This window comes from Mytilus trossulus, chromosome 3, assembly GCF_036588685.1.
Source record: "Mytilus trossulus isolate FHL-02 chromosome 3, PNRI_Mtr1.1.1.hap1, whole genome shotgun sequence".
Taxonomy (NCBI): domain Eukaryota; kingdom Metazoa; phylum Mollusca; class Bivalvia; order Mytilida; family Mytilidae; genus Mytilus; species Mytilus trossulus.
In genome coordinates, this window is record NC_086375.1 from 61,510,112 (window position 1) to 61,798,469 (window position 288,358).

At 32.3% G+C, this 288,358-nt stretch overlaps 13 protein-coding genes across 22 annotated transcripts; 5 read left to right on the plus strand and 8 right to left on the minus strand.

Moving 5' to 3' along the window:
* Positions 1-920: 920 nt before the first annotated feature.
* On the minus strand, positions 921-15,521 carry LOC134710927 (suppressor of tumorigenicity 14 protein homolog). Its single transcript, XM_063571343.1, has 11 exons — positions 15,412-15,521; positions 13,971-14,258; positions 13,492-13,599; positions 12,770-12,892; positions 11,986-12,105; positions 11,415-11,546; positions 8,700-8,925; positions 5,840-6,099; positions 3,330-3,475; positions 1,909-1,993; positions 921-994 (listed from the first exon to the last, which is right to left on the minus strand). Exons 1-11 carry the CDS (start codon positions 15,479-15,481, stop codon positions 921-923), a joined length of 1,632 nt encoding a protein of 543 aa, XP_063427413.1. The 5' UTR covers positions 15,482-15,521.
* Positions 15,522-23,038: 7,517 nt separating this feature from the next.
* On the plus strand, positions 23,039-38,993 carry LOC134710928 (fibropellin-3-like). Its single transcript, XM_063571344.1, has 9 exons — positions 23,039-23,127; positions 26,800-27,087; positions 27,677-27,802; positions 31,338-31,451; positions 32,185-32,298; positions 32,879-32,995; positions 33,743-33,850; positions 34,500-34,613; positions 38,857-38,993. The coding sequence occupies exons 1-9, from the start codon at positions 23,058-23,060 to the stop codon at positions 38,991-38,993; spliced, it is 1,188 nt and encodes a 395-aa protein (XP_063427414.1). The 5' UTR covers positions 23,039-23,057.
* Positions 38,994-39,356: 363 nt separating this feature from the next.
* LOC134710930 (plasminogen-like) lies at positions 39,357-45,200 on the plus strand. Its single transcript, XM_063571345.1, has 6 exons — positions 39,357-39,390; positions 39,670-39,865; positions 40,564-40,823; positions 42,054-42,205; positions 42,624-42,708; positions 44,930-45,200. Exons 1-6 carry the CDS (start codon positions 39,357-39,359, stop codon positions 45,004-45,006), a joined length of 804 nt encoding a protein of 267 aa, XP_063427415.1. The 3' UTR covers positions 45,007-45,200.
* Positions 45,201-48,251: 3,051 nt separating this feature from the next.
* On the minus strand, positions 48,252-62,534 carry LOC134712031 (ras-related protein Rab-32B-like). Its single transcript, XM_063573136.1, has 9 exons — positions 62,464-62,534; positions 59,866-59,898; positions 58,729-58,825; positions 55,279-55,335; positions 55,055-55,087; positions 54,657-54,684; positions 53,781-53,855; positions 53,278-53,386; positions 48,252-48,592 (listed from the first exon to the last, which is right to left on the minus strand). Exons 1-9 carry the CDS (start codon positions 62,528-62,530, stop codon positions 48,429-48,431), a joined length of 663 nt encoding a protein of 220 aa, XP_063429206.1. The 5' UTR covers positions 62,531-62,534; the 3' UTR covers positions 48,252-48,428.
* Positions 62,535-71,038: 8,504 nt separating this feature from the next.
* LOC134712032 (zinc finger protein 33B-like) lies at positions 71,039-90,786 on the minus strand. Of its 5 annotated transcripts, none has more exons than XM_063573139.1 (2): positions 90,568-90,786; positions 71,039-75,233 (listed from the first exon to the last, which is right to left on the minus strand). In XM_063573139.1, the coding sequence occupies exon 2, from the start codon at positions 75,217-75,219 to the stop codon at positions 72,292-72,294; it is 2,928 nt and encodes a 975-aa protein (XP_063429209.1). In that variant the 5' UTR covers positions 75,220-75,233; positions 90,568-90,786; the 3' UTR covers positions 71,039-72,291. The 5 variants fall into 5 exon arrangements, with proteins under 5 accessions (XP_063429209.1, XP_063429212.1, XP_063429207.1 ...); XM_063573142.1 differs by having other exon boundaries at positions 90,564-90,786; XM_063573137.1 differs by lacking the exon at positions 90,568-90,786 and adding an exon at positions 89,731-89,852.
* LOC134712033 (galactose mutarotase-like) lies at positions 89,059-110,043 on the plus strand. 2 transcript variants are annotated; one of them, XM_063573143.1, is made up of 9 exons: positions 89,059-89,096; positions 95,854-95,992; positions 96,974-97,104; positions 101,913-102,070; positions 102,533-102,742; positions 103,948-104,029; positions 106,611-106,755; positions 107,947-108,118; positions 109,960-110,043. In XM_063573143.1, the coding sequence occupies exons 2-9, from the start codon at positions 95,925-95,927 to the stop codon at positions 110,038-110,040; spliced, it is 1,047 nt and encodes a 348-aa protein (XP_063429213.1). In that variant the 5' UTR covers positions 89,059-89,096; positions 95,854-95,924; the 3' UTR covers positions 110,041-110,043. The 2 variants fall into 2 exon arrangements, with proteins under 2 accessions (XP_063429213.1, XP_063429214.1); XM_063573144.1 differs by lacking the exon at positions 89,059-89,096 and adding an exon at positions 94,692-94,710.
* A 1,358-nt stretch (positions 110,044-111,401) lies between these two features.
* Positions 111,402-116,906, minus strand: LOC134712034 (cell division control protein 42 homolog). The gene is made up of 4 exons (XM_063573145.1): positions 116,622-116,906; positions 115,688-115,746; positions 113,901-114,104; positions 111,402-111,983 (listed from the first exon to the last, which is right to left on the minus strand). The coding sequence occupies exons 1-4, from the start codon at positions 116,764-116,766 to the stop codon at positions 111,786-111,788; spliced, it is 606 nt and encodes a 201-aa protein (XP_063429215.1). The 5' UTR covers positions 116,767-116,906; the 3' UTR covers positions 111,402-111,785.
* Positions 116,907-125,805: 8,899 nt separating this feature from the next.
* Positions 125,806-136,197, minus strand: LOC134712035 (PE-PGRS family protein PE_PGRS5-like). 2 transcript variants are annotated; one of them, XM_063573146.1, is made up of 3 exons: positions 136,113-136,197; positions 127,380-128,153; positions 125,806-126,297 (listed from the first exon to the last, which is right to left on the minus strand). In XM_063573146.1, exons 2-3 carry the CDS (start codon positions 128,151-128,153, stop codon positions 126,286-126,288), a joined length of 786 nt encoding a protein of 261 aa, XP_063429216.1. In that variant the 5' UTR covers positions 136,113-136,197; the 3' UTR covers positions 125,806-126,285. The 2 variants fall into 2 exon arrangements, with proteins under 2 accessions (XP_063429216.1, XP_063429217.1); XM_063573147.1 differs by lacking the exon at positions 136,113-136,197 and adding an exon at positions 131,044-131,141.
* A 29,112-nt stretch (positions 136,198-165,309) lies between these two features.
* LOC134712036 (PE-PGRS family protein PE_PGRS26-like) lies at positions 165,310-169,251 on the plus strand. Its single transcript, XM_063573148.1, has 6 exons — positions 165,310-165,444; positions 166,072-167,373; positions 167,684-167,743; positions 168,005-168,124; positions 168,542-168,562; positions 169,158-169,251. The coding sequence occupies exons 2-6, from the start codon at positions 166,087-166,089 to the stop codon at positions 169,167-169,169; spliced, it is 1,500 nt and encodes a 499-aa protein (XP_063429218.1). The 5' UTR covers positions 165,310-165,444; positions 166,072-166,086; the 3' UTR covers positions 169,170-169,251.
* Positions 169,252-173,307: 4,056 nt separating this feature from the next.
* On the minus strand, positions 173,308-175,767 carry LOC134709612 (ankyrin repeat domain-containing protein 27-like). Its single transcript, XM_063569765.1, has 3 exons — positions 175,484-175,767; positions 174,942-175,119; positions 173,308-174,094 (listed from the first exon to the last, which is right to left on the minus strand). Exons 1-3 carry the CDS (start codon positions 175,748-175,750, stop codon positions 173,340-173,342), a joined length of 1,200 nt encoding a protein of 399 aa, XP_063425835.1. The 5' UTR covers positions 175,751-175,767; the 3' UTR covers positions 173,308-173,339.
* Positions 175,768-180,341: 4,574 nt separating this feature from the next.
* On the minus strand, positions 180,342-200,276 carry LOC134712037 (uncharacterized). Its single transcript, XM_063573150.1, has 4 exons — positions 200,219-200,276; positions 185,804-186,705; positions 182,466-182,531; positions 180,342-180,637 (listed from the first exon to the last, which is right to left on the minus strand). The coding sequence occupies exons 2-4, from the start codon at positions 186,654-186,656 to the stop codon at positions 180,600-180,602; spliced, it is 957 nt and encodes a 318-aa protein (XP_063429220.1). The 5' UTR covers positions 186,657-186,705; positions 200,219-200,276; the 3' UTR covers positions 180,342-180,599.
* A 14,615-nt stretch (positions 200,277-214,891) lies between these two features.
* On the minus strand, positions 214,892-253,687 carry LOC134712038 (CLOCK-interacting pacemaker-like). Of its 4 annotated transcripts, none has more exons than XM_063573153.1 (6): positions 253,665-253,687; positions 248,053-248,128; positions 240,486-240,590; positions 238,698-238,805; positions 228,443-228,486; positions 214,892-215,579 (listed from the first exon to the last, which is right to left on the minus strand). In XM_063573153.1, exons 2-6 carry the CDS (start codon positions 248,087-248,089, stop codon positions 215,025-215,027), a joined length of 849 nt encoding a protein of 282 aa, XP_063429223.1. In that variant the 5' UTR covers positions 248,090-248,128; positions 253,665-253,687; the 3' UTR covers positions 214,892-215,024. The 4 variants fall into 4 exon arrangements, with proteins under 4 accessions (XP_063429223.1, XP_063429221.1, XP_063429222.1 ...); XM_063573151.1 differs by lacking the exon at positions 253,665-253,687 and adding an exon at positions 253,394-253,479; XM_063573152.1 differs by lacking the exon at positions 253,665-253,687 and adding an exon at positions 253,236-253,390.
* A 6,989-nt stretch (positions 253,688-260,676) lies between these two features.
* On the plus strand, positions 260,677-266,980 carry LOC134709613 (uncharacterized). Its single transcript, XM_063569766.1, has 2 exons — positions 260,677-260,806; positions 264,987-266,980. The coding sequence occupies exons 1-2, from the start codon at positions 260,803-260,805 to the stop codon at positions 266,912-266,914; spliced, it is 1,932 nt and encodes a 643-aa protein (XP_063425836.1). The 5' UTR covers positions 260,677-260,802; the 3' UTR covers positions 266,915-266,980.
* Positions 266,981-288,358: the final 21,378 nt, after the last annotated feature.

The window sequence follows — 288,358 nt, forward strand, 5'->3', positions numbered from 1 at the left end:
ACGATGAACTTTTTGGAGAATGATCATATTCGTGTGTTGCCATTGCCATCTTTTTTTCCCCATAATTATCGCCAATCGAACATCTTTTGGACAAATTTGGACGACGTATTAGAAATAGCAAATATTCCCCAGCTCCAAACAACATTTTCATGGAATGGCACAACATCCCCAATTCTTTTTAGACGCCTAATTAATTCAATGGGACCAAGGTGTTCGGCTGACATAAATACAAAAGGTTGTAATACATGGTACTGACATGTTAACTTGAATTTTTTTACTCGTCCTGTTAGAATTGTCTGAAAATACTATGTTTCGTTTATTTGTTGACTAGTATATTAGTAGATCATTTTGTGCTAAGTTTAAAAACTCAGAGTCACTTTTCGTAACACATCTTGTTTGTTTTATTAGTTAAGAACTACAATTTATTTCCCCCTTAAGGTATAGAAATGGTGTTTTTTAAATGGTTTCCATCTTGTTGATCCATTAAGCCTTAAATGCGCTTTGTTTCGTATGCAATGTTTTGAGTTTTATGTTGCTTTTGTTTTCACGATAAGAATTCACCTTTCGTGACTGTGTCTTAACTTTTCAACAAAATAATTTTCCAGATGGTTTTATACTAGCTTTTTTTTTATCATGATGTTAATACTAATTAAACTCTTTAACTTGATAGATTTCAAAGGTCAAAACAAATTTGCGAGTTCGAACATAGTTGCTTTGAAAAATTCTTGATTGTAATCTGTTTATGCTCTTCAACTTTGTTCTTGTTTGGCTTTATAAATATTTTGATAGGAGCGTCACTAATGAGTCTTATGTAGACGAAACGGGCGTCTGCGTACTAAATTATAATCCTGCTACCTTTGATAATTATATATTAAAGTATTACTAAAAATATCAAAATAGTCTTGAATATACAATATTTATTATAGTTTCATTTGATTCCTTATCCAGCCCACAAATTTGAACACATTGGCATATACTCCAGGCAGTAGGGGTTCTGAAGAAAAAAATAAATTTATGATATAAAATGTACAATGGTTTAGTTATATATGTATAGAGTATCATATACTGCTTTTCATTTGCCTTTTATACCGTAATTTGACTTTTAAAGTTTACGCAAAGCAATAAAAACATCTATTATTAATATTTTTTTCGATATAAACATTTTTTTCGCCTGTCCAAAGTCTTGCATTTGTTAATCATGTATATTTTAAAACAAGTTAGTTCATTTACATGTGTTGGTGTTTAGTGTGGCGTCCATATCAACTATACTTTTTGGTTAGGGGCCAGCTGAGGCCTCCTCGGGGTGCGAGATTTTCTCATAGTGTTGAAGACCCATTGGTAGCATTGTGCTGTTTTTGGCTCTTTAGTCGGGTTATTTTCACCTTTTCTCGCCACTGGTTAGTCTTGTTTGGACGAAATGCGCGTATGGCGTATTAAATTTTAAATCTGTTAGCTTTTATTCTTGCGTTTCTCTGTCCTATATGTTCTCCCATTAATTTAAATTGTAGTTGTGTCATGTAGTATTGTCATTTTAATGTATATTTAACATTGCCATAAAAGCGGGAGGATTTGCATGCCACAAAACTAGGTTCAACCCACCATTTTTTCTTTAAAAAATCCTATACCAATCAAGGAAATTGGTCATTGTTATATTATAGTTCGTGTGTGTGCTACATTTTAATGTTGTGTTTCTGTTGTGTCGTAGTTCTCCTTTTATTCTTGATGCGTTTCCTCAGTTGTTTGTTTGTAACCCGATTTTTTTTTATTCAATTGACTAATCAATATCGAACAGCGGTATTCTTCTGTTGCCTTTATTTATACAATCGACAATACAAATCTCAATTGTGTATCGATTTATACCAATAATAAAACCACAGTGAAATTTGAATCATATAAGGGTTTTCTTACGTGCACAATCAACGCCCCATGAAACAAGTCCTTGTAGATACCAGGTATTACCAATTTCGCACATTAATGGACCACCACTGTCGCCCTGAATAAAAAATGCTTTCAGATATATATTTTAACATATGATATACTATATAGTAGACTTCTATGAAATGCAACTGTGTACACATATGGACAGATAATAACGGCAAAATAAACCAAAGGGTAATTACAACAAACACGTAAACAATAAAGTGACCGCCATGCTGTTATGAAAAACACTTTCAGTCTAACAATAGTACTCAAAACCTAACAAAAAAAAAAAGATGAGCAACCCAAACCCCAATAAACAGCTGGAATTATCTCACGTACACTCAGGAAGGTTAAGCAGATGGTATTTCACTTGTGGCACGTAATTTGTTTCAGGTGTTAGCACAATTTGGTAATAAGGCTACTCAGGTAGACCATATCATATGTGAAACGAAAATTCTAAAAAAAGAGGTGATTAATATACAAGAACGACATTCGAACGCATATATCGAAAACAAATAGACATACAATAGTAAACAAGACACAACATAAAAAACAATAGAAGAAAAAAACACCACAAAAAAGGGGGGATCTAAGTGCTAAGGAACGGTAAGCAAATCACATTTGGCACCCGTCGTGTTGCTCGTATCAATACAAATCAGGTAAATAGCATAATTTAGTAGGTCACATTCCTTAAAGGTGATTGGGATTGTAGTTACAACAACGGTTAATCAACTAGAACGGAAGATTTTAACTTTACCACTAAGCCGCTGGTTTGATAGCTTCCTTGTGAGTACAAAACTTCTATCAAGGAATCATGACTGTCAAAAAACCCTAACATGTCGTATCAACTGCAGGTGCTGCTAGAATGTTGCTACATAGAAATGAAAATATAACACTTGGAACATGAAATCATCTCTTTTGTCATAATGTTTGTTTTCAAACTACTTTCATTTTCTATATGTAAGTCAAGATACAAGACATACTTAACTGTTAAAACTGTTAAAACCGTTCTTCCATTCATACATTTCACTTTATACAGTCAGCCACGACCAAATGCAAAGGATAACATATCAAGTTAAGTTAAGTTATTTTTTTCATTTTGGTCGGATACGAAAACAAAAAAATAACTGCGTCAAGTAATTTCATATTGTTAACAAATATTCATTAAAAAAAAACCAGGTGATTTTGATTTTTTTAAAACTGACTTCATAAGGTTGACAACTAGCTTACCCTAGCTGATAGACTCAGTCTCGAAAGCAAATATACAATGTTCTACATATATGTAGTATAAGAAGAAAAAGAAGTATATTCTCGAAAAATTCATAACAATATAAACTCTCAAGGGAGCCAACTGTGTATTCCTTATAGCTTGCTTGGAATTTTTCTACGCAAACAGAAAGGAAATATACCTGACAAGCGTCATTTTTTCCTTCCTGAAAACCGGCACAAAACATGTAGGGTGTAATCTGGTCCTTCAGGTCCTCAGTACCATTGCATCTTTTTGTATCGACTATTGGCATAACAGTATTTTTTAACTTATCTGGATGCTCAGTTTCTGAAAAAAGGCTACGCTTTAATTGTTTATTATTAAAAAAAAAATAGCATGGTTAACAATAACACAGTAACAATCCGAGCTTAGCATTATGGAGATATATTTCTAAATTTTAAATGATTTTCAAAATTTAAAAACTGATAATTTTAATCAATCAGTATTCGTTTATGTTTTCATTTCGGTACTGGCTTCTTGTCTGGTGATACCCTCGATGACTATTTGTTCACTAGTAGAAGAATAGACTCTGTAGAAGAAATAACATAAAAAGTAAAAAAAAAAATACTTCGAGGAAAATTCAAAACGGAGGTCCGAAATCAAAGGACAAAATCAAAAGCTCAAAACACATCAAACGAATGGATAACAAATGGTAAATTCTCGACTTTTTATAGGCATTTTCTCTTTATAAATGGCGAATCCTCTCACTTGTAACAAGTTTACTGCATCTGGTACATTTTTGACAATCAGATTCTCCCGTCCCATAATATGTTCGAGAACTGAAGACGTATCAATCCTTCTTCGGATAGATCAAGAGTGTACACTGCTTTTTGATAATTTCTTTAAATGCAAATTGAGAATTACACATCAGGAAATACCTTTTACAAACAGTTTACAGATACTGGTAAAGAAATATGTGACAAATAAGCACAAATTTCATTACAAAAAAAATACATGAAAAAACACATTCGAATGTGTTTTTAAACAATTTGAGGTTCTTACTGTTAAACACAAATGTTTAGAATAGATATGGAGAAACGACACGAATGGTCCCGTCTAAAAAAATCTGCAACTTCAATAACACACGTGGACACAAATATAATGCTAGTCTCACATATAAAAAATCAGAACAAAATCTGAATGCGTATAGAAAACAGTCTATATATAACTGTGATTTTCAACAATTTATCAGTCATAAATCCTTGATTTTGACAAAAAAACAGTGAAGCGGAACTAAATTTAAATTTGATCTGTAACTCATTGTTGTCAACTCACATACCAAACATCAGTCCAATATCTGAAGGTGTTTAGAGAATAAGTCCGTATAACTGCGATTTTCAACAATTACCAAAGTCCAAAGCATTAATTTCGGCAAAAAAGCGGAGCGGAACGAAAATTTAAATTGATCTATAACTCATCATAGTAAACTCACACATACACAAGCAACCCAATATCTGAAGGCGTTTAGATATAAACTCCGTATATTGGTTTATTCAGGAATGACAAAATGACAAAATGACGGAATAAGGGCAAGGGTAATATATATCGCACCGACATCTTCGTTGCAGGGCCATAAAAATAAACACGGTGTATTCATGAATTTAAACAACGAAGTATTCAAAAGATGACCTTACTTTTCTAGAAATTTAAACCAAAACTTAAATCAAATGTTTTTATTTTGTATCCCGAAATTAGTTTTTTTCTAAAAATCAATTTAATATGTATTATAATACACTATTAACAACAATAAATGTTTTATTTACAAGTGATAGGTTGAGCTAGCTTTGAATCTTGCTTTAATTCACTATTTTCTGCATAAAGAAATTTCTGTACAAAGACAGGAATATGACAGTTGATTTCAATTTGTTTGATATGTTTGATTTTTTTAAAATTTTGTTATTTGATAAGTAACATTTGCAATTTTCCTTTGAGTTTGGCATAATTGTGATTTAACTTTTTTGGGGTCAAAAGTCACGTCGTAAGTCTTCAGGGGAAAAAGAAATCACAGAGCAGTAATTGGTTCAATAGAACAAAACAAGGCATTCCTAATTAATAATCAATATAGTTTTTTTTTTTATCAGACATGGAAGTTACGGATAATATATATCATTTTGTAGTTGATTTAAACCATATGTACTGATTTGTCTTTAGAATAAAAAGAGATTAGACACCTGATTCTAGAAATATATTATGTGGATTGCAAAAGAGCTTTACTTGAGGAATCATACGAGTCATTTTAAAGTAAACAATGAATAGTTTTAGCATTACTTTGACATTGTGATTCAAAGTATTAACAGAGACTCAATTTTATTCGAATTTCCCAAATAGTGTCAATTCAGCATTCATTTTCTTTGTTTTTTTGTTATGTTTTTCTGTTTTACAGATTTTTAGCTATTATTTTTACCAATATTAATATGTAATATGTAATGTGAAATAGTTTACACTGTTTATTCTTCTTCGGATAAAATTCATATTTTTAAACTATTTTAGCCTCGTGCATTACTGAAGAATCTGTTATTGTCGAAATATGTATCTATAATTGGTTCCGCTAATGTTATTCCAATTTCTTATGCATTATGATAATATATACTTTAGATATGAAACGCTTTTGATTCAACGTTTACAAAGCATGATACAGATGACATTACTTACCTTGTACATCTCCCCATCCAACCACAACACATTCGTCATTTACTGTTGGTTCTCTTGTTGGTAAACATATGGGAGTAACATAGTCGTTTATTGTCATTGGCTTATCAAATTTTATTATAGCAACATCTTTGTCGAGAATATTGTCACCATCATTTGGAAACTTCAATATTTTGACAACATTGCGAGGCTGATTATTGGCTTCGTTTTTATCTTTTAAATGACGCCCACCAATAGCCTTCCAATCCTTTGGGTTATCTGAGCTAAAAAAAAATCAATATTGCAAAATTCATAATACCAAAAAAGGTTGTCAACATATTGCTAAAAAAAATCTGTCAATAAATGTATGATCCTTGTCAATACATTTAAGAAGATGCAAACGTTATGAATAATTTCATACCAAATTTTCTTAATATGTATTAATTTCAAAATAAAAAATATATATCCAAACTAGAATATGTCCATAGTACACGGATGCCTTACTCGCACTATCATCTTTTATATTCAGTGGACCGTAAAACTGGGTTAAGAAATCTAATTTTGGCATTATTAGAAAGATCATAACATATAGAGCATGTGTACTAAGTTTAAAGTTGTTCGGACATCAACTTCATCAAACACATGAACAAAAACTTTCACCTGAAGTAGGACAGTTGGACGAACAGACGAACTGACACACAGACCAGAAAAAAATGATGCCCCTATACTACCTTTGGTGGGGCATATAAAACAATATTCTTAGATCAGTGAACTGAATTGTACAAAATGGCAATCTTCGCTGCATATTGATAAAGAAAACTATAGAGAAACAACCTAAAATTGGGGTGATATCTAGCTCCAAATGAAGAACATAATTTTTTCAAGGTTAGTACATATTCAGTGATCAAACTTATTCTGAAATGGTGAAACAATTGGAATAAATATGTGATCAACCAACTGGTGATTGCGTCTTTTATACTTTTGAAGAATTCTTTGACTTCATGACTTGGAACCTATGTTTAAAAATCTTCCTTTTATGCAAAACACCTTAATTGGTGAAATTCAAATAATAAACTCTAGAATATCACATCAAGTTTCTGATATGCTTCGTATGTAGGCCCTCTTGATGTGTTGATTCCTACAAACGGGAGATTCAAATTCAAATCCTCTCTGTAATCTTAAAATTTCTACACTGAAAAGTATATGTTACTATTTTGATTGAAATCATGAATGTGAAGATAAGATAAGGGATACAACCAGAAATAGTCGGTCTTCTGCATGTGAAAAAAATACAAATGAATGACTTCAATAATAACTTATGACAAACATGAGGTTTCAACTTTTCATTTGTTAAATTCCTGTTTCTTAACAGTTAGAAACTGGGTTCGGGTTGCTCATTCTTAATTTGTTTTCTATGTTGTGTCAAGTGTACTATTGTTTGTCTGTTTGTCTTTTCATTTTTAGCCATGGCGTTGTTAGTTTGTTTTCGATTTATCAGTTTGACTGTTCGTCTAGTATCTTTCGTCCCCCTTTGCATTATGATTGAAAGGAGTTTATAGAGAAGATAATAATAAAATTGAAAGGTGGTACGATACGATGTGTAATGAATAGATATAGCATGTTATGGATGGGTGTTTGCGCAAAACCCCAGTCAAGGTACTGTGAAATTTCGGTCCCAAACTGGTATTTTTCGCAACTACCCTCCATGACATGATATATCTGTTTAATTACGCCGAATAGATTTGAATTAAAACCCTCTATACAAATGAAGATATTTTTTTACTGGAAAGCTTCAATTCGTTTATATATTTATGCATAATTTTAAGGATAAGAGGATATTATCATAGAACAGCGGGAATAATACATGTACTAATACGCGTAAGCTCGCTTTTTAATGTAACGTCATATCCGGAAAAAAAAAATTGGCTGGAAGATGCTCGAGGCGGTAAAAAGAAATATAAAGAATGGCAATCGTATTTGAGTCACATTCACAGGCAGTGGTGAAAAAGAGACAAATTCGTTTGAAATGAGGAAAAAATATTAGAATATGGAAAAATACACTTGCTCAATCAAAATCTAGCTTTCTTTTATAAGGTGTAATTAATGTCTCAAATCACTAGCAGAGGGTTGTACCGATCAGAGGTTATAAGATTTCAGAATGGATTTTCTGATATGTAAGCTCACTGCTCCTGTTTTCTTTAGGATCGTGAAGTTTTGACTGTTTGTTAAAATGCAAAGCAGATGCTGTTAAAATAGCATTTAACTAACGGTTGCGGTCTTTTCCCTAATGTAATTGCTCATTATTATTTTTAAATTGTATCATTCTTATCGATCAATGAGATCTGAACATCGGGAAAACTCTTGTCTTTAAACTGAAAGTGTGATATACTTTAATTATTTTCGACCATATACAAGTGTACCACAAAGATACTAACAATTAATAAATTTCTCAATAAAAGGACATCATTCATGTAACGGCAACGTGAATACAACGTATAATATTGTGATGCTCATGAATGAAGTCAGAAAAAAAAAATAAATAAGGAACAGGTCAGATAGAAAAGGAGTTAAGTTGGTCCCCATAGGAATGCTGCTAGTATGTTGAAATTATTGTATGTTATGAAACAAATATTTATTTTAGGGATTTATTTTTTTACGAATACTTGGTAATAGTGGAGATAGCTATACTTAATCGATGTTTTACTTTGAACATATTGTAGGATTATGGATGTTAAAATAATTCATTCATTACAATAAAGTATATATCTGAAAGAAAATTCGTCTAATGAGGTCATTGCGTGAGAAAAAAGGAACTGATACATTTAAACTACATCCATGTCAATACACATATATCATCTAAACGCATTACCTCTTATTAGATTACCTCAAAAAACAATGAGAAGCTGTAAGGGCATATGATTCAGACAGTAAGGCAGCTCCGCATTCATGGTTGAACGTATTAGTATCGGCATCTAATAGACGCAGTTGCACCGCCCAAGGCCATGAGTGAGGAGGTCGCACATCACAGCCACCGACTAGTCTCCACAACTTCCGTTTTGGACAATCTACTCTTTCAACTTTTGGTTTAATTTGTTGAACACCACAAGATTCTGTAAAATTCATATTTCATCTTTATCAGTTACCGTATTTGAAATTTCACGCTAAATAGCAAGGAAAAAAATTCTTCATGACAGTCACCTCCCTAAAGAGGCCCCAACCTAATGAAAAAAATAAAAAGTCAAAAACAAAATATACAATTATAAAACATAAAGAGGATTCAGTTTAATTCATTCGTTTATCATATTCGACTTTTGATACCACAATCATACAGTGTAAAATGGGAATAAGTAGTGGCGCGTTTTTTTCCAATAATTAGTACATGTACATTACAAAACACTTAAAAACAAAGGAACAGCGCTTTTATTGCTGTTCTATATATCAAAGTCCGGGTGCAGCTTTCCACAAGTTATATGACCCAAACTACATAAAAACAAAACTATTACCGAAATCGGAGGATAAATAAAGAAACTAGGGACTCCAAGGAGCCTGTCTCACTCACATGATATTTGTATTTACAATTGATGGATGAAATAATGCAACTATGATACTTTTGCTCTAGTTTCAGAGATACAAATCAAAAACTGCATTTTCCCTCTATGTTCCATTTTTAGCCGTGTATGCTATGTTGGTTGGCAAGCAAGGTAATCAGAAACATTTTTAAAAACTGAATACCCTATTGCAGATTTGGGGCCAAGTTTGGTTAAATTTGTCTCAGTAGTTTCAGAGGAGAAGATTTTTGTAACAAAAATGTAGAAACAAATTGTTTACAATTTACTTCAAAGGGCAATAACTCCTTAAGGGGTCAATTGGCCATGTTGGTCATGTTGACTTATTAATAGATCTTACTTTGTTGAACATTTTTGCTGTTAACAGTTTATCTCTATCTATAATGATATTCAAGATAATAGCCGAAAACTTCCAAATTACCTTAAAAATTACCAATTCATTGGCTGTAACCCAACAACGGGTTGTTCGATTCGTCAAAAAATGTCCGGACAGATAGATCTTAACCTGATAAACAATTTAATCTATGTCATATTTGCTCTGAATGCTTTGGTGTCAGAGATATAAGCCATAATCTCCATTTCCCCCTATATTTTATTTTTAGCATGACGGCCATCTTGGTTCTTTGGCTGGGTCATCGGACACTTTTTTAAACAAGATGCCCCAATGATGATTTTGACCAAGTTTGGTAAATTTTTGCCCAGTAGTTTCAGAGGAGAAGATTGTTGTAAAAGTTAACGACGACCCTGACGACGGACGCCAAGTGGTGAGAAAATCTTTGGTTCATGTGAGCTAGAATACAAATACGCATTCTATAGAGACAGGATCAACAATAAAATTGAAGAAAAAGTATTGCTTGTACCAAGTCAACAATATGGCAGCTGTTTTTTTTTACTTGTTTTGTTTGTTTGATAGCGTTTGAATTTGTTAGTGTTCATGGACTTCTCCTTTTTAAATAGACCACTTTCGAGTTCATCCGTCACCGGCAAAAACTCGTCAATTATGCACGCCTTTATGACGTCATTTACCAGATAGAGGGGGTCGCCTATATCCCTGCAATATTTACGTTTATCAAGCGTCTTAGTGATCGTCTTTTTGCAGGATAAACTAGAAATAATGGTTGCTCTGTATGTACTTACTGACAATTCCCTAATGACAGCAGTGTTGATTGTCAGTTTTGAGAATTCAATTTGCCGAATAATTCGTACAATATAGAACTATAGTTTTCCAACCACTCGCTCAACATTGGAAGGGAAGTGACGACGCCCCTAAACACACAAATGACGGTGATAGAGGCGCGTATAATTGACGAGTTTTTTTCCGGTGACGGATGAACTCGAAAGTGGTCTATTGCCTCGCAGTTTGGTATTTTTTTGTTGAACTTTTTTATTAAAAGTTCATTGTACCTTTAGGCAAAAATGGTGTAACAAAAACAATTCTCTAGTCGGGCCTTGCACGGTGAATACATTAGTTGAATCACACCTCTGGGTACATGATTATCTCGCTGCATTGAAGACCTATAAGGGCATTGAGCTGTTTTCTACTTTATGGTTGAGTCTATTTCTGGTTGTCATTTTCTCCGTTTTATATTTCAATTTTATAAATCTTATTGTGTCCTTAAAAGACAAGTTATAAAACTATGGACGGAAATAATACAACTTTCAACGAAAACTATTTGAAATTTAGAATTGCAATTAATTTTACTCTATATCTACATCAGTTGTAATATCTTAAAGTAAGATTGTTATCAACTTTTTTCAGAAACGTTTATCTTAATAATATAAAGCGCAAAATTTACCACACAATCTATGATGTAACGTTATTTTAAAGGATTTATCATAACACAATTAATTCAATTATAGGGTTTAACAAAATTAACTTATGCAAAGTTGATTAAATTATTCATTATAATACAACATGGAAAGAAAATATGAATACGTATTTAAACAACTAATAAATTCGTGTAAAATAAAATAGGTGGTACACGATCACATTTTTAATTTTTTAATTTTTACATTTCTAGACAACAACGTACCTCTTGCACAAATAGTTCCTGCTTCATCACTTCCATCGGAACAGTCCTTGTTGCCATTGCATTTTCTGTTGTTAGGGATACATTTCTTACCATCATTACATTTAAACTCATTGGTTTTACACTTGAGAGGACCTGAATAGCATATTAAAATATTTACATTATGAAAAAAACAGTTAGTTTTTAAGGTAGAACTTTTATTTGACAATAATTAATTTTTTCACATCCCCATTTATCAATAGCAATAGCAAAAATGCTTTGCTTGTGTTTAAATGTTTAAAAGTAGCTAATATTGGAAAACCAGTAATAGAAGTGTTAAGAAATCTTTATTATGTCTGGAAAACAACAATAATCCAAATGCAAACACTATAGGAACTATACTTTAAATTGAAAATGCAATATAAACTTTTTTTTGTTGGTCTTCTAGGAACTTGAATCCAAATAAGGTATCACACAACTTTTTTTCAAATTACACATAAGGGCTTATCATAACAAATATTATGTTATCATGGCAAAAAAAGGTTTGCAATTCAATCATTTCAATTATGCTTGTTTTTTTTAATAAGATACTTACAGTTGGCTAATTCGTCACTGTTATCGGAACAATCTTTATAACCGTCACACTTCTTTGCCAGCGGAATACATTTTTCACCATCCTTGCATTTGAACTGATTTGATTTACATGCCAGAGGACCTGATTAGCATAACATAATGTTTACTTCTTTAAAAAGACTAGGTTGTTATACAGCAGGACTTTCATTTTTCAAATGTTTAATTTCAAAAACTTCTTATATCAATAGCAAAGCAAAAAAATCTTTGATTGCGTTTATGAGAAGCTAATATTGGAATAATTGGTACAGTAGTTATCAAAGGTTCCAAATTTTTATTTTGCTACAACAGACGCGTATGTCATTTTTAAAAGACTCATCAGTGACGGTCATTTAAAAAAAAGTAAGAAATCCAAACAAGTACGAAGCTAAAAAGCATTGAGGACATTAAATTCGAAAAAAATGTGCCAAATACGGCGAAGGTAAGCTATGCTTGGGATAAGAAAATCCTTAGTTTTTCAATAGTTCATACTTTGGCAACACATAGTCTAGGCAAGTCATTGAAGTGTTTAACCATCTTCATAACAAGAATTATCAAATGCCAAAACATTATAGGATGTATACCTTAAGTGTGCCTTACAATTAACGCAAATGCATACTATGAACATCTGGGTTTTGTTTCAAGGAACTAAAAAACAATATAAGGTATTACACAAATTGCTTCAATTACGCATAAAGACTTAGTTATAACATATATTGTGTCAACGTGAAGATTATGTTCCATCATTTCAGTTATGCTTTTTTACTTACAGTTGGCTAATTCGTCACTGTTATCGGAACAATCTTTATAACCGTCACACTTCTTTGCAAGCGGAATGCATTTTTCACCATTCTTGCATTTAAACTCATTTGATTTACATTGGACAGTAGAACCTGTAAGGATTTTTTTTCAATTGCAACTTAATTTAATAGTATAGCTCACAACCGTAATAGATGCCGTACTTCTTTTATTATAAGAAAATGAATTTTACAAAATTTCTATCTGCGCACAAAATAACAGTTTTTACCATACACAACAAAAATCTATTATAATCAATTAATCTTTGCATCATGCTTATGTTTATGTTGCATGTAAATTTATCATTTTGTACAGATTTTTTAACCTATACAACTTTGTTGATATAATCTGACTATAATACATATCACATAGTTGGGACATTTAGGTTAATTTTTTATGACAAGTTATGGGACTCGCAATGTTCCTATTTAATTCCTTATTTGTATGTCTTATAATGTAGTCCATCCATAGCACTCTCCACTAAGGATCATTAGCTTCCATAGACAGGTTGTCATACGTATATGAATTTTTATCTGTCCCGTTAACATTTTCCATCAATGTTTCACATGGGAAAACTGTTTTTAGAAATAGTACTGATCGAATGTTTTGCGATTTTTAGATTTAAGAGACTATAAAGTATTCAACAGTTTCACTAACGACATCCATCATACTTATAGAGAATAATTAGACTTACAATTGTCTTCGTCGCTACCATCCTTGCAGTCTTTCTTTCCATTACAACGTTTAGATTTTGGTATGCATTTTAAATCAACGACGCACTGGAATTTATTTTTATTGCAACCTGCAAGACATTAGTACATATTTATATATAGTTATTCATATGCTTATTGCGAAAATATGATGTTTTATAATGCAAATGATATGTACTGCCATCAAAGTTAACATGGTTTGGACAAACTTGCAAAACAATTGGCGTCTTATTTCTTTATATATTCATTCTTTTTCTTTTTCTTTTTTGTTCCCTAAAATCTGTCAAAAAAAATCTAATTTGCCCTTTAGTGAAGTCCCAGTTGTATATTTCGTCTCTCATTAATAGCCTTTTCCAACAAAGTTACCCCCTCGGATATAACACTCTCACGGATGACTAGGCATAGCGTCACGAAAACTACCCTATAAAAAACAACATTAAAAATACTTGTAACAAAATCTTACCTCTTACACATCTGAATACTACCGTCAATATAACAGAAGTTCCTGGACAAGGGTCTTTAAATACTCTGTTTGAAGAGAATAGTTCACAGTCTTGTTTGCTTTGGCACAATTTTATCACTTTGTTTTTGGCATTATTTGTTTTACCGCACCATGAAACAGCTACATTGGCATTATGACATTTATTCCTGGTTCTACGTAGTCCGTATGTTGCAGTCAGAATTTGAAGACGTCGATTCTTCTTACAACTTATTGTTTGTCTATCTCCTTGACATATTGCAACTCTTTTACCTTTATCATATAAAAAGATAAGAACATTATTGCATTGATAACTGTATATAAAATAAATGGGTGATAGTTATACCGAACAATTTCTCATTCCTATCAGCCGATGGACCAATGTAAATATATAAACACTTTTGAAAAGTCAATATAGTGTAATAAATGTGTCATTTCCAGTAGTTTTCTAACTGTGGACCATTAAACAACACTTATTGTATTACTTTTTTAAGTAATGTTTATTGAAAATCAAAATGAATATTCACGTTGTGAAGAAGAAATCACAAATGAGATTTTGTATTCCGTGTTCACAGATTAAGAGAACTTATTAATGTAACTATCCAAAGTTAGAAGCCTGTAATTAAGTGGTTGTCGGTTGTTTTTGTGTTACATATTTTTTTTTGTGTTACTTATTTTTTTTGGGTACATTAATTAGACCTTTAGTTGTTAATGTGTGTGTCAATTGGTCTTTTTTGGAGCATTGTCTCATTGGAAATCATACCACGTCCTGTTTTTGTTTATACATGTATATATTATTCACAAGACAGGAACATAAACTCCAGCAATTAACATAATAGTTTTCTACATATATCAATTAAATACAAATATTTCATATGAAACTCATATAAAGTATTTGCTTGAAGACGAGAACTTAGATTACTGTGGATTTTATTCGTTGGATACCAATTTTCGTGAGTTTCGTTTGTACAGGTGATCAAGGAATCCAAATGCTCAACGATTAAGTAATTTTTGGTAGGCTTTTCGTGCACGGATTTGCAAAACAAAGAAATCAAATATCCACAAAAATACAAGTTTTCAGCAATCCACGAAAATTGATATCCACGAAAATAAGCAAATCCATTGTAACACGACAATAGTATATCGTTGCTGTTAATATTCGATCAATGTCGAAACCGACAAGTTTTACTAGTAACAACTTCGATCTTTTCAACATCATTCGTATTAACTTTGCACAGGTTTCGGTGGGTTATATAATCTGTAACACAACTCGTATCGTATCATAGACGTTAGAACCATCATTCTTTTACAACTCTTCAAAATATAGAATGGAAGAGGTTGACAACAAGTGACCGAATTCATTATGTTTATAAGCTTGTATGAAATATTCGCATTTTTTCTGGAACATTTATATCTTCGACCTTACCTTCGATGTTTTCCACAAGAGTTGTAAAAACAATGAATAAACTAAAAACAATAAAGAAATGCATCCCCATGGTACGCCTTATCTACTATCCAACAGGCGCAGACTGTACATTAAACACATTACAATAATATGTTAGAATAATATATTCATATTCGTTATTCTGTTGGAAATATCTACATTTAATTTAATAATAATCATATAAATACTTAACACATTGTATAATTTTACTTCCCGTTAACAAAAGATGCATTTTCTGTTACAAACATTATTAACTATTTTTATTGAACATGAGTGAGCATTAAGCTTGCATAAGACATTTCCGTGAACATTTTTATTAAGACAATATTACCATAATACTATTAAAAGGATTCATAAAATCTATATATTTTTTTAATATGTGATGCATATATTGCACTTAAATCTTGAATTGTTTATTTATTAAGGCATCATTGCATGTTATTGTAATATTAAATCTTTTTTGATTGATTTCTTTTTTGGATTATCTTTATATATAACGGTAGGAGTCTAATAGTGCGGTGACAGAAGTGTAAAAAGTCGTCTAGATCGCGAGTTTAATCTCCCCAAATAACACACGGCTAAAAATGGTCTTAACTTAAAGACAAATATGTCTTCTTTAGTTTTTGCCCTGTCGTCAGAATTTCGTACGGTCCCATTTTTCTAAAAAGTCGTTTTAATGACTAGAAGTATATTGGAGAGTTTCAACCCCCCTTTTTCAAAATGAAAAATTGTGTATGTTTGCTGAAATTTAACTGAAAAAGTTTTTCCTGAATCTATGTTTATATGTCAAAATATTCTATTCAGTATTTCATTTTCTTATAATCTATTAAGTTTGCGAAGTTTGGACTGTTTAAAATTGAGGTAATTTTAATTGCAAATTCAGACACAAACTTTAGTTTTTTCTTCATAGTAGTAATAAAAATAATCCCATAATATTTTAAGCATATAGTATTTCATAAAACTAATCAGTGATAAAAATTTCGGAACCAAAATATGAAAAAAACCCTAAGAAATCAATGGAAAAAGAATGCAATAAAAAAATTCAATTTCAACACGGAACTTAATCACTTGCCTTCCGTCACATTTTGTGTATTAGTCAATAATTTGCTCTCAACTGATATATGATATTACTACATTTTCGCTATTATATACACATATTTTCAATTAAAGTGCACTGATATATGATACATACTTTGTACGTAGGTGTTTATATTCTATATTTTTTGTTATAAAACATCAAATATACTTTGTTAGAAAAGTCTTATTGTAAAACCAAAATAAATGACGGATAATTTTAGTAAATATTCCGTGATATGTCAAGTCCGTTTCAACTGGCTCCATTAAGTCCAAAGAAAAGACAAAAGTTGTTAAGTTTTATTCAATGCTAAATATGCCAAGAAAAGAAAAAAAAAAAACTCGACTGAAATTTTGAGTCAATTTACCAGTAAAGGGAAGTCGTTTTTTGTATCTGCATTGAATAAAAGATTAGATGAGGTGAACATCAAGATGTTTCATGCGATAGCTGTTAATTTGCAGAAGTCCGTGCAGGCAGTTTATCATCTTTCGTGCTACAAAAGTTATACAAGTAGATATATTTGTTCCCCCTTTTAGAACGAGGAAGCTTCCAATTTGATATTTAATGACGACATACAATTATCAGGCTGTTGTCCCTCAGTTTCGGGTATGTGTACGCGGTTGAATGCAGTCGTTCAAATGGAGCGCTTGTATATTTTGTTCCAACAAAACTATTTGAAAGATCAAAAACTACTCAAGTTTGAATCAGATGAGCGTATTAGGAATGTTTTAACCATGTAAGATAGAGTTAGAGTTGAAATAGTTTCCCGTCCATCTTTTAAACTTTAAGCACTCTGTCATTTGGTTTGCGATATAAATTATTTGCCAAAAACGAAAAAAAAATCCAAACCCGTGGACGCAGATATCTCAGATCACGATACTGCTTTTACTAATTTTATTTTGGCTATTGACAACGATTTAATGGTCATTCCGTATGACACCGTTACTAGAAAAATATAGATCTTTTCTTCCAGCTGATTCTAATTTAAAATATTCTACTTGTAAAATGCAGTATAAATTCATTGATTTCTATAGAAATTAAGTTGTCAAACAACTTCAACAAGTTCATGGCAACTATAACAATATTCTTTAGCAAAATAACTATTTGAGATGCCATATCAGCTGCTAGTCAATTGTAAACTGGCCTCAAAATCTTAATGTCAAATGAAATAGACACAAATTACGGACAGATATTTCATTGCGCTACAATAAAATCAACGGTACCAATTTTGTTGCACCAGATGCGCATTTCGACAAAACATGTCTCTTCAGTGATGCTCGTGGCCAAAATATTTGAAATCCAAAGCTTATATAAAGGATGAAGAGCTATAATCCAAAAGGTCAAAAAAGTATAGTCAAATTCTAGAAAGGAATCAGAGCTTTGCATGAGGGAGATACATTCCTTAATTTATAATAATTTCTAATATTTTGTTACAGCAAATTTAATAACACAAAAAATCCGTATTTTCATGCCAGTACCGAAGTACTGGCTACTGGGCTGGTGATACCCTCGGGGACTAATAGTCCACCAGCAGAGGCATCGACCCAGTGGTAGTAATAAAATCAACGGTACCAATTTTGTTGCACCAGATGCGCATTTCGACAAAACATGTCTCTGCAGTGATGCTCGTGTCCAAAATATTTGAAATCCAAAGCTTATATAAAGGATGAAGAGATATAATCCAAAAGGTCAAAAAAGTATAGTAAAATTCTAGAAAGGAATCAGTATACAATAGAAAAGATATCTCTACAAACTCTACAGAAGTATACCTAACTTCGGAAAAGAATTGTCTCTTTCTTCTCCAATTCAGTCAATGCCTTCGTCTTTATTGCAATTCATTTTATGGTAACTCGATGAAACTGCATACAGCTAAGACTATTCTCAGGAAAAGGCACCAGAGAAATTGCGTAAATGCTAAGCAATTGTTGAGTCAACCGTTTGTGTGGCCATTTTTTTTACTCCTTTCATTTAGGATTGGCTTTACAAATGTACCACGAGTTTGGTTCGAAACACCTTGTTGAAACATTGAATGCCAATGGATTTATGCTTCTTAAAGTAAAGTGCGACGCTATCTAATGTGTTGCCAACCATGAAATGGAGCAAATTCTAGATAGTGTGTACGTCTCATGCATAATGTTTCCCCATCATCTTTGCAGACACGCATATGGATGTCATCTTAACTCCATTTTAGATCTCTGTTAAATCTTGGATGATTTGAAAGGAATGGTTTGAAGCTGGTATTTTTTTTAGGAACACATGTCTACGGACTTCCTACAATACCTTGTCTGTACTTGTAAAGAAAAACTCAAAATAACGTGTTTGATTTGAGCAGATCCTGTCATGTGCAGACCTATGGCCATGAGTGAAATGTGTAGAAATATTAAAACATGTCTTGTGACGGTTGATGAAACATAAGATGATGGAGATTAAGGTTGATTAGGTATAAAGCTTGTTGCACTGATACACACGGTCTCAGACCCCGGGTAAGGGGAGTGTTGGCGAGTACTTAAAAAAGTTAAATCCCCCCACATTCTGTTTGTGTCTGTTTCCAGTCACGAGACGGTTATGCAGTGTTTGTCGTTTATTTCTATATACTATATTTGTTTATTCCTTATTTATTTTGTACATTAATCAGGTTGATAGATTTTTTGTTTATTTCACACTATTCATTTCGGGAATTGAAGACTATGCAGTATAAATTTTACTCATTATTGAAGCCCGTACGGGACGTATTGGTAACGTATGTCTCATTTGGAGGGTTGCATCATTTGCAATCATATCACATCTTCTTTTTTTATATGGAATACTTTTGAAGTTTGTGGTGTGTTGCAAGAAAAAAAGGGGGATATAGGTATAAAACTTATAATAAAATAGATATTAACCAGGGTAAAATACACAACAACAGATAATACTATATGGAAGCAGTAATAATTGTGAAAAAAAACCAAAAGCAACGAGTTGTCTATAATAAAACCTGAAGTATCCGCAATTCAATGTGAGGTCATATTTCACTGTAGTGTTCTATTGCTTTGATTTGATACCTCACCCAATATGATAGTTCAAAAAATAATTTTAAAGTATTGTCTTGCATGATACTTGATTTTTACCTGAAATTGTATTTTTTCATATGGTTAAGGTGCTCTAAACATTTTATAGGTCGAAAACTTAATTTTTGAAGTTTTGTTTATAAAACGTCGTTTTAAGATTTTTTTAATAAAAATAAATCTTAATGATTAAGGTTTATGTATAATAACAAACATTAATAAAGCCAAAACAGTATTATTTGTATTAATGTAGAGTTTAGAAATAGAAAAAAAAGTCAAAATTGAGAACCTCCCAAATTTTTACAGATTTTTACATATGACCTTTGACCTCAATTAAAAAAAAATGTGACCATATTAAGTCTTGACGACAGGCATATTATTATAGTACACGATTTCCTCTTTTCAATGATATATTATATAGGTGTGTGTTCGGTGGGGAGATTAAATTAAAAAAAATCAACCTTCAGTCACCGCACTATAAAGTGTGGATAATCATAGATAAAATGAGAGCGGGCACACATTAACGTTTTATACACCGTATGATCGTACAGAAAACAGGACAACGTAAACTAGTCCGTTTAACTATTTGATTGATTCATGCTTTAAATAGTTTCTATAAATAAAATTTGACTGAAAAGTGGGATGAATGATTTATTGGTGCCACATGTAAAGCAGGATATTTTTACCCTCCCGGAGTACCTGAGTTCAACCCCAGTTTTTGGTGGGATTCGTGTTGGTTGTCGGTTTGTAGCCATGGCATTGTCGGTTTATTTTCGATCTATGATAAAAGTAAAATCACAAAAATACTGAACTCCGAGGAAAATTCAAAACGTAAGGTCCGTAAAAATGGCAAAATGATATATTAAACACATTAAACGAATCGACAACAGCTGTCATATTCTGACTTGGTAGAAAATGGTGGATTGAATCTGATTTTATAGCACTAACCCCCTCACTAATATGACAGTCGCATCAACTTACATTATATTTAAACGATGCGTGAACAAAACAGGCATAATAGGTAAAATTTTCACAATAGGGATACAGCAGTCTTCATTGTTTCACAATCTGAATTTGGACAAAAACAAACAAATATTTAACAAAAAAGCACAAAAAGCATCTACCAAATATAACAACCACATTTTTTGCTTACTTATATATTTGATTTTTTCAACTCATAAAGGATTGAATTTGACTGTCCCTCTGGTATCTTTCCTCGTTTTTTGAGTCCATAAAACATATCTAATTTTCTTTGAATATTTTAGATAAAGAGTTATCTTAATTTCAGATAAAATAAAATTTAGATTGTTTTATTAGTACCAAAAGATGATCTTACCGCCTAACACAAAAAAGTAGAGCTCACAGTTAACTGTTAGCTGTTATTTTCTTTGTAGGAATTTCTAATAAAAAGAATACAAAGTATAAATAGTGATATATTTTTACCTCAATATAAAAACAAATTGTTCAAATGTTTCTGTTCATCGAACTCTTTAGAGGTTTTGATGAGTACATCCAACATGAACACAAAAAAAAGTGCTATCCTGTTGACAGAGATTAATCTTTGAATGTTCACAATTATCTCTCTCAAAACAAACCGATTCCTCCTTTCACACATATCCAATGATCAAAATTTTCTAAGATTTTTATAAATGAAAAGTTAAAAAATATCAAAAATAAAAATGAAGGTGCTTACCTAACAAAATAGTTACGAGTTTTGAAATATGCAATATTTAAACACGTCCGGTCTACGCAAATGGTCCCTTTTCTGATTTTCTCATTATTAGATTCTTCAAATTATTTTATGATCATTTTATGGAGAGGGAATCTTCGACCATATTTAAAGAAAGAAACGATGCTGTCCTCGCATCAACAAAGTGATGTAGCACCAGCTTAAATAACTCGAAAGGAAAATTCAAAACAGAAAGTCTCTTATAAAATTAAAATAGCAAAAGTAAACGCTCAAATACATTAAACGAATGGAAAACAAATATCATATTCCTGAATTGGTACAGGCATTTCCGTATGTAGATAAATATGTTTTTTATATCTAAACTTCTTACTCAAAATACAGTCGTATAACATTATATTATTTTGACACCAATTGAACAAAACAAACAGAAATAATTGGTAGAAATGTCAAAAATAGGGGTACCGCAGTCAACATTGTGTTATAAGCTTTATCACTAAAATAAGATATGTCATCTAAATACAACCAAATGTCATATTGACTAAGTACATAAGCAAACATGAAAGACAAAAACACACCAAAAGACATAACAAATTTACACAATGGAGGGATGTATAAGTACCGAGTCACGTCAAATGGATAAAACCAAAACTAAACAGCAAGGGTTAATAACTTGCTTAAACAAATTAAAAGAATACTATAACACGAAAATAAGATGATAAACAACGTAAGTACCCATAAGCTGTACTACAACACCATTATGTATTAATTGTGTTGTTGATAAGGAATATTGATCTTGATATCCAAACCCGATGAACTTTTGTATCAAAATGACAAGACTTTTTTTCTTACATTATCCTGGTTCATCAACCTTCTGCGTAGACACTGGTGAAGTTTTATAAAGTCTGAGTAGCAGCTGCACATGCTGCAAGCTTTGGATAAAGATCTTGATATGTTTATAAAATAAAATTTAGTGATATTGATCATTTAATTTAGTTCATTTGAAAATAAGATGGTTGATATGTTTGTGTTAAGAACTTCACTGCATACTTTTATAGTCTACATATTTGTAGGAAGTGTACATTGAGATGTACCTTTTTTCAAGGTACCATTTTGTTAGAAGATGTATTTTATTACAATACAGATGCACATTTTGTAATAATTATTCATTATTTTGCATTTATTTTGATCTACCATTAAACTCATCATTCTCACTGTGAAGGACGTATTGGCTCGTAGTGTAGGGAATTAAGCTCACATATAATATGGTATCATTAAGAAAAGAACCACATTTGCAGAAAGTCGTTGCAATCATTTATTTACTATCAGACAATGGATAAGTGTTAGCACATTAAAATAAATAAAAAAACATTTGCCCTCCAAGTTCATTGTTTCTATTTAACAAACTAACGAATATGATTTGTATCTCAACTACTTAATGATGAGTTCCCACTCAAACGTGACTAGCTGTTGTATATACGACCGTATTTCTACATTGCATGTCATTCTAAACTTTCATTAATACTCACTACAACATATGTTTGTTAAAGATTTTAGATTACTAACAGGATAACATAAATTCTTTCACACCAATGAAGATATTTACATAAGCTAAAAGTTCATTTCTAATAAAATTACGGTATCCAAAAGTAATATGTGAAGTGCAACATGTGCAAAAAGAAAACTAATCAAACACTTGTAATGAAATGTAACAAGATATTTTCTGTAAAAACAACTACCTTATTTTCCAATACATAATCCTTTTGTTTTCCTTTTCCTTTATTTACTTTGGGCTATGGAATGAAAGTACAATTAACACAAAATGGACATTTTTCCAAAATTTTCACTTTCTTTAATACTTATTTTTTCATTAGTTTCAGTTGAAACGCAAGGTAAGAATTTGTCTTTTTCTTCTTTTTTGTTATTTTTGTGTATGCATAACACATACTCATACAAAGTGCCAAAAGACATAGAATAATGTTGTTTTGATACAGAACAAGAAAGCCTTAACTAGATAAAGCCGACATGGTAATTAAGAATCGCAGAAGCGTATGTTTAAATATTGAGACTTCATTGATAAATTGATATTTAAATAATTGATAGAACTGCCAAAAAAGATTTAGATACAGTGAGGATCAGTTTTATTCTCTCAGCGAACAATTTGTCGTTGAAATGTTCTTGCCATTTCAGTTCTTAGGTAGAACTGTCCGAATACGTTTTATGGTAGCAGTGTTAAAAAAACATGTCGTAAATTAATTTCTGTTCCGTGATGCTCAAGGTGAAATATTTAAATATCCGAAATCTTATACAAACGTTGAAGACCCGATACACTTAAATAGTCTTAGAGGGTAGAGTAATCTTGACATTGAATCAGAACTTTTTATGTGGAAGAGATATCCATGCATCTTAAATTATTTTCAAAAAAATAAGATCCCTTCTATGGTTGAACAGATACGAATTAATGATTTAAAATAGATTTTTTTATCATGATTTAAGCAGTTCTTGTTGATAATGACATACGTAGCTTGGTTTTCACTATAAAATAAGTGTAAAATAAAAAGATAACGAACTCCGAGCAAAGTTCCAAAAAGTCCCAATGCAAATGGCAAAATCAAAAGCTCAAACACATAAAACGAACGGATAGCAACTGTCATTGCATAGTCCTGACATGGTACAGTAAACTGAAGATAAAAGGAATCTGAAAATTTTCTAAATTCAGAAAATAAAGACCTCACATGTTTCTGTAAAAATATTGAAAATAATATAACTGTTGTAATGTTTTTACAGAGAGACATATCCCATATCATTTTCTCGGGGAGTGTTTGTATCTGAGATTATCTGATTGTACACAATCTATGAATATTCTTGCGTGTTAATATGAGATGGCTTCAATCTATGCCACATTTGAAAAATATGTATTTTCTTATTATGCCAACAACCGAAACAATAAAGTTATTACCAATAGTACACTTTATAACTGGAATTATGCAGAGTGTTTTGACATTTTAAGTATAAATTTTCATTTGCGCGCAAACAAATATATCATTTGCGCAAATTGTTTGGTTTTACATATATATTGATCCGAGCGTCACTGGTGAGTCTTATGTCGACGAAACGCACGTCTGGCGCATAAAATTATAAGCCTGGTACCTTTGAAAACTAATTATACAAAAGGCAGCACTTAGTTGTGTTAAAAGCGTTAAATGTTCCTGTTTATGTTCATGTTTAAACATACAATTAACTTCAAGAGTTGAATGATTTAAAAACTACGGATAACTTTTAGATAAGATGGAACTGAAATAATGAAATAAGTCAATAAACTCATCAGAAATAGCAGGTTTAAACCTTTGTTCACCGGACGCATGTGTTTTCCACATGAGACGCACCAGTTATATTCTAATAAAAAAAGAAAAGAAAAGTCAATACTCTCTGGTAGAAATTCTTGCAATCATTGAAAAATTTTGAAAAATGAAATATTCCATAAAGATGAACAAGTAATTCATGAAATAGAAATAGGAAGATGTGGAATGAGTGCCAATGAGACAACTCTCCATCTAATAACAATTTATAAAAGTAAACATGTACAATTATAGGTCAAGTTACGGCCTTCAACACGGAGATTTGGGTCACACCGTACAGCAAGCTATAAAGGGCAACAAAAATAAAAAAAATTAAAACCATCCAATGGTTAGCATAAAGCTGATGGTGATGGAGAGACAATTGAGAATTCTGTATATGAGCACAACCACGTTCCGTGTTGACAGTGAGACTGAATCAAAATATGTCAGCATTAGACGTAGAAAGCAACAGCACCTCTTTTGATTTTATTTAGTACCTTGATATATATACAGGAGTACACCAGGCGCAGCATGCATTATACGAAAGCGGCATCTCGACAAAGGGAAACAATTTAAAGCAGGTTTCGACACAGTTTTGTTCTTAATATAGAAATGATGTAAATGGTATGCTTGTGAACTGTCCCTAATTTTTCTCCAATATAACAAACCTGTTTGAAGAAGGTGCATTTTTTCTTAGAGTTTAGTATTTATCGCATAAATTAAGATAATCTATTTCTGATGAAATAATCAAGGATTTTTTTCTGACGTTTTAAAGTTTTTTCTTCTAAATCACAAGTAATCTTAATTTGTCAGATTGAGGACACTTTGAAATAATCTTTGGTTAAGAAAACAGGTGTATACGTAATCTTCCTAATTTTCATATAAACATTTTACAACATTTTAGCTGTTACATAGATTATAAAACTACTATCCAGCAAATCCACAAGGTATCGGATAGATTAGGAGCCACAACAAAAGAAATATAGAATAAAAATGTCTTTTAATTTGTTGAACAATATATACCTTTTGAAATTATTATTTGAAAATAAGAAGGGGATGTCTGACATTTGAAAAAAAAATTTCATAACTTATTATTTCTGGTTAAGATAACTCTGTTCGAATCATTTATAGCTTAAAATATAGTATGGACACTTGTGTGTTTGTTTGTATATTGACCAATTTAGCTAGATGTTTTGGTTATTTGTGTCATGCGTTGGCGATGTCGTTGATGTGGATCCGCCACCTTCTTTTACTCGTACATTTATTTGTAGACAATAAAAGTGTTTACATGTAGAAATATTTGTCCCTTCACTTTGGAGAGACGGTATAGTTTCATTTGGTAAAAACTTCGCTATGATATCAAGCATGACATCACATATTCCATTCTTCAACAAATGAAGTGAAATGATATCAAAACTGACAAAAAACTCATACAATTCAGTTGTACGTGAACAATTTTCTTACGACCATCGTTACCATTATTGGTTATGTTTATTAAGTACTTCCTTCAGCTTTTGAAGGCAATGGCTACAAATTATTGATTTAATAAATAAAGTTAGGTTGTTTTAATCATAAATGATAACAAAAACACTTTTACTTAGAATTTTCCTAAAATTACTTAAAACGTAACCCATTAATACCTTATGATATTTTGTTTTTAAGGATGGTTTCGAGGTCGCGGATGGAAAAGATATAATAGATTTAATGGTAAAAGTTTTACTGCATTTGTTTGTGTCTTTGTAAAATCTTTTTTTGTAAGCATTGACACAAAATAACAATAAATTTTTAGAAGTTAAAATTGCTAAATTAAATTTTGACGTTTTAAATCAAAGCAAACTGTGTCGACATTACCCTCATGTTATTGTTGTAAAGAACAAAACAAAACTAGGACTACCACTTCACTTATCACGCGCATATTTTAACTTCCAAGTTTGGTTTTCCAATTATCATTTTGTGTTTTAATTTTAAATGACACTTGTTAGTAGTGGCAAGATAAGCCTGTCTGCATAACGCAATTATGGAAATACTTCAATGCGCTGGTAATTTTTCTTAATTGTGATTTTTTTTGGGGGGTATAATGATAAAAACATCTTCAGACAAAAAGAACATGACATTTCCACGCTTTTATCTCAACTGCAAATATTTTATCTACATACTTATGATTATTTGTTTTTAAGAAAGAACAATAATATGTGATTACATTTTCATCAACATATTTCTTTTCAGTTGTCTATAGACGACACAATACAGTCTGCAACGAACGCCGTTCCACTATAAGTTGTCGCTGGGGTCAAACGCTAAAGATTCTATCAGCTGTTTATGGTAGATCACAAGTTTGGACTTGTAGACCACGAAACAAAAAACAAGTAATGTGTCGTTTAAATGTACTTAGACAAGTTCAAGACATGTGCCAACAGAAAAAGTCTTGCAGATTATATGCTTCAAATCGAGTGTTTAATAAACCATGTTCTGGTACTGAGAAATATCTGAGAATTAAATACCAATGTCTCAAAGGTATGTAATGAACAATTTGTGTATTTGATTTTTTCTATTTTTTATTATAAGTCACAGTGACATCCGCTAATGCCACAATGGCAGTTAAATAGTTCAATGCAATGGAGGACATTGTGAATAAAGTGTATGTAACAAACTCGATGTAAAAGACCATAACCTTTCTTAATTTTCATGGTCAACAATGGCAAATACTAGGAAGGTGTATATATATGTTAATGTGATTGACGTAAAATGTTCATACTCCTTATTGTTTATGAAAGATAATATAAAGATCGACAATAATCAAGAGGCACTCTTAACAACCAAAAACATAACAACGGCATTTTACAACGACTTAGATGACCAAGAAAATAAACAAAACGTTATTGCAGAAGATAAGTTGCGGCTGATTATTTTGTTATGGTCGTTGGTGAAATTCAGATAAATAGTTTAGTGCAATTTTGACGATATGCAGACTACAACATTTCATCAAATGGATTACATTTCGTATACGACACTTTATCGCCATAACAAAAATTCTAGGTTAAAGAAAACTATAAAGAAATTCATTGATGCATTATCGAAAACTAATCTATTATTTTCACCTTAGGACAGCCCATTATAAAGAACGCGTGTTCACAGACTCCCTGTAAGAATGGAGGTGTATGTAAAAGTTCAGGTACCACTTTTTCCTGTATTTGTCGAAGTGGATTTACTGGGAAAAAATGTGAAATAAGTAAGTAAACAGACAAATTTCTATAATAATGTATTTGTTTGCAAATGCTACGCTTTCTAATGGGTTATAAAGAATAAGTATTAATGCACATATTTTTGTAAGAAATATACATTATTCATGAAATGTTAAATAATATAAGCATTTCAGAAGGAATAAAATTAGAATGGTTTATAATTAAGACAAAGCTGTAAATCCTCGTTAATGGCCTTTTTTACTTGTAGGGTGTACGTTACATGTATGACGAATTGCACAAATTTATCAACTTACAACTGAACAGCAAAATAGTACCCAACTTTCTCCTTTCACTGTCAGATTAAAAAGTTTAACGAATGCCACGCTCAATATCAGATACCAATAATTGTGAAACAAACAGCCACAAGCCGGAACGAAATATAAAGCGTTGAATTCTATGAAAAAAAGTTTAACTATCTACATCATTTTCACCGACACTTGATATATGGACAAACTCGTGTATACACTTCAAGCATTATTTGATCAGACATTTTGAACAAATGTATATATATTCTGACAGCTTTTTATCCTTAGCTTGTACTGATGTGTATTCTGACACGTTTATGTTTTATCTTTTCTATACGTCTGAAACCTTCGCATTCTTTGCTCATTCCTTGTGTTTCCAAAACCCTTTTTGAAAATAGACATGTTGCATCTGTTTAACCAGTTCTTATCAGAGAACACTGTTTGTGTAAACTGTAATCACCCTGTTGAGGATAACAAACATTTCTTTTTCATTTGCCCTAAGTACAATGATGTAAGACAGATCCTTCTTGATTCCATTAACTCCATTGCTGACAATGTTGATATAAATATTGAATTATTACTTTTTGGAAACAGATTATTTTCATATGATATGAATATTGCTATTTTTAAATCTGTTCATAAATATATCAGTGACACTCATCGTTTCGTTTAAAACTTACTTATTTTTTGCTTCATTTAGTTTTCTTTTTTCTTTTTTTTTCTTCTCCACTTAAACATTAATTCATTTTATCCACTAAGCAAGCTTAGTGTCTCTTTCAAGCCATATATATATATATATATTTCTAATGACTTATAAAGGATATTTGCATGTTTCAAGGTTCTTGAATATATGATGAGTAATTGCCTATATATACTTAAATATACTTTGCATTTAGTAAGTAACACTGTAAACATTTATTTTCTCATGTGTGCTCATAAGTAGCATGCATATTCCACTATATTGCATTATTTTAAATACAGTTGTTATAATTGAATTATACCTTGAACATGTAATATGGAGAGAGCTTTTATAGGCTGTGCCTGTTGCTCAATCCTTTTCATATCTTAATGAATAAAATATGTTTAAAATCAAATCGGGTAGATCTTGTATTGTTATTCTTTTTTGAAAAATAGTGTCTAAAAGCTAGTTTCACTATACACATCTTTTATCAGTTTATACCGATATTCTGACGGTAGACAGATAATGCTAAAATGAAGTTGATAAAGAAGACGGACACCGTCTAGTCTTTACATCAAGAAGTAATTTCACTTTTTGCTGAACTGTTAATTCAAAAGAAATTAAAATTGTCAGAAACAGATGTTTTCCATTGGTAGAAAAATATTGGTTATATGAAGGAAACTTTTTGAACTGATCAAACTTTTTTGTGAAATACAAAGAATGCTTTTTTTCAAAAACCTTTACCATAGAGTACCATTCAGATTACATTTTTTTTAACAACAAGAGGTGCAACACCATAAAAGCGTTTCATTCACCTTAAAAGTGTTGAAATTATGAATTTGACATTTTTTTCAACGGAATTTTATATAATGAAAATGCAGAATCAAAAACTGTTACTATCATGACTATTACCACATATTTGAATAATTACTTAATTGTAATCTTAACGCATCAACGCTTGAAATTTGTTGTATAGAATGCTCTTTAATTAATTGAAGATTATTTGACGTCTTCTTATTATGAACAAAAAAAAACAAATTTTGTGAAATTGGAAACATGGCGCCACCGAAGGTACTTTGAAACTCTTAGTGTTTATTTAACTTAAATCATAAGGTAGGGCAGTGACTTCTGATCAGATAATTATTTTATAATTCTTTTTATACAAGATATAGTTATGTTATAGCCGTATCAAACATCTAATATAAAGGATTTGAACAAGCTTTAATTTCTTTGATCTGTATCAAAACAACATCTCAAGGTAAAAAAATGCCTTAAAAGTAACTTCCTTGTCGAAGGTTGCCTTAAGTAATATCTTGATGTTTTACTTATTAGAATGTAGATGGTGATGTTAGATACGTGATACATTCTATGTCATATTTGTCAAACTCTTGTTCAGATGTATAACTTAACATGTAATAGGCTATTGTCTACTGTCGTTGATCGTACGATGACGTATTTGTTTAAGTGGATTACTGTAACTTATGTTTAAATGGATTTGAAAGGTTTGAACTCTGTTCTTGTAGTTGGGACCTCGAAAGCCGAGTGGAATTTTGAGTTTATCTAATTATCAAACACTAATAATCATCTTATAATGTTAATATTTAGGTCGGGAAACACAAAACGAGCTTTAAGTATAAGTGTGTTTGGTGGGCAATCGAGTGAAAGAGCGTAATCAACTCCTTATACAGTTTTCAACCCAAAGGTCTAAAACTGCACATGCACAGGAAGATTATACATATGTTATAGCTGTATTGCTATTATGGAAATATTCAAGGAAATTTTCCCATTTCCCCCAGATATGGAACTTCCTATTTTCATAATTCAAAGCATAACGATTTCTAAATTCTTAGAATATACATTAGCTTTTAAAAATGCATGAACTCATACCACATTTTCTTTAACTTTATTGGATTCGAGCGTCACTGATGAGTCTTTTGTAGACGACACGCGCGTCTGGCGTATGTACTAAATTTAGTCCTGGTATTTATGATGAGTTTATTTACAACCACTGGGTCGATGCCACTGCTGGTGGAGATTTATTTCCCCGAGGGTATCACAAGCCCAGTAGTAAGCACTGTTTGTGCTGACATGAATTGTCATTGATATGGTTATATTTATAAATTTACTGTTTACAAATTTTTTTGAAAAACTAAGGCTGTTCTTTCTCAGGCATAGATTATCTTCGCTGTATTTGGCAAAACTTTTAGGAATATTGGTCCTCAGTGCTCTTCAACTTCGTACTTTATTTGCCCTTTTTGACTTTTTGGGATTCGAGTGTCACTGATGAGTCTTTTGTAGACGAAACGCGCGTCTGGTGTATATACTAAATTAAGTCCTGGTATCTATAATGAGTTTATTTCCTATATCTATGATACACGCATACCTAATAGTTCCCTTTTCACAACACATAGAAATACAAATTATACATAACCTTATCATCTAATCGATTTGAAAGAACATACAAAACTGCATGTGTATATTGTCATTATCTTATTGTCAAATTTTGCATCCAGGGTACAAAATGGCATCTTCTGCTAGTATATTTAGTTTATATATGATTGTATTCAAAAACCTAACATTTTGTTACTTTTAATTCAGATATTAACGAATGTAAATCAAACCCTTGCAAGAACAAAGGGAGGTGTGTTGACATGGCAAATAAATATAAATGTGTATGTAAACCTGGGTATACAGGTCGTGACTGTGAAGTAGGTGAGTTATCGCTCATTGTTAATGGTCGAAACATGTGTTATCTGAATAATTGTGTATTTCTTGTTAACTGTGGAATTCGAATCGATTCAATAGTAGGTGTTCTAAAAATGAGGTAAAAATCATGTTGGGCTTGCTCCTGTCTGTAGTAAATAAAGGCAACAGTAGAATACCGAAGTTCAAAAATCATAAATCGATTGAGAGAAACAAAGCCGGATTACGAACTAAAACCGAGATATATATTTTTTAAAATTTTGAAATTTGAGTAATTTTGATTGTCTAACAATGACAACGTTTTTATAGTTCAAGTCTTAGCTTCCCAAATATTACTCAGTACATTACTGTAATTGTGTATTAAGTCCTATTTGACAAATTGTAAATGATTGTCAGTTGTCCTGCCGAAGATCCTTGAAGTTTAAAAAAAGTTAATTGATTTATTATTCAAGAAGTTCTAATATAACACAGACAGGCGTCATTAGTTCTTCATTCAAAAATGTAAATTATAACAACGGATAATATATTATAAGGATTTTACAAATAATCATCTGGTTAGTGTTTCTTAGTCTTTTGTTTGATATGTGTGTTGTGTATGCTGTTGTTTGTCATTTTATTTTTTGTCATGACGTTGTCAGTTTATGTTTTGTCATGACGTTGTCAGTTTGTTTTCATTTTCTGAATTTGAATGTTCCTTTAACATGTTCTGCCTGTCTTTTAAATTTTGTAATTTTTTTTACAGCTATTAACGAATGCAAATCAAACCCTTGTCAGAATGGTGGAAACTGCGTGGATGGGATCAATCGATATACATGTGTTTGTAAACAAGGGTTTACAGGAACTCATTGTAAAACAGGTTAATTTCGAGCTTTGTATAACATTTTCTATAAAATATGCACCTTCGTTGACAAAAAAGTTATCTTATAACTTTTAGAAAATAGAAACATCGTCTTCATAATCGACCATCCTTATTACCAAGTTATTTTTACTCACGATTTCAAAGGAATACATTAAATTTGATTATAATTAAACTTCACTCATAAAAACTTCAATTTTGAAACCAAACTAACCATACACAAGTTTTAAGAAAAAATACAAAACAGAGAAACTGACAAAAAAACTGAAAATCTATTGAACATAAGCAAACGATTATATGCTATGATAATCAACTGCAGCAAACCATACACTTAGAAAATAACCCCAAACAATTGTGAGAATATATTATTTTAACGCTAATAACGCCATTTGAAATTATTATATGTGGATGACCAAAACAAATAGGAATTGATAGCACTACGCATGAAAGAAAGATTTAATATGTCAATCGTGATGTCTGATAAGCAAAAAAAAAATCAAATGGAAAAGAGAAAGGAGATTAATGTCATTTAATTGATTGATAAATACCTATTAGTATTGTAGCAGAAATTTCATTTTAGAAATCAATGCGTGCAAATCATCTCCATGTAAGAATAATGGTATATGCCAGCAGGTTGGATTAGGCTACAAGTGCAAATGCAAATCAGATTACACAGGTGATCGATGCCAAACAAAACGTAAGATCTTGTATAGAGTTTCAAAAGTGTTTATAATATATGTAAAACAACAACTTCTCAGAGTTGCTCTTAAAAATAAGATATACATGATTCTTTAATATTGCTAGGTGTCTAACCATAAATGTATTCGCTTTGTGTTCCAATTTGACGTAACCACAATCCTATCATCTTTTCTTTTCCTTGAATGTGACCTACCAGATAAGACTAACATTAGCAACCCGTCTTTTGCCACATGTGAAGCAAGATCTTCTCACCCCTTTAGATCACATGAGATCACCCCTGGATTTGGGGTTGGATTCTTGTTGCTCAGCTTCTGGTTTTTTTATGTTGTGTTTGTTTTACTGATGTTTGTCTTTTGAAATTTTAATGATTTTCTTGACAAGAACATAAGAAGAAAAAAAGATAGATAGTAAGCAATATAAGATCTATAAATACTGAAATGTATGAAATCGTTATTAAGCTCCTCTTACATGAGTAAAAAGTCAACAATTTTTCTTTGATTTTCTTTGCCTTTTGTAACTATATTTTTTGGAAATACAGTTAGAAAAATCAGAGAGAAAATGTTTTGGCCGAAAAAGATGTTATACATTCCATGTATTCTTGTTGTATGGCCTCATTGTTTTCCTGATGGGCAAACCAGGCTTCGTTGAAGCCTTTTGTTTGTTATTTTGAGTCCCTTGTTCTTGACAGCCACCTTACCATATAAACATATTGAAATTATTAAGCTATTAACAATTCTTATTATAGGTGCATGTGCCTCTAATCCGTGCAAGAATAACGGTAAATGTACAGACATACCAAATGGATGTATATGTACATGTCGACCTGGGTACAAAGGAAAATATTGTCAGACAGGTAATGTCATAGAAAATTTTAAGCGGATAATTCGTGTCAATAGACAAATCCTTCTTTTATTTTCCTATTTGTCTTTTTTCATTCGATTACATTTTGTGGTTTTTTTTGTCAAGACGAATTTTGTCAGGACTGCTTATATATTTTACTTTTGTATGTGCTTTCTCTTCTAAACCTCATTCTTGAGCGCGATTCAGTGAATGAATTGAACAGAAAAATTCACGATAAAAATTAAATCAACGAAAGGTTTATTAGAATTTATCAAACTGTAACGTCAGAACCTATTTGAATGCTTTCATAATGAGAGTAGTATAAGCATATACTTCATATACACATTATATATTTATATATATATAATTCACGACTGCATTTGACTTTGTATTTAGAAAGAAAGTTAAACTACATTCCCTTACGTTTACAGTATGTCCTAATTTATCTTCGTACTGTAATGATGGTAATTATGTAGTTTCTGTGTGTTTTTCTACTTAATCTTGCCAACAAGTCTTTGTCGGAATTTAACTCGCAACTGAAGTATGGGAAGGTATTCTAAAAATGTTTTCATAATAAGACAGCTATTTCTATTTAAAATTTAATATTCTCCTCTTTAATGAAAATGTCGGACACTAAAAATAAGTTTTTGTTTAATTTTCAGATATAAACGAATGTTCCCCCTCACCTTGTCAAAATGGAGCAACATGTGTAGACAAGGTCGATGGTTATCTCTGTCGGTGTACTCCAGGATACTCAGGAGTTAATTGTCATATAGGTAAAGGTTTACAAATTACTATTATAAACTATGAAGACAAACACTTACATTGTGTAAATCAAAGAACATACGATTAGAAGTAAATAGTGCGGTGACTGAAGGCAGATTTTTTTAAATTTAATCTCCCCACCGAACACACACCTATATAATATATCATTGGAAAGAGGAAATCGTGTACTATAATACTATGCCTGTCGTCATGACTTGATATAGTCACATTTTTTTCAAATTGAGGTCAAAGGTCATATCTAAAAATCTTTGAAAATTTGGGAGGGTTTGAATTTTGACATTTTTTTCTTTTTCTAAACTATACCTAAATACAAATGATACTGTTTTGGCTTTATTAAGTTTGTTATTATCCATTAACCTTAATCATTGAAATTTTTTTTATAAAAAAAATCCTAAAACGACATTTTATAAACAAAACTTCAAAAATCAAGTTTTAAACCTATTAAATGTTTTGAGCACCTTAACCTTATGAAAAATTTCAATTTCGGTTAAAAAATCAAGTGTCATGCAGGGCAATACTTTAAAATTATTTTTTAAACTATCATTTTGGTTGAGGTATCAAACCAAAGCAATATAACTCTTCAGTTAAATATGACCTCAAATTGAATTTGCGGATACTTCGGTTTTTTTATAGACTACTCATTGTTTTGGGTTGTTTTTCACAATCAATACTGCTTCCATAGTATAATCTGTTGTTGTGTATTTAACTCTGGTAAATATCTATTATATTATAGGTTTTGTACCTATTTCTTCTTTTTTTTCCCTTGCAACGTACCACAAACTTTAAAAGTATTTCATATAAGAAAAAGAAGATGTGTGATAAGATTGCAAATGAGACAATGACATGTAACTCTCCAAATGAGACCAAATGAGACATAAATTAACAATTATAGGTCCCGTACAGACTTCAACAATGAGTAAAAGTTATACTGCATAGTCTTCAATTCCCGAAATGAATAATGTAAAACAATCGAAAAATCTATCGACTTGATTAATATACAAAATAAATAAGAAAGAAACAAATATAGTTTATAGAAAAAAAACGGCAAACACTGCATTACCGTCTCGTGACTTGAAACAGACACATACAGAATGTGGCGGGGTATAACTTTTTTAAGGGCGCGCCAACACTCCCTTAACCTGGGGCCTGGGACCGTGTGTACCAGTTCTAAAAGCTTTATACCAAATCAACCGTCATCCCCATCATCTTCTTTTTAATCAACCGTCACAAGACATGTTTTGATATTTCTACACATTTCACTCATGGCCAGGTCTGCATGTGAAAGGTTCTGCTTAAAGCAAACACCTTTTTTTGAGTTTTTCTTTACAAATACAGACAAGGTATTGTAGGAAATCCGAAGACATTTGTTCCTAAAAAATATCAGCTTCAAACCATCCCCATCAAATTATCCAAAATTTAACAGAGCTCTAAAGGGGTTTTTGGAAAGTGCAATGGCATCCATATGCTTGTCTGCAAAGATACTGCGGAAACATTATCCGAGACGAACACACTATCTTGAATTCGCTCAATTTCATGGTTGGCAACACATTAGGTAGCGTACTAGCGTCGCACTTCATTTTTAGAAGCATAAAATCCATTAGCATTCAAAGTTTCAACAAGGTGTTTTAAACAAAACTCATGATACATTTGTAATGTCAATCCTAAATGAAAAGGAGGGGGGAAGGCCACACAAACGACTGACTCAACAGCTGATTAGCATTTACGCAATTTCTCTGGTGCCATTTCCGAGAATAGTCTTGGCTGTATGCAATTTCATCGAGTAACCATAAAACGAATTGCGATAAATACGAAGGCATTGGCTGAATTGAAGAAGGAAGAGACAATTCATCCGAAGTTGGGTATTCTTCTGTAGAGTCTCGATGTCTTTTCTAAGCATACTTGCAGCGGAATGAAACATATGTCTGTGATTTGTATCTATTACAGTTGACATAGAGATTCCGAGGTCAGTTTTCAACTGACTAGCAGCTGATATGGCATCTCAAATAGTTTTTTTTCTACTAAATATTGTTATATTTGCCTAGAACTTGTTGAAATTGTTTGACAACTGAATTTCCATAAAAATCAAATGATAAAATTGAGACGGGAAATGGTGAATGTCAAAGCGACAACAACCCGACCATAGAGCAGACAACAGCCGAAATGAGTTTAGACTACATTTTACAAGTAGAATGTTTTAAATCTGAATCAGCAGGAAGGAAAGATCTATATTTAACAAGTAACGGTGTCATGGGAATTACCATTCAATTTTTTCAATAGCCAATTTTTTTTTAGTAAAAGCAGTGTCGTGATCTGAGATATCTGCTTCCACGGGTTTGGATTTTTTTTTTCGTTTTTAGCAAATAATTTGTAATGCTATCAAAATGCCAGTGCTTGAAGTTTAAAAGATGGACGGGAACCTGTTTTAACTTAAACTTATCTGACACGGATAAAACATTCTTAATACGCTCATCTGATTCAAAATTCAGTGGATATTTTTAAGCACATCATAAAACTTAACGACTTTTGTCTTTTCTTTGGACTTAATGGAGCAAGTTGCAACGGACTTAATATATCACGGAATATTTACTGAAACTATCCGTCAATTATTTTGATTTTACAATAGACTTTTCTGACAAAGTATATTTGATGTTTTATAACAAAAAACCATAGAATATAAACATATTCAAACAACGTATGTGGCATATATCAGTGTACATTAATGAAAATATGTGTAAATGATAACGAAAAAGGTAGTAATTCCATGTATCAGTTGAGAGCAAATTATTGACTAATACACAAAATGTGACGGAAGGCAAGTGATTCAGTTCCGTGTTGAAATTGAAGTTTTTTTTCTCATTCTTATTCCATTGATTTCTTAAGGTTTCTTTCATACTTTGGTTCCGAAATTTTTATCACTTATTAGTTTTATGAATTACTATATGCTTAAAATATAATGGGATAATCTTTATAACTACTATGAAGAAGAAACTGAAGTTTGTGTCTAAATTTGTAATTAAAATTACCTCAATTTTAAACAGTCCAAACTTCGCAATTTTTAAGGTTAGAAGAAAATAAAATACGGAATAGAATATTTTGACATATAAAAATAGCGCCGGGAAAAACTATTTCAAATAAACTTAAGCAAACATACACAATTTTTCATTTTGAAAAAGGGGGGTTGAAACTCTCCAATATACTACTAGTCATTAAAACGACTTTTTAGAAAAATGTGACCGTACGAAATTTTGACGACAGGGCAAAAACGAAAGAAGACATATTTGTCTTTAAGTTAAGACCATTTTTAGCCGTGTGTTATTTGGGGAGATTAAACTCGCGATCTAGACGTCTTTTTACACTTCTGTCACCGCACTAAAACAGGTACATCGACGGATTAAATGGCTACTTCTATGCATGCAGCACTTATCATTCGAACCAAAATTAAGTCAAAATGTAACAATCGGGGATAGGACGACTGTGAGTTGTCACCAGAAGGTGGAAATATAAACACTATTAATTCGTATTGAGAACAGTAAACTTATAAATCATCGATTTCAGTGGTGACAGCGCATCATTTATATGTCTGAAAATGAAAATAAAAATAAAAAACTGTGTCTAAAGTTTTTCTTTTTCTCCCTTTGATATAGTTAAATGGTTTTGATTCATGTGAGAACAAAATAAGGTTGCACAATTAGTATCCATTGGAATACTGACTGTCTACTGAAATATCATTCCACTAAACCCATCAAATATGTAATCGATTACAAATTATGCATTTTGATGATATCATTTTCGATGTATTTGTTTTAGAGTCATTGGGGTTCCTTTCAAAATAAGATATGTTATGACCTATTGGAATTTGTAGAAAAATCACTATTTGATGAGAAGATTAGATTTTTAATTGATGATCAAGAATAGAAGTGTAGAGCATAGAAAAAACCCGCTCTATTTATGTAAATTTGCATATTTTATAACGTAGCAAAAGTTTACTTTATATATATTTGTCTGAACAAAGTAAGAACAATGTTTATTAACGGTAAGCAAATTGTCCGAACTGTACTGGAGTTAAAGCTGTGGACAAGTCTGAAAAAAATCCAGATAATTAATCATTAATTTATTGTTCAGTCTTTTGTGAACTGTAAAAATATGGAATTCAGAAAAAATTAGACACTATAAAACGCTTTCTAAAAATGTACTACTTCTGATTCTGTTGCAAATATTGAGATTGTTTTGTAGATGTAGACGAATGTCTCTCTATGCCTTGTTTGAATAACGGTAAATGTCAAGATGATGCAAACGCCTACCAATGTGTTTGTCTGCGTGGATACAGTGGACCTACATGCGCAAAAAAGGGTAATGATTTACAGCTGTAAGATATGAATTTTGATATTTTTCTGACAATTATGCCTTGATCTGTCTTTTATGGTACGCTAAAGTCAAAAATAACAACTAACTCATAGTATGATGATGCAGGCTACAGATGTGATAGTTTATATTTCAAAATCAATCATATCAAAAGATACATGTATAAAATTTGCATACACTACAGTTATATGTTCCAATTATGAATTTAAATATACAGTACTATCTTTACAGTCTGAACCAATGTGCATATTATGTAATAAAAAAAAGACAAATGCCATCAATTATTGAAATTGATTTTTTTGAAAAGTCAATCAATTTAGAGTTATCTCCCCTTGACTATAAATTTGTTAATAATAGTGTGACATTTCAACATGAGGGAGCAGATACCGCCCCAGATACTGCTCTGTTTGTTCTCATCCAATTCACCAATTAACAAACCTTTTTTCCTGGTGAAAGAAAGGGAAGGGGCGGGGATAAAAATATTCTATGAAAATTGAATGTCATCAAATTTCTGTGTGTTCTTCCTTTGGCTACTATTTTGAAAAGAGGCTGGAAATTAAAACATGTGCTTGGAGTAGCGCCCCCTTATCAATTACACATTCCAATGAGTTTCAAGTTGCAATAAAAAATAACATAATACAAGTTTTAAAAAAAATGTCATTTTGGATTGTGAATATTTTGTAGATGGGCCTAATTCAGTTGAATGTGGAACACCATATTTTAAACCTCAGTTAGGGAGCATAAGAATAGTAGGTGGAAATCGTGCAAAAAATTTCACTTGGCCATGGATAGTACAGCTACGACTGAATGAAAAACATGAATGCGGTGGAGCAATTATTGCTCCGAATTGGATTATAACCGCCAAGCATTGTTTTCTATTGTATGTACATCTAATAATAAGGTTCAGTTTTACTTCATATAGAAATATCGTGTGATATTTCAAAGACGATTGCGTGAATGCCAATGAATACCTATACTTTATGTAATTTTTTGAAGACTTCTTGGAATTTTAAGATGAAATGAAAAACAATTAAATACAAGGTTTAATGTAAAGAAAGAAGATGTGGTATGATTGCCATAGAGACAACTCTCCAAAAGAGACCAAATCGTACAGCAGTTAACAAATATAGTCCACCATACGGCAGTCAACAATGTGAAAATCCCAATGGGCATACAGCATAGACAGCTATAAAAGGCCCCAAAATGACAAATGTTATACAATTCAAACGAAAATTTAAGGTTCTAATTTATGTACAAAAAATTAACGAAAAACAAATATGTAACACATTTTCAAACGACACACCATTGAATAACTGGTTCCTGACTTATGACAGACACATGCATACAGAATGTGGCGGGGTTAAACATGTTAAAGCATGCACGAATACTTATATATATCATTTATATTTACTCTTTTTAGTCTAGATAAAAGATATTATTACAAATTTACAGCAACTTAAAATTGATAAAAAAAAGTTGAAATAATTCAGGAAAAAACGTCTCTTTATTCTTTATTTTGATGATTTTTAACAGACAGGTTAACATTATTTTGATTTGTATTTTTTATCATTATTCTAGAGTTAATGATGCATCCAAGTGGACAATTTATGCTGGTAAGACCCACAAGTCTTTGCAAGAACCAGCAACACAACAAAAAAGACAAGCTGTCAAAATCGTCGATGCAAAAAGTCCTAACCACATTCTTCACAAGGACATCAGCTTAGTAAAAGTTGACAAGCCATTCCATTATAACAATTATGTACGACCAATATGTCTGCCGACAAAGGATGTAAAAGAAGGAGATATTTGTTTGGTCAAAGGTTGGGGAGAGACGCAAGGTACATTGAATACATAAGTTAAAATAAAATTGAGAATGGATATAAGGTAATGTGTCAAAGAGAAAACAACCCGACCATAGAGCAGACAACAGCAGAAGGCCATCCACAGGTCTTCAATGCAGCGAGAAATTCCCGCACCCAGAGACGTCATTCAGCTGGCACCTAAACAAATATATATACTAGTTCAGGGATAATAAACGCCATACTCAAATTATACACAAGAAACTAAAAGTTAAAATAATACAAGACTAACAAAGGCCAGAGGCTCGTGACTTGGGACAGGCGCAAAAATGAGGCGGGGTTAAAAAAATTTGTGGGATCTCAATCCTCCCCCTATACCTTAAACCAATGCAGAAAAGTAAACGCATAACAATACGTACATTAAAATTGCATAGAAGTGGTAATTGTTCGCAAAATTAATGTCAATTAAAGTTATATGAAAACTCAAATTAAAAAAAAACATGCATATGTATTTTATAACTAAATGGATAGTTTTCATTATACAACTTATGTACATATACTTTTTTCTGAAGAAAATTCTTTAATTTGGCCACATTTAGAAGAAGTTTACTAATTTGTATTTGCTGGCTTCCAGGAAGCAATTCGCCGACAAATTTTCCGTATGCATAGTGACCTGAGCGTGACCCTCCTCGTAAAAATCCGGTGAACGCAATACGCATGGATCTGTCATTAAAATAAACAATTATATGAGTATACATGTAAAACACGTGCTCAATACCCATGCTCTTTGTCATTTGTTTACTATAAGGTGACAATCGGTAAACTTCAGCTTCAAAACACGGCATTTAATGAGCAGCCATATTTGTTTAACCATAACAGACAGACAGAAAAAAAATTGACGATTATACGATATATTTGCATAAAACATGATAAAGTCGTGCACAGAGGACTAAGTTTATGATATATACATGCGTTGGTTCAATAATTGGATAAACATTATCTTTAACCACTCGCTCGTTTCATATGACTTTAAACCATTATTCCACAAAAATTGAAATACTGCCCTCAGAATTATCAATACAGTCGACTTCTTATTCTGCTGCAATTCGGTAATTATAAACATTTTCCAATATTTTTTTCTGGCTAGTTTCTACTTACTAAAGTGCGAACTATTTTTTCGATTATCATATTTTTCTATTTTAATTATCATAAGATGATATTTCTGTAATATTGTTCTTCTATAGAGTGTCAAATTAAATATTTTAACAGGTACTGGCCATGCAAATGTACTAAAACAGACTATATTACCGATTAAGGATACAAAGAAATGTAATACAACCATCAATCCAGTTTTGAAAGGACAAATAACAGAAAACATGTTTTGTGCTGGACATCAAGGTGGCGGACATGACGCTTGTCAGGCAGGTAGATTTAAAGAAATGTTCCTTCTGTTCTAATGTTCATTTTAACTGTCGTAATTGACCAGAAAGATTATTTGAAAGGCATAGAAAGAAATTACTGAAAAAAAAAGAAATAAAGGCGAATCAAATCAAAGTTTTACAACTATGTACATAGAAAATCAAAAGATATGGCATATAAATGGGAGATTAAGTCAGCTATAAAAACAGGTAAGCAAACCATTACCACACAAAAATGCATGTACCACGACAGTATTCTGACAGTTGTACTTCGCTCATTTCGTTGAAGGATAACCGGTTTGATAATTTAATTTAGTTTTTCTTCTTCTTTTTGAAATAATCTTACAGTTCGGTATATTTGTTTTACTTCTTTACTTAATCTTTGCGTATTTCTGACGTTAGAAATATGTTCAATTAATAGGGTGATAGTGGCGGACCATTTGACTGCGTACATTCCGATAAATGGTACCTTTCCGGTATTGTGTCTTGGGGTATAGGCTGTGCAGGTATGTCAAGATTTATAACTATAGTACTGGTATGTTTTGTAATAATGAGAAGATGTGGTCTGATTGCAAATGAGGTAACTATCACCAATGTTCAAATAAAGTAGATAAAAGCATTTATTATCCATTTAATATCTCATTATTCAAATATGCCGACTTTTAATTTAAGTCCAAGACATTGTCGAAAGAAAAAAGTGATTGTGTTTTAACAAAAGGCCCCATAAACATTAATTAGTTGGATTATTTTAAAATATAAATACATTGTACGTTGTAAACTTCACAATGAATGCAGTTCAGGCATATCAGTTATGTTTCTAATGACCTTGCGCACGATGTTCCTACACCACGACGTTACACTACCACGACGTCAAAGAGGGTTTTCTGAAACTTTTGACGTACATTTAATAATGAATTATTCAATTTGCAAGTTTCATTTGCTTTTTTTTTGGTGTAGTTGGTTGATTCTAAATCTTTTTCTATTAATTTTGTGATGTCTATTTACCATGAATTTATTTATTTCAAGTTGTGGAAATCGATTAAATAATGTTTACCCTTAAATCACCTGAAAATGCTGTATTGTCGTAAGTAATGAACTTGAAGGAAGGAAAAATGGGGCAGAACTATACAGTTTTCAATAAATGAATTATAACAAAACTTTAATGCAGGCTGCTAAAATTGCTTGGTGCATATCATCTTTCATTGTAATTTTTTCATATCTTGATCCGACCCTAATACAAATATATCCGACACACTGCAAGTAAATAAAAACATATTTACCCTTGATTAATTTGAATTGAATTGTTTTAAAAATGTGATTGACACATAACTTGTCGACATACAATCATTAAAGAAAATTATTACAACCCGATCTTGAAAATTATTTTCCCAGTCATTTGTAGTTGCTTGTTTTTAAAATGTACTAATCTTCTCCTGAATCGTCCGTATAATACGGGGTTGCATTAATTCGATGAAACTGTTTTTGTCGCTGTTTTCGATAAGTCTTTCAGTTACCTCCGTGTCATACACAACATGCACCGTGGTGTTTTGTTCGACAACCAGCAATTTTTGTTTTAATTTCACCACGCTATTCGTTTAAAGTATCAGGAATATATGATGGAACTTGACAAAATTTGGCACATGTAACGTCGGAAAAGAAGCGTTTGTTTGGACTTTTCGACGTTTTTCGACGTTTGGACAAAATGGCTACCGTTTTGTAATGTTTCGTAGCATTTTATTCCTTTAAGACCTAAACATGCTGATAATAAAAAAAAATGTAGACTTTATGTTCTTTTCGTGTGTCTAACTTTTGTTTTGGTAAATTATAAATTACTTATTGAAATATCAGGTAAAAAAACCGCATTAATTGCATGGACAAATGAAATATCAACTTGGACAAAATGGCTACCGCTTTAAAAACGACTGTGTAGAGATGGTTTTATAGAATCTACAATTTTTGAACTCACGCACAATGAGGCAAATGTTTGTTCTTTCGGTAGATGCTATATTTTTTCACATTTTTTAGACATGTCTAGGTATGCCAAGTTTCGGGAAGATCAGAGAATAAGAAATAGGATCACTATATATAAGAGATAAAACAGTTGTTCAAAAATGTAACGTTGGACATCCATTTTTTCCATACAGCTTTGTTATTTTAATTCTCAAATAAACTAGATATTACTAAGCATATGACCAAGATCTATGAAAACATAAAGGAAAATATATACTAAATTAGTTTTTATAGTGGTTAGTGTATGTTAACATTTTATTTTGTTTTGCGGAGGAAATTTCGAAGATTCTGTTTTAAATCATAAGGGTTGTAGGAACAGCGTGCGTGACGTTAATACGTTTCAAATTACAAAAAATTCCCATCTGACGAAATTAGATGCAAGCCACAGCCGAATTCTTACTAAAAATAAAAAGTTTACCAAAGGTATATGTATATGAATGTTTGTATCAAAACACTTTTTGGTATTTGGATAAATCTCTGGATCACATCTTAAAATTTATGACTTTTTCTCAGATTGCCGCTATTTTTTTGCATCTCTTCATTTTACAAACAGAATTTTTAATTAAGAAAGAAAAGGCATTGTAAATAAAAGCATGTCTAGATATTATTTTATTGTTTTGAGATTATAGAAATCTATGACACGATGAAGATATCCTATGACATGGAATAACTAATTGTTAATATAACTTGATTAAGTAATTTTAATTTCCATTTCAGAGAAAAATATGCCTGGTGTGTTTGTTAATGTGATGAATTTTGTAACCTGGATCACCAGTACCTTAGCATTAGATTGACATAGGTTGTCAATACAACATGTCTATATTTAGATATTAGTATATGTAGGCAAATTTGTAAACTCGCATTGTTTGGTGACTATTACTTGCATTAATTCAATAACCTTTTAGAAAACGAAATACAAGCAAGAAATAAAATGTTTACCCTGAACACCCTGTAAGGATCATTTGAGATTCGTAATTCAATGATCAAAGAGGATCGGAATATGGGGATACTGAATTCATTCTTTTTCAGAATCAATATCTGAGTATGCAATAAGATTTTCAAAAATTCACTATCATAACTAATATTAATTCTTATACTATCTATTACAATCCTATTGAGGCAAATATGGAGATTATAACTAAAGACTTTTTGTTTTTGGTTTCTTTATTGTTATACACTCTAGACTAAAAAGTAAAGTCATAAAAGCCATATCAGCACAATCAGCGGTCATCTATAAAAGTTTTCGACATGAAAAAATGTGAAACAGTTAATTGAAAAAGTCTTACTGTCTGATTAATGACAAAACAATAAGCGAAAAACAAATATGACAAATAGTCACCATGACAATAATTGAGTTACAAGGTCCTGACACCGGACAGGCACATGCATAATGTTGGGGGGTTTAACATGTGTATTAGTGCCCAGTCCCAGATAACAAAGGATATTAACTACAATCACGTCTCCTTTTCCACGAATGTGACCTACTAAATTAGACATATGACCGGGTGTGTACTAACATGAGGAACACAACGATCTACATGTGCATACCCTTCCCCAGTACCTAAGATCATCGCATGTAATATGGGGTTCTTGTTGCACAGTCTTTAGTTGTCAATGTTGTGTTTTGTGTATTGTAATTTGTGTTTGTTGGTCTTTTTCATTTATAGCCATTACCTTTTTGATTTTCAATTTATGAGAACGAATGTTCCTTTGTTATATGTCACCTCTCTTTTTCCAAATTGTGCCTGAAAACACATAACCCCGTCACATCCTTCAAGAGCTTGTAATTTAATGGTTAAATGTTACTGATGTATACCTGTTGTTTACTTCATTAGTCAAGCCGTTAGTTTTCTATGTTGAATTGTTTTACAGTATGCATGTCAGGTTTTTTTTATAGATTGTTAAACGGTGCAGGTTTTTTCTCTCATAGATGAAAACCGTACGGATCATAGAGCTGGTAACTTCGCCTTCACTTAGTTTTAGGTGAACAGTTGTCTCAATGATAATGGCATCTAAGTGTTGAATGACATTCTATTAAAACAGTTCAACAATTTTAAAAGGCTTTCTTTACTATACTACCGTTAGATATTGAATATCGAATTAAGTTTTCATTTTCAAATCCTTGAGAAGACATGAATCATAAAAAATCATCTTTTGAAATTGAAAATTTAAAAAATCGGTCATGTCGAACGTCGAATCTCAAATGATCTTACGTAATGAGTTCAGAATTTTCAGGCCTTTCAACTACAAACCCAAAAACATTTTTATTCCACCGTAAGGACAGATACGGGAGATGACTTACTTGACGATAGAAGGCCGATGGCGTTTTTTTCATATTGTAAAGGTTGTTTGCAAATAAGGACAAACGAACCAACAAAATTAAAGAAAGTATGGTTGATTTTTTAATACAATAAATGACTTTTATACTATCTCAGTATTCTTTAGTATTCTTTGTTTTATAAATTGAGTACGATATCAATGAACCGTTTCTCTATATGTTTAGATTAAATGTTCAAAGTCGGAACATTCTGGAAGCAAACTAGAATTTGAATATTAAATATTAAATAAAGAGGCAAAAGATACCAAGGGGACATTCAAACTCATAAGTCGAAAACTAACTGGAATTCAGATGCTCCGGAAAGGTAAGCAGATCCAAACAAAGGGAAACCAGGAATAATTAAAAGTATTGAATAGTACAAGCCATATCAACCATTAATTGCCGACTCTTTTTAAAAAGAAGTACAACAAACAAACACAGTGTGCATACTGAATGTCAGAGCTGTTTACTGACGATACTTGATAAAATTTCGAAAGTCTGAAGGATAAATTTAAAACTGAAGGTTTCACTACAGAGTTTCACATAAATTTAACATCATCAAGATCTAAGACAATGAATTTCATGTTATACAAATGTGTACGCCTTATTATTATTCCATACACCAACTCATAGTATTCAGGAACCATTGATCAATGATCAGTGACATGCCATTTGCACATGAACACCTTACAATCATTCAGTACTACATCTATAACTGACCTTTAACTGAAAGTATTTGAGAAAAAGAATTAAAAAACAAGAAAAACAATGACCATAAATATGAGGTCAAGGTTAGATGATCCTTGATAAGAAAACATGTACATTTTACAATCATTTCATACACCATATATCATAGTTGAACAATTACAATATTATTTGAAAAAGACAAAAACAACTTTTTTATTTTACATCTAATGAAACATGAAAACGAGGTCAAAATCATATAAAACCTACCAGACTTACATGTACACCTTTTAATCAAACCAAGCACCAAATATAGTTGACAATGGCAGTAATTCTTATGGCTTGCATTCTGCTACTTTTGTCACAGGCCATATGAAAACAAACAACACAAAGTTACCAAGTCTAGACCCTGGTAAGTGTAGTTGTATGTCATACCTAAGTGTATTTGTTATCTCAGGAATTTGGCATTGTCTAATTTTGGTATTTTCTGTTTTATTTGATCACAACTGTTGTAGAAAATGGACAAGTTTCACCTTAGATATATTGTACAGACACTTCTTTTTGAAAGACTGTATGTTGATTTTTATATATATTAAATCATCATAGATACCAGGATCAAATTTTGTATTTACACCAGATGCACGTTTCGTCTACTAATCTACAAAAGGCTAATCAGTGACACTCAATTCCCAAAAAGTTAAAAAGGCTAAATAAACTACGAAGTTGAAGAGCATGGAGGACCAAAGTTCCTAAAAGTTTTGCCAAACACAGCTAAGGTCATCTGTTCCTGAGGTAGAAAAGCCTTAGTATTTCAAAAATTCAAAAGTTTTGTAGATTTCTAAACAGTTAATTTGTAAATATGACCATATCAAGTATAATTCATGTCAGCACAGAGGTGCTGACTACTAGGCTTATATATATATATCTTTTGGTTATATATGAAGATGATGCATATCTAAATTTTCCTATTATTCATATAACCAATCATTTAAAAAATTATTAATACAAACCAAATAGTTGTGATTAGTTTTATTTTTTGCTGATTTGCAATATGTATAGTTAATTATAATTAAACATTTAAAAATGTATAAAAATATAAAAATATAAATCAAATATCACAGTATATGTACTATTATTGCACTTAGCCCTTGGTACAAATCACATTACGGTCTACTGAATGAGCACTTTGTGTTTGACATATTCAACAAAATCATTTCAACAGCAATCAGATTTAGGCTTTGTTTTTCTATTATCCTTTTCGAATGAGTCATCAAAGGTATTTTGATTTTGTTGATTAAACAAGCTTATATGTTCATCTGGTTGTTGGCTCTCTGTTGGAAGTTTTAGGATATAGTCAATGAGGAAATTCATTGCATCATCTAAAAATAAAATAAATAGAAATAGATTAGTCAATCACGAAATTCATAGCATCATCTAAAAATTAAATAAATAGAAATAGATGCAAATGGATTCATATAACATTAGTTCTTTTGAAATAGATATTCATAAATATTATACAAAACATGGAAAAGGTTTCAAAAGCTAAAGATTGTCTATAGTTCTCATTAAAAAAAATTATACTGTAAGCTTTCTTTATGTCATGTATGTACAGATCTTATAACAAACATAACAGCTTGTTCAACTTAGGATTCTTCTTCATCTTTATGCAGATCCCTCCAGCATTGGGTGCTAGCTGTGTTCTCTTAACGGATTAGTTTGCAAAATGTTAACATATTCACAAGTTATTCCAAATTTAAAATGTTGAAAGGAAACCTTCTACAAGAACGATGCAAATGCACAAAATTTATTTACAGAGAAGTACATATTATATACAAGCCTAACCCATACGTTGATTACTAATATTATTATACTTTCAACTGTTGAACAATTTAGGTTAAAAATCTTACTAAATATAAAAAAAAGAAGATGTGGTATGATTGCCAATGAGATAACTGTCCACGAGAGACTAAAATGACACAGACATTAACAACTAAAGACTTTTAATTTCTTTGTTGTAATGATGACTTTAAAAGTTGTCAAGTAAAAATTATGAATTCAATGTTTTTATGTTTAATTTCTTTTTTTTGTTAATCAAATACTAGTATACAAATAAGATATAATTGTTAGCCAATCACAAAGCTGGTAATATCATGCTATAATTCTAAAAAAAAAATATAATGACTAAAGTCATTGAAGATTATTTAACAGTTTCCTTGAAATGCATTCAATAGCAACCTATCCTTGTAAAAAAAACTAAAAAGTTACAGAAATGCGAAATGGAAGAACGACTTTTCTGATGGGAAATACCGAGGTGAGACCAGAAAACAGAAATCAGTTAGAAGGTTTTATGAATGATGTTGGCCAAATCCAGAATCAATTGGAAGCAAACATCAGGAGAGAACCTTTGGTTCACCCTAGAAAACAGATCAAGGTCGGATGCTGGAATGTTAGAACAATGATTGCGCCTGGAAAGACATACCGGTACCAGGTAGTAAATGAAATGAACAACTATGGAATTGATGTATTGGGTATAAGTAAATGTCGTTGGACCAGAACAGGAAAGATCAACCTCAGAGGTGGTGAGACTATGCAATACTCAGGACAAACAGAAAGACATGAGTATGGAGTAGCACTTATTATATCAAAAGCAAACAGAAAAACACTCATGGAATGGCAACCTTTTGATGAAAGAATAATAACAGCTCGATTTTTTTTCTAGACATATAAAGTTGACCATAATACAGTGTTATGCACCAATGTATGACGCTTCTGATGAAGTAAAAGAGGAATTCTACCAAACCTTGAACGATGTAACAGCAAAAGTTCATAAACATGATATGATGATTGTAATGGGTGACATGAATGCAAAGATAGGATCAGATAATGTTGGATATGAGGATGTAATGGGGAAGAACGGGTATGGTGTTATCATTGAGAACGGAGAACTATTTCGGGATTATTGTCAGACTAACAACATTGTTATTTGCTCCAGCATATTCCAACAAAAAGATATTCATAAATATACATGGACGTCACCAGACAGAAACATCAAGAATCAGATTGATCTCATCACGATTGACAAAAGGTTTAGAGGATCTATGGAAGATGTACTGTCATATAGAGGTGTTGATGTTGGTAGTGACCATGAACTACTTATATCCAAAGTTATGCTTAAACTTTGTAGACAGAGAGTAAATCAGGCACAGAAGAAAAGATATGACACAGATAAGCTAAAGATACCAAAAGTTGCACAAGAGTTCAAACTTGAGTTAAGGAACAGATTTCAGGTATTAGGAGAAACAGAAGGCATAGAAGGACAGTGGATAGATATTAAACAAGCAATATGTGAGGTTGGTGAGCAAACATTGGGATTTAAAGACAGAAAACAACCAGAATCGATTACTACCAACAGTATGCACAAAAATACAAGAACGTAAACCGATAAAACAAAAAATCAAGATACAAGATCATAAAGACAGAAAGGAAAGCTTGAGAAAGATTAGAACGATTAGAACAAGGAGGTAAAATTAAGTACAAGAGATGATAAGAGAAACTATATTGATAATATTGCAAAAAGTGCAGAAGAGGCAGCAAATAGAGGAGAGCAGAACAAGCTATATATGCTGAGTAAGAAAATTTCCACCAGCAGCATGAGAGGGAACAGACCTGTAAAGTCAAAAGAGGGACATGTAATAACCAACGAGAAGGAACAGTTAGAGAGATGGAAAGAACACTTTAAAGAGATTTTAAATGTGAAAGATCCACCAGTACTAGCCGACATTCAGCCTTCAGATGTTGTCGATATGTATATTGAACCACCAACCATAGAAGAGATAATAAAGAGTATAAAGGCACTCAGTAATGGTAAGGCTCCAGGTATTGACAACAACAAGCTGGACTATTGAAAACTGATGTAGGCACAAAAGCAAAAGTCTTTTGTCGTTTGTTTACAAAAAAATGGAACAGGGAAGAAATACCAACAGACTGGCAAAAGGTAATTATAATCAAACTCTCAAAAAAAAGGAAATTTAGAAGAGTGTGAAAACTGGAGAGGAATAACCTTACAATCTGTACCTGGGAAGGTCCTCTGCAGAATCATCATCAACAGAATTAAAGACGCTATTGACAACATACTACATAAAGAACAAGCTGGGTTCGGAAGAGGTCGAGGCTGTATCAACCAAATACTCATCCTTAGAAATATTACAGAACAATGTATTGAATGGAACAGCCCCCTATTTATCAACTTCATCGACTTCAGAAGAGCATTTGACACTCTCCATCGAGAAACCTTAAAAACGATCATGGCAAACTATTGAATCCCAGGAAAAATAATCAGGATGGTACAAGCATTTTATGATCACTTCAGTTGTGTAGTCGAACATGAGGGTAAACATTCGGAATGGTTCCACATTAAATCAGGAGTCAGACAAGGGTGTGTGATGTCTGGATTCCTTTTCTTACTGGTTATAGATTGGAGAATGAAGCAAACAACACAGAAAAAGCGAGGTATCAACTGGGGAAGACTCGAGGTATTAGAAAATCTTTATTTTGTAGATGATATTGCTCTCCTATCAGCAACAAGAACACAGCTGCAAGCTAAAACAGATGATATACAACAGATAGCTAAAACAACTGGCTTAGAAATAAACAAGAAAAAGAGTAAAATAATGTGTGTAAAGGCAAACAACATCCAGCCTATTACATCGAACAACAAAGAACTAGAGGTAGGAGACAGCTTCACATACCTTGGATCGGTCATAGATACCAACGACAATGCAACAGTCGACATAAGGAATAGAATTAAAAAAGCAAGAGCAGCATACTATAAGCTAAGAAAAATATGGACATCAAACCAATACAGTAGAAATACCAAAATGAAAATTTATAAAAGCAATGTAATATCAGTGTTGCTATATGGGGCAGAATGATGGCAGATAAGCAAGAGAGATGGAGATAGACTTAACACCTTCAACACCAGGAACTTGCGTAGAATCTTTAAGATATTTTGGCCAACTATGATATCCAACGCAGAACTGCTACAAAAAGCCAACATTTGCAGCATAACCAACACCATTAAGATCAGGAGATGGAGTTGGATAGGTCACATCCTGAGGATGGACCCATGGAATGATTGTAGAATCGCCTTGACATGGACACCAGCAGGAAAGAGAAATATAGGAAGACCAAACTTGGAGAAGAATGGTAGATAAGGAAAGAATAGAATTTGGATGGAGAACATGGGGAGAAGCACAACAAGCAGCAGCAGACAGACTCAGATGGAAGGCTTCCATTCGCACCCTATGCCACACATGGCGCTAAAGGGAGTTGTAAGGTGTAAGTTGTACATTCAATAACAAACATGCATCTATATAAATAGAGAATTCAACTTTTATATAAATCTACTTTGGCAAAAAACAAACCTCATGAGTAAGCTGTTTTATACTGAAAAACATATCACAAAGAATATAAGTTTCTCATCTATATTTGATTTGTATTTCAAACATAAATTTTGTTTAAGACAATTATTGTAAATAACAAGAAAATGAAAAGTGGACTAAAAATAAATTCATCATTTAGAAGTCATACACTGTATTATCATTCAGAAACTATTGTTTACAGTTTGATTGACAGACACAAAGTGTAGTGATTGCATTCAACCAAACTATATTTTAATGGAGTCAGGTCATGTTCATTGACATACCTAAGCTAACTTGCTATGACTCTACGTCCCAAATTATGAGCCATTTATTCATTTCCTTTTTCAAGTAGGCTGTCATCTTGTTCATAGCTGTACTGAGCATGTTGTATTGTGCCTTTTAGTTATAGAACATAAAGTCTAAATAGGCAAAGGGGATTTGGGGGGGGGGGGTATGTGTGCATGTAAAACCTTATAAAGATAATAGATTTTTTTTAGGACAGATCAATAAGGTAACTGAAAATCAATATACATTAAGGTAACAGTGAAATCAATAAAATGGGAATTTATATATTTAGCTCTTCAAATTTGAAAGGATGAGGGTCTTAAAAATTCTTTATAAATTGAACTTCTGGTTATATTTACCTATGTTAATATTATTCTTTGCTGATGTTTCAAACCAGTTTACAATATTATTATTTTGACAGAATTGTGACAGCACTCTGGAATCTACCGTAGCATTCTCCATATCACACTGAAAATAAACCAATAAAAAACTTTTAACTACCTTTGTATTTCTCCTTTGTTGTTTAGCCCTCTACATTACAAATGGTAATAGCTATTGCAATTCATAGAAGAAGACTTTGTTTACAGAAAAGAACTCATATGTCTGTTTGGAAGTGTTTTGTATGACCACAGGCACAAGAGTAATGGAGTCCCTTTTTATTGTTTATTTTTTGGGGGTTGGTTTTATCATATTTTTTTCTTTTTTTTACTAGTGTTATGTGTTTTTGTCCTTATACATTTACAATATTCCAGTCTAAATGAAAACTTCATCATTAAACAATCTTTTATATTTTAAAACTGCATTTAAAAAATAACATTGAATGAACCCTGAATCTTTCAGTAATTAATCAAAAATATCATACTTTATTGGCTAATAAAACCACTGGCACTGGTTCCTGATTGGCTAACATTACTTTCGAATGGACATCATTTAGCCACTGTAAAGGGAGTAAAATAATAATTATGAAAATTAAAAAGATAATATTCAAAATGCATGTAATATTTTTAGATCTTTATAATATTTCTTTAGTTTAAACAACTATTTCAATATCTAATAAATTTAAGACATGATATCTAATATATTTTAATCATACCAAATAAAAACAACTTAGCATTCAAGTCTTTAACTTATTGTGAACTGAAAACAGATTATTTTTTTCAAAAACAGTAATAGACTCAACTGCACCCAAACAAAATAATTCTGAATTCATTTTTCAAATACAAAAATATATACAAAATGTATCTTTTTGTTATCTCCCTTGATCTGATATTTAACTAAGAAACACCATTATATTGTAGGGCATTAATCTAGAGCAATAAATGCATTTTAAAAAGTTCCACTAGTGTTTTTCAATAATTTTGAACAATTTATGTTTGTGTTATTCATGACTGTATCAGCTCTAACAAACACAATGCACAATTTTATTTTATTGTGGCATTTCAATTAAACTTAACAGTTTTACCTTTTTCATCTGGACTAATTCACCATTTTACTTACATTTTATGACATTTTTTTTAAGGTTAACTGGTAATTTCTTTTCCCTTCCTTGCCATTTTTGACAGAAAAGATGAAGAAACATATTTCTACACTTAATGTTGTTTTTTTAGAATTTTACAATCAAGATTGCCCCAATATAATACCTTTAGATTTTTCTTTAGTGACTCTGCACCAATAATAATTGCTTTTTTTTTTGATATATGTTTATCAATTTAATAAATATGGTAAGGCAGAATCTCACCTTCAACACAGATTCAAATGTGGCAGGTCTGAAATTAGAAGCGTAATTGAAATGAATTATTTGTGAGGTCAAATGTCAGTGATAAGTTTCAACACTTAATTGTTATACATCCACATGCTCATCATCATATAAATTCTGCATTTATTTAACTTGAAGTTTAATTTTCTTTTAAACAAACCTCTAAATTTCTTTTGTTTTCATGTTTCATGAATGTATACTTTACATCCTTTAGACCGTGTTTTTTCGTTTGTATATTCAACCAATCATAAAATTAAATCTGCCAGACATTCTGATGCTTAATGAATTTTATGGTTTCTCATAAATTGATATGCAGAAGACTTGTTGATATCTATTGCATGTATTACTAAACTGTTATTCAATAAGCATATTAACATTACCTTGTGAGATCAAAAACTATAATAGCTGCTATTCTGAAAAATAAAAAATATTTTTCATTAGATTTAAATAAATTTATTCTGTCCCCATAAATGAACTTATATATATCTTAAATATTAATTAAAAGCCAATACATTTCAACACTTTAAGTTGTATGGTTAAATTAAAAAAAAAAGGTAACAAAGTATGTTTAAGTATAATCTGTTTGTGAAATCTGAATACTTACGCATATTTGTAATAAACTCTTGTCATCTGGCCAAATCTTTCATGTCCAGCAATATCCCTTAAAAGTGACAAAACAGATTTCAGCATTATTACACAATACAAAAAAAAAAATAACGTTTATCTTGTTTACATTGATAATGGAGTAAATTCTACCTATGTGTAAGAACAATATACAGCTTTTGAACTGTTGCAAGAGATCTATTGACTGCTTTTTTAATCAGTTTTAATCATTAAGAACACAGAAGCACTTTAAATCATTTCTACAAAAAATCAAAGAGCTGATAGCTCTGAAGTGGAAGAAGGTGAATAAAAGGTAACTTGGATTACCACTTATCCAGGCTGCTTTATTCAATTATCGTTAAAAAGATTTTTTTTTTCTTCAAACAAGAAAAGGTCATAAGTACATGGATTTCCCATCCGTACAATCATTTTCTATGTTCAGTTGACTATGAAAATTAGGTAAAATCTTTAATTTGGCAGTAAAATTAAGAAGATCATATCAAGAGGAACACATGTGTACTAAGTTTCAAGTTGATTGGATTTCAACTTAATCAAAAACTACCTCGACCATAAACTTTATAACCAGAAGAAGGACGGACGGACAGACTAGAAAACATATTGCCCATAAATGGAGCATAAAAATAGTAAGACTTGTTACATACCCGCCAACTTTTGAAAGTTCCCATATGGGTTTTTACTGCACAACAACAATATCAAAGGTTACAATTTTAAGCGATGTATTTTGCAAGATCTGGATTGTCTAGAAAAAGTGTCATATTTGTATGATGAAATTACATGCCTTTTCCTTAAGTCGTCTGTTTGCATAATTCTAGTTATATATTAAATCGGTAGAAAAAATATACATGAAGCTAGCAGACCAGGGTTTATTTTCCAGATTAAGAATATTAGATGCTTGTTGAAATCTCCAATTTTGAATTATGCACAAAGATGGAACTTTAACAGGTTGGGAACAACACTCCAAATGAGGGTAACCTAACTGGAAGATCATCACAACCCACTGTAAAAAATGAGCACAAAAAAAGTCATTTATATTCATATTATTTGATGAAACTTTCCCCCAAGAACTATGCATCTATTAAGTACTGAATGGTCAAAACATCATGTTTTTTTATCGACATAAATTTTGTCGTAAATGTAACCAAATGATGTAGAAATTGTGTTTTTTCTTCAAATTTCCATCAAATTGTAATGTTTATAGTTCCCTTATTGCCTCTCTATTTGAATAAAATAAAATAAGAAGAAGAATCTGTTTCTTGTTTTGTTTTGTTTTTGACAAATGATTGTTCACTGCTTGCAAATCATGAATCATTATATTTATATATCTTATCTGTATATATTTTTGTTCATGTCTCCATCTCCTTATCATTTGTAAATGTATAGACAAATAAAAAAGAAATAAGCTCAACATGTATATTTGCAACATCGTAAATTAATTAAAAAAATAACATACACTAACACTAGTACTGCATGGATTTTAAGCATTATGAAAGTCATATTTGTAGAAAGCTTAAAAAGACTTAAAAAATGTCTTGCTATTTCTTAGCTTACACAATAAAATCTAATATATACTAACATTTACATATTTAAATTTCAAGATTTTACTAGGATAAATCTAACTACTAGACCCTTTATTAGTCTTTTTTTTTATATATCTTTAACCTTTTATTAGTCAAGTAGCACTTATTGTATCAGTAGTAAACAAATTTATGATATAAACTTCAATTTAATCCTTGAAAGGAGGTCTAGATTGCTAAAATAATTTATAAATTTTAATTTTTCTATTTGTCCAAAATCATTTAAATTCATTTAATCAACATCCTTTTATGATTATTTGATTAAGATATTAATCATTTATAGTCTTTTTACAATTTACATTTCTAAAAGCAAAATAACTGAAAACAGGATAAAACAAAGGGAAGTAACAAAAAAGTATTTCAATATTCCCAATACACATCGTTTTGATAACACAACGGCAGTTAGCCGGAGGTAAACATCGTTGATTACCAGTATGTTTGACACCCAAGCTGTCAAGTGAAGCCATATAATTATACATCTTCTTTGATGTTCAGGTAAAATTTAACACAGGTGTCAATTACACCCGTACAGTAGTAAGAAATGATCAAATATGGCGTCTGAAAATTTTCATATATGAAATATTTCAAGGGCGAACTTGTAAACAGGGCGAGTTGTCCCGATACCAAATTCACGCATGCGTAATACAAATATCTACAGTAAAAACATCCTGTTACAAGTAAACAAATAACGTTCATGTGGATGAGATGAAATCTAATAATTTACATAAATAAAAGAGTCATATTTACGATAGTGATTATTTTACAATCATAATTTACAAATTAAATGATTCAGATGCCTAATCATGTGTAAAAATCGGTGTCAGGAATCTTAAGTTGTTTTGAAATTGTAATACACGAAATGAATGCGGCATACGGAGACTCAATGCCAATGGTCAGCCCCTTAAGTCTTCAGAAGACTTGACGTCTTCTTCCACTAAAAACTGTTGCTTATAACCTATTTCATTTAGAGAGGCTTAATGCCATTTATAAGTAAGAGGCTTGGAGTTGTTCTTTCATGGAAAACATCTGTAATTCATATTAAGATGTGTTATGACATAAATTTGTCATACCTTTGTGTGTGTCCAACTTGTTCACCTGATTTTGATGAAATTTTGGAGTGCAGAGTTTTTTTCTTCAAAATTGAACTTATCTAACTGAACCATTTTAATGCTATAAATAAAGGTTTTACCCTATTTTAAGTGAAAAAGTCCTAAATCATATGAAGTAGTAAATCATTTATACAGATATGGTTTGCATTTCCATTAAGTAATACAATATTTGCAAAATCCAACTAATTTTTTTTTTTATGTTATTTGACTGCTGTTTAATTGAATACCACCAGTAGATTTTCCCCAAGATATCAAACCTTAGTTTGCTTTTGAATGCTGTTCAAAAGATTAAGTATGACAAAGTTTATCATTCTTTAAAGAAAATATTGCTACTTCTGGCATATAAATGATGTGCATGTTATAAAGCACAATATAAATCTTCAAATGAGTATAGATTACATTTCTATCTTAAAATACCATTGACAAGGCACTATTTAAAAATTTTGGCAAGTGAGGGTAACAAACCAGGTAAGCTGCTTCCCATTACATTGAACAGACAACAGCTGATACTTTACCATATCTATTAGCAGAAAACATGAAAATTTGTTATATCTGGTCTCATCCCTAACAGTTTGATGCTTGGTTTTCCTATAATAAAATCAGCTTGATATCTGATTTCACATTGCACCTTCATTGCTAACTTCACCTAACACGTTGCAATATCACAGCTCACATCTGACACAAAGCAGTTTTGTAGGGCATTGGAAAGTAAGATACATGTATTTACTGGTAATTCTACTTTCTTACCATAACTGAAGGTTGATCTTTGTGTTGTCATCCCAGTTCACTGTCTTTAGCGCAAAATCCACTCCAATGGTTAATTTATAGTTTGGAGAAAACACACCTACATGTAAAAGAAATGCATATATAAATGAAATACAACACATTACATCCATGCACAGCTAACCCTCAGCAGGGATGTATATATAAGTCCTTGCCCTCAGTGAGTTATGGTGTATATGTTTGATGAGATACAATACTAGTACATCAACATCATGTTCAGCTTACATTCAGTGTATTATGGTGTATAAGTAGGTTGATGCTGTTGAAATACAATGCACTACAATCATGTACAGTTTACCATCAGTGTTTTATGATGTATTAAAATGATGTTAATAAGATACACTGCATAACCATCATGTATAATTTACCATCATTGTAGTATGTATTTGGTTGGTGTTGATAACATCCACTGTATTATCATCATGTACAGTTTATCATCAAAATGTTATGGTCTGTTTGATTGATGCTGATGAGATACAATGCATTATCATCATTTATCATATGTGTAATGAGCGGAAGTGCTTACCATCAAAGTATTATCTTGTATTTGGTTGACATAGATGAGATACAATGTATTACAATCATAAACAGCATACCCTTAGTGTTTTATGGTGTATTTGGTTGATGTTGATTAGATATAATACATTTCAATCAAGTATAGCTTACAACCAGTGTATAATGATGTATTTGGTTGATGTTAATGAGATACAATGCATTACAATTATGTACAGCTTAACATAAGTGCAAAATGATGTATTTGGTTGATACTGCTGAAATACAATGCATTACCATCATATGCATGTACAACTAACTCTCTGTGCATTATGATGCATTTGGTTGATGTTGATTAAATACAATGCATTACAATTATGTACAGCTTACTTTTAATGGTTTATGACGACACATATTTGGTTGTAAGGGATGATATTATATTATACAATCAAACAAGTATGAAGCTTACCTCCAGAGTAATATATATTTGGTTGAATGAATTAAAATCATAACCTCAGCTAACCTTAAATGTGTATGGTTAAATGGTAGATGTTGATGAGATACATATACAACATGTACAATGGTACACTATAATCTTTTAAAGCTTACCTTCAGTGTATCTTCTGATGACTGATGTCTTCCCTATAAAAAAAAACCCAAACTTTTGCAATGTAAGTTTTAGAATGTCATGAATGTTAAACCTTAATTTCTAATTGATATTTTGCATAAATGAAATAAAGAATTGTCTCTTAAATTTGTAAGTTTAAAATTCCAATGGTGTGTTGATCTTTTGTAGTCTTTGTTAAATCCCTCCAAAAAGGTATATACATGTACTTTATGTGAGGTTGCAGTCTCATTAATTAATATTTTAGGTGTAATACCACCAAATCATGGTACGTCACATCCGGTTGTATACAAAAGTAGGCCTAAAAAAATATTCCCTTGAATTTGAAAGTTGTAGAAAACTAACCCTGCATTAATTTTCAACAATGTTCAATGCACTTAAATTTTTCTGAGTCATAAACATGTATGCTGGGTGTCTAAAATCATCATTCTTTTTTTTTTGATGGTCTTATAAAATATTTTGGAACGTTAAGGTTACATAGTTACCAAAGAGGGTAACCAGTAAATAACAGGGTAAAAATTGGGTTGTTTACTTCCGTTGATGGTTACTTTCTAATATGCACTGAAATGTAGTGTGAAATTTTCACTGTAGCACTGAAAAGGATTAAACTGTATACATGCAAAGTATTTCTTTGGTTGAAATAAGGGTAAATACTGTACAATTTTTTTTAAAGTGCCAATTTAAAAAGGCTAATAGGGAAATTTTAAAATCAATGGTGGTACATAGATATAGGAAGATGTGGTGTGAGTGCCAATGAGACAACTCTCCATCCAAATAACAATTTAAAAATTAAACCATTATAGGTTAAAGTACGGCCTTCAACACGGAGCCTTGGCTCACACCGAACAACAAGCTATTAAGGGCCCCAAAATTACTAGTGTAAAACCATTCAAACGGGAAAACCAACTGTCTAATTTATATAAACAAAACGAGAAACGAGAAACACGTATATATTACATAAACAAACGACAACTACTGTACATCAGATTCCTGACTTAGGACAGGTGCAAACATTTGCAGCGGGATTAAACGTTTTAATGGATCCAAACCTTCTCCCTTTTTCTGAAACAATAGCATAACATCACAACACAGAAAAACATACGATAAAATATCAATTGGCAGACTTAACTCAATCAAAAAACGTATGATTACAACATGTATTACACCTTTACAGTGAATTTTCAAAATCATTTTTTTTAATCTAAATTTATTATGATGCATTTAAATGAACGTACAAATGTTTGCTATTTATGTCATTTTTCATTCTTTTAAAGAAAAACAGTATACTGTAGTTGAGGAGTTCCCACCATCAATCAGCAGTTTGATGGTTGCAAATTCAGTTTAACTGGCGACATAATTTCCTTTAGAAAATATCTTAAAAATTATATGAGATATCTTATAAACTATATGAGCTAATCATATAAACTATATAAGATATATCCTATAAAATATATAAGATACCTTATAAAGTATATAAGACTTACATATGTATCATGATACAAAAATGTACATTGTATTATAATTTTTGTTTATAAAATATCTTTTAAACATGCTAAAGAAGATAACTTATAAAGTATAAAAAGTCTCTGGAACCTGCTCTCCTGCTTAAAACCATGTGCTTATTAAAACCCTAATGAAGTATCAAGGGGAGACAATCTTATACCAGGTGTTTTCAATTAGGTACACTGAGAGTTACCTCCCATTGTACACCATTCGATTCTTACCAGTAAATCTTATGTACTTGGCAGTATGTTATCACGGGGGGTCTCAACATTGGATTTTGGGTACAGGTGTGCAGCTGGGATTTTAAAAACACCCCCCATTCATATATTGAATAATTGAAATCCCTACCTATACATATATTTCACAGCGAAATCATAACCCATTCATATATTTATCAGCTCAAATAGTACCTATATGCATATACAATCTTATTAATGACAAAGAGTTTGGGAAATTCAGTGAAGATCGTTGCACAACAAACTGAAATTTATGACCCATTGATATATCACAATCGGTCAATTACTACCTATTGAAATATTTCCTCGGTAAAATTGCACCCCATTGATATATTTGACGGATCAAAAAAGGGACCCATTCCAGCGGCACATATGTATATACCTTTATATAGGAAGAGACCCCCCCATGTATGTTATAAACAGATGGCATAAGTTAGTTTCTTAGTACTCATTATACATTAAATAATTGGAGAAAAAATATGATCTGTTCGTAATTTTAACAATGTTTAAAGTGTTTAAACTATCAAGTCCAATATATCCTGTCCTCTAGGCTGACATTCCCCATGTTCCCCCAACATGGTTCATAGTAGACTAAAATATGAAATCAACTGGTAGAGAACATTAAAGCTAAAGATTTAGCACTGCCTTTCATCAGTTTGACTGACCAACCAGGGGTCCAGCTCTATTTGACATTTGCTTGGAAATGGGTTTGTTTGGTTTTTTTCAGATTAGGAAAATTTACAATGAAACCTGTGACCAATAGATTAAACTTATGATTTCTAAATGAATCAGTAAAATAGATACTAGATTAAGTCTGTATGATTTCCAACAAAATTCGTTTACCAACACCAAATTCTCCAATAACAAGAATTTTGTACAAATGCTCCTTCGCGGCAGTGGGCGCCGCCATTTTATCCTCATGTGATAAGAAATAAATCACATGACTTGATAACACAACTGTCCCATATATATATGCCTAGCTAGTACATTAATCAAACAGGTGCGAGATATAACAAACGTGACATATCGTCTCCCACCTGTGTCAGATATCAGATAAAGTCCTGATATTCTATTCTTATGGTTGGAACATAATATAGCGACAGCCGTTTTGGGTATGTCGGAGTTGCTGCATACACAAAAGTGACATATATTCATTGTTTTTTTTTATCACAAATCAGACCAAAAGTTTTCTGGTTTACTTTTGGCCTTTTATTTCTGATTATGCGATATAGGTTTCCTATAAACGATATGGTTTTTTTTCAAATAAAATTACAGTGAAAGACAGGTGTTGTGTAGTACAATATGCGAACTTAAATGTACAAATTATAATTTACAAGTATATATAATGGCCCGTTTAGTACAAGTTTTTTTTCGGGTCACACGTACCTTTTAACACCGATGCAACATGTTTTTTTTAATTATCGTAACCAGGGACTGTCCCTGTCTAAATGTCTTAAATTAAGATTTATATACTTATTTGCAACAATCATGGTCTTGAACAAAAATAATAGTGTGTGTTCGAAAACCAGACTCCGATCAACTATAGTGATTTAAAAGAAATATTCCCCATACAATACTGGTATGTTTTCAAGTGCTCATTTTATGCTACAATTGGCATAGACGCTTATCATGCATAGAATTTGCCTTGTGCTAAATTTAAATCCAAACAGTTACTTATTCGCACTGTCTATTTTTAATATTTAACCCACTGCGGATCGAACTTATAGTCTGTCGCCCATGGATAGCATGCGAAGCATAGCGGTTTTAAAAATAGTTTTTTTTGTGAATACAAATGAATGATGAATGAGGATACTTTAAACAAGCTGAGAATGCAACAGAATGTAGAAATTTTGAACTTTTAAACTCTTTTGTTTTACCATATTAAGCAAAAGATACTACAGTATAGAGCGCTAAAATATAGTCGAGTTTCACGATGATAGTAAATAGGCATATTTAGAGTTAAAATATGATATATTGGTATATATTATATGATACTAATAAGTGATAAACATTGAAAAATCTGTGATTTATGATAAGTAGAAGGAACTATGGAGGGGTGTTCAATGTCTACATTCTAGTTTTCTAGACTGAAACAGTTCAACGGAGGACATTATATCTGCATTTTATTCTGACTCTGAGTTGATCACATTTTTACTCTTACTCAATACATCTAGACAGAAAAACCATGTATAACGTTTAAGGATCTATAGAACTGAGTTTTGCCCGAAGGAAATACATAAAAGGAGAAGCTACGGATTAGTATTTCAATGGCGAGAAGCTAAATATTCTAAAATTTGTTAATTTCTGTGTCATTTTGGTCTCTTGTTTAGAGTTGTCTCATTGGCAATCATACCACATCCTCATTTTTTATATGACAGACATGAACCAACGACAACAGTTGAACTACTGTAACAGGCTATTGACTTGGAAATGTTTAACCTGTGACAGTGGTGTAACAGCACAACATAAGAACAAACTTTAAACATCATTTGAACTTAACTCATCAGATCGCTACAAATAAAAACAAAATAATCAAAAAACAGACATAGCATGGTAGGGAATAAATCTATCCCTCATCCCTAACAACAAAAAAGCGCAAAAGTGCAGGAATTATAGCTTAACACACTTTTTAGAGAACATGAATATTTTAAATTTCAGCATATTGTCACAAACTGTACACATACTTGTTAATTATAAGTTAAGGGTAAGAATTATCTCCAAGTTTATGTGATTATAACGAAAAATAATTCATATACAAAACAGAACAATACAATAGTTAAACCAAAACTCAGTATTATTAATATTGTATATATGATCATAAGTGTTGTTGTTGCTTTAGCAGTAAAAATTGTGTTGTTCACTTGATAAGCAGTTGTAAAAGTCAAAGTAGCAATGGCATCCTGAATGAAATCAACAACTGTGAGATTCAGTAATTTTGTTTTGTACATATTGTACTGTAACTCTGCATGGCTTATGATTTTAAATAGTTTCTTTTTATTACTTTTATAGCATATTTATAAAATATTTACATGTTTGATAAATTACCTAGACGATAGTGTCAACAAAATGAAAACGTGACTACAGATATCTATCATATAAAAGAGTTAGTATTTGTGAGTCGTTCTGACTTGCTGCGTAGGATATCAAAACAGTTGGGCGTTTTCCCCCAACATTCTGTAAGTTGAATTAGTCAACCTTCTCCCAAAATCCGCCTACGAACGATATACTTACATCTCTAAAGTTAACAAATTATAAATCCTTTCACATTAGAATCTTTTAAATAAAATTTTATAAATTTATATATTTTCTTCACATCATTGAATAATTTCACAGCTGATAAAATTACGTGTATGCAGAGATTGGGAGATTGATATGCTTACCCATACCTTTAAATAGGCTTGATATAAAGAAAAGCATGCACTGTAACAAATATATAAGATAATACAGCGTAAGCAATTAGGATACAAAAATGAAACAACAATGTAATCTCTCTCCAAAAATAATATCATACAAAACTATGACTATTACTTTCAGTATGTTTTGTTAATCGTAATATAGGAGGAATAAATGAATACAATACAAGTTTGATAATATTGTATTTTCGAGAGAAAAGGAGAAAGCAAAATAGACAGAGAATTAAAAATAGCATTATCCATTTCTGTTATCCATTATATATTTAATCTAAGTCAGTGGTTGGTGCTAAGGAAATACCTTAGTACACATAGTGTCATCATCAAATACCGTAATGTAATTTCGGCTTGAGTATATTCACAACAATGCAATTCATAAAGACTCAAAAACGATAAAGTACCACTGAATTTACTGGTATAGACTGTCAGAACATGTACAATCCCGATGATTTCCACACTTTGGGATATTCCTAATAAATAAATGCTCGTCTTTAGGTAATGAGTGGTCTATTTGGTTCATCTACGGTATCACTAGACAGTCAACACCGTGGTTGTGAGTTAGAAAACCGTATGTAGCAAAGGCGGTAAAATCCAATCATAATTGACGAAGGAATGACAGTTTTTCTATACCGAAGGTCGATGGTTCTCTCCATACACTCTGGCTTTCCCTCTAGTAAACACTGACGGACACGAAATAGCCAACCAATCAAATCATTTCAGAATTTACTAGCTATCATTGTTAGTTATAATTTGAAACGAAGGACCTCAAACCACACTGTTTTGATTGCATTGCCTATCTCACAGAAATCAAATACTAATATTAGAATATGCAATCTCTATCGATAGTTTTTTGAAAATTATTCGAAATATATATGTACTAGGTCATTTACAGCTGAATCCCTCAAAGCGGAGAGCCGTGGTTGAGTGGTTAGCGCAACTAACAACTAACACAGAGGTTCAGTCCTGGTCCGATCCCCGTTGCAGGGGAAAAATTTCAGGGACTAAATTTGCGGCTCTCCCTTGGCATAATTTGCGAGTATATGCCTTTGGTCTTGAGAAACGATGATAGTTTATATGAAGGGGAAGATAAATGGTTTACCCGTGTTAAGAGAGAGACACACATCTCTTGCACGTAAAAGACGCTTTTGTAGATTTCGAAAAAGAGTAGGCTATAATGCCGCAACAAGAATAACTTGTTTCCCAATCCACTATGCATATATATGTTTAAACTAATCAATCCAAGCGGAACCAGACTGATTATATAACCAAGGAACTTGTTTGTTTTAAGGGATTATAAACTTGAAATGATGTATATAGTGCAGTGTTATTTATGATACCTATTAAATCGGCATTAAAAAAAACTTTAAGAGGCAAACAAAACATAAAAGCTTCATGGGTTTTATTTCAATTTTACAAACAAAATTATACAATAGAGTCGGGTATCTAAGTTTTATGATTTATTTGTTCTACAAAAAAGGAAAAAAAATATACATAATTTCTCTGACACTTACCGTTACAATAATATCCTTTCAGATAAAAACGTGACCGCATAGAAGGCAATACATGTTCCTTGTGCTATAATGCAAGTTCTTCAAAATATGAATACATTATAAATGTAATTGTAAACGACCCTTCTCCATATATTCTTCCTCACGTGGTGATCACTTTCTTGAACACTTGGCATAACATGTTCTTCAGCGCAGTCATTAAACCCTTTATTCACTCTATACCATGCAATTGAGATCATTATGGTTGCTTGTTAGTTAGTGCTATTTCTTTTTTTTTTAATTTAAGAAATGGCTTAGGCCTTAAGAAAACAATTCTACAAATTTAGATAAAACAAATTTCAAATCTCTTCTAATGTCCACCCCCGTGTTGCCTGACAATTATGACTGGTTTAATCAAGAAAATGTCGAGTATTTTTATGTGTTAAATATTCCAATTTTCATTATAACCACTATTATAATAATGAAAACTCTAAGTTCTAAATGTCTCAGACGCTCAATGGCGTGGTGTCAGCAGGATAAAACAGATATTTCGATACAAATATTATATTTATAAATTCTTTATTTGCCTAATAAAGTTGTAAATTCTGTTAAAATGATACATGTACTACCTTATGAAACCTTTTGCTGTTGCTATTTGAAAGTTTTTATTTATACGAATTTTAGCTAGCAGTATAGGTATTGTACGTTTATATTGCTAACAAAAGTTTCGGCTCGCAAAACTAAGTTGCATAGTTACCTTATGTAAACTAATTTCTCATTGTTGAAGGCCGTACGGTGCAACATTATTTATGTATGTGCCTGTCCAAAGTCATTTAGGAGCCTGTAATTCAGTGGTTGTCGTTTGTTTATGTGTTACATATTTGTTTTTCGTTCATTTTTTTACATAAATAAGGCCGTTAGTTTTCTCGTTTGAATTGTTTTACATTGTCTTATCGGGGCCTTTTATAGCTGACTATGCGGTATGGGCTTTGCTCATTGTTGAAGGCCGTTCGGTGACCTATAGTTGTTAATGTTTGTGTCATTTTGGTCTTTTGTGGATAGCTGTATCATTGGCATTCATACCACATCTTCTTTTTTTATATAAAAAGTGAACAGAAAAAAATATCAAATAATCATATATTTTAATCATTACGGTTGGATTAAAATTAAGATTTCCTATTTTTAGGTTCATCGGACTGCGTCTAGCGCACACTGGCAATGCTGTGTTTTTTGTTTCCGTTTTTACAAGAAATTTTATGTTTTGTTTTGTAGCTAGAACATGATATATTTTTTTTATTTAGCAAAAATTACTTGTTTTCATGTACGTTGGAGCTAACAGCAATTATTCCAGAAATGTCTACGTAGATATACAAATGTGCTCAGGTGAACCACACAAATATTTAAGGTTTCAATTTCCATAAAAAAAATGATATCTGGTTTCTTATTCATTTAAATTAATGGTCTTGATCTGCCTTTCAATGTGGTTCATTGTAGACCGACTATTACAAGTTTTAAATTTCAAAATATGATCGTCATAAACACGCAATAAAAGTAAATAAGACGCAGTCGAATGTTTATGGATTGGCTTTCATTACGATCGTTCTTGTGACTTAGCTATATTTGGAATTATTTCCCGCAATGTTGTGTCCTCAATTCTTATCAACTTTGAACATTATTACGTCTTTTAACTTTTTCAAAAGGGCGCCACCAATGAGTCTTTCGTAGACAAATAACACGGCTTGCTTACACAATTTGAGTCTTGGGATCTATGATGAGTTTATGTTTAAGAGCTTCTTTATATATATAAGTTATATTTGGTAACATTTGTATGTAGTTTAGCTAAGTCCCCATTTTGGCCTTTAACAGAGAGTACGAACTACTAGTATATAGAACATTAAGACAAATGCAACAATACCATAAAAAACAAAAATATTCAGCATCATCATTCTTGTCATGTAATAATTTAAAAGCCAATAACACAGTCTGAGAGTTAAACGGATAAAAATATGACAAATTATATAACATTTACTTCATATGCTAAAGCATACAAATGAAGTACATGTATTTAGCTGGTTCAAACGTAATTGTGACAACTCAACATGGGAAATAGGGAATACATATGAATATGCAGTGTAAATTCATTTAACTATAAACAAGACCATGCAAATAGTACTTTGAAGCGATAGTAACATTCGTCTAGAATGTTCAAACGAAACACATTTAAAGAAAAGTACGTAAATCTGCTGCCCTAGAACTAAGTAATGGGTCTCCTTTATTATTTAATTTTTCCAGTTCGGTGCCTTTTATAGCAGTATGGGCTTTGGTCATTGTTGAAGGGCGTACGGTGATCTATATAAAAAATTGTTAATTTCATGTCATTTGGTCTTTTGTGGAGAGTTGTCTCATTGGCAACCATACCGTTTTTTTGTGAAGAGTTGTCTCATTGACAATCATGCAACACCGTCTTTATATATATATATGTATATGTATTTAAACATGAAATTTGAAAGACAACCTCTTTTGACCTTTGATGCCCAAACTTGTTCAAATAAACCAACATAATCTTTTTTTTAAATTATTTTCTATGTATGTTGACTGTTGGGTATAAAAGGTTGCTTATGATCAACAGATACATTTCTTCAAAGGGTCGTCAGGACACTCATTGTGAATTATAAATACTGAAGGACTGATTACAATCGATGATCTGTCAGGGCGGATATGGTTGTTTGTTGAAAATACTAGCCACAGAAAAAACTTTATACAATTGTAATGACTCAATCTTTATTGTCTAGGTTAAATGGCCTAGCTATTTCTATTGAATATTTTATGAAGGTTATCCACAACAGTTGTATAGAAGACATATTGAATATCGGATGGAATCGCTCCTCAAAATACATCAAAACGTAATCTGCAATTATCTAAAGACCATTATAAATAATTATATATATATTGTTGGATCGTAAATTATTCATTTTTTTTCAATTCTTTTAAATTGATAATCTATTATAAGAGTTTACCAGTATGCAGCAATGTAGGTTGGTTGAAAGGGCTCATCAAATACCTTATGGGAATCTTCTAGAAAATTCACTGTACGGTCATCATTAAGTTGTATAAAATAATCCCAAACTGCAGAAGGAAAACCTCAAAGCAAGTTGGTCTTTACCCCTGTGCTTCCTAGTTACAAAAATCATGATTACTGCTAGCTAAGTTTAACAACGACTATACTTCAGAAACTTGAATCAACACATTGCATATTTATGAGTAGAAAGATTTAGAAAATACAAAAAAGAACAAGACCGATCTAAATTGAATGTCTAAATTGACAAAGATTGATACAATGGTACCATGTTTTTAGTATGAACATGCAATAACTACATGTATAGGTGTACCGGTATTTAATCGGAAAATGTTGTCATCGCAAAAATATCCCCTAAAAATTGTATGAATGTGAGTAAACTGCATAACATTAACTGCTTAATAAAGGAATAAGGTAGTTACAATTCACATAGAGACCGTATGATAGTCCATAACTGCTTAATGAAGGAATAAGGTAGTTACAATTATGATTGGTAGGACTACAGATTCAGATGAAGTTGGTGTACGTATAAGTTTTATTGTTGATATACATGTAGGACTACTGGTTCCGGTGAAGTTGGTGTACGTTAGGTGTTGTGGTTGATAGGACTACTAATATATATATACATGAACAGTTGTTGTACGTTAAGTTTTATGGTTGTACGACAACTGATGATTCAGGTGAAGTTCGTGTACGTGAAATTTTATGGTTGGTAAGACTGCTAATTTACACGAGCAGTTGTTGTACCTTAAGTTTTAAGATTGTACGAACACTGATGATTCAGATGAAATTGCTTTAGTGAACTTGTATATATATACTATATATTTATATGGAAGTGTGGTATGGTTGGTAGAACTACTATTACAGGAACAGTTATTGTACGTTAAGTTTTATGGTTGTACAACTAGTGATGATTTAGGTAAGGTTGGTGTACGTTAATTACGTTTTGTGGTTGTACAACTTCAGTCGCTGATGATTCAGGTGAAGTTGATATACATAAATTTCTATGATTGATAGGACTACAGAGTCAGGTGAAGTTGGTGTATATTTTAAAAGTTTAATAGTTGTTCGACTACTGATGATGTATGTGAATTTGGTGTACGTTAAGTTTTATGGTTGTTCGACTACTGACGATTTATCTGAATTTGGTGAACGTTAAGTTTATGGTTATTTGACTACTGATGATGTATGTGAATTTGGTGTACGTTAAGTTTTATGGTTGTTCGACTACTGACGATTTATGTGAATTTGGTGAACGTTAAGTTTATGGTTATTTGACTACTGATGATGTATGTGAATTTGGTGTACGTTGAGTTTTATGGTTGTTCGACTACTGATGATTTATGTGAATTTGGTGTACGTTAAGTTTAATGGTTGTACGACAACTGTTTATTCTTGTGAAGTTGGTGTTCGGTTGTAATTGAATAACACAGAACAAAAAAATCAAGATTGACAGATTCGTTGCATTTTTAATTTTTCACTCTTTGTAAAAATAAATATAACACAAATTAGTCCCACTATAAAATAACTTATTAAAACTTGAATAGATTTGTACACCATATCCCGCCATGAAGCTTTTCTTTTCATTGCCATAAAAACGTATTACACATCTATTTCATGTCAAACTACTGACTTTTAAATATAATAATACAAAATTAATATCAAGGTTATACTATTCCGTTAATATTCATCGAAAACGAAAACCACACAAAAATTTATAATCGGATTTATCCATGATCAGGGTTTTCCTCAAAATATATTGTAAAATTTATTTTTTGAAATTTTTCTAAAGCTGTTATTACTACGTCTGATGTGTTCAACACTTCCATGGTTTACTAGCATGGTGCACTTCCATGGTTCAACAAAAACCGCAATCGTAACTCGATCGCGGCATACATATTTTTTTTTATAAAATAGATATTCTAGTATGCGGAAAACCTGATAGTCGACACGTATTGTCTATACCAACATTAAAAATCATTTGTTATTCAATAAATCTTGAAATATTCTGTGATGAATTTGCATTGTGATATCAAATCTCTTTCTCAATCTTAAACCTGAGATTTTATTTTTGGAATCAATGTTATATCATTCTTAATCTATGTACCTAAATTTGATAGCAAGCATTTTGTGAAAAGAGTCGTTGACTGACAACAAAAAGTTTAGTCGTTGAACTATAAAATCGAATTAACCCTCCATCAGAGTTATATTTTACAATTGAGTCTAGTTTAATTGTGATAAATTTAATACGTCTGTCGTAAAGCATTGAACTATGCATTCAAGATTAAACACAAAGACTTCTATGTTGGCAAACGATTCTCTTGGGTAGTTGCATTGTGCTCTCTATACCAAACTACTTAGTATCTGTATATCAGTAACATAAATCAAATATTTTAACATGAAACGGACTTGTAAATGGACGGATACGCAAATAGAGACAGAACACGCATATTGCTTGACATGGCGGGACATTTAATACTGTGGATTGAATTGTTTTCAAGAGTACCAATTTTCGTGGATTGAGGAAAGCTCACATTTTCGTGAATATTCGATTTCGTAATTTTTCAAAAGTTTACCAACAAGCCTATAGAAAAAATTGATCATTCGTAGATAATTTAACTATGTGGTTCACCTCACTCGTTTCCATGAAATCCACGAAATTTGATATCCCAAGAATAATGAAACCACAGTTATACATCTACTTTAATTTCCCCAACCAATGAAAATTGACGGTACTTGTACGATGCTGCTTCAGTTTCTTTTCTGTATAGTTAAAAAGGAAAGGAACACGTTGTTTGTGGTCGGATGATTGCATGATATCATGATCGTTGGTCGCATTGCACTTAGAGTGACTTGATGATAATGTACATGCTGACACATCGGTTTCAGGCTGACTTGATGATAATGTGCATGATGACTCAGCGGTTTTAGTCTGAATTGGTGAAAATGTACACGATGATGCAGCGGATTTAGTCTGACTTGATGCTAGTGTATATGCGGACACACCGATTTTACTGTCTAAAATGTCTGTATCTGATTCTAAATTAAAATTATTAACATCGCTAACTAAATTTGTAGAACCTAAATCGTAATCTTCTCTCTCGGTTTTGATATTACAAATGGTGGTATCCGTAGTATTTACAGAACCGCCCTTTTCTGTATATGTTTTGTTTACATCTATACCTAGAGGAGAATACACGCTTTCAACGTCACTTAAAGCTATATTCATTTTCTCTGAATATCCACTGTCTGTATCACTTAAAAATTTACCACGAGGTGAAAATGCATAACTATAACTGCCTCGGGGTGAATTAAAAGCACTACTGGATTCAATTGAGGAACCGACACTTTTAATTTGAGTTGAAAAAGGATCACTTTCTACATAAGGATGTGGAGATAAAATCAACATATCTTTTTCATTTGAAGAACAATTTTTAACAAAATCTCGTTGTTCAGTTTGTTGATCAACAAAAGCATGAACAGGAGAACCAATAAAATGACCACTGTTTTGGGGAATTTTAGTTTCAATGCCATACCCTTCGTCATCCGGGTCTCGCTTAATTCTTTTTATTGGTATCATTCCATTGTCATGTTCTTGTAACAGAGTAGTATCTTCGATATATCGAGGTGATTTACCTATCGATGCGGACATTCTGTTATCAATCTCCTTCGATACATCACGTGCATACATTTTATTTTTCTCAAAATGTATTAAAATGTGGTCTTCTAATTCCTTTTCTTTTACAAACTTTTTATCGCATATATCACACTGATGTTCTGTAGAAAAATCAGCACCAATAAAAGTAGGTTTTTCGAAATCGTTTGTCATAGATTCTGGTTTATTAAATTGATATCCGGGTCTTAAAGAATCACGTGCAGGACTATATCCCATGCCATCCTTTTCGGATTCCGATGTATCACATGTAGAACTGGTCATGTGATCAAATCTCACATGCTCTTCTAGTTGTTTTAGCTGAGAAAAAGATTTACCACATGCTTGACAACAACAAGTTGTAACATTTGAATGAATTAAAAGATGGCACTTTAAAAGTTTAAATGTTGCAAACTTCTCACCGCAGAATGAACAATCATATATAGTTTTCTTCCTTCTAAACTTGTTTATCATTTCTCTCTCTGAATGTCTGAGAACATGTGATTGAAGATCTGTTAAGGTTCTAAACGTGTCACAACAAAGATCACATTCAAACACTTGACGATTTTCACTTTCTGACAATTCCTTAAAATTGCCGATTTTTTTCCTGAAATGACTTGCATTATCATTCAAGTGTATTTGTTCATGATCTGATAGAATATTTTTACACAGAAAAACTTCGCCACATATGCCACAGGAATAAGGACCTCCCTTGTGATCATTATACTGTTTAGAAAACGATTTACCACCCCTATATATTAGTTTGCATATCGTACACGTGCATGGTGCAGCACCTTGATGTCGAATCAAAGTTTTCGTCAAATTGTTTCCAGTAGAACAAAGTTTTCTGAATTTCTGAGATTCATGCCATTTCGGAATGGCAGGTGCGTGACCAGTCAAATTTGAATTTAGCTGCACACTTTTATGAGTTGACTCATGTTCCTTTAAATGGCGTTCGTGGTTAAATCCAGCCCCACATGCTTTACATTTGTAAGGATATATCCCTATATGAGTAAGAATATGTTGCTCCAGAAGGTTGTCATACAAAAATTCCTCTCCGCAAACAACACACGTGTAAGGATTCTTCGATTCATGAGTTTTTATATGAGTATGTAATGATTTCTCCGTCAGAAATCTGGCATCGCAAACATGGCACTGATGAAAAATCTTTTCTGCGTGTGTCTTCATGTGTTCTAATAGAAACACGTTATTTACAAAGGTTTTCCCGCATGTATTACAAATATATTCCGATTCTTCTAAAACATGTATTTTTAAATGTTCTTGAAGTTCATGTTTCCATCGAAATTCTGATTTGCATATTTGACAAGTGTTTATAACGAGGCCACTGTTGTGAATAGTTTCAATGTGAACATTGAGATTATGTTTTGTCCAAAACTTTTGTCCACATCTTGCACACTCGTAATTCTTTTCTGAAGGATGTGTTCTAGAATGTCTTATCAGAATGTCATATGATCGAAACTTTTTATTGCATACATGACATTTAAAAGATTTGTTTGATGATGGGTTAAATTTGATCATTCGTTTGAAGTTTGGCGGCAACATGGCCGTTTCTTGGTAACTGTCATCGGAATCAGTAGTTTCTTCGTGTTCTTGTTCTTCACGATGGATTGTTTTAATTCTGTTTGCTTTTGATTGACAAACTTTACAGCTACATCGTTTCTTTATTTTATCCTTACATGTATCAAGATTATACATTGTTTTGGAATGTTTCGGTTGTATTCTATCTAAATTCATATCAGATCCACCCGAAAGTGTAAACGGTTCTTCTTTCACAAGAACAGGTATATCCTCATTACTGTCGTTGATATTTTTGTCTGTGTGGTTTCTTGATTTGAGTTCAGTGTCGGATAAATCACTTGTTTTAGAATCCTCGTCTGTATTACCATTACAAAGTTTATTTGCTATTAAATCGTTGAATGTGTTTTCGTCCAAATCTTGTAGTTTTGTTTTCATAGCTGTCTGAAGACCTGAAAATAAAAACAGATACGTCATTATATACATGACATGAATTAAATGTTTAAAATTCAATCTTTTTTCGGACAGGTATAGTTTATAGAAAACCATTGTAAACATATTGGTAAGATTTTATTAGTTCCATATCAAAATATGTAGACATAGATTTATCTCATTTCCATTATTTTTAATGTAGCTAAAAGTTACAAAAGTTTACAATTTAGTTTGTAAATCACAATTGATTTCTCTTAATATGTATAACGATAGTAACATTCATATTATATTAACTATGTTTGGTTGATTTAATGATTTAAATGATTTTAGAAAATAATTTAAAAAAAATTGGAACGTTTATTTAACTGGTAAGACACATATTTGAAAATAAATTGTAACCAAAAATAATCGTAATCAATTACAGACAGACTATTCAACAAATAGACATACTTTCTATGTAGTATTGTTTTCGCTATGATCCATCGTGGTATATGTCAATAAACTATAATTTTTAAGTTTTACCTAGAAATAAGGCAAATTTTAGATCATACCTATTTTTTGTTCTGACTGTTTCTATAATTGACCATAAAATATTGTAGTTTAAACAGATGATTTTCAAGAAAACTGTTTCGCCTAAGTTGTTGTAGTATGGATGGGAAATGTTCACAACAGTCAGAAGATTGAACCAACAAAGAGTTCCTATAGGCACACTACAATGAACCTTGTGAAATACATTTGACCAAAAGTAGCTGGATATTTCAAACCAACGTTTCTACTTTAAAAGATTGCTAAAACTAGTAAGAATGTTTTTGTCTTTCAAATTCAGTTCTTAACGACATGCATTCTTTTCAGGTTAATAATTTCCATTTGAATTGTTGTTCAATTTTTGATTTAATAGATGCTTTCAATTGGTTCCCTAAAAGAGAATGGTAAGAAACAAAACGGGTAAAACATTTATTTTCAACAAATAAAAGATTTTTTAAATAAATCTGTCCTGGTAAATATAATACTGCCGGTTTAAGTCAAAGATCGGTTGACATAAGTACTTACACTTGAAATATACGAAGGTAAGTCATTGACCACTAATCTATTAAAATCTTTCAAATAATATTTAAAATAATATTTGTGATGCTATATTATAAATACGAATCTGCTTAGCTTTATATAAATACATGCCGGCCACTACTCAATCATTACACTAACATTCTTTACACGACTTTTTACGGCCACAATTTTGCAACCAACACTTGAAAATTCATTGAACCGTGCAGAAAAAAACCCAACTATACACACTGCTTACATAAATTGTTCGAATTAATCATAAATGTAGCTCCATACAGGGGCGGGTTCTAGACTCTCCGTAAACCACAGGTACATCTTACTATCATCAGTTATACATTAAATTTTGTTTTCTTATTACTTATATCACCAGAGCAACACAGCTACCAGCGAAATCTTGAAAAAAGTTCAGCAAGAAATCCTGAAAATAAGCTCATGGTCAGATGAACCCTGCCCCTCAGAGCAAGTATACCTAGCAATCGTTCCATACAGTACTTATTAATACACGTAATACTAAACTAAAAAAACTAATATCACAGTAAATAACCTACCCTTTCAAACGTAACGAAACTTTTACTACATCTAATGACTTTTGCCGTACGTTTAGCTTATCCTTTATTGACTTTTTACTTAGTTTTTATTGACTTGAAATGTTTAAGCTACACATACCCTGTAAATATATTTATTTTATATTGCAGCAATTAAATCTGCAATCGAAAAGACGAGCTTTGTAAAATGTGGTTAAAACTATGTTTGCTCTCCTGCTCTGTTAAGTTTAATGGTTGGTTGGTTATTTTGTTGAGAATTGTTTACATCTATAAAAAATAACCATCAATCTAGGCATTCATTAAGTGACATAGGGGTATGGAGTAGCAAGATACCTCGTCACGGATCGATTTCTAGTTCGAGCAATGTTCTTACTTTTACCGTCTTAGAGTACTTATGTTCATTCAGTTGTTTGATCATATTGATTTTCGTAATCTGCATAACATTGAGAATGGAAATTGGGAATGTATTAAACGACAACAACCTGACCAAAATGCAGAAAACAGTCCAAGGCCACAAATGTGTCTTTAACTCGGCCCCGGAGAGTGCTTTAACTCGCCTCTCGCGAAAAAGTGTACTAGTTCAGGGAAAATGGATGTCCACCTGAACTCCGAAATATATAACTGAACTAAAAAAAGACCCAGCAACATACAAGACCAACAAAGGCCAAAGGATCATAACTTGGGACAGGCGCAAAAATGCGGCGGGGTTAAACATGTTTTGGGATATCTCAACCCTCCCAATTACCTATGAATAATAAACATTCACACAACAACAGGCACAATAAAATTCAGTTTAAAAAGAATTCCGATGTCAGAAGAGGCCCTAGAAGCTTAACTAAATGACAATGATAAATAAACTAACAAAGGACCTCTAGCACTTATTGACATGCCAGTTCCATACACATAGGCGGATCCAGGGGGGGACTTTGGTTGATTATATAGGGAATCACTGAAGCATTACTGGAGCGGAACGCCTCTTAGGTCGGGTCAATCAGCCCCCCCCCCCCCCCCCCCCCTTATGAAAAAATCTGGATCTGCCACTGATACATCAACTAAACTGATTAAAAGAATATGCTTTCATCATATGAAAATCAAGCACAATCAATCCCTGCCGATATTGGTTTAGTTTCATAGTTTCATACAATCATAAAATATATGAGAAGAACATTACCCGTATCATGTCAATAACTGATTTTAGAATAAATGTGTTTAATTTCCAATACATATATATATATATCCAACGCATTTATAACATTTGTAAAATTTTGTAAAATTGTAAGCACCGTATTCAGGTTTTGTTTGTTACTCTACTTTTTCAAAGTTGTATTATACATTAATCAATTAGTCTTCTTTCTAGAAAAAAAGAAAACCCTTTTAGACACGCCTTTCATTATGAAACACAAGTCGAGAAGTCGATTCATTGTGTTGGAACAACAGAATGATCTATAATTCCTGGTCGCCATTGAATTGAGAAGAGACAAGTTTATAAAGTATTAATTCCGCTTCATGTTATTGTCGATATTTTCAATAAATATTACATGTACTTACATGGCTGCATTTTTAGTTACAATTTTTTCAAAGTCCTTACAACACATACAGTGTATAATCATAATTATGGTGAAATATAATTTTAAAAATGGCATTTCATGAAGTTAAATTCCAGTGAACCATATCGAACACGGTTTAGATTTTACTATATGTTTGAAGATAAACATACTGATTGTATTATTAAATCCTTCTATTGATTATCATATTACGATGTCACGTCAAAGGTTTCTTTTGAACACTCGGGTAGTACGGCTTTTTACGCATCGTTGAACAATACTACCTTTGTTTTATTTGAAGTAAACATTGGTGTACTTGAACCAATGTATGCGACCAAGGTTGCTTTGATTAGAACGTCGAAGAATATAAGTTGCTTTGAAGTAGTAATTATATAAATGGAAGCCATAATCTGTAACAATATTTTTATTGGTAGGGAGCAGTATTCCTACAGGAACAGATATTATGGCACTGAGATTGTTTAAAACAAAATTTCTTAATGAATTTTTGAAATTAGGAACGCAAATAGTTATTTTTTGCCCAGTTAGTTCCTTTAGGTGAGTTTCGGTCTTGGTATCAGCACCCATTATTGATGATAAGTGCTATTGATAAGTTGTCCGTACTATACAATAGTAAGTTTCTGAGTATGGGATATATAGTTTACTGTGGTTGCTGATTTGCCATGCGTTATAAAGGAAAACAATAAGGCCTGAAGACGATGTATAGCAAAGAGACAAAGACACTTCATTTTTTTTCTTCTATTTCACCAATTTCTTGGATTCAACAAAAAAATAAAGAATGAGGAATGTTCCATTTGAAAAAAAAATAAATGTCCAAAATTATCTTGCAGGAGTTTTTTTTCAAATTATCCCACTGTATGTGAAATTCTTCACTATTCAGTATAACTGGTTAAAACTATCCTCTTTTATTGAATCTTAACTAGGCGAATATTTGTTTTTCTAACAATGAACGAAAGGTGTTTCAGTCAAACTTACAAAAGGACAATAGCACTTGAACAACGTTTTAAACATTTTTTAACAACTTTAAAAATAAATAGAAAATGATCGAAATATTGTTCAAGCTAGTTATTGTGAAACCAGATCACTCTTTTTAAATTTTTGCCATATCTAATTGCTTTTTAACTGCACAGTAAACTTTGAAAATGAAGTCTAAGGTGAAGGCAGTTTATTAAAAAAAAACATTCAAAAGGTAATCAGTTGTGCGTGAGATTGATTTTGTTTGTAAGGTTTTATGACCACAAAACCTCGGATATTTTGTTGAACAAGAAAGAAATTAGGTGCGAGAGAGGAATTATGTTGATAAAATGGGTGGTATAACCAAAACGCCTAAATGACAAAGCAGTTTCAATGAACGAGAAATTCAACCTGTTAACTCTAAACACATAATACATTAAAAAAAGACTTAAAAAGAAAGAAAAAAAGTGTTTTCCGTCAACATATGTGAAAGATAAAATCAAAAAGATGGAAAAGTTTATTCTAACCAAATATTAATGTGGATATGATACAATGTACTTGTAATGTGTCAGCCCAAATATTAATTCAATTTTGACAATTTTTTAAAACGCCAGTAAAGTATTTGATTTTAGTATCACTGTACTATTGATCCAACCATTGGTAATCATCTACCGATATATATATAGTCATATAAGCTCATCTTTATAATTGATATGGCTTCAATTTTTCATGGAAGATATTTAGTTTACTATATAAGTATCAAATGCAAATATTAAGCTCTCCTGTCATTTTAAATACTTGGGATATTATAAATAGTAACGTCATTCAAATTTTATGGTATCCCTGTTTTCACATAAAGCGACTGAGATATTTTATAGCACCTGAAAATATAATTTTAAGCTTTTTTATTTTTTATTTTGCCAAATGAATTTGAATTTGATAAGTTTTTGATTTTTATATATTTTTTGCTTTGAGCATCCCTAGACGTGTTTATTTTTTAAAATACGTAATTGGTGCAGTAAAATTGGTACCGTTAATAGTGTTATTAAACGAAAAAAATATTGTGATAACTGTTTTTCTTCAAAATCTCCCCTGTTTACATATATAGAAGTAGGAAGATATGGTGAGTGCCACTGAGACACACTCGAGGGAATTAGTTTACGGGAATGCCTCAATTGTGTCATTGCTTCTTTTCAAACAAAAAAGGGAGGTTCATGGAAGAGCCTTCACAAAAGCTTTTACACTTATACTTATCGGGCATGAAAATTACCTTAACTGTCCTATTCAGAATCGAAATCATTGATGCAAGCTATACTTAATTGTAGTTTTAACATGGGTAGGCATGATATTCGTGTTATTTTAGCCCTCACTATCGCTTGAGAAAAAATAATCCCAAATATAATGCCTACCCATATTAAAACTACAATAAAGTATAGCTTGCATTAATTATTTCTTAAGGATGTACACCTCTGAGGAGCCAAACATTTCTAGAATTAAACTTTTTTTTTTAACCAGTCCTGTTTTTTTTTGGTTAATAAGACTGTAACAAAATAATTGGTGAAGAAAAAATCATATGGTGGTGCACTTCTTTTTTTGCTATGGCCCTTTGAAAATGCCCAATTTTGATGATTTTCCCATTTTTCATCGATTTTTACCTATTTTTGGGTTATTATCGTGAAAAAAATCACAGTTCTACAATTAAACTTTTTTTCATACTTTCTATAAAGATGAAGTGGACCAATCTGAATAAATTTTACTTACAAAAACTATAGGTAGGTGTTGATATAAGAAAGTTTTATCATATTTTGATGCTTTTTTGTGTAAAATTTACCATGCTGTCAATTTTGTATTTTTGTAATTTTCCTCAGTTTTAAGAACAAAATGCATATTGTTTCAACTTTTTTGTTATAAATGATTGAAAATATACATATCTAAATAAAGGCAACAGTAGTATACCGCTGTTCAAAACTCATAAATCCATGGACAAAAACCAAAATCGGGGTAACAAACCAAAACCGAGGGAAACGCATTAAATATAAGAGGAGAACAACGACACAACACCGAAACGCAACAGCACACAGAAACGGACCAAGCAACAGACAATACACCACGAGAATAACAAATATAACATCAAAACCAAATACATGAATATGGGATAGACAAGTACCGTGCCACATCTTATCTCAAAAATAAGAGAAAACAGAAACGACTCAACGTTAAAATGCAACACACACACAGAAACGAACAATATTATAACAATGGCCATCTTCCTGACTTGGTACAGGACACTTTTAAAGGGGAATAAAAGTGGTGGGTTGAACCTGGTTTTAAGGCATGCCAAACCTCGCACTTTAATGGCACAGTTAAATATAACATTGAAATGAAAACAAAATATTACAGGACTACAATACAAATAAGAAATTTGAAAAGACCAAAATGATATGGGATGTACATGTTTCTTGTAAAATCATTTTTTTGTATCCCTCACCCCTTTTCTCAGAATTTTGGCTAAAAATACTGACTTGATTGGTCATAAAATTTTAAAACTAGATTACTCAAAGACTATTCATTGTAAATACGCAATTTTTTCACAGATTTATGTTTGATTATAATATTTTAAAAATTCATTGATATTTTCCACTTGTATCAAATGTTTTGGAAGTTATTCAAGAACGAGATTTCAACGAGAATGAATGAGACTTAAAAGTCAGAAGAATACATCCTTAAATGAAAAACGATGCAAACGAGAAAACTTATATAGCTTTTCGTTAATCACAAAATGATGAATTGAAATATTACAGTAAAATAATTCTTACAGCTGTCATAAACAGCTTATCTTATATTTTCCTTGACTGTCGACACCTGTTTATGTAACACATAACAATTATATTGGTTTTGTCTCGTACCTTATCTTCTTATTTTTCTATCTTTGTATAGCATACATTTGTTTACTCGATTTAACATATAGAGAAATGGAAAGGTTTTTTCTCACGAGTTTCACAAATAGTCTGAAGAAGGAGGCGTATGGACCAGAGTATATTAAAGAGCTGCAATCCGACACATATGGCTAACTTTGAAAGCTCTGCGAATTTAATTTTGTTATACATTTACATGTACACATTGGTTTTCTCGATGACAATTTTTCATTTCGCTTGTCGGTTTCTTTTAACGCTTACCATACAGTAGAGGTTTTGTATAATGTTGCGGGCAGTTAGTCAGTATGTATAGTTGCCTACATAGTTTTTTTGTTCGTTCAATGGTGAAGGCAGCTAGTCAGTCTTTATAGTTGCCTACATACTAGTAGTTGTTTTGTTCAATGTTGTAGGCAGTTAGGCAGTCTTTATACTGGCCATCATAGTTGCTTACATTTGCGTTATATGGGATCTTGTGGACAGTTGTCTGAGTTGCAACCGCACTTGATGTCATTATTTTTAAGTTATTTGTATTAAATGATACAAAACAAACACACGTAATAGAATCTTACAGTAAGAAAACGATTTGATAAGAAACTTTTGGTGTTGCTTTAAATTCACAGAAGACAGGTACCAACACCAAAAGTTTCTTATCAAATCGTGTTCTTACTGTAAGATTCAATCTTAGTTGGTAGATGCACAGATATACAAAGCAATAATGAAAAACACTTATTTCACATTTCGAATCAGTATAATAGAAAACACAATTGTCAAGGACAAGATTGATACAGTCATTTCAAAACCAACGGAACCCGCATCGATTATATAAGGATCGGAATCCACAAGCAGTCCATTTGATTCAGATAAAGCTGTTATTTCTTGCAATACAATGCAAGAAAAGGTTGTACATAAAATACATTAAATGAATACTTACAATGAATAGTTTCCATTTGTAAAACAACAGACTTATATACTTATGACAAACATGTAAGTAATACAGGTGTCACAATAACATATTGCTACATTATATATTGAATATCTTCACTTCTATTGATTCATGTATATTGTATGGGAGATGACCTATCATGAATGGTATAAACCATCATGAAAACCTCTACATATCATTATAATGTAAAATGTGTAAAACAACATCAGCAGTTAAAAAACGGTATAAAGTAAAGTATTTGATTTAGTTAAACACAAATATCAATTGGTATATTTTCAGATAAAAATTATAAAAATATATTCTATTCGTCTTTTATTTACTTTTGACCAAAAATAGTGATAACATTCTTTAAGCCTTTATCAACTGATTATCACAGCTTGTTCTTATGCTAAGCTGTTTCAACAGATCAACAATATGTTCTTTTGTACACACATAGTTGTTTTGTGATTGGAATTCTTAAACGTTTTGTTATTTGGGGGGTCTTTAGTAGCTTATTAAAGGTATGTAGTATGCTCGTTGCTGTGATGCCGTGTAGCCGTGACATTTAGTTCCCTATAGTTGTCTCACTGGCATTAGCTTGGAAGCTAGCAATCCCAACAGCCACTTGGAAACAAACAAACAAACAATCTATACACGCACATTTGAACTAACTATTCCTACAACCACTTGTGAACTGACAATCCCTATACGCACTTAGAAACTTACTATTCCCACAGCCACTTGTGAACTGACAATCCCTATGCGCACATAGAAAAAACTATTTCCCACAGCCACTTGTGAACTGACAATCCCTATGCGCACTTAGAAGCTTACTATTCCCACAGCCCCTTGTGAACTAACAATCTATATGCGCACTTAGATACTAACTATTCCTACAACCACTTGTGAACTGACAATCCCTATGCACACTTAGAAACTTACTATTCATACAGCCACTTGTGAACTGACAATCCCTATGCGCACTTAGAAACTAACTATTCCTACAGCCACTTGTGAACTGACAATCCCTATACGCACTTAGAAACTTACTATTCCCACAGCCACTTGTGAACTGACAATCCCATGCGAACATGGAAACTTACTATTCCTACAGCCACTCGTGTACTGAAAATCCCTATACGCACTTAGAAACTAACTTTTCCTAAAGCCACTTGTGAACTGACAATCCCGATGCGCACTTAGAAACTAACTATTCCTATAGCTACTTGTGAACTGACAATCCCTATGCGCACTTAGAAACTAACTATTCCTACAGCCACTTGTGAACTGACAATCCCTATACGCACTAAGAAACTTACTATTCCCACAGCCACTTGTGAACTGACAATCCCTATGCGCACTTAGAAATTAAATATTCCTACAGCCACTTGTGAACTGACAATCCCTATACGCACTTTGAAACTTACTATTCCTACAGCCACTTGTGAACTGACAATCCCTATGCGCACTTAGAAACAAAGAAATCTTACAGCCACTTGTGAACTAACAATCCCCATGCGCACATGGAAACTTACTATTCCTACAGCCACTTGTGAACTGACAATTCCTATGGGCACTTAGAAACTAACTATTCCTACAGCCACCCTGTGCGCACTTAGAAACTACCTATTCCTATAGCCACTTGTTAACTGACAATCCCTATGCGCACTTAGAAACTAACTATTCCTACAGCCACTTGTGAACTGACAATCCCTATGCGCACATGGAAACTTACTATTCCTACAGCCACTTGTGAACTGACAATCCCTATGCACACTTAGAAACTAACTATCCCTACAGCCACCCTGTGCGCACTTAGAAACTTCCTATTCCTAAAGCCACTTGTGAACTGACAATCCCTATGCGTATTTAGAAAGTTACTTTTCCTACAGCCAATTGTGAACTGACAATCCCTATGCGCACTAAGAATCTTACTATTCCCACAGCCCCTTGTCAACTGACAATCTATATGTGCACTTAGATACTAACTATTCCTACAGCCACTTATGAACTGACAATCCCTATACGCACTTAGAAACTTACTATTCCCACAGCCACTTGTGAACTGACAATCCCATGCGCAGATGGAAACTTACTTTTCCTAGAGCCACTTGTGTACTGAAAATCCCTATACGCACTTAGAAACTTACTTTTCCTACAGCCACTTATGAACTGACAATCCCTTTGCGCACTTAGAAACTAACTATTCCTACAGCCACTTGTGAACTGACAATCTCTATGCGTACCTTAGAAGCTTACAATTCCCACAGCCACTTGTGAACTGACAATCCATATGCGCACTTAGAAAATAACTTTTCCTACAGCCACTTGTGAACTGACAATCCCTATACGCACTTTGAAACTTACTATTCCCACAGCCACTTGTGAACTGACAATCCCTATGCGCACTTAGAAACAAAGAAATCTTACAGCCACTTGTGAACTGACAATCCCCATGCGCACATGGAAACTTACTATTCCTACAGCCACTTGTGAACTGACAATTCCTATGCGCACTTAGAAACTAACTATTCCTACAGCCACCCTGTGCGCGCTTAGAAACTACATATTCATATAGCCACTTGTGAACTGACAATCCCTATGCACACTTAGAAACTAACTATTCATACAGCCACTTGTGAACTGACAATCCCTATGCGCACATGGAAACTTACAATTCCTACAGCCACTTGTGAACTGACAATCCCTATACACACTTAGAAACTAACTATCCCTACAGCCACCCTGTGCGCACTTAGAAACTACCTATTCTTAAAGCCACTTGTAAACTGACAATCCCTATGCGTATTTAGAAACTTACTACTAGTATTCCTACAGCCACTTGTGAACTGACAATCCCTATGCGCACTAAGAAGCTTACTATTCCCACAGCCCCTTGTGAACTGAGAATCCCTATGCGCACTTCGATACTAACTTTTCCTACAGTCATTTGTGAACTGACAATCCCTATGCATACTTAGAAAATAACTATTCCTACAGCCACTTGTGAACTGACAATCCCTATGCGTACCTTAGAAGCTTACTATTCCCACAGCCACTTGTGAACTGATAATCCCTATGTGCACTTAGATACTAACTATTCCTACAGCCACTTGTAAACTGATAATCCCTATCCAAACGTAGAAACTTACTATTCCTGCAGCCACTTGTGAACTGACAATCCATATGCGCATTTAGAAACTAACTATTCCTACAGCCACTTGTGAACTGATTATCCATTGTCCATTCGTTTTTATTCGATTCGTTATTTGATATTGCCATGTGATTATGGCATTTCACTATCTTGGAAACGAACAATCCTCCTGGAACTTGTGAGCTAACAGTTCTTATTGGAACTTGTGAGCTAACAATCTCAAATAGAAAGTTGAAACTTACAATTCCTAATGCACTTATCCTACAGGGACTTTGGAACTAACAACCCGTACACCCTTGCAAATTAGCAAGCTCTACAGTCCCTTTAGTTTAAACATAAAATTGAGAATGGAAATGGGGAATGTGTCAAAGAGACAACAACTCGACCATAGAAAAAAACAACAGCAGAAGGTCACCAACAGGTCTTCAATGTAGCGAGAAATTCCCGCACCCGGAGGCGTGATTCAGCTGCCCCTAAACAAATATATACTAGTTCAGTGATAATGAACGCTAAACATATTTATTCATCATCATCACAGTCCCTTTGAAACTAACAATCTCTAACGACACGCAGGAAATAAAAAAAAACCAAATAGGCTCATAGGAATTAACAATACCTACAAGCACGTATGAACTAACAATTGCTTTACTTAGAGAAACACTCTCCTTTCACGTACCATGGAATTTATAATCTTTGTGCGCTCTTGGGAACTTAATAATCTCTTTATGCATTTGGAAACGAACATCCCTACACGCATTTGGGAACTAACTTCCACTAGAAGTGCTTTGAAACTGGAAATTCTTTCGCGTAGTTTGGAACTGATAATACCTGCAGTCACTGTGAATCTAACAATCCCTAATATTACTAGAGTCTAAGTTAAAAAAAATTGGCTTGCTTACTTTTCATCAATTTTGATGGACATCTGGTTACCAATAGTATAAGACAACATGTATTTTATTATCATTATAAGCATGTATGCGGTCTACTGTTGGTATATAACTCTATTTCATAATTCTATAAATAATATTGATTCAAAAAGAAATGTATCATGGCTGTTATAAGGTTATCGATTAATTATGCTTGTGAAGCGTTACGTCGTTAATTCCTTTGGATAGCGGATGCCACATGTTCGTTATGAGAGTTTTGTATAGTTACAAATAAATTATTCATATCTTAAATTCTTAATTGCGGATAATTTTTATTTAAAATACTTTGTCTCCGAATGTAAGTTAGTTTCAATTAACAACTTTTGGTCAAAGCTGGCCTTTTTATTTTTAATTTTATCCAAAGCTATTCTCCGTAATTGTTTCATCAATTGGTATTCATATTCTAAAATAGTTAACGTTGTTCCATGATATTGTTGTCTCATTTACAGATAGTGCTTCATATCACACCCTTTTCAATGCATGACATTTCTAAATAAGAATGTCGTATTTATGTTAGTTGGATCAAACCTGTTGTGTTCTTCGCGGTATCATTGGAGTTTCCACACTGACTATAAATAGTAAGTAAGTGGTGTTATACCCATTAATGACAGGGTTCAGTATCATAAAGCTATTAAAAGTTTCACCCCTTCTGGACCTTGTCAGTTGTCGTTGTCTCCGTGTGATCTTTGTGCAATAAATAAAAAAAAACGTTCTATTTACAGCACATGGTTTGATTTTAAAAAATCACTATTAACTTAAAAGCCGTATAGTGTTATAATAGTACAATCACGTTTCCTTTATCCTATAATACACTGATCAAATTTATTGCGTAGTATTTAATGGAAATAATTATCGTGATTTACTCAAATTCTCTCTCAAATGTATGTTTTGGTAACAATTATTACATCAACGGTTGCCCGACCTATATTTTTACCTCAATTCGTAAAAAGCAAACAAAGAGTTTTGTATTATTTGAATATACTCTCAATAACTGTATTGAATATTTAAAAATCATAGTACATTTATTTTGTATTTGCATTACCGAAAAAAGAACACAAAAAAATGTTTTACTATGGCAAAGATTATCTTTTGATTTACAAAGAGTTGTAGAATATTTTAAGACATGACATGTCATAAATATCCTTTAATGATTTATGAAGTGGTTATTGAAACAAGTGGCCTTTAGTTGACGACATGACATTAGGCTATCTTGACATTTTTTAATTTTTTAAATGGTGTGAATTTTCGTAAAGGAAAACTTCATAATGAAATCTATATATCAACCCGCACTTTGTCCTATTTGCCTCCTGCTGAAGAATATAATGACGAAATATTGCATTTAAAAAATATAATAAAATATTTCAGAGATCCTGTTTCCGAAATAGCGTCAATGATATATGTGAAAATAATAATTCAACTCTGCACTGTATAATAGGATATGTTTTGGGGGGTAGGGTGTAGGGGTGTGGGGGTTTGTTGGGACGGGGAGCTGTTCCTGGAAATCATTACTTTCATTTGAAAAAAAAGATGTCTCATTTACTGTCAGAATCTGAAAATATACTCTTACGTGTATTGTAATGTGATACAATCTAAAGGTATTCAAATCTTTCCTGACTGTCATAATCTCCTTTTAGAATGTGTGTAAAGACTATAACTAAGCCGTCACTTTATACTTCATCTTGTTGAGGAAGTCATATTTACTAGTCACCCGTAAAGTTAAATGAAATATTGATAGCCGACATTAAATGGCCTTTCATAAACAAGTGCATGAAACCATGAAAAGCAATATAGTATTTTAAATTCAACCCTGATATGCATGCGTGTCTTTGGCTCATGGTTACAGGTAAATATTTTTGTAATGCTTACCGGCTTTGTATGCAATTAACGTGAATTTTATTTAATGCGCAATCCATTATGGGGCTGTCATTAAAAGGAAAAACTATTGCATATTACTCAGATGTGTTATTAGATTCCATAATTTTGATAAGCTGACGGCAATCGAAAGGTATATCAAAATAATATTGTATGTCCCAATAAAGTATACATTTATTCTTACAATTCTTAGTAAAACAAACGAAAAGTTGGATTTTACGTAATATACATGTACCATCATGGTTTAAACATTTTAAAAAATGAAGGTTTTTTTTTGTAATTTTATGGGATACTGTGATTACTAAACAAACCATGCAGTTCTTGAAAAGAATTTCACCTGAACTATAACAGATCGATTTTATTCCTGTTTTCAATGGTAATCATTGACTTTTCAATACTCTACACAGAATTTGTCAATATTTACAGTTAAACACGCAAATACATGATAACCGATCAATCAGCAAGCTACCAGGTAACGGGTAGATATCGAAAATGGTTCACTATTTAAATGTCCAACATAAATATAAGACGTGTTTTGAGAATCATATTTCTTAATTGCTTGTCTCTGGTTTTATCCGTGAAATGAATATAAGTAAAGAACTTACGTGTATATTGGCGGGTTCTCATGGTGGAACCTTATATTGATTGCACTTTCATCCGACATCCATCCAATCACAAACAGTTTATGATTACCTGTCCTGACACACATTACAGATTCCCATTCACTCATGCAGTCAACAGTGACGATGTATTGAATTGTAAAGACTATATCATCAAGGATATCTTTTTTAAAACAACCTTGTTTTCTATTTCTTTAATTCGCATACCCAAAATATCTTTTGAAGGTAACACGTACAAAACTTTCATCTATGACCAGGACACTCCGACAATACAATTACTTCCGCTCCAAAATATACAATAAGTATGATGTCGCTGAATTAACCTAACGAACATACATCTTTCATTAACCAAGAGTAATACCGAAAGGAAACTCTAAAGAGAATTCAATACTCAAACAATAGCTATCTTTTTAGAAAAGTAACTGGATAGTAAGACAACACGTTTATAGAGTAATTTAAGATTGTAGCTACATTTTTAAAATTTAAAATACCGCGCTTTTTCTATGGTGTACCAATATTTGCATAGTAAATGTATAATGCAATTGTATAAATTTATAAGGAAACTATATTTTCTTTTACGAAAAATGTAGAGTGTTCTACTAGCAAATTAATTATCTTAAAGTTACATCTTTATTTTACTGTATAGGGTTCTTTGTGTCTGCTTTAATATATACTACACTATAACTACCCTGTGGAAAAAAAGCGACAGGTTTATTTTGAAAAGCACAACCACACTATTTGCTTTCGAATAGTCAAGTAGCTTTGCATTTGTGTTAAAATACCTTTGAAATTTTAAATTTGAAATGCTTGTTACATACTTACACGTGGTCTTTGAGCAATAATTGACACGGCTGCAAAAACATGGAATTGGTTATGCAGGTTCTCTTGGTAAAAGTATCTCCATTGTATTCATCAGACACAGACACATAGTCCTGCGACTATTTAGTGATAACAACTTTTGAATTGCGGATGTTAAAATTCCCTGAACATTTACTGCAATTCCTTGTCAGTACTTGCTTCTTCAATCGATCACGTGTTCATTATTCCTTTGAAAATTATTGCAATTAGTCAACCGGGTAGCTATTTAAAATCAAAACATCTAATATTACCTAAAACCGTTATGTTTGGCGGGTGTTTTAAATATTTAACAACTACGTTGTATGTTTACATCAATGGAACGAAATAATAATTTAAAAGTTGTAAAAAAGTTGCAAAAACTCACCTTTCTTATGTCTAATAATAGTATAACAATGACAAATTTGACAACTATCAAGTACTGGGTCATAAGTAGCTACATCTTGTAATTCACCATCAACCTTTAATAACTGGATGGGTTTTCTATGATATTTAAATTGAAATAAATGTAATCGGATGTTAATACAATAATCATATTTTTGAATACAATTGTGTATACCATTCAGACGGGAACTAAAAGGTATAGTCTAACGCTATGGCTAGAAGTATGAGGACATATTTGTTCCTATATCATCGGCAACTGGGTGTGAAATATTAACTATGGCGATAGATTTTGTTTAGATAAATTCAAAAGAGACATTCCACTATTGATATAGGATTTTTTCTATTAAAATCATCATGCAAATCCGATTTCCTTTTAGAAAAAATTGATTTCCCTTTTATGACCAAATACCATGACTGTTTTTGGTGTTAGATGGATAAATGACCAAACAAACAGAAGACTCGTACAGCAAGTATTTGCAAATAAATATATCTCGATTTCGTTTCGGACAGGAGAACTATACAGCTGCTTGTCAAATTTCAAACTATTAGCTATTTGATCAAATGGATTCAGCGATAATTTACAAAAATACTATTTTCTAAATTTTTAAACCGACGTTGTATGTAGGGATGATGACATTTAATGTCTTAGTCATTACTTATTTTGGGTAATCGTTTCGTAAAAATAACTCCTCTTAAAACCCATTACTACAAGTCATAGAAATTTATTCACTGTCTTAACCATAACATGAAATTGTGTACCTTCTATTCCAAGCATGGATTTGGCATGTGGTTGGCTATAACTTTGTTACCATATTTGCATTACTCGCAATACCACTAGTTTAAATACATTTCAATTCAGAAATTCCAGAACTTGATTAAAATAAAACATATACATTGTAAATGAATAAATAATTTGAATATCACAACTGTGGGGTAATAGACAAAGGTACACAAGCCGGAAAACAAGCTTGAAAGTTAAACAAAGAAATCGTCTGGTAGGGTAAGGATTTATCATCATGAAGGAAGTTATTATAAATAATCTTGACATATCTTTCTATGTATCAATGGAGTCAAAATATATCTGAAATAGCTCAAAATTTGGCAAAATTCGAATTTAATAATAGTCGGGTTGTACCAAACTCCAGGAACGAAACGATGTTAAACTCGTTCACAAAACTTAAAAAGTGCATACCTGCAAGGCTCATTTTAAATATTTGTAAACTTTGTATACAAATTTAAACGAAAAAACTAAAGTATAGAAAATTGAATATTGAGTTCTCGGACTTCTCGTAAATATGACCGGACTATTTGCACTTTGCAATGAAATAGATTTGAAACAACATTTTAGTTATTCAATTATTTTAATGTGTATTGTGGTTTTGCATTTATTTTATTATTCTAGACTTTGTCGTAAATTTAGACATAAGTGTTTTACACGGATTATGTGTCATAATCTTGGACAAAGGTCTTAAATGCATTTACTCTATTTATCTCATTATGTATTCTCATTATGTATTCTCTGTGACAGTTTAGACTTTAATTTACAAATACGTGTCGGACACTAATTACTCTTTGAATCTATTGTTATTTCCAATTTGTCATCTGTTAATCTGCTTAATCCTTTTATCGCTCGTGCTTATATATATATATTGTTATTGTTTGTATGTTACTTTACATTTAGTTTGGAGTTTGTTGTTCGGTCTTGCCTGACTGCTGAAATAAAAGTTTAAGGAGCGAAATATTCCTTCTTGATTTACATTTAGTCCAATAGCCATTTCACCCGGCGATATAAATAACAAATGCTCACATTCAACATATCTATAATACTAAAATTACGAGGTCCAATTTGTCAGCCGTCATCACGTTAAAACGACGAATCACAGAATTCAACTTTATATATAACTAATATAGTACAAAGGTGTAGATTAAAAATTACACCACTCCAGGCCCTTTTGTTTTCCACGTAATTAAAATTGCCAATAATTAAGAAGTTCCGGGTCGAGTCCGATACCGATACCAATAGTATCACCTGTTACTTATTACCTTATCCGTACGTTCCGCATCTGACAGGCGCACCATCAAACGGTGTATTCAGGATTAATATGCTATATATACGGGTCATAATCACAAGGTTGACACTACTAAATTGTCAAATTGTTACCTATTGTAGTATTTTAATCAGTAAGACTTTCTAAGATAACAATACGAATACTAAAAATCTGGACTTAAAATAAGGCGTATAGGTACAGTTTTCTATTTGTTAGTGGGCATGACGTAAAACTGTGAAACAAAGAATTTAACTTTATTTATAACTAATATAGGACAATGCTGTTGACTCCATTCCAGGACCTATTGTTTTCCAAATAATAAATATTACCAATAATTGATAAGTTCCCGTTCGACGGGTTCAAACAGAAAGATTTGAAAGCAGAGAAAACTGCCGTGTATCTTATAATCGACATGACTTTATCAGATGACAATACTAATACTAAAATAAGGCTTGCGCATAGTTATATACTTTAATTCAGTCACGGACCCGTGAGATCACGGGTGTGTTCTAGTTCAATATAAACTCATCATATACCCCTGGGGCCTGGTTTTCGAAAGTATCATAAGATATGTCATAAGATATATCTTAGGACATATTTTATGATCATCTTATGACTATCATATGATATGTCATATGATGTAAATCAAAGCTGTCTTAAGAGAGTCATAGCTAATATGCTCTTATGACATGTCTTAAGTGAACATTATTTTAAATAATGTTTAAAAAGTATAAAATATAAGAATGAAAAGTATGAAAATATGTACGAATATTTTTTTTTTCATTATAATTAACCTGAAATTTTATACAAAAAGGAATTGAAATAGTTGATAATTTGTTTAAATTTAGTTTGTAATATATGATTATTTTTGAACTTCGCCTTCGTGTATTATCCTACATGCATTGTTATTTAACTGTGAATACATTTTAGATTCAGTACATCGTGTACCTGCTTAACGAAATGCACACGTGTGCACATACGTAAATATCATACTATTAAATATACTAGGTACAAAATAATATGTATATCTGTTGTACAAAACCATAAGTAAAACAAGAATTACAAATTGTATGTCGCAGGAGTTTCAAATTTTAATACACGTAGTAATAAAATCTTAACTTAATTTTTAGAAACACAACGAATATTTTAATACAGTCAATTAAGATGAAATTATGCCAAAAAGGTCATGAAAAGTAATTAAAATTTTAGTTGACAATCATAAGACCATCATAAGTCATGTCGCGAGAGGTCTTAAGTTTACGACAAAAGTTATGACAAATCGTAACTAAGGACACTTTTGAAAACATATCTTACGACTATGATATGTCCTAGTAAGACCATCATAAGACATTTCTTAGTCATAAGATACTTTCGAAAACCAGGCCCCTGGATTATATTTTGTGAAGTTTAATGTTCGGCCAGATTTTTAAATAAAAGTACCTTGCACATAGAGTTTAGAGGTTTTGTTCAGATCCAATTTGAATAACTTTCTAGACAAACATTGTCCTGACATCTACATAGAAAGATTTGTTAATTGTTTTCTTAAGTTTATCATCGAGTTTCTAGTTGAAAAAAATAGGACGCCTTAGAGATGCAAGATATACGCAATCAGTTCCAATCATATGATGAACAGTACAGCACCTTTGAACAGTACATGTTGTAGTAGTAACCACTCTAGGTAGGAGAAGTGAATTCTTTTTTTTTCTTCTTCAACAAATATATATAGGTGTGTTATGAATGACAATCATGCTTCAATATCAAATATTTTTATGCTTAACCTTCTATCTTGTTTATTTATAAGACCAACTCAGTAATCAACACTTCTGTGTTGACATGAAATCCCTTACGGCAACGTGTCCAGTGACTTTTTTCTCATGCTTCAATTTGATTCAGATATTTTAAATAAAAGTTCACAAGCTAGTTCCTGGTGTCACAAACAAACAGTTATACGTAGTTAATTAAAATAATATAAAAAACAATTCAACAAAAGTTTAAATATACTAATTCCACGACATATCAACTGGATTAGTTTAGAATTAGTAGCTATATTTCTGTACGGCCATCTGCTACTTTAAAAAAACAGTATTGTCTGATATAAAATATTTTTCTAATAACAAATGTTCTTTTCTCAGATTTAAAAGATAAAAAAGTGAGAGATGTATTTTTCTAACAATGTTTTAAAATAATCTACTAAATTGAATTTAGCTTGAGGATCCAACAATATGAAATTTCTACTTTTTATTGACACTTAATCTTGCTACAGTCATAAGGAAATTTAATCGTTACTTTTCTTCGAAACCTCCATTAGACCACCACCTGCGCTATAAACAAAATATAGCATTCGCTGGTAAAGCAATGCTTGTCCTCATCGTTTCAATCTATGGTTATAACACAGAATAAAGTGTATAGTGGCAAAGATAGTTCGTGTACTTTTTAAGTCAGCTATTTATGTCTTAAACGAAAATTAATGTATCAACAGCATACAGTTTAAAAAAAAAAATTATGTCTAAGAAATTAGAGTTTTATCATTTTAAATACGATTCATCATTGTAATGTATGTGCTTTGTATAAGACTGTTCACCTATTTAATTGGACAGAATTCAATTAGTAGTATCTCAAAAGAGATAGAAGCATTATTTTTTAAATTTTGATAAACCATGTTTATAGTTATAGTATTCAAAATTACATTGGAAATGAAAAAAAAAGGGTCTATGCCAAAGGTGTCAACGAAAGAAACGAAACGAAATTATTACTTGCAATCCATCTCTTTTAATAATGTAAATGACTGTACAAAGTTGAGGTCAATAATGTTTATTTTTAGAAACGAAGTCGTCAGTAATGGGTTACCGTACTTGTGTTCTGTACTTTGGATGAAAAAAGATAATAGCAAATATGTCTACTGAAGTAAATATATCGAGCGAAAAGTTTGGGAAGACAAATGATGGACAAGACATTAAACTGTAAGTACATAAACAATCAATATGATGTCTTATAATATTTATAGCAAATAAAAACGCCCACAGTTATATAGGTTACAGATTTCATAATATGACCAAATACCAAGTTAAAGTACACATGTTTACAAGATAACCATAAGTAAGATATTTATCGCAGATAGATTTATAAACACATAATTTTTATTATGTTTAACATGTTTAACTTATCAATCCAACAACCCTGAATTGCAGACTTCAAAAATAAGCAAGACCAGAACTGGGTAGCTAGGAAGCTATTAAATGTTCCACGTGCATCATTACATAATCATGAATAAGAACAATTAAACAGTTTAAACGAGAAAAAAAAATTGTCAATGTTATTACTTCAAATGAGAGACATAATGTAGTTGAAAACTTTTGTCATTTCTTTAATATCCCAAGAGTATTTGCACACGTTAAATTGATAGCTTACAATATATATGCTGCTGACAATATGTTGGGGATCACTTCTAAATGTTTGATTTTCAGCCCACGATGAACATCTTGGTTATTGAAAAAAAAACTTCTATAACAAATCTCATTTGATCAGGTTTTTATAAATAAAACCAAATAAGGATCGTTTAAACTCAGAATTTACAACAAATTGTATTTATTTAAGTTAACAGGAGCATTAGAATACAGTATCATTTTATATATATAAAAGTCGTTATTGTATAAAACATACAAATTGTTGCAGCTGACGCGAGTTTCATGTAAAACAAATTCAAAAAGGCAAAATCAAGTACGAAGCTAAAACGTTTTGAAACCAAACATTTCTCAGTTAAGTATGTGACAAATTTACTAGTATATCAAACCTTTAAGTTATATACTGTATGTTAAATGAGGTTAATTATACTTTTTAATTTAATGCTGTTTTTCAAGTTTAAAACACTGAATTTGTTATCTCTTCTCATCGGTTTGGCAAAATGTTACCCAATTTAAGTGATATGAGTCATTATTTTATAGATTTACATTGACCAATCAGAATAAGATGACAGTAAGGGTTATCAGTTATGGTGCAATAGTAAAAGACATTCTGGTTCCTGACAGAGACGGTAATGTAGCGGACGTAAATTTAGGCTTTGACAATATTGAAGGTAAGTTATTACATACCACAAGTTTATATAATTGAAGATATATTTTATTCTCTTGATACGCAAACACGAATGCACGTTATTTCCTATATTTTGCATAATAGATGAATACAATTGTGAACTTTCCATTTCTAAGTAGCAACATTCCAGCAGCACCTGCATACGGGGTATATATCTCCCAATTGATACGATATTCCCGTGCTTGCATTTCCTATCATGATTTTCTTGATAGAGGGTTACTGCTCACAAGGAAGCTATTAAACCAAGAGTTCCAAATGGTGAAGTTGAAATCATCCCTTCGTAAATTTTACGGACGCCATCACGAGTTGGTTGACCGTTATGGAATAACCGTTTCACAAATGATTTCGGATATGTTCCTAGCTTACGTCGTAACTACAATCCCCTTCCCTTTCATGAATTTGACCTACCGAATTAGACTATTTACCGGATTTGTAATCACATAAGCAACACGACGGGTGCCGAATGTGGAGCAGGATCTGCTTACCCTTCCGGAGCACCTGAGATCACCCCTAGTTTTTGGTGGGGTTCGTGTTGTTTATTCTTTAGTTTTCTTATGTTGTGTCATGTGTACTATTGTTTTTCTGTTTGTCTTTTTCATTTTTAGCCATGGCGTTGTCAGTTTGTTTTAGATTTACGAGTTTGACTGTCCCTTTGGTATCTTTCGTCCCTCTTTTACTTAAAAATCCCACAAAAATATTTTGCTTGGTTGTTGCAGAAATGGTCAGTTCGAGAACAGTTGTTAGATGACTTGTTGATTACTAAGACTAAAAGTCCTTATCATACTGATTGTAACATAATAATGAAGATGTGGTACGATTACCTTTGAGACTATCCAACGAAGTTCAAATGCTGTGTATTTAAGTAACTCAATTTATACACTCTACAGATAAGTGATTACAAAGATATACCTTGCAATACAAATTGCAAAACTTGATTGATAGAAAAAAATGTGGGTTGAATGCGAATGAGAAATTCTCCACCAGACACCAAATGACATAGATGTTTTACTATTATAGGTCACTGAACAGCTTTCAGCAATTCGCAATACCCAAATCGTATAGTCAACAACGAAGGCTCTTTTGACACATGTTAAACAATTAAAACACTAGACAACTAACGGCATAATTTATGTAAAAAAACAACAACAAAAGACAACCACTGAAATGCTATGGAAAGCCAACGGGGTCAAAATTCCTACTTCGTAACTTGTCAATTTGTAACTTGTAACTGTGTGATCTGTCAATTTGTATATTGCTGTTTTGTAACTTGTCGATTTGTTAAATGTCGATTTGTATATTGTATATTGTCTATTTGTATATTGATGTTTTGTAACTTGTCGATTCGTTAGTTGTCAATTTGTATATTGCTGTTTTGTAACTTGTCGATTTGTATATTGTCTATTTGTATATTGATGTTTTGTAACTTGTCGATTCGTTAATTGTCAATTTGTATATTGCTGTTTTGTAACTTGTCGATTTGTTTAATGTCGATTTGTATATTGTCTATTTGTATATTAATGTTTTGTAACTTGTTGATTCGTAAATTGTCAATTTGTATATTGATGTTTTGTAACTTGTCGATTCGTTAAATGCCAATGTGTGAAATGTCATCGTTGTATTATGCTAACGATCATTATGACGACAGATGGCGCTCGGTTTCTTCTACGGTGTATAAGCCTCCTGTAAGTAGGAGCACCGGCATATGGAATATATACCAATGTAATTTAAATCAATTATGTAAAGCACATTTATATAAAAGAAAACAAATAGATAAATACATTGTTTGTTTTATATAGCATGCATGTATATCGGGGTCTCCAAACCTGGGATGGGATCCTGTATTAAGATATCAAAGATGTGTCGCTAGAACAGGCTTCCTTATCAACTTCGCAAATATATTACTTTCACTTGGCAGGAAATTTATACTTAATATTTAAGCGGGTCAAAATAAGACTTAATACATGAAATATAAGACGGTGCTTGAAAATTTATACTAATAGTGTCCTTGGCCGCGAATTTTGAACTAAATGTATCATGAATGGGAGAAATAGTTTGACACTTATTATTCCTTAATATTATAATCTCAATATAAAAATTTCAGAAAAGAATGCAATTCTCTAATGACGTTTTAATACAAGAAGCAAATAGACGAACATTCTTTATTTATTTGGCTCCTGAGTAATGAAGATAAAAGATGTTACAGTTTATTAAATCATATTTGAACTTTGCAAAGACAAACTGAATGGTTTTTTTTTAAATGAGTTACTTAATTAATGTATACTATATATTAAAAATGTATTGAATATGCACTATTTTGTAATAAAATCTAAAGGAACCAGAAAACTAAACGAGAACCTAAATTGGACTACCAATATTTCCAAAAATGCAACGTAGTCAAGAAGTCAAAATTAACACTAGGATTCCTGATAAGAAAGTTTTTCAGTGCTATAGAGCCAGACAATTAAAAAAAAGCTCGTCCAAAAAATGACAATCAATTGCTGCCAAGGGCAAGGGCCCGATTGAACAATTATCAGTCAAGAAATGTATTGAAAAAAATTGCATATCAAGAACTTCATAAAGTGTTTTGAGATCTCAACGAGCAAAATACCACAATATTCCAACTTATTTTTCGTAAAAACAGTATTCGAGTGGAACCACCTTGAAGAAACTGTAGTGCGCAAACCGCGAGCGTTGACAGTCGTTCAGGAGCTGCTCTCGTGCATTGTCAATACATCGACGGCTCTCTGTCTATCGTTATCCACAACGTTTTCCTACAGATACAGATACAAATCTAGATAATCATGGTACTAGATCGAAATATATAAGGAGGTTTTCCCTCTGGATAGTTTGTTAATGACGATGATCGTAAAACTATGAAACTGTTTATTTTTTACTACACGCGTCACCTACTTAAAATTGACAATGGAAATGGGGAATGTGTCAAAGGGACAACAACCCGACCTGGGATCATGGTTGACTGCTCGACAGAAGAGCCAGGCGGAATACAGCATGGTTCGTCAAATATTGTTACGAATTCATTGCAAATGATTTTTTTATTTTACATGACATGCACATTTAATTTTTTTTAGCTTTATTGATTAACATCGTGAATCATTTCGGTTAATTAACGATCCGATCGACAAAATATAAGATTTGGTAAGGTTGCCGGGCTATAAGGAGGTGTGTCACCGGGTGGGGATCATATCGGAAATACTAGGCGTTAATAAGCAGCTGTTGCGATCGAGGGACTCGTGAATATTTTGATCTTTTTGGTTGTAAATTTTTATAGCTTCTTGACCAGAAAAATTCAGTAGGCATGTGTATCAATATATATATGTCAGCCCTTTCCCCTCCTGTCAGAATAAAATGAACCGATAATAGCATTTTAGGATTAATAGATACGTTTATTACTAGAACCTGGGTTTTCCAGTAATGATGTAGCCTTTTATAGGCGACTATTTGGTATTATGTTTTCTCATTGTTGAAGGCCGTATGTTGCCTACACTTGCTTACATCGACTTTATTTGAACTTTGCTTTGGTTGATAGTTGTCTCATTGGCAATCATACGGTTTATTACCACATTTCCTTATTGTATTTACCTGAATAATCCAGTCGTTATATTCCACGGACCAACGACTATTTCAATTACCTCGCAATTAGGAGAGATCGATTACGTCGAGGGACTTGACTAGACGGGATGTATTCTTATAGTTTCCGTTCTCGAACGAAAGTCCACGTGAGTAAATAAAATAAAACTGGGATCCTGTAAACATGCAATTTTTGTTTTGCTTTCTTTTAGACGCATTTGCTGTAATTGATTGATTAAAATTACTTAGGTATATATATATTCCATATGGAGGTGCTCCTACTTACAGAAGGCTTATACACCGAAGATGAAACCGAGCGCCATCTGTCGTCATAATGATCGTTAGCATAATACAACGATGACATTTCACACATTGACAAATCACGCATTGACATTTAACGAATCGACAAGTTACAAAACATCAATATACAAATTGACAATTTACAAATCGACAAGTTTCAAAACATCAATACACAAGTTGACAATTTACAAATCGACATTTAACGAATCGACAAGTTACAAAACAGCAATATACAAATTGACAAATCACACAGTTACAAGTTACAAATTGACAAGTTACGAAGTAAGAATTTTGACCCCGTTGGCTTTCCATAAAATGCAAGCTACTGACCTCGCCGAACAGGCACACACAGAATGTGACGGTGTTTTAACATATTTGCGGATGACGTTCAACCCTTGATCACCCTTCCTTTAGAATAGTGGTGTAACAGTTTACGATAGGAACAAACTATGAAAATCATTTGAAAACGGCGTCGTACTAGTAACTCATCGGATTGATATAAAGCAGAAAAACAAGTAATACGAAATCACACCGGACGTGGCAGGGTATCTTTATATCCCCACAAAAAAGACATTAAGTACAGATCTGAAAGTATACTGACAGCAACATCAAAGCCAATAGCAACTATTAAAAAAATCATAGATAAGACTGAAATATTTATCAGTACACATCCAAAGGTTTTAATGTAGAGACGTCATTAACAATCAGAGAAAACCATAACTTTTTGCAAAGCAAAATTACAGGTATTGACAGATTGAGCCGTGAATTTTCATAAGTCAAATGTTTATTTGTAATTTACACGAGCAATATTTATACTAATAAAACAATATACAAAGATTTAAGTACAGTGTTGAATTGATAACCATGTAGAATAACTTAACTTTGATTAACTTACATTATCAGATTACGAACAGAGAAATGATCCGTATTGTGGTGCCATATGTGGGAGAGTAACAAATAGAATTGCTGGTGCAAAGTTCACGCTTGATGGAAAAGAATATAATCTTGCTCAAAATGATGGGACGAACCATTTACACGGTGGAGTGAAAGGCTTTAATAAGGTAGATCACAGGTGTACATTTTCCAGCATTTTCAAATTGATTAGAGATGTATACTTAGTTATAACAAAGAAAAAAAACCAATCAAGGATGAAATAAAAAGGATGCATAAAGTCATGTTTTAGCATGGATTATTTTCGTAACAAGTATCTAGAAACGAAGACTTTTTACATATTATAATTAATATAATCTTGCTAAAAAAATCTCATTCAAATTTAAAATACGTGCTTACAGTAGTTTTAATCAGATCTTTTCAATGCTTTTAAAATTACCTGGACCTATGTCACATTGTTGAAGACAATTTCGACTAGTCATAATGTTATTTGTCGGATAAGTTACAAAATGTCACGTTTACCACTACGCATTACACCTATATCAAGTCACGATTTATTGGTTGCTAGTTGCTAATGGCATCATATGTTTTTATCACAAAATTAAATTAATTCAAACGATCTCTTTATACAGGTTGTTTGGAACGGTTCAGTAAAAGGTTCAAAAGTCGAACTGACCTACACAAGTCCCGACGGAGAAGAACATTATCCGGGGGAGGTATCTGTCAAACTGACATACGAACTTACCAATGACAATTCATTGGTATTAGACTATACTGCAACAACCAATAAAGCTACGCCAATTAACTTGACTAATCACTGTTATTTTAATCTAAATGGCCAGGTAAGATTTATGTACATTTCGTTTGACTGATATCATTTTTGTTACCCCCGAATAAATAAATAAAGGCAACAGTTATATGCCGCTGTTCAAAAGTCATAAATCGATTGACAGAAACCAAATCCGGATAACAAACTAAAACTGTGACAAACACACAAACTATAAGAGGGAAACAACGAAACTACAGAAACACTAAAATGTAACAAAAAATAACGACAATGCAACATAGTGATTACATAGAAACGAACTATTAGATAACAACTGCCATACAAAATAGGGTTATATTGCAATCAAATTTTGTTCGTTCGTCTTAAGAGGATTTGTCAGCGTTAACGTATTTGAGACACTACTTTACAAAATGATCCCATATTGGTCACTAGTCAGCAACTGGACAGAAATTATCCAAACGTTCGAGACCCTTTCCGTCAGCCACGGTACTTTGATTTTATCGATAAAATAAATGACTCTCTGTTAAACTACTGAACATAGTGATTACACTTTCGGTCTGCCGCCAAACTTTACACAATGAAAGATATTTACCCGAGATCTAATATAGAAAATTAAAAAAACAAATAAAATGTTAAATAATATGAAATAGCAGTAGAAAGATTTGGTATGGTTGTCAATGAGATAACTTTAATTCAGAGACTACATGATGTAGATATTATAAGCATCTATGTTAGGTGACCATGTGGCTTATGACTGTAGAATGTATTTTACTTGACACATTTCTGGCTTACTGAAACTTTTGCTTTGTACAGAGTTTTAAATTATCGTATATGTGCTTTTACTCGAGACCTTTATCAAGTATTTTCCAGTAGAGGAAATCAAACACAAAATATACATAAAATTATAAAGCATCAAACTCAATGCCTTAATAGGGAGTTAAAATTGTTCAATGAGAAGACTTGTTGCATGTCATAAATCTATAAATGGGTCAAATCATTTAATTTCAGATGGATTTGAATTGTATATTTCTATATATTACTTTTGATGTGTAAATCTGGATTAAGATAGTAGATAAATGAACGGCATATAACAGTTGTAAGAAATAAAAGAAAATATTACACCTTTGGTATTTAATTCTTTCCGCGTTTTACGTTATATTGAAGAACACAAAACAATACTACAGATTTTAATTCTTCGTTGTTTTATCGTTAACTCTTATGGTTTGTATCATATTTAAATTTAAATTACAATGGATATAGGGTTCACCGAATATAGACGACCACATATTGACAATAAATGCCGATACATATACAGTGCAAGACAAAGTTTTTATTCCGTCTGGTAAGTTTTGATTTAAATGATACCAAATCTTTTATTAGTTCAGTCACGTTTTATGCATTTGAATGCATTCAAGATAAGTATAAATAACGATCATGTACTAATTAACATTGAGCAGACTCAATATTTTGTTTCACATATTCTGTAACGAGTATGTAAAAGAGCAAAAGCGATCATCTAGTGCCGTCACCAATTTTAAATCTTCCATTATACTATTTGCTGCATTTTAAAGCCATACTTGTTTCAAGTTCAAAAGCAACGTTTTCAAACAAAACAAACCAAAAAGAATTAAAAAAAAAAGAAAAAAAAAGGAAAGATATTTATATATTCACATCCTTCAGACAAGATAAAATAAGACGCAGTTATTTAACTAACAAAATTATGTTAATCAACGTATTTCAATTCCGACAATCCATCTGTTTACAACAACAAAAATGAAGAAGCTGTCAATACCTAACCCCAACCTATTCCTAACAAGCAATTACTGAATCATATCACGACAAAAGTCACTCATAAGAAGGTGGTAATGATTCACTCCATTCAGGAATATGACAGTTGTTGTCCATTCGTTTGATGTGTTTGAGCTTTTTTTGCCATTTGGTTCTTTGAATTTTCCTCGGAGTACAGTATTTTTATGATATAACTTTTTCTTGTTATATCATGATTTTGGATATTTCTTTTCAAATGCCGCCCTGGAGGTATGATTGGGAAACATTTTGGCTGCGGTTGTTTCGTTTTATTGTTAAAACGATGACCTGACTCATTTCCATCAAAATCAGTATCTTTCTATGTGTGACCATGTACGCGTTTTGTTCAAATCCGAGGTCAACCTACATATCTTCAAATCTTTTAATTATTTTATTGTATTTTTAATAATATGACTTTGACCTTGAAATCATTGATGCCGAAATTCCCCTGTCATCGAGTTTGGACTAGTAATCTCTTTAGGACTTAGACTAATCTGTCACAGAACTTTTCTATGATTTGGAACAGGGGAAGTAAGCCAGTTTTCTTAAATTAAGTAAAAAATATGTTTACATGAATATTAAACTAATGCTCAAGCTACATGTATAAGACAAATACTTCAATGCTACAGTTTTTTAATCTTCTTTTAAAAGACTTGTAATAAATTATCCATCCAACCACTCATGCTACTGAGATATTCTGGCCTTGCACTGTGTCCGACGCGCTAGACCAGTCAACCGCGTAAGCGCTACAATATATATATATATATATATATATATGGTAAGAAATAGCAAGATGTGATGGAAGTGCCCATGAAACAACAGTCCATTCAATTCACATTATGTGAAATGTAAACAATCATGATAGCTCAAAGAACGGCCTTCAACATGGAGCCTTCGTTCCCACTGAACAGCAAGCTATAAAGGCCAAAAATGACTATTGTTAATCAATTCAAACATAAAAAAAACCTGTGTAATCGATATAGAAAAAAAAAGAAACATTTATGAACCACATCAACAAACGACAACCACTGAACAACAGGCTCCCCTCTTAGGAAAGGTGCAAACAAATGCTTAATTTTTTTTTTAACTTATTTAATAGGCACACACACCTTTACCCTAACCTGAAATAGCGGTGTAACATCACAACACTAGCACAGTTATTTTACTAGCACAGATGTTTTGACAGTTCCATGAAGATGATATGCGTTTTTTTAAACTGATTGCTACAATATACACCCAATACGTTTTTAGATTTGAGTTTAGTCATTCCATTAGTCATTGATATTTTATAGTGTGGCTTTCTATGTTGTGATGTTATACTTTTCTTTCAGGCAAGGAAGAAGGTTTGGTACCTTAAAAACGTTAAATCCTGCTGCAATTGTTTGCACCTGTCAGAAATCTGATGTTCAGTGGTTGTCGTCTGTTTCTGTGGTTCATAAGTGTTTCTCGTTTTTATATAGATTAGACTGTTGGTTTTCCCGTTTGAATGGTTTAACACTTGTCTAGAAATTTTTTGGACCCTTAATAGCTTGCTGTTCGCTGTGAACCAAAGCTCCGTATTGAAGGCTGTACCTTGACCTATAATGGTATACATCTATAATTTGTTACTTAGATGGAGAGTTGTCTCATTGACACTCATACCCCATCTTCCTATCCATGTTTCGTTGCAATGTACGTAATGTTCGTTTTCGAGTAAGAAGTATTATCCGGAAACTCATATTTTTGTACTTCAGCAGTCGAGACCAAATGGTTGGTTGCATCGAAAAAGTCCTTTCCTTTAAGTCTTTTTGACCCTCACCTTTGAAGTAGGTGTCTGAAAATCAACAAGGGCATTCTTCTTATGATAGATAACCATATGTTTTAGTAATAAAAGGTTGCAATCTAGTGAAAGATACTGGAGATAATATTTCGAAACTAATTTCTTTACGTTGTACACACATTGAACTCTGAATACCTCTGAATTAAAATAACTGGTTTACTCCCCCCCCCCCCCAAAAAAAAACCAACAAACCCCACCACCAACAAAAAAAACCCGAACCCAGTCTTTAATATTTATAAATACTTTTATAGTTTATCTGTAGGTTAAGACACATGTTAAACATTGAATATGTATCTAGGTGAAATAGCCAAAGTGGAGGGTACGCTTTACGACTTCCGCAAACCAGTACGTCTAGGTGACAGACTAAGTAGTATAGACGATGGCATAGGTTTGACTATAAATTACTGTGTTGGTGAATGCGGGAAGATGAAAAATAGTGCAAGGTAATGTTTACAATAAATTAATTAATAACACCATCGACATATATTTGATTAAATATTGAGGCAAGTATTCCTTAAAGATTCATTACTAATTTTTCAAATTAGACAAAGTGTCAACCAAAACGTATTTCTTATTGTGTCAAAATCAAACAAACTATATGTTATCTCTTTAGCTGCTGTCATAAAAGGTGGTGACGTGTAACGACGATTATCATGACTAAGTCTACGCCAAGAGGCGGAGTTGGAAATATTCATCACATTCAATGAGGCATAGCAACACCCATTTTCTGAATCCAGCAGTCTTGTGTACATAGAGGTTATCAACTTTTGATCTTCAGTGCTGTACAACTTTGTACTTTTTTCACTTTCGATCTTTTATATCGGGGCGTCACTGGTGAGTCTTGTGTGGACAAGGCGCGTTTTCGGCGTATTGGATTTTAAACCTGATGTTTTTTCTTTTCTTTGTTTAATATGTTCTCCTATTTGTTTGTATTGTAGTCCTGTAATATTATGTTGTCATTTCAATGTTATATTTAACTTTCCCATTAAAGTGCGAGGTTTGGCATGCCACAAAACCAGGTTCAACCAACCACTTTTATCCCCCTTTAAAAGTGTCCTGTACTAAGTCAGGAAGATGGCCATTGTTATATTATTGTTCGTTTCTGTGTGTGTTGAGTCGTTTGTGTGTTCTCTTATTTTTGAGATATTGAGATAGGACGTGGCACGGTACTTGTCTATCCCAAATTCATGTATTTGGTTTTCATGTTATATTTGTTATTGTGTGGTGTTTTGTCTGATGCTTGGTCCGTTTCTGTGTGTGTTGCGTTTGGGTGTTGTGTCGTTGTTCTCTTATATTTAATGCGTTTCCCTCGGTTTTGGTTTGTTACCCCGATTTTGTTTTTTGTCCATGAATTTATGAGTTTTGAACAGCGGTATACTACTATTACCTTTATTTATGCAAGGTGTCAGCAGATACTAGTCATGTGGTTCATATCTTTATATTTTTGTAGGAGGAGAAAGATCTTTGAATTTATTTTGAAAGGAATCAAAGATCAGACTGACATGAAATGTTAATGTTCTCATTGCTTTATAGTGATGATTAAAACTGAAGATTGGAACTTTGAAAACATCATAACCTGCATTTTTATATTTATATAGTATCATAATCATTACAGAAAATATGTATAATTATAGAGTCGAGCATCCACCGTCTGGTCGTGTATTGGAAGTGTCCTCAACAGAGCCTGGTCTCCAGAGTTATACTTCATACTTCTTGGATAATGTGAAGGGTAAAGGTGGCGCCATCTACAAACAGCTTAGTGCAATATGTTTGGAATCACAGCATTATGCTGATAGTGTTAATCATGTAAGTTTAACCTATAAATAGACAATGTAGGCATAGCAATTTAAAATATTAAAATTTGGTAACTAAGTTTCAGCTATTCGTGTAAAACAGTAACTTTCAAATTTGCTGTTACTTTAAAAGCTCAAGTAACGGTATATTCAAAATATTTTTTTACTATTTTAAACATGAAAATATTTAAATATACACAAAAGTTAAGCACCCCCTGATATATTGCATTTTTTTTTTTACCAAAATGTTAATTTGAATATAAGTACAGATTTGAACAAGTTCCTTTAAAAAGTTGTGACAATACAGGTTTGACCGCTTATTAAGATATCGACGTATCATGCACGTGAACCATGCCTCCGATGCAAATTACAAAATACATTTTCCCCGCGCTTCAAATTTGAGTATTTAAGTCCGGCGATTTGAAAATTTTATTCACACCCTGTGAACATGTACGAAAACGAATATCGGAGGCTCGAAGATGGCAAATTATCGTCATGCGGTCATCAGGTTTATCTTATAAAGCTATTGGACGTCCGATGGGGACCATTATACTGTAGTCAGCAGGCTTGTGCGAAAACACATACAAACCGATAACGTTAAGCCTTGCAAAGATCTGGTAGATCATTGGTAACATCGAAGCGTGAAGACAGGGCACTGCAACGCCTGGTTAGACGAACGCCATTCGCAAAAAGTCCTGTTCTTAAAAGAGAATGGTTACCTCATAGACAGCTATCAACGAGAACCTTGAGGAACCGTTGAAATCAGCAGGACTAAGGTCAAGAAGGGTAATAAGACGTCCCATGTTAACTGACCGACATCAACAACTGCGTTTGTCCTGGTGCTTAGCTCGTCATGGTTGGCCCTTGAGGATCTAGTTGAAATTCCATTGGTCTAACGAGAGCCGGTTTCTTCTGCATGTAACAGATGGACGATTGAGAGTTTGAGACATAAAAATACAGCATATACCCCAAGGAACATCAAAGCAACTGTACTTTACGGTTGAGGCTCTGTTATGGTGTGGGGATGCATCTCTCATCACTGCTATTTGGACTTGGTCACAATACGAGGAAACCTTAATAGTGATCAAAACATCAGAGACGTTCTTCGTCCAGTAGTTGTACCTTATTTTGATAACCACTCATTAGCTGTAAGACCTGTGTTTATGGATTACAACGCTAGATCGCATCGTTCAAGGGCGTTACCTTATTTCTGCAAGGCGAAACAGTAGCTGCTCTTCCATGGCCTGCCATGAGGCTGGATTTAAATCCGATAGAGCATATTTAGGATACTGGTACAGGCAACCGAACCACCTGTACAAAATTTACGTCAGTTGGTAGCAGCGTTGCATCGGGAATGGCGGCAAATACCACAGCAGAAAACCCGAAGATTCACAGGAGGAATGAGACGCAGGGTTGAGGCCTGCATCCATTGACTTGTTGGTTTCAGCCGATATTGAATACTGAACTATGGATACCTTAACAGACTTACAATGGACGTTTTCTAAGTGAAATGGCATAAGTATAGCATAACAAACTCCGAAGGTTCATACCGCAAATGGACACGTTTTAGTGTTTAAACTGGACTTGTTGTTTTGCCACAATCTATTCATTAAATTATTATTTTTCTTGCAATTTGTTATGTATTTTTTTAAAGCTATTGCTATGTCTTTGCAGTCTGCCTTACTTATTTTGGCACCAATTGTCACAGGATCCCACGTCCCTTATCGTAATATTTGTCAATTTGAAAAAAAAACGTTGGGTGCTTAACTTTTTCCTTTGTGTATATCAATGATCATTCCTAAGACCATTGTAATACATTTATTACTTAAGAAGATGTTTTTTTTCCATTTTCAGGATAATTTCCCCAGTGTTATAATAAGACCGGGAGAGATGTACAGACAAACATCGATTTACAAGTTTTGTACAGTGGCGTGACTAGCATTATTTAAAAGCCGCAATTTAAAATAAAAGAAAAAAGAACAAAACTTGTATCCTTCACATTATAACTTCTTAGAACGTAATACAACGTAACACAATATGCCTGATATTACTACGCACGCGATGACGTAACTTATCTAAGTAATTATTGTTGTAAAACGAATATCTATATACTACATTCTACTATACAGTCCTGAATTTCACAGCGTATCGCACATTTGTGATGTTGCAAAAGATTTGACCCTTGATTAGCCAACGAAACTACGAATTTAACACAAGACATTTGTTTTTTGTGCGTCTTGAGTGAACTAGTTATAAATTATTACAGAAACAGCTTTGTGTTTATTGAAACCATCAACAGATATTCATTACTTCTTTGTACTGCTTATGTTAGGAACCCAAGAGCATCATTTGCAAGAAGCTAGTGCTTCAGTATATTTCTAAATTCTACACTTTTAAATATCTAATATTTTTTTCATGTGCCGACATGTTCTTTAAGAAAAAATAGAAGTTTGGAGTTTATTGATGTTCAATAGATGTATGAAGATAATGTATAAGTGCCTATGAGACAACTCTCCATATAATTCACAATTGTTTAGAAGAAACTATTATAGGTCAAAGTACGGCCTTGAACACGGAGCTTTGGCTTACACTAAACAGCAAGCGATAAAGAGCCTCAAAAATGACAAGTGTAAAACTATTCAGAACAGGAATTCAACGGTATAATCTGTGTAAAAACGAGAAACGAGAAACCCATTCAGAAACCAATACGGTAAAAAGGAAACACTAAGGGAATGATATAAAATTCAGGAGGAATGAAAACGGAGAAGAGTTCCCTGCCTGACACTAAAACTAATGCGTAAGGGAGATAATAATAAAAAAAGGTGTTTGTTTATATATGACGAATGAATACATTTGCAGTTATATTCAGTCGAAAAAAGTATTTAAATAAAATAGCTCTGCAAATTATAGGCAACAGCAAATCTGACGTAATGTTCAAATCTCACAAATCCAAAGTGAAGAGAATAAATAAGTTAAACAAGAAAGTTTACCAGGATGTCTCTAGAAAAGAGTTCTGATTGATAAGGACGGCAATATGCCTTGCAACAGGCTGTTTCTACAGACAAATCGGAAAGGTTGTTATGTTTGAGTGCATAACTACATGAAGTGAATTACTTTACATCCATCGTTATATATCACTTATATTTGATCAGATCAAGGCTTATACTAACTAGTATATAAATTCTTTTTTAGATAGAAAAAAAAATTAAGGTTATAATTTCTTCGAATTACATTTATTTGTACAACAAATGCATATTAAAATGAAGTATATTACATACATATTAAATGCATGGATTTTTTTTATAAAACAAATAAAAAAAACATCGCACAAAATGAATTATTCTCAAATAATTATAAAACATTTCAAAGATAATTTTTTATATAATAATTATCACATTACCTTAGATCTTACATCATTATTATGCATGTAGAATAATTAAAAACCAAACTTAGTTTTAAGGATACTGTAGAATTTGTTCGCTTTCTTTTGTCTTTTTTGTTTGTTTCCTCAAGCATATCCTTTTTGTAAACAAGTACAACAATAGTATACCGATGTTCAAAAGTCATTAACTGATTAAGAGAAAAACAAATCTGTGTTACAAACTAAAAGTGTAGTTGTCTATGCATCTCAAAAAACAAAGAATCAGAATGAATTGGTAAGGCTAAACATACATTGTGTATCAAAGTAATTTACAACATTTACATGAACTCCTTTGCCTTTTATCAACTGGAGACCTATTTACAATAACAACTATTTCTTTCACAAGTTCGTCAACACCATCTTCTGACAAAGCAGACACCTCTATATAACTTTCCGCATTTGTTCTAATAGCCATTTCAGTAGCTAGCGTAGGAGAGACTGTAATATTCGATTTCACCTGAAGTATAAATACATAACTGTCATTAAATCATTGCTATTATGATCTTATGGTAAACTGGGACAACATCCCTAAAGCGCCTTGAAATGAGGAACTCAAAAGTCACGTGTAAAGAAAAAATCTCTGTGTAGTGATATAGGACATGTTTCTATTTTTAGCAAATGACTGAACTTAATTATTTGTGGTGATAAGGAAAATAGAGGAACATAGAATAAATGTGTAAAAACTATGGAGCTATTGAATGTGTTCAAAGTATTAATTTTCAAAGAACTTATTGTGTTAAAAAGGGGATATTTTACCACAAGGAGCCGCATCACAACAGGATGTTCGGTGTTTGCTAATTTACGGAAAAAGTAATCTCACTTCGTACCCCGAATATTTAACCACATATGTGAAAATGTCACAGCTTCGAAACAAGCTATCATACATATCCAAGTTAACGATATGGACTGAGCTACAGGAAAAAACGTTACCATTACCGCCTATGTAAAAACAATTAAAGATTTTGACCCAACTGCATTTATTCAGGCTATTCTTATTTTGTGCGCGTTTTAAATGACTTAAACCAATTATTTTTACCTAGAACAATTTACAGAAGAGGGGGCAGATACCAATAAGACAATATATGTCAAGAATCGACTAAAAACCCCAGACAATGCCATGTCCGAGGGGAAGAGAAAACAAAACCTTAACAGCAGTCAATAAAACAACATACAGATAAGCAAAGATTTAACACGCAATCTCGTCTCAGTTAGTGCGAAAAGTTCACCAGCTCCTGTTCCACTATTGACACCCGTCATCTTATTTCTGCTAAAACTTTGATGTTATATGTATGATCATTTGGTATCACAACATTGCTTTGGTTAATGTCTCTTATCTAGTTCAAAGAAATTACTACAGTTTTGACGTAACAAATTCTCTAATCCTATTGAATTCCTGAATTTAAAAAAAAATAGGAAATCTTAACAAGGATTATTATGACAAAACATAATACTGTTTCGTTATCAGTATCAACCAAACATACATTTAAAAATAAATCTAGCACTTATACAGCACCAAACACTGAAGCAAAAACACCGTTCTAAACAACAAAGGGTGAAATCTGGTGCTCTGGACGGATCATCAGTTCCTGTTACTCTAGAAACCTCTGCTAGGTTGTCAATTTCACGTTTGAAAGTCTGGATTCATAAACGAGGAGTAGAAAGAAGGATTATCAAACACCATCGTACTAGAGTCAAGGGGGATCGGCGGGGCCCTGACCCCGAATTAAAAAAAACCCAGACATTCCGAAATCCGAAAAAAGAAATCTCGGATCCCAAAAGGATCAATCCCGAAATTCCGAGATTAAAAACATCTGATCCCGACGTCCCGAAAAAGGTCATGCCCTCCTCGCCCCTATAGTCTACATCGTTCAAGCAATTCATATATGATATAATACATGAAAAAATCGGAAAGATTAATCCAACTTGAAGAACTCTTTGCCCAATAGCTCCCATGTAAACAACAACCATTTATTATAGCTATGAAGGTAAACGCGAGCTTGTGAATATCGTATCTCCTTATGGACATATACCTGATATGCAGGTGGAACTTAGATGTCGCTACACAACTAAAAATAATCTTACAAAGTTGTATATAAATATTAACAAGTTGACTTAACTTCCACGCCCAAAACAAAAACTAATGCGTAAGGTAGATAATAATGAGCAAGACGTCTGTTTATCTGTGATGAATATATACATTAAATACATTTTCAAGGAGTAGGTTTGGTACCATTAAAATGATTAACTCTTTGCAATTTGTTTGCATCTGTCCTAAGTCAGAAATCTGATATTCAGTTGTTCTCGTTTCTTGTTTTTTTATATAGATATATCGTTTAGTATTTCTTTTTAAACAAGCTAATAGAGATTTATTTACCTGTATATCTGGCGTTTCAAATCTTTTGTCAATTTGTGTTCCGACTAAAATAAATGGTGTGGTTGGTTGATGCATACGTATTTCCGGGATCCATCTTTCTTCAATATGTTTTAAACTTTGTTCATTTTGTACAGAAAAACATACCAGAAACAAATCACATTTTGAATATGACAAAACTCTGAGCTTACTTGAACTTATGTCATCCTGCAAAACAAGTTATGTTTATGTTATTCTATGTAGGCTAAATGACCTCAAATATTTTTTTCAATTATTGGTATGAATCAATGGAAATTTGGTTTTTAACGAAACGAAATCCAAGCAATGTAAATCTAGACAAGACATCTAGTACTTACACTATTACATAAATTCCAAACAAATAAGAGTTGAAAATATAGTGCCAATAACAGAGACTTTAAACACTTTATCTATATGTTTAAATGTTGACCAACTTCTCCAAACAAAAAACCAACCAACACAAACAGATACATAATGAAGTAATTGGTACATGTACGAAAAGTTTGTTTTTTTTTAAATAAAAAGAACTACTGAAATAAGTACACAGTCATTTTAATATAGTCCGAGATTACTCTGATGTCTGATGGCATTTTCTGAGTTTTATAACACTAATGGTATAATCTTTTAAAAGTTGAGAATGCATTCGTTCTAAAATAAAATGCTAGACAAGATAAAAGTTAAAAGAGAAGTATTGAAAAATTAGACGATAGCTATTGTTAAATCGCTTTGACGTCCAACACCTTTATCGTAACTTTTAAAGCTATATAAAAAATGTTTATTTAAACATCTGTTATAACACACACTAGTAAAGAATTTTTCGGTATTTGAATAAGTCGTTGAGAACTTTTTGTCGACCCAGAAGTTTAAATGTACATAATGATAAAATTGAGAATGGAAATGGGGAATATGTCAAAGAGACAACAACCATACTATAGAGCAGACAACAGCCGATAATAATAACGACGTGGTAAGTGGGTGTTACAGACGAAAAAAGAGGGACACAAGATACCAGAGGAACAGTCAAACTCATAAATCGAAAATAAACTGACAACGCCATGGCTAAAAATGTAAAGGACAAACAGAGAAACAATAGTATACATGACACAACATAGAAAACTAAAGAATAAACAACACGAACCCCACCAAAAACTAGGGGTGATCTCAGGTGCTCCGGAAGGGTTATCAGATCCTGCTCCACATGTGGCACCGTTGAGTCGCTTATGAGATATCAAATCCGGTAAACAGTCTTATTCGGTAGGTCACATTTATGAAAGGGAACAATCACATAATCTGACCAAATTAACGGATATCCTGATTGTGCCAAGAAATTATCTCTTTATGTTATGTACTCGTTATGTACATAAACTGTTATGGGTCCATACAATCGGGGGATTTTTGGACTCCTTAAGTCCCTCATCCGTGGCCATCAGAGAGAATGGCGCTCACTTTGTCTTCACGAGGTTCTTCCTTGTTATATCACATTTTTGGGTCACTTTACTAATATTCGAAAGTTCTTAAACACATATTCAAATACATTTATATTTGTTAAATACAAGAAACATTTTTTTTTAGTTTAGAGTATACGGAAATTAAAACAACAACAACTAATTAGCACTTGTGAAATAAAGGAAAATCGGTTCCCACGAAAAGCGACCTTACATAAACAAAGCTGACGTTAATGTATAATACTGCGAAGCACACATTCCTTTTATGGAATTTTTACATGTAAAACACATTATCATTCATCATAATCCGGAAAGAGGAAAACTTACCCGACCGGAAGTATCAAATAAGCTGAGGTGATATGGTACATTATCAACAAATATTGTTGCTGAAAAAAAGGAGGAAAATTAAAAGGTCTAACAAATAAAAATAAATGCTGCTTTTTAACTTGTGTGTACTTTTGGGTACTCGGTTTACATCTTGAAAGACCAAATTATACACTTGTTTGTGAAAAAGTAGTATTTAGATATGGTAATCCGGCATAACAACAAGGCAATAAAAATTATGCATTTTTTTCATGATAGTATCTATTTGGTAAATATCAAGAAAATCGTATTCAAATTTATGAATAAACAAAGCCATTATGATTTTTAACGACAATAAATCTTTGACCTAAATCTTACTTCAATATGTTTTTTTAAAACTTTTGTTTTGTTTGGATATATGTATTTCCCTGTATGTCTTTTCTGTCTTTTTTAAATGGATTATCCTTTTTACTTTATCTCATATACTTATGAACTGCATATTACTTCCACATGTTTTTCTGGTTTATTGGAATGATCTTAGATGCAATCAGCTTAATGAACGAATGATTCGAGTCGTTTAAAGAAATGGGTTTGAAAAAAAAGAGCAACAGTAGTAAACCGGAAAATTAAGGAACTATCTAGTCGAAAAGTCTCTTTTGTTACTTATTTTAGATAAAGGATAGGTATTGAAATTATGATATACATACAAACCTACATCCAAATTGTACAGCCCAACAATGTGAACATTAAAGCAGTATATATAGATATAGTTATATTGCATAGCCTCCTTACTAAAAAAAAACCAAGACCATGTGGAATATACGTATATGGAACAAAATATGATTCCTTGATGGGACAAAGGTTGAAACTTTGAAAAAGACATTTTATTTTATCTATTCTGCGATTTGCGCACTATCCTTTACATATATGTATATATATATTTATACTATTACTTTACCAGCATAATTGTCGAACATAGTGGGTACATATTCCGCTCTGAACTCCTTAGATGTTATTCTGGAAGCAAGAACAGTTTTACCACATTCACTATCTCCAACTAGTACACATTTTAAACTAAGTTTACCGAGCAATTCATACTTCATGGCGCAGATGTCTCACTTTTTATCGTAACATTTGTCGATATTTATGTACAGTATTGTGATTAAGAATATCACAATGTAGATAATGTATAAATTGTGTATCGGAAAAACAGGAAAGAAATGAAAAATTCACATTTCAGTGAAAAATCAATAATATTAATGTATACATGTAATGATGTTAAGAGGGGCGTAGATGCGGATTTCCTAGTTTTTCATTATAATCACAAAATTACTTGTGGAAGTGTATTATTTTAATCCCATTTTCTCGAAAAATATATCGTGCCTGTTTTATCGAGTTAAAAACTTTTTTTGTGAAAACACTGTTGTGACGTCATTTTTTTTTGTACCCGTTCTTTATTTCAGTGATTGGACTGATAAAAAAATCAATAAATTCACACGATTTGTTTCCTCATTTAAAAAAAATCAATTACGACAAAAGAACAATACACAAACATTTTTGTTTTACCGAGGTCATGAGTTCGTCATTCATTAAGACGTTATCCCAAATAATTAACACACCGGATGAGAATATATCTTAACAAAGGGTGAATTTGTTTGCTTTTGCTTTTTTTCACTTTCTTTGATCTTGTTAAACAGTGCTATATATAATCCAGTTTTTTTGAGATTTTAAATTTTCCCTCTTACCGTCCATTCTATCGGGTTATGTCCTTTACTTTACCTGCTTTTTATCTTCCTTTGAATGGAAGAACTTAATTTAATTGGAATAATGTTTACCAATTGTAATACTTGTTCTTGTCATAAAGTAATGGTTTCGTTTTAATTAGATCACGATTGTGTGCGCATTGCAATAGACGTAATTGTACAAACATAGTTAGATCTAGGTAAAGCATACGCAATAACTATAAGTGGTGTTTTGAAACAATGTACAACATAGTTGAAATCTTCAGTATAAATAAAATTATATATCAATGAAGAGAAATTTGAAAATGATTTTTTTATGTCAGATCACAAGCAAAGATCTTTTTAAACAAGTAAGAAGTAATTAAGCAGTGTTTATATTTATGTAGGCTAATAGCAAAGATCAGTAAAAATGTAAAAAGAACATGGTTCTTATAAAGGCTAACAAGAAAGAACTATCCGCAATACCTTTAACATGTAGACATTACTTTTCACACAGTTGACCAGTAAAGACCTTTCACAAAGTACGGAGAATAAAGAATGTCATATGCTTAGATTAAACAAAAACAGACCTGTTAAAACGTACGAAGAACTTAATGTTAACTAGGTTACAAAGATAGAAATGTAAAAATGTTAGATAAAATTACTATTCGTTAAGTCTACTAGCAAAAAAGAGAAGTAAATTATCTTAGAAGCTACCAGCAAAGATCTTCTGTAACATATCATCAAATATACCAGACTTGCATAAATGAGTGCACCAGACGTGCTCTTTGTCTTCATAAGACTCAAGATTGTCACTCGAACTAAAGCAGTTTAAAAGCCATACTAAGTAAAAAATTATAACGCATAAATAATAGGAAATCCCGTAAAGCTGTACCAAATACGCTAAGGTATTATACACATTATACACCTAGCAGTTCATGTCAGTATATAAGTGCGGACTACTGAGTTGGTGATACTCTCGGATAAGAAACGTCTTACAACAATGGCATCGGCCCATTTTTTTAAAAAACTAATATAGTTTTCATGTATTTATGTTATCAAAGACCTGTAAAAAAAAACCAGAAAAAAAAGTGAATTAAAAAAGGATATAAAAATATTTTTAACACTGTGGGAAGCAATAACTTTTCATTCGGCTACAAGATAAAATAAGAAACTAAGTGAAAGTAGTGTAGTTTTCCTATATGTACCGAGGTTCCCAGCAAAGAATGTAAAAATGGCATACAATTATTTTTTTCATGTAGGTTATTCGCATAGTGGTAGACCCATAACAAATAAATCAGTTGATATAGAGTTAAATTAGTTCTTTGTTAGTCGTTTGTATTTGTAGATTAGTGTTTTGTATTTGTTCATATACTCTAGGGCTACACCTGCAATTTACAAGTACTGATGATTTATGAATTTAGTATTGTGTAAAAATTAAACAAATGACACGTATTCCACCATAACACCAATAACAAAGACAATTTATATGAAAAACAAAATGAACCAATTTGAAAGTTTGTACTTGTTTGGCTTTATAATTATTTTGATCTGAGCGTCGTCACCGATGAGTCTTATATAAACGAAACTCGAGTCTGGTAATTAGAAGACTGGTTCCTATTTATAAGTGTATGGGGAACGAAATATTTGGCTTTGTTTTATATAACGAGTTAAAAACATGCATTCACCTCAAATAATTGAATGCATTTACAGAACTTAGTATTCCAATATTTCTTAATTTCCTTAAAGCATTTGAATCATACACATGAAAAGTAAGAGATTTCTTTTCGAAATAACAAATCTTAACATTATAAAACTTTAAAAAAAAATTTACACATTTTACAAGCCAAAGGTACAAAGTCAAACCTAGAATGTCTAATACTCTGTTTGACATGCAGGCTATGGACAATGAGAGGCGAATTAACCAGAAGTTCCTGTATGAAGATAGCCTCATATGAATAAAGGAACAAGATGGCAAGAAGAGATTCACAGCCTGTACTCATTTGAATGAGAATCGTTTGTTGAAAATAAATGTCATACAAACATAGCAAATAAGTTGTAAGTCATGAATACAATCATCTTGATAATATCAGGTCCAGAGAATGTTTTGTTATACGATGATGACTGATGTACCCATATTTTGACTATTTTATTAATTGTGACTGTTTATTTAACGCATCATGTAAATGTAGCGGAATTTGATGAGACTGCTATTAAAGTGAGAGGGTTCGCGCTATAGAACCAGGTTTAATCCACCATTTCCTACATTTGAAAATGCCTGTACCAAGTCAGGAAAATGACAGTTCTTGTCCATTCGTTTTTGATGCGTTTTGTTTTTTGATTTTGCCATGTGATTATGGACATTCCAAATTGATTTTCCTCTGAGTTCAGTGTTTTTGTGACTTTACTTTTTGTTAGAATCACAGTGGTATTTTACAAATAAAGCAAGTAAGGAAGTGAGTGGGTCAAAATGTTTTTTTAATTTGTCAAAAATGGGTTACCATAATATCTTAGGGACGACATAAAAAAATCAATGACAGATAAAAAAAACTTAATTCAAATAGTTAGGGAGGGGTGTGTCAAATTGCTGCAAGTTTTTTTTATAAATTGACATCCATTTTACATATATCCTTATTGGTCAATCAATTTTCCCCAAATTAAGTTAAGGGGTTAGGGGGAGGGGGGATCAGTGAAAAAACTATATAAATTAAGTTTTTTGTATCCTTCATTAAACTTTTGATGTCGTCCCTTATGTATTGATTACTATATAAATTTAGTAATTCATAATTTACCGAATCGAATTGAATATAAGTTACTAATAAACGGTACTAATATACTAAGATGGTGTTATAAAATCCTGATCAATTTTGATTCTGCTGAACAACTAGCCTTTGCCTCCCTCGGTGCCAAATGTCTATCAAATGTAAGACAATACTAGTTGTTAATTTCTTAACAGGAATCAATGAGTTTTTCTTTATATATGGATTTCAATTCAGCTGCGTCGCAGTTATTTCTTCTGTGGTTAGAACAGAGTATTTGATATTTTTAAATGTTATTTTTAAGATACCATGCACTGAATTGGTTTGGTTTTGAACGAAGTCCTTGCATACCTTCGAATGAGATAACACCATACTTCGTATCACAGATAAGACATTCACCGACTTATTAGTAATTTCAAAAAAGATATTGCGTAGATTAAAAGAAGATGTTTAAGTTATTGCTGTTGACTCTCATTAGTAGCATCACTCTGGGTAAGCGTAACTTGAAATAGAATACTGTAATAAGACAAATATTAGTTCTGCCTTTCTTGTTTGTCTTTCTAATTTTAGTTGGTTAGTGTTTTTCATACTTACTTTAAGTGAGTTTTATGTTTGAAGGTTCATCCTTTCCTACTTCCCAGACAACTACAGAATGTCCAGTGGCACTGACTAACTGTTTGAGAAATCCATGCGAGGGTGCACCATGTCCTTTGAGAAGAACAGCAACATGCGTGTGAGTCTTATGAAATAATAAAAACTTTACCAAAGGTACTGAAAATAACCATCTAATAGCCGATAAATGAGGACATAAAATGCAGTCATAGCTAGAGGAACGGATTCATATACGTATAACATCATTCGTACAGTCGAAGTTCAAGGACTATATTATATATTTAAAAACTTATTGAAAAAAAACTAAAATAAACAGTATCTCATCCATTCAAACTGAATAATAATTTATTGGACATAAAATTTCACGATAAAATTCCAGGTTATAAATTTTGACCTAAAATATTGACTTTTGTTTTGAGACAAATGATTGTTTTTTGTTTTTGTAAATTCAGAAAATATTGTGATGTTTATATTATGCATAAAACATGACATGGTTATAATCAAACTCTCATTTTTATTTTTATTTTATGAAATAAACAGGATTTTTTCCTATATCGCAAAATTTGAAATGACAGAATTATAATAATAAATGCACGCAATTATTTCTGAATTTACAGGCTTTAGATAGATAGAAGAAGGTGTGGTTTGTTTGTTTAATTTTATTTGATGCAAGGGCGAAAACCATTTGTCTTAATGGGAGTTAATTCATAAACATTTGCCTGCGTTTAATTTATTTTTATTGCAAGGGAAACAATCCAAGTTACACATGACATGATTATATATTAACAATATGTCAACATTTTATCTTACACAAGGAAACTTATGTCGTATAATATAATAAACTTTCATGTTTCACGTAGGGATGATCTGATTCGAATGCAATGCCTTCTCTAGTTTGCTATTCGGACTCTCCATTCTCTCTCCGGCTGATTTTAGTATTTTGAAAGAGTATGCCTGATTAAAGTTAAAAACAACCATTCCAAAACCAAAGTTAATTTAAAAATAGTCGAAATTGTTTTCCTAATAATTTGTGTGGAATTTCTATAAGAATTATCGTCAGCTATTATACTAATAAGAAATAAACAACGACGTGTTATTTTTCTTAAAATCAAATTAAAAAACTACAATCTAAAATGAATGTTCACATTTGTTGTTTTACAACATTTAATTTGTTTTTGTAAGTTATCTACACCAAGAAAACATTTATTTCCTTTTCACTGTCTTACTATTTTGACAATAGCTATGGCGGTCAGCTGATTCAACTTTACAGCTTTTAATAAGTTGTTGACAGCTGTTATGGACATGGAGTCCATAGTTTTCAGAAGAGGGGAAGAGGTGATAAGTAAGGTGCCATTAACAATTTTGATAAAATAAAAAAGTCTGTTATGGCCCGTAACAGCGACAAAACAACACCAGTGACAAAGCATGAACTATTTAATGAGTTCAACATAATGTCTTCAGTGGATAAATTAATCTCTAAATCGTCTATAAAAGTCGCGAGTAAAATCATTGGAAAAAATCTTTTGGAAAGATATGCCATCATCACACAATTCTTAACGTCTTTATTTTGGTTTTTATATGTGTAACAGACACGTTATCATTTGCCATTGGAACATACTGATTTAATTGTAATGTGTTACACTTTTTCTGCAAACACATATAAAAAATAAACGTGATATAGCGTGATCGTTAAATATGCAACACTTCTGTTTACAATTATACCATTTTGTTCAGTTTCTTTTATTCTTGTAGTGTTGTGTACGTAGTTTCGTCCGAACAAAAGGCTTGAAAATTTACAAGTGCGCGTTAAGCAAAAAGCGATTAATTCGTGGAGTGATTTTAGGTTATCCCACATACGAAAACATATATGTATCATTTGACAAGGATAAGAATCTGGGGATCATAAGTCCATCCGGCGTGGGTTTAATGAATATGACATTGAACAACAAATCGGAGTCATTTCCTTCTTTGTATCAGATACCTAAGCTTCACAAAATTCCGTACAAACAACAGTACATTGTCGACTCTTCTGCATGTTCGACAAAAGAACTGTCTATTAGAATTTTACATTTCCCAACGAATTCTGTATTCAAGAGCGTGCAGCTTCTGTTCATACTTTTTAAAACGTCACCAAAGACTGAGCATAAAGTTGTTGTATCAGGGCTGTGCCAAAGATCATCTCATCCTTTTTCTTAAAAAAGTTCATCAAGAGGTACCAAGACCTTGTTAATAAATATGCCTTATCAATTTCACAAATAAAACACGATGGTCTTAAAGAATAGATACGGGTAGTGAATATAACTGTTTTTGGTGACATCCATTTGACATGGCTCTATAAGTGTACATCCCGTCATTGTTCTACATGTATCTTGGTATAGTTTTTTGTATTCTTGTATTTCATTTGTTTTGTAAATGTGCTTTGTTTGCATGCCTTTTTGTGTCTCTTTGTTACATATTACATAGCTCTGAACTTATACATCCCGCCATTGTGTTATTGTTCTATCATGGTATGTGTATGCGTCACCTTAATACATACGACGTGACTCTGTTCTAATACATCCCGTAATTGTGTTATTGTGCCATGGTAAATGCTGGTTCTCTTGTCTTTCATTTTTGCTGATGTACTTTGTCTAAATCATGTCTTATGTAAACGAAACGCGCGTCTGGCGTACTAAATTATAATCCTGGTACCTTTGATAACTATGAATATGCCTTTTTGTGCTTCTCTGTTACATATTTAATCTTTTTTTATAGTGAATAAGATTATAAAACAATATTAACTGCTGTTACCCCTATTTTTGACAATTTTACCTTGCGTGTCTATTTGTTCTTTTTACACATCGTTGTCAATATAAGAAATTTTCTACGTCTGTCTTACAAGTAAGAGATTTATCTAGCTATAAAACTATGTTTAATCCAACATTTTCTGCATAAGAAAATACCAATACTAAGTCAGGAATATGACATTTTTATTCATTCGTCTGATGTGTTTGAGCGTTTGATTTTGTCATTTGATTAGGGACTTCCCGTTTTGAATTTTTTGAGTTCAGAATTTTTGTGACTTTACCTTTTGAAATCGTTGAATGCTGTTAAAGATATGGTGTATCGTACATATGATTAATAATTATTTTTCTTTTCAGTCCTAACTACTGTGGTGGATGTTACGACACTTGGTATCTAAATGGAAAACGAGTTTATTGTTGGGGACCATGATGATTCTTATAAGTAAATAAAGCCGTTACTGTAATTTTCTGTTTGTACCAGTGAATTATTATTCGATGTACATCTAATCACCAAAAAGTGACTTGTTAATTAATTTCGTTTTTTTCTAATTCCAAAGATTTCAACACTACGTCCTGCAATATTATCAAAATAGTCAACGTTTCTACTCTTTACAAAAGCGTTCTCCTTTTCACACTATGAGACAATTTGACAGAGTTTGTCATTCTTTATGTCATTAAAAATGGCCGATGTAGATACAGGTATCTTGTTTTGATTCTCTGAAACTTACGTTATCGAAATTTTCCCCATAAACAATCGGCATTAAATTTGGAACTAAATGTTCTCAACTTCTTGTCAACGTGTGCCTTTATTCATATAGGACACACTCGATACTACAGCAGTTTCTTTCGAATAATGAAAAGAAGCTAACATTATCACGTTCCGCTTTATTGATTAAGTCTTCCACATCTAGAAATAGAAAAAAAGTCTTGGTATAGAACAAAACTTTACGACAAAAAGATTATTTTCGATTCCCAATAGTCAGAGAAAATTATGAATATGTGCAAAGTCAAAATATAAGTATGGATAAGATGTAGGACAGTAAGTGTTAATAACTGTATGGGGAACGAAATATTTAGCTATATGTTTTAACTCATGAATTCAAAACATGCATCCACGTCAAGATAGTGAATGCACTTACAGAATTTAGTATTCAAATATTTCTGAATTTCCTTATAAGCATTTTCATAATACACATGAAAGGTAAAATATTTTATGTTATTAGAAACTCGGTGATAAGTCTAATTCAATGAGTCAAGATGATATAAAATCGTGTTGAAAATTATTTCTGCTGAGCAAATTGCTTTTTTGTCGGAATCAATGACAATTAAGTTTAAGACAATACTAGTTGTTTATGTAATTTATAATGTATCGGATCCATTGAATAGGCGAGACTGTCTGATAAGGAGACAATATATAAGTCTGAAGATTTGTGCAGCCAGCGATACTAATATGCCAAGAAGATGATATAAAATCGTGTTGAAAATTATTTCTGCTGAGCAAATAGCTTTTTCGTCGGAATCAATGACAATTAAGTTAGTTTAAACATATTTATTTATAGTGGATTGGGAAACAAGTTTTGCAATTTATATTAATCCCTTTTCACTTTGCGGGTGCGAGTGCTGCCTTGTAGCGGCATTAGCCTACTCTTTTTCGAAATCTACAAGGGTGTCTTTAACGTGCAAGAGATATGTCTCTCTCTTAACACGGGTCAGCCATTTATCGTCCCCGTCCGACGGACTATCATCGTTTCCTCAAGACCATACTCGCAAATGGTGTCAAGGGAGAGCCGAAAATTGAGTTCCTGAAATTTTCATCCCAAACGGGAATCGAACCAGGAACCTTTGTCTTAGTAGTCCGATGCACTTTTTTTTTTTTTTATCTTTAAGTAGTCCGATGCACTAACCACTACACCACGACTCTCTTCAATTAAGTTTAAGACAATACTAGTTGTTTATGTTATCACAGGTATCAATGATTTGTCTTTATATTAGGATTTTCACTCATTCGCGTCGGTGTTCCTTCTTCTGTGCTTCAAACAAATTCTATGTTTTTCTAAGGTTATTTTTAAGATAATAACATTAAAAGGTTTTCAATTTAACACTGTAATAAGATTGTTATATATAGTTTGTACCAATACAAACATTTATTTTGTTATTAATGAATTGAAACCCAACTCCAAAGTATTGCTATACAGCTATGAACAATAACGGTTTAACATTCTTTGAATATTACTATATTTCCATGATGTTGTAGATCAATATATGCTAAATCTGAGTAGAACTTTCAAGAAATAAGAAAAAATCTATAGGTTTATCTCGTTCTTATTTTTCTTTCCTTTATTGAAAATGTGTCATGAATATTTCAATTTTTAATTCTGTATTTCTTTTAAAGTTTTTTTAAAATGTTAACGGGATTACAAAGATATATTACTTTCCATGCCTATTTTCCTTGAGGATTGAGTATTTGCATAATTTGAATAATTTGCATACATGTTATATTTGCAGGACTTGACTGTTCTGTTTGAATTAGATTATTTGGTGATTTGCAAGTTTAATTTCTTAAACGTGTGATAAAAAAATTTAAAGATGGAAATACATTGCACATAAACAATTGACCAATTACAAGTATGTACTGAAAGCGTAATTGATGCATTCATCAGTCGAATAAATAAAGATATCAAAGAATAAAAAAGAGTTAATGAGCTTCTGTCTTTTTCCAATGAATCAACTTTTTCACTGTGTTATTTTCAGTAGCCACCCTGAAAATAGATTGAATAAATAAATTGTACATGTAACTCGAATATGAAAGAAGGTACTAACTATAGTATATGTGGAATAGAAAAAGTCATCCTAGTTCATAGATACAAGGACCAAAAAGAAACAATGGATTTTAATTAAGTTTAAAAGATAAAAAAAAAACATAGCCTTATTTGGATCACCTCGTATTTGTCTTTAGTTATTGCACTATTTATCATCTTAACTTTGACAATAAGTAATCATAAGACTATTACAAGAATGCCTATAGATGTTACAAGAGATAAATGTACTGCTAATAACATGAACAACAAACACATAAACAGATTAACATTCTCTATGTAAATGTTATTCTTCAAATCCACTTCATTTAAACTCTCACTGGTGGATAATTGTCTCATAGGCAATCATCACACATTTGCTTATTCTTACAAAGGCCTTCCATTTTACAAATTGTGACTTGGATGGAGAGTTGTCTCATTGGCATGCATACCACATCTTCTTATTTTCATATATAACAATATAAAAGTTTCAGTAAAAATGACATTGAACCGTTTTAAAGAAATGTTAGATCGAACCAAAATGCTCGCAATAATTATTGGACTTTTTAAACGTTATAAACAAGCTGAGTACAGTTTTAGTAACATGAAGTCAATTGAAACGTTGATTTCAAAACCAAAACTGAAATTTTGAAGTAAAATAGTTGAACGGATGGATAGTTGTTTAATGTCCAGTCGCAAAGTAATAGCATTTTCAGGTTGAGATCATGTTAGTGCTATATGAGCTCTGCTTTGTACTAGACAGACACGCTGGTCATTCTTTATTGTTTTGCAGTTAGACATGACAGTCAAACTAACCAGACACATTCTGACTCTGTGCCGAACAAGTCTCTGTTCTGACTCCGTAATTCCGCATGCCTCTAGATAAGCACCAAAAAGTGAATCAGAGTCTTTGGTTTAACCAGGCTAGGTAACAATTGCTAATACTCTGTTCTTTTTTTAAAGCTTTTTAGTTTGCAATTTTTTTTAGAGACGGCACTTTTTCTATCACTATTGTATACATTTGTCAAATTCAAAATTTAACTCACCTTTGGTTGCTTTTTTTCATACTTCGTTCTTTTGCTATATGGCTTTCTATTTTTCTCGCGACGTGACCCGCCATTATATCTATCATAAATCACATTTCTTGACCTATTATTTCTGCCTTGACGACGATTATTAGATCTGCGCTGGGGTGCAACTCTCCCATTGGTTCCTCTATTACCCATGTTGCCCATTCGTCCAACTTGAGATGTGTTAGGTGCAACCCTATTAGCTGATCCTGATAATCCTACCCCACCTTGACCACCAGCCATATTGCCTGATAATCCTACCCCACCTCGACCACCAGCCATATTGCCTGATAATCCTACCCCGCCTCCACCACCAGCCATATTGCCCATATTACCAACCGACCGAGAAGCACCAGGTCCAACCATACCAGCCGCCCCTCTAGCCATATTGTTCATTGGGTTACCCCTCTCTTCTGCTTTTATATAATCCTCTACGGGCTGATCTGGGTCTACTGGAGCCATCGGATCTGGACTATTTGCCCTTGGTGTATAGGCTTGATCTCCAAACATCTGATCTGAAACAATGACTGTGTTAGGAGCTGGTCCATCAGCAGCCATGCCATTCGCAGAAGCAGCAAAACCACCATCAAAACCACCAGTAGAACCAGCTCTTTCAGCAGCTCTATTTACAAAAGGATCAACAGCGCGATACTGATTATCAAACGAGACACTATACATTCCAACATTGTTGCCACCTTGAGATCTAGCTGTTGTGATACAGAAGGAAACGACTACTATAAGAAGCTTCATCTGTAATATATAAATACATAATTGATGACTAGTAAAAATATAACAAAAAAAGATCATATGCATTATCAAAAGCTCTTTAATTCTACAATTCTGCATGGTCCAACGAGATTTTGAGATGTTACTTTCTTGAGTACGGGGGTAAGCGTCCTTTTACAAATCTTAATATATAATAGTATTTTAAAGAAATGTAAAGAAAAATAAAATTAAAACAAATATATATGCAAGTATGAATTAAAAAAAGAGGGACGAAAGATACCAAAGGGACCGTCAAACTCGTAAATCTAAAACAAACTGACAACGCCATGGCTAAAAATGAAAAAGACAAACAGAAAACAATAGTACACATGACACAACATAGAAAACTAAAGAATAAACAACACAAACCCCACCAAAAACTAGGGGTGATCTCAGGTGCTCCGGAAGGGTAAGCAGATCCTGCTCCACATGCGGCACCCGTCGTGTTGCTCATGTGATTACAAATCCGGTTAATAGTCTAATTCGGTAGGTCAAATTCATGAAAGGGAAGGGGATTGTAGTTACGACGTAAGGAACATATCCGATATCATTTGTGAAACGGTTATTCCATAACGGTCAACCAACTCGTGATGGCGTCCGTAAATTTACGAAGGGATGATTTCAACTTCACCATTTGGAACTCTTGGTTTAATAGCTTCCTTGTGAGCAGTAATCCTCTCTAACTTAAACGATGAGTAGTTTTGGTATCAAATGAAAACTTGGAATCACTGTAGAACCCTTATAGAAAGTTTTATTGGAAAAAGAAGAAGCATATGAAATTTTAGTATGAGGAGACATTTGGCCTGTTGTTCAGATCAGAAGTTCCTGTTTTTGTACCATCAAACTTCTGAGAACCAGTACAGTTATATATGCAATTAAAGATATGTTGATTTTTTCAACACAAGTCAGATTAAGGAAAAGTTTTGACATGAAATAACTGCCACTCTTTTTGAACTTAAAACAAAAAGCCATTAATGCTTGAAATTGCAAATTTTAACATAAAACTATCATGCGCTATGAGTTAGTGGTTTTATTCCTAAAAACTGAAAACGTTTACAAAATGTTGAGGTAAACGAAATACTACTGTGGTGTTTCTAGATTGTATAGATCCTGGGAGAAAACAGCTGATTTCCGTGTATAGATACTGTGACATAACAGCTGATCAACACACTTGATTCGCACCTGTCATGTCGCGTGTCGTTTCACATTGATATTTAGTAACCTGATTACTTTTACCTTAAAACCTTTTCAAATTGAAATACCGCTTTAGAAATTTAAATGAGAAATATCTAGCCTCTAACATGAATGTGGCAAAACCAGTGTAAAATTAAGCGTTTCCTTTGTAGTTACGAAAAATATTATATTATTATCGAAAACTATATAAAGACCAACAAAAAATCTATTGTAGACGACTATACGGAAATTTAGGAATTAATAATCGCCAGAACAAATAGGTTTAAAAAATGAATATTTGAAAAGATTAAGTATGACTAAGACTCAATTGTCATGTATACATAACTGTGGGTGTAATGAAGGTTAAAAAGATAATAATAATAATAAAAATATTACTGTAAATGAATACACAAAAAGACAAAGTATAAGAAAATTACAAGGATTTTTTTTTAAGAAAAATGTGAAAATTGAATAAGGAATGTATTTAGCAAAAATCATATTATTAAAAATTTGTTTATGTAAAATTACGAGGGTCCCTTTGAAGTTCAAGTCCAAGTTCAGGGACGGGTTGAACGCTCGATAAAATGTTTCACCCGTCACATTTAGTATGTGTCAGTCCGAAGTCAGTAGGTTTTTTCGTTTATTGTTATTTATACTGCAGTCGTTCTATTTGAGCAGTCAAAATGCGTTGACCGTATATTTCTATGTCATACAGTCACTGATCTGTTATTACTTTTTCACATGAATATTTAAAAAGAAATTGTTTTATCTCACTTTTTTAATATTTTTGGTTCATTATGTTTTAAGCTTATTGTTGACGTTTTATTTCATTCTCAAACAAACTTGTTCATCATAGATTGCAGGTCTCAAAAGGTAGATGTACATTTCATTGTGCTGCACAATTCTCCTCCTGCATGATATGAGACCTTTTTTTTTTTTTTTTTTATAAAAGTGGGAAGTTTCCCAATATTTAAATCAAATAATAACATACAAACTAAACAACAATTGAAAATGTACTCTTTTAGACTGCACGGTATAAAGACAATAATAGTGCATTAACTTGACATATCAACGATATAAGGATTCGGCCCGAAACAGGGAAATGAGAGGCTCTGCCGAGCTTTTTCCCCGTTTCGTGCCGAATCCTTATATCGTTGATATGTCAAGTCAATGCACTATTATTGTCTACGTACATAAATCAGGCCGTTGATTTTTTTCGTTTTATTTCCACGATTTTTTTCATGCCTGTTTTTTTTTATAGTTACTCGGCGGTTTAGGTTTTGCTACTTGTGAAAGGATGTACAGTGACCTACATTAGCTAACATTGGCGTCATTCGTTCTCTGGTGGATATATATATATATATATATATATAGCTGTCTCATTTGAAATTATACCACATCTTCTTATTTTACATTCATAATTGTGCTCATATATTTTCTCTATTCACTGCATTTATAAATTCAGTATCAAAACCCATCTAATTGATTGTTAGGAACTCATTTAAAAAATACAAATATAATAGAAGCAACTAAAAACGGTATGAATTAAACATCGTACTACATATTTTCTGATTAAAAAGTTAAAATCAAATATGTGGTGAAGCGAAGCAATTGTGATTTAGAATATTTTGTAATCTTTTGCAAAACTTGTGTATTGTTTAATGAATTCAATACAAAAGCAGAAATATAAAAAAAAACTTACAGTTCCTGCACTAGTGCTGTATTTTAAAGGTTTGTTCCTATGAAATTACATTCTTTGCAGAGAGGGACTTTGATGAATCATTTATACAATAATATTTTTAAATCGTGATAAAAATATAAATGATACGAAAACAATGTTATTAATTCTTGTCAATCATATATTTATTACAAAACAAACACATAAACTGAAAGTTTATTTGAGGAATATTAAAACTCCAAAATTATACCAAAAACAAATGTCGCATATCAAAAACTTGATAATGACTGTACTAAGAATAATAACTAAAAGAATTTTGTTATTCCTTTTGATATTTTCAAGAAAAATTTTATTGGTAAAAAGAAAAGGATGAAGATAAAACTGTGTTCATGTTACATTATCACGTGTAAATATAATGAAAACACAAAGATGAATTAAAAGTATAATTTGATGATTACAGAAAGCACCAGAAATCTCAGACGAAATGATAACATGGAACATACAAACAAAGACTTCTGTATACATGTCTGATAAATAGATGATATCAGATGGCTTTTAACAGTATCACCCCGAGCCAACCGGAGAAACCAATAGAACCTCAAAAGCTAACAAAGGCCATACATAAAACACTTTATAATATAAGGTCTGATTACACGTGTAATATTTCCAGACACTGATCAATCATGATGACAGAAATTATTCTGGATTCTCTATTTTTAAAATAGTGTAGTACGTACGTATACATTGTGGTCACATCATTGCTGTGGAATTTTTACGTGTAAGAGTTTTGTAAAAACTAACACGCAATATACTTGTGAAAGTAAAAACTATTAGTAGTTGTGTGAAGTCGCGAAGAGTCTAAAGGCATATATTATGTCAATGAAATATGGAGATGTAGGATAGACGCAAATGAAATAGAAAAAAAGTAAAAACATAGATCATGATACAGTTGAATGTGCAAGCGTTAACGATATACTATGTCAAACACGCACACATCGAAGAAATTGTTAAATAATCTCGCAGTAAGAATATTGACCAAATGGAAAAAGACCGCTTTGAAAATAAAAAAAAAACCCAGAAGGATAGATCACTTCTACCTCACTTAAAATTTCTTAAAATTCTTACTGAACTTTTTGGTTCGGCAGGGTACAGTTTTTTTTTTACATAGACTGTCTTATGCACTTCAAGTCATTTTTCTGTACATGTTCCTTTTCATGATGGAATAGCTGCGAACATATGATATGTATGATCTTAGCTGGTCTTACGGCTATATTTTCTGTAGATTTTCTTTTGCATGCTGTTTGTAGTATTTGACGCTTTCACTTTTGTGATTCTTGTCACATGTATATGTGCAAGATTTCCACTCAGAACAGCTAGGCGTGCATAATCATCGATAAAAGCTGTAGCGCTGCAGTTTTTTGTAGTACATCGCCATCTTATTTCTCCACTTTTCTTAATAAAAGCACAACACAACAACTGGCTTCCCTCGATTCGATTCTAATGTCTTTGTAGTAACATCCATGTTATCAACGCAAAGACTTCTCTTAAACTGATTCTTTTATATTCGTCACTGTACACTTTTTATAATTAGTGTTTACCTGTTTATTTATATGCATACCACTAGTTTAATGGCAATCCTATTATTTATACTCACTTTTTACCAATAAGAGTAACAATTATTTAAGTAATAAAAATTTATATCAGACAAAAATGATACAAAATATATATTAATCCTTAATATGTACGATCAATTTGTGTTCAGGTAAATTTGCGGAAATGAGTTCCGAAAACTGGCGCAATTGATACATTTGAAAATAAAAATTTGGCGCAAATAATACCCCTGAAAAACAGTAATTGGCGCAAAAGAAGTGCTTCCACAAAACACATAAAGAGACGTAATTGTTGGCCATAAAAGTTGTTACAACCGTGATAAACTTCGTTGCCGAAACGGTCAAAAAAGGTCCAAAGGAGAAAATCTACAGCTCAGATTGTCTCATAACAGTTTCAGCATGTTTTATCTGTAACAGTTCATTAAGAAAAGGTTTTAAATGGGCAGTTATAGAATCTAAAATCCATCATCAAGTTCAAAGGACCATTTAATTGAATAAGAATGAGACAAATGCACACAACTGTTTTGTACCTACATGCAGCAAGTCGTTAGTTTTCTCGTATGAATTGTTGAACGTTTGTCATTTCTAGGCTTTTTACTGGTACTAATGCGATATGGGTTTGCCTCATTCTTAAAGTCCATTGGGTGACCTTTAGCTATTAACCTTCAAGGTCATTTCGTCTTTGGTTGATAGTTGTCTCATTGACAATCATACCACATTTTCTTTTTTTTCATATTCATAAGCAAACGTGCTATAAGCATTATGTGTTCTTATAGGCCGAAAATAATATGGTGATGGTATAATGTGATAAACATCACGGAAGTTCTTTTAAAAGAATTAGATTATTAACTCTTTTGTATACATACTAGGCCTTGTGCTCTAAAAAGATTTGAATAGTTGAAAATCATGTTACTGCCACATAAAAAATCAATGATCATAAACCGCAACAAGAAAAACCTCTGAATTAAATGCCGCTTACTTGGGACAGGCATATTCAGAGTGTGGAGAGCTTATTTCTAAATAATTTTACAATGTGATATCTACAATATAGAATGGAGAATAAAAACAGTAAATGTGTCACGGAACAATAACCCGACCAATCAGTCTAAATTAGTAGTGGGGATGATTGTGCTCACGCTAAACTGGTTTCTCTAATTCTTCGTCAATTTAATCCTTTTTGCACCCATTGTATAAAAAAAATTAATCAACGTGTGGTTCGTTTGATCTCAGAACTTCATTGGTTAAAATTCGATTATGACGTCGAATTTTCATGCTTTCCTCTGAATTTCCTATTGTGACGGCATGAAAAAAGGCGACCATGCCTGATGACGTCACATAGAAAGAACACATTTTTTTGCAGATCATTCGAAAAGATGGAATAAGTTTGCCTGCATAATGTTAGAAAATCAGTAGAGAAACAGATTCCACCACCAAATCTCGTGTAATACGATATTTATCCACTCTACAGTTTTAAATTTGAAAATTTAACTGTAGAGAGTGGATAAATATCGTATTACACGAGATTTGGTGGTGGAATCTATATTTTATGGTATCAGCTAGCGATCATAGTTGAGGAGAAGTGCTGGAAGAAATTAATCGTGATAATCTTCACTCTCGGATCCTTACCAGTAGATAAACTCATCATAGATACCAGGATTAAAATTTTATATTTACGCCAGATCAGTGATGCTCGAATCAAAAAATGTTTAAAAGGCCAAATAAAGTACGAAGTTGAAAAGCATACAACAAGTTGAAGAGCATACAGCAATTTTTATAACAGTTGAGCAAAACATTAAACTCGCAATGGACATTGACTCCCTTTTCTTTTGTTTTAATCTAGAAAGTGATAGTTTTAAATGTTTTCGTTAATATTTTTGTCCATATTTAACATATTTTAGTTCTTTTAACTATAATCTTACAATAAAAATAGCAGTTTATACGTGTTTTCCAAAGGGAGGTAAGATCCTATTTTCAAATATCGCACCACTGCGTATTCCTCTCGCGTACTGAATGTCACGTTCCCATTAAATGATAAACAATACTTTTTCGTTTCTGTTTGTATGTTTTGTATGAAATCAAACAGATATTCAGAAATTTATAACTGTCCTTTCGTAGAGGCTTCAATTTTCGTAACATGATCATAGGATGTGATACGATTGTCACCGAGACTACTTTTAAATAGAGACAAAAGTAAGATGTTATGTTCATTTCTGATGACGGAATTAAATGCCTGACGTAAGTTTGGCTCAACGTGCCATAAAGTAAACTCATACTGCATTATATGTAAACACTAAGTTCGAAAGGTTTTCATGTTTAGACAGATACCAAGGTCCAATTAATCTTGTTTTAGATTATTACATTTGTCATTCCGTCAACCAAAATAAACTTCATTAAAGTATAAGCAAATGATGAGGGAAAACATGAAATTCTTTAAAGTTGAGTTATTGTTTATAACCCAGGAATTATTGGTAAGCTGTTCATTGAACAATCTGGAAACGAATGAGCTATTTCAATGGCATTAAAGCAACCAATCTATTCACTGAATTTTTACCGATAATGACAATACCATGCAGTTAATTATGACAAATACTTTAAATGCATTTTTACTTCTAAGCTCGAAAATAAGAATGCAATCTTAAGAACTAAGCAAAATATTGATTCCACAAAAAGTCTTTTTATAGTATTACATGAAATTGAAGTCATACAGCTTAATCAAGTACTCTCTATAAAATGATAGTTATCAAAGGCATCAGGCTTAAAAGTTGATTCTCCAGACGCGCATTTCCGTCTACATAAGACGCATGAGTGACTGTCAGATCAAAATAGCCACAAAGTTAAACAAGTACAAAGTTGTAGAGCATCGAGAACCCCCCCCCCCCCCCCCCCCCACAAAAAAAAAGTTGTCCCAAATACGACTGAACCGCATCGTTTACTACATCAAGCAATGAGGTATTTCATAAGTTTTTTTTAAAATAAGTTTTCAAATCAAACGAATAGCACTGAAGTCTGAAAGCCATTTTGCCTGTGCATAAAGGCGACAATAGTTAAAAGGTGTTCAATATACGTTCAATATTCTTAAATCGATAGAGAGACAACAAATCTGCGTTACAAACTAATACCGAGGGAAATGTATCAACTATAAGAGAAAGCGTTAGAACAACAGAAAGACTGAAACTTATAGAAACAAACTACTGCAATATTTCTGACTTGTTGAAGGACATTTAAAGGAAATTGTTTGGTATACTCTTGTTTTATGGCTAGCCAAATCAAACGCTTAACGGCAATATTAAAAACATAACCGATTTGTTTCCCGCAACAACCTGTTTTGCGTAGATTTTAGACAAAAAGTTTTCGATTCAGACAAGTAATATGTAAGATTTTGTATCAATTGTACATTTAGTTTAACGAATAGCATAACAAAAAAAATTACAACAAACAAAAACAAACAAAACAAAGCAAAACAAAAACAAAAAACAAACTTACTGTATCGATGATGCTTACAGTTTGAGTCGAGATGTATTTCTAAAAGTCGGCCAAGTGAAGTCATACCTTTGCAAAAACGACATTGATGAATCGGTTATTAGATATGTATTTCAACAACAACAAAATTTAATCGTGGATAAAATTTGAATAATAAATAACGATCAAATAAATATATGCCAATCATTTGTGTAACAAAGCAATATGTATCAATCAAAAATTTATTTACAGAATATCGAAACTCCAAAGGGTTAAAGAAAAACTAATGTCATATATAAGGCACATGTATTTATAACTGTAGGATTTTGTTATCTAAATGTTTTTATCCTTTTTGATATTTTCATTATGATTTTATTGGTTAAACCAGAATTTAGTGGAGGCGTTCCAATGTGAATGTGTAACATTCTCTCATGCAAATATATTGAAAATAGGTACATGAGTTTAAAGAAATTTCCAATCCTTCCGTATACGTGACCCAACACCCAACTGACAATGTCATAACATCCTGTTATTTAACATTTCTATTTTGAAAATGTGGTAGAATTAAGATATTGTTATCTTAGTAAGGATGTTTGTACCATAGCGTCATCGAAAGTGCAAACAATTAATTAATGTTGGTAAATTGATATTTTTAGAATGGGAGAATATTGTTAATTTTTTAGTCAATGCCTTCCTCATTAACTCAGTTTTTGTCTGTGTATGCCTGTTCAAAGACAGGAATCTGTTACCAACGTGTTTTATTTTCTATGTTCTGTTGCGAAGATAATGCTTTATATATATATATATATATATGCTTGAATATAATTATTTTCTGTGACTGTATCTTACATTAATTTGTAGGATCCTTTACTATAGACAATTTAGCTGATCTGTAACAATAACATCTTCATGCCTTATATATCATGTACTGTAGTACGCCGCTAGATTAAAACTGACGTGGAAAGGTAACATATGGCCACCGAAAGCTCTTTTTTTGAGAGCCCAGGTGGTCGTGTGGTCTAGCGGGACGGCTGCAGTGCAGGTGATTTGGTGTCACGATATCACAGTAGCATGGGTTCGAATCCCGGCGAGGGAAGAACCAAAAATTTGCGAAAGCAAATTTACAGATCTAACATTGTTGGGTTGATGTTTAGACGAGTTGTATATATATATGCTTTATATATATGTTTTTATCCTTTTTGATATTTTCATTATGATTTTATTGGTTAAACCAGAATTTAGTGGAGGCGTTCCAATGTGAATGTGTAACATTCTCTCATGCAAATCTATTGAAAATAGGCACATGAGTTTAAACACAGTTTGACGCATATATATATATATATGCTTTAGCTTTATATATATATATATATATATATGCGTCAAACTCATTGGACAAACAAGAAGTGTATCTGTCGCTCCTTTCGCATGCATGTATTTATCTATTTTTTTATGCAGTAAATACACTGTAATTAAAGTTTAATTCCCTTGGGTATATGTGATCTTGCACTTAATTACAATTCTCGACAGTAGTGGAGGGTAGAAACTGTTCAAGAGACAACAACAAACAAGCAAATGTACCGGTGATTTTAAGTCTTGATACATCATATAGTCTGTGGTGTCCGTCAGTTTGTGAAAGTCACCCCTCACAGTTTGTTATCAAAACATGATTACAAAACTAGCGGCCCGGTTGGAATCAACGACCATGGCCACTGAAATAGTCAATTGAATATATTAAGGTAACCAAACAAACAAAGTTTGTCATGACCATCTTTTTAAATATAAATCTGATTTTTAGTTTATAGTAGTTACCAATTATACAATCATTTTGCCAAACGAAGCCTTTAAAACTGATTTTTCGTCTTCTAATTCTTCCTACTCAACCATATCATAACGTTTGCTTATAAAATTTGGCATGGAAATGGAATACCATAAACTATGTGTCACATGTCATCTTGATCTGCATGTGACCTTGCTTTTGCTTCAAGGATCGTACATTGTTTATCCTTTTGTGCATGCTTTGTATAGCACATCAAAATGATGCATAACGTACTGGTCATTGAAGATGACGTTTGACTTTGCTAAGGGATTTATTTATCTTCATCCATAAACCATATATAATCTTGCTTGCCATTTCAAAAACTTGAAAATTCATTGACGGGTTTGCCTATTATATAAGCAATTTAAATATAACCGTACAAACTAAAACTTAGATAGGTAGCAATTATGGTTTGGGTGCTATTCAACCCCCTTATATCATAAATTTTACAACAACGAATAGACTAAACATTCGCAACCATTACACTCATATATACGTGTTTTTCTTATTTTCCATGACAATAACTATTTTCATGAAATTTTTTACTAAATTGACGTCCGTCAAGAAATGTAGGGAAAAGAATTAAAAGGTTTCAAAAGACCATCAAATTTTGTAAGACGGTGAAAAGATAAACATGTTCACAAATCATTACTTTGAAGTAACACGAACCCCAACCAAAACTAAGAATGATATCTGGTGCTCCGGAAGGGATAGCGTATCTTGGCAGACATAAATATCAAGGTTTATGGTGATACATTAGAGTGAATTTCACTAAAATTGTCCGCATAGTTATTCGTTGCAATATACTATTTATTGTTGATTTTTGCTAATTTTTAAATCATTTTCAGTAGCTGTTGGATGAGTTGTTACAGATCGTGTAAGGGTTTTGCTCTGGTTTTAACCTTTTAACTGCGTTTTATCACTAAAAAATAAAATATAGCGTTTTACTTACAATGTATAAGATTAAAGAAGGGGCGAAATATACCAAAAGTCAAACTCATAGATCGGAAATAAACTGACAACACCATGGTTAAAAAAGAAAAAGACAAACAGACAAAAAATAGTACGCAAGGCACAACATAGTAAGATAAAGACTAAGGTAGCACTCCACAGTTAGAAAAAAAAAATGAGCCACAAAATGTTTTATCATCTCCTATTCCTGGATTTCTAATACATTGACATTACTGTTTGTGTTGTACATGTGCATATGTATGTAATCAGTATCTTCCATAGATTTGATTTACAAAAGTTAAAAGGGTGAAAAATAATTCCTTTAATGAGAATCCATGGCAACATTTTGCATTTATTTACCATAAATTATTGCAAAAAGGGGGACGAACATGTCACATATCCCCCCAAAATTTGGATCAAACTAGAATTTCAATGCCTTTGAGTGATACCTTTTTAGAAACTGTTTGCATAGATCTTCCTAATGATCAAATGAAAAATGGGTGTCTTTTGCCTCATTTTTTCGTAAAATCTAATCACAAAGTTTGTGCGACAAAAAGTTGGAAAAAACATTACAAAAATTGCCGGACCAATGCATGGTATGGGCATGCAAATACGGACTGTCATACAGAAAACAACCTATATTACATGCATTACATAATCTTGATGTTCATATAAACCCAATACGAAGGCTATTTTAGTACTCAGCTATCCAAAAATGAATTTATTGCACACTAGCTCTCATATTTTAAAAATCCACAGGGGCCAAAATGCGAAACTACACACCTAACTGTGGAGTGCTACCTAAGCAAGACGAACCCCATCAAAAACTGGATGTGATCTCAGGTGCTCTAGACGGGTAAGTAGATCCTACTCCACATGTGACCCCTGTAAATTATGTATTTAGTCGTTATTAAGTATCGAAAATATCTCTATTCTAGTCTTTACAATGTAATGTCATTGGGAGGGGTTCTATTCGCATCAGATCTTTTTAGTAAATCACCAGGAAAGGTCATTGTAAAAAAAACTCAACTTGTCAAATACCTGTTTTACCACTCTGAATCATTGCTCAATGAGTCGTTGAGTAACAAAGACCAAAAAGAAGTTATAACCAAAATAATTTACATATATAAATATATATAGTTCAAACTAAAGTTGACTATGAATTGCACTCTTGTAGGTTATTGTTAGGTGAGCGATAAGCCACATTATAAAGAGCCTCTAGTTATTCCATTTGTGTGAACATGCATTCTTATTATGGTTAATGTCATTTATTAATGTAAATTCATTGTAAACATGCAATCATACTGGTTGTTAATTAAGTTTACTGAATTACTAATTTTAATGATTTTACATATTATTATTTTTTGATATTATGATTCATAAAAACTACAGATGATTTGTGGTAGTTTAATGTATCACAGGTCGGTGTTAAAAGTGATTAAAAGAACCCATTAGTGCTGTACTTTATATGTCTTCTACAATACAAGCAATGGTTTCTCGTGACAAGAATGGGAAGATATGCAGAAACTATTTACCGTTTGTAACAGTTCCTCTTCCTAAATATCATTGTTATCGTATTACGTTTTTTCCCCTGAAAGTTCTTAATGATAAAAATAAAGATTTTTCACATCATGTTAATAGATCCCATTTCCCTTTTTATTGAATTTATGAATAAAAGAATGTTCTTTTTGTGAGTTGTAAATAGGTTTATTCCATAATTATAATAAAATGACAATGCCACTACACAGATACGCAACTCATACCTTTCCAAAAGTACCGGGTTAACTCATGTCACTACAAAACCGCAGGACAAACCTCACCCGCACTGAAAAATTAATTTAATCAAGGAAAGGTAAACAGGTTTCGTTGCACTTGTTTCATAAAGCTTGCTACTCATCTTCCCATTCAACAGTAATCAGTAAGTCGATGTTAAGGCTACACACCATTTTGGAATGCCTGTCGTATAACACGAAGAAATTACCTCATTCTTAAACAAGCTTTTACAATAAATTATTATGTAGCCCTAAATCATAAATGAATATGGATGCTTGAAATGCAAATGCAAAGTACTTCAGGACATAGATTATGCAAGGAACATGTGCAGCTCATAAATAGGGCAAGATGTTATGTCTTGGTGGAAAAAAGCATGATAAATTCTTACATAAAATGGTAAACCCTTGGGTAATTTATAATCTTTACGTAATTTAATAGTGTCATCTGTATTGGTATGATACTCTTTAACACATTAAGGTGTCTTAGATATAAAGAAGATGTGGCTCGAGTGCCAATGAGATAACTCTCCATCAAATTCAGAATCGGAAAAAGTAAACCATTAAAGGTCACAGTACGGTCTTCAACAAGGCGCACAACGAACTGCAACCTATATAAAAGGACCCCAAAAATTACTAGTGTAAAACTATTCAGACAGGAAAATCAACAGTTTAATCTTTTTCTATTTCTGCGGAAAGTTTATGATATACAGTTTAAATTCCTGAAACAGTTCTTATATTTCCCCTCACTATGATCGAAATGTTATCTTTTGCTTGTGAAAGTTATAGAGGCTTACCAGGAGATGGAGACTTTACATCTGTTCTCTTTTGGTATCCTTGTCATCGTCTGTACTACTAGTTTTTTAGCTTCATCACCTATGCCACATACTTATCTATTACGCCCTACTCTTCATCTTTTATATCTTCTAACTCACCCCCTTTAAATACTATATATATTGTTGTGCTCCACTTCTGCTTGATTTAACTCATGGTTACTGCATGCAGAGGCTTATAATGAAGTTTGCTATTCAGACAAACCCATGTTTTGACGCTGATTTGAAATCTTGCTCTCGTCTGCCCTTTCATCCACAAATTTTGTAGGCGTAAGAGCCTGCACTTTCAGATTATATATGCTTTCATTATCATTCTGGTGAAATGTTTTAAAGTCATGACTGTCATATACAGCAGTTGTTATCAAATGAGTTCGTTCCTCTGTATGTTGCATTGGCTTTTGTTTTTGTTGCACTTCACTGTTTCTGTTGTTCCTTTGTTTCCCTCTCATAGTTGAGGTGTTTCACTCGGTTTTACTTTGTAACCCGGAATCGGTTTCTCTCAATCGATTTATGACTTTTGAACAGCGGTATACTGCTGTTGCCTTCATATACTACTATCTCTTGACCTCATACAACACACTCGTTAAAGAGCTTAACCGCAACATTTGTTCCCACAGGAAGGTTTCTCAATCAGTACATCTCTTTAGTCTATCATATGATTGTATCGACCTTTTAGTGCTTTATCTTCAAGAAAGGTATTTGCATTTAAGGATCGTATCTAGCACTAGAGGGAGATAAATCTGTAAAATCAGCTAACCGTTTTAATTACGTTGTGTTGTTAAGGGAAATTTACGCTTTCCAAAATCAAAATAAGTTTTCGTCAAACTGCTATATTACCAGTGTAATTTTTCTGATAAAAAGGTTGGTTCAATTTTTTTGATTTTTTTATATTTTTGTCAAAGGGTCAAAGTAAATACTTTGTCAAAATTTTAAGAAAATTAAATTAATTTTAGTTAAAGTGTTGGGTACCACCTTACGAAATGAATACGGCGATCTCATTTTCTTACTTTATCATATTTTGTTAATCTTTTCTATCAACTAGTTTTCCAATACTATATGGATGTTCTTCTATGCTTAGATCACAGTCCCCTTGGTATCTGTTTCGAGATGTCTGTATTTTTTCTGTAAATTTGATGTACTACTTTCTGACAGTAAATTGAAAAACATCATGAATTGAGGTACATTTCAAAGCAGTAGTTGAATAGGTTCCCATGATATTTATGGTAATTCACAAAACCATAAAATGAACATTTTTTTTGTGTTTTCACATCTTCTGCCTTCTTTGTATATATCAATTTCTTCCACGTTTACCAGTTTTCCCAAAAGTTCTTAGAGCTATCATTTTTGTTTTGGTTTCAATTATAAATCATATTCACTGATCTTTTAATTAATAATGAAAAGTAAAGACTTATATCCATATCAATATTTTATACGAGTATGCTTAAACATTTCATATTTTGTAATGAGAGAAGTATTGTTACAGTGCTCTTCTTTACTTTAAAACTGATAAAATTCCAACACCATATCAAGTATCAAAATATGTCACATCCTGCAGAGTATAGAGAACAGTTTTATTTTATGAGTGTTCGAAATGAATCATTGATAGTTTTATCGTTTAACAAACTAAAATCAACGTTCTAACGGAGGCCTCCGTTTTTCTTCGTCACCAACTCTTATGCGTCTGCTAATTTAAAATACTAGGTCTAATTTCTCTAGCATCTAACATTTGTTGTTCAACTCTTCTTGCTTCTGAAATCCTAAAATATTCCTTTTTATTTTTGATATGTGCTATTTGGGTTTGGCAAACACATTTTTGTATTTCTTTTCTGCTAACAACTATTGATTCAGTAGCTTTTTTATTTGTAGAACATTTCTATCGAAGAAATCTTTATTGGACACACATGCGTTGGAATATAGTAATACTTTAGAGATGTATTTCTGATATGTATGTGCTGTCGAAATTTTATTAACAATTTATCAGAGCTACAGCATTATAGGTGACTTAAATAGTAGGACGTACTGGCAAATGATTATGGAGTGAACAACAAAAACATAATGCAACCACGATGCATCGTATCAATAGAGTGATTTTCACAAAGTGAGTACACTGGGAAAAAGGATTAGAAAAATAAAGATATGACATGAATATAGGACTTCAAATTAATCGTATATCGGCATTAAACCCCTAATATTTTACATAGTGTAATAAGACGTATTACTTACATATATAGTTTATAGCTAAATTATGATATAACATCTTGTATAATCATATATTTCAATAAAATGTGACAAGGACACTCGTAATTAGATCATTTAGGATTAGAAAACTGTGAAGTGATGAATATATTTTATAAGTGAATGTAGTATAACATATAAAAAAACATGAACTGCATTTTGTTAAACATAATTTAACGAATCCTGAATGGTGTCGCACACCACTAATGTCGTAGCATGCTATCATTGTTATATCGAAGAAATGCTTTCAACTTCTACAACAATCCGTAGTAATAGGTACGGGACGTAGCGAATTAATCGCGCTAAACGGATTGCGAACGGTTGGAATGCATTATCTACTAGACATGTATTTCACCTTGTGAGATAGTTTAGTCTTTGCTCTTTGTAGGTGAACATAATTCCTTTCAATACGAACACAACTAAAGCTGAGAAAAAGCCATCAATTCAAAGTGAAGAACTAATTACTTATTTGTTGTTGAGTATCTCTCGCCGATTGTCTCTTAGTTGTATAAACAACAATGTTTCAAATGAATTTAAAAATTAACAAAGTACATCTGATTCAATAAGCATTTATTGCCATTCAACGATGAAAAAACAATAATGTGGTTAAACATTAATTCATTAATGTCACATAATTACAAATGATTTTTAAGACATTTCCGTCTATAGATTACACTTTTTTTAAAAACTATATTCTAACTTTAGCTGTTCATCGATTACAAAACTAGATCAATTGATATAAATAAAATATATTAGGGACAAATGCACCTGGCAAAACAATCCAATGAAATTTAGAAATAAACTAATATATTACAAAAAATGCGGTTTTTTATCATTACAGTTGCCACAAGATCTTTAACGATAAACTGAAAGGATTTACAGCTTCAAAAAAGACTCCCCAATGTCGACTAGGAACAGCTGAATTCTAAAGATAATCAAGTTACTTAGGAACACAAGGTCTAGCGTATATCATTGATAGATACAAATCTCTAGAAAAAAAATAATGGTTCCAGGTTGGATATTAAAGGGATATTAGAAATCTTATATACAGAAATATATATATTTGTAGAGACACAAAGCAAGAAACTGGTGTGGATCTAGTGAAGAAGCGATGTCTTTGACATCTCATTTTTTATGTTCTCACCGCTAAGCGAAGTAGTGTTATGTGTTACGATTGATCGTCCGTCCTTCCCATTTTCTTTTCCGCACTGAACTGATGTTTTAAACTCGCAGACAGATTTTTTTAAATTTGGACAGTGGGTCACTTATCGTTCTAAAGTTTTGCCCCTTTATTACTTGACAATATTATTTCAAATAAACTCCTCATAGTTACCGGCAATATAACCTAACGCAACAGAACACGGAAATGCAAAATATCAGGGATATTTATGTGTTTTCCCAAGCAATTAAGGCACGACAATTAGCATATTAATATCGATTGCAAAGAGGGGGGGGGGGGGGGGGGGGGCTTGAATACTTTTGGATATGAAGAAACTTTAATACTAAGTATTCTGTAGGATGCACTCAAATATCGAAAACATGTTGAAGTATTTGGCTTTGAATTGCATGTCTTTCCTCATAAACGTTTAATACGAATTTTCTTAATTTCGTTAATTCTTAAATTTCTGTTTTATTCATTTGTTATTGGTATGAAAGTTATTGGGATAATCGAATTTGTTTAGCTGTAGAATTAATTTAAGCGTCTGTTTATCTAAAACGTAAAAAATAGGATAATTTACTAGTCACGATTCCACGATTATTTTCGCTAAGACGAAGAAACTTGAGAAGGGGATTTTTGTACTAAAACACACTCTTTTTTTCTTTCATCATGTTTCAACGTCCAAAATCATGAAATACATTGACATAGTATAACAAGAAAAGATCACAAGTAGAACTGAATAGGATGTTTAGTCGTTCACAACGCTTTAAAATGTCTAGTAGTCTAACCAAGCATTAAAGTTTTTCTTTCAAATGGTCCCAGAGGATTTCAGAAATTGCCACAATGTTACATAGGTAAAATAGTTGTCAATGTTACTATATACTCCCACGGAAATGATCCAAACAAAATGACGGTACAGTATAATCAACTAATTATAACAATACAATTCTACCAAGTGTAAAAACTTTCTGTCCAATTTTACAGTCTATGAGGAGTTTTAATGAAAGTTCCATTGTGTTACTATATCTTGTATATAACCTCCCTTCCTCTGCGAAACAAATCGATCACGCAATTTTTCCAAACATGGAATTGTTCTTCCAAATGATAGATAGCATTTGCCTTCAAATGTTTTTGATTTTTTCCATTTGATAAGGGTTTGAAGTTTTCCTTAGTGATATTACTTTACTTTTAATCGTGTTACAATAGTGAAAACAGAGCCAAAATCCTTTTGTTAAATCAAATGTAATAGTATGTTCGCACCATGATGTACACACATCTAAAGAATCAACATGCGGTCATAAGTTTTCTGTGATTCGTTTTGTATTATTTTATTTTGACAACCTCGATATGTAACGGTCTTACGTATCATTTGTCCTCAAAACTGGGTGATCATTTCATTTGTAGAGCAGGAACTGCATGCACTTTTGGAGCACTCGAGTTACCATCGGTTTTTATTGCTGTAAATTTATTTTTCGATGTGATGTTATTTGAACGTTATTAATTTTGTCTTGTGGCCATAATGTTATTCTTCTTCCCTCGAATTATGGTCTTTGCTTTTCTCCTTAGTATTTCAAGTCCTTCTATAACAGAAATCCTGACTTTTCATGACAAATGAACATGTTGCTTGTATAATGTATTTTAAAAGCAGTTAATCATATACATCTGAATATCTATCAAGTTATTAATCAAAGGTACATATAGTGCAATACAAATTACTTCGGAATTTAAGTATTAGAATACATTTGAGACAAACATCAAAAGCCACAATCCTTAGATTTTTCAAGAAAATAGCAATTCGTATATTTATTTTCGAAGAGTGCAAAACAATAAATTCCATTAGAACCGCAAAGTCATTGACATTCAGTTCGCTTGTAGATTTACAACTTTATAACACTGGATTATGATAAATGTAATGATAATTGAATTAGACAATTTGTGGTCTATGATTACAACATGTTTTAGTCATCATTTACTAATTAGAGCACCTTTCTAGATATAAGTTCGATTCTTGTTATTGTATCATGACACAACTGACTATTTTATATTAAAAGGTTAAATTTATATATGTTTATGCATATCAATATATTCGGACTCAGTTTATGGAGATAGGCAGCGACAACACCGGCTACATGTTGTCTAGTTTCCTAGATCGCTCTTCAAACTAGAATATATTAATAATAGCTTTCTTTAGTCGGTCGATGAACTTTCTCATCAGCTAATTCTGGTGGTGCATTACAGCACATGATGTATGGTGGCTGCTTTGAGATGGTACATATGTGCAGTTCGTCTGCATTTTCACAGTTTTGTAAAGGATCACAATGTTATTTGTCATACTAACACACATCTCTTCTTTTTTCTTTTTGTTTTTAATTTATGAAACATGCATGTTGTTCACATCCACCTCCTTTGGTGTTTGCTGGATGGCATGTAGCAAAACTTTTAGTACTAATAATTTTCATAGCGACAATATAATAGATTTCCCTGACATACATTGTAATACGCAAATATACCAATTCTTAAGTCGCATCAACAATTTGTCCAGATAATGATGATTTGTACACGTTTTCTCCTTCTGTTCTTGCGAAGTTTAAAAATGGGGAGCAGGACCATAATGAAAACATCATCATAATACCTTTCCTATTTCAAAAATATGCACATTTTAACATTTTTCGTCAGGGTTTGTGCCTTGGTCATACAATATATTTATAAATATCTGCTAGTTGATTTCTATATTGAAATGTAATAAAATTGAGAATGGACATGGGGAATGTGTCAAAGAGACAACAACCCGACCAAATAAAAAAACACAACAGCAGAAGGTTACCAACAGGTCTTCAATGTAGCGATAAATTCCCGCACCCGGAGGCGTCCTTCAGCTGGCCCCTAAACAAATATATACTAGTTCAGTGATAATGAACGACACTAATTTCCAAATTGTACACAAGAAACTAAAATTAAAATAATACAAGACTAACAAAGGCCAGAGGCTCCTGACTTGGGACAGGCGCAAAAATGCGGCGGGGTTAAACATGTTTATGAGATCTCAACCCTCCCCCTATACCTCTAACCAATGTAGAAAAGTAAACGCATAACAATACGCACATTAAAATTCAGTTCAAAAGAAGTCCGAGTCTGATGTCAGAAGATGTAACCAAAGAAAATAAACAAAATGCCAATAATACATAAATAACAACAGACTACTAGCATTTAACTGACATGCCAGCTCCAGACTTCAATTAAACTGACTAAAAGATTATGATTTTATCATATGAACATCAAGCACAATCCTTCCCGTTAGGGGTTTAGTATCATACCATCATAACATATATGAGAAGAACATAGCCCGTGTCATGCCAACAACTGTTTTTAGAATAAATGTGTTTAGTTACGACGCAAAGACCTTATCAGTGACTCAATATTAACGCCAAGATATGCAATCTTTAATGACTTGACAACAGTATCGTAATTATATCCCTTCTTAATAAGTCCATTCAAAGGTTTTGTAAGTTTCTGAGGTGAATACTGACACCTTTGTGCTTAATAAAGAATATTTCCATAAAAAATTGGATGTGAAATACCTGAACGTATAAGAAGTCTGCATGTTGAGCTATATTTACGAATGATGTATATATACCGATGATAAAATTTAGTAAATTGTTACATACACTAGCGAATCGTACAAGTTGAGATACATAAACACCGTAAGATGGTGACAAGGGAACGTCACCATCTAAAAACGGATAATTAACGATAGGAAATGAAAAATCATCCCTTTTATCATAAATTTTAGTATTCAGCTTTCCGTTAGTGATATAGATATCAAGATCGAGGAAAGGGCAGTGGTCATTGTTAGTATTAGCTTTATTTAAAGTAAGTTCAGCAGGATAAATTTCATTAATATACATACTGAAGTCGTCATTATTGAGAGCCAAAATATCATCCAAATATCTAAAAGTATTATTAAATTTGTTTATCAGATGTTGTTTTGAATACAATGTTTTATTTATCTTGTTTAGCCATATTTGCGAATGAACCTATTTAAAAGTTTTTCAAACAGATGAAAATATGAAACACTGTAAGTATTTGGTGCTTCCGAAGTCTTTTACTGGATTAACATTCACCACGTACGCCCAATCCAATAATTCGAAAGCCACTTATTATATGATGTATAAATACCTAAATACATGACTACCTATATGATCAACGAAGGCAACACTAGTATACCGCTGTTCGAAAGTCATAAATCGATTAAGACCAAAACATTCGGGTTACAAACTAAAATAGAGAAAAGTACTTCAACTATAAGCGGAAAACAATAAAACAACAGAAACATTGAATCGAACAAAACACCAAGATATACCCAAAAGGAGATAGTAAAATTCATCTAAGATCATTTTTTTACCTGAGGGTATTAGAACCTTAGCTTCTTATAATGTTTAGATGCACAAGAAAGTGTTTATAGTTAACCAAATTCTGTCTATTATAAAATATAATTTATTTATAGCTCTATTCTTTTATTTTGTTACCCTTTGATACATCTTTATGAGCAATCTGGGAAATGGAAGATTAAATATAAAAAAAGTTTTTTGTTTAAATCTTAGCTTCACATGTGACAATTGCAAATAATTGATTCAGAAATAAACAAATATATGTCAATATACGGTATTCAACAATGTGCAAAACCAATATAGAATAGTAAGCTATGAAAACTTGTTTCAGGTGCTAAACTGTTGATTTACGGAGACTTTGAACATTGAAAAAAATATCCCTACTTTCAAATATGTTTAAGATTCTTCATAAAATACGATTGATACTGGCACGGACCATCGTCATCGTCATAGAATAAGATGATCTCGCAGTAGTTAATTCTTCTTCTTTTCATTTATGTTTAACACTATCAAATACATTTTCTCGGTTTATTAATATCCTCAGTATATTGTCATTATTATATAAAGGTTTATATGGTATCATGGAGCCGGATTCCGAAGTATACTTAGAATTATAAAACAGATAAATAAACAATATTTATTTAAAAATGATAATTTCATTTGATGTTGGCTTCAGTAGATATAATAGTTTTTTTATTGCATGTAGACGAACGTAAATTATAATTGTGTTTTTTTTTTATTTTGCATCCTGTAATCTTTCTCTTTTAAATGGATTATATGCATCTTACATGGACCATCACTTTCTCCTCAGAACACAGTGACACTCATGGTGTATGTACTGAATACAAACTGTTCCCCGCATAATTCATTTAAGAACATTATTCTGAAGAAATTGTATCATCGCTGGTGCTCAAGAGTACTATCATAAATAACATTAAAAGTGTTGTTGCATGTTAAATAAAATCATTAGAAAGGTGAATAAACACATTAATTGACAAATAGGTCATAAATATAAAGATTTTTATAATTCTATTGGTTTGTCAAAGCGTTGATACAAGCATACTCTGCATACTAACAATTTGCACACGATCATCACGATTGTAGTGACGTTGTTGTAAGAAGCAAGTGCAGTCATGAATGATGTATTTTCATTTACAAATTAAGAAATACAATTTTATTTTATTTTCAATTCTTTCTTTATTTAAGAATTGAATACTTTTTTTTGTAACTTCATTGAGGTGTAAAAGCGTTGATCGAAGTACATTTTGTTTCCGCGCTTCATTTTAAAAATGTACACACGGTCAACGCTTTTACAACCCTATGAGATTACAAAAAGAAGCATTCAATACTTATGATTACATTTTTTAGCTATGATCGTGAAAACACGATTTTATAATTGTTTTATTTAATTCATATGTGCACTTTATTGTGGGAACACGTGTTATCATGAATGAAAAGTTTCATTGAGTAATGCAATTGCTTACGGAATAACACGTGATGTGCACTTAGCCAAGCAGAATATAGTATTATAATGAAACTGACATCTAATGTAATTATAATAGTATGGATTGGATTCTGTCATGTATAGTTATATTATTCAGGGTTAAAACAAATTAAACGAAATTTCTAATAGTATGACTCTGCAAAGTAGAGCAACAATAATGAAGCTCCTAACATTTTGACTACGACTAGAAGATGAGGTCATGTCTGATTTACGGATAGAGGTTTATCTTGCACCAGGCTACATTTAAGTTTCACCTAATGTTATGTGTTGTGTAAAAAAAAAGAAAGAACATCAGCTTTCACGGTCAGACAATAATTTGACGTGCCTAAATAGTGATATATCCCAACAGTGAAATTAGAGGTTGTAAACAAAAGGTCGTCTAGTTTTAATCATTGATACATATTGAACTAAATCATAATTTCAGTTCATTTTAGTGCGTTTTAACTTTTTACAGAAATCGCTAATTTTGACTTATTGAATGATTTTAACTGTGATAGATGAACATCCTACAGGTGGTTTTGGTTTTTTAAATTAAATTGACATTAACACATTGGCTTCATTTACATGTTTGCATAAAAGTGGTAGACTTCAATTATCGAATGCATAAAAACACAAAAGGGTTATTCAAAATCAAAATGATCATGCCACAAACCAGAGAGAAAAAAACATTTACACAATTTACAATTAAAATACAAAAGGAACAAACTAATTTTATGATAATCATATACTCCTGCAAACATTTTATTTCACTGTTTTTGGCAACAAAAAAATATATTGAAAGTTGCAAAAACTTGATTTCATTTCGAGGAGAGACAATGCTAACTGCTATTCGTTCTTTCTAAACTTATTGAACATGTTAATGGATAATTATGTCATATCAGAAATTCAATCTCAAGAATTTCATAAAACAGAAAGAATGATTACAAAGATAATGTATGGTCCATTACAATTAATTTGCATCTTATATGATGTTAATACACATAAGAACGAATTAGACTGAGAAACATAAAAGAAATACAATCTGTCTTCTGATTATATAAGTTGTGAGTAATCAAATGTAACATGCCCTGTTACATGATAAATCATAATGTCAATGTAATTTGAATTTCATTTTGAACAAGAAATTTGTGTTAGTCCTATAATACGATGCTATTTACTTAAGAATGGTATATGACTGATTCAAACATATACTTTTTTTATTCTAATAATGCACTTTGGCTTTCTTTGCTTCGTACCGTTCTGATGAGTCAAGCTATTTCCAGCTGATTTGTACAAATGTTTTTATCTTGTGTAGATAAACCACTGTCAAATGCTAGGGGGATCGAAGGGGTTTAAGTGCTTTCAAATATTTTTAATGTAGATGGGGGTCTAAATAAATAATTTGTCAAAATGTAGTTTATATCAATTATAAAAATGTCATTATATATATTTAAATGAAAATTCTTACACATGAATAACCTACTTCTTTCAAAGTTTGCACATTCTATGAAAGATCTAGACCGATATTTCTTGTATTTCAAAATCCAAGATTGAGGAAGACCCCCTATTTACCTTAACTCAGCTACATTCTATATATACCAGTCACAAGTAAGTCGTTGGTCTGTCATATGTGTTAATCGTTTATTGTTTAGTCATGATCAAACCACTCATTTTGAAAGCCCTGTAAATTTGAATTGATTCACATTTTTCTGATTGTTGCAGGCCGTACCGAAGTCTATAATAGTTACTTAAACCACTTCATTTTTGGTAGTCCCGTTTTAAATATTGTTTGTCTTATGTTTGTTTGACTCTTGGTTTACTGTCATATTGTATATTTTTTTGTCGTTTTTGCAAAGGAGGGGTTAAAATTTAAGAAATGATTACAGACCATTTTAGTACACATATTACTAGTTATAATCATCACTTTAAAAAAACTTAGCACTCTAAGAAATAAACTCATCATAGATAAATAAAACACAAAACGAAAAAAAACTCGTATTTTTTCTTTCTAGAAAATAAAGTTTAAATTTTTAACATATCACTTAAAATTATGTGGTTCGTTATTTCCGATGGAGAATTGCGGAAATCAGACAAATTAGATAAATACGTCTCTCAAGGTGAAAACAGTGGGCTTTTTTTGCTCTATATACTCCACTCTTTTAAAGAAACAATAAGCAATGCTTCTCCAAATCATCATTGTTGTGTAATGCATATCGACATTACTTTTTTCACGTCAAATGCTGAAGGAAACATAAGGAGTTATGGAGTCAATACACAAAAGAAAGAAGTGCGAATATCATAAAGAAATAACATTAGGTAGAAAGTTGTTTGATTGAAATTTACACCACATTTCATTTGTTTATGTAGTACATTGCAACTTCTAGCGATCAAAATTAAATTATAATTCTTACACATGCAGACTGCATTTACTAATAAATCTAATGAACAATACATGTATATGAACTGTACGATGGAAGCCTTTTTAATTCATGTGTATAACTATTTGAATCTTTCTAGATTTGTGTATGAATGAAATCACAGATACGGCAATCGTCTCGATTTAATCTGTTGGCCACTTCCTTCGATTGTGCAAGGTGCGGATATAAGACAATAACAATCAAAACCAATGAGTAAACAAAGACTCACAAAACCAAAGGACATTTACATCAACAGTTATAAATAATAATAACTACAAACACGAACTCCACTAAAAACCGTGAGTGAAATCGGGTGCTCCGGAAGGGTAAGCATTTCCTGCACCGTATACGGCACCCATCGTGTTATTTTTTTGTTCAGTTCGGTAATGATGAAAAGTAATTATGACTGAGGAAGAATATCAGATATGATTTCTGACACACTTTTGTCATAATGGCCAATCAGCTTATGATGGCGACCGTAAAATTTCTTGAGTGATGTCCTTAATTTGATTGATTCATAGCCGTGTCTTAGCAATTTTTGAGAAAGTAATACTCCTCGTTCAACAAAATCAACGTACTTTGAGCTAGCTCTAGAGTAACGTATCAATTGAGACACATATATCCCATATGCTAGTGCCGCTGTGATGTTGCTAAACAGAAATGGAAAGTTGACTATAGGAAAATTAAAATCATCGCGTTTGTCATAGATATAGTCATTTCGAGAAAAAGGTCTAAATATGAAGCAGATTTATCTGTGTCGGTGATATCTTTAATTTCAAGTTCACTTGGATATATTAAATGTTAGTGATCAATGAATTGAGAGACTACAATTGACTGATCCTTTGTTAAATGTGGTATAGTTGTTTGTTTATATATATTTCAAAACATGTAAAGCAAACGATATTTGGTTCTAAAATGTGTTTAACTGTTTGTCTTTCATTGTTTTTCCCTGAACGCACTTCATTTTACATGAGCTTTACCTTATACACCAATCATGCAATTAAATGGAATTTCCGTGATGTTGAACAATAACTGCCTAACGAACTTTCTTGTAAATTGATTTGTATTTTTATATAAAATTATCATATAATAGTATTGCTCTTTCAAACTTTTGATATATTAAAGATAATAATGTGAAGCAGTTGCAGAAACTTTTTCCCTTGTGAACAATTACGTATACATTTCTAGTTAATACAACCATTGACGAACTAAATTATTTTGGGTTTTTTATTGATTGCAATTGTAAACAATCGATATCTTTAACCATTTACACCATGTAAAAATAAATACCTCTCTTCATTATCTTTATAAACATCGTGCATTTCAACAGTTATTGAAATCATCAATCTTCTTTTATTTGAACTTATACAGAAAACAGATATTTGTTTTTCAAAAATATTCATTTAAGTTGCAAAACATGAAGATAATCTTTTCATTCTTGTTTTTGCTTTCATAAATGCAAATAAACAGTAAACCTCTTCTTTTTTGTACAAGTCAAACGAGAGCAATCCAGATATTTTTAATGGTAATTTGATCTTCATCTCCGTTCTTATAACGAAGCACCGGGCAGTGCATCTCCCATTCATTACTTATTCACTTCGAATGCAAAGCAACGTTTAATTTTTGCGAGTAGTAATAGGGAACATAGAATTACACAAGCGAACAAAGTAAGAGTAGTGTAAAGACATAGCATAATGTAGATATTGGTCTAATTGACATTTATACAACTCATCCTTTTTTTTTGTATACAGTGCATTGCAACTTTTGGTTTACTACATTACATTGTGGTTCTAATACATGCAATTGCATTTACTAATATGAACTGTACGATGAAAACTCGATGGTTCTTTCTGATAACTGTTTGCCCAATTTTCCGTGCAATACAATTCACGTGTAGTATCATAAATTTATGGAGGATGAACTCACAGATGTAGCCCTCGTATCGACTTACTTATTTGTCCACTTTACTCGAATTTTCCGAGAGAGGTTGTGATTCAGAGATTGTAGTAGGCTGATCCTTTATGAAAAATGGTACAGTTAGTTGCAAATATATTACACATTTCACAATCCCTTAAACAGGTGGTTTACCCTATGCCTCAATTTGGTTGTTTAATAGAATCTCTATCATGTTGAAAAGCAGGTGCCTTATGCCATTGATAAGTAATCAATTTGTACGTGTACATGTAATTATCATAAAGCAGCTTCGAAATAAACTTTTATAGCCATGTATAGATACATGTTCTTGACATATATAATTCTATGAAGTAGCTGCTCTACTTTGTGAATAATGACTCTACTAAATAGTAAGATCATTCAAACACTATATCCAATTAAACTAACTTCAAGTTTTCTAGTTTAGAATATATATACAATATATATATAAGTTTGTGTGTGTGTTTGTGAGATAGTAATTATTTGAGTTTTTACCATTCTGTGCGGTCTGCATTTTAACTGCAAAGGTAAAGGTAATCAGTTAATAAATGTAAAAATAGAAACCTATTTCTATATTTGTTTTAATGAACATCGTTTATTTCAATAACTTTTGGAATTATCAATCTTCTTTGATTTGAACTTATACGGAATACAGATATATGTATTTCAAAAATGTACATTTATGGTATTAAACAGTAATGTTATTATCTTATTTTTATTTGTTTTTATAAATGCAAATTAAAAGTAAACATCTTGTTTTCTTTTTTTTCTCTTCAAGGCCAAATCGTCTTATGATCGATTGAACTATATTTTATTGAAAACAAAGCTGATATAAAATGTGCCATGAATCAGGGTTTATATACATTATTTTGATTGCTTGATTTGAGGCAACTGGCAGCTATAACGTTTGAAATAGTCGCTTTCATTTTGAAACTATCTAAGCAAGAACAATTCTCGTTCAAACAACAATGATTTAACTGATCCAGATGGAATGAACTTAATTGCCAGTGGATCTATTAGATCGCACTTGTATACTACATGGGAATGTATATGGAAGATCACTTTTAGTACGAATCTTATAGTTATCGTCGTTGGTCTGTAGTACATTATCTATATGTATTTGATGCAAGTTGTTGTCGTTAATTTCTAATATGCATACGAAGCACCATATATACGTGATTCTGCAGTTCCTTATAAAGAAAATTCGTCGGATTAGGAATGGACATGTGTATCAAGTGAAATGATTCAACAGAACATGGGATAAGTGTTTTCAGTAATATGGATTATAAGGGGCCTGGAAACAGCTAGTAAATTCCATAGGATGTCGATTCTTGAAATGAAGATCCAAAGTTGATAAAAGTTTTAAAACGAATGTATAAAAGATGGTCAAATGCGATGATTTGACGAAAGTTTGTAACAACATATACAAGACTATGAGTATAGGACTTTGACCTTCTCTCATTTAATCACATACATTCATTTCGATGACATTAAAGTTTATTTCATTTGTGACATATTCTTAATCTTAGAACCTATAAAACGGATTCCTTTTTAACGAAGAAAGGTCTCTTAATTTAATTGTATGTGCCTTTGTCAATTTTACTACTTTCAAGACTGAAAATAATACAAGGGCGACATATGTATTACATGTTTAGCGCATTATCTGCATGATTTCATATGTTCAGTATATTGAAATTCCGAAGGACAATTATTGTTTGCAACATGCGTTTGTACATTTTTCATTGTTCTTCTACAAGAACTTTGCCTGTCCAATTATTTAAAATAAATTAAAAAGGGGATACGTATTTAGTGTTCACTTTTGTTTTTCATAACAAATGTTATATTTAAACGAAACTGTTAGCTTGTTACAATGTTTCAAGATATATTGAGTCTAAGGAGGTTTCAAGTATTATTCCATACAATAGAAAAAGATAGGCCGATTAGAATTCATGATATACAGACCATTAATCATAATGTATCCTACCCAGTTTCATCCTTTTCAGGTTACAGATCTGTTGGTGGAAGTCAAAAAGAGAAGATACGAACTATACTGTGAGACTGCACATCGATCTGGTTGTTTCATTGATCACCCTAGTAACATAAATCGTTTTGGAGTGGTAAATTTGATTTCCAGGTAAGAAATTTTTCAAATTGAATAAATACGCCTGTTTCAAAGATAAGGTAAAGAAGCTATTAAACCAAGAGTTCCAAATGGTGAAGTTGAAATCATCCCTTCGTAAATTTTACGGACGCCATCACGAGTTGGTTGACCGTTATGGAATAACCGTTTCACAAATGATATCGGATATGTTCCTTACGTCGTAACTACAATCCCCTTCCCTTTCATGAATTTGACCTACCGAATTAGACTATTTACCGGATTTGTAATCACATAAGCAACACGACGGGTGCCGCATCTGGAGCAGGATCTGCTCACCCTTCCGGAGCACCTGAGATCACCCCTGGTTTTTGGTGGGGTTCGTGTTGTTTATTCTTTAGTTTTCTATGTTGTGTCATGTGTACTATTGGTTTTCTGTTTTTTTCATTTTTAGCCATGGCGTTGTCAGTTTGTTTTAGATTTACGAGTTGACTGTCCCTTTGGTATCTTTCGTCCCCCTTTTATGGTAGAGAGTGATATCCGGATGACAAAATATAAGATAAATCAATTATTCGGACACATGAAATTTATTTATAATCATTTGCATATTTTACAGCACTGGGTTGATACACTTACTGGTGATCTCAATGCTCTTCAAATTTATACTTGTTTGGCTTTCTACCTACATTGATCTCACTGATGAGTCTTACGCAGACGAAACGCGCGCCTTTCTTGGTGTAGGGACTACCTTTGGTTGAACCATACAGGTATGGAGAAACTTGAATTAATCAAATTTGATATTCAATGTTGCAAGCGTTGTGTCATAGATGGCGTGAAGTGAACGTGGGACTTTCCGTTCAAAAGTTTCCTCGGAGTTCGGTACTTTTTTTTGGTTTTTTCACCTGTTTTTTGCAAATCTAGATCAGTCCTATTCATTGAAGATGTGGTAACAAGTGATGCATTTACTATAATTAATGCAAATGATCGGTATGACAGTTTTATCGTTTGTGAATAGCATATTTAACTACTGATATCATAATTCAATTGTTCACTAGGAACAATCGATGCGTGTGAAGGTTCCCTGGATAATGGATAGCAACGTACAGTTAAATGGGTCAAAAATGAGAATAGCACAAACTGTGTAGTCGGCTATTAAATGCCTCAAAACAATTGAAACGAGAAAAACTAACGGCCTCATTTATTACAAAACAGTTTACTTAAACCCCTATGACGAACTGGAGCCAACGACAACCTCAGAACTACACAATTCTGACTTGGGACAAACTCATAAAGATTGTGACGCGGTTAAACACGTTTGTGTGCCTTCAAATCTTCCCTTACCTGTGACAGTGATGTGGCAACATAAAAACAGACTGTAAAAACAACTGTAATTGGCTTCACTGATATATCAGTATGAGGAAAAAACGTGCAACAAAAATACCTTCAAGATCAATCAAAAAGAGGTAAGGGGGTCCATTTTTAACCAAAATCAAATGATATCAACAAACGGAATGAGTGAAAAACATCGGAGACGAATAATCCTGACAAATTACAGGCATTTTCCGAAGAAAATGGTGGGTTAAACCTTGTTTTATATTTAGCCAAACCTCCCACTTGTATAACAAAAGCAGCAAATATTGTACATTAAACTTGCAACTTAATTGACTTTAAACTAGAATAGATAACAAAACAAAATATGCGAATGAAAACAAACTAATACAGGATTTTTTATTTTGTTTTTATAAAAAAACGGTATAACAAACAAACAACAAAACAACAGCACAAAACATTTACCAAAAATGAATAACATAAGTCTAATAGTGTATCAAGTTCTAAATAAAACTGAATTTGTTCATTTGACATTAAGTTTGCTAAGATTTATATACGGTCTGAATAAAGACCATAAACAGTAGAGACATGTACGACCTTTTTGAATGCTAAGAACAGATAGTGCAGAATTTTAGAGCAAGAAAAACATAAAAAAAAAGAATATTTGTCACCATTCGAGTTGTTTAAAATATAAAATATGGCTTTAATTTTCTTCAATGAAATTGAGAAAGGAAATGGGGAATGTGTCAAAGCGACAACAACCCGACCTAGGATGTTTAGGTTTCAGAAATTGTATGCGTAATAACGTATTTAATAGACATCAAAAGAATATTGAGTGTCGAGATACCTAAACAAAGCTGAAATTTAATTAGAATTGCATGATTCATCAGATTGAGAAGACGCACACCAAGACACAAGATACAAAGTAGCGATTTTAGAGTATTCTTAGTTACCTAAATCTCGCTCAAAGCTGAGTACAACTCCCGAACTGAAGTTGCTATCAATACACATCAAAAAGTAAAATCACAATAATACTGAACTCAGAGGAAAATCAATTAGGAAAGTCCATAATCACATGGCAAAATCAAATTACAAAACGCATCAAAAACGAATGGACAAGAACTGTCATATTCCTGACTTGGTACAGGCATTTTCAAATGAAGAAAATGGTGGATTAAACCTGGTTCTATAGCGCTAACCCTCTCACTTTAATAACAGTCTCATCAAACAGATTAAGTGTAAACACGTCATTAGCTGTCTGCAAAAATATATCTTATAACAGAATACAAGACCATAAGTATTCCTTACTGTATATCACTTTTCATTAATATATGTTTTGATTTTTGAACAAAATATATTAATTTATTTAAAGATGTTCCTTCGGTATTAAGTATTAAGTGTGCATGGTTAGTATCTACTTGTATGTGCTCTATTAACAATATCACTATACCAATAATGATGTGATAGCCAGCTTGTACGAGATATTCTACAGATACATTCAAACTGATAAGCGAAAGCTTTGTACCTTTGACAAGGCGAACAAGTTGAAAAATAAACACAACGTAAGAACGGACCAAAGAGACATTGTCGCCCAAAAACGGAAAATTTAGACTACTGAAGGTCTACTTTGATGTTAATGTTTAGGTGGATATTTTCGTATGAAACGAAAAAAGAACAATTATTTCTGTTAGTTTTACATTTTTTCAAGCAAGCTCCTAGGTATTAATTTTCAAAATATACTGAGACATGTTTGGTTATCTAAACAAATTTACCCGATAACGTTAAATGCTATTTTTATTAATTGAGTTGAATTTAGACGTACCCTTGCTGACCATACACCGTACAGGTACAGGTACACGTCGAATATTAAAAGAATGTACTAGTTGTATTGTAGTTGGTTTATATTGTAAATGAATTAACTAATCTTGGTAGTCGTGTATTTGTTATTTGCTCTCAGTTTGCTTTAGTTACATTGTATAATGAAAAACAATTTCGAATTAACAACTGGGTCAGTATTTATTAGATGTTCAAAATATTCCCGAACCAGGGGAGGTTGATGTTATTAAGTATATAATATATGACTTGCTAGATGATAACACTGGAACATAATAATAAATGTGTACGGTTGTCGTCTTAATAAAATATCTTATGGAAATAAAATAGACTTATAAGAAATTGGAATTAAATGTCTTTTGAATTAACTTAAAGAAAGACTAGGGACTTGACTCAATATACAGGTTTTAATTTTAAAAGCTACATTTGTTTTTAAAGTACTAAATGCAATGAATATACTTGGTTACTAGTAATTTAAAACAAATACCATGGGACATTTGTTGCAATCCTCTCAAGAATTTTTTAACGTTTCAGGAAAGTTCGTTCCATTTAAGTAATTATTATATCTTTCCCAATGCCAATGAGAAATTGGATTCATTAATATGTTAATCAAACGTATTGATAATTTTAAGAGGAAAATCCACAGGACTTTTGGAGAAAAAATTATAAAATAGGAAATGTCTAAAGCGCTTGGTGTGTCTTTTTTTTTTTTCATTTTTACCATGGCTTTTTCACTTTGTTTTCGACTTTGGAGTTTGTATGTCTCTTTGGTATCTTTTGCCTCTCTTTTATGTCTGTTGTTTGGTATGGTGCCTCAATTTGTTGCTATGTTGCAATAATGCTTAAAAAAAACCACAAACATTTTTGGTGGGCGTAAAAAATTATATCCCTAGTTTCGCTTTATGAGGTGATATTGGTTGGATGCTCTTTGATTTAATATCTAAGTGGACAAACATTTCAAGATTATGGTTTAGACTTACTAAATAGAAAATACCATTTGGCTTTTTCGATATCCAGTCTGTATCAACCCAAGACGCCAATATAAACCCAAGAGCTCTGTTCGAGGGATTATATTGGTTGAGGATTCATACGGTGTCTGCTATTGGAAAAGCCATTCATTTACACTTTATTATATACCTAAAGTGGATTTTTTTTATGTGACACGCCGTTATATTGAGGTTTGATTAAGCCTTCGCAACAGTGACTGATATCGATAATTTGACACCATATATATTTAAGATGTGATAAATTCATTGCAACAGTGACTGATATCGATAATTTGACGTCATATAGATTAAAGGTGTGATCAATTCATTGCAACAGTGACTGATAACGATATCATCTCGGACTGCCGTTGACCGTATTATACATGCAATTCATCTGTTTTTACTCCTAAGTATAAAAAAAATGATCTCACTGTAGAGTAAATAAAAAGGTTTTCATAAGGGAAAATAAATGTTATAATAGAAGATTAGAAACAAAGAGTCCATGTGAAATTCAAATAATATGATATGGAGGTTTTATGCAATACTGATATTAATATTGATAACAGGAAACAGATTGCAAATGACATTTCTTTAGATTTAAAGAGAATGGTTATCTCACTTAATGTGCTATAAACGTAGTAAACCACAAACACATATGGATTTATTTTTAACAAGAATTGTAAAGAGAAATTTTTATGTATTGTTGGTTCTAGAAAATCTAAGAAATCATATGCAAACTTCAGATGTGGTGTTATGTGACTGGGAATAAACAATTGTAGTTCTGAAGTCATTAATGTTAGAAATAGATTGTGTTTTACTGAAAAATGACATTACAAGTCGTTCTATGTGTCCGAGCAAAAACTGAATTTTTTAGATGTGTATGCTATGTTTATAAAGGAGCTACGAAGGTTTATGAATGAGAACAAAACAGTATCTCAAAATGTATTTTCATAAAGTTAAAAAGATTGATAAAATTGATGGGGAAAAAAAATGTTTATATTTTATTATATTCTGTTTATTTTCCTGGATACCCAGAAAGTATTTCACAGGGATACTTTATTGAATTTGTAACAAGCAATTTGATGAATAAAGAATATTTATTTGTTGTTAAAGAAAAAAAAAAATGAAATGAAAATAATATTTGAACGTGAACTACAACATTAGTAACTGTGATTGGACAGTTGTCCTTATAAGTGTGGAGCTGTTGAGTGGTACCGAAGCAAAATGAGGATATTGCAAACTTAGATCATTGTTTAGTATTCAATCTAGAATCAAGAAATGAATGATTTATAAAATATCATTTTACTATAATTACACGAAGCATGAACACTTCATTTGAGTGCAGGTTTTTTTCTCATAAATCGTGATATAAATAGTTATCAAAGGTACCAGGATTATAATTTAGTACGCCAGACGCGCGTTTCGTCTTCATAAGACTCATCAGTGACGACGCTCATATCAAAATATTTATAAAGCCAAACAAAGTTGAAAAGCATTGAAGATCCAAAATTCCAAAAAGTTGTGCCAAATACGGCTAAGGTAATCTATGCCTGGAATAAGAAAATCCTTAGTTTTTCGAAAATTTCAAAGTTTGGTAAACAGGAAATTTATAAAAATGACCACATTATTGATATTCGTGTCAACACCGAAGTGTTGACTACTGGGCTGGTGATACCCTATAATCTCATTACCTGCTTTACCATGCAATCACATCTATCTAAAAGTGTGGCATTCACATAAATATTTCCGTTTGATGAACAATAACAAACTCTTTTCTATAGTATCAGCATCTCAATCGTGTGTCGAAGTTACTGCAAACTACCCAATCTGTGGGCGAAGTGAAAAAGATGTGATATCTATTAATAATAATAGGACCACTTTTCCTATACTAGTAATAGTATTAATGAAAAACACACAATCCCAAACATTCAGAGTATAATCATAAATATTTAGAGTCCATTCACAAAAATGAAGAGTAATTCACAAATATATAGAGATTATAATAAATATAAATAGAGTATAATTACAAACAAGTATATAGCTTGTAGTTCGGTGTGAGCCAAGGCTCCGTGTTGAAGGCCGTACATTGACCTATAATGGTTTACTTTTTTTAGATTGTTATTTGGATGAGAGATGTCTCATTGGCACTCACACTGCATCTTCCTATATCTATAGAATGCAATCAAAAATATAAAGAGAATAAATCAACGAACTACAGTAAATTAACCCCCCTTGAGTAATCTCTATCAAAAAGACTCGTTGTCGAGAAATAAAAAAATAACTAACGACCGGGAAACGCAGGAACTGTTGAAAAAAATACAATTTCAAACACAAGAACCAACATAATCTTTCATATTTCAGCGAAAGCAATACAAACACACAACCAAACAAAAGAATTGCTTATTAAGGCAATAATAATACACCGCTAGTTACATGTAAAATCTGATTCACCAAAAATACTAAACTATGATTAAAATCCGATACAGATGCATATGGTGTAAATATCTTCTGATCATGTACACTTGTGCTAAGACAACACCAGTCTTACATACTGTTTGATAATCGAAAGAACTTTATCGATCTTCATTTTTGTCGAGCCTTCGACTTTAGTCGAAAAAGCGAGACTAAGCGATCCTACATTCCGTCGTCGGCGTCGTCGTCGGCGGCGTCCACAAATATTCACTCTGTGGTTAAAGTTTTTGAAATTTTAATAACTTTCTTAAACTATACTGGATTTCTACCAAACTTGGACAGAAGCTTGTTTATGATCATAAGATAGTATCCAGAAGTAAATTTTGTAAAAATAAAATTCCATTTTTTCAGTATTTTACTTGTAAAGGGACTTAGTTTTTTCTGCGGGGAAACATTACATTCACTCTGTGGTTAAAGTTTTTAGAATTTTAATAACTTTCTTAAACTATCCTTGGTTTGTACCAAACTTGGACAGACGCTTGTTTATGATCATAAGATAGTATCCAGAAGCAAATTTTATAAAAAAATAAATCCATTTTTTCCGTATTTTACTTTTAAATGGACTTAGTTTTTTCTGCAGGGAAACATTACATTCTCTCTGTGGTTAAAGTTTTTAGAATTTTAATAACTTTCTTAAACTATACTGGATTTCTACCAAACTTGGACAGTTGCTTGTTTATGATCATAATATAGTATCCAGAGGCAAAATTTATAAAAATAATAAATCCATTTATTCTGTATTTTACCTTTAAATGGACTTAGTTTTTCTGCAGGGAAACATTACATTCACTCTGTGGTAAAAGTTTTTAAAATTTGAATAACTTTCTTAAACTATCCTGGGTTAATTTGTACCAAATTTGGACAGAAGCTTATTTATGATCATAAGTTAGTAAATTTTGTAAAAAGATAACTCCATTTTTTCTGTATTTTACTTTTAAATTGACTTATATTTTCTTCCAGTTAACATTACATACAGTCTGCAGTTATAGTTTTCAACACATTTATTAGATTCATTAACTGTCCTAGATTTTTACCAAACTTGGACAAAACCTTCTTACAATCATAGGATAGCATCAAGAGGAATATTTTTATTGATTTCTTGCCTCATTTTTGTTGAGCCTGCGATTTACAGCAAAAGTAGGCGAGACACTGGGTTCCGCGGAACCCTTACAAATTTTCTTTCATTCAGTCATGTTAAACAGAATGCGAAATAAAAGTATAGACATATTTGATTTTTAGTTAGATTTTAATTTCTCTCAAAAAAGTTTGATTATAGATAAATTAAAAAAAGCTGTGGTAATTTTGTACTTATGAACTGGATGTATCCTACATTTAATAATTCATTAAAAATAAAACTAATTTACACATCATAATGAAATTAACATAACCAAAAAAGTACAATTGCAATATGTTATAAAGACAAATATTCATAAAACATTTGAAATGTTTACTAATAAGCTCATTGATCAATTAGGAAGTGATAATAATATTTGTTATGAATTTAAATTGTACATAAGAAGAATATGCGTTTTATGATTGATCATCAAATTACGAAATTGATGGATGTGAAAATCAAATCATGGTATGGTATAAATAAGTGTTCGAGAGAGAGAGGAGAGGACAGACCTGAAAGATTCCGGATCTTAACAAGCTAGGTATGTACAGCACTAACAGTCATACAATATAACTTTTTACTGTCGTGTTTAATCAGTAAGCTTTTTTTTGGTTTACTTTGTTTATTAAAGTTTTTTTATACTTAAGTTTGAGGTTTTTGTAAAAATTCATTTACTGAAAGTTTTTGTTTGAATTTAATAGCATTGACAGCATATGAAAAACGAAGAAGAAAAACATTTCCTTTTAAAATGAATGAAAATGTTTCTTTTAATATCTGAATAGAATTATAATCGCAATACACACCTTTATTGATCTCTTTTGGTTTCTTTAACTTTGACACTGTGTATGTTTATATTCATTTGAGACATAACACAATCTGATAAAAAATACCAAACCTGTGTCCACAACAATCTGAATACGCTCTTTCGGAATACTCTGGTTTTGTCGAATTAAACCAAATCTTTAAAAATTGGAAAGCTGAAATTTCATTGGCTGGTGTAATTATAATCACAGCATAAAACAAAATCGTGTTTTAGTTACATGAGATAAAGAATTGTAAAGTATGTACCCACTAAAGTCTTATAAAGACAGTAAAACCAGGAGAACAAAAGAAATTTCTGCTTCGCTGGTATTTTATGTCGTTTATCTTATATTTAATAATATTGTAGGTCCAGCATACCACCATGAAGTCAATTATCTGTTTAATATTTGTTTTCGTCGCCGTAAATGCTGCTGGTAAAAGGAAATATTATCCTCAACCATACACTGGCGGGAATGGCTACACTGGTGCTGGAAATGTGTACAGTGGGGTAAACGGTTACAGAGGTGCACCAAATGGTTATACTGGGGCACCTGCTGGATACACTGGCGGAGCACCTGCTGGATACACTGGTGGAGCACCTGCTGGATACACTGGTGGAGCACCTGTAAGCTACACTGGTGCAGCACCTGTCGGCTACACTGGTGGACAAACTCCCTATACTGGAGCACCAAATCCCTATGTTGGTGCCCCTGTCTACACTGGTGGTAACCCTGGTGCACCTGGAGGCAGTGGTGGTGCTAGCTACATGCCAGTGGTAAATGGTTATCCTGGTAATGTTGCTCCTTATGACCCAACTGTAGGAACCGGAAATGGAGCTCCATATGACCCAACTGTAGGGACCGGTGGTGGACAACCAGGACAAGGAGCTAGTGTAGATGTTGGTAAATTGTTATCAGCTCTCGTTAATGTACTCGTAGAAAGCAAGGAAAAAGCTCCTGAACCAACATACAACGGAGCAGTAAATGGACCTGCATATGACCCATTAGGTCAAGGAGGTGCTGGTGGACCAATGGGTCCAGGAGGTGCTGGTGGCCCTGCTTATGACCCATTAGGTCAAGGAGGTGCTGGTGGTCCAATGGGTCCAGGAGGTGCTGGTGGACCAATGGGTCCAGGAGGTGCCGGTGGACCTGCTTATGATCCATTAGGTCCAGGAGGTGCTGGTGGTCCAATGGGTCCAGGAGGTGCTGGTGGACCTGCTTATGATCCATTAGGTCAAGGAGGTGCAGGTGGACCAATGGGCCCAGGAGGTGCTGGTGGACCTGCTTATGACCCATTAGGTCAAGGAGGTGCTGGTGGACCAATGGGTCCAGGAGGTCCAGGAGGCGATAGACCAGCAGCTGGTGGACCAGGTGGTCAAACCGAGCCATGTGACCCTGCTGATCCATACTGTCAAGAGCCATGTGATCCTAATGATCCATACTGTCAAGAACCATGCGACCCTAATGTTGAATACTGTGGTGGTCCATGTGATCCAAATGACCCTGCTTGCCAACCTGATGTTGGTCCAGGCAATGGTGACTTAATGCCATATGATGGTCAAGGTGGTCAAGGTGGTCAAGGTGGCCAAGGTGGTCAAGGTGGTCAAGTTGGTCGAGGTGGTCAAGGTGGTCAAGGTGATCAAGGTGGTCAAGGTGGTTATAATGGTTATGTGAGTAATACTTCATTTTTCATCTGTAGTCATTTTCGTTAATACATATATTTTTTTTTTGTGAGTTCATTAAACACGTAACGAAAAATTGAAATACTATAACCAGAATTTATGGTGTAATATCAACTTTAGTTAGTACTTTGAGCAAATCGTTAATGTAATCATAGAGGAACCATTTCTTAAGGGATCTAAATTGAAATTAAAATAAAAGTATAATTATTAGTGATAAACCATCTATTTGCATGCGCCATTGGGCCAACAGTTTAAAAACATTCAGTTTCTGATTTGTAAAATGATTTTTATTTTGCAGGAGTCAAATGGAGATAAATATGGAAACAACAATAAATACGCTAAAAAATATGGCGGCTATGTAAGTTTAAATTCTTGTCATATTTTGATATAATTTGAAAGTGACTTTTATCGAAACTCTTTCAATTAATGATGAAATTACAATACTAGAAAGCATGCGTGTGTGTAAATATTATAAAGATAAAATAAAACAAAAACAAAAAACAGAAATAAGATCAATATTTACGATAATTGTGTTTTACAAAACTATGACAGCACTGCATTGTTTCTAATGTTTTATCATTTCTAAATGACTCAACATTGTTTTTATCTACTGTTGCAGGGTAAGAGAACAACAACTACACCTAAACCATACGCCAAGCCATACGGTAGAACATACAAGAAAAAACCAACAAGAAAACCATATGCAAAGACATATTACACTAAAAGATACAACAAGAAGGTAAGGACTATTCGATATTTATGAACAATGATCTTCATTTAAAGTTTTAAATAACGAAGATTCACAATTAATTATATTTTTTCACTTGCATTAATGCCCTGTTATTTTTTTTAATTCTTCGATACATTAAAGATTTTAAGCAGAAAGATAACCAGTATATTATTTTTTTTAAATACAATGATAGAACTTCAATTCGATAACAATGTATGGAACATTATCTAAAAACAAAAATTCTAAAATAAAACCGACAAGAGTATTTTACCAGAATAGCCACCATGTCAATTTGTTTTTGCACAAACACAAGACAATCATTACCGGAACAGGTAAAACAAATCTAAAGATGAATATTAATGTTTGTAGTGCAAGTTTGTAAATATTTATTCATTTATTTTATTTTATTGACTTTATTTATTTCAGCCTTATGCACAAAAACCAAAGGTAAGCGAATTGTGCATTATTTTATTCAACAGCCTAATATCGTTAAACATATATGTTATTTAATTTAAACAAAGTTATAATAATTTGTTATAGCTAATAACCAATATTCTCGAATAAAAAGAAATACCAAGATTGCTGAAACAAGCAATCAAAAATGAAATGCACTAAACATTCAACACGACGTATAAGGTTGACGACCAAATCGTATACATTTGTATTTAATATGCCAATAAAACAGTCGTTTGAGGTTGGGGGATTTGTCAAGAACATCGTGATTACATAAATATCTAACTTCATTCAGGAATATTCATGAGTTGAAAAAAAACTAAACGGTAGTTCTGTGTAACTTTTACCGCTCAGTGCATATACACATGTACCTGAAAACAAGAAAATGTGAGCAAAGAATTTCAATTTCATGCACACACTTGTACAAAAACATTTACATGCTAATGTGTAAAGTGCCAAAAAAAAATGTGTGTTTTCAATCTCTCCAACTAATGTTTTTATAACAAACCAAAATAATTATTTAGAGAAATGCTTGTATTATTTTGTTTGTATTGACTGAAATAAACTGACTTTTTCATTATCTTTTCAGGGTGGATATTAAACAGACTATATGAATGATATTCAGTCATGAAAAACTGTATTATATTGTAAAAGTGTAAATAAACTAATTGCAGCATACTATACTTAATGTTTCTTATCATTTGAATATCAACCCTTAATTTTCGTCTGTGATATGTCCAAGTGTAACCTCTGATTTAAACTTTGCAATCAAATTTGAGACAAGATAGATTTCAATATTGTCTTAGGGTTTGACGTGTTGTTCCATATTATCAACAAATAGGCTATTATTATAACACACCTTTTCGCTATTTGTCCGCCATTAATAGATATCACCCAGGTTTCAATAAACTTTTGGCGTCACAGTACAAATTATCTGACGCCTCAATTGAAAAGTGATTGTAGTATGTCGTCAATAATTCAAGCGGTAGAGATTCTCGGGTCAGCCGGGATTAGCGATAAGGCGTATAGCAGTTGTAAATAATCAATCGAACCACACTTGCTCAACTCTCTGAATGAACAGGTGAAATGTTTTAAATGTATTGAACTATTTTTTGTCTGCCCTCGAGAGATTTTTCTAATTTAAACAACATTTTGTTACAATCCTGGTACAACGATTCAATTATAAATTTTGTTTTCAAGGCACTGTCATTTTCACAACAGTACAACAGGTTTTACTTACGATTTCATTTGAAACCCTATTAATACAAAGATCAAACAAGCTTGTAATTAGATATATGAAGTTGTGGTATGAGTGCCAATGAATCAACTCTCTCATCCAGATCACAATTTGTTAAAGAAGTTATCTAGATTTTTTCCATCTTTATGAAATGTTTAAACCAAAGGACAGTTAATTGGTCAGTGCAATTGGGTCATTTCAGAACAATTCAAGAATATAGAGTTTGATTTGAGAGTGGTTTTTTTGTTCATAATGATGACATCTTTCGAATCGACAAATATTGCCAAAAACCAACACCCAACATAGCCACTTCTGCCGAACCTAATATTTGCTGAATCTTTCGTTTTACCCTTTAATGGATTTTGCAGGTCATAATATGTGTATTAAGGGTCAATATTAATCCCTCATGCACCTGTTCTATTCTCACTCAAAACAGACCCTCCTCCTCAAGGCTACTATACATTGATGCTTTATAACATCGCCTATCACATACGGTTTTGTCATCTATTGATACTATATTCCGCAAATGTTCTGCCATTGATCAGAGCATTTAAATGTAAAAAAGTGGAATCTTCAAAACATGGTCTGGCTATTTAACACCGTTCATTAATTGATGTTTATGATAATTAGTCATGAATGATTATGTTTGTTCTCCTCGTTTATGACATAAACATCAACGAATAACATTATGAAAGTAATCAATTCTAAAGTACCTACTTCCAGGATATGTATTAAATAGAAATCTTCCTACAACCAATATATATTTAATATCATACAGGTAATTACCTAGATCAGACAATCAAAGCACAAACAAACCGGTAACGTGTATGCACAACATAAAAACACATCACCGTTTTCGTGTATGAATACATATTAAAAGGGTCAAACAATATGGGAAAAGATATCCTTAATAAAGATATAAGAAGATGTTGTATGAGTGCCAATGAGACAAATCTTCATCCAAGTCACAATTTATAAAAGAAAACCATTATAGGTCAAAGTACGGCCATATAGTGTGGCAAACAGAAAGCTAAAAAGGATTTAAAAAAATTTTAATGTAAAACCATTCAAACGTTAACAATTCACAGTTTAGTCTATATAAAAAAGCAAGGAACGAGAAACACTTATGAACAACATCAATAAACGATAGCTACTGAACATCAGATTCCTGACTTAGGACAGGTGCACACTTTGCAGCGGGTTTAAATAAACTCATCATAGATACCAGGACTACATTTTGTATATACGCCAGACGCGCGTTTCGTTTAAACGTTTTAATGATACCAAACCATTATCCTTATCTGAAATAACAGTGTAACATCACACAATAGAAAGACACACTACAAAATATCAACTGAAATAGCTTAACTCAACAAAGACATAGTGGAAGGGAATTGAGAACCCAAAATCCCGTTGACGTCAAGTACAGCTATGGTAATTAGTTATCAAAGGTGCCAGGATTATAATTCAATACGCCAGGCTCGCGTTTCGTCTACATAATACTCTTTAGTGTCGCTAAGATCAAAATAATTATTAAGCCAAACAAGTACAAATTGAAGAGCATTGAGAACTAAAAATTCTAAAAAGTTCTGCCAAATACGGCTACGGTAATTTATTCCTGGCATAAAAAAAAGCCTTATTTTTTCGACAAATTCAAATCTTATTAACAGGAAATTGATAAAAATGACCATATAATTGATATTCATGTCAACACCGAAGTGCTGACTACTTGGCAAGTGATAGCCTCGGGGATGAAACGTCCACCAGCAGTGGCATCGACCCAGTGGTGTAAATGGGTGCCAGGATTATAGCTATATACGTCAGGAACGGCTTCGTCTACATAATCAATTTTAAAATTAACTTATTTTTCACTACAACTTGAAAAAGTTGTTTTTTACATGGTTTATCCATACTATAATTAAACATTGAAAAAGTTGGCTATTCAAAAATTCGGGAATTTAATGTGACAAAGACGAGTATATGCCTAGTTGATTTCTGCTGCACTTGATTTTAGTTTTTGTTTTATTATAAAACAGGCAGTTGGTTTTCTCTTTAAGATTGGTTCTAATTTCTACATGCCGTTTGTCTTTTTCAATAACTTACATCAAACCTCCTTATTATATATTTTAATACTAACTATGACAGTTCATTCCCTAATCTTAATTATCGATTGCATCTTTACGGCGTTTTGTCTTTTGCCTTGGCATTTGTCCGCTTAAAGCTTGTTTCCGACTGATAAGTTTGAATCTCTGTTTAGTATATTTCACCTCTTTTTTTTAATATATCAACTGATTCAACACATGTCATACAATAATCTTTAAAAATGCATATGATTAAAATTTTACAGGTTGGTCCTGACATATTAATGTTAATTAGTTTGATGACATCGATTTATAATGATAATACATTTAACAAAGGAATATTGAATACTTTTATCAAAATAAGTAAGACAATACAAATTAAAATTTAGTTAGACAGTTATATAGTTATATTTAGGAGACAAGCGGACTGTTGATAATGTTGATAATGCTTGAGCATATAAAAAAGAAAATAAATATTTGTACAGTATTTATTTTCTGATATGAGCATCCTCGAATTAACATGTGAGTTTAAATGTGTGACTCTAAGAAGAACATGGAACCTCAGAGGGTATGTTGGCGACCTTCCGACATGATTCCTCGTTTTAAAAGACCTATTACCATAAAAATGTTTAAGAGGCTTATTCTAGTACCTAAACCATTTTTTGAAATTGGTCTTTGATCTAAAGGAATTCCCTATAGTAGTCCAAATGTAAATAGACATTACTAGATTTTTATTCAATCATTCTAAATGATAAACAAAAAAACATACGGTCGCTTTTGGTATACTTCTTCAGGTAATAGTAAATGTTAGAGACTCATAAATGTCTCAACTGAAGTTATTCTTCACACTGTAACCGCTAGAGTTGTACTGAATCATACTTAAGTCGGGACTACACGAATTATTTATTAGTTGTTAGCTACTTCTAACTGAGAATTGCAGTTGTTCTTATGGTGTGCTGTTACACCACTGTCCCATATGATGGTAAGGTTGAGAGATTACCGATATGTTTAACGCCTTACATTATATATGTGCCATGTCCAAGCCAGGAGCCTGTTATTTAGTGGTTGTCATTGTTGCTTATCATATCTGTTTTTCGTTTATTGTTTAGTCATTACTCAGCCTGTTGAGGTTTTTATTTTACATTCTATCATGTCGGTGCTTTTAAACCTGCATATACGATAAGTGGTTTGCTTATTTTGAAGGTCTACGGAAGCGTTCAATTCCTTATATCTTTCTTATTTGGACTCTCCTTGAAACTTTGCAATCATACTTTAACTTATATTTGTTTTCTTTTCCTCATCACGGGTATAGATAGACTTTTCATAACGACGGTTAAGCAACATATTAATTTAATTAAGATAAAACCAAAATAAACCTACATTTTATGTTCTTGGAATTGATTATTTCAAAGCAGTGCAAGACTTCATATTTCTTCAATATAAGGGTTATATATTATATGCTCTCGTCACTTGTAATTTCTAAGTCTGATTCTTCGTCATTCTCGGAACATGTCTCAACCTCAGTGTTATCAGAATCAGAGCTATCTTTCGTACAAAATTTTTCATAAGCTTGTATGCTGACGCTGGGGAACCCCTTGTTACTTCGCCGTTCACTGCAGATGGCAGGTATAACTGCTGTTCCATTTGGTTTTGAAACAATTCGATCCCGTCGCAAAGACATTTTTCCTTTCCCTTTTGTTTTCACTTTGGGAGAGAGCTTAACAGGTGGAAGTGGTACTGATCTCAGATTTGATCGACGTGGTGGAGGGAAACGCTCTTTATCAAACTTGTCGGTAACCGGTTCGAGTGATCTCCTTGGGAAAGCAGATCGATCATACACAGTGTCCTGTCGGGAAGATGATAATCCTTTCATTAGCTTTGCAAAAGTGATAACCTTCTTAAATCTTCTTTTCGCTTCCTGTTGTCTCTCGAATGGAAGCAAGTCGTCAAGCGTAAAGCCATTCTTCTCCAATAATTCTTCTACGGTCAAATTATTGACTGGGTCGCGTACGTACAAAGAGGCCTGCCCTTGTTGAAATAAGATCCTAGCACAGGAAATAAATCCATTTCTAGCAGCCATAACTATGGGTGTAAAACCCTCTTTGTTTCCATTATCAACTTTTAAACCTAGCCTCCGAAAGTGTCGAACCAAGGAATTGGTTCCTATGTCATTACCAACCATTGTACAGTACAGTAACGGACTGTTACCTGAAGAAGGAGAAGAAACAGGATTTATATTTGCAGTGGTGTCATGTTGTATAATAGTTGAATGAAATACCGTATATTTATTATAGTATTATAGTATTATTTATTGTATTTCTTTATAATATTACTTAATACGAAAAACAGTAATTTTAGATTTAAAGAATCTTTGATAAACAAATGCCTTTTTTTTTTAGAAAAGGCTATAAATGAATAAAAGCCTTAATATTTATTTCTTATTCAATTTCAATTATTCACTCATCTCAATCCTTATAGCTTTTGAAAGTTCATACAGCTGCCCAAAATGAAAAAGAGTATCTTATTTTTCTTGTTTCGCTGTATTCTTTGAAGGATTGTATTTAGTCCATACTACATAGGACCCGCGTATGTGATCAAAGTGATAAAACGGTAATAGGAAATAATACACGCGACATCATTGGTGCTTTTTCGGAACAACTTTATTATAATAATGAGGGGGGATAGGACCTTTATCTGGACTCCGGAATCGGGTGTTTTTAAGCTCGGGATTTCGGGAATGACCCTTTCGGGATCAAGGAATTCTTTTTTGGGGATTTCGGGTCGTCGGGATTTACTTTATTTAAATTCGGGACCTCGGGATTTCGTATTTTTAAGTCCGGGATTTCGGGATCAGGACCCCTCCTATCCCCCCTCAATAATGGTATGTATAATTTGCCAGCATGAATAAATTCTTCAATCTTTTCTCATCATTTGCTTTGTGATTGCATATTATATCAAATGAGTGAATTATGCAGCTATTCGTTCTAATATCAACCGCTGTTCCTTGAAGTAGATTTTAAATGGCCCACCATGAACTGTGCAGAATTGTACTAACCTTTGTCATCTGTCGTGTCAGGATCTATGTCTCTGTGTTTAACAAAGACCTCTACAAGGTCGTTACATCTTTTTTCACAGGCGTAACTCAGTGGTGTTCTACCATTATCATCAGCAAGATTGACGTCTCCTCCATGAAAGAGTAAAAGTCTGGATACCGAAGTGCGTCTCAACTCCTCCTATAAAGTTAGAATTTATACATCAAAATCAGTAACAGTCTTTACTTTTTCTCTCTGTTTTTATAACATCAAGGGATTACAAGATTAAGGTGATTTAACGAATACTTTTACAATGACCCGTAACTCTCTAATAAAACTTAAAATTTGAAACAGAAATAAGCAAACTATAAATTGATTTTGTCACCGGAATCACTTGAATAGTTTCCTTGACTAACGGGTTAAAAATCATGTTTTTAATGAAACGCGCGTCTGGCGTACTAAATTATAATCCTGGTACCGTTGATAATTATGTATTAAGATCCAATCTATTATATTCGACGCGCTATTCATCTCGCAATATAACGACTTAATTATGTATACATACCTTTATAGTACAAGCTACAATCAAGGGAGTTTTCCCGTTGAAATCTCTGGCATTAACAATATTTCCTGGAGATGCCTCAAGAATAAACCTCACTAAGTGTTGTTTTCCTTTTCTAATAGCATCGAACAACATTCTCCCATCCGTGTCATCATCAAACTTTTCTTCGTTATTTGACATTAGGTTTACTAAGGAACGGATGTAGAAAAAATCAAATAATTCACCTCGCTGGTTAGAAGGTTTCTGGTACTTTTTTAAAGAGGTGGTCATTTTTACGCAAACTTTACGTCAAAATATTGCACGCTTCCAAATTTTCAACCAGACAGAGAGATAGAAATCATTTGCTAAGTAACACGTCAGAGAACATTAAGGCATGGTGCAATCATACTTTACACGCTATAACTAAATGTGATTTTCATTTTACTAATGCAATATAAGAAGGTATATTTTTTTATATCGTTGATTTTGAGTCAACAATAACACATATCAAATCACGATTTTTCCTTGTAAACTCTTGACTTCTCATATCGTCAATTAATAAGATTATGTTTACAGACATCAAATCAACTAATATCTGTAATAGATTTTTTTTATTTACCATTGAATACACTTCTCTCAACCTTTCTCTTCTATTTTCTTATTTCCGTCGCTTGCAAGGAGAACCCTTAAACAACATACATCATTTTATGCTTTGCACTGTTAAATGTATAATGTATCTCCTTATAAATATTTATACATTTTTTTTTCTCTAACAATAGTTATCAAAAGTACCAGGATTATAATTTCATACGCCAGACGCGCGTTTCGTCTGGCGTATGAAAAACACAGGAAAAACCTTAACAATAAATTATTTTCAGACGTACCCACAGCGGTAAATTCGGTACTTTTCATATTATTTGTGTGCTTCTAATTCAGTTATGTCCAGTAGTTTTTTTAAGACAATTCAGTATGTTAGTACTAGGTAAATTGAATCTACTTAACATTTCTCAGTGGACTGCAAGCAAATTGTCTGAACTGTTTAGCCTTTTTACACAAGATTTTTCCTTTTGCAGTCTTTTCGCATGTAGACGAAACGCGCGTACTAAATTATAATCCTGGTTCCTTTGATAACTATTCACAGACACGAAATAACATTTGCGTATATCCGCGTCAGTTAAACTCTGATGCATAGTTATCTTTAAAGCAATCACTTCACATGTCTCGTATTTTCTTGTATGCTTAAAATACGACTGATATGCAGGAAAATATCTAGCTAATGATATTAATGTCATTAAATCTTTGTGATTATGAATTTACCCTAATGTCGTTACATATTTGTTTCGTCAAATGTTTATTATGATTGCACACAACCAAATGTATGAAAATTGTGTGTCAATATTGCGTCCTTGTGTCATATATCCGATTTGTTTTTCTTCTGTTACCTAGAAGTGTTGGGAAGACACAATTCAATAATCTGCATCAACATACGGTCACAATTATCTTGTGAATTTTAATTATTACTAATAAAAGATTTGAAACTATTTGCAGTTAGACTTGTTTTATGTTTTTAAGTTTGAATGACAGATCAATATGTATTATCTAAAGTGAAATCAGGTAACACTACACCCTTAAAAGGTAAAAAGTTAAATTCCTGCCTTATATTTAATATTTAACAATTTATTTTATGGTGACAATTTTCAGATTGACATATTCCGGCCAATGTTCAAGTTTTAGACCGTCGGTGCTCGAACTAACGACATTGCAATCGAGACAATCAATCATACAATAGACAATTGGTGTGGTTTTATGGCTAACGGGGAAAATATGTAGTACAAGTATGCTTACATCATAAATAATGTTTTTAAATACTGCGTACAAAATTTACTTATTTTGTTTCAGTGATTAAAAAAAACCAAATGAGAAGTATTTTGAGGTAATAGATGTTTGCAATTAGCAATTTTTTAATATTCGAGTGAGAGAAATACGTTTGAAATCTATATAATGTTTAGATCCAGTTGTACACAATGTTAATTTTATTTAAGAAACAATTCGTGGGGGCCTGAATATATCGTGATTTTACCACGGGTTGGGCCTTTATAACAAATATTTAACCCTGAGCGATAGCGAGGGGTAAAATATCGGCATAAAGGGACAACCCCGGGTAAAGTCACGATATATTCAAGCCCCCATGAATTATTTCGATTCTAATAGGACAAATACAGCAATTGTTTTGAATCAAAGTGCTCTAGGTGATGGCATTGTTTGCCCTTCCCGTAAATAATCGCACTTTAAAATAGAAGTAATAACGGAGCAAACTGAATAAATGATGATTTACAATAACATATTTATATATATAAGTTTGAATGATTCTATTTATTATTGTACTTATATGTCTTATATGTATAAAAAAAATGGGTAATATAACACATTTTAGCATCATTCGTTTACGTTTCCTTGTGATGATTTTCGGTTTCTCAAGCGTGTATTTTCACGTAAAATGCTTATATTCTGACGTCAATGTTCTATGACGTCGGGTGGCTCATTCATAAAAGAAAGCATGATGTGGGAGTACAATCGTAACAGCCCTAACAATATATTCATTTTTTACCACAGGTGTGTACTGAAAGCTTTTGAAGGGCGTCATGTTAGAAATCATAATAATGATACCAAGATAGTTCTTAAATGGCAGTTGTTATCAACTTGTTTGTTTCTATATATGGCGTTTGTCTTTGATGCATTTTAGTGTTCCATTTTAATTTTGATTTTTTTTTCTTTCTCCTTATATAAAGCTGATTTGTTTCCCTCGGCTTTAGTTTGTAACCTAGATATGTTTTCTCTCACTCGATTTATGACTTTTGAACACAGGTTTACTATTGTCGCCTTTATCTAGACCCATGTTAACACAGTTTTTATTATACCCCCGCTTTACAAAAAGGGGGGTATCCTGTTTTACCTCTGTCTGTCCTTCCGTCAGTCAGTCCGTCCCATGAATATTCGTCTCATTTTTCACAGGAACTACAATACAAGGATTTCTGAAATTTAGTTTAAGGGTTTATCTAAGTCAGCTATACCGTGTGATGCGTTTTCCGATTGATCACTTGACAACTTCCTGTTTACCGAACACTTGTATGATTTTACACATGATAGCCAAGTTGAAAATTTTCGTCAAATTTTTCTCAGGAACTACAATACAAGGATTTCTGAAATTTGGTTTCAGGATTTATATAAGTCAGCTATACCGTGTGATGCGTTTTCAGATTCATCACTCGACAACTTCCTGTTTACCGAACACTTGCATATTTTTACACTATTAATATTATCCACTTGCGGCGGGGGTATCATCAGTGAGCAGTAGCTCCAATTTCACTTGTCTTATTTTTCTCACGGAAATACTCCAACAGTACAATTACAGGACAAACATATAGGACGCAATGAAACATTATTTGTAATCATTTTGATATTTGCAAGTAATATTTTCGAAATTTCATAAGGTTGCATTGAAAATAGGTTCAAGTCGTACTGATTTGTGTGCATGTACGTCATTCGAATGTATATAGTTTGTGAAGTGTATTGATTGAACGGCATGAAAATAAGATGTGGTATGAGTTCCAATTGATAAAATTGTATGCAACTATATGTCGTACGGCACAAAATCCTCGACCACATGTTGGCATGAGAAAAGAAAGACATTGCAAACGTGACAACCCGATTACCTGAGTTATGTCAAACCCAAATAAACGAAAAACAAATATAATAGGCAGCAATAAACGACAATCGCTAAATAACAGACTCCTGACGTAGACACGTACAAATAGAAGGACGCCTCCGGGTGCGGGAATTTCTCGCTACATTGAAGACCTGTTGGTGACCTTCTGCTGTTGTTTTTTCTATGGTCGAGTTGTTGTCTCTTTGACACATTCCCCATTTCCATTCTCAATTTTAGATATAGGGATATATATGTTTGTGATAGCTCTACCGGTCCCTCCCTTTACCTATGACAATGGCGAAATAAAAAAATACTTCAAACGTCAGTTGGAAAAGGATAGACTTATCAAATGGACAAACAGATCAAATAAAATAAGTAACAAAAAGTATAAAGAAAAAGGCAAAAACCGATACAAGATTACTGAAAGCTTGATTTAAGCCTATTGCATAATTCTCAGTTTTGGATAGTAATCCAATGGATTTAGTAATAAAAATAAACATATGGCAAGCCGTTGGGAATTCATTTTTATCAACAGTAAGGTCAACATTTGATGGTCGCACATTGTCCTTAAATTTTGTCACATTCGTCATTTCCATTCTCAATTATATTCCCTGTTTTTCATATTAAAAAATATTCGTCAATATTAAAAAACATCCTTGTTATCAAAACAATATTTTAGCAATACCATATATATTTTTTGTATTAAACCTCTGTAAAAGAAATACGGGCAATACATAAAGATATAAGCATCGACATATGTTCATTACGTTTTAGGAGTACCCATTTAGTCAGTATGTTTTAATTTATTAGTAACAAAATCATTGTAGTAACAATAAAACTAATGTACAAAGACAATGTATCATAGTGTTCAAATGATAACATTCAAGAGTAAGTGTATTCCAGCGGTATGTTTCTCATTAGATCATTCAATTGTAATGTTAACTATTATATCGACATGTTCAGTTTTTAATAATTTTTGTTTTTTTTCATTTGTGGTCGCATTCAATCAAACTTGTACTTAATGATAAAGTTTTTGTTTTAAATAATAGTATGGGTTGTTGTTAATTTTCCATCATGGTTTGAACAAGTTACTTTAATGCAAAATGTAATACAAATTTTTAAAAAAACGTGTATATCATATTGATTTCCATGATATGCATAAATACAAGACAGACGTATTTAACAAATAGATTTATTAACAATCAATTATAAATTGCTGAATAACGTCATATTATATTAACAACATCATTTAGTAGTTTATCTTCTTTGTCCTCCTACACAATCATGCCTGTCGAATACGTTTCAATTTCCATTCAGTTTACTTTACAGTTACTTTCAATCACATATTTTCCTAGTTTCTGTTTTTTTCCTACATAATATTAAAACTCAGCTGGCATGATTTTTTTCTAAATGTTTTTTAAACGTGAACTTTTGTTAAACAACCGATATTGTCTGACTCTTTTCGCTAATATCTGAAAATATAAGAAATATAGCCTTCGATATATGTACATACATGTGAGTTGTGATAAATAAAAAAAAAAATAGAATACACTCGTCATTATGTATAGTTATTTTTATATAAATATGTAATTTGTCATATAATTGAATTAAAGCATCTTTTGAAAATCTCAGATAAACAAGAATGTGTCCATAGTACACGGATGTCCAACTCTCACTATCATTTTCCATGTTCAGTGGACCGTGAAATTGGGTTCAAAATTTTAATTTGGCATTCAAATTAGAAAGATCATTTCAAAGGGAACATGTGTACTTGGTTTCAAGTTGATTGGACTTCAACTTCATCAAAAACTACCTTGACCCAAAACTTTAACCTGAACTTTGCACGATCATTTTCCATGTTCAGTGGACCGTGAAATTGGGGTCAAAATTTTAACTTGGCACTAAAATTAGAAAGATCATATCATGAAGAACATGTGTACTAAGTTTAAAGTTGATCGTACTTCAACTTCATAAAAAACTACCTTGACCAAAAACATTAACCTGAATCCGAACGGACGCAAAGACGGACGAACGGACGTACAGACGTAACAGTGTTATGACGTAGGTGGGGCATAACAAACTGTTATAAAAAATTTAACCGCTGGCAGCTTAAACAAATTATTTACGATAAACAGTTTGTCCGTTTAAAGGTCCATATAGGACTTAAGGGTGTTATTGCAGAAAACAAATGTTAGAACTTAAATCTTTTGACAACACTAAGTATCAATAAGGATAACAACAAGTACTTAACAGCCTACGGTTTAACCCTGAAAAAGGTAAAATCACAAAAATATTGAACTCAGAGGAAAATTCTAAACGGAAAGTCCCTAATCAAATGATAAAATCAAATGATAAAACACACCAGACATCAAATGAAAAAAACCAAACTTTAAACTTTAGAGAGAATATAACCTTGAAATTTAATCGTATCATTTATTGCATATGTTTTAAAAACAATATGAACATTTGAACATTTGACTATTACCATTTCAGTTGTTTAAACACTTAAGTGACGTGGTGTCTATTATTTACACCACACAGCGGGTCATATAGTTTTAATTATAATTTAAAAGATGTTTTTACTTCTATGAGAAGTTTGGAATATATGACATAAGGTCAATAATCAAATAGTGTTCTGTACTTTGAATATTTAAATAGAAACATATTAACATTTTACCGTAACTAGGTATTTCAACACGGTTCTGCCATTATATGTGGGTTGTTTTGCTAGTTGTAAAACAATTTTCAACTCACAATTTGTCTTAAAATGCCCTGTACTATGTCAGCTGTAGTCAAATAGTCTGTTTATAAGTATTTTGACGTTTGTTTTTGCAGCAGTTCAATGTTTCTGTTATTCAGTTGTTTTTCTTTTGTAGCTGATGTGTTTCCCTCGGATTTGGTTGTGACCCGGATTTTTCCCCGCTTAATCGATTTTTATGACTATTGAACAGTAGTAAACAGCTGTTACACTATTTTTGCTGGCAAGACAATGTTGCGTTTATGTTTCCAAAGTTAACATTGCTCTACTCTAAGGCCACTGATTCGTATTTATTCCAACAATGTATATTGTTCTTGAAGAAACTTACCTGATAACCTACTCTGATCTTTTCTGACGTGTACAATTAAAGAATAAAGTACTGTAAACTTGGAATACAACTTACCGTATGATCTACTGAAGGCGTATCCATAAATTTCTCTGGAATAAATTTATATGAAAAAATGCAAAAGTTCTACTCAGAAATTTCGCTGAAATAAAACTCACCTGATACACTAATGGAGGCGTACTCGTGATAAACTTACCGGATAAACTGGTGGAGGCGTAGTCCGGATCATCTCTAGATAAGCTTGTCACAGATGGCACATATACTGCAATTGAATATTTATATATGTATATTAGTTTGCAAAAGTTTTTAGGTTTAACATTCATTTTGAAAATCATTTTAAAAGAAAAAAAAAGAAAAGAAAAGGCCAAATGAAGTACGAAGATCAAAAGCATTGAGGATCGAAATTCCTAAAAGTTTGGCAAACTACAGCTAAGATATTCTATTCTTGAGGTAAAAAAGCCTTACTATTTCAAAAACCCCTGAAAAATTTGTAAACAGTTTATTCATAAATATGACCATATCAATGATAATTTATGTCAGCACAGAAGTGCTTACTACTAGGCTGGTGATACCTCTTGGAATTAAAACTCCGCCACCAGTGGCATCGATTAAGTGGTTCAAAATGAACTCATCATAGATACCAAGATTACATTTTGTATTTACGCCAGACGCGCGTTTAGTCTACAAAAGACTCTGGAAATATTCTGCATTAATTGTTAGAAAATACTTCAAATAATATCACTTAAATAAAGACAACAGTAGTATACCCCTGTTCAAAACTCGTAAATCCATGGACAAAAAACAAAATCGAGGTAACAAACTAGAGCTGAGGGAAACGCATTAAATATAAGAGGAGAACAACGACACAACATTAAAATGTAAGTTCACAAACAGACACGGACTTAGCATTTAATTAAGACAAAATCCGAAGAGAATAACAAATATCAAAACCTAATACATGAATTTGGGATAGTAAAGTACCGTGACACGTCTTATAGTAATGTGAATTCACACTCAAACACAAGAGAAAACAAACGACATTTATAGAATTTTACCTGTGACGTCTCTTTTTGTGGCGTAGATGCATTCGTGTGACGCAGGTTCGGTCAGCAACAAAACAAGGTTCAGCCCACCTTTTGTTCTTCAAATGCCATGTACCAAGTCAGGAATATGGCAATTTTTATAAAGTAGTTCGTTTCGACGTATCTTGCATTGTCGTTTGTTTTTGATGCCCTTCAATGTTTCTGTTTTTCCTTTTTTTTATTCTAAAAGTTGATGATTTTGTTTCCCTCGATTTTAGTTTGTTAACCTGATCTGTTTTCTCTCAATCGATTAATGACTTTTGAACAGCGGTATTTATACTACTGTTGCCTTCATTTATTGTCATAAATCAGGCCATTGTAATTTTCGTAGAATTGTTTTAAATTTTCTCATGCTGGGGTAAAGATAAATGTTTCTGGAATAGGAATAACATTCTGAATAGTTTCTACAGAACCGTGTGGAAAACAATCTGTAATCCAAATCAGTGTGGTAGTATAAATGAAAACTTGTTTACTTTAAATTTCAATTTAATCATAATCTTATCAAAGTTATTAAATATCGTTAAGGATTAACCGGTATAATCCAAAATGGGTTGGTATTTCGTTTTGAAATGTTTGTGTATAGTCTGTCTGAACAATGACAACAACGTGAACGAAAGCAAAATAGGGTGCACAGTCCTAACAATTCTACTAAATCCGTTAAATGTGAACTTATTGACACTTGTGGAAGTATTTTATAAGTTATTTATTAGTATTCAAACCTGTCGCTGATAATGATTACTGCATTACCACCGCTCGATAGAGATCAAATTAAACAACTGAATTAAGATGCGATTTTACATTTCATTTTGAAATGCATAAAAATGAAATTGAAAAATGATAAGACTAAGATGCTGTTATAAATGAATATATAAAAGAAACTCTAAACCAGTATATATCGATATTTATAAAAAATAAAATCAACTTGATAAGTGATATAAGATACCGGAATCCCCCAATGAAGGTTAGCAAAGCTGGGAATACTATACCAATATTAAGGGAAAAAGGGAAAGAAAAATCCTATGATTATTTGGGTAATCCGTTTTTAACAAACGTATCAACCAATATGCTGACGATTTCACCGTGATGTGTTTTTTAATAAAGGTTTTAACACATGATGACTTTGAAAAACATTTTAACAAAATTTGAAAGGAAGTTCTTGATTTACAATATAAATGGGAAAATGTTTGAAAGATAAATTACACCTCACTAAGTGTAAGGTTTCCTATATAATATCTGCTTACTTTCACGTCCAAAACAATATGATCTACAGCAACCAATAAAAACAACTGAAAAACAGGCACGTATAGAATTTGACGGGGATAAAAATGTCTGTGAGCGATCATCTATTCCCTCAGTAAAAAATGCAGAATTAGAAATAGTGTAAAGACGTCATCAACTGTCGAAGTAAAAGAAATATGACCTTGTGCGGTTAAGTCTACGTCGTCAATATAACAATAAGAAGATTTGGTACAACTGCCAATTAAAAAACTATTCACCCGAGACTAGTAACGTATGCAAGCAGTTAACTACCTTTAACCATATGGTAAATTATAAAAAGCAGTACTGCAAGCAGAGTTGTATATGGTCGTTTTTGTCAAGTTTGAAAGCATTTTTATATTCCCAACTCTCAAGGCATACTGAATAGATCTCTATTTGACGGCGGGAATCAACCTATAAAACATCTTACATGATGATGTAATGTTAAACAATTAAAACGAGAAAACCAACGTTCATTTAAAATACCAATAAACGAATTACAAATAGGATAGACAAAACCAACAATAACCATTGATTACTAAGGAATCCTTACTTTCGGCATACTCTTTGTTAGGGGGCGGGGTAAAATATGTATTCAAGCCCTCGGCCCTCTAATAACCTAAGACAGTGTTGAAACAAAACAACAAAAGAAAGCACTGTAAAAAGGTGAAAAAGGCTTGACTCATTTGATCGACAAAAAAACACTGAAAAAAAATAACAATAACAAAAACTTAAAACACTAAAAATTAATATAAAAGTACTAGATATTAAACTGTCTGATGGTCAAATTCGACTCACTTTTATTAGATTTTTAATTTTTGACCCAAATGGTGGAACAAGACCCACTACATTTTCTTTGTACTTGACCAACACAGTATCTTATGATCTGCAGGCGGCTAAGTGTAACTGCATGAATTTAGATCTGGCTACAACATTTCTGGATTACTTGTTTCGTAGCAGAATTCTCGACAATAAATGGATAATCATTTTCTACGGTATCTTCTAGGTTTGCATTTTATTAACCTGCACGACTTGGACGTGAATCTTTAATATAATGTTGCAACAAACCGAACAGAGCAGGAAGGTAAAGTTGGAAATAAGAACAATCTGAAGTAGCAACATATTATTAGGACGTGTACCAAGTGCTCTACAAAATTTATTTTAAACACCTTTGAAAAACAAATATCATACTGACCACTGTCCGTAATAGCTGAAAATAGGCTTGGTAACCAATGAAACTCGTCCGATCTTGCATCTATTGCTTCACATTCGTCCAGAGCAGGTGGAATGTAGCTATCTTCAACAATAACCGGTATTATATCTTTACTGCGAACCTTATTTTCATAGTAAAGTCTCCATTCTTGATTGACAAAATCATCAGAGATGACGACAACTACTTTCTCTGAACGTCTTAACGCATGCTCTATTGATTCTCGTTTTGATTGTCCTTTTTTGAAATTTCTGGCGGGATAACAGCAAACTATTCCAACTTTGGGTGATTCAAGCATTTTTACTACATCTGCAACCCATCGTTTGTTTCTAGATGTGTGTGCGAAAAACGCGTGGTACTTTTTCTTTGGAGGCAATTGAGGACAAGCGCCTCGAATCAGCTCCAAAAATTGATCCCACCATTTAACTTGCATGCAAGTAGCATTAATGAACATACAGTCTTTTAGAAACGGTGGAATATTACAAGGTTCAATCAATACTGGAATGAAGACTAAATCGTTCACGTTTCCTCGAGACAATATTTCCAATTCCATTTTTGACCAGTCACCGTTTATGTAAGTATTCGATAAAACTATAACAATCCGCATGGATTTGTCAATAAAATGCTGAATGTTTGAAGAAAACGATTGGCTCTGATTTTTATCCTTTTCATAGACACAACACTTAAAACCTTTATTTTCTAGTTCCCGAACTACAGCTTTTACCCAGTTTCTGTCACGATTTGCATATTCGTAGCTGAAAAAGACGTGGTATTCCTTGTCTTCTGGCAAGGAAGGTGCTTCATTTACATTAAAATACGAATCTTTTAAAAGAGACATTGTATGTGACCTTTCCAGTGTTGTAGCAGACTTCTCATTAGTAATTTCTCTGGAAGAAATAAGAGAAGTATTGTTATAGACAGCATCAAGCGGTGAACACAGTTTTTTCCGCCCTTGCTTATTCGGCATTTTGTCCATTGAGATTTGCTCAGGTTTCAAATGATTTATATTAAATCCTTCTTCTACATCCGTAATATACAACTAGATTGTAAGATATATTCCGAAATGATAGTGTCACTACTTGTTTAAATATTCCTTTTCAAATTTGAAGTTAAAAGTTATCAATAAAAGATGGATTCAAAGAGTCTAACACGTCCAGATACACATCATATTATGTTTTTTCACAGACATAAACTTATTCGATAAGAATGTTTGGTAGATTTTAATTTCGATAATACCGTAAGATATTGTTCAATAATGGCGGTATGTAGGTTTAAATCTTACTTCTATAGGAACAATTAGCCTGTGACTGACAATCTGTTTTGAACTATTGTTATAACCTTGTTGAATTAACCCTTTTATTCGAGTTTAATACATTACCTTAAGAAGTATGTGCTATACAATCTAATCCATTTATTATGTTTGAGTTATATAAAGGCGGATTTTGCTTATGTTTATTTCTTTTGCAACGATAATTTTTTGAAATACAAAAGATGCAACTGTTTTTTTGTAAATCATTCTTTTTTAATGGTGCACTTCAACGTTCTCACATACGAAATTGTATAGTTGGTGGTTAATCGGTAGAGATTGTGACCCTTTCAAGTTTGACAGACTATTCAAACGTAAATTTCACTGACTATTCTAACGTGAATTTCACAGACTACTTTGACGCGAATTTCACAGACTATTCAAACGTGATTTTCACAGACTATTTTGACGGGACTTTCACAGACTATTATAACGAAAATTTCACAGACTATTCTAACGTGAATTTCACAGACTATACTTACGTGAATTTCACAGACTATTTTGACGTAAATTACACAGACTATTCTAACGTGAAATTCACAGACTATTCAAACGTGAATTTCACAGACTATTCTGACGGAAATTTCACAGACTATTCTGACGGAAATTTCACAGACTATTCTAATGTGAATTTCACTGCAGACTATTCTAACGTGAATTTCACAGACTATTTTGACGGGAATTTCACAGACTATTCTAACGTGAATTTCACAGACTATTTTGACGGGAATTTCACAGACTATTCTAACGTGAATTTCACAGACTATTTTGACGGGAATTTCACAGACTATTCTTACGTGAATTTCACAGACTATTCTGACGGAAATTTCTCAGACTATTCTGGCGGAAATTTCACAGACTATTCTGACGGAAATTTCACAAACTATTCTGACGGAAATTTCACAGACTATTCTAATGTGAATTTCACTGCAGACTTTTCTAACGTGAATTTCACAGACTATTCTGACGGAAATTTCACAGACTATTCTAACGTGAATTTCACAGACTATTTTGACGGGAATTTCACAGACTATTCTAACGTGAATTGTACAGACTATTCTGACGGAAATTTCTCAGACTATTCTGGCGGAAATTTCACAGACTATTCTGACGGAAATTTCACAGACTATTCTGACGAAAATTTCACAGACTATTCTGACGGAAATTTCATTGACTATTCTGACGGAAATTTCACAGACTATTCAGACGTGAATTTCACAGACCATTCAATCGTAGATTTCACAGAGTAGGAAACACATGAAAAATGAAGAGTGTCTATTTGTTATGACAATGTTAATGTCTACAAATGTAATTGCACACATACATGTATGGGCTATTGATATTTATAAGCATTCTCAAACTATGTTTTTATTTTATAGACATTCGTAGTGAGAGAAAACTTTTAAAACATAAATGAAATCAAACAATCAAACGTTATAAATATAGAATATTTTAAAAAACGATAACTGTATGACTAGAAGTTTTTAACTTTAAATCATACGTTTTATTAGTGTGACAGTGTCTACTGGTTTTTTGTACCAAATAGCTGATCACCTACACGTTCTGTTAACCGATTTTTGTTCGTTTACTTATAATTCATCTAAAACTTTATACATTGTGGTCTTCTAAAACCATATCGTGCAGACATAGTTAGTTAATTAAACGCAAATCAATTTATATTGTTCAAAACAAATCATTGATAAAAGGATAATAAGATTACAATGTGTATATTTGGATAGGTCATCATTAAATAACAATCAGCTGATTAATTTAATGATTTTTGTTGGAGTTTATTGATTAAATTGGCTACAATCCACTCATCACATGTTCTTTTTGAAATCTATGTGTCAAATCTTATTTCTTTTGTCAATGCACTTCGTGTTTTTGTATAAATGTCATTTTGTTACTTTGAAATAAATAAATATAATCGCACATTTAAAATACTAAGTCAGTGACGGTAGTATGAGTGGCCGTTCATGTCATTTGCGCGATTATATACGCGTATATAATTTTCAACGCGTATATATACGCGTATATTGTGGTTTTCAACGCGTATATTGTTGTTTTCAACGCGTATATTGTGGTTTTCAACGCGTATATTATCGTTTTATACGCGTATATTGTTAAAATAAACACGTTTATACTTTATTCCAATTTATTTATCATATACGCGTTAATATACGCGTTGAAAACCACAATATACGCGTATATATACGCGTTAAAAATTATATTATGAGTGGCCGTTCATGTCATTTGCGCGATTATATACGCGTATATAATTTTCAACGCGTATATATACGCGTATATTGTGGTTTTCAACGCGTATATTGTGGTTTTCAACGCGTATATTGTGGTTTTCAACGCGTATATTATCGTTTTATACGCGTATATTGTTAAAATAAACACGTTTATACTTTATTCCAATTTATTTATCATATACGCGTTAATATACGCGTTATTTGCATAAATATACGCGTTAATATACGCGTTAATATACGCGTTAATATACGCGTTATTTGTGTTAATATACGCGTATGAAATCATTATATACGCGTTAATAAACATTCGTTTGTCTTATTGTTTTAACCAATGAAAGCTGCGTTCTTAAACTGGTTTGCATGTGACAATTGTATAACGGTCCGTGTAACACTTATCAAATCAAAGCTTTAAAAAGTTTTGAAATTTTAGATTTTTGGAATTTTGATCCAAGTTTTAAAATATCAAAATTTCAAATTGTGTTAAAGTTTTGAAATTTTGAAATTTTAACCAAATTATTAAAATATCAAAATGCTAAATATCGTTTATAAATTTGATAGTTGAGAAACTTGATCAAACTTTTAAAATACTAAACATAACGTGCAATTTTGATAATTTCACTTTTTGAAAGTTTTATTTTTTAAATGTGTCGAAGCGCTAACTTTTTTTAAAGTTTTTCATCGCTATTAATCAACTTATCTGGTTCATATCTAACATTAAAGGCATGGAGAATTTTTCTTTTGTCCTCTGCTGGCACAGAATATTATATCATCAAATTGAGGATCATAATAATTTTAATGTACCATTATCGAAGCCCCTAGTGGTAGTATCAAGTAAAAAAATAGTGACTATCTAAATATTGGTTTCCCAGAAGATTACTATTTATCGCTGATATAAACTTTGAAAACAATTTTCAACTTTCAAAATGCCAACACCTACAACTGGATAGATGGGTGCTTAATGTAGTACAGCGGCAAATATTACATAAACATGAATGAAACGGTTGGGTGCTAAATGTAGTACAGCGGTAACTATTACATAAATATAAATGCTCGTGAAAATAATGTTTATGGTATACATTTATATATGATATGAAAGGTTTCAACTTTTACAAACCAGAGCTATACGTTGGATTTAAAAGTTTACTTTATTTGGCCTTTTCAATTTCATTTGACTTTATTTGCCTTTTTAACTTAATTTGGTTCGAGTGTCAATGATAAGTCTTTTGTAGACGAAACGCGCGTCTGGCGCAAAAAGCGGCAAAATTTATAACCTTGTATCAATCTATGATGAGTTGTTGTAGATACCTTGTAACAATATCTTGGCTCCAATTTTGTGATATTGGATCTTAGTACCGTCTTAATTTCAGCGTAAATAAGATTATATTAAAAACTTCCCACGTTGTGGACTAGCACAACCTTAATTAGGACACCGTGCATTCAGTATCATGAAGCGCTTTTCTTGACCAACCTTCTTACGGAACGCTTAAAGCTGAATATTTAGGGCAAACAACTTACAAAGAATAGATAAAAACGTTTAAGATGATCGTTCATTCTGTACATGAAATGACATATTCTTTAGCCAACATGATTGCAGAAAGTAAGAAGTCGTAAAGCAAAACAGAAAAAAAAATGAAATCAAAAGAAGTAATACATCGTGTATTGGGCTTTTTTATTGCTTAAGAGTTTAGTAGAAAATGTATATATATACATGCTCAACATAACCATACTATATGAACTACTGCGAGTTGTTCAGTTTTTACTGTTACTCCTGTTTCTCCAAAAATATGGGTGCTAGAAAAACCAGCAGGTAAAATGGTCAATATCAGAGCCGTACGTCTGGTATCTTCTTTGAAGAAATATTAATTTTGTCATTATTTTTTCACCGCTTACAACTGTCCGTTTTATTTCATACATAAACTTTTAAGTATCAGTATGTTTTTAATTCATATTGTTTCTTATCGTTCCGCTTTTATTTCCTTTCGCTTTTTACAGGTATCCCTCTTATTGCCCCTTTTCTATTTTGATATTTTAAGCAAACATTTGAAAAATCAAACTTTCAAAAAGTGAAATAATTAAAATTGCGCGTTAGATTTAGTATTTTAGAAGTTTGATCAAATTTCTAAACTATCAAATTTATAAACGATATTAAGAATTTTGATATTTTAATAATTTGGTTAAAATTTCAAAATTTCAAAACTTTAACACAATTTGAAATTTTGATATTTTAAAACTTGGATCAAAATTCCAAAAATCTAAAATTTCAAAACTTTTTAAAACTTTGATTTGATGAGTGTTACACGGACCGTTATACAATTGTCACATGCAAACCAGTTTAAGAACGCAGCTTTCATTGGTTAAAACAATAAGACAAACGAATGTTTATTAACGCGTATATAATGATTTCATACGCGTATATTAACACAAATAACGCGTATATTAACGCGTATATTAACGCGTATATTAACGCGTATATTTATGCAAATAACGCGTATATTAACGCGTATATGATAAATAAATTGGAATAAAGTATAAACGTGTTTATTTTAACAATATACGCGTATAAAACGATAATATACGCGTTGAAAACCACAATATACGCGTTGAAAACCACAATATACGCGTTGAAAACCACAATATACGCGTTGAAAACCACAATATACGCGTATATATACGCGTTGAAAATTATATACGCGTATATAATCGCGCAAATGACATGAACGGCCACTCATAATATAATTTTCAACGCGTATATATACGCGTATATTGTGGTTTTCAACGCGTATATTAACGCGTATATGATAAATAAATTGGAATAAAGTATAAACGTGTTTATTTTAACAATATACGCGTATAAAACGATAATATACGCGTTGAAAACCACAATATACGCGTTGAAAACCACAATATACGCGTATATATACGCGTTGAAAATTATATACGCGTATATAATCGCGCAAATGACATGAACGGCCACTCATACGGTAGCTACAGGATGTTATTAGCTATATGAAAAGCTATCTTTTAATTTTAGTTTCTTGTGTACAATTTGGAAATTAGTATGGCGTTCATTACTTTGAAATAAATAAATATAATCGCACATTTAAAATACTAAGTCAGTGACGGTAGCTACAGTATGTTATTAGCTATATGAAAAGCTATCTTTTAATTTTAGTTTCTTGTGTACAATTTGGAAATTAGTATGGCGTTCATTACTTTGAAATAAATCAATATAATCGCACATTTAAAATACTAAGTCAGTGACGGTAGCTACAGGATGTTATTAGCTATATGAAAAGCTATCTTTTAATTTTAGTTTCTTGTGTGCAATTTGGAAATTAGTATGGCGTTCATTCCAGCTGAAGGACGCCTCCGGGTGCAGGAATTTCTCGCTACATTGAAGACCTGTTGGTGACCTTCTGTTGTTTTTTTTTTTAATTTTTTTTTTTTTTATTTGGTCGGGTTGTCGTCTCTTTGACACATTCCCCATTTCCATTCTCAATTTTATCTATCAGTAATGCTGCAACTTTGACTCTTGAGAACTTTGAACGCTGCATAAAATATGCAGTTAAATCTCCATTCATACGCTTTTTGAGGCAGGATAACATTGAGAATGGAAATGGGGAATATGTCAAAAAGACAACAACCCGATCAAAGAACAAAAAACAAAGCCGAAGGCCACCAACAGTTCTTATTTAGAAACTACAAAATTAATAACAGGTCTAACTTTTAAATCCTCTATAGAGCCATGAATAAATGCTTTATGATGCACTATGTTAATTATGAAAGCAAATTAAGGAGCTTTAGATTCAATGCATCATTTACTTGTTGGGATGATAAGCGTTGTACTAGTTTTACTGTATTGTTACTATGTAGAATATAATCCTATGTGTTGATCCTCATTCTATGCGGTCAAATACATTTTTGCGTTTATTAGATACTTAGCACATAGTTTCTTATTGTTCTTATTGTCATATGTGTTTGCCTGAACTTCCGAACTTCTTTGTTATCAGCTATCGATGACAATGAATTTGCGCTCACCCAGTCTCTCAGAGACCTTCCAGTAAGGATTTAAATAGATAACAATGTATTGTTCATTCATGTATATGTCGTACATGTATGAGAAAGAATAAACAACACACACCCACACTAATAAAAGGAAGAATAGTTGGTGCATGATCATGCATACGTTTTTGTTGCCTTGGGTTTAATTTTTACAAGTATAGTAGCCAGCAGGACAGTTCCGATATACACCATTCTTTAAATTAATCCTAGTGTCCTCAAAATTAATTATAATTTTTCGATGCTTGTTTCAAATAGCTTTTTTCTGTCAAATATCGTGTACGTACGCGGATTAGACCGTACTAAGGGAACGAGCATTTAACTTGAAAAGTAGGGGGGAGTATAATTGCGTTTTCCTAAAAAAATATTGTGATCCCAAAGTCAATGAAAAAAATAGTGTGGTAAAGCAGATAACAACAAAATATTCCGAATCCAGATTTTCCCAATACCTTACAGTGATATATTAAAAAAAATATATATTTCATTGATAGCGTCAAAAAACTGAAAAAGATTCTGACTCGGAAAATAAAACATTGCCCGCTCCCACCTCTTATATAACTTTTAAAGTTATACAAAAATAAGTATGTACAAATAATAAACACGCCCGTATAGAATGTTTGAATATCCAATATAAGTCAAACACACAAGGCGGGTTATACGGGGCGCCGAATGGGACTCTTGTGGTTTTGTACTCAAAATTCAATTTTGTACGGACAAAAGTGACTTTTGTTCAACAAAAATGAGTTCAGTTTAACAAAATTTGTATCATACTACATATTTGAAATTTTGTCATACAAAATTATCTATCAGCGGACAAAAGTCACTTTTGTCATGACAAAATTCATTTTTGTTACACAGACTTGACTTTTGTTACCTAATTTGAAAATTGAGCGACAAAAGTCAATTTTGTATTTAAATTAGTTTAGTTTGGTTTCTGTGAACTAATTTGCATACAAAATCGACTTTTGTTACACAAAATTGACTTTTGTTACACAAAAATTACTTTTGTTACACAAAAATTACTTTTGTTACACAAAATTGACTTTTGTTACACAAAATTGACAAAATTGACTTTTGTCTCAACAAAATTGACAAAATTGAATTTTGTCTCAACAAAATTGACAAAATTGAATTTTGTCTCAACAAAATTGACAAAATTGAATTTTGTCTCAACAAAATTGACAAAATTGAATTTTGTCTCAACAAAATTAACAAAATTGAATTTTGTCTCAACAAAATTGAATTTTGTATGAACAAAATTGATTTTTGTCTCACGAAAGTCAATTTTGTCTCACGAAAGTCAATTTTGTCTCACGAAAGTCAATTTTGTCTCATAAAAGTCAATTTTGTTGTTACAAAATTGAATTTTGTCATCACAAAAATGAATTTTGTCGTCACAAAATTAACTTTTGTCTCAACAAAATTGACAAAATTGACTTTTGTCTCAACAAAATTAACAAAATTGACTTTTGTCTCAACAAAATTTACAAAATTGACTTTTGTCTCAACAAAATTAACAAAATTGACTTTTGTCTCAACAAAAATGACAAAATTGAATTTTGTCTCAACAAAAATGACAAAATTGAATTTTGTCTCAACAAAAATGACAAAATTGAATTTTGTCTCACAAAAGTCAATTTTGTCTCACAAAAGTCAATTTTGTCTCACAAAAGTCAATTTAGTCTCACAAAAGTTAATTTTGTCTCACAAAATTGAATCTTACCGTACACAATTGACTTTTGTGATTTAATTTCCATATCAGGTAACAAAAGTCAATTTTGTATGCAAAAAAAAACATATTTGCATACCTTTAAGACAAAATTGACTTTTGTCATGACAAATATGAATTTTGTCTACAAAAATGAATTTTGTCATGACAAAAATGAATTTTGTCTACACAAATGAATTTTGTCATCACAAAATTGAAGTTCTCACAAAACAAGTCTGTAGCACATAGTTTTGTAAGACAAAAATGATTTTGTTATGACAGAATTGAATTTTGTACAAAACCACAAGAGTCCCATTCGGCGCCCCGTAGGTTATTCCTGTTTAAGTTTATTGAATAATTTAATTTAGGAGTACAATAATTTAGCGACAATCACAGTATAAATGTCTATAATAAGTACGACGTGATAAGGGGGCGTTACAGACAAATTTAGAACAACTAATCTCAACCAGTGAATTGATGGCCTGAGCGCGCAAAGAAATGGTATCATCAACACGGTTATGAAAACGACTAGATCGATGTTCTGTATGTAGTGCAACTTGCACTACTTTTTTAAATTTCCTCATAAACATCTTTGATGTTTCTGGTACCGGTAGGGCTTGCAGTTCGGTCATATTAAAAAACGTCACGTAATTCATATTTAATTGGATCACTTATATGAAAACAGAAATTAACAATTATAGGTCATCGTACGGCCTTCAACAATGAGCAAAGCCCATACCGCATAGTAAGCTAAAAAAGGCCCCGAAATGACAATGTAAAACAATTCAAACGAGAAATCTAACGGCCTAACTTATGTACAAAAAATGAACAAAAAGCAAATATGAATCACATAAATAACGACAACCACTTGATTACAGGCTCCTGACTTGGGACAGGCACATACATGTATACAGAATGTGGCGGTGTTAAACATTTTAGCGTGATCCCAACTTACCCCCATTTTAGGACAGGGGTTTAACCGTACAACATAAGAACTAATTATACAAATCAGTTGAAAAAGGCTTAAATCATTAGATGGATACACATAATATATGCGATATGGATACAAATAGATTATTTATTCAATTTACATATTTATATCTAATAGTACGCGCATATATAATAATTCAAACCTATTAGTGAATCAGGGTCTCAGGCGATACAACTGTCAATAGTTTAAACAACATGTTTTTTTATCATTCTAGATGTCTGTTATAGCAGAATAAATTAATTTGATTTGAATTTGGGTCACATATTTTACCACAGTCACGTTATTTATGTTTTTCAATTTACTATAAATAATGATTTCATTGCTGTTTTCTAGTGATATAATAAAAGTTAAAAAGAGAAAATTAATGTCTATCTGTATAACCACGTCCTATGTATGTGGTTTCGTCAAATATTTTGACAAGAAATTGTACTGTAAGTTTTTATCGGAACTTCGTATTGTTGACAGTTAAGGCGTATCACCACCCATAATAGCATGTCCTTTGTTTTGTATCTAGCTCATGGTGGCTACCAACATAATATTATGGCGGAAATATTTTGATACGGTGGTTTGTTCGGTCATCATTGTGCGCTATTGCTAATGTGTTTCCTACGGCACGAGAGTACAGAATTGTATCTTAGAATTTTACATAGGTGATGGTAAATATCCTCCGAATGCTGCTACGTCTATCAAAATGTAATTGAAAACAAAGAGGTGTTAAAAATATTTTAAATAACTTATCGAGCTGTACAAAATTGGAAAACAACAGAACCAATTTATGTTTCGTAGTGTGTTGTTGCGTCCGTTTTGCTGAACTACGGTATACATTATTGTTTAAGGGTCAGTTGAAGCCCGCCTTCTGGTGTTAGATTTTCTTGCAGCGTTTAAGACCCATTGGTGGTCTTTGGCTGTTTTCTGCTCTTTTATACCCGTATATACTTTTTTTTTACGCTAATACTTATTTGAACAATTAGACATACCAAAGCTAATCAGTACATATGTTAAATTATGCCCGCGTCACACTGTCCCGATTTTTATATACGATGGACACCCGAATGCGAAAATTGTAAGTTAGTACGAAGTTGGTCCCGATCTCGTTAAAATACCAAAAAGTGACCGAAGCAAGTACGATGAATAACGAAGTCTATACGATGGTGCCGAAATTCAATACGATAGCAAAAGATGGACATACGAAGGTTAACCAAAGACGGGTATTTAAGCTTCATATCTCAGTCGAAGCCTACACGATGGATCACGAAGGCTACACGATGGATTACGAAGGCTACACGATGGATAACGATGATGGTGCGATGGCCATACGGTGTCTAAAAGACGTCGTGTACAGCTTACGATGCTTTTAAATTATATGCCAAAGGCATCACGCGTTTTAAACAAGATGAATAAAGGTAAAATACATGTATGTACATAATACAAGTATACAAACGATCTAAAAATGCGTTCTACCTGTTTTGAATTTTATTATGATACATGTACGAACAGAATTTCGACAACATATCGTTTCTGTAGAAGTCTGCCATGCATGGCGGGAAATCGATCTTTTTGTCTAATTCTTATAAAACTTAGTTTATTATCCCCTCGCCTACTTCATGTAAGCTGCGTGTAGATAATTTTTTTACGGACACTATAGAACCAAAATGCTCAAAACTTGGTATGGTGTTACTCGTTAAGAATATCTTTAGCGCTATTGACTTTAATGTTCAAAGGTCAAGGTCAAAGTGGTAGTTGTGATACTAATCAATATCACCCTTGTGGACACTCTAAAACCAATATGCTTCAAAAGATTTTAACCACATTTCATATATTTTTCCTCCTTGTAATGATCTGACATTTTCTACGTTCAAGGCCAAATGACAAGGTCATGTAGATGGACTTGTTTTTTCTCCTTGAAATAGCATAATACACAGGAAATTGGTTGCTCATTTTTTACCCGCTGGTTCTAAAGACAATATTAAAGGTATTTCCAGTTACTGAATGTTTTGGTTGATTTCTAAATAAATAGTTTATGTATCAAATATGCATATTAAATTTACCATTTTCTGCATGTGTCATATACAAATATAGTGTCCATATTTGTCCCCAATATGTTACATACGAGAGGATGACACGCTCGACATTGCCTTGTTTGAACAGTAAAATGTGTGCACTTGTCTGAATAATCACCCATAATTATGCCCATGTTTACTGATCTATCTTAAAGGTAAGGTGATTGGTTCGTTGATCCCTTTTATTCAAAAAGAGCTCTTTCCAGGAGAATATTATAATAATACAGACAAAAGGAAGGATGTGGGGAAAGCAACAAATGCGGCAAAATATGACATATAGAATACAAAATGGGCATGGAGTAAACATTCGTGTGAAAAAAAATCAGACGTTACATAAAAAATCAGAATAATGAAGAAAAAGTTGGTTTCCCTATATACGTGTACCTGCAGTGTTGGTGGTGTACCTGCAGTGTTGGTGTACGAGGCGCGTTTATGATTTTCATTATGTTACTTGATATGAAAAATTGACAAAAAATAGTATTTTACTTGTAAAAGTAAATTCTGAGCCTGTATAATAGCTGCTCTTCTAGTTCCATTTGAATTAATAGAAACAAAGCTGTCGCCTTACTTGTTCTCATAGAATCATATGATATGAGTTCCATGTTTTGTGAACGTCTTTCTTAACTGTCGTATTAGACTGACCAGCGCATGGCACTTAAAATGTATTTTAGCGCAAAAATTAAATTACATTTAGCTGGATTTATTGCCGTCGTAGTTCCATCTTGTTGCCTTCGTACTTTTATTCGATGGCAACACGACGGGACTACGAGGTCTTCACCATCTTTGCCATCGTAAGACCTTCGGGTAGCTTCGTGATTCATTCGTGCAGACATCGTAATGTCAAAACTGCCCGATGGAAACGATGGAAACACGAATGCAATACAATGTTCAAAGATGCATTCCCGGTGACATTACGATGGTGAGGATGGTGATACGAACTCAATACGAACCCTCAACATCGGACGACATGTTAAAAAATTTAGAACCCTTCCCGAAGTTGTTACCGAAGGCTTGAAAAAGTGGCCGATGGTTAAAGATGGTTAAAAATGGCACTATGAATAGCCCGATCTGGATACGATCAGTCCCGATTTTGAAAATTTCCGTAATCGTGTTGTCATCGGCGTTAAAATCGGGACAGTGTGACACGGGCATAAGAGGACAAAGAGTGTATGGTCAGCTTTGATGGAGCAGTTCGCAACTTCAATTTCAATATACTAGAGCAGCCTATATCGGTAGCAAGAACTACATGTTATAGAGCTGGCTCAGCCAGCATTCAATTTATTTGGCAGTGCTTTGAAGCACCCGACTGATATATATGTATACCTGTTTGTATCCTTTGTTTTGTACGCATGATTTTGTATTGGTACGATTTAATTGGTACATACAACTCTATTAGTTTTTGCTGCCGATTTTTAAAACAGACAGAGTTATTTAAACAAAGACATTGAATGCAAGTTGGCGCATAAAACTTATAAAGAAGTGTATTACTTTTGTTAAACCCTGGGTCGATATCGCTGCTGGTGGACTACCAGTCTCTGATGGTACCCCCAACTCAACAGTCAGTACTTCGGTACTGACATGATTTATAACAAGCCTCTCTTAAATTGTCCGTTTATACATATTATAATTATTAAGAAACTTAGATTTAAAATTAGACAATAGCACACAATGATGACCGAACCAAACAAGGCAAAATTGATCGTAATTGGATTTGGCTATTACATTTTGATTTAGGTCCATTTTGGTCAATATAGCTCTTCAAATGTTTTGGTTCTTATGGCATTAGCTTTCAATTATTCGACTTCAAGAGTTCCGTGTGAATGTAAATCCAGAAAAAAAAACACTTTGGACTCATGAAGTGTAACTGTTGTTTTCATGTTATTAATGATGCCAAAGCTAAAAATGAGGATGCAAATAAAAGTTAAATGTAAACATGATATTATAATTTTTCTATAAATAAGACTTATGTTAAAGAACGTTCAGCAGTTATATAGACTAACTAATGCATATTAACTCACCTTCTTATTGAAGTGTTATACCGACTATTAAAAGTTGCTAATTGCAAGATTTTATATGTGTCCATGATTTCACCTATATTTGACACTGTATTATTTTTCTTTATACACATGAACAATTTTTGTCTTTTGAATTATATTATTAATTATATATAGTTACATAAAACAATGGTTTGTACGTCAAGTCATTGTTTAGAACTAATAATAAAAATGAAAGTGTATATTTTACGTTTGTGATAAGCTATATCAGGTTTGTTTGCAATTAAAATAACTGTTATTGAGTAACTAGTGGTAGATATATTGTTACACGTGTATGTAACATTTTGAAGACACGAATCCAAGGTATATATAATTATAATTTTCTTTGCATGTCTCATATAAATAACTTTAAGTTTTCATCTTTTTTTCAAGAGACGACATACATAATAATCCAAATATCAATACGAGATTAATTGTATTTTCAGTTCTAAATTATAATAATCACTAAATGTATGGATGAAACTGACAGGAGAGGAAGGGCAGAACAAGATTAAAGTGTGTAAGCAAAACACATCCTTTCCTTTTCGAGACAACATCACATGCTTTATAAAATATTGATACAACTATTTCCATTCATATACCCGGGTATAGCTGTATTTAAAACAAATACTGTTCTGGTAAAGATCAATATGGTAGCAACCTTACAAATGTCCATGAATCCTATACCAACTCTAAACATCTCCTGTGTGTACACACTTAACAGGGACTTTCAGGGAACTCAACTTCGAAATAAAACAAAGATACATGTATAGAAAATGACAGTCAATGATGAGTTTATTGACTTAGACCAGACTCATGTAGATGATGGTGGGTGTTGTATACACTGAAATGACTCCTAGCCAACCTATCTTTGATATTACTCCTTATTGCCTTAATGCTTAAGCGGAGAAAAAGCAAGTTACAATTTTGACATTATTTGGTTTGCCGACCGGGAAGCAAAAGCACGACCTCCTGGCACGAGACCACGAGACCTTCAACACTGAATTAATACCGTCTTTATCATGATCAGAAGAAGAAAGTAACGTGCAATAACAGACGATGTATAGCAAACTCCATGATATACAACGTGGTGTTATACAAAAAACAAATGAAATTTTAATCAATGTGAGTTGCCCGTGATAGTTTTCCAATAATTTATGATTTCATTCTTCGATATATACTTAATAATACCATCAAGTGTACATTTTTATAATCTGGACGTCTATATCAAATAACAGTGTAATTAATTTTTAGTGCCAAAATTGTTTGACATTTCAATAAAAAGATCATCGTTGGAATCTAACAATAGAGACCTGAATTTCAATACCCCTTTTGATATTTGTTATCACCTAGATAGTTTATTAATTTTCAATTCATTTGTGTAGAACTGAATAGGACATTATATAACTTCTACTGTTCAACAGTATATTGTTTCTGACATGTTTATTTTAAACAAAAGACATAAATAGAAAACATTTGAACCAGACAAATGCAGTTAATGAATTTCATAATCTTGGCACCTAAAGTCTTTTTCGACTGTATGTTTAATATATATATAAAACTTTGGAAAACACTTTTAATCTAGGCAAAATCCTATACCCAAATACTGAATTGATATCTATTGCTCTACACACTAAACTGTTGGTCATTTTTGTACTGTTTACGAATATAAAAATTAGGAGATGTAGCATGATTGTCGTTGAGACAACTGTTCACCACAATTTCAATTTTAACGATGATCAATGACGTCCATTAACAATGCACAAAGTCCATTTAAATAAAATAATAAACGAAAAACACATATGACCGACAGTGGCCAACGACACTCACAGAATAACAGGTACAACTGGGACTAAGCAGATAATAATTGAGGCGCGGTTTCACATGTATGCGTGCTCAAATTAACCTATAAATTGGGACAGTTTTAAAACAACACAACATAAAAACAAACTAAAAAATCAATTGTATGATATAGATACATCATATCGATATTAAGCCATACAATCCAAAGCCAATTTTAAATTAAATTAAAAAAAATCCCTACTAACAAATGCAATAGATTAAGTAATAAAAAGATGTCACAAATAGAACGAAAAAAGCAAAGCATTACGTTGTACACTGCCAAAAATAAACTTTCGACTGGAATTATGAAACTAGAAAAGTGGTGTTCATGCATTATGCTGTATAGAATATTTTTTCATTCTATTATTAAGGAACAAAAACATTTATAGAACCGATAAAGACAATTTTTCAAAGATTTCGCTTCATTGTTAAATTGATGCTCTTTATGATAAGTTCTTAATGAATGTGTGCGTTTGTTATTTTTTACATTGGCTAGAGGTGTAGATTGGGGGGGGGGGGGGGGGGGGGGGGGGGGGGGGGAGTTGAGTACTCATAAAAACATGTTTAACCCCGCCACATTTTTGCACCTGTCCCAAGGTTGGAGCCTATAGTATTTTAGAATTGTCAATGCATATGAATTTTACATACAGAAAGAATTGCAATACATTACTATTCTGACAGAAGACTGAAGCATATAAGGGATTTGGTTAATGTTCACTCTAAAAACACACATAAATGACTGTGTGGTATGTGCTTTGCTCATTGTTGAAGGTCGTACGGTGACCTATAGTTGGTAATTCAAAGTTCTGTGTCAGTTGTTTTTTTGTGAAGAGTTGTATCATTTGCAATCATACCACATCTTCTTATTTTCATATATACAATAGGTTTGAATATCTCTACTCCGACCACTGAGTGAGAATAAAAGGATTAAACGATAAATTTGGAAAAGAAAACAGTGAAACTGATACTGTTGCAGACTTTCTGTTTGCTCATAAAACTATAAACATAACTTTGTAGCAAATTACAAAACTAAAACAAATGAACAGCGCTTTTACAGCTGTACTCAGTCATCTCAAAATCTCAACATTACAGTGTTTTGTCGTTGAATGTGTATTTATCTATCTATAACTGAAGAATATTTTTTTAATTTTCGTGTTTCTAATGAAGGCCAATACCAACATATGCAAAAATTCTTATAAACACCAGTTGCTAACCAAAAATGCAATGACTTTGTTTTAATATTTTTCTTTTTAATTGGTTTGTTAACTTTCTTAAAACGGGACTTATTTGTGACATAGCTTTAGTTTTGCAATACCTACCTGTTTTCTAGACCAAAAGGAACATATTCTGTACAGCCCTTTCATGAAGCGTCTGTTAAAATCCACATTTTTCTTTTCAACTTCAGATCCATACAGAATTGAGGGCCATAACATGGTGGTATTTTTGTTACTTTTTTACTGTATACGCTGATAAACAATTTAGATATTAGTTTTCTGAAGTACCAGAAGTCAGGTACATGTAGATGTTTTCCAAATCGCTCAACAATTAATGCCAGGATTTTCACTTGCCCCTATTATAAATTCTGTTTATGAAAATCCAGCGTACCAAAATCACCTCTATTTGTTGTTTAATCAATGTGATAATATGAAAAACTAATCATCCGTTATCAATTTACCTTCAAGTGAGAAAATGATTTATATATGGAATTCTTTTTGTGAAGAATCGTTCGAACTTGTGTAATATACATTACAAGAGTTCATATTCTTTTGTACTGGCGCAGAGAATCAGAACAATAAGTCTATTTTAATGTGGTTTTAATTTTCATTTGATTTATTCACTATAAAGGGAGTGAAAACTGTGGCGTCCGTTAAGTTGTGAGGAATGTCTTTAAAATATGTAATAATTTCCAGTCAGAATAAAGACGTTAAATTTGGGCCGCGTGTATCGATAGTTGTACGCCACATTATCTGCAAGTTAAAAAATAAAACACTCATGCAATATGTCTGAGGGGTACGTAGATGACTTGTCGCTAGACAAAATATCTACTATGAAAATCTACCCATATCCAAGAAACCCCATTTATTTCTACATAAGAAATTGTCTTACCAAGTCAGGAATATCCTTTCGTTTGATGTGTTCTAGTTTTTTTGCCATTTGTTTATGGACTTTCCATTTTGAAATCTACTCGAAGTTCAGTATTTTTGTGATTTTACTTTTTTCAAAATGTGCACACAAAAAGTGAAGTAGAATTTTTCAAACTTTATAGTTCATGCTGATTGTAAAAAGTGATTTAAAGATATTTCTAACCATACCTTTTTATTATGTCATTCATAGAACTAAAACACCGAAAAATAATATGTTAAAATTTAGAACATTTCTGAAATCTTTCAACAGGCGTGATAGATTCACTAATACAGTAAATAAAGGTAACTGTAGTATACCGCTCATAAATCGATTGAGAGATAATAATTCTGGGATTCCTTGAAAGAATTTAGCTTTATTATTGGTCATCGGTTAAATCAGTTCTTCAGAATGTTCCTTCAGGTAGAACTTCTACATAGTTTGGCCTAAAGCATCAATGAAGAGACACATTTGTTATGACATTGCCGTGAAAAAATAATAAAAAGAAATGAGCGATAAATTCAACAAAAGCAATGCACACGTATTTCTGATCTCTCCTTCTTATTGAACTATATTTTTGGTTCTGTTCGATAATATCAGCATTTCAGTGGTTGTATAAGTTTTTTGGTTTTACACATTTTTTGGCTTCGAACATTACTAAACGAAACATTTATCCAAAACACATTTGGTGCAGCAAAACGGGTACCACTTCAAACTAAAAAGATCAAAGTATCACACAAGTATAAAAAAAAATTACTGCGACTTGTGAACTTTTAAATCCATCATATTCTATATCTTATTTGCCATAATATCGGTCATAATATCAATATACCAATTTTGAAATAAAAATGAAACTCACCTTTATGTTATTCAGACCATTTTCAACTGATAGTGTGAATCTAAGGTTTTAAATCTATTGACTTTGCCAATACTGACATACAGACTTATTTCAATGGAGATCAGTGCGACTATTATACAGAAATGTAAATCTATACAATATGAATTACATATAAACTCATAAACTCTAGTTAACTATGGAAATTATATATCTTCATGCCTCATATCTTATGAATTTACATTACAATGGTAATAGATTTTCATCTCGGTATATATTTTCCTCTACTAAACTATTTAGAAAATAATTCATGATTTGTAATATGTAGTACAAAAATATAATATATGGGTTATTTTTTCAGAGAACTAATATAATGTCTTCACTACGAGATCTCCAAAATATTGATTTACTTCGTTCTTTTGTACACAAAGTTATAAAGTGCTCTGTTGGGTTGACAGTGTTTCGTTATTTCTCTGCTGATTACAAACAATTTTGGTTTCTAGATACTTTTATGACAGTACATTCGTTTGGTGAATTGGGCTTTTGTGTTTGCCATTTGATTAAAGACTTTCCGTTTTGAATTTTCCTCGGGTTTCAGTATTTTTTTTATTTTACTTTTTGTGAATTTGCAGTAACCTGTTATGATTCAATAGGTCATATGCTCTAATGATATTAAACATACATGGTTTTGGGGTACTTTTGCCATTGTCTGTATTTCTTTCTGATATACAGTAGACCTTTTTGTGAGTGATGCAATCTTCACGTCATTTCTTATCCGAAGTATCGTAGCAAATATAGAGCCAACAAAACTATTCGACGGATAACGTGAAAGAAAACACGCACAGGCAACTAGAATTATCTATTACACAACTGCTGTAGTTGGCCTTTTAAAAATACAAGGTGAACAAGTGAAACTGCGAGCTACTGCTCACTGATGATACCCATGCCGAAAGTGGATAATCTTAATAGTGTAAACTCGTGTAACAGGAAGTTGTTTAGTGATAAATCAGAAAACGCATCACATGGTATAACTGACTGATATAACCTCTCGGAAAGAAAAAGTCAGTAGTTCCTGAGAAAAATGCGAGAAAAATTTTCAACTTTGATGTCATGTGTACAATTATTGAAGTATTCAGTAAACAGGAAGTTGTTGAATAGTGAATCTGAAATGCATCACACGGTATAGCCGTATTTCAGGAGTCCTTGTAATCACGGTAGTTCCGGAGAAAGACGCGACGAAAAATATTTAAAGCGAGTGTATAACAAAGCTATTATTGGTCTTTTAAATTCCTACTGAGACTACACAGGCACTCGTTTCAGAAAAAAAATCCTTAATTTTTAGGCCTGTGTGAAACTACTTTACCAAAAGATATATGTTACTCGCGAATTCGCAATAAAACAGTGTCTACCGGTAAAGTTAAATACGTAATTTTAACGATGTTTCATATTTGACCATAGCAGACGATACATATAATCACTGTTCCCGCTGTCATACTAATCAGTAGCTGATAATTTTGTGGTATATTAGTCTCAGATCTATTTAAGCATGACATATGGGAGACCAGGAGATGTCAACTTTTTTTCCAAAATTTGATATCTTTTAAACTGATGAGTCTTATGTAGACGAAACGCGCGTCTGGCGTACATGGCGTATTAAATTATAATCCTGGTACCTTTGATAACAAATTAAACGGCAGACTTGTTAAAAATCAATGCGCTTGTGAGCACTGAAGAATAAATATTGCTGTTATTTTTTTAGTTTTGTGAACCTAAAATAAAACTCTAATTTGTATTTAGCTTAGCAAATTGTAAATAAGAGTTCGAGTTGTCTTCCTTTGTTAATGATTGTGCATTTGTAGGCTGCAGTCTTGTAATTGACTGATCCATAGGCCTACATGCAAAACAGTTGATCTTTAAAAGTTAAAGAAAATTAAAATGCTACATAGAAAACAGTTCATATCCTGTATGTACTAATGTGAAATTTGATTTAATTGAGAAAACAAGAGGCTCTCAAGAGCCTGAATCGCTCACCTTAATTTTTTTGGTTAAATCTCTCATCAATGATTATTTTGGCTTTTCAATTTATTTAAATGTTATTTGAATCGTCCTATTTTCTTCAAAAGCAAAAAAAAAAATCATGTTCTCCTATGTTCTATTTTAGCCATAGGAGCTTTGTTTCTTGATATACAAGGAAATAAAATATAAAATTTATACTAGATACTCTGAAACTCATTTAGCCTAAGTTTGGCTGAAATTGATACAGCAGTTTCAAAGGAGAAGATTTTTTTAAAGTAGGTCAACATGATAAACAAATTGTGAAAAAGTCTTTAAAGGGCAATAACTCCTAAAGGAGTCAAATACAATTTTGGTCAAATTGACTTATTTGTAGATCTTACTTTGCTTAACATTTTATCTGTATCTATAATAATATTCAAGATAATAACCAAAAACTGCAAAATTTCTTTAAAATCATCAATTCAGGGGCATTATATCAGAATCAAAGAGCTGAAAGCTCTGTAGAAAAATGACGCCACTGTCTCTAATATTGGGATAGTTTTTATGCAAGTCTTGATTTTCACATACCGTTATTAGTTTAACAATGCAACATGTATCGTGAGCATATAATTGATATTCGTATATGTGTGTGTGTGTGTGTGAAGTGAACTGGCTGTTTTTTTAAGACAAATGAATAGGTCAAGACTAGCTGAATTGTACAAATAAATACCGTAGAAAGGCTTGTATATTTCTCACTGGTACATAGTCTGAATCTGGGTCCGTTCGCTTCCATTCACGTTTGCGCCCACTCATTTTCACCCCTTTCACACCCTACATGTTCGCACCCAATCTTAATTGGTTTTGTGTTTAATAACTCTGTAAGCAAGTGTTTTCTTATAAGTATAATTGTTGTCATTGTCTCAAAATAAAGTGAGACAGCAATTTTTTTTTTGTGTTGAATAAATCTTAATCATGTTTTGGATAAGGTATTGCTAAAAATAATAATAATCCTTTCTAAATAAAGTGGTATTTTGTCAACGTTTTATTTTGTGTTGAATAACTCTTAATCATGTTTTGATTAGTGTATTGCTATAACTTGTTTCATTGACTTGTTTCAAAATGAAGTGAGATTCTGACTATGTTTGTTTCTGCGTGTTGAATAAATTTTATCATGTTTTGGTTATATTAGTGGATTGTTATATTTTGGTTTCTATGTTTTATTGTTTCGTTGTTTCAGATCAATGGGACCAAGCTGTTAAAAACAATTATCTTTTGTGTTTTTTCCTTTAAAATCTTCAATGTTTTACTCATACCAAGCTATAAATACATTCAGTATTTACACCAAAGCAATTTAAAACAACAACCATGATTTTCCAATTATTCAACTTGAATTTGAATTAAAATTGGGCGCGAATGAGTAGAGTGTGAATGTGCGAACGTGTAGGGTGCGAAAATGTATTGGGCACAAACAGACCTGATACCACACAGTCTGAACCCCCTTCTCCCAAAAAATATTAAGTAAATAATCTTTTTGTTACTGCTATCAAAGGTCTAATGAAACTCAGATAGTTTCAAACATTTGTCAAAGAATTCTAGTCAAACTGGCACCTAGTTAAATTGGCACCTGGACAAATCAGCACCTGGTTAAAATCGACACCTGATATAGTAAATTCGTCACCCATGTTAAATATATATTTTTAACAGTATTTTAAGCAATAGGGTAGAAATAAGAAAGGGGTTGCCAGAATTTTTTTCAGTATTTAAGCAAAAAGAGTTAAATACTAACTTTCACATTTTTGGGTGTTCATGTACATTTTGTATATATTTATTTTTCTCAACTAATGACTTTTTTGGTGTATTTTTAATGATATATATATATATGAGTAGTCCAAATAATTATTACGTCTGGCAAGGCTTTTTTAATTTAATTCTGGAACACCTTCCTATGACCGCAAGGCTATGTTAAAAAAAATTCTGGGACGCCTTCCTACCAACGTCGTAGGAAGGCGTCCCAGAAAAATAATAAAATAGCCTTGCCAGACGTCATAATTATTTGGACTAATACATGAGATATTGTGTATTTTTCTGCATTATTTTAACCAGTTGAGCATTTTACAGGATTGTTGGTTTAATGCTGTTTAAACTTTACTGAAAAACAAACACCTTAAATTTGCTAATTTTTTGGCATGAAAGTTTGATTTATTGAAAGGGACTCATAGTTTTCCATTTTATTTTAATAATTGACTTGTTTTTACAATTACACAAATTGTCTAATTGTTAAAACAACAGCTTTGGTAAGGGCTTCGTTGTTTACCTTTATACACTACATATTCACTTTCGTTTCGTGGTTTACCAAAATACACAACAACATATTCACTATGTACTTGGTAACAGTAATTAATTAATTGAATAGAAAATATTATAACAAATATTATTGGATGCCGAATTGACGTCGAATAGGTGCCGATTTGACTAGATGCCAATTTAACCAGATGCCGACTTGACTTGTACGTTTAAATTCCTCTGCGATCGTTTGCGGTATTTTCTTGAGAAAACCTATTTTCCATCATCAAAGAGAAGAAGAAACTGCTTCAAAATGATTCTGGAACGCTTCATGATTGTTAAAATAAGTTTAATCCACTCAAAAACAATTTTAAAACTTGCGATTAAACAGGAAGTTTCCAAAGCACGTGTAAAAGAAGAAATTAACCGGTGAGAGTGGAAATCCGTATATGACAGATATCCCTATAGTACGACTTTGAAAGTAAATCAGTTCAATCCTTTTGTAAAACAATCTTTAATATACCTATCACATTAATGTTTGAAGGGTCTTAAGCTTATTCAAACCATATAAGTCGGTATGAAACACCAAAACGGAATGAACAATAACCGATTACGTTTTGTAGTTTACAAATTCTAAAACTGGTTCCCGTCAAACTTCAACACTTTGTTCGAGTGTAGTGGAATACAAGCAAAAACCAGTGTAAACTGGGTCCTGGCTGATTAAATACTACACAATGATGCATAATGATAACACAAGCAGATTCCAGTTTGTATGGAAAATAGGAAATACGAAACCAAGCGCGGTAGGCAGAGAAATGTAATGAAGTTCAGGTCGGCAGTTATGGAACAATGACTGCGTCATTTTCCAAAAACCAGTTACCCAATTCGGCTGAAAATTTCAGGACGGGTAGTCCTTGACCTAATCAATACTTTAACTTCTTGTCTTATTTGCGTTTTTGAGATATAAGTCAAAAACTGCATTTTACCCTGTGTTCTATGTTTAGCCATGACGGCCATGTTTTTTGACGAAATAGAAAATAAAACACAAACTTTATTTTATACACCCTACTGATCATTCAGTTGAAGTTTGGTTGAATTTGGTTGAGTAGTTTTAGAGGAGAAGATTTTTTAAAGTTAGCAAATATGATGAACAAATTGTGAAAATTGGCATTAAAGGTCAATAACCCCTAAAGGGGTCAATTGACAATTTTGGTCATAAAAACTTATTTGTAGATCTTACTTTGCTGATAATTTTGGCTGATCATTTTTGCTGTTTACAGTTTATCATTATCTATAATAATATTCAAGATAATGACCAAAAACTGCAAGATTTCCTTAAAATTACCAATTAGGTGGCAGCAACCCAACAATGGGTTGTTTGAATCATCTGAAAATTTCAGGGCTGATAGATCTTGACCTAATGAACATTTGCTCTAAATGCTTTCGTTTTTGAGATATAAGCCAAAAACTGCATTTGACCCCTATGTTCTATTTTTAGCCATGGCGAACATGTTTGTTGATAGATCAAAACTTCGGATACAATTTATAAACTAGATACCCTAAGGAACATTCAGTTAAAGTTTGGAAGTATTTGGCCTAGTAGTTTTAGAGGAGAAGATTCTTGAAATAGTTTACGACGACGACGACAGACGACGGACGCCAAGTGAAAAGTAGGTCATGCCACGAAGAATAAAGTTACATAATCCAGAAGTCAAAACATTTTTTTCCTACTTTCTGTTTGCTGTTTTACTAGGCTGCATCACTTCCAATACACATGACATCCTTTCACTTTCCTAGATTGATATCCCCAAAGAGATGCATGCACCGAAAACTGGAGTTGTAATACCAGACTTTACCCTTAACTTATATCTATACCAAATTCATTCGCCATGAAACTTTTAATAAAAAAAAATCTTAATTATAGCAATTGAAATACATTTCATATTGTAACTTGAATATCTGAGTGCAACATATCATTAAGAAAGTCCATGTCATTGCCTGGATAGGATCTCCAGAGTGATCACTTCACTGCACTGCTTGGTTTGAACTTTCAATAGTGATACACCTTGGAAGATATAGATACCAATACCATAGGATGTTTTGCTCACACATTGTTGTTAATATATTGGAATTCTATAAAACCAAGTTAAATACATAATTCTTGACATACAGAAATGCCTGTACCAAGTCAGGAAATTTAAAAACTGTTTTCTATTCGTTTGAAGTGTTTGAGCTTTTATTTTTCTCTTTCTTTTTCATGGCCTTCTGTATTTTTGTAATTTTACTTTTTTCTTCCGTAATGATCAAATCTGTAATTTTAGAGTAAAAGATGTTTAAAATTCTGGAAAATCATCTCAAGTCCTCATTCACCCAAATTAATAATGTCATAACCTAAGCAAAGATAAACTCTTTTACAACCGTTGACATCATTTGTACACTTTTAATCTGCTGGTTTTTAATTTTGTTGACAATATTAAAAAGTATCATTAAAGGAAAATAACTCTATTAATTGATCATTGCAAATTTTCCTCGATTATTATTTGACCTGGACTTTGAAGTCTTTCCACAGCATTTCCCCCTAAAGAACTGCTGTTTTGGTTTGCAACTTATACTTTCATTGTAGCTTAAGAGTAACTAGACCCCAACTAGACTAGTTCGAAAATATCAAAAATTACAACCAACAGTCAATACATAGGAACTGCTCTGACTAATTATAGCATATTTTAGCATATTTTAGCATATTTTAAACTGTAACACTCCTGTACCAAGTCATGACAAGTTCAGGAATGTGATACTTATTTCTATTTGTTGGATATGGCAAAGCATTTGTCGTTGGTATTTTTTAATGACTTTCTGTCTTGAATTTCCCTTGAGTTCTGATTTGTGTTATTTTTCTTTTGAATGCTTAAATATTTCTTTTGTTTTTTCTAAGTAGTAGAAATTGACATTGATTAGATGTATTCTGCATGAGGACATAAAAAAGAACTAGAATGCAAACAGTAATTTTGAATGGTAACTATTCACAAACAGAAGATGCAGAATACCAGAAAGCAACAATCCCCAAGGGTGACTGGGGTCTAGAAATATGGTCACTTGGTCTTCTCCCGACCGGCAGTAAAATGCTTGCCGAAGTGGGGCGTCTGTTTGGCTGTACGGGATGTATCAAGTTCGCAGTCATGTCCGGTCAGAAGGGGGACGTTAAATCCGATGCCTCGTGTAAAGAGAGTGCCATGCTCTTTGCACGTTAAGAACCCTTGCAACAACTCTTTGAGGGGTTTGTAGGTGGCCTGCTGCAAGGCAAAATTTCTGTCCCTATCCAATATACCCTCATTTTCCAGTGGCAGTCTAAATTTACCCGACCATCATCCCAGATAGCCTCTATTGTATCAACCTATAGCTACCTATTGTATTTATTGTGAACTTTTCTCGTCCTGAATATGCATGAAATATTTGCCACTGGACGTTAAGCAATCAACAATCAATCAATCAATCAGAAAGCAACATATATATCTATATTGCTTTTCTTTGTATATAGACATTTGTAATTGTTGCTTGAAAAATAGTAAAATGGTTTATTGCAGGATTGATATTAAGTAATGAAATATAATTTTACAATTACATGTATATGGTGATAAATGGAAGCATAAAATACATAAATGACAGATAGATAAGTATACCCCCACCATAATGGCACCACAAAAAGTAAAATGACAGATACATATACCTCAACCAATACTGCACCAGAATGGAATAAGTCAAAAATCATAATATTTCGGTATCATTTAGATGTTTTTTTTACAGAAACAACATAATAAATTTTAGAAGAAAAATAATTTCAGATAAAAACATGAAACCAATTAAAAACTCCCCTATATGTAAAGATATATATATAAAATAATTTTTATTTTGTGTAAAGGAGTAGGTCCGATAAGGACCGATTTTGGCCTCAAATTTCAGTTTCATCTGACGAAAGATTTTGACCACTTTTTAAACACTTAAGTGTCTATTTCATTTGATTCAATTATTATTTGTGAAAGATTTTAACTCTTTTAGTCATTAAAAACGATCCGATTTAAGCTAAAATAAGAAAAATCTACCAAATATGCGAAAAAATGTCACTTTTCAGATAGTTTTTGTCAAAAATGAAAGTGGCCGCATCCGTGTTCATCCTAAATCTTTATATATGTTATGTATTATCATCAAATACAACTTCCATTTCAATATTTTGGATGAACACGAATGCGGCCACTTTCGTTTTACACGGAAACAGTCGAAAAATTTAACTAAAATGCTAGAATTGTGAAGATTTCAGTAATTTAGCATGACTTAATGGTGCTAGTACTCATTATGTGTGCATTGTATTGTCAAAAACAGCCAATATTTATGTAGCAGAACCATTCTACTATCCAATAAAAAACTAAAAGTTTACATTTTAACAATTTTATAAAACTGCTATATTTTGGGGCCAAAAAGGGCTCTTACCGGAGCTACTCCTTTATTTGTAGTTTCGACAATGAACCTGGTGAGAAGAAGCAAATAGTTTTAATAAACAGTTGACACAGAGATATGTCTCACATTTATGTAATTTTGATAACGGTAGTAAAATGCAAATGTAGAACTTAAAATGGCATTACTTGTAAAGAATGCTAAACATTCAAAGTCAATGAACCATGACTGAATGACAAGACCTTAACTTTCCAGGAAATGAGAAATGCCAATGATAACACAACTGCATACCAAAATACCATAGTCTTGTATACTATATATGTGGGATCTTAATGCAATTTCCTAATCAAAAACTTTACCTTGTTACCTTAGCAAAACTCTCAAATTCTATAGACTATGACTGAGGGGTTGGGCAGAATAATCACTATGGAAATGAGATGTATCCATTCTTACACAAGCCATGATGTGTTCCCCTCAGATATAATTTTGTAACCCAGATTTGTCTTCTCCCAATTGATTGATGACTTTTGAACAGCAGTATACTACTGTTGCCTTTATCAAAGTCTTGCTACTTTGATTTTTTCATGGCGAGACAAATATCAAAGACATTATCAAGTGAACAGAAATAACTTCAAACCCTACATAAGAAGAAAATTAACTAATATATAGATACAGACAATCTACTGAAACTATATTTCATATCTATACATTTTTTTCTTTCTTTTAAGCAATAACATTAGCTTCTTTATACCATTTTCTTTCATTTGATAAATATTGTTATGTTATTAAAAAAAATATGATCAAAATCTATCAAAAATATTTCAGACCATTTTCTGACAATCTAATATATTTTCAAACATTAGAAATAGTTCTTGGTCATCATGGATGTTTTCCAAAGTGAAATGACTTGTTTGTGTCACTATGTGTGAGTCAATTAGTATTTTCTTTTACATTTTCATACAAAAGGACATAACTATTTCATGTGTTTCTGATACAAAAACAAAATATGGACAGTCCAAGCCTAAACAATTCATTTATTCCTTTAAATGTTTAATCACTCTTTAAATTCATATTACTAGTAATTGATACTCTATTAATTTCAAATATATTTGCATTTCTTTTTTTTTAGCATTAGCCATTAGCTGAAAGCATATATGTTTTCCTCACAAAATTCTCTCCAGCTAATATACTTTAGTTTTAAGAGCAGTCATGAAATACAAATAATTACCAGAAAACGTTAGGTACGAAATATAAAATGTGCTGTATTTACTAGGATTTTGTTGTTAAATGTGGGAAATAAGTATCTTTAATGTGATGATTTTCTGGATTTTCTAAAACACTTTGTAAAAAACTGCTGGAATCCTTTTTAAGATTGTCCATTTCAGTTTGTAATTGTTTATTCTTTTTCAGCAAGTCAGCAGTTTTCATTGTAATGTCCATTAAACCTGACATTTTTAGTGCCTCTGCTGTTTTGTTATATCTTTTTGCTTTCAATCCATTAGGTGGAGACTTTATATCTATCCCAGAGTACTTGTCCATATTGTCCTCAGACATCTTGCGAATTTTTTCTGGAGTTGTAGTATCAAAATTGTCAATTTGTTGGAAGGAATGTTTTCTTGAAGCACTCTGGATGCTTATAATTGGATCATTAGTATAGTAGTTAGTATTGGTAACACTAGCAACACAAGAACTACTTATTGGTGATGAAACTCCTTGCTGGTCCATTGTAGGATAGAAGCCATTAGAACTTAAACTACTTCGCCAAGGTTTTGATATAAGCTGAGATTGAACCACAGGCACACTATAATCTGCTGATGATGATTTCTAAAATAAAATAAAATAAATTCTAAGTGACATTGTATTCTTCTTAAAAATGGTCTTTTTCTTTGAAAGATTAAAGTCTTATAGCGAAAGATTATTAGAAAAGAACATTACAATTACCAGAATACAAATTACACTATGTCATGAAATTTTAAATTGTTCACTATCACTATCCTATAATGTATCACTCAAAAGTCAAAATAAGATTAATTCTGGAAGTTGTATGTTCTCAAAAGCAAGAAACAAATAACAAGTCGTAGGGACAAATATATTATTTTAACTAGAGGCTCTAAAGAGCCTGTGTCGCTCACCTTGGTCTATGTTAATATTAAACATTGTACACAGATGGATTCAGGACAAAATTGTGTTTTGCTGATGGTGATGTGTTTGTAGATCTTACTTTACTAAACATTTTTGCTGCTTACAATTATCTCTATCTATAACAGTAGTTTCTGTGGAAAATATTAGTGAAAATCTACAAATTTTGTGAAAATTATTAAAAATTTACTATGAAGGGCAATCACTCCTTAGGGGGTCAATTGACTTATTTTTAGTTCTTACTTTGCTGTACATTATTGCTGTTTACAATTTATCACTATCTATAATAATATTCAAGATAATAACAAAAAAACAGCAAAATTTCCTCAAAATTACCAATTCAGGGGCAGCAGCCTAACAACCGATGATCCAATTCATCTGTAAATTCCAGGGCAGATAGATCTTGACCTGATCAACAATTTTACGTCGTGTCAGATTTACTCTTAATGCTTTGGTTTTTGAGTTATAAGCCAAAAACTCATTTTACCCCTATGTTCTATTTTTAGACGTGGCGGCCATCTTGGTTGGTTGGCCGGGTCATCGGACACAATTTTCAAACTATATACCCCAATGATGATTGTGGCCAAGTTTCAATTAATTTGGCCAAGTAGTTTCAGAGAGAAGATTTTTCTAAAAGATTACTAAGATTTACGAAAAATGGTTAAAAATTGGCTATAAAGGGCAATAACTCCTAAAGTGGTCAACTGACCATTTTGGTCATGTTGACTTATTTGTAGATCTTACTTTGCTGAACATTATTGCTGGGTACAGTTTATCTCTATCTAAAATAATATTCAAGATAATAACCAAAAACAACAAAATTTCCTTAAAATTACCAATTCAGGGGCAGCAACCTAACAACGGAATGTCAGATTCATCTGAAAATTTCAGGGCAGATAGATCTTAACCTGATAAACAATTTTATCCCCTCGTCAGATTTGCTCTAAATGCTTTGGTTTTTGAGTTATAAGCCAAAAACTGCATTTTACCCCTATGTTCTATTTTTAGCCATGGCGGCCATCTTGGTTGGTTGGCGGGGTCACGGGACACAATTTTTGAACTAGATACCCCAATGATGATTGTGGCCAAGTTTGGTTAAATTTGGCCCAGTAGTTTCAGAGGAGAAGATTTTTGTAAAAGTTAACGCCGGACGCAGGACGACGACGACGGACGACGGACGCCAAGTGATGAGAAAAGCTCACTTGGCCCTTTGGGCCAGGTGAGCTAAAAATAAATGAAGGTACTTATTTTATATACAAGCAAGGAACAAGATATAAAATTGATACGAAAACAAGGTTTACTGTATTTTGAATGCATTTTCAGTCGTGTGTGTCTCAACAACATTACATTCAATCTATCAAGAACCACAACTACAACCACAAATATGTAAATAATCAATATTGAACTTTTAAAACCACTACTTTGTCATCAGTAACAGCAATTTAATGTTCAAAGAACATTGGTTGATTGGTTCATAAGAAAAAAGTATAGAATTAAGAAACGATATAAAGTGTCATTTTCCAGTCTATGAAGGACCATAACTACTAAACAGCAAGAATGAAAATCATCAATAATCCAAATTGACTGACATTTTTTTACAACATTTTCAATTGTTATAAGCATTGGTTAAATATTTCATAAGTTATTGCATTAATTTTTCAGTATAAAAAGGAGTCAAGGACCATAACTCCTGAACAGTACTAGTGAAATTGTTTTATATAAGTTTTGTCGTCAGTAAGAAAAAAATAAAATTTGAAAAGAATTGATGGAAAGGTTCTTATAGGGAATCACTGAAACATGTCTGGAGCAGGCCCTCTCTAAAGGCAAACAGTGGGCCCCAGCCTATGAAAATTTCTGGATATGCCAGTGAGGAAGTTATAGTAAGCATATACATGTAGGCTTAGCTGATATTTACACTAGTGCATTATAATATAGAACTAAAAGAGAGGCTGGAGATAAAATTGTGATATATTCCAACTCATAAGTCAAAACAAACTAACAAGTTAAGGCTATGGGGAAGAAAATGAAAATAAAAGACAACAAGACAAACAAGAGTCTACAAACAACAACAAAACTTAAGGTTGTAATCAGTGACAACAGTTTAAACTAGTTTAGTTTAAACATATTTTATTGTTCAAAATGACAAAAGGATCAGACACAAGTTTTACAACTTAGAAACGTCTTCTCCAAAACAAATACAAAATATACACATTATTTAATGAACATATGAAATATTTCTTACTAAATAATTTCAAAATAAAGACATGACAACAAAAGGAAACTTTTTGAAGCGAATCAATGGAATTTAATAGAGTGCATCCTTTTACAGTATAAATACGACACAAACACACCGAATAGATAGTGGAATTACCTATGCGCAAATTTTGTTCTTGTGGACATCACTTAAATATATAAGTGTGTGTGTTTTCTCATAATAAAGCGTGGGATCTTAATATTTAAACTAAAGTATATTCTGGACAAATTTCCAATTCTGCTTTTCAAAACAAGAACAGTAGGTTTACCTGGCATATCTTTATAATAAACATATGGTTTTTAGATGTTAAATTGAAGTGTTCCGTTTTTATTTAGCAGTGGTATTTCTAATTTTTAATCTAACCATGGAAACTGTAAGCCATAAGAAGTGAAGTTATAGACTATAGCAATCCTCCAGAATAAATAATCAATTTCAAATATGTACTTTTCTCTCTCAGCCTAATAAACAGATTTGAAAGGCACTTAATCTGATTTCAGTTCTGTTAAAAGTGCACTGAACGATATTTGTAGGGATTATTGATTTCTCGGTTGATATTCTTGGATTTTTCTTAGACAGGAAATTTCATTAATATTTATAGAATTATATAGTCAGTGTTTTATTCATTTCAAAGACGTAAAACAATTTTTTAAATCTATTATTATCTGAATTATAATTTTTCTTGTTTTTCATGTTAACTGCTGAAAATATAAGTTTGTGCTGACAAGAACAAAGCATGATAAGTAAAGCAAACTAATACAGATTCTGTATACAGTGTAATCTGTCTAATCCGACACCAGACTTTTCCAACATCCTGCTATAGCTGAAACATTTTCTTGGTCCTAAAAAAAGCCTATCATTGCAGAAAAAACCTAAGGCGGACCTGCTCCAGACAGGCTCCAGTAATTACCTATATAATCAATAAACCAAATTTTTCACAAAAAAGAGGGGTGGGGGGCTCCCCCTGGATCCGCCTATGTTCATTTGTGTCATAAGTTAAAATTTCATTTGGTCTGTAAACCAAATACCTATTTTGTGCCATATGTCATGTAAAATAAATGAAGATAAGAGATAATTTTAGTTTGGGAAAAAAATAAAAACAAATTTTGTGCATTTTGTCAGGATACATAAATGTATCCCTGCCAATACGCCTCTGGTTTAAATATTTATAAAACACAACCAATTTATTGTGCCATATGTCAGTTAACATAAATGTATCCCAATACGCCTCCGGTTAAAAATGTTCATAAAATATAACGAACAATTTTTGTGGGTTACATAAATGAAAATTAATGTTTCAATGTAAGCTGTTTTATTAATGTCTCAAGTATAAATTTCATTTCAATGGGCCAAATAAAAAAATATTATTTTTGTGAAATTTGTCAGGTTACATAAATGTTGTATCCCAACACGCCTTCACCTCAGTTTTAAAGTCATAAAACATTACCAATCTAAAGTATTGTCTAACCTATATAAAAATAAGAATTATTTAGTCAGACTATTACTAATCATTTAAGTGAGTTCATGATACTCATCTTTTAAAAATTACTTAAAGCCAATTATGTTTTCAAATTGAATTGTGATTACATTTTTGAGGTGATAAGATAGACATAATACAATCTCACAGTGTAGATACTATTCTGTACGCTATCCGGAAGTCGTGATTTTCGAAGCGAGAACTTTTTTTATCATATTTTAAATTTGTTGGATATACTGAATTAATCGGTAAGATGTTCATCTGTACATTGCTTAATGATTAATTCAGCTGACATCGATATTCACAAATGGTTTATACTTTTAAAATGCAGCCCATTCTTTATTCGTATCTTTGCCCTCATCAAGAGATTTTCAAGTGCATCACTAAGGAAAATCAGTCGGTGAACCTAAAAACAATCTCTTTACCCCCTTAGTGTACAAATTAAAGTGAAAAAAAGACGTAATCAAATAAATAAAGTATATTTTAATTGGTGGTAAAAGTTTCAGCCAGATCTTTGAAGCCAGAAATAAGAAAATTACACTTGTTTGAATTTCTCACTGTACGATCAGTCTCGCTTGTATATTTTGAAACTGTATGATCAGTCTTTATTTCACTGTATTCTAGTGGTGATTTCAAGTTATTTACGATACATTAGAAGATGGTATTTTTCTAAATAACACAAATGTATTTCAATAAATTCACATCCTGAAAACTTATCAAACATGTTTTAGCTTGATAGGGTGCACTCGACTTACTACATTAAGTATAAGGATGTTTGAATGTTGCTAAAATAAGAGGAAGGCAGTGGCAGATCCAGGGATTTTCATAATTGGGGGCCCACTGACTGACCTAAGAGGGGTCCCGCTACAGTCACACTTCAGTGATTCCCAATATAAGCAACCAATTTTTTTCCCAAAAAAGGGGGCGGGCCCCCTGCCCCCCCTAAATCCGACTCTGGAAGGTTTGTTGTATATATAAGTTTCAGAAATGTCCTCCGTTATACTTAAAATTTTACAAACACACAGATTTATTGTTATATATAAAAACTCATGTATTTACAAACATTCGAGGCCGTACTGTAGCATATAATTGATCAAAATTCCTTCACTTTGTTTTGGGTGTAGATCTGTCTCTTTCACACTAAATTGTACACCACTTTGTAAAGCGGGGGTTTATAGTGATTATGAAGTCCGTCTTTCCATTCATCCTTTGGACCGGTACAACATGTTTTGCCGGTTTTGTAAGCGCATCTCCTCATAAACCACTAACTATACATTGGGAATTCCAGACATTTTTAAATGGAGAGAGGTCCTATCCACGAAAAAAGAGGATTCCAAATAAATGTTCCCATACAAATGCATTGATAGTTAAAAAAAGGGTTTCAAACCACCGGATCCCATTTTTTTTGGATCCGTCACTGGTATAACTATTAATTTTTTTTTCTCGGATTCCGTATCATAAATGATAATATAAAAAAGAAGATCTATGCAGTATGATTGCCAATGAAACAACCGTCCACAAGAGACCAAAATGACACAGACATTAACACATATAGGTCACCGTAACGCCTTCAACAATGAGCAAAAGCAATACCACAAAGTCAGCTATAAAAGGCCCCGGAATGACAATATAAAACAATTCAAACGAGAAAATTAACGGCCTTATTTATATAAAAAAGAAAATATTTCGAATTCTATTAAATTATTAAATTATATTACACTCATCCGGTATTTCCAACACCTCCAAAACCAATTATTAAAGTTTTCTAAAATTGCTCCATTTTTAATCAATTAATGTATTATGGACCTTCTATTTCGAATTTTTGGTAAAATATGTTTGATGTTTCTATATCTAAAATACGGACTTTGCCATAGCCTTATATTGGGCGTACCTATTTTATATCCATAACTTCTTTCAGACACTTGTCATAACTTAATGAATCTCAATTCAATTGTGCACCTCTTAATTTGATTTTTCGAAAATTCAACAGTGTTTTGTTTCCATGATAAGGACTTTTCCACTACCTTATTGGATGGAACCCATTTACTATACGCAACTTTCAAAAACTTACCATATATTAATAAAACTTTCTCAGATTCTTTATTAAGTGATGCCCCTCTGCACCTATAATTTAGTTGTTTTGGTGGTTTATTTTTTTCCAAAACATGGACTTTAGAAGTGGCGGGATATAATTTCGTTGATTCTTTCCTCAATACCTCAAGTTTTCAAACAAAGCTTTCTCTATCTATTTTTTGTAATTTTAAAATAGACATGCCTGATTTATGTTATCACCAATTGGTCAACGGCAGACGGTGTAAATAGCCTTAAAAAATGTAATAGCTAAACAGATAACTGCAACTACACACTAATACAAAGTCCACAAGCGAATCATGTATTGCTTATTAGACATTTGATTTTAAATAAGACTGACGAAACAAAAATAGAATTATTTAGCTGTCTATAAAAATCATCAGAAATATATTTGTATTGTCTGATGAAAGAAATTACACGTTATAATTCCATGGACAGTTCATAATATCACATAGACACGTATATATACCTTCAAATTGCCGTTTTTTTCCCCTTCAAACTCACAACTGGTCATACAGACAAAAAATCTGAAATCACTTCTAAAATAGTCAGTTTTAGACTGATTGTACAGTAATGTATTTTGGGATCCTCAAGGAAAACATATTTTTTATTTGAAATACGAACCTTCTACTTAAATACGGTAAGAATATTTAAACTATATATATTTAACTGTAAACTGATGCAAATATTTGCAATAAAAGATTATTTGGTTTGTACTACGAGAGCAAAATTGTCCATCGATTTCACTTTTTTCTATGAAGTTGGTGTGATGCACACGTATATTTTATATTCTAATGCATGTTTTTGTTACAGTTACTCATATGTATGATGCTATACATACATTGAAGATGTTCAAAGCACTTTATAGATGTAGGAGTAAACAAATGATGAGAAAAGGCACTGTACCCAAAACCGTTTTGTTAACCAGTTGGAAATCCTCGCTTCGAAAATCGAGACTTCCAGATAGCGTACAGAATAGTATCTACACTGTGAATCTGAGTCAAAGCAAAGAAAATAATTTGTTTTCATTATGAACATGTATGAAATATTAGCCACTGGAAATTAAGCAACCAATAATCAATCAATTCATGATGAAATATATCAAGTTGCCTTAATTTCCCATCACAAGGTTTCATTGTTCAAACTTTTTGTGTTCAAAGTACATAATTGCATGGATGATAATTGATCACAATTTTAAGATGTCGTTGTACCTTAATCAAGGTATAAAGAATCATATCTGTATCTCTTTATTCAAATGAAAGAAACATTATTTATATTCAAAGATTTCAATAGCAGGAAATATAAGGAAATAAATGTGTAAAATAAATTACAAACTACAAATGTATTTAATCTAATTTGGAACGCAGCATTGTATTTCATAAAGCCAGTGGCAATTTTTTTTTTAATATCAGATATCTTTATCATGATAAATTTAAAAACTTACCCTAGTGGTCATTCATGCCTTGTTACTTAGTACACATAAATAGTATGGACTTAATGAATTTAGAAGGAAAATTCAGGCAATTTGATTGGACGAGAAGTTGTATGTGCTAAACTGAATATGTGTTGAGGAAAAATGCACAAACTTTTCAATTCTGATGTATTGCTTATTTCTATCATGTTTATTTGTTACATAATTGCATAGACTAAAGGAGTACGTCCAGAAAGACCCCTTTTTGGCCCTAAAATATAACAGTTTTACAAAATTGTTAAAATGTAAACTTTTAGTTATTTATTGGACAGTAGAATGCTACTGCTACATAAATATGGGTTCAGTTTGACAATACAATACACATATAACGGCCACTAGAACCATTAAGTCATGCTAAATTACTGAAATCTTCACAATTCTAGCATTTTAGTTAAATTTTAGACGGTTTTCGTGTAAAACGGAAGTGGCCGCATTCGTGTTCATCCTTAATATTGTATTGAAATGTAAGCTGTATTTTATGATAAAACATAACATATATAAAGGTTAAAGATGAACACAGATGAGGCCACTTTCATTTTTGACAAAAACCATCTGAAAAGTGACATTTTTTGACATATTTGGTAGATTTATCATATATGAGCTTGAATCGGGTCCTTTTTTATGACTAAATCAGTTAAATCTTTAACATAAACTAATTGAATCAAAGGAGAGGTGTATAAAAAGTGGTCAAAATCTTTCGTCAGATGAACCTGAAGTTTGAGGTCAAAATCAGTCCTTACCTACTCCTTTATACATTTTGTAATCTCATCTTAAGATTGGAATTATCAAGTTCTACCTTAGACAAAAAAGACCCAAATCAAGTACAGTGTCAAATATATGTATACATATAGATTTTTTATGAATCTTAATGTGTGAAAAAATAACTGTGAAAGCATGTTTAATTCAGCTTTAGAGTCAAACTGTTATTATAATAAGAACCTTTATAAGGCAATGACTTCAGGTTAAGTGAAGCCATTATCTCAGTTTAAATAGCATAGCAACTTTGAGCATGAATCTATCATTTTAAGATTGCCAAATATGTAATTATCAGTTGAAGTACCAATTATGGGGTAATGATGATCTGTAATTATTTTCTATTGCAATTGATAACTTTTTTTGTTCATGTTATCATTTTTGTTATGTAGTCAACTTTATAAATCTTTAATCAACAAACTCAGCAAAACTTCAGATGTAATTATTGATTACTTTTTGATATCACTTCAATTACTTTAGAAATATAGTTTGATGAAATATAACACAGTTAAAATACAAACAACAACATGTATTCATCAGTTTATAGTACAGATGAAATTGAAAGTAAAAAATGACTTGAGACTTATATCAAATAACTACTCAGATCTGTTGTCTGACCAGCTGATATATACAGTAAAAATATCTGAATTATCAATAAATTGATAACACAAATAAAATTTAAGTTATTCATTATTAATCGATTATATTTGTCAGTTTTAAAGTGATAATATTAACTCTTCATGAACCATCTCCCTATAAATTGGAGAGTTTAATTTATATGTACATTTTTGTCTTACAAATCAAATCTGAAAAATACAGGTCACTAAAATTAATTGTGAGAAAGATGTGCATTTTTTATGTTATTTCGAATAGGCAGAAATTTTAGTCATTTCTTATAATTTAATTCTACATTCCATTTTAAACCGTAGAAAACAATGAATAAATGTTGATGATGTCACAGTCACATGAGTACATTATGTCTATGGGCTGATAACAAAATACCGTCAGCCAATCAGAAGACGCGTTACATCCAGAATTAAATTATTATAATTCATAAAATATTTAATGCAAATTTATTCATATAATAAAAATGAAATGTTAATATTCTTTCTGATATTCTTTTATGATTATTTACCCCAAAAAATTAAGCATTTTCATTGAGCTAAAAATGTGTTTTATACTTTCTAGTTAAAGACTTATAAAACTTCAAATTAAAAAAAAAAGAGTTGAATATGTTATATATATTTGGAAGGCTTAGAGACATGTCTTAGTAACACGGACTTTCAGTTAAAAGAAAAATTCCTTCAAAAATATCAGCTACTGAATTCAATTTTGCATGTACCCTTAATGACTTTAACCTTGACGCAACTTGTTAGAAATTGACCATCCCACAGTGCAAGTATTAGGGAAAAACAGTGATAAATGAAAAGGTATACAAAGGTGGAAGCTGGGAATAAAATTAATTGATCCTAAAAGAAACATTTTAATACACCAAACCATGTAACAACATTTATGACAAAGTTTAATTTACAATGAGAATGCATGGGAAATATGAGTATTAACAAATAAACAACGCTCTAATCATGCTATCATCTTACTTATTTTTCTACAATTCCTTGAATCTGTTTTGATTGTTTATGAAGGTCGCAAGCAGTAACTTCGTCATCAGAACCTGAGGGTTAATTAGCAGCTTAAATTTATAGTTTAACAATCAACAAAATGATCAACTAATGAAATATATTTTGTGATTATACAAGTATGGACACAGACGCAAATTGTCAGTGGGGTTAAAGGTCGTTACAAATATATTGAAAGCTAGACTGGAAATGTGTATTAACAAATTGTGTTGATGTGTACATGTCTTCATTCAAATGCATTGACTGATAAAAAAGGGGGCTTCAACTTCCACCCTCTCTATGAATTAGTTGTTTGAGTGTTTGAATATGGAGTTTGTTAATAAATAGCTGCACTCTAAGGGCATGATATGTCTTGATTCCTTTAAAGCTTGCTTAAAGGTTGAACTATTTTGTTTTGTACAATTATTAGTCTATTTGTTTTCTCATTTCATTTGTTTTATATTTGTCATTTTAAGGTCTTTTATAGCTGACTGTGCTGTATGAGCTTTTGTCATTGTTGAAGGCTATTTGGGGACCTGTAGTTGTTAATCTTGTTTTAAATTTTGGAATGTAGCTGAAGTCAACAGACATAGACAATTCACCCAAGTTTTATAAAATGATGTGGAGTGTTAATGTGAATAATTAAGATGGGAAATGAGGAAAGTGTCAAAGTGACAACAACCCAACCATAGAGTAGACAACAGCTGAAGGCCTCCAATGGGTTTTCAATGTAGCCAGAAACTCCTGCACTTATAGGTGTCCAAAAACTATAAAATCCCTTGTTTTTTTTTAGCATATATAAAAATTCATAACACAGAAATGTATAATCTGAAATTTATTACAATCAAAAGAGACCTTAGGTCAATAGTGTAAACAATTCCCCAAAGTTTAATTAAAGGTGAGGGATGCATTTTTGTGTTATTGTTCAAAATTGGAAAATTCTCTCTTTTTTAAGGATAAAATCTCTCTTCATAACATGGAAACGAAAATTCTAAAATTTATAAAATCGATGTGGAGCTAATGTCAATAGATATAAACATTTCAACAAAGTTTCTTGAGAGTAGGGGGAAGTGTTTTCTAGTTATTGTCTGAAGTGTGGATGATGGACTGATAGACAACAGTATACTATAATATGTTGTGTGTGAGGCATTGGTATAATAAAAGGGTTTTGAATGAATAATGATTAGAAACTGTTTAATGCAGTTATTGAGGGAACGACAGTGTAGAAATTGCTGAGATCAATGCGTTTGAATCCTAAGAATTCAATTTTTGTTGAAATGAAACAAAGTTCAATTTTTGGCCCTTTGGATCTTAATGTAGACCAATTTGAAAACGGGACAGTCCTGTGCAATTGAATATTTCTGGCTATTGGCAATACTGTGCAATTGAAAATTTCTTGCTATTGCACAATATTGTGCAATTAGATATTTCTTGCTATTGTGCAATACTGTGCAATTAAAAATTTCTTGATATTGCACAATACTGTGCAATTGGAGATTTCTAGCTAGTGTGCAATACTGTGCAATTGAACATTTCTTGCTTTTGAACAATACTGTGCAATTGAAGATTTCTAGCTATTGCTGAATACTGCGCAATTGAAAATTTCTTGCTATTGCAAAATACTTAGTATAATCATTTTTGACCCCGATTTGGACCAACTTGAAAACTGGGCCCATAATCAAAAATCTAAGTACATGTTAAGACTCACCATATCAAAGAACCCCAAGAATTCAATTTTTATTAAAATCAAGCTTATTTTAATTTTGGACCCTTTGGACTTTAATGTAGACCAATTAGAAAACAGGACCTAAAATTAAGAATTTGGACATGGTTAGATTTGGCATATCAAAGAAGCACAATACCGTAATTCATTTTTTTGATGAAATCAAACAAAGTTTAATTTTGGCCCCTTATTCCTTGGGACCAAAACTCCAAAATTAATCCAAACCTTCCTTTTGTGGTCATAAACCTTTATAGATTTCTATTAACTTATACTAAAGTTATTGTTCAAAAACCAAGAAAAATGCTTATTTGGGGCCTGTTTTTGGCCCCTAAATCCTACACTGTTGGAATTAAAATTACCAAAATCTATCCCAACCCTCCTTATGTGGCCATAGACCTTCTGTTTACCAATACTTAAGTTATAGAGCAAAAACCAAGAACAATGCTAATTTTTTGTGATTATACCATTTGGTATACACTAAGAGAGGTTTGAATTAAAACAGGACAATATTTCTTAAAATCAGCTTATTATCTACTGTTCTTATCTACTGTCCTTGTTATATAACCTATAATCATTAGAATATTTTCAGTTTTGTTTGAATGTAAGCATATTGCACAAAATAAAATATTCCAAATTACGTTTGTATATGAACCTCCATGTTTCATGTGTATGCTAATTAACAGTATCAATCCTACGCCCATGCATGTCTCACTCTCTGCCACAGAAAAAGGATGTATGTGGATACTCAAAATGAGCATCAAATAGTAAATTTATGTTTCAATATAAAATTAAGTAAAAATCCCTACTAATGAAAAATAAATAATCAAGATACTACTACATATATGACATAATAATCACTTACGTGGTAATAAATTTTTGTGAGGAATTATATAAAACAACATGTGTCAACATATCTTAACACATTGTATGATTTATACTATAGTACACAACATACACATGTAAAATATGTTTTTAGATTCATGTCACTTTTAGTGTTTTTGTAATAAAATTAATTATAAAAATTATATTTTTGGAAGATAAAAATGAATAAAAAAATCAATTAATACTGTTAAAAATCATATATGTATAGAGGATGTAAAAATAACAATAAAATACCTTTGAATTAATTACACACAATAACTGTCCATGTTTATTCCAATATTTACCTTTTTAGTCGTTAAGCTAGCACATGTCAAAACATCTGCCTGATCTACAAGATAAAATTAGTAACCTCATTAAAACTCTTCACAAGATGGATCAATCAATATGCATACATTTTTTACTGTTTCAGCTCCACAACTATACGAGAAATGATTTTTATGAAGGCATTAGCAGTGAATATTACAATCCAAGTATGACAATGTTAAATAATTAAAAATCACTACTTCAATATGACAAATGTCACGTAGAATCAGAACCAAGCAACAAACCAAATAGAAAATTAAAATGATATTTACTCAGAAGTGTCATCAACAAGGGATTGAAATTATCTATATCAATACAATGACAATTATAGTACTGTTCAAAGATATATGTGGCAGGCACACATTGTGAGCAAAATATTTATTTTTTTCTCTGATAAAAAAAAATTGAACAGGAAATAAAAATTGATATCCATTTTTTTCAAACTCAATATTAATATGTACAAAGTTTATTTATATTAATGAGTGGCTTAAAAATTCCATTAAAATGTTATTTGAATCTGTCATAATTTCTTCAAAAGCTAAATATGTATTTTACCCCTATATTCCATTTCAGCCTTTAAGTGGCTATGTTTCTCCACATACAAGGAAATAAAATTAAAAAAAATATACAAGTTACTCTGAAACTCATTCAGCCCAAGTTCAGATGAAATTGATTCAGCAGTTTCAAAGGAGAAGATGTTTAAAAGTAAGCAAACTGGATGAACAAGTTGTGAAAAAATTGTCTTTAAAGAGGTCAATTGACAATTTTGGTCATAGAAAATTTATTTGTAGATCTTATTTTTTTGAAAATTTTGCTTTTTACAGTTTATCTCTATCATTAATAATATTCAAGCTATTAACCAACCAGATGCTTCCCCGGGGTGCAGCTTTATACGACCACAGAGGTTGAAACTTCAACAGTTGGGGCAAGTATGGACACAACATTCAAGCTTGATACAGCTCTGAATTTGAATTGTGATTAAATAGTTGACACAGCATAGGTTTCTGGCATAGAATGAATGTGGTCTAATGAACTTAAATAAATTTAGCTATTATGGTCCAATATCCAAAATCTTAATAACTGGCTATGAATTGAATCTGCATATCAAAGAATCCCAAGAATTCAATTTTTGATGAAATCAAACAAAGTTAAATTTTAGACACCAATTTTGACCAACTTCAGAACTTGGCCCAATTTTTTACCTAATCAAAAATTTAAATACATGTTTAGATTTAGCATATCAAAGGACCCCATTTATTCAATTTTTGTTAAAATCAAACAAAATTAAATTTTGGACCCTTTCGACCTTAATGTAGACCATTTTGAAGACTTGACCAAATACTAACAACAGGCTGTCAGAGCAACAGCAAACCGGATTTATTCATATTTGTTTGTGTTCTGGCATTTTCCAATATCACAAGAACCATAGCTCATGAACAGTGAAAGTGAAAATCTTTAATATCAGACTTGACCTCCATTTTGTCATCAGTAACAACATATTAAAATTTGAAAAGCTTTGGTTGAATGCATATGGTTCATGAATAAATGCAACAACATGACTGGCAACACAATTTTTCAATCTTTCAAGAACCATAACTCCTGAACAGAAAAAGTGAAAATCGCCATAATGAACTTGACCTCAATTTTATCATCAGTAACAACATATTTGAACTTTAAAAGCTTTGGTTGAATGCATATGGTTCATGAGTAAATGCAACAACATGACTGGCAACACAATTTTTCAATCTTTCAAGAACCATAACTCCTGAACAGAAAAAGTGAAAATCGCCATAATGAACTTGACCTCAATTTTATCATCAGTAACAACATATTTGAACTTTAAAAGCTTTGGTTGAATGCATATGGTTCATGAGTAAATGCAACAACATGACTGGCAACACAATTTTTCAATCTTTCAAGAACCATAACTCCTGAACAGAAAAAGTGAAAATCGCCATAATGAACTTGACCTCAATTTTATCATCAGTAACAACATATTTGAATTTTAAAAGCTTTAGTTGAACTGTTCGTGAGTAAATACATGGACACAACTGGAAACATTATTTTTCAATCTTTCAAGAACCATAACTCCTGAACAGTAAAAGTCAAAATCCTCATTATTGAATTTGACCTTTGTTTTGATGTTAGTAACAACATATTAAAAATTTCAAAAACTTTGGTTAAACGGTCCATGAGTTAATGCACGGACAGGATTGGAAAAGCTATTTTTCAATCTTTCAAGAACCATAATTCCAGAACCCTAAAAGTCAAAATCATCATTATTGAACTTGACCTCCTTTTGTTGTCAGTAACAACATATTAAAATTTTAATTGCTTTGGTTGAATGGTTCATGAGTAAATGCACAGAGAGCATTTGGCTGCCGCCCCGCCACCCAACCACCATACATCCCCAAATCAATAAGCGACATTTTTGTCCCGTTAAAAACTAAAAACAGTTAATATTCAGCATATCAAACAACCCCAATAATTCAATTTTTTATCAAATCAAACAAAGTTTTTTTTTTAACCCTTTTGACCTCAATGTAGACCAATTTGATAACAGGGCCCCAAAAACCAACCAGGTGCTCTGCAGGGGGCAGCTATATACGACCACAGAGGTTGAACAGTTGGGGCAAGTATGGACACAACATTCAAGCTTGATACAGCTCTTAATTTGGATTGTGATCAAATTCTTGACATAATATGAGTTTCTGACACAAAACAAATGTCAAGATCTTACAAATCTATTATGTAATATTAAACAATTAAAGATTTTTTCTTCAAACTTGTAATTAGAGAAAATTGGAAAAACAAAATTGAAAACTCCTTCCACCCCTTTTTTTTGCAATACATCCAAAACCTGACATTTCTTTATACATTATTTAGAAGTAGCGTAAGAGAGGTAAATCCGAACATACCAAACATTGTATATTAACTGTTTATGAATTACCTCCCTCACACTGCTTTTAAATTGTCTTAATTGTCCATTGACAAAAAAAAAAACTGTTTTCCCCCTTTTTTTGCCCATAATTCCAAAACATTTTGAGCCATAACCCCCCAAAGTCATTATTAACCATCCCTTAATGGGATGGAAACTTGTGGTATAATTTCAGAGAGATTCATCCACTTAACAGGGTTGGCAAAAACACGGGTTTTATGAGTATTGCCCAGCCCAGTGGGAAATACTGGGAAACCGGGTTTTACTGGGTTTTACTTGGTAATTCTGGGCAATACTGGGTAATATAAAATACTGGTCTAAATTTCAAAGAGGATTCAGTGATCAAACACAAATGTTATACATTTAAGATATATATAACTTGTTTTAGTTGTCTAGATTGGTCAGACTGTAAATATAAAGCAAAAAAATATTTGTTTTTCAAATAAGTACAACTCTTAAATGTCTTATTTTAAGAAGTAAAAAAAAAATACATTTAAATTTATGTATATGTACTGTCACTAATTAATAAGTAATTATTCAGATTACAACACAGATTTGTTTATGTAACAATAATCAGCCCTTTCAATTCTATAAATTTTAATGTGAGTTCGTGGTCTAGTGGTTAAGACCGATGGCTACAGTGCTGAAGGTCTCGAGTTCGATTCTCACTCCGGGTGCTAAAAATATCAGTACATCAGAAGGGCGATTTTCACCCTCTCACACACATTTCTGGTACCCAGACTGGAGTTTAAACTAGAATGTACTATGGGGGCCTCAGTTGGTCAAAGTTGCTCTCGACTTTGACCTGGAGATCAATCTGCTGATATCTCTTCGGTTTGTCTGTTCCCGCCGAGCACCCCGGTGGTTCTCTCTGAGTACTTCGGCTTCCTCCACCATAATAACAGACTCTGCCCGGTGTCCTAACACTCCCTGGTGCTGGGTGGGGATTGTCCTTGTAAATAGTGAACATTGTAAATACGTTAGTGACACATCTCTATTAATCCTGATAGGGAGTGTACACAGATTCCACTGTACCCTCCCAGCTCTCGAGGGGTGCTCCGTAAACGGAGGGATTTACATACATACATACATACATACAATGGCATGACCCCTTAGATTGTTTATTTAGCAATATGAATGTATAACAATTAAAATAACAATTCACTTAAAAAAAATGCATTTTTATCAAAAAATTGATTATCAAAACAATGCTTTGTAATTAACATGGTATCCTTCAATGTGCAAATCTTACATTCTGCTTACATATCTATAATACTAAAATTACGAGGTCCAATTTGTCAGCCGTCATCACGTAAAAACGACGAATCACAGAGTTCAACTTTATATATAGCTAATATGGTACAAAGGTGTAGATTAAAAATTACACCACTCCAGGCCCTTTTGTTTTCCACGTAATTAATATTGCCAATAATTAAGAAGTTCTGGGTAGAGTCCGATACCGATACCAATAGTATATTCACCTGTTACATATGATATTACCTTATATGTATGTTCTGCATCTGCCAGGCGCACCCCAAAACGGTGTATTCAGGATTAATATGCTATATATACACTTCAATTTGTTAGAGGGCATGACGTAAAACAGCGAATCAAAGAATTCAACTTTTTTATAACTTATATAGGACAATGCTGTTGATTAAAAAATACTCCATTCCAAGACCTTTTGTTTTCCAAATAATTAATATTACCAATAATTGATAAGTTCCAGTTCGACGGGTTCAAACAGAAAGATTTGAAAGCAGAGAAAAAACTGTATCTTATAATCGGCATGACTTAATCAGATGACAATACTAATACTAAAACAAGGCTTGCGCATAGTTGTATATTTTAATTCAGTCACGGTCCCATAATATCACGGGTGTGTTCTAGTAGAATTAATGAAGAACTAAATGTAATTGAATTTTTCATTCTTATAGAAAGGACTCAATGGTTATCTGTATCAAAAGTATATATTTACCTGTAATACTATGAAACTACACCAAGTCTTAACTATTTTGAATTAAAATGAGCTTAAAAAATCATATTGCCCAGTAATGCCCAGTATTTTCCCTTTCTGGGAGTATTGCCCATCCCGGAAAAACCCAAGTTTTCCCACCCGTGGATTCCCGGGCGGGTAATACTTTGCCAACCCTGCCACTTAAACACAAGTTATTGTTTGAAAACTACAAAAATGCTTATTTTGGGCCCCCTTTTTGTCCCCTAATTCCTAAACTGTAACTAAACTATTGGGACCATAACCCCCAAAATCAATTCCAACCTTTCTGTAGTGGTATTGAACCTTCTGGTAAAAATTTATAGAGATCCATGCATTAAATCTAAAGTTATTGTCCAGAAAACCTAGTTTTCCCCTTTTTCTGCCCCTAATTTAGCCTTTTTTTAGCCCCTAATTCCAAAACATTTTGAGCCACAACCCTTCAAAAGCATTACATACCATCCTGCAATGGTATGGAAACTTGTGGTATAATTTTGTAGAGAATTTCTTACACTTAAACACAAGTTATTGTTTGAAAACTACAAAAATGCTTACTTTGGGCCCCCTTTTTGGCCCCTTATTCCATCACCCCCAAAATCAATCCCAACCTTCCTTTAGTGGTATTAAACCTTCAGGTAAAAATTTACAGAGATGCAATCTAAAGTTATTGTCAAGAAACTAAATGCATTTTTGGACGACGACAACATGATACCATTATACCACGCAAAAACAAATTTGCGGTCGAATAAAAATCTAAATACATGTTTGGATTTAGCATATTAAAGAACCTCAATAATTCAATTTTTTTATGAAACCAAACAAAGTTAAATTTTAGACCCTTTGCACCTCATGCACACCAATTTATAAAAGGGACCAAATTCCAAAAACTTAATACACGGTTAGATTCAGCATATTTCACAACCCCAAGAATTCAAGAATAAAACCCCATTGAAATTGGTAAAAAAATAAGCAATTTATACAAAGTATTAGAAAAGTATTGATTTAGCTCCCTTTTGGCCCCTTGTTCCTACACTGTTGGAACCATAACACCCAAAATCAATCTAAACCTTCCTTTTGTGGTTTCAAATCTTGTGTTTAAATTTCATAGAGATCCATTCACATTTAAACTAAAGTTATTGCCTGGAAACAGAGTGTCTTCAGATGATGATGACAAGGACTATGTGATACCAATATACGAACACAAAATATTTTTGCGTTCATGTAAAAACTGCAAAATTTCCTTAAAATTATCAATTTAGTGGCAGCAACTCAACAATGGGTTATTAAGATTCATCATGTTCATTTGAAAATTTCATGGCTGATAGAACTTGACCTAAGGAACATTTTTACCTCAGTCAGATTTGCTCTAAATACTTTAGTGTTTAAGATATAAGCCAAACACTGCATTATACCCCTATGTTCTATTTTTAGCAGTCATTGGCTGTCAGGTTTTTTTTTAACAGAAAAATAAAACACAATCTTTATTTTAGATACCCTAAGGATCTTTCAGCTTAAGCTTAAGTTTGGTTTGAATTGGTTAAGTAGAGTCAGAGAAAAAGATTTTTTAAAGTTAGAAAACATGATAAATAACTTGTGTAAAATTGTCCTTAAAGGGCAATAACTCCTTGAGGGGTCAATTGAGATTGGTTATGTAAACTTATTTAAAGATCTTTCTTTGCTGAACAATTTTGCTGTTTATGTTTCATCTTTATCATTAACAAGAATGTGTCCTAAGTACACAGATGCCCCACTCGCACTATCATTTTCCATGTTCAATGGACCTTGAAATTGGGTAAAGAATCTAATTTGTCATTAAAATTAGAAAGATCATACCATAGGGAATATGTGTACTAAGTTTCAAGTTGTTTGGACTTCAACTTCATCAAAAACTACCTTGACCAAAAACTTTAACCTGAAACTTCCACATTCATTTTCTATGTTCATTGGACCGTGAAATTGGGGTCAAAAGTCTTTAAAATTTGAAAGATCATATCATAAGCAACAAGTGTACTAAGTTTCAAAAACTACCTTGACAAAAAAACTTTAACCTGAAGCAGGACGAACGGACACAAGGACGGACGAACGGAGGCACAGACCAGAAAACATAATGCCCCTCTACTATCGTAGGTGGGGCATAAAAATATTCCAGATAATTACCAAATAGAGACTGTCAAAGTGACACCAGATTACCCTGCAGAGTTCAAACACTGCACAGCTGAGCAAGAATGGACACAACATGTATGCTAATAACAGCTCTGAATTTTGATTGTGATTGAATATTTGGACCCAGCATAGGTTTGTGAGACAAAAATAAGACTAGAAATTTTTCCATTTATGAAGGGGCTGCATAACTCTGGAACAGTCAAAGTGACACCACCAAAATTCAAACTTGACATGTGTTTTGTGATCATAACATTTGGTTTAGGCAAACTAAAGCTAGATAACAGAAACCAATTTTGGGATGTGCAAACAGACAACTGACAAAAGTAAAACTTAAAACCCCAACTGCTATGGCATTAAAAACTAGAGGCTCTAAAGAGCCTGTGTCGCTCACCTTGGCATATGTGAATTAAACAAAGGAAGCAGACAGTTCACGACAAAACTATGTTTAGGTGATTGTGATGTGTTTGTACATCTACCTTTACTGAACATTCTTGCTGCTCACAATTATCTCTATCCATAATGAACTTGTCCGTGTAGTTTCAGTGGAAAATGTTAGTAAAAATTTACAAATTTTATGAAAATTGTTAAAAATTGATTATAAAGGACAATAACTTCCTAGGGGGTCAATTGACCATTTTGGTCATTTTGACTTATTTTTGAGTCTTAAATTGCTGTACATTATTGCTGTTTACAGTTTATCTCTATCTATAATAATATTCAAGATAATAACCCAAAACAGCAAAATTTCCTAAAAATGATCAATTTAAGGGCAGCAACCTAACAACCAGTTGTCCGATTTATCTAAAAATTTCAGGGCAGATAGATCTTGACCAGATAAACAATTTTACCCCTTGCCAAAAAACTGCATTTTACCCCTATGTTCTATTTTTAGCCTTAGCGGCCATCTTGGTTGGTTTGCCCGGTCACAAAATACAAGTTTTAAACTAATAATGATTCTGGCTATGTTTGGTAAAATTTGGCCCAGTTGTTTCAGAGGAGAAGATTTTTGTAAAAGTTAACTAAGATTTAGGAAAAATGGATAAAAAATGACTATAAAGGGCAATAACTCTTAAAGGGGTCAACTGACCATTTTGGTCCTGTTGACTTATTTGTAAATCTTAATTTGCTAAACATTTTTGATGTTTACAGTTTATCTCTATCCATAATAATATTCAAGATAATATCCAAAAACAGCAAAATTTCCTTAAAATTAACAATTCAGAGGCAGCAACCCAACAATGGGTTGTCTGATTCATCTGAAAATTTCAGGGCAGATAGATCTTGACCAGACAATTTAAACCCTTGTCATATTTGCTCTAAATGCTTTGGTTTTTGAGAAATAACCAAAAACTGCATTTAACCTCCATGTTCTATTTTTTGCCGTTGCGGCCAACTTGGTTGGTTGGCCTGGTAAAAAAAACACAAATTTAAAACTAGATACATCAATGATGATTGTGGCCAAGTTTGGATTTATTTGGCCCGGTAGTTTCAGAGGAGAAGATTTTTGTAAAAGATCATGAAGATTTACGAAAAATGGTTAAAAATTGACTATAAAGGGCAATAACTCCTAAAGGGGTCAACTGACCATTTTGGTCATTTTGACTTATTTGTAAATCTTACTTTGCTGAACATTATTGCTGTTTACAATTTATCTCCATCTATAATAATATTCAAGATAATAACCAAAAACAGTAAAATTTCCTTAAAATTACCAATTTAGGGGCAGCAACCCAACAATGGGTGGTCTGATTCATCTGAAAATTTCAGGGCAGATAGATCTTGACTTGATAAACAATGTTACCCCATGTCAGATTGGCTCTAAATGCTTTGGTTTTTGAGTTATAAGCCAAAAACTGTATTTTACACCTATGTTCTATTTTTAGCCATGGCGGCCATCTTGGTTGGTTGGCCGGGTAAAAAAACACAAATTTTAAACTAGATACATCAATGATGATTGTGGCCAAGTTTGGTTAAATTTGGCCCAGTAGTTTCAGGGGAGAAGATTTTTGTAAAAGTTAACGCTGGACGACGGACAACAGACGACGGACGACGCCAAGTGATGAGAAAAGCTCACTTGGCCCTTCGGGCCCGGTGAGCTTATAATAAAAATGATAAAATCTTCATTTATGGGCAATAAACTTCTGAAAATTGGTTGAATAATTGGTTTGTGTTTTGATGTCACTGTTGTCTTATTTCGTTGCGGTATTTATTTATTTTTTGGTGGAGGAAGCTGGATTTCATTGAGAGAACTGCCGACAGACAGTAGGAAAAACTGACAATCCTTTTCAATTCAGATTGGAGTTGAGTTCACCTGTTCCATGAGGGAGTTAACAGGCTAGCAATATAGATATTTGACTGCTTAGACCACTCAGATACAGAGCCCACATCTACTGAAGAATTCAGCTTTTCAATTGATTCGTAGAACTTACCTTGCGGAACGTTTTTGCATTAAAAGGTTCTCCCATCATGCATATCTATTGCAGCTTTCAAGATAATAGGTTAAAATTGAAAAACTTATTGGTAAAATTAGTCGTTTAAGGGCTTTTATTCCTAGAAGTCATAATATAACACTTTTGAAGTAACTGAACAGTAAGTAGATCTCAACATTTTTGCCCTACTAGATTTCTCAATATATGTTTTAGAGATAAACGCTACTCCTTATGTTGTATATTTAGCCTTGTGAGAAATGATGGTTGGAAGGCAAGATCATGATTAAAGGACACAATTTTTAAACAAGTTCACCAAATGATGATTGAGGGAAAGTTTGGTTGCAATTGGCCCAGCAGTTTCAGAGAAGATTTTTGTAAAAGTTAAAATATGATGGTGGAAACCAAGTGATAAGAATACACAGCTTACTTGACCTTTAAATTCAGGTGAGATAAAGACAGAATATTTGGAAGGTTTTAATCAGAAGTCAGTAAAATGTTAAATTTTACTGAAAAATAACAAAGTTCCCAAGACAGGAAATATTATGTATAAAGACAGACTACATTTATTCTACAGGTTTAAGAGAAGACTAAACAACCAAATGATGACAGCAAGTCCTCCTGTCTTTGGACAGGTTTGGTTAATTGATTTGACCGACAGAAATGGTATAACTGTATCCATGGTCACTATATACGGTCATTTAAAGATAAATTACCTGTCTGAATGTTTGCCTTGTCTGCCCTTTGTTCCTTCTTTTTTGGAGGTTCAGATGGACCACTGGAACTGTTCTTTAACAGATTTACCAGCGTTGATGTTTCTGTTACTGGAAAAAGAAGATGTACATTTATAATATCAAAAACATGTGCACCGATGCATATCTGTGAAATGATTGGCAAATATTTGAATGTTGAAACTTTTATCTGTAAAAAAATTAAAGGGAGGTTATCGTGATATATATATATAAATTAGTCACCAAAGTTTCATTACAATTGCTCAAAGCATTGTACTAAAACTGGAAAATCGCCCCTTTTCTATGAATAAAATCTAAAATTTATAAAAATCCATTTAGATCTAATTCAATAGATATGAACAATTCACCAAAGATTCTTGTAAATTGGTGAAAGTGTTTTTAAGTTATTGTAAGAAAACTGGTAAATCCCCCTTTTATAATGAACAACTCGGAAACGTAAAATTTCAAATTAATTAAAAACAAAGGGAGCTCACGTTAATAGATATAAACAAGTCACCAAAGTTTCATGCAAATTGTTAAAAGCATTTTTGAGTTATTGTCTAACATGTTGACGACGGACAATTCAAGACAGACGGACAACAGTGTACCATAATACAATACAATACAATACAAATACAATATTTTTATTGCCAATCAAGGACGCCCTAATAGAGCAGTATAATTACAAACAATCTATTACAAAATCATATAAGATCATACAAAGACTAAACAACCAAATGATTTTAAAGGAATGTTGAAAACGATTATTATTAATTCTGAATGATAGATAATGACAAAATATAGAATAGAAAAAATTAACACAGAAGAAAAACCAAAACCCAATGTCCTGTAAACAGATACTGTAAATTCAGAAATTATTGCAAGTTTTTAATAATGGGAATAATGGGAATTGGCGTGTGAAACTGCAATAATAGGAACTCGCATTTTGATAACCAAAATATAGACCTGTATGCCAATTTTCAAAATGGCAATAATAATACTCTGCGATAATAAATGCACACAATCACACAATTTTATAAATGTCGTCCTTTAGACTTTCATTATACATTAGTCTGTTAGCTATCAGAATTTGTATCTTACAAATTGACACTATACTGTACAACATAAAACCTGAAAAAATAATCTTTTCTTTGGATCTTTTTGTTAATATTTAGATAAAAACAACAGCCTTAATTACCCAAAGAATTTTGCTGTCATGATTTGAGTGATATTTTGTAATCTGGCCCGGATTTGAACCATATCGAGCATATATTGGACACTATTGGGCGTAAATTGTGCGAAAGGAAACTTCCAAAAAGGCAACGGGCGTATCATGTGCTCATGGCGCAGCTGTTTATTTATACTTAAACTAAACTTAAAAGTTGTTTATATATACGCTTTGGTCACACACCGTATACCGGATAACACGAACGGACGACGAACGGATGAAAAAAAATTAACATGTCCATCTAACATATATACATATTTCTAAAAGTAATTCAATATAACCATTTATCTAGCTAAAGGTATAACAATTTAACTGAGAATTTGAAACCAAACAAATCCAACGACTTAAAAAAATGCTTAAGACACGTGGAATAAACATGTATACAGATATCATCAGCTAATGGCATGGCTAAAAACACACTGCATGTTTCCTAATTGAATCTACTTTTCACATACCAGGTAGCTTATTAACACCTCTTTAACCTTGGTAAGGCTATTTTCACTTTTCTCACCTGATTAGACAATAAATGGCAAGAAATTTATTACCTGTCTGATTTTGTATCTCATCAGCCTTTTGAACTTTGCTATTAGGAACACTTATTGGACAACTAGGATTCCTCAACAATGTTAATAATGTTGAGGTTTTAGTTCCTAAAAGACAAAATTAGAGTTATCTGGTTACACACTTTATGCAATGTCTATTTCAATATCCTAATTAAAAAAATGTGCTTACTGGTATATATGTTCAAACCGTATGAGTACTTGGAGCGTACGCGTACGGTCCTAACCGTATTCTTATACTCGTACGGTCCGACCATACACTTAATTCAGACCGTACGAGTATACTTATACAGTCTAGTACGAGCTGGACCATACCATTTAATTTAATATTACATTTAATAATTTATTACAATTAGATAAATAAAGTGAACTAGTGAACATTAAATTGAATTGCACAGTTCCGAAATAAATTGTCTATCGAAATCATGTTTGGCACTCTTCGCCCTGGTGACAGTTGCTGCCACAAGGAACGTCTGATTTCTTACATTTGCATGTCTTTGTCAGGCATGTTCCTTTACATTTGCATCTCTTACTTGCAATAGAAAAACTTGCTTGTTTTGCGGACACATGCAAGGAAAATCCGATTGTACTCCAATGTTCAGTTTCAATTTTCCTTGTCAAAATTTCAATATCACCCATATCATAACATGAGTTCAATATACCAAATTCGCATGATAGCTTGTACAAACTTGCATCTTTTCCGATGATATCATCAACCCTTCATAATAATCTGGGAAGATCTCCCGTTGCCCTATCAACAACTTGTATTCGCACAGTGACAAAGCTACCTTTTTCAATTTTTGCATTATTTTTTTACACTTTTTTATTATATTTTCTCCAGATATTTTATAATTTTTGTCAAGTATCTTTCATATTCTGTTGTGAGAAGTCATTTGTCCATTGTCCATTGCTATGGTACAGTTGTTGTCCTCAGGAGGGTCAGTAATAATGTCATTCAGAATCATAAAATCATCAACTGACATGATTTCGTCCTATGTCAGTCTGTGGTCTGTACCGTCGTTTTTCTCTGTAGATATTTCTGATGTTTCAGTTCGTCGTTGTTTTCAGGCAGGTTGAACAGTTTTTGTCTGTAAGTCGGTTTCAGCATCCGGCTTTGCGTCGGTCTCAGCATCTGTCTGTGAGTCGGTCTCAGCATCTGTCTGTGAGTCGGTCTCAGCATCTGTCTGTGAGTCGGTCTCAGCTTCAGTCTGTGAGTCAGTCTCGTTTTCCGTCTTTGAGTCAGTCTTGTTTTCTGTCTTTGAGTCAGTATCGTTTTCTGAGTGTGAGTCAGTCTCGTTTTCTTTCTGTGAGTCAGTCTTGTTTTCTGTCTGTCCGTCAGTCATTACGTCTCCTTCTGCTTCAATCATGTACTCAATATTCTCTTCGTCAATGAACTCATGATTCTCTTGCGAACCTACACAAATACCATCATTAGCCTTTTTTTACCAAATACAGTTTCAAAAGGCGTAATTTTTTAATACTAGAATGACACTGTATCTCATACAAAAACTCAAGCCATCCTGAGCTTGGTTTGTCTGCTCGTTTTGATGCCAACAGTTTATGAAGTGAGTCATGAACCTGTTCCACTTAACCCTGTGTTCTTGGATGCCTAGGTCTTCCTGTTATTATCTTAACATCTCTGTTGCCGGGCCAAAGTTTTAAAGTTTCTCTTATTACTGAGTTGCAAAACTCTCTCCCGTTGTTATGCTGTGGGATAGGCGGAAGACCAACAACAGAAAACACATGCACTGATAAATTGTGTGCTACTTCATCTGCAGACTTATTCATCTGAGGCCAGAAGAAATTAATAAATTTTGTATAATGGTCAATGTAGTTACTGATCCAACAGTTTTGCCCGTCTGGGTCAGCATGTTTGTCGACTAAGTCTCACTGTCCCCTGTGCATAAAATATTTGAATGTGATAGGCGTCAATGGAGCAACTTTTCTTTGTGTTTTTTTACATGCACACTGAACACATCCTTTGATGAATTCCATGCAAGCTTTTCTGGGAATCCCATAATACGTTTGTTCAACGTCCTTGTACAATTTATGGTATCCTGTATGAGCCCTAGCTCCCTCATGTACAGACTTAAGTACTTAAAATATCTTATCAACTGTAACAACTTTTTTTCCAATTGGCGAGAATTCCCATTCTTCTAGATTCCTACCGAAAAAAAACTCAATTTTAAAAGGGAAACAAAAGAAAAACTTAAATTATATAAAAAAGAAACATGATACTCTTATCAAAAGAGATAAAGTTTTAAAAAACAAAAGAAATAAGAATAGTAGTTTGTTCCCCCCTTTTGGTTCAAACGATAGATATCGGTGTCAAATTGGATGGTGATGATGATGATAATGATGTAGAGGCGAATGATACTGATAATGATGATGTTTATGATGGTTATTGGTGATAATGGATGGTTGATAGGTCGGATTCATATTCAGCACACTAAGTAACCAGTTCACCACTGAACGAAAGTTGATATTAGGATAATAGGAGAAAACACAAGAAGTTAGTAAGGTTATATGTAATACAAACTAAATAAAGATTATTCTTAAACCTCACCTCATTTGTGGGAATGCAGAGTTCGTTTTCCATTCAATTCAGGACAATTGATCAATGTCAATTGCTTCTTCTTAACATATTGTCGGAATCTCGCTGAATCACTTTTCCCATTTATCAAAACACTTCTAATTCTCTCAGTTTTCTCACAAGTAAACAGCTGGTTTGACGGTTTAATTTTTTTAGTAAAGTTCCTAAATATTCTTAAAACTTTTCTTCCCACATTTTGTTTACTTCTAAATAATCTAATAACTTCAATTCAGTGAGCAACATTCAATTTTGTGTACATGTATTTCTGACATGCTAAATACATGAGATTAACGGATTAAATTAACGCGACTTTTTTGAATAATTAAAATATTATGTTTTTATTCCAATTACTATTTAAGATTTTATATTAATTCGAGATTTCAGTTATGTTGACCTGTGATATACATTCGTATCTAAAGAGCTTGATCTACTTCTTAAAATCAGTCCGACCATTCGCATATACGGTCCGACTGTATGCGTAATTTTAAAAAGTACGCATACGGTCCGGACCATACGCGTACAGTCCAAATACTCATACGGTCTGGAACATATATACATATATTAAAATAAACTCAACCCCAATTTCATTTGTGGCCGTTCCAAGTCAGACTACCATGTGTTGTTTGTCTATGTTTTTGTTAGGAAGGAGTCGTTGATCATGTTTTTTGTGGTTTGCTTTGTACTGTCAAATATTTTTTGATAATTCATGTTCATGATGTTATATATTTTTTATGTATTATGCAATGGTAAATACTTTAAAAACTGTCATGACTGTAGCACATCTAAATAATATAAAGGAACAAAAACACTATTGTTACATTATATAATGGGGTTTTTTCAAATGTAAATTTAGAAATTATTGCATGTGTTTATTATTGCAATTTTTGCAGAATGAACAAAAATGTGAGATTGATTATTTATAGATTATTACATGGCATTTTCCATATGTCCCTGGTATCAGCCCTAGACTCCCATATCAAGCCAGAGGGCTTTATCCCAAGGGCTTGATATGGGTCGTGACTGATACCATGGACCATATGGAAAATGACATGTAATAATCTATTTATCACATATTTTCAAGCAGGAGAAAACAAATAGCTTACACCAAATTATGTTCGATATTTCATCAAAAATCAAAAGATATTCAACGAAAAAAATAAATAAATGTATCAATGTGAGTTAAAAAATAGTTTGTATCACAGTAGGTTAACAACGTTTTGTGAAAAGTTTCGGAAATAATTAACAATAAATATATAAATTCTAAGAATTGCAAATATTAAACGACTTTAAAGTGTTACATTACAAATGTTAAACTAGAGGCTCTAAAGAGCCTGTGTCGCTCACCTTGGTCTATGTGAGTATTAAACAAAGGAAGCAGATGGATTCATGACAAAATTGTGTTTTGGTGATGGTGATGTGTTTGTACATGTACATCTTACTCACTGAACATTCTTGCTGCTTACAATTATCGCTATCTATAATGAACTTGGCCCAGTAGTTTCAGTGGAAAATGTTAGTAAAAATATACAAATTTTATGAAATTTGTTAAAAATTTACTTTAAAGGGCAATAACTCCTAAAGGGGTCAACTGACCATTTTGGTAATGTTGACTTATTTGTAAATCTTACTTTGCTGAACATTATTGCTGTTTATAGTTTATCTCTATCTAAAATAATATTCAAGATAATATTAAACCAAAAACAGCAAAATTTACTTAAAATTACCAATTCAGGGGCAGCAACCTAACAACCGGTTGTCCAATTCATCTGAAAATTTCAGGGCATAGATCTTGACCTGTTAATCAATTTTACCCCTGTCAAATTTTTCTCAAATGCTTTGGTTTTTGAGTTATAAGCCAAAAAACTGCATTTTACCCCTATGTTCTATTTTAGCCGTGGCGGCCACCTTGGTTAATGGCCTGGGCACCGGACATATTTTTTAAACAAGATACCCCAATGATGATTGTGGCCAAATTTGGATTGATTTAGCCCAGTAGTTTCAGAGAAGGTTTTTGTAAAAGATTACTAAGATTTACGAAAAATGGTTAAAAATTTACTATAAACGGCAATAACTCCTAAAGGGGTCAACTGACCATTTTGGTCATGTTGACTTATTTGTAAATCTGACTTTGCTGAACATTATTACTGTTTACAGTTTATCTCTATCTATAATAATATTCAAGATAATAACAAACCAGATGCTCCGCAGGGCGTAGCTTTATACGACCGCAGAGGTTGAACCCTGAACGGTTGGGGCAAGTATGGACACAACATTCAAGCAGGATTCCACTCTAAATTTGGATTGTGATTAAATAGTTGACACAGCATAGGTTTCTGACACAGAATGAATGTATTCAAATGAACTTAAAATTTTTGTTTTCTCTTAGAGCAATTCACTATGCTGTTGAATATTAATCCTCTCAAAAAAATGTTTGAAGAAATTTTCTTTTTATTTATGAAATTTCAAATGAGAAAAATTGAACCCAATTTTTTATTCACATCCCCCTTTCCCTTATTCCAAAACTAATTTCAATTAAAATATTCTAATGGAGTTTGCAACAATTACTACTCATTTAAATACATCATAAAATATTAAGATGTAAAAAAACTGCTTGTTATCACTGAATGGTAAAGATTATTTAAATTTATCAGTTGGTAGTAAAAAGTGAATATACATTGTATATTGTATATAACAAAGATTTAAGTTGATTCTGGACAAAGAAAGATAACTCCAATTAAAAAAAATTCTTGCAGATATTTCTTGCTTACTATACTGGACAAAGAAAGATAACTCTTAATTAAAAAAAAATTTGCTATTTCACAATATTGTGAAATTAGATATTTCTTGCCATTGCACAATACTGTGCAATTGAAAAGACTTGCTATTGCACAATACTTAATATAATAATTTTAGATCCTGATTTGGACCAACTTGAAAACTGGGCCCATAATCAAAAATCTAAGTACATGTTTAGATTCAGCATATCAAAGAAGCCCAAGAATTTAATTTTTGTTAAAATCAAACTTAGTTTAATTTTGGACCCTTTGCACTTTAATTTAGACCAATTTTAAAACTGGGCCAAAAATTAAGAATCTACATACACAGTTAGATTTGGCATATCAAAGAACCCCAATTATTCAATTTTTGATGAAATCAAACAATGTTTAAATTTGGACCTCGATTTGGGCCAACTTGAAAACTGGGCCAATAATCAAAAATCTAAGTACATTTTAAGATTCAGCATATCAAAGAACCCCAAGGTTTCAATTTTTGTTAAAATCAAACTAAGTTTAATTTTGGACCCTTTGGACCTTAATGTAGACCAATTTGAAAACGGGACCAAAAATTAAGAATCTACATACACAGTTAGATTTGGCATATTAAAGAACCCCAATTATTCAATTTTGATGAATTCAAACAAAGTTTAATTTTGGACCCATTGGGCCCCTTTTTCCTTAACTGTTGAAACCAAAACTCCCAAAATCAATACCAACCTTCCTTTTATAGTCATAAACCTTATGTTTAAATTTCATAGATTTCTATTTACTTATACTAACGCTATGGTGCGAAAACCAAGAAAAATGCTTATTTGGGTCCCTTTTTGGCCCCTAATTCCTAAACTGTTGGGACCGAAACTCCCAAAATCAATACCAACCTTTCTTTTGTGCCCATAAACATTGTGTTTAAATTTCATTGATTTCTATTCACTTTAACTAAAGTTATTGTGCGAAAACCAAGAATAATGCTTATTGGGGCCCTTTTTTGGCCCCTAATTCCTACACTGTTGAAACCAAAACTCCCAAAAGCAATCCCAACCTTTCTTTGTGGTCATAAACCTTGTGTCAAAATTTCATAGATTTCTATTAACTTAAACTAAAGTTATAGTGCGAAAACCAAGAAAATGCTTATTTGGGCCTTTTTTGGCCCCTTATTCCTAAAATGTTGGGACCAAAACTCCCAAAATCAATACCAGCCTTCCTTTTATGGTCATAAACCTTGTGTTAAAATTTCATAGATTTCTATTCACTTTTACTAAAGTTAGAGTGCGAAAACTAAAAGTATTCGGACGACGACGACGACGACGACGCCAACGTGATAGCAATATACGACGAAAATTTTTTCAAAATTTGTGGTCGTATAAAAACAGCAAAAATTCCTTAAAATTACCAATTCAGGCGCAGCAACCCAACAATGGGTTGTCTGATTCATCTGAAAATTTCAGGGCAGATAGATGTTGACCTGATAAACAATTTTACCATTGTCAAATTTGCTCTAAATGCTTTGGTTTTTGAGTTATAAGCCAAAAACTGCATTTTACCCCTATGTTCTATTTTTAGCCATGGCGGCCATCTTGGTTGGTTGGCCGGGTCAAAAAACACAAATTTTAAACTAGATACATCAATGATGATTGTGGCCAAGTTTGGTTTAATTTGGCCCAGTAGTTTCAGAGGAGAAAATTTTTGTAAAAGTTAACGATGACAGACGATGGACAACGATGGACGACAGACGACGGACGCCAAGTGATGAGAAAAGCTCACTTGGCCTTTTAGGCCAGGTGAGCTAAAAAAGTTTAGGAAGAATCCTCGATCAATACTCATTCTAGTGTGGTGTCATATATTTTCTAATTTCTTCTTTATGTCAAAATTTTACAGGAACTTTTGTGATTTTCACTGTTGATTTCTACTTTTTTCTTCTACAGCACATTTGTAACTTTCTTAATTTCTTTTCATTGTGTTCAACTTGTTAACAAATAGCCTTTGATTGAAAGATTACCGGAAGTTAAACTCGGGGGCTTGATATGGATTTCGAGGGCTGATATCAATATCGGCATGATAAAATTAATAAAAATCATGCAATAATTGAACCAAGTGAATAAAAAAATAAAATCATGCAATGTTTTTTGAGTTCACAAAGTTCATTGTCATATACATGTACATGTACAAAGATTAACAGTATTACCTTCTTTAGAGCAAGAACTGGAGGAATCTTTTTCCATAATCTAACATTTTTTTATTTTGGTGTAAATTCGATCCAACTGAAAATATATACATGTATATATATATTCAAATGCAAATTATTAGACAATTAAGTAATTAATGATCAATAAAACTTATAAATCAAAAATGTCTTATATTCCATTCTCCTGATAGTATGTATTAGGATATGAATGCCCTCTTCTGTCAGGTGTCAAACAGTTTTTTTTTGTCTACCGTTAGTTTAAAATTGGTTAAAATTTTAATATGTTTAATATGTTTCGTCAAAATATACTTAACTTGATTCTTTAAAGGTCTCAAATAAAAATCCTTAATACAAGTTATTATCTTGAAACTACAAAAATGCTTATGTGGGCCCCTTTTTTGGCCCCTTATTCCTTAACAGTTGGGAAAAACCCCCAAAATCAATCCCCACCTTCCTTTAGTGGTTATAAACCTTGTGGTAAAATTGTATTGATTTTTTTTTCTTATAATAAAGTTATTATCTGGAAATCATCTGTCTTGGGACAACACTGATGATGATGACATTACAATGTGATACCTTAGATACAACCAATTTTTTTTTTATTTTTCAGTAGTATAAAAATTAAGTGGACCAGCTAAACAACCAAAGTACAAGAAATGACATAAAACTGACTCTGAATTTGTACATGAAATTGATGTAGAAATCCGCAAACAGAAGCTTAAGATGCTCAGGAATACATTTATACTGCTGAGCAGTTTTTCACCTCAAATTATAAATAGCATCCCAGAAAATAGCAAAATCTTTTGATTCTTAACTTTCAATCCTCTTTATGGTTCCTTAGGCTTAGATGAAAATCGAAAACCTGATCAAGACAATATATATACATGTTCTAAACAGGCTCACCGCTCACTATGAATTCAAACTCTTCTTTTAACAATCAGTATGATCCTCTTGCTGATCACATATATATATGTATATACCGTTTCGATCCCTAACATCACTGAAGAGACATTTATTGTCGAAATCTGGATATGGTGTACTAAAAAAATATTGACACCGTATGTTTGTTGCATAACATCATTGCCACAAGTTAAAAAAAAAATTTCTGTTTAGTATCGAATTTATATTAAGATCCATTTTGTTACATCTTGTGATCAATTTTATTTAGCAATCGCCAATGGTAGTCCGCAGGTTTAAAGAACATCAGTTGTTCGACCTGTTAGTCAAAAACATTTTGTTTAAATATACTTTTTTAAATGTTGTTTGTGCTGTTTTTAGACCCTTCTACAACGAAATTTGATTTACATGCACACCTATAAAAATTGCGTTTTTTATCCAACGCAATCATAGGTTTGAACGTAGTTTCAATTAAGACTCCTTTATATATATAATATATATATACGAGTCTAAATTGAAAACTACGTTCAAACCTATGATTGCGTTGGATAAAAACCGCAATATTTATACGTGTGCATGTTAAACAAATTATATATATATATATATACATAAGTACGTCTGAGTCAGTGACAACTCTACAACAGATGTATCCATCGGATCGCCATCAATGATGGTGATACATGGCTGTGTACATAATGTATATACAACTCGTCTAAACATCAACCCAACAATGTTAGATCTGTAAATTTGCTTTCGCAAATTTTTGGTTCTTCCCTCGCCGGGATTCCAACCCATGCTACTGTGATATCGTGACACCAAATCGCCTGCACTGCAGCCATCCCGCTAGACCAATATATATGAATGTATGAGATGCAAGAAACTTGGAATACATAATATTAAAATCCAACTAATTTAGACAGTACGTAAAAGTAATTCAACTAACAGAAAGCTTTGTTTGCAATACAAAAACAAAAAACAAACCCTACAACTTAGATATTCAAAATCCTCCACCTTTTCATGAATATCAACAAATATTAATTTGATAAAGTTATGTATGGATTTTATAACAATATATATACATGTACATTGAATAGTTCTGAAATTAGATAAATGTCTTATTCATGTTATTGTTTAAATTTTGTAAAATTTGCAACTAGAAAGAAAAAAACAGATATGAAAATGGCACAAGATAAGCACTCACAGTCATTTATATAAATCACAATTTATTCATTTTAACATGCTTAAGCAGAAAACAATATGGACCTTAAGGGAGCTACCATTTAATTTTAGCTACAAGGGGAGAGGGGAGGTATTATATTTTGTAAGAGTCAGATTTTTTTCACGCAAAGAGCTTCAACCTTATCAATTTGCCAAAAAATTTGCACTAGAAGGTATACATGGTATAATGATAATCTGGATTCAGAATGTTTTTTTCCTAAAATCAATTTGGGAATTAGAATATTTAAAAAAAAAAAGATCCAATACTTCCCACCTTTTGAAGTTCAATGATTGCTCCATAAACATTTTCCACTGAACTTTATATTTATTTTCGACAAAAACTATATACATGTATGTACGTAGGAAATTCGTCCTGAACATGCATGAAATATTTCCACTGGATGTTAAGCAAAGATAACAAAGGCAACAATCAATCAATATGTAGGACATAGTCCTGGTTAGTCCAAATAATTATGAAGTCTAGCAAGGCTATTATCTTTTAAATGGCTTCAGCGTTATGACGTGGTCGGAAGTCGTCCCAGAAAAAAAATAAAATTGCCTTCTAGACGACATAATTATTTGGACTAAGTCTTGGTAAGTTGACATTCAAGGTAGAGCGATCCACATGTTAAAAATAACTTTCTTAAAGGCTATTCTATTTTTGTTTTGACACCTTCCTACGCCTTAGTAAGGCATCAAAGAAAAAATATAAAATAGCCTTTCAATACATCATAATATTTGGACCTTACTTTGACAGCCTTGGAAATGTACATTTTGTAATACAACACCAGTTAGTATCTTATACTTTATGATGAACTTTAAAGGGGAGCATATACATCAGCAATGTTTGCAAAGAAATACATGAAAGCATGTAAAAAGCCTGTATTAGAACAGTGGAAAGAAGGATAACGTCACAGATAATCTGGCAGATTTAAGATTATGAAGGACAGGCACTTGTTTCTATCCATACAAAGGTCGACTATCCATATAAATAGAATGGATAGTCGTCTTTCTCATAATAATGGATAGAAATAAGTGTGTGTTATGAAGATATGGTACAGTTTAGTCCATAGCCAGAAATTAGTAGTGGTTTTGCTAATTAATATTCATAACATGTAAATGAGAATTGTACCACGTGATAGAAGTTTGAACCGGACTGGCTTGATAGGCTTGATATCATTAAAATCTTTAAAACACGGATATTATAAGTTGCCCGTCACAGAGTCCTTATTTACAATCACTTTGATATTTCCGTAAAGTTGTCAGGCGGTAAAAATCAAAACAATGAATGCGAATTTAGTGAATTTTTCGTGAGTGTATTCTTCTTGAAATAGTGACTTTAAATTTTACGTGGGAACCTAGAGTTCAACGACTACACATACAAGGTTTGGACTTGATTATTCTTTGGAAATTCAAGTTTCCAATTTCACCCCGGCAACCTGTTTTTGTAAAGACAATTGTAAGCCAATTTTCAACACGAAGTCTGCAAATTTGACGTTTCAGCCTGTATTTAACACTGCAATGCTTAAAGCCTCCCGCTTCGATTTTTAAAATAGCTCAGGAACCTGTATTTTTGCAACAACAGTCATTATGTTTCGTTTAAATGGTGTATATTGTTGTGTATATTAATTTTCTGTCCCGGCAACCTGTCTGTCACTTAAATTAAAATTAAAACAGACATTTTTTTCAAAATTCCCTATCATTTTAATGTAATTTCCGTGACCCGTATCCGATTTCTTTAGTATAATATTCAAATAAGCAAAGTGGCGTTGATTTCTGGATATGCCAAGACAAGCTGGGCCCAGCTTGTCTAGCAAAACAGTCGTTGGACGTCAGATAAAGTGCCACATAAAAGATTATTAAAGAAACTATATTCATACGGTATTCGTGGATCTATATTAGAATGGATAACTTACTTTTTAACTAACGTCGACAACAAGTTGCGGTGAAAGGGGAAAAATCTGAATGGCAAAATGTAATAAGTGGAGAGCCCCAAGGCAGTGTACTAGGACCTGTTCTTTTTATTATATTCATAAATGATTTACCAGATGTTGTGAAGTCTATAGTAAAAAATTTCGCAGACGATTCAAAAATTTATGCACCTACTTCTAAATCTGATGTCTTACAGAATGATCTACAATGTAGATGCACTCTACAATTGGTCCAAGTTATGGGACATGAAATTTAATGTGAACAAATGTAAACAAATCCACTATGGAAGAAATAATCCTGAAAATGTTTATACTATGAACAATATTGATATTACTAAAGATGAACAAGAAAAGGATCTTGGAATTATTTTTCAAAATGATCTTAAATTTTCGCAACATATATCAAGTAAAATAAATAAAGCCAATAGTATACTTGGGCTGATTAACAGAACTTTTAACTTTAAAGATCAATATACATTTTTAAGACTATACGTTGCGTTGGTACGACCACATGTGGAATATGGAAATACAATATGGTATCCGCATTTAAAGAAAGATATTAATGCTGTAGAAAAAGTGCAGATGAGAGCAACTAAATTAATTCCTGATACAATGTATACGACATTTAAGCTATGAAGACAGATTAAAAGTACTTAAACAAACCTCCCTAACTCACAGAAGGCGAAGAGGTGATATGATACAAGCGTTCAAAATATTAAAAGGAATCGAAGATATATCTTATGAAAGATTTTTTACTGTAATCAGTACTAATACCCGTGGGCATAATTGGAAATTAGCAAAACCTAGATGCAACACTTCTTTTCGATTAAGAAATTTCTCACAACGTATTATTAATGATTGGAATAACCTACCAGTTGAAGTTATTTCATCTAAAACTGTGGAAGCCTTTAAAATTAGTATAGACCGTCATTGGGAGTCAGTCATGTATCACTCAGTTAGGAAATTGATGAGGACACAAATAGTTTTATATATAACTTTTTAATTGTGTGAAATAATGCACCAAATCATGCAGGATTGATGATTGTATCAGTTTTTGAAAGTGTACCAAAATATGGTGGGCTAAAAAGGATAGGATCCTTCCATATGAGCCCCACAACGATCTTACAGGTATCTTACAGGTATACAAATCCTTGTTTGAACGTGTAAAGAGGACAACCTGTCATCTATGATAGCTGCTGTTTTGGTGTAAACACAATACAACAAATGGAAGTTTTTAACGACATTGACTGGCCCTGTATATAAAGCCCTTGCACGGTCGGATATCAACACAATACCTGAACTTTCAGCCTGAACAGAAGTGCGTTTCAGTTTTACAAAACGCTTGTTCGTAACTCTCTTGTTTTGTCGATGTTATTAATTGGAAAAGTCAAGAGATGTTGCTTTGGTTCTTTCGGTACGATTCTTTTTTCGCCCCAGACAGTTTCGCCCTAAATCACGTTCGCACACTTAGGTTTATGCTGGTAATTAACAACATATATGTTCCTGATCTATGTGACAATAGTAAAAAGTAAAAGTAACATAAATTTCAGAAACTTTTTTGCTTACTGTAGGTATGAAGTTATTTCCAACAATGTCGGACATGTGAATAAATTATATAAAAAACGCGGGTATCCTTCAGATAAACATATAAAAGATCATAAAATATTACTATGTATTAATAACATATGTCACCCAAACTTATAATGGAACAATAAGTAAAATGTAGTCTCACTGGACATTTTAACTTTTATTATTTTAAACATACATATATATTTCAATAACATATACATATACAAATACTATACAAATACAAGTATTTCAAAGTTATTGACACAAACTCATTAAATAATAAGACCTATGGAATTACACACATGTAAAACTATAATATAATTGACATGGTAGAATGAAACTGGTTCCATGATAACATATCATGCTATAACGAAAAGTTACATATTGATGTATCATATAAGTTCACTATAGATAGATATATAGATATTTTTATTTTTAAAGTACAACTTGGTACATGTACATGACTGAATACAATATATTACAGTTTTAAACATAAGCAGCACAGGCACTTGTCTAAAAAAAATAATTGCTATATACCTTAATGTTATGGTATATAGGATTTTTTTTTTGCTTCGTTGAAGTATCGATAATCGACAACTCTAGTATTTCCATCTAGTTAGTTAGTCATAGAAACTAGTGCCTGTGATAAGCAGTCAACAAACAGAATAGCACGCCTCCTTCAGCTGTCCCTTAAACTAAAATATGTACTAGTTCAGTGATAATGGACGTCATACTAAACTTCAAATATATATAAGAAAATGAAATAAAAAATCATACAAAACTAACAAAGGCCAGACGCTCTTGACTTGGGACAGGGTGAAAAATTGCGACGAGGTTCAACATTTTTGTTAAGATCTCAATCCTCCCATCTAAACCTCTTAATATGTTTAACAGAGGTATGTATGAGTGGCCGTTCATTTCAAAATAGCGATGGTTCCATCTAGATGCATTTTCCATCTTACTCAAGATACTTCGCATAACTGGCCATTTAGATGATTCGCACTTGTTTAAGTATCTACATGCTTCGCACAAGTATCTTAATAGTTCGTGTTAGTATTTAGATGTTTCGTTGAAGTATCGATAATCGACAACTCTAGTATTTCCATCTAGTTAGTTAGTCATAGAAACTATAGATGCTGATTTAAACTATCTAGATACTTGTGCGAAGCCTCTAGATACTTGAGCAAAGCATCTATATACCGGCTGTATAATAATTATACAGTATTCATAACAGCCCTCTATATATCGTTAAAATTATGGCGCTTTACAATATATATCCATTCACATATATAAGTATAAACAATAAAACATGAAAGCCCATGTTTAAAACTTCTAAAACAAAAAGATTTGGAAAAAAATGCATTGATAAAACAATAAAATTTATATAAAATGGGGATGATAAAATTCAGGAGATATTGAATCTGTACCAATAAAAGTAAGTTAAAACTTCAAGAATATTTGCTAAAAAAAAATCTAAAATAACCAATCAAAGTAAATTAAAATTTCAAAAAAAAAGCAATTGCTTAAAAATTAAAAAATTACAATGATATAGAAATATTTTAAGAACAATGAAAAGTATGTCTGAATAAATGAGTTTTCAGGTTTTTCTTAAAAACGTTCACACATAGGATGTTTCGTACTTGTCCGAAGCCTTATGTTACTTGTGCGAAGCATCTTGATACTTGTGCGAAGCCTCTAGATACTTGAATAAAGCCTTTGGATAGTTGTGTGAAGCCTCTAGATACATGTACGAAGCCTCTAGATACTTGTGCGAAGCCTCTATATACTTGTGTGAAGCCTCTAGATACAAGTACGGAGCCTCTAGATACTTGAATAAAGCCTCTAGATAGTTAGATACTTGTGCGAAGCCTCTAGACACTTGTGCAAAGCCTCTGGATAGTTGTGTGAAGCCTCTAGATACTTGTACGAAGCCTCTAGATACTTGTACGAAGCCTCACGAAGCCTCTAGATACTTGAATAAAGCCTTTAGATAGTTGTGTGAAGCCTCTAGATACATGTACGAAGCCTCTAGATACTTGTACGAAACCTCTAGATACATGTACGAAGCATCTAGATACTTGTACAAAGCCTCTAGATACTTGTACGAAGCCTCTAGAGAAATGTACGAAGTCTCTAGATACTTGTACGAAGCCTCTAGATACTTGTACGAAGCCTCTAGATACTTGAATAAAGCCTTTAGATAGTTGTGTGAAGCCTCTAGATACATGTACGAAGCCTCTAGATAGTTGTGCGAAGCCTCTAGATAGTTAGGTGAAGCCTCAAGATACTTGTACGAAGCCTCTAGATACTTGTGTGAAGCCTCTAGATACATGTACGAAGCCTCTAGATACTTATACAAAGCCTCTAGATACTTGTGCGAAGCCTCTAGATACTTGAAAAAAGCCTCTAGATACTTGTACGAAGCCTTTAGATACTTGTGCGAAGCCTCTAGATACTTGAAAAAAGCCTTTAGATAGTTGTGTGAAGCCTCTAGATATATGTACGAAGCCTCTAGATACTTGTGTGAAGCCTCTAGATACATGTACGAAGCCTCTAGATACTTGAATAAAGCCTCTAGATACATGTACGAAGCCTCTAGATACTTGCACGAAGCCTCTAGATACTTGTGCGAAGCCGCTAGATACTTGAAAAAAGCCTCTAGATACTTGTGCGAAGCCTCTAGATACTTGAAAAAAACCTCTAGATACTTGTACGAAGCCTCTAGATACTTGTGCGAAGCCTCTAGATACTTGAAAAAAGCCTTTAGATAGTTGTGTGAAGCCTCTAGATACATGTACGAAGCCTCTAGATACTTGTGTGAAGCCTCTAGATACATGTACGAAGCCTCTAGATACATGTACGAAGCCTCTAGATACTTGTGTGAAGCCTCTAGATACATGTGTGAAGCCTCTAGATACATGTACGAAGCCTCTAGATACTTGTGCGAAGCCTCTAGATACTTGTGTGAAGCCTCTAGATACAAGTACGGAGCCTCTAGATACTTGAATAAAGCCTCTAGATAGTTAGATACTTGTGCGAAGCCTCTAGACACTTGTGCAAAGCCTCTGGATAGTTGTGTGAAGCCTCTAGATACTTGTACGAAGCCTCTAGATACTTGTACGAAGCCTCACGAAGCCTCTAGATACTTGAATAAAGCCTTTAGATAGTTGTGTGAAGCCTCTAGATACATGTACGAAGCCTCTAGATACTTGTACGAAACCTCTAGATACATGTACGAAGCATCTAGATACTTGTACGAAGCCTCTAGATACTTGTACGAAGCCTCTAGCGAAATGTACGAAGTCTCTAGATACTTGTACGAAGCCTCTAGATACTTGTACGAAGCCTCTAGATACTTGAATAAAGCCTTTAGATAGTTGTGTGAAGCCTCTAGATACATGTACGAAGCCTCTAGATAGTTGTGCGAAGCCTCTAGATAGTTGTGTGAAGCCTCAAGATACTTGTACGAAGCCTCTAGATACTTGTGTGAAGCCTCTAGATACATGTACGAAGCCTCTAGATACTTATACAAAGCCTCTAGATACTTGTGCGAAGCCTCTAGATACTTGAAAAAAGCCTCTAGATACTTGTACGAAGCCTTTAGATACTTGTGCGAAGCCTCTAGATACTTGAAAAAAGCCTTAAGATAGTTGTGTGAAGCCTCTAGATATATGTACGAAGCCTCTAGATACTTGTGTGAAGCCTCTAGATACATGTACGAAGCCTCTAGATACTTGAATAAAGCCTCTAGATACATGTACGAAGCCTCTAGATACTTGCACGAAGCCTCTAGATACTTGTGCGAAGCCGCTAGATACTTGAAAAAAGCCTCTAGATACTTGTGCGAAGCCTCTAGATACTTGAAAAAAACCTCTAGATACTTGTACGAAGCCTCTAGATACTTGTGCGAAGCCTCTAGATACTTGAAAAAAGCCTTTAGATAGTTGTGTGAAGCCTCTAGATACATGTACGAAGCCTCTAGATACTTGTGTGAAGCCTCTAGATACATGTACGAAGCCTCTAGATACATGTACGAAGCCTCTAGATACTTGTGTGAAGCCTCTAGATACATGTAAGAAGCCTCTAGATACTTGTACGAAGCCTCTAGATACTTGCACGAAGTCTCCAGATACTTGTACGAAGTATCTAGATACATGTGCGAAACATCTAGATACTTGTGCGATAACACCTCATTAACAGACTTTAATTAGCTAACCCGATTAACAGACCAACCACCCATACAGTCGCATACTCAGGTATCTCATTGGCAATCATACCACATCTTCTTTTTTTATAATTACCGAGTGACGACCGTGACACTGGTCATTATGTGGCCTTGTACAGCTGATTTTGTAACGCGACCAAGCCTCCGTGTTGAAGACAGTACGTTTATCAATTACACATATCAATGACATTTTTATGTTATTCTGAGCAACAACAAAAAACTTTCATACATATGTACAGTTTAGGCAAGAGCCCCAAATTAAACTTTGACAATAAAATTGTTACAAGGCATCTTTTTTCGTGGTTACGATATAAATTCCACATTGAATAAGTTATGTGACATGTACACATACTAGACTATTTTTAGTAATGGTATAATACTACATTAAATGTTGTCTTCATTTATGAAAAAAATGTTTAGTATTAACTGTTTTTGACTTTTCAAAATAACACGAAGGAGGTTAAGATTGTATATGGTAGTTTTTATTTTAGCTAACCTCGAACAATTACTATGAAAATATATATTAAATATGATTGGTAAAATAAGGAAAGTCTCCTTTTTTCGACTTTTTAAAGTTTACCCCCGTAATAAACAAGCAGTACAGTCAGTGGCGGATCCAGAAATTTTCATAAGTGGGGGCCCACTGACTGACCTAAGAGGGGGCCCACTCCAGTCACGCTTCAGTGATTCCCTATATAAGCAACCAATTGTTTGCCCAATAAGGGCCCCCCTAAATCCGCCTCTGCAGTACACTTTAACATTTTTATTCAATTCATTTGCCATTTATCTGATGTACAGTTTCGTTGTGAAAAGTAGAATAAAAAATTATCAAACGCAAGTGAAAATTTAAATTGGAAAGTCCCTAATGAAATTGCAAAATCAAAAGCTCAAATACATCAAGCGAATGGATAACAACTGTCATATTTCTGATTTGGTACAAACATTTTCTTATGTACAAAATGCTGGATTAAATTTGGACTTATAGCAAGCCAAACCTCTCACTTGTATGACAGTCGAATACAAAATCATTATATTGACAACACATGTGTGAACAAAACAAACATTAATATAGGTAAAAATTGGTTGGAATAGATCATTCTCTTGTGAGAGAATACAACAGAACGCAGCATTCTGGTGAGTCAGAACATAACTGTGATAGACAATTTAGAGGCTTATGAGAAAGAAAAAGATAACATAGCTTTATGATTTTGTGTCTGAAGGTAGTAACAATAGACCATTGAGCTATGAGTCAACACAGCAGAATAAAACTTTATGATTTGGTCTCTCGAAGGGTACTTGTTATACACCATTGACATATTAGAGAATACATCATTACTTAGATGTCTGGTTATGTGTATATGAAGGTAGGTACATATGATAGACAATGACTTATGGAAGAAAAAACGTAGTTTTTTTAGTTGGCGTGTCTGAAGGTACAACACTATGCAAAACATAACATGGAAACCCAATTGAAGACTGAGCAATATAAACCTCGTCATAACACTGTCAACATCTAGACACGGTTTTACAATAAAACTGACCATTGCATGGGGGTTATGTTACATGTAGGGATCATGCTTATATTATAAAGTATAAAGAAGCATTTCAGGGATTCTGTGTCGGTAAATGAGTTTGTGGTAATTAGGTATCGATCTTCAAATTGTCTGTATATTGATGTCGTAGAATATCAGCTGCGAGTCACAATATTAATATTTTTGTCGAGTTAACGCTTATATTATTTTTAGCACGCTTTATAAATATTGTATTATAAAGCTGATGAAAGTAAAGTTTCTTTTTTGTTAAAGTTCAAGCTAATCATAGTTTTGTTAACATTAAAACATAATACGAGTATACCGGATATGTTATGTTATTTTAGAAAGTTCATGGCGCCACTTTGACATTGAAAATGACATAAAATGACATAAAACACTTAACTTACCATGTATATATAATCTTATACATATTATCCACTTATCAAGGAATTGACCATTAATAAGTAGATTTTAGAATTGAACTTTGGAGGTTAAACTATATATGTTTTTTTAAAAGGGCGATAACAATAAACCATATCATGGAAGTAATGGTTAAAGATAACTTCCATGATTATACCAAACACCATAAACACTACAGCTTCTGTATAACGCCACCATGAGGCTGAAAATGAAAATTTTAAAAATCCAACCTGCGCTTTCTCAATAAAATTTTTACAGTGTGTTGTACTACATTTGGGACAAATTATCTCAAAATCATAGAAAACTGCATCGGCTCTAACTCAAATATGGACAATTTTATGTTTAGGGCGTCTTGAAATCTTTTGACAGCTTCCGAAGTACTAAATTGAATTTTTAACCTTTTTCAGCTGGACCAAATAACTACTTTCCTTTAAAATTCGGGACATAAATTTTTTTACAGTGTAATTTCACCCCTACTTGCAATTTGAGGTATTAAACATGGAGAAATAAATTTGGAAGGGGTATAAAAATTAATGGCAAGTAACCCACTGTCAACACTAGGGACTTTATTCGTGAAAAAAAAGACAATGACAATTGTGGTCTCGGACCAGTATTTTCTCATACATGGGAATATATATAAACAGCAGGTGCAAACAGTTTGCAATTAAATAAAAGTAGTTTAATACTATAGTAGTAGCTGACATATTATAACGACCTTTTTAATTTATGTAAACCCTAGAAACACAATGTTTCAAAGTATCGTAATCCCTTAATCCGTTTTTCTACATTAATGCTTTTAAATATTTTACTAAAAGGAGGTTAAGTCAGATTATTTAATTTTAAACTTTAAACAAAATTGTTTTTTTCAAATGGATCATACATTAATTATTCTTTTACAACTATCAGTGTCCGTTAATTAGATTCTTTGAAATTTGGAAGTTCCTGCTTAGCCGAAATTATGGGTGAGTAATCTGTAGCTACATGTGATAGTCTTTCATAGAATACGTTTATAGTGCTATGATAATAATATATGCAATACACAAACTGTATATGCTTGGATGTCATAGAAATTGAAGAGTTGGTTTATAACACCTAAAATGATATTCATGGACATAATAAAAGTTTTGTCTAACGTTAGGGCTGTCAAATTTAAATGTTTCAATTGATTTTATATCAATACTTTGGGACAATAATATGTATTTTTTTGTAAGCATCAGCGAAAAATAACGAACTGTCATTTCTTCTTACTGGTATTTATTCACTTCAATTAAACAAATGAAATAGCACTGTATAAATGTTATGCCTCCGAAGCGCTCTTCTGGATTAAAATGAGGAACACTATTAGCTGAGTATTTTAAATTCAAGAATGTATAAGAACCGAAACAGTTGAAGATATGGCAAATACATAGAAAAACAGCAAAATAAACACCAGGCATTCAACTTTTTTGCCTGAGGAAGTTGAAACGTTTCTAAACAGTTTGTGAATTTGTAAACGGTCAATTTTATACTGTATCAAATTATCATTGTAATTTCAGTATCAAAATATTACCAAATGAGCTGATAATACACTTCGGGACTGATAGTCCACCAGAAAAAGTATCGACCTAGTGTTATAAAAACAGGAAAACAAAACTTCGCAAATTAAATGTCAATTTCTGAATTTACTTCATAAGGACCACACAAAGCAGTAAGTTCTAACGCATAGGATGCATAATACCAGAACCAGTTGTAGTGTCAACGTTTGTTTGTTCCACCTAACAGAAGTTCCAGTGGAAACTTGTTATAAACAATGTCATAATACATGTACCTGATGGAACAAATATTCTATACTATTTATTCCGTTAGGAACATCTACTGTAATATTTATTCCTTTGGAAGTTATATTCCAGAATATTTTTTCCATTAGGAACTTACATTATGAAGGAACTTCTATTCCGTGACAGTAGAGCCATATAACAAAAAGGACCCCAAAAAAGATATTACTTTAACATATTAGGCTTAGTACGTTTGTAATAAATCTCAAATATAACCACTACTACGGGGCGCCGAATGGAACTTTTGTGGTTTTGTACTCAAAATTCAATTTTTTTACGGACAAAAGTGAGTTTTGTTCAACAAAAATTAGTTCAGTTTAACAAAATTTGTAGCATGATACTACAAATTTAAAATTTTGTCATACAAAATTATCTTTCAGTGGACAAAAGTTACTTTTGTCATGACAAAATTCATTTTTGTAACACAGACTTTACTTTTGTTACCTAATTTGAAAATTGGGCGACAAAAGTCAATTTTGTATGCAAATTAGTTTAGTTTGGATTCTGTGAACTAATTTGCATACATTATCGACTTTTGTGTCACAAAATTGTCACAAAATTGACCTTTGTAGGACAAAATTGACCTTTGTGAGATAAAATTGACACTTGTGAGACAAAATTGACACTTGTGAGACAAAATTGACTTTTGTGAGACAAAATTGACTTTTGTGAGACAAAATTGACTTTTGTTTGACAAAATTGACTTTTGTGAGACAAAATTGACTTTTGTGAGAAAAAATTGAATTTACAAAAGTCAATTTTGTCTCACAAAATTCAATTTTGTCTCACAAAAGTCAATTTTGTCTCACAAAAGTCAATTTTGTCAAACAAAAGTCAATTTTGTCAAACAAAAGTCAATTTTGTCAAACAAAAGTCAATTTTGTCTCACAAAAGTCAATTTTGTCTCACAAAAGTCAATGTGGCTGCACAAAAGTCAATTTTGTCTGCACAAAATTGAATTTTGTCGTTACAAAATTGAGTTTTGTAAGACTTAATGGAGTTTTGTAAGACTAAATTGAGTTTTGTAAGACAAAATTGACAAAATTGAATTTTGTTGTCACAAAATCGAGTTTTGTGAGACAAAATTGAGTGTTGTGAGACAAAATTGAGTTTTTTTACACAAAATTGAGTTTTGTTACACAAAATTGAGTTTATTTACACAAAATTGAGTTTTGTTACACAAAATTGAGTTTTATGAGACAAAATTGACAAAATTCAATTTTGTCTCACACAATTGACTTTTGCGATTTAATTTCAATATCAGGTAACAAAAGCCATTTTTTGTATGCAAATAAGTTTATATTTGCATACCTTTTTGACAAAATTTACAAAAATGAATTTTGTCATCACAAAATTGAAGTTCTCTTAAAACAAGTCTGTATCACATACTTTTGTTAAGACAAAAAATGATTCTGTTATGACAGAGTCCAATTCGGCGCCCCGTTACTACTACTGATAAAATTATACAAGAACTTTAACGGCGACGCGTGCATTACCTATTTTTAAAGTCTGTCCTGGTTTTTTTTATATTCAATTTAATATCATCATTACCGTTATTCCTAATACCAATGAAATATAAGAAAAACAAATTTAATATTTAGACTTCTGGTCAACCTAGACAGTGCTGTCAACGTTTATTTGTTCCACCTAACATAAGTTCCAGTGGAAACTTTATTATAAACCATGTCATAATACCTCTACCTGATGGAACAAATATTCTATACTATTTATTCCGTTATAAACATCTACTGTAATATTTATTCCTGTGGAAGTAATATTCCAGAATATGTTTTCCATTTGGAACTTATATTATGAAGGAACTTCTATTCCGTGACAGTGCCAGTTATCGTAATCGGAAATATAATAATAATTTAACTTTTGTTTTACCAAAAGTTAAGCTTTGTATCATTAACTGTTACTTCAAATCAACTTCTTTCCAAAAGAAATTGAAAAACTAGGTGATAATTTTTGAAACTGTGTATCAAAAAGGGAAGAAAGCTGATACAAAAAAGACTAGCTGGATCGTGATTCCATCCATAAATTTACAAACTTGTCGTCCTTATCTGAATCTGATTTGATCATGATGATAGCTATAATGCATTGTTATAGTGGCATGTAGGGTACGAGAGGCTTATAATAAAGTCGTTTAAAAATTTATCAAAATTATTTTTAACACAAAAACTGGTCCAGGGGATACTCACGTGTTCTTTGTTTAGTTTTTCATTCGATTTATGAATTTCGAACAGCGGTATATTACTGTTGCCCTTATTTATAGTGGCTGCTCGCTGCAATTAACATTATTTCTTAACGAGTAAAGCTGATACAAAACAGTTGTACAAACGTTTAACGCATAATAAATTGTTAACTGAAAAGTCCATTTATCATACTACATGTATATGAGAATATAACTTTCAATTGAAACAGGGAGACACAAAAACATCCCAGCTCATGAGCGTATTTGTAAACTTTGTAAGGAGGAGGTGGAAGATGAGATCCATTTTCTCTTACGATGCAAAAAATAAAAACCATACAGAATAATATTTATTAAAGAACTTTGTATTTCTTATCCTAATCTAAAGAAATGTAACGATGAAATTATGTTCATATGGCTAATGAGTTGTGAGAATCTAGAAGTTCTAAAACACCTATGTAATTCAATAATCAGTCTCTGGACTAAGAGGGATAATTTGATAACAAATGTTAATGATGCCAATTTGCTGACCCAGTGAATCATTCATAGACCAAATCAAAATTTTATGGCACTAATGGTATCCATAAACAGTTGAATAACATTTTTTTACATGTTGAATATTTGCATAAGGTTTGTCCTAGACCATTAATTAACAAAAATTAAAACAGCCTGAAAAGAACAAACAAAACGAATTACAGAACAAAGATGCAACCTTAATTTTTAACATTACATGGTGTTTGAACTGGACTTTACAGAAAACAAATGTTTCGTTAAAAATATATCAGTATTGAAGTACTGATTTTTAGGCGAAAAGCATACTTGATGCAACTGTCACTAATCAGAACCTAACTTTTATCGTGACCGACCAAGTTGAACAAACCCAAACAAAACAAATAATTCCTGTCATCTCAAATTTTATAGAACAATGCATGAAACTCAGCTTTTTAAAAATTAAACAGGATTATGATATATACCAATGTTACACGGTTTTAATTTGAGAGAATCAAAATAATAGAAGCAGGATATGCTTTATAGAAATCTTTTAAAAGGAACACATCATTTATAAATATTATATCCAATATTTTGTGTTCTTTTGTATTATCGTTATTTAATGTGGTCATTAATCCTATATTTCAGCGACTGATGTGGAAGAGAAACCAAATCTAGCTAGAGACCATGGATTCGATATCAGCATGCAAGATAACACCATGGCTGTATCGACAAGTGCTTTAAAAGAATACCAGAAGAAAGTTTCAGTACTCTATAATGAATTTATCAAAGACATGAATGAACATCTGAGAGAAGAAAAGAAAGTCAGAAAAGTATTTACACAACTACGTAAAGAGAAACTGTTGAACAGTCAGTACTCCTTGTATAGGTCTGATGGTGCCGATCTTTTCTCAAAGGCAACCGCAGATAGGTCTAAATTAATGGAGAATTTTGTAAGAATGTCACCAGTTATACTTGATGACTACCGTAATTTCACTCCTTGGGGTCTTGACATGATAATAGACGAGGATTTAATAGGTCCGTCGTCAGTATCTGGAGTGGAAATACGCCCTCTTACAGCTCCAGTTGTCGCAGTGCCAAGTGAGGAGGAGACCAAAGAATCAGTTGTAGAGGACGAAGTGCGTCCAAATACCGTTGTTCCTAATACAGCAAATGCATTTGGAAGTGCTATTGGTAATGCTATGAAAAGTATGAACATCCTTCAACTTACTAACACTCTGCTTGGAAAAGCCGAACCAGAACCACAACCACAAAAGCAGTCACATAATGCAGCTTGGGATCAATTGAAAAATGTCGTAAATGAGCGCAACGAAGATGACATGCCAATAGAAGACCTTGAACCAGGTATTGATGGTCACGTTGATATGAAATTAGATCAAACAAAGGCGAGAAAAATTATGATTAGAGCTAAGGCATTTGAACATCTTTCACATGGAAAAGCATGTGTTAAACTCAAAGAAAAGAACGGGAAATTCATTATGAAGCCGGCACCGGCTATACATAAACCTAATGCTATTCAAGCATATTTTATGGCAAAAGATCCAAACAAGGAACAGATGGCATTAGTCAGACAACGAACATCAATTACAACACCTACTGTGTCGTCTGATATGAAAGTTAACAATAAAATACCTATTATGAAATCTCTTTTGGGGCATAAAGTTAAAAAGACAACAGTGTCAGAAATTATGTCGGATGCAAGGAATCGAAAAACAAAGCATTATAAAGTTGTTTTGAGAAACTATCGACAAGAAACTAATGAACAGGATGGAAAACCGCAAGCTAAAGATGGTACTTCAGACCATAATGAAACAAGTCCTCAATGTTCGCCACGAACATCATCACGAAATAAAGTAAATAATTCGGATGGGGATCCCATTCTGAGCGAAAAGAATTTAAAAAGACAACTTCATCAAGATTTAGAGCGACATAATATGGAGAGTATTCAAAATAGAATAAAAGTCGTCATGGAGGCTTGGGGTAAAAATGAAACTCCTCGACCCCTTGGTGGCGTGTTATCAAAGAAGGCTCAGGGTCAAACGACATCTTCTAATGATTCAGTGTTTATCATTCGACCACCCTCTCAAAATGACCATCACATGGATAAACATTCATCCTCCCAACACAGAGTTAAATTCATTGACGATAGCTCACCTTCACCATTAGACAGATCTGCATCATCAATGTCTTTTCGGGAATATAAAGAAAACATGCATACCAATAGATCACCGACAGACCCAATGAGACTTATTGTAGAAAACAAAAGACCAGATAGTAGATCCGAGAGTAGTTTGAGTTTCGCAACAGGCTATGGATCTTTAAGTAAATTGCCTAAAAGATCTAGAACCCCAAACCGCCGTTTCCCCTCTAGATCTACTCCAGTTTCTAATAGTGATAGTTTTTCGGAAATAAGTATTGATGCTCCAGCCAAATTTCTAAGCTCTAGAGATGCACATAAAATGGTTAAAGAACAAATGAGAAGAGACCAGGAAAAGGAAAGTGCTTTATTTTCATTAAGGCGAAGAATGGCTACAGCCAGTGGAAGAAAACCCTGATACACAATTAGAAAAAGTTCATATTTTATACATGTAAATGAAAACAAATTAAAAAAAAATCCAAACAGCTACATAAAATTCAAATATATAGAAATACACATTTTGCTCCTTTGGAAATAGTTCCCAATTTACTTATTTATTTCTTTTTAACGTTGATCAATATAATGTCAATGTTATATTCGCAATCAAAGAACTGTGGAGTGAAGATTAATTGATTGTTGTTGGTTGCTTAACGTCCAGTGGCAAATATTTCATGCATATTCAATACGAGAAAAAGTTCAAAATGTTGAGTGAAGAATACCTGTTTATAATTCAAAAGTATAATCATAACTTAAGGATATTTAAGAACAAATCAACCTACACGTGTTAAAACTTGTTCATATTTTTGTCATGATTTTTGTAATATCCCTGAAGAAAATAGGACGTTCAATGACAAACCAACCTATTTCCTATTACTTACTTTATTTTCATATAAGGATGTTATGGTCATTATTAACAATTTTTTTTTTAAATATATGCATCAGCGATATTTTTATTACGTCATTTTTATGATGAATTGAAATTTTCTACAAATTCATGTTTGTTATAGCAAATTAACAATCTATTTAATTGATAGGTGATGATACAAACTTTTAAGGCACCCATCAAACTAGTCTCGATCATCCAGCCGCTTTATTTTTCAAAGTAGAGCGTCTGGATGACATGTGATATAAAAATGGTAATTTATGACATTCGGAATAGTATCGGATTTTTTAGCTTGTACTTAAAGATAATGTCCAAGACGAATAACCAAGAAGTTGGTTATTGACTTCGGAAGAAATTATATTACGATAATACTATTGAAAAGCCCGAGTGTACCGATTGTTGTTTAAAGCTATTTATATTTTTTTTGTGACGACATACAAGTCGTGGAAAACACCAGACAGCATGGCTTCCATCACAGCGAATGAAAATAACAGCACATCAAACTTTGGTAAAATGATATAACAACACAAACTGTTACATAAATTTTAATACTTGTACAACCTGAAACATCGAGTAGTTATATTCTTTCATGCATGTCCGTGCTATGCAAACAAGTAAATAGTTATATATAATAAATGGCAATTTTTGTATTAACTGGGACCACTCGAACAGTCGTATACGCTATAAATACATTTTGTGGTTGATTAGTAGTATCTTTAACTTTATAAATACTTTATTGAAAAGTGCTATGAAATGTGAACTTCATCTAGGATAAGTTTGTTGTATCTGTCTGCAGTGTATAATGGAGTTCGCATTTTGATATGTGAAAAAAGGGGGGGGGGAGGAAGAATGCGCAATGTTGTACACATTTAAAGGAGGGAACGCAATCCAAAACCATTAGTAGAAGAAAACCAAACAAAGTATATCTAGAAGATGCCAATTTGAACATACACTAAATGGTCAAAATGATTTACGCTCGATTTTTTTTATATAACAAATGCATTTAGCTTTGACAAACATATAAGAAGTGGGACACGTTGTTATAAAACGTAATGTAAATATACTGTTGGTAAACAAAGTCTGGACTGGTCAACTGGACAATACTTTTTTTTGCACTTTTAAAAGGCATTTTTTCCACACTTAAAAAAATCATAAAAGAATACATGCAATGTTGTCGGTGAATATATACCAATTGGCTTTCTTAACCTTGAAATAAAACCATTGCATGAGGAAAACACTGAAAATTCGATTTTATGCAAAACAATAGATTTAGCATCAATGAAAGGAGGTGTCAATGAGGGCAACAACCGGTGATCCCAGTGACATACATTACATTACCCAAAGTAGACATCTACATGATTAAGAGGTCATAATGTAGACTAAAACAAAAATTGAGAATAAAAGTACCAAAAGGTCAACATTATACAAATAAGAAGATGTGATATGAATTCCAATGAGACAGTTATCCACCCCAAGCTCAAACGAGGTAGATGTGAGCAATTATAGGCAACTGTATGGCCTTCAATAATGATAAAAATTCATGCATGATTTTGATAGAGAATACAAACAGCAAATGTGTCAAAAAGACATCAACCCGACAAAAGAACAGGAAACAACCCAAATGCCACCAATGGTTTGTGTCATCAACACAGCGAGATAATCTCGCATGTCGTAGTGGGATTCAGCTTGCACCAAGACATTTTAAAATGTATATTTACATATAATATTTTTTCCAAACATTTTGTTTTCATATATGCTATGCTGGTGATAAAAAATTAATATGATTTTAACATTTACTTTCTTTTGTAGACAAACCAATGAAGATTTCTGGACACAGATATTATATGTAAAATGTGAAGAATTAAAAAAAAATCTATAATGCTTGAATTTTCATTGTATCATAAACAGCTCCAATTTTATATAAAAAAAAAAAAAAATTAAAATTACTGAAGCTGCCATTAATCATTATAACCACAGTATATAAACATTATTCTTGACAGCAACCATAAAGCGAAAAAAGGTACACAGACATTCACGTTGGCATTGTATCTCATTACATGTCTGACCCTTCACAGTTATTTATATGGTGTGGAGTTTTCTTAATATTGAAGGCCGAGCAGTGATTATATAAAATTTGCGAACATCCATGTCATTTGAACTCTGCTAGGTTGTTGCCTCAACTGCAATCATACCATGCAATCTCCTTATTTTATATAAAAGTTCACATGTACAGGAGAATTTTTGTGAAGTTGCCCTTTAATACACGATGGATATTGGAATCGAATTCGTATTACGTGTGAACTCAGCATAATAGTTTGTAGAAGGAGAATACACTTTTCAGGGTTTTTTTTACAAGTTATCATGCAGTATTTGATAAATCCCATTCCATATTGTCCATGTGATTGATTCAAACATGAATTCAAAGAGTATTAAATTGGGTTTCGTGAATGGCTGGTTAACTTATGTATTTCTTCAGGGACACGGAGACTGGCAAAGTGGTATTGTGTGAATATTGGTCCCAAAATGTTTTTTTTCCCAAAAGAATTAGGCGATATAGATTATTGTGAAACATTAAGACTATTCTGTTGTTTGCAATTTTAAGATCAGTTAATTTTGTAAATAAAAATTGAGTTGGCTCATTGAATGATCTCACTGATCTGCCAGTACATGTAATAAGTTGTTATGGAGGATTTTCTACATTGAAATCTAAGTATTTGCATGAGTTGTTTTTTCTTTCCATAAACGTAATGTGGTGCCGGTGTGCTTTTCGAGTAAGGTAAGTGCGTCAGATATCTGAAAGATTATATAAAAAGGAAAGCATAAATTATAACAAGGATTTACAGAAATAAGAATGACGAGACAAAACTAAGAAAAAAGGGAAAAAATAAAGAATACAGACTAATGTGGGTTCAATATAGATCAATATACCGACTGTTGGTTGCTTAACGTCAAGTGGCAAATATTTCATAGAATAGAGAGAAAATGCGAAAATACAAAAATATAGAAAAATAGCATTTTATAGCATTAAGATAAGAGAATAATAAACGTGGTGTGTTATATAAATATACAAATAGATCATGTATTTGGGTTGCTTGGTTATCATCTTGTGGTAAATAATGGTCATGTTCAGGACGGAAAAACGACAATAAATATAAAGATGAGGTCCTAGATTATATGCCGTTCGGGATACTGTGTTACATGTCGGAGAAACTGTAACTCACCAGAAAATTAGGGTATATTGTATGGCTTTATGTACAACGGTCCACCTGTATGGATCCATGGACTCTAAAAAAAAAATTAGCGCACAGCGGAGCGTGGTATCCCCTACGTACACAAACAGTGGCTGATCCAGACCTTGTTATAAGGAGGGCACTCTACAGTCATGCTACATTGTTTCCCTATATAATCAACCAATTTTTTCCCACGAAAAAAAATCCTGTCTTAATTCTTAAATTTTTAGTTTACATGTGTCACAAAATTCAGGAAAAAAGACCACCGCTAATTACATTTTTTGTCGTTCTTTTAAAATTGCCCATTTGCAAGTTGGGCAAAATAGGGTCAACTACAAAATGTCAGTTTTAATAATCACATAACTTTTATACATGTAGCGTTACACTGTTTACCGTTTGTATTAATTGTTTTTAAATATAATGGGGACAACGGAAGTGCTATTTATAGATATGTTCTATATTTAATTATTTGTTACGCCCCCTATAAATATCTGACCAGTCCGGTTAATCACCCCAGACGCTATATTTGAATATGCGTCTGGGTTATCGAGACTACCATCAAACATACGGCTATATCATATACCATTAGGAAGCATATCGTCTCTATTATTAATTTGTTCAGTCGTCAAATATGCAGTTTCTGTCAAATCACAATAAAAGGTTTTAGGACAAACATTTTTGCGCCTGTCCCAAGTCAGGAACCGTTAGCCTTTGTTAGTCTTGTATTATATTTAATTTTAGTTTTTTGTTTTCAATTTGGAGTTTAGTTTGGCGTTCATTATCACTGAACTAGTATATATATTTGTTTAAGGGCTGAAGGACGCCTCTGGGTGCGGGAATTTGGTTACATTGAAGACCTGTTGGTGAGCTTCTGCTGTTGTTTTTTCTATGGTCGGGTTGTCGCTTTAATACATTCCCCATTTCCATTCACAATTTTATTTGTGTCTGTCAAAGTAGAAATCCTATCAAAAGACGCATTTTTTTTTTTGTAAAAAATGACATAACAGTCTATATCTAAATATTGATATGAAAAATCTCGCCAAAAAAAATATGTATAGATAAACTCGTCATAGATACCAGGACTACAATTTTACACTGACGCCAGACGCGTGTTTCGTATACAAAAGACTCATCAGTGCCGCTCGAATAAAAAAATGTAAAAAAGGCCAAATAAAGTATGAAGTTGAAGAGCATTTAGGACCAAAAATTCCTAAAAGTTTTGCCAAATACAGCTAATGTAATCTATTCCTGAGGTGGAAAAGCCTTAGTATTTCAAAAAATCAAAGTTCTGTTAACAGTTAATTTATTATTATAAACATATCAATGATAACTCAAGTCAACACAAAAGTGCTGACTTCTGGGCTGGTGAAATCCTCGGGAAAGAATTCTCCACCAACAAGGGCATCGACCCAGTGGTTGCAAATAAACTCATCATAGATACCAGGACTACAATATTACACTTACGCATGAATTATGTATTAAAAGGACATCATCTATAAAGTAGAAAGTGAATTTAATGGATACTGGTAACTTATTTTCTTTCTGCCTAATAAGTTATTGTATGAAGTTTCTGCCTAACAAGTTATTGTATGAAGTCAGCCCCATATGAATAAAGAAACAAGTCGTCATGAAGAGGACTACAGTTGGTTCTAAAGGAAATGGCAATTGTTTGTTGAATAAAAAAATATTCCGTAAAATTTTACATTTACAACTACGATTTATCCTTTCCGTAGACAAGATATTTTGTTTTATTCTCGAATCGATGTGAATTTTACTGAATTAAATGTGTCTGTAATACAAGTGGGAGATTCATCTCAATAAAACTAGGTTCAATCTACCATTTTCAACATAAGAAAAAAGCCTGTACCAAGTCAGGAATATGACAGTTGTTGTTCATTCGTTTGATGTTTTTGTGCTTTTGATTTTGTCATTTGATAAGGAACTTTACGTTTTGAATTGTCCTCGGAGTTCAGTATTTTTGTGATTTTACTTTTTTGTATCTTGACAGGTCATTCTCTAATGCCCGCGTCACACTGTCCCGATTTTTAGGCAGATGGCAACACGATTATGGAAATTTTCAAAATCGGGACTGATCGTATCCAGATCAGGCTATTCGTAGTGCCATCTTTAACCATCTTTAGCCATCGGCCACTTTTTCTAGCCTTCGGGGACAACTTCGGGAAGGGTTCTAAATTTTTTAGGTTAACATGTTAAAAAATCCCCGAAGGTGCGTCCGATGTTGAGGGTTCGTATTGAGTTCGTATCCCCATCCTCACCATCGCAATGTCACCGGGAATGCATCTTTGAACATCGTATTGCATTCGTGTTTCCATCGTTTCCATCGGGTAGTTTTTACATTACGATGACTACACGAATAAATCACGAAGCTTCACGAAGGTCTTACGATGGCAACACGACTTCGTGAAGACCTCGTAATCCCGTCGTGTTGCCATCGAATAAAAGTACGAAGGCGACAAGATGGAACTACGACGGCAATACATCCAGCTAAATGTAAGTGCATTTTCGGGTTAAAATACATTTAAAGTGTCATGCGCGATATGCACTGGTCAGTCTAATACGACAGTTAAGAAAGACGTTCACAAAACATGGAGCTCATATCATATGATTCTATGAGAACAAGAAAGGCGCCAGCGTTGTTTCTATTAATTCAAATGGAACAAGAAGACCAGCAATTACAGGCTCAGGATTTACTTTTACAAGTAAAATATAATTTTTTTGTCAATTTTTCATTTCAAGTAACATAATGAAAATCATAAACGCGCCTCGTACAACAACACTGTAGGTTATAGGGAAACCAACTTTTTCTTCATTATTCTGATTTTTTATGTATCGTCTGAGTTCTTGTCACACGAATGTTTACTCCATAACCATTTTGTTTTCTATATGTCATATTTGACCGCATTTTTTGCTTTCCCCATATCCTTCCCTTTGTCTATATTACTATGATATTCTCTTGGAAAGAGCTCTTTTTGAATAAACGGCATCACCGAACCAATTACCTTACCTTTAAGATAGATCAGTAAACATGGGCATAGTTATGGGTGATTATTCAGACTAGTGCACACATTTTACAGTTCAAACAAGGCAGTGCCGAGCGTGGCATCCCATCGTATTGGGGACACATATGGACACTATATTTGTAAATGACACATGCAGAAAATGGTAAATTGAATATGCATATTTGATACATAAACTATTTTTTAGAAATCGACCAAAAAATACCTTTTATATGTCTTTAGAACCAGCAGGTACAAAAAATGAGCAACCAAATTCCTACATGTATTATGCTATTCCAAGGAGAAAAAAACAAGTCCATCGTAAGCTGTACACGACGTCTTTTAGACATCGTATGGCAATCGCGCCATCATCGTGTAGCCTTTGTAATCTATCGTGTAGACTTCGGCTGAGATATGAAGCTTAGATACCTGTCTTCGGTTAACCTTCGTATGTCCATCTTATGCTATCGTTATTCATCGTACTTGCTTCTGTCACTTTTTGGTATTTTAACGAGATCGGGACCAACTTCGTACGAACTTACAATTTTCGCATTCGGGTGTCCATCGTATAAAAAAATCGGGACAGTGTGACACGGGCATAAACAAATAAAAGCAGGACCCACTCGTTTGGAGTGGGGAATGCTTGTAATTTTTTAAAGTGTAGAAGAGAGTAAAATAACAAAAATATCGAACTCAGAGGAAAATTCTAAACGGAAAGTTAGTTGTTGTATCCCAATTGTCGGAAATTTACCTGTATCAAGTCAAAAATAATGTAGTTGTTGTATCCCAATTGTCGGAAATATACCTGTATCAAGTCAAAAATAATGTAGTTGTTGTATCCCAATTGTCGGAAATATACCTGTCTCAAGTCAAAAATAATGTAGTTGTTGTATCCCAATTGTCGGAAATATACCTGTCTCAAGTCAAAAATAATGTAGTTGTTGTATCCCAATTGTCGGAAATATACCTGTATCAAGTCAAAAATAATGTAGTTGTTTTCGCTTGTTTCATTGATTGATAGCGTCTGATATGGTCAGTTTTTAAAGACTCCATTTTTTTTTAAAATTTGCCTTTGAATTTGATATTTTGTTATACTTTTTTAGGAGAGGTTGATCATCGTTAAAAAAGTTAAATACTGTAAAAAAAGAAAAGATATAGCATTAACAGTTAAGTTATACGTAGCAGATTACATATTATCAATGATTTAACAAAAATGAAATATATTTAATTGCAATGTATTTAAAGAAGGCGTCTTGTAAAAATGGGGTGCTGTGTCTACATAGAATGATGCAATCCGGTCACAGCTGAAATTTAGATTAAACTTGGCTTGATTTTTATATAACAATAAATGCATTTAAACGCCCGAATGCACCGATGAATAATATGCAATCAGTTAATTCGTCGGTACGCGGCAATCCCGTTTCGTAAGCATTATGCATACGTGTTCTAATCAAATATTATATGCAAGATGTATAGATATGTTATAGTAAATAGGTGAAATTAGTAATTACAAGTAATTACTGAACAATTCAGTAAATACTTGTAATTACTTTCCAATTTAGTAATTACATGTATTTACTGATTGTTTCAGGTATTTCAGGTAATCAATGATATTTTTGTAATTTTAACAGCTATATACTGACTGTCAAATTTAAGAAATAAATCGAGAAATCAAATACAAAAGTAAATGTACAGGGATTGTATGGCTTGATTTAGGGTTAATGGACCCAATGTTATTAATTATTGCATGTTTTTACTTATGATAGTTTGTGAATTGTAACAAGAGATTGCCTGTTTTATAATTTTGGAAACTAACTAATAATAATACACAAATTATATGAAACAAACATACACATTTCATCAGTTAACATAGAACATTTAGAACGAATACCTATTTACAAAATGAATGTAAGTTGCTTGTAATGGCATGACAAACTGTTATGACATCTAAAGTTACATAAAACGTTAGATTTGACACATTTGCAGGACTTTCTTACATAATTTTTTTTACAGGCACACTTTAGAAATCCCTGCCCATCTCCGACTGACTGGTGCGCTGCTTCGCCAACACATAACTCGACGAGGGTATTTGCATCTTGCAAAGCTAACGAATGGATTGATTCCTCGAGTAAGATTCATTTAAAATTCCACCCTTTGAGCCGAGTTTGAATCGGTCATTTGTCTGATCATGTTCCAAAACTATGCACAAAAAATTTCTCAGATCTCCACGCCGCCAATCAACACTAGGAATCGGAACAGAAACGTTATCACTAACTTGTACAGGTTTCAATCCACTTTTATTTTTGTCTATCTGATAAGTTAAGCCTTTTTCAACTGATTTTTATAGTTCGTTCTTATGTTGTACTGTTATACCACTGTCCCAGGTTAGGGGGAAGGTTTGGATACCGCTAACATGTTTAACCCCGCCACATTTGAATTGTTTTACATTGTCTTATCGGGACCTTATGTCTTTATAGCTGACTATGCGGTATGGGCTTTGCTCATTGTCGAAGGCCGTACGATGACCTATAACTGTTAATGTCTGTGTCATTTTGGTCTTTTGTGGAAAGTTGTCTCATTGGCAATCATACCACATCTTCTTTTTTATATGATTGCTTTGAGCAACCATCTTTTCGGTTTGCCTTTGACAAGTTTGAGCCACTGGCATGACGTTCCCGTTGAATGCATCCCGAATGGATACGTATGTCGCAACAGATCTGTAATATTGAATCAGTTTGAACAAATTTTTGCTTTCACGTTCATATTGTAAAAATTGCACCTCATTCAGAGTTTGATCTTCTACAGAGTTACTTTGAGGTACTTAAATGTCCAGTAGTGCGGCTTCGAAGTCAGAGGTCTGTTGGCTATCCTGTGTTTTGGAGATTGGTTGCCTATCAGACATATCAGATATTTCAGAGGTTGGTTGACTCTCAGGTAATGAACTATTCACCACGGGTATAGCACTGATTTTGTTAACTGATGTTACAAGCGGATATTCTTGAGCAATCAAATCCTCATTACTGCTTTAAGAAACTAGACCATGATGATTGATCAACTTGCCCTCGAGAGTTAAACTCTTTTGACAAAATGGGTTTTACTACGAACCCTTTTGCTGGATTTTTCCGTCGAAACTGACATTCTTCACACATAGATTTATATAGAATTATGGCGCTGTGTGTCACGTTTGCATGTTCTTGTACAGTTCCTTCTGCATCTTATCTCTCCCAGCATGGTTGAGTGCACTGTGGGACTTCTTGATCATATCAAATGTCTCTTCAAGAGAGACGAAGTACAGAATAGGATCATCTTCTGTTTTTCTCTTTATAATAAGTTTTTCAAGACCTCCAATCTTCAGCACTTCATACATACCTGCAAGAAATTGTATTATAAGTATAAAAGTAAGAAAATGTGGTATGATTGCTAATGAGACACCTATGCATCAAAGTTAAATTTTAGAAGATGTAATTATCATGATAAGATGTTATTGCCTTCACCAATGAGGATAAAAAAAAAACCAGCGGCAGTCATTTTGCGCCAATTACTGTTTTCCATCGTATCAATTGCGGCAATATTCGGAACTCGTTTGTGCCAATTTACCTTTCATATCTATTGTAAATATTAATGATTAATATATATTTATTATTATTTTTGCTTTGCTGAATATTTAATAAAGATATGAAAAAATAGAAGAAAAAAGAAGGTTTTGCTGATTGATTTTTAGCCACATATTTTGATGACACAGCTAGTGCTTTGTTCCCACTATGCAAGTGGATTTATTATTTTTAGAGATTATTATGATGATTAATGCATTTTATGGCTTCCATGTTTGTATGTTTGGACAATAACGTGCAGTTACAAGCTACTACATGCATTTAATTGGGAAGTACCAATGCAGCAGATTATAAATTTGATTCGACGTTAAGTTTGATTTTTGGTATTTTAACGTCTCTTTAAATTACACAGAAGCAACCGACCTTCGATAGGAAAACTGACAATGCCGATATAAAACAATGATATAAGTTATATTAAAATCTGGCAAGAAAACATACCCCTTTTAAATTAAATGGTCTTTCCCTAAAGGATTAAAACACATTGATATGTTTATTTACTGTTTTAGGGGCTTAACAGAAATGTCATGAAAAAAATCAATTACCTTTGAGGGCAGATTGTAATCATCTCTGGTTTTTTTTGTTGTTCCAATTTCACACAAAATGTCCAATCTACTGATTATAATATTCAGTTTCTCCGTTCGCACTCAAACTCTATCACATTTTTCGTTATACAATTTTAATAACCCCTCTGTAAATATGTTTTCTTTTTTTTATATGTTTAACCTTGTAACCGTCAAGATATATGTTTCTGACTTTTAGATATATTATAGGACGATCACTTTTTAATAGTACTCACTGACCTTCTACATTCCTTTATTTATAATAATTCATATACATATATCAATATTTTCATGTTTTAACACACTGCAAAATGTGTTATACAAAGGCCCTTTATACCGTTAGCCTAAATTCTAACAAACAATCGACATCCCTAACAAACTGTGCCTCACTGACTTTTCCTTTATTCATACATACATATCAAACATACTTTGTACGAGGAAAAAAAGTTGCTCGCTATATCCTTTAACTATATAACTTTTAGCTATATAGATAATCGTCTTTCACTAGATAAATCTCAATTTGGTGACTGTGTTGGATACATTTATTCAATCAAACAACCTTCCTTACTGTGAATTTTTCCATTCTATCTAGCAACATTCTAGTAGCGCCTGTATATATCTTCAAGTTGATAAGATATTCCAGGGCTTGTATTTACTATCATGATTTCTTTGATAGAGTAGTACTGCTCACAAGGAGGCTATTAAACTAAGAAGTTCAAAAGATCGAAGTTGAAATCAACCCTTCTTGAGTTTTAAAGACGTCATCACGAGTTGGTTGACCGTTACGGGATATTCGTTTCACAGATTTTAGCGGACATGTTCCTTATATCGGTACTACAATCCCGTCCCTTTCCCGTAGATGACCTACCGATCTGACCTTTTATCGTTTTTTGCTAAACATGAGCAACATGACGGGTGCCACGTGGGGACCAGGATTTGCGTACCCTTCTGGGGGGCAGTCCTTAGATCACCCCAAGTTATTGGTTGGGATCGTGTTGCTCATTCATATGTTTCTATGTTGTGTTTTATGTACTATTGTTTGTTTGCTGATCTTTTTTCTCTTATAGCCATGGCGTTGTCATTCTATTTTCGACTTTTGAGTTTATATATCACCCTTTTGACTTTCTTTTGCAATATAATTACAGTATTGGAGAAGATAAGGAAGGTGTATATGCACCAGTCAACCCTCATTATTTTTTTTGTAATGGTTTACTATTTGGATGCCTGACATTTACATTTTGCTTCTTTTGATATAATACACACTCGTGTATGGTCTAATATACCACAAATAATTGTATTGGATAATTATCTATATTAATATACTCGTTCAAACAGATGTCAAAATCAATATTATTTCTTTCCTCAATCATCTAGAATTTATTTACAATGAAATTGTAAAATCAAGAATCAAATTATTACTTTATTATTTTCCCTTTCAGATGTTTGAAAATGACTTCGGTATTATTAGCAAAATAAGAAGATACAATAAACATAGAGGTTACACACGGGAAGAATATCAATCTATCCATGCTCTCGTAAATAAGAATCGTATTTGTATTTGATAAAAAAAAAAGCAGAAACACATTTCAATTTTCCTAATTGTGATATTTCCTCAGTGAAATTCTGGAAATTCGAATCTTTTAAAATTAACAACCTGCGCTTTTTCTTTTCTTTTTTTCAAGATGGTATAACACGTACATAAAAATATATGTAAACGTGAAAAAGTAAACGAATGTAAAAGTAATTTTAAGAAATACGGAAGAAAAAACCCATCTGTTGCAAACTTGACAATATCATAAATAACAAATTGACATCAACTTACATTGTGCAACGACGGTAAAATTGGTAATGAATGTTAAAAATGGATCCCTTGAATTGAAATGTTTTATTAGATATATCATATTTTACAATACTCGGTGAAGCATGCTTCAGAACAATGTCAACGGGCACACCAGACGTGAAAGGCTTTCCATGAAATCCACAACTATCTATTAACTGTGTCAATTGTAAAGATCATACCTAGATCTAAAAGATGAAAAACATTGTCATATTGTGAAAATTTCCTTTTATTGAAACTAAGGTTGACAAATAACATATCGTTTGCACTTAATGTACCTATATTTTCTGGAAAGTTTTGGACCAAAGAATGAATTGTTATTCCACAATTATGTCCCATTATATCTTAACAGTACAATTTTGATCAATTTGCAAACTGATTTCAAAACTAAAGCAAAGATTGAGTACTTGTGTGAATTTGTGAGAAAAGCAATATGGTTTTATTGTGGTACAGTAAATCTAAAAAAAACTCTTAGGAAGGAACAAATACAAACCCAGTATATGTTAAAAATAGAGTAACGAAAATATCAAAATTCAATTAGACGAACGGTTGATAAAATAACTGTACAATGTAAAATTTGGAAGTAATAAAGTAGTAATGATAAAAATAAACTGGTTTGTTTTTTAACAAAAAAAGATAAATACAGAAATATGTTCCTTCAAAATGCATATTTTTTTCAAACATTAAATAAGTAGTGAATAGGATTAAAACATGAATTAAATCACACTTTCATTCAAACATTATAGTCCATTATTTTGTGATAATTAGCACATTGAAATAGTATAGAAAACATCACTAATATCGAAGATGTCGCCATTATTGAAGACAAAGCATCAAATGCAATTTAACTTATACTCTATAATACTTTTCGAAGAAGACTCAATGATATATATTGAAAGCAAGCCTTAAGTAGAATTCATTATGTAGAAAATGGTGAATTGAACCTAGTTTTATAGTTAGCTAAACCTCTCACTGGTATTTGAAACGCAAGGCAACTGAAGCAAAGGTTACCCTTGTATCGCTTACGTTCGCTGTCATCAACGTTTTATTGGAATTTAAATATAATTTTAATTTTTTACAGAAAAAAAATTAGGAAAGCGTTGCATACATTGCCAGATAATTGATTTTACTGTATGAAATGAAAAAGTAATTCATAGAATAAAACGTAATCAAGAATGAATCAAACTTTAGAATAAAATTCATCATAAATAGTTTTTCCTTTTATTTTTCGTCTGTTCTTTTCAGAAGTCTCAAACTGTTTTGGACGTGAATAGTTTTAAAATATCTTTATTGCACTTTTATTTGCTTTTATGACAAATTACCCCACATTACAGCTGCTGGTCGAGTATCCCTTGAAATTAGTCACTTGATAACCACAATGCAATCATATTAATAAATCGTTTTTAAATAAGTATAAATGTTTTGAATACAAGGTGTTTTTTTTCATGATACACGCTATTGTTAATGTTAAACTTGATTAATGAGTAGAATAGACTTCCGCTGCTATGAATATATGTAATAATAAAACAAATCGTGTCATGGTTTGTTTTTATCAGACATGTTGTGTCTCTAACATAAGTAGTACGGAATTACTCCAATGCATATTTAGGTCGTGTGATTTGAAATCAAACTGAAAGAATGAAAAATTAAATATGACTAGAGTTTCTTAGTCATGAACGTCATGCTGAGGTAAGGCATTGTCATAATTCATATAAAGAATGAACATAAGGACTTAAGCATTCTTAGATATGGGCGAAAGATAACAAAGAAACATTCAAACTCATAAGTCGAAAACAAACAGACAACACCATGGCAAATAAAGAAAAAGACCAAAAGACAAAAAACAGTACACATGTTGTAACGACTATTAAATTATTTATGTGTGCGTTTCTCTGTGTTTACGTTTTTTTGTGCTGTATTTCTGACGTAGGGTTGCCAATTTAGCGATATATTTTAACATTGTAATATAAGCGGGAGAACCGCTAGTCATAGAGCCGTCTCATTTTTTCCTTAAAATGTCATGTATATGGAAGTTGTTATCAAATAGTTCGTTATGATGGCGGTTTTTTTATGCATTCCAGTGTTTTTGTTCTTCCCTTGTTTTCCTTTTGCAGTCTATGTGTATCCCTTGGTTTTAGTATGTGACAATAATTTGTTATCTGTCAATCGATTTATGTCTTTTGAACAGCAGTACACAACTATTGCCTTTATTTATACTAAACACAACATAGAAAGCTAAACACTGGGCAACAAGATGTTGGTCTTACTTTCATCATAATTGGTTTACCTGAAAATAAAACAAATTTAAATTAGATTCAAACAAGTTTGATATAGATAATAACAATGCTGACATTAAAGGAGGACGGAAGACAAAAAATCTTATGTCAAAAGCACGACTCAAATAACAACAGTCGACCATACAGACAAAAGAAAGACTTCAGATTGAGCAACATGAATCTTTATTAAATGATTAAACACATTTTTTCTATAGATAATTGATGTGTAAAACGGGGCGATTAACTTACAAACTGTCAAGATTACGAGTAAGAGCCTCGGTTTACACTTTAATAACCTCTAGAAAAAATGTGTTTAATTTTTATGAGTCTTAAGCCAAATATTCGCGATTTTTATTCACATTTGTTTGTGTATTTTTTGTGTAATGGCTACAATAATTACAATCAGATGCACAATTGAGATTTTGAAACAGAGGAGTTGGCCGGAATATTTACTTTTAAAATCAATACATGTTCGATAAATGCAACGTCAGACTCGTCAATTTAATATCACCTACCTCAAAAACTTAATTCTAATGAGATATTATCCAAATTTGAGGCGTGCAAGTAACGAAATAATAAGTTTGATTTGTATGACGTCGTGTTTTGTCATGACGTTAATTTGTTAATCATTCATGAATTTCGGGGAATTTTATCTACATTTTAATTCTATACATTTTTGAAGCTTTTTAAATAAATTATTTCTTTTTGATATATATGCATTAAGATAGAAAGAACTGTTATGTTTATGGTTTTTTTTAGATCTCAATTTTCTGAAAATCCGGGGATCCCTGAATGAGAATTATTTTGAGAAAATAATCAATGTTATTATTCTCTTCTTCTCCAAAAAAAAAGAAAATCAAATATGATCATTCTTTTTCTGTTTTCAAAATTAAATAGTATACGTAAGAAATGGGAAATAAATAAAAAGGATCTGAAATAAAACATAACGCAATGTTAAGAATTAAAAGTTTTTTAGAATTCACTCCTACAATATTGAGTTTTCAATCCAAACGTTACTGAACCACGTTGGTGGAACTCTAAAACGATATATAATTTCTAAAGGTTTGTAATTTGGTTTAGGAAAACTCTTCAGGAGTATGTTAAAATATTTTGGCCACGAGCATCACTGAAGAGACATGTATTGTCGAAATGCGTATCTGGTGCAAGAAAATTGGTACCGTTAATTTTATTACTACCACTGGGTCGTTGCCTCTGCTGGTGGACTATTAGTCCCCGAGGGTATCACCAGCCCAGTAGCCAGTACTTCGGTACTGGCATGAAAATACGGATTTTTGTGTTATTAAAATTTGCTGTTACAAAATATAAGAAATTATTATAAATTAAGGAATTCATCTCCCTCATGCAAAGCTCTGATTCCTTTCATGGATTTGACTATACTTTTTTGACCTTTTGGATTATAGCTCTTCATCTTTTATATAAGCTTTGGATTTCAAATATTTTGGCCACGAGCATAACTGAAGAGACATGTATTGTCGAAATGAACATCTGGTTCAAGAAAATTGGTACCGTTAATTTTATTAAAGAATAATTGGACGCAATATTCAAAGAATTTTGAGACTTTCATATTATATGATCGTACATGTCGACACTTTTCCTGAAAAGTCAAGTTTTCAACATTATTTTTCAATTATAACATCTTTCAGTTAGCTTAGCAAAATTAATTCCATCTAGTTCGATTCACAAACAGATAGATTTATAAAAATGATTTTGTTTCGTAATAGTTGGTCCGTGTAAATTTGCGTCCATTCGTTTTTCATTTTGAAATATCAAAAACAGGTCTAGTTTGGTCTGTTTTTGTTCGTTGTTTTATTTCTAGTTATATTGATATCTTTTGCCTCTTCTTTTTTCCTTATATCAAATATTAACTGTTTCATGGTAACGCAGTTGCTTGAAGGTATTGTTTGGAGAAACAATGTTTTTCCTCTAAGTGATTCGATTCGATATAGGTCGTAGGTGGCAAAACGTAAAAGAAAACAATATAAAAAAAAAGTATAAAACTATGGCACTTCACTTTTTCAATATATTGGCATAACTTTGACACACGCATTCTTCGTTTTCATCTTTACACAAGACAAACACATACTTATTCTTCTAATCTTATTATAAGCTTGATTCAGAAACAACATAAATGACACGTCAATGCTGAAGGGATAAATGAAATTTGTGTTTATATACATCCCTTGTTTTAGCTATGAAGTCTTCTTGTCTGCTTATTACTAAGTATTATGAATATTTTATAAAAGAGGGACGAAAGATACTAGAGGGACAGTCAAACTTATATATTGAAAACAAACCGATAACGCCATGGCTAAAAATGAAAAGGACAAACAGACAAAACTATACAGACGACACCAACAAGCTAGGGTATAATCTTTACACAAACAACTGCTCCAACTGATATATGATGAAGAATCGATGCCACACCAAGTTTTCGTTCATCATCACAAAATTGTTGACCAACACGTTGAGTTGGATTTTTAAATCACTACCAACATGTATTTGGGGGTCTTCGGTCTGTAGATAACATGATAGTTGCCTGGTCTGTAATTTTACTGATTATTCGCGATTGTAACATTTTGAATGAGTTCGCATGGCGAGTGATGAATGCATTGTAAGACACGCATACCCTGTCGACAAACCCGGTCTAGCTTCTTTGGAAATTCATGCGATCCATACAGTTTTTTGTTACCCTAAGGTACCTCTTCTAATGGATTTCCAGATTTTAACATTGGTAAACTATTGTCGCAATAATTTAAATTAACACCATAATCGCGATTTTTTTAGAGTGCAAGGCTTCCTCTACAAATTATGTCCTATTTGGCCGTAGGTAAATTAGGGATTGTTATGTGCATCACGAACTGACAAGAAGGGAAAGAGATTATCGCCCATTGATGCAATATGAATTTGACTTTTCGCAAACTATAACGTTCGAATGTTGAATTTTCCAAGCTGATACACGCAGCATCATTTCACAGAAATATGAGAAATTGGACTTGTATTTTCACGCAGACACACGACTATTATTATGATAATTGATTAATGCTATTTGTATCTTGCTTTTGATATGTCTAGGTCTTGTTATAAATTTGAAAACTTGAAATAAGTGAAATCTCAAAAATGCTGAACTCCGAGGAAAATTGGACTTACTTCAGTCACCAATCAAATTGAAAAATCAAATGATAAAACACATCAAACGAATAGACGACAACTTTTATTTCCTGACTATGTACAGACAGTTTCAAATTTAGAAAATGGGGGATTGAATCTGGTTTTATAGCGCTAAACCTCTCACTTGTTTAACAATCGCATCAAATTCCGTTATTTTTACAACGATGTGTGAACAAAAAAGACATAATCGGTAAAATAGTCAATATATGGTTACAGCAGTCATCACTGTGTTACAATCTCAAAACAAGCAAACATTTACAAAAAACACAAAAAGCTTCTATCACATTAAAAAACACATTCATTGTTTTGCGTGTTTGGCGTCCAAAAATGTAAACGTCACGTTGGAAGAAATTTTGCTGCTCAATGTATATATAACTACTAAAGTACATGGGGAACGGCGGCACGTAGGGTCATATAAAAATCAAGCATTGTGTTAGAATTAACCACAGAAACAGACTGCGATGTACAACAGGGAGGCAGAGATATAACGTTTATATGTCGTACAAATTTCGGATCTGGCTATGACTCAAGTTTTATCTAGAAATTAATGTCTTTGGCAAACATTTGTGAAACTTGTACAGGTGATTCTTCGTGATTAGAAGTGCAGCATCTGTGTTACCAAATTATTTACAAAACTTCACTGATAAATAGACTTAAAGAGGCATTACTTCATAAGTAATTAGAAAGCCCCAAAAGTGTTAAGACACATATTAGAAAACCAATACCAAGATAGTTGATAGTTTCATTTTTCTGTTTCTGCAAAAATTAAGATGTTGACCTTTGCAAGTAGCGGTATGGCAAACTTTTCCCGAACACGGTGTTCTTAGTTCATATACATGTATTTTGATTTTAAACTGTCATTCAGACAGTAGCTGAGTTGAAGATAAAGACATAAATGGCCGTTTGAAAAAGTGTTTTTTCAAATTTTACAAAGATTCTTATATGCAAGATATAGCACCTGAAAAACGTTTAAATTCCTTAATATTCTAAATTTAATGCAAAATATACGTTTTCTTTACACTATGAACAACAGCCATACAAGTGGGAGGTTAAGCTAGATATTAAAACAGGTTTAAACCACAATTATTTTTCTTCGGAAAATGCCTGTATCAAGTCAAGATATGGCAATTGTTTTACCTTTGATCAATTTATGAATAGCTTGTGATTTTGTCAGATTTGATGGATTTCACCTTTTTTTAATTTGTCTCGTAGTTTTTGTTTATCTTTGTATACTTAACCAGTGACAGCAGTTGCAGGCTGGACACAGGTTAACGTATGACGTAAACATTATGTTTACTATTACCGTGCGATCAAAAAGAAGACCAATGTGCGAGACTCATTTGTATGTATATTAAGAAAATATAACAAAAAAACTAATAATGCAATTGAGAAAACTAAACTTATTTATGATATGATAACATAACTTATTATTTTTCGGAATCATATTTGAAACGTGGAAGATCGCACATAAGCGTGATCAATATTTAATTATGACGACTGATCTATATAATGAAAAGGATGTATTTCTTAACAATAAAACGTATTACTGTGTAGGATGTTTATATTATATGTTGTTATGAGAAGCAAGCTGTGAAAGATAAAGTTAATCGTATTTTATATCATAATCAGTTATTTTATTCCAACCATCCTGTTTCTAATAGACAACTGTGTCCTGATGTCCTCCGTTCATTCCAAGTAATTATCTTGCACTGATTGAACATTTTTTCTATCCTCTGTTGGTTTAAATCTTAAACGTGTTATAAGTTTATGTCTGTGCATCGGTGTTATCGGAATAGTTAGACATATTTTATTGACTTTTTTCAACCTTGAATCACTTATCCTTGAGGCACAACGTATAACAAATATTAATAAGGAAAATTTGGCAGTATTTGGCCACAGCTTTTTCTATCTACATAGATATGATTAACAATTATGTCTTACGCTTGTAACATGATGTTGACAAGACTGACTATCATAGATGTTCACTGAATACAATAATGATAAATAAAGTGCAACGAAATCTGCAAAATGCAGCAACTTTAAGTCCACGTGCACTCACAAGTTATCTTCTGACTTATTAGCTCAGCTTCTATATATGGTTTCCTCTGAGTATCATTCATCGTGTTCTACTATCAGAATTAAAGCTTAAATATAAAACTGAAACCAGGATCCTTTCTAAAACATTTGCTTTACACTGGATTGGTGGTGAAAAATTCTATGCTAATTTGCACCTGTCGACCTTACCTGTCTAATTTAGAGAAGAACCAAGTGAGGCTGCAATTTAGCTGATTGCTACACATGTTATTTGTCCGACAATAGACTACCAGCTACCAAAATTTAATTCAATCCCAACTAAAAAATGGCAATTTAATGCTTAGATTTATCCTAAAAAAAATGTTATCATAGTAATTGCCCGATCGATATAATTGCCCTTGAACAACAAACCATCAACCCTGTAATTGATTCATATACATCCAAGGCCAGATAACTTTTTTTGGCATGCTTTCAAAAAGCAATTGCAGTTTATCAGGAGTGATCTGAACCAACAAAATCACTGTACCAATTTAAACAAAACACATATTTTATTATGGGTTGACCGTTATGGAATAACCGTTTCACGGATGATATCGAATATGTTCCTATTGTCGTAACTACAATACCCTTCCCTTTTAACAAATGTGATTTACCGATTTGGACTATTTACCGGATTTGTAATAACATAAGCAACACGACGGGTGTCACATGTGGAGCATACCCATCCAGAGCATCTGAGACCTCCTCCCCCCCCCCAAGTTTTTTTGTGGGGTTTGTGTTGCCTAGTCTTTAGTTTTCAATGCTGTGTCTTCTGTACTTTGTCTGTTTGTCTTTTTTTTTAGCCATGCCGTTGTCAGTTTATTTTCTATCTATGCCGTTGTCAGTTTATTTTCTTTCTATGCGTTTGACTCTCCCTCTGGTATCTTTCGTCCCTCTTTTATTAATTCAGAGTTCATTCTAATTATTTTATCAAACAACTTCTTAATTTCTGGGACAATTATTAATGCAACTTTCCTAATTGGCAATTTTCTTAAAGTTGAAATTGAACTTCAACTTATAATTTAACTTCAAATGTTGTTTCATTTGTGTTAAACTCAGCCAAAATGAGTGTGCTTGCAAAACTTGATACACGTTGGCCATTTTACCTGTAAATTATTTCAAACCATTATTAGGGAAATCCTAATCATATTAACATTGCTGCATTTGTTCTGAAATCGGAATATAG

Excerpts from the sequence above, each read along its gene's own strand:
- LOC134710927 (XM_063571343.1), bottom strand. The coding sequence starts at position 15,481 with ATGGGGATGCATTTCTTTATTGTTTTTAGTTTATTCATTGTTTTTACA. Across the intron at positions 1,994-3,329 it reads GAAAAAATGACGCTTGTCAG|GGCGACAGTGGTGGTCCATT; the intron begins GTATATTTCCTT and ends TTTTTTATTCAG. Across the intron at positions 995-1,908 it reads ATGGGGCGTTGATTGTGCAC|AACCCCTACTGCCTGGAGTA; the intron begins GTAAGAAAACCC and ends TTTTTTCTTCAG.
- LOC134710928 (XM_063571344.1), top strand. The coding sequence starts at position 23,058 with ATGGACATTTTTCCAAAATTTTCACTTTCTTTAATACTTATTTTTTCA. Across the intron at positions 27,803-31,337 it reads TGGGAAAAAATGTGAAATAA|ATATTAACGAATGTAAATCA; the intron begins GTAAGTAAACAG and ends CTTTTAATTCAG. Across the intron at positions 33,851-34,499 it reads AGGAAAATATTGTCAGACAG|ATATAAACGAATGTTCCCCC; the intron begins GTAATGTCATAG and ends TTTAATTTTCAG.
- LOC134710930 (XM_063571345.1), top strand. The coding sequence starts at position 39,357 with ATGAGGGAGCAGATACCGCCCCAGATACTGCTCT. Across the intron at positions 39,391-39,669 it reads ACCGCCCCAGATACTGCTCT|ATGGGCCTAATTCAGTTGAA; the intron begins GTTTGTTCTCAT and ends AATATTTTGTAG. Across the intron at positions 42,206-42,623 it reads GCGGACATGACGCTTGTCAG|GGTGATAGTGGCGGACCATT; the intron begins GCAGGTAGATTT and ends TTCAATTAATAG.
- LOC134712031 (XM_063573136.1), bottom strand. The coding sequence starts at position 62,530 with ATGGCGGCGCCCACTGCCGCGAAGGAGCATTTGTACAAAATTCTTGTT. Across the intron at positions 59,899-62,463 it reads TATTGGAGAATTTGGTGTTG|GGAAGACATCAGTCATCAGA; the intron begins GTAAACGAATTT and ends TTTTTTTTATAG. Across the intron at positions 55,088-55,278 it reads AGAGTTTATTACAAATATGC|AATAGCAGCTATTATAGTTT; the intron begins GTAAGTATTCAG and ends TTTATTTTTCAG.
- LOC134712032 (XM_063573137.1), bottom strand. The coding sequence starts at position 89,752 with ATGAGAACCCGCCAATATACAC. Across the intron at positions 75,234-89,730 it reads GAGAACCCGCCAATATACAC|GTCTTCAGACAGCTATGAAA; the intron begins GTAAGTTCTTTA and ends TTTTATTTTCAG.
- LOC134712033 (XM_063573143.1), top strand. The coding sequence starts at position 95,925 with ATGTCTACTGAAGTAAATATATCGAGCGAAAAGTTTGGGAAGACAAAT. Across the intron at positions 95,993-96,973 it reads GATGGACAAGACATTAAACT|ATTTACATTGACCAATCAGA; the intron begins GTAAGTACATAA and ends ATTATTTTATAG. Across the intron at positions 102,071-102,532 it reads GAGTGAAAGGCTTTAATAAG|GTTGTTTGGAACGGTTCAGT; the intron begins GTAGATCACAGG and ends CTCTTTATACAG.
- LOC134712034 (XM_063573145.1), bottom strand. The coding sequence starts at position 116,766 with ATGAAGTATGAATTGCTCGGTAAACTTAGTTTAAAATGTGTACTAGTT. Across the intron at positions 114,105-115,687 it reads TATTTGATACTTCCGGTCGG|GATGACATAAGTTCAAGTAA; the intron begins GTAAGTTTTCCT and ends CTTGTTTTGCAG. Across the intron at positions 111,984-113,900 it reads TTGAAACGCCAGATATACAG|GTGAAATCGAATATTACAGT; the intron begins GTAAATAAATCT and ends TTTATACTTCAG.
- LOC134712035 (XM_063573146.1), bottom strand. The coding sequence starts at position 128,153 with ATGAAGCTTCTTATAGTAGTCGTTTCCTTCTGTATCACAACAGCTAGA.
- LOC134712036 (XM_063573148.1), top strand. The coding sequence starts at position 166,087 with ATGAAGTCAATTATCTGTTTAATATTTGTTTTCGTCGCCGTAAATGCT. Across the intron at positions 167,374-167,683 it reads AAGGTGGTTATAATGGTTAT|GAGTCAAATGGAGATAAATA; the intron begins GTGAGTAATACT and ends TTTATTTTGCAG. Across the intron at positions 167,744-168,004 it reads CTAAAAAATATGGCGGCTAT|GGTAAGAGAACAACAACTAC; the intron begins GTAAGTTTAAAT and ends CTACTGTTGCAG.
- LOC134709612 (XM_063569765.1), bottom strand. The coding sequence starts at position 175,750 with ATGACCACCTCTTTAAAAAAGTACCAGAAACCTTCTAACCAGCGAGGT. Across the intron at positions 175,120-175,483 it reads TTGTAGCTTGTACTATAAAG|GAGGAGTTGAGACGCACTTC; the intron begins GTATGTATACAT and ends CTAACTTTATAG. Across the intron at positions 174,095-174,941 it reads TGACACGACAGATGACAAAG|GTAACAGTCCGTTACTGTAC; the intron begins GTTAGTACAATT and ends CTCCTTCTTCAG.
- LOC134712037 (XM_063573150.1), bottom strand. The coding sequence starts at position 186,656 with ATGTCTCTTTTAAAAGATTCGTATTTTAATGTAAATGAAGCACCTTCC. Across the intron at positions 182,532-185,803 it reads TTCAGCTATTACGGACAGTG|TATATGTGCCATCTGTGACA; the intron begins GTCAGTATGATA and ends ATTCAATTGCAG. Across the intron at positions 180,638-182,465 it reads CGCCTCCACCAGTTTATCCG|ATATTAGCGAAAAGAGTCAG; the intron begins GTAAGTTTATCA and ends TTATATTTTCAG.
- LOC134712038 (XM_063573153.1), bottom strand. The coding sequence starts at position 248,089 with ATGGAAAAAGATTCCTCCAGTTCTTGCTCTAAAGAAG. Across the intron at positions 240,591-248,052 it reads CAGTTCTTGCTCTAAAGAAG|GAACTAAAACCTCAACATTA; the intron begins GTAATACTGTTA and ends TTTGTCTTTTAG. Across the intron at positions 238,806-240,485 it reads TGAGATACAAAATCAGACAG|TAACAGAAACATCAACGCTG; the intron begins GTAATAAATTTC and ends TTCTTTTTCCAG.